The sequence below is a fragment of the Aythya ferina genome (assembly GCF_964211825.1).
Source record: "Aythya ferina genome assembly, chromosome: Z".
Taxonomy (NCBI): domain Eukaryota; kingdom Metazoa; phylum Chordata; class Aves; order Anseriformes; family Anatidae; genus Aythya; species Aythya ferina.
In genome coordinates, this window is record NC_140299.1 from 9,384,246 (window position 1) to 9,663,488 (window position 279,243).

General features: G+C 54.6%; 4 protein-coding genes and 2 long non-coding RNA genes across 13 annotated transcripts; 3 read left to right on the forward strand and 3 right to left on the reverse strand.

Moving 5' to 3' along the window:
• Positions 1 to 28,821: 28,821 nt before the first annotated feature.
• On the forward strand, positions 28,822 to 204,225 carry CNTFR (ciliary neurotrophic factor receptor; the record flags this gene model as incomplete). Of its 6 annotated transcripts, none has more annotated exons than XM_084505076.1 (10): positions 28,823 to 28,980; positions 73,827 to 73,937; positions 129,376 to 129,457; positions 153,736 to 153,966; positions 182,840 to 182,957; positions 183,752 to 183,918; positions 190,999 to 191,162; positions 200,991 to 201,171; positions 202,219 to 202,363; positions 203,003 to 204,225. In XM_084505076.1, coding segments are annotated over exons 1-10 (1,299 nt in total). In that variant the 5' UTR covers positions 28,823 to 28,881. The 6 variants fall into 6 exon arrangements, with proteins under 6 accessions (XP_084361203.1, XP_084361202.1, XP_084361204.1 ...); XM_084505078.1 differs by lacking the exon at positions 28,823 to 28,980 and adding an exon at positions 39,085 to 39,135; XM_084505079.1 differs by lacking the exon at positions 28,823 to 28,980 and adding an exon at positions 58,363 to 58,394.
• LOC311427607 lies at positions 33,844 to 39,032 on the reverse strand. Its single transcript, XR_014687448.1, has 2 exons — positions 38,816 to 39,032; positions 33,844 to 35,563 (listed from the first exon to the last, which is right to left on the reverse strand). It is a non-coding gene; the product is annotated as an uncharacterized lncRNA (long non-coding RNA).
• Positions 74,700 to 79,640, forward strand: LOC311427608. Its single transcript, XR_014687449.1, has 2 exons — positions 74,700 to 74,754; positions 78,777 to 79,640. It is a non-coding gene; the product is annotated as an uncharacterized lncRNA (long non-coding RNA).
• Positions 204,226 to 229,013: 24,788 nt separating the features above from the next.
• Positions 229,014 to 251,298, forward strand: IL11RA (interleukin 11 receptor subunit alpha). 3 transcript variants are annotated; one of them, XM_084505386.1, is made up of 13 exons: positions 229,014 to 229,436; positions 246,780 to 246,879; positions 247,168 to 247,228; positions 247,427 to 247,593; positions 247,712 to 247,826; positions 248,759 to 248,791; positions 249,130 to 249,293; positions 249,383 to 249,546; positions 249,649 to 249,790; positions 250,198 to 250,293; positions 250,411 to 250,510; positions 250,694 to 250,776; positions 250,858 to 251,298. In XM_084505386.1, the coding sequence occupies exons 1-13, from the start codon at positions 229,029 to 229,031 to the stop codon at positions 250,875 to 250,877; spliced, it is 1,653 nt and encodes a 550-aa protein (XP_084361512.1). In that variant the 5' UTR covers positions 229,014 to 229,028; the 3' UTR covers positions 250,878 to 251,298. The 3 variants fall into 3 exon arrangements, with proteins under 3 accessions (XP_084361512.1, XP_084361514.1, XP_084361513.1); XM_084505388.1 differs by lacking the exon at positions 229,014 to 229,436 and adding an exon at positions 242,308 to 242,509; XM_084505387.1 differs by lacking the exon at positions 229,014 to 229,436 and adding an exon at positions 243,159 to 243,309.
• A 16,112-nt stretch (positions 251,299 to 267,410) lies between these two features.
• On the reverse strand, positions 267,411 to 270,529 carry LOC311427377 (C-C motif chemokine 19-like). Its single transcript, XM_084504683.1, has 4 exons — positions 269,923 to 270,529; positions 268,987 to 269,110; positions 268,573 to 268,669; positions 267,411 to 268,292 (listed from the first exon to the last, which is right to left on the reverse strand). Exons 1-4 carry the CDS (start codon positions 269,978 to 269,980, stop codon positions 268,272 to 268,274), a joined length of 300 nt encoding a protein of 99 aa, XP_084360809.1. The 5' UTR covers positions 269,981 to 270,529; the 3' UTR covers positions 267,411 to 268,271.
• A 3,425-nt stretch (positions 270,530 to 273,954) lies between these two features.
• LOC311427376 (C-C motif chemokine 21-like) lies at positions 273,955 to 276,825 on the reverse strand. The gene is made up of 4 exons (XM_084504682.1): positions 276,662 to 276,825; positions 275,928 to 276,048; positions 275,647 to 275,809; positions 273,955 to 275,446 (listed from the first exon to the last, which is right to left on the reverse strand). The coding sequence occupies exons 1-3, from the start codon at positions 276,726 to 276,728 to the stop codon at positions 275,662 to 275,664; spliced, it is 336 nt and encodes a 111-aa protein (XP_084360808.1). The 5' UTR covers positions 276,729 to 276,825; the 3' UTR covers positions 273,955 to 275,446; positions 275,647 to 275,661.
• Between the last annotated feature and the right edge of the window lie 2,418 nt (positions 276,826 to 279,243).

The window sequence follows — 279,243 nt, forward strand, 5'->3', positions numbered from 1 at the left end:
TTTCAACAGGTGGAGTCATCTGGTTCAAAGCGATTCACATTTAACCTTCCTGCAAGGTCATGATGGCCAGTCTTAAGGCGAGCATCCCGTCTGTGCATGGCTGTTTGATGATGCAGAAGGCAGGTGGGCCCTCTTCTGTCCCCAGCTGAGCCAGCATTTACTTCCGTGCCCATCCTTCTTCCACACTGCATTTTTATTCTCCAACATAAACCAGCAGTAGGGAAGAGGCCAAGGGAGAAGCTCCAGGGAGCTGTAGCCTAGCCTCGGAGCCTACCAACAGTTTTGCCTGACTGCTGGAAGGAGGATTTGCCCTTCACTCCTCCATCCTCCTCACCCTTTTCCTGCCTTGGTGCAGATGGTAGTGTTGGGCTGAGGCCCGTGGTGAGCAGGTGGAGATATGCTTGCTATCTTTAATCATTTGGAAGAAGATAAGAACAAGGCTGCATCTGGGACATGTGCTGGCAGCAGCACAGCTTCTTCCCTGCTCTGTGAGCTTGGATGCCCAGCATGGCTGGCCACTGGGAAGAGGAAGGCACTGCTTAGCTGAGGCAAGGAAAATGTATTGTGAGTCTGTGAAGAATGTATCCCACTTGACCTACTAGAATGAGAGGGGAAGCTAAGGAGAAACGTAAACAAAAGAACAATCTTGACAGTCTGCCCTCCCATTTTTCTGGCAACTTATTCATCACTGCAGGTTGGTATTTGTTCTCCCTTTAACCCAGCTCTTAGCCTTGACTGACCCAACTTACAACAAGCTTCTCTCCCACAAGCTTGGCACATCATGGCACAATGTGATTGAAGAGCTGTGCAGGACCCCTTCTTTCCTCCAGGCACACCGAAGTGCCTGTTGCTGCTGCTGCTTGTCAGCATGGCATATAACAGGATACAGGAGGAGGATAAATCTTTCCCAGTAATGAGTAGTGAGTGGGGAAAGTCCTCCAGGAAAGTGTATGTCTGCTCACTGGTATCAGGGAGTGGGAGAGAGACCCCAACAATCTCACACCAAGGGCATGATTTTTGCCTGTTTCTCTGGACAAGCAAACCCCTCTCACCCAGCCTTGGATCCAACAGGGCTTCCTGCAGCACCTCCTGGGGGGTTGCTCCAGCAGCTAAGGTGGCCTGAGATGCCCTTCACTCCCGTCCCATGGACCAGCACTCCCACCTCCTTCCTCCACTCCAGGAACAGCATCTGGGGATGAGGCTGGAAGTGTTTGCTCCCCCAGCTCCGACAGCAGTGAGGAGGGAAGGCTCCTGTTGCCCTTTAATCTCCCCCTCTTCATAAGGGACTCCCTTCCTGTTCCTGCTTCCAGCCCCATCAGTGGTCCCTGGAGGAGCACGGTGCTCTGCAGAGGGCTCCAACTTGCTTTGCTGCGTGGTGTTCTGCAGTGTCTTGCACTGGAAGCACTCCCTGGTTTTAATTAAGGTTTTGAGGACCCAAGTCAGGCAGAAAGAAGAGAAAATGCTAAGAACAGCTAATTTCTTAAACTGCTCTCTGGCACCTTTTGAAACTTACCTCATGTAGCAAATTAAAAATGCTAATAGATGGCCAATAAAAAAAAATCCTTTCTTCTCCATAATTTCAGTGAGCAGAGTGGCTCTGTGCATCAATTAGTGGTGGAAAATGAAATTTTCTCCATTGGGAAAGGATCAGGTTGAAGGCACAAGCTCACAGAGCAGCTTCTATAGTGTTTCACTATCCCAAATGCCTTCAGCAAAGAAAGGCATGTGGGGCCATGCTGAGCTGCCCCTCTCACTGGTGTAGCCCCTACAGCATTATTACTCCTGGTTGCCTTTTGTCCCAAGGCATGCTGGAGCCCTCTGCGTTTTTTTTTTTTTTGTTTGTTTGTTTTTTAAATAAAATATCTTTATATTTATATGTGTACATATATATATATGTACATATATATATACATATATGGATGTATTACAATACATATGTATATATATATACACATATATAAATATATATGAATGGGGATGGAGACTTGGAACAAGTCTTGTTGTTTTTCAGGGGTCTTGATTTCGTGTGGGCATTGCCATAACAGCAGTAATTAATACAAAATTAGAGCAGACACATGTAGGTACTGCCTTAAGTTGTTTTTGGAGAGATGCTTTCTGGTACATTCTCACACTGCTAAAAACCCAACACCAAAACTAGAGAACACTGCAGAGAAAAACAGCACCAAAAATGGAAAAACCAACAGGAAATAGGAAAACTAATACCAAATCTACAAAAACCTGAAGAAATTCCTGCAGAAAAACTGAAAAATACAGGGCAAAAATTAGAAGAAAAAACAAACAAACAAACAAACAAAAAAGACAAAAAAAAATAGAAACACAACTGAAAAATCCACAACATTAGAAAACCCCAACCAACAGAAAAAAAAAGACAAAAAAAAAAAGACAAAAAACACAAACCAACAGGAAAAAAAAATCAACAGAAACAACAACAAAAGCTAGAATAAGGCCAACAGAACAAACAGGGCAACTACAAAAAAAAAAAAAAAAAAAAAAAAAAAAAAAGTTTGAATTACAAAAATTCCAAGAAAAATAAAACAAAAAATCACCAAGATTTTCAACAAGAGAACCAACACCGACATGAAAAATACAAAATGAAATTCAGCAGAGACAAACAGAGACAGTAACAACAAAAACATGGAAAAGCCACCGTGAAAAACTAGCATGGGCAAAAACTCAGGTGGAAAAAAATAATGCACAGGAAAAAACATGCATGGATGAAAACTTGAATATAAAAATTTGAGTGGGGAAGAACTTGTGGGCAAAACAGACATGAGTAAAAATGTGTGGGTGAAAATCTAGCATGGGTGAAAAATCTAGCCTGGGTAAAATCTCACGTGGAAAACTCTCACATGGGTAAAAACACAAGTGGGTAAAACACAAGTGGGTAAAACACACGTGGGTTAAAACACAGGTGGGGAAATATCTTGCATGGGGAAACATCTTGCATGTGCAAGAGACCAGGGGGAAGGTGGGAGGGGACATACCAGGGGAGGGGAGGAACACTGACCACTCTGACCAGTGCCTGACCACTCTTTCTGAGATGTCTCCTCATTTCCAACCTGAACCTCCCATGACATTATTTGAGGACATTCCCTGTAGTCCTATCACTAGTTACCTGCGAGAAGAGGCCAACCCCCAGCTCCCCACACCTGCTTTTCAGGTTGCTGTAGAAGCTCTGTCCCGAGCCTCCTCTTCTCCAGACTGAACACCCCCAGTTCCCTCAGCTGCTTCTCACAGGACTTGTGCTCCAGGCCCCTCATCAGCTTCACAGCCCTTCTCTGGACATGCTCCAGGCCCTTGAGGTCTTTCCTGTTGTGAGGGGCCCAAAGCTGAACACAGCACTCAAGGCAGAGTACAGGGGGATGATCACCGTATCCAGCTGGGAACCAGAGTGCAGGGGGACGACAGGGTTGTTGTGCCCGAAGGCAGGAGCCGGCACTTAGCCACATTGAATTTCCTCCCACTGGCCTCTGCCCATCGATCCGACCTGTCCAGGTCCCTCTGCAGGGCCTTCCTACCCTGCTGCAGATCGTTGCTTCCCCCCAACTTGGTGTCATCTCCAAACTTACTTGGAGCAAGAAGGGACACTATTTCCATGCAGTAACACAAGCCCATTTCCCCCTTGTGTTGATGTTCACACCCTTTTCAGTCTTGTCTCCCAGTTTTCTTGTTCCACAAACACCTTGCAGTGATCTACCTCTTGGAGGCCTCAGTTCAACATACACCCCTGGCACATTGATTTTACAGGTCAGCTGGAACACCTCGGAGGTAAAAAGTCCAGGGAGCCTGAAGGAGGTCATGGACAGCATCACAGTCACACAGTTTGGCCCATATCCAGCGGCTGTGCACTTAAAAGCTTTCAGCCAACTAAAAGCAGCCTTGGAGCACTGAGAAGGTCTGAATAATAACTCTGGAGCATGGTTAATGAAGCTTCTGGGTTTGATGTATTTCAACCACATCGTGTGTTCCTTCTGTCACCCTCCCATCACTGCAGCAGACAGGATGGGATAGAATGAGAAAATTACAAGTGGAAGTTTCTACTTTCCCTCTAAAATTGTCTTGACTTTGGACTCCCTTGAGGACTATGTGAGTTTGTGGCCCTGCACGCTCGGCCAAATGAACGGCGACACGTTGGTAATTGCACAGGGGAGGGAAGGCAAACGGCAGAGAGGGAATGGTGCACTCCCTCAGGTCCTGATTCCTTCCACTATTACAACAGGAGCCCAGGGAGATGAAAGATAAGGCAGCGCTGGGGTCCCTGGAGGCATAGAGGAGTTTCTAAGTGGCATCTGGGTTTCCAGCTCAGCTGTAATACATCAGGTGCTTCACAGGATTTGAGAGCTGCTGTGGTCATGCAGCCTCTCTGTGGTAGCATAAAGCAATGTTAACACCAGGGCTCCAGCTGGGTGAGGCCCTGGCACAGGCTGCCCAGAGGAGCTGTGGCTGCCCCATCCCTGGCAGTGCTCAAGGCCAGGCTGGATGGGGCTGGGGGCAGCCTGGGCTGGTGGGAGGTGTCCCTGCCCATGGCAGGGGGGTGGAACTGAATGATCTTTAAGGTCCCTTCCAACCCATCCTATGATTCTGTGATGCACCTTCACACTTGGTGGGACATGATGTTCTGTCCAGGCTTTGAGAGCTTTGCAGTGGTAGTTGGTGTCTAGGTTCTTGCCTTATTTCAGGTCATTTATAGAAACCGTCTCAGATGAAGTTGAATTTGGTTTGTAAAGTTTAGGCTTTTCTTCTGGCAGTACTCTTCAGCCCTACACAGCAGCCCAGGTGCCACAGCAACAAGGGCCGTTTTTCCTAAGTATCCCTGGCTAGGATAAACTTCTATAGTGCTTATCATTCATTCCTTTTCTGCTGGGAGTCACTGCCCAAAACTCCTTGAGAAAGCTACGTCTCCCGTTCCCCAGCAGGAGGTGGACATACTGTGACCATAGCATAGGTCAGAAATTAGCTGCCACAGCTGAGAAGCCCAGGGCTAGCTGCCATAGTGGACAGGATCATGCTGCCCTGAGCAGTGTCCACTGGGAGATGGAACCAAGACACCCAGGGCTATAAGCTCTTTATCTTATACAAACATTAAATTCACTTTAATACAAGGAGGGGAAAATGAGATTTATATCTTTCACTTTATGCTGGCCTGGGACATAAACTTAATTAGAAAGACTGAAATGTCATCATCTCCTAGAGGAGGGTGAGCATCTTTTTCCAAATCCTGAGCATCTTTCTTGGACAGTTTTAGAGCATTCAGTGGCCAAATAGATGTGATTTGCTATTTCTTAAACAGCAGGGTAAGAGTGGAGAACTGACCCCATGGACAAAGAACAATCCTCTGCTCACCCCGTACTCCATTTAGGGAAAAGTCTTGACCTGTCCTAATCTGACCTGGATCATTTTAAAGGTTTTAAAGGGATTCCTGGACCTGACAGTACGTTTTTTCAGCCATGAAATGCTCTGGGAAGGGTCGGAGGCACAGCATCTCCAAGCCGTGCAGCTCCTGGCTGTGGCAGCAGCTGCTGGCAAGTGGAGAGCATATGGAGGAACATAGGTCAGTGCCTCTTGGTGCCTGCTTCAGCTGTGCAAAGCATGATCTGAGCAGAGCTGCAGTGACAAGCAATGATCTTGTACTAGCAGACACTGACGTCTCCAAGGGGCCTGTGAGTTTTGCAAGTGATTATTTAATCTAGCAGGTGATGAGAAGTCTGAACTGGACATCTTCCTAATGCAGTAAGGGGTAGTGATGTTTGCAGGACTTTGCAGGAACAATATGGTTCCCAGATGGGGACCTGGTGTCTACAGCATGACAGTGAAGTCACAGCAAAGGACCTGGGGTTGTCCTTGGGAAGTGTATTAGTGTTTCTTCCTCAGGGGTACAAACAGCCTTAAAACATCGTGCCTCTGTTATGGGATAGGAGCCAAGGTCAGACTGTTCCCATGGAGCAGCCAGGTCGTGGCAGCATGTTTGTGGATAGTGCAGCATCTCATGTTTTCCATTCCAGCCCTGCTTCATTCACTGCAACATCCTTCACAGCATGGGGAGGGTGTGTGCAGGATGAAAACTCAGGAGGAAATGGGCATGGAAGAGCAAGAGAGTGAGATGAAGGCAGAAAGAGGGTGGAAAGCAGGGGCTGGGTCCCCCCTGGGGAGGTGAAACATGCATTAGGAGGCTGGGGATGAAGTGGCCCTGGGACTTGGACATGCCCTTAGAGGTGACTGATCCGTCTGCCTTGCTGCCAAGACAACCCCAAAGCACTGGCATCCGATCAGTTTGGGCAGAAGGTTGGGCACAGGTCTATGCCAATGTGGGAACATAGTCCAGACATAGCCATGAGAGGAGAAGCCCTTTCCAAAGAGGTGTGTCAAGCTCAACAGCACAGCCAAGATACTTTGGAGGAAGGCTTGGAGGTTATTTCTAGTGCTGCGACCCAAGCAGAATGAGTCCTAAGCCTGGTGCCAAACAGCAGTGGTCTGCCTGCGCGAGTGTGGCCCACAAGGCACACTCTCTTTGCAGCTGTACCCCATTAAACCATCAATTTCTCAGTTTCCCTTTAATTACTGAGATCAATGACCCCTTAGCTCCGCTTTCCTCCATACATTTCCTGCTCCTTCCGAATGTGGAGCAGTTAATTGCAGTTCACTGCTCATCCTAATGTTTCCTCCCTCGCTCACTTTCTCTCTCTCCTGTAATTTACTGGCATTTCCTAAGCACGTTTAGGCTATGTTGGCAGCTGGATTCTGCGATAAGGTTTTTTGACATCTAGTGATTGTTGGTCGATAACATTTCTATCCCATAATGAACAAAGGAGGGGGACAGGGAGGGGATGAGCGGAGAAGAAGCGATCTTCAACAGTTAGGAGATGAGATCATTATCTCCTGGAAATATGGGAAAGGCAGAAGTGAGAGCAGAGAAGCAAGGCTGTCGTCACAGCCGAGAACAACCTAATAATCGCCTTTCACGGGGAAGGCATTGCCCGGTACAAACAGGGGCGCCTCGGGTGCTCCCTCCCTTCCTGGCTCCAACCACAGGAACCTGATCACATTGCAGGGGACAGGGACAGCAGGGAAAATACGGATCTATCTTGCCCTCTGGCTAGTGGGTCTGCTTGCTATTGGGTCTAGCTATGTGCTCCTGCATGCTGGTGGGGAGTCAGCCCACTGCTGGGGTGTCTGGGATGTGGGGGGAAATGAGCCCCTTTTCCCAAATGACAGTCTCTCTCTTCCTCTCTTGTTCAGCTGGCCAAATTTAAGTTCACTTCTGCAACAACAGATTGAGCTTGCAAATTCCTGCCCAGCTGGTTTGCTCAGCACAGGGAGAGGCAGCAGGGCATGAAGCTTCTCGTGCCTAGACGCGATCTGAGCAAATAAAGCCTGTTAAAAGTCCAGACTTGTGTGCATGGGTTATGAAGACCCAGCTGCACCAGACCTGAGATGGTTTTGGGTAGGTTGGGGACCACGTATGGGTGGGACAGCTTCTGGCTGTGAGACAGGCACAGTCCCTCTCCCCAGAATGAGGAGTGAGGATGCTTCATAGTCACTGAGTTTCTCCAGCCAGCAACTGCCTCGTCCCTGCCTGGCATTCTGGAGCTCTCTCTTGAGCCCTCAAGCTGCCACTTTTCAGCAAATAACAAAGCTAAATGTGCTTTCCTGTCCTTGGGCTTCTGTTATAGGTCTCATGCTGCTGCGTGAGCCTTCCTGAGCTCTAACCCATGCCTTCAGCACTGGGGGATGCGTGGGCTGATACTGCAGCAGTAACCTGACTAGACAGAGAAGTGCCACCCCCTGGGAAGTGCACGGTGCTTGATGTTCACATGGAGCAACAGGAGATGAGACCACACATTGCTCCTGGCTCTGTCCAGTTGGATCTTCAGCTGGAATAAATCAGCTGTGATCTGCAGCATGTGGAGATTCACCAGGCAGATAGGCATCTGCCTGTCACTGGCTAGCGGCGTTGCAGCCTTTTGCGGTCACAAAATTAGTGATGGAGTTGGCAAAGAGAGCAGTGCTCACTGCTGAGGAAGTCCCAGAGCAGCAGATTGCTGGCAGCTGGAGGACATGCTGAGGAAGCAGCTCTGTACACTTGTCCTGATGTATTTGTCTGAGGTGGACACTGCTCGCTGCTGTCAGGGACTTGTGGTGAGCCTCAGAACAGTTGTTCTTATCATCTGCCCTCTGACAGCGCCTCTATCCCTACTGGCCACAGAGACGTTTGAAAGGGAAGGCACATCTTGTTAAGGAGACAAGCTGAAATGTAGAGGGAATGAGGCTGGACTTTGCTTTCTTCTACTCCCTGCCAGTTTCTCCAGCTCTCCCTGGGTTTGTGCCCAAACAGTAATTACCCCTGCTTCTTCCCATGGCCTGTCCCCAGCCTACCCAGAATTTCTACCAAAAAACACAAGGACAGGTGGTGAGGGGCAGAATGACTCTCCTCCTCCCAAATCTGCCTGCTGCCACTTCCTAGTAATGAAAGTTTTGGAGACAAGCATGAGAGACAGGGCGCATATGGCCATACCCTCTCTGCTCCCAGGCCTCTCAAGATGGTATCTTTGCCCTTAATAGCTCTTGATGGGAATCTTTTTTTTTCCACTAATTTGTTTAGTTGCTTTTGGAAACAGTCGAAACCCTTGTCATCTACAAGATCTGCTGGAAACGAGCCCCACAATTTAAATACATATTGGAAAAAAAAAAAAAATCACCCTTTAGTGTTCATTTTAAGCCCATTGCCTGGTGAATTCCCTGGGTGCTTCTTTGCCCTTGCATTGTAAGAAACAGCAAAGAGAAACTTCATTTGATTCCTATTTTTTACCTGCCAGGTTTTTCCTGACATCTCCATTCAGCTTTTTTTTTTTTTTTTTTTTTTTCTCAGCTGCAGAATCCTAACCCATTTCGTCACTTTGTGTCCGAGCTGTTCCATGGCTCTGATCAGTGCTGCCACCTCTCCCCATGCTGTTTCCAGCCCCATGTCTTGTCTGAGCCAGAGGTCGAGGCCGCACGCAGAGTCAGAGGTGCTTCTTCAGCACGGTCAGTGCCATCGCACGGCTGTTTTCTCCAGTCCTCTCCCGGTAAAGCACAGCTTTCTGCTTGCTTCTTTGACTGCTAATGAACAGGAGGCTAAGACGTTTGTAAATCTGTCTGCACCAGCTCAACTTTTGAAAGGATAATGGCTTGTTCTTGGCACATCTCTGTTGGATACGGCCGTGTGCATCCTTTGGTTTTTCCCCAGGTGCATTGCTTTGCACTTAAACAAGCCACGCGGAGACAACCGAGCTACAGGCAGCTCCTTGCAACCTTCAGCATGGAGTCAAGTCACGGTATGGAGACAATAACCTAATTCTGCTGCAGGGCTTCTGCACCCCAAATCAGGCAGGGCAAGGGGGGACAAGGCTTGCTTTAGGTTGGTAAAATATTAATGTCTCTGCTGGATCCTGAGCTGCTTTTTAAGGATGTCTTAATACACCCTCCTCTCGCAAACCCTGCTGCTATCGCTCCTGGATGGCACAAAGCCTGTGCCTCCTCAGCAACACCTTTTTTTTTTTTTTTTTTCCCTCCTCCTCCTTCATCATCAAAATCTATCTTCAGCTTCCTCCTCCCAGTGCTCTTAATTTGGTCCCTCACTCCTTGGGTCAAGAAAAGAGAAACATCCCATTTATTCTCACCTATCACCCCAGATAAAATTAATGGGATTTCTGGCTGAAAGGACTCAGAAAAGGGATATTTTATCTGATTGGGAGAAACATAACTACATGCTTCAGACTAATGAAGAATTACCTGTTGAGAACCAGAGATCAAAATGAGGGGCTGCTGGATGCTCTATTTGGTTGTTAATAACATCCAACTTCTAAAAAACCTTAGTTTTCAGACTCTGGAGATCAGCTTGAAAAAGAATTACAAGATCTAAAAAATGGGAAGCATTTGCTCTTCACTATTTTAGGAATACATTGCCCAGCTTTTCTCCACAATAAGGAAAGTAAAGACTTTACTTTAGAAACTAAACAAAAACAAGCTGAAATTTCCTGGAAATAGCGTGTTTCCTTCTCAGGGAAAGGCTAAAGAAAAGTGAACAGTAACAAATAAACTAATTAAAAGACAGAAACTGTGCATTGTCTTTCCATTTGAACAGCTAGCAGGACAGCAAGGAGTGAGGGAAAGGGCAGTGGTGCTGGGGACAGGATGTTTCTGGATGTGGCTTGTGGGGAGGACGCTCCAGGAATGGGGACGTCTGATTTTCATGTCCTCCCCAGATGGGAGAAGGAGCTCAAAGGAATTTTTCTCCACCATCCTCCCAGGAGAGGGAACTGTTGGCCCTTGCTGGAGACAGGAGGTTTAGCAGATCTCCAGGTCACAATGAGAGGAGTTGCTGCAGGTGGCCCTGGGCACACAGACCCCTGCCTGTATGATGAGGGAGCAGGAGGTGTTTGTGAGCTCATGGCCCCATTTAGTCCTTTGAATTAGGGTCCATGAAGCAGAGTCCAAGACCTGCCTGGCTGCAGGTAGAGTGAAGGCAGCTCCTGCCTCTCCTTTCTTCTCTGCATGCACAAATGGATGCTCTGTCTCTCTCCGGCACAAACGCTGCCTGGATTTGCTGTCTGATGCCAAAGCCCACATTAGCTTTGCTCACTTCCCACCATCCTAGGAGCATAATAATTTGCTACACCACCACACCCACAGAATTTCCTCATTTTTACATCAGAAAAATACTAAAAACAGCAACAAGACTAAACCAAAAATCTACAAGTGAAAATCCATAAGGCAGAAAAGTAAAAAACAGCAGGTTTGCTATTGCCCAAGTACATTATTTCTTCTGCCTCTTCCCACATATACATTACAGTGCTGTCTTTAACAACACAGACTTACTACTTTTTATACGTCCCCCTTCCTCATTTAATGCAGGAGGTGCGAGCACAAAGAGGACAAATTAAAGTTACCCAGATAACCATGAATTTTCCTCTTCCTAGTTTTTGCAGGCTCAGCCCCACAGCCCAAAGAAGGCAGCTTTGGAGCGGATGCCCCACGATGCTGCTGTGGCTGTGTGCAACACCTGGTACATGAATGCGGTGGCTGCACTTGTGACAATGGCGATGCACAGGGGTCTGCGGGGAGGCGAGGGACTCCCGGAGAGCAGATTACCCCTCTCTGCTCAGGCACGCGAGAGCACTTAGCACGCTTCAAGCACAAGCAAGTGGCTAATGAGAGGGGGAAGCTGGCGTTTTATTGTGCAGTATAACAGAATAGACGAACGAAATACAATAAAAGGCAGACAGCCGTGTCCCTGCAGCACAAACCTGGCTGGGCTTTGGAGCACTCGGGATCTATTAGATGAAACCTCCTGGCCTGGGGAAGGTGAAGGATTTCAGCTGCATTGACTGACATGAAGCAGAAATGTAGCTAGCAAAGGGTCACCCAGTTACAGACTTTTGGCAGGCTCCCCTGCAAGCTAGCTCATCCTGAGATATCCCTCATACCCAGGAGAGATGGATGCTCCTGAAACTGCCACGCTGGTCACGCCCAGTCCTTTTTCCCAATCTGTATTTTTTTTATTTTTTTTTCATGTGTCTCCTGAAGTCCCCCTTCCTCCATGGTTCTGGCATTTTTTCACCAGCCCAGTGGCTCCCAAAATGAATGGTGCATCCCAAGCCTGGGTGCTCTAGGTGCTGTGGTTATGCAGAAGCTGATGGCTCTGCTTGGTTTGACTCCTTGACAGCCTGGTGCAGGAGATGGCTGAGCTTTGCTAACCAGCATGTGCTTGTTAGGGGAACCAGGAGCTAACTTCCATGCCCTGAGCCAAGAAAATGGATTGTCCTCTGTCCTCTGCTTTGGTGTCTTGTAATGCATGTCACACAGAGAGCGAGAGTCAGAGTTCTCTAATTAGGGCTGATTCGTTAGCATTCATTAAGCGTGTATCATTCCTGAGCTGCAAGACCTCTGGGCTCTGACAGACTGTGGCATTCAGCATTTCCATCAGCAACACCTTTCATTCTTTCCCTTCCCAGCCTTTTGTGAGCATCTCTCCTCTTCTGACCACCCTCCCTCTGAGGGTGGGCTCTGTTGCTGACGGAGCATGACATTTCCATTGAAGATGCAGGAGTGCAAGGCAAGTCCTCAGGCACACACAAGCTGCCAGAGCAGAAATGACCTGTCCTGGGGAATCTGGGTTTGTTTTCCCACAGGGATCTGCCACAGCCCCACAAGCAGCACGGACAGGGTACTGTGCTCAGATGTGCCACCCATCCCAAGATATTGCCATGCTGTTTCCCCCCGCAGCCACCCCTTCTGCTGTGGAACAGTCCCAGCCTCATTAGCTGCCTCCCACCTGATTACCAGCCCTCTGCTCATCCCTGCCAGTTGCCTCCAAACCTTTTCCACCTTCACCTTGCCAAAGGAATAGGAGCAGACCACACTCCACGCCCCAGGCAGAGAGATACATGGCTCAATCCATTCCTGTAATGACATCGGCTGATTTCTTCTCTGATCCTTCCTAACAATCCCTGCTTCTCACTTTGCCGTTTTCACTACCACAGTTCACCAAGCTGATGTCTGGAGTTTGGTGAACTGCAGAAGAAGAAGTGTCTGTAGCTCCAAGAGTTTGTTCCTGTGCAGCAAAAGTTTTGATCAGAGCAAAGTGCTTTGAAAACCTGGGGAAACTTTTTAATACTCTTCCAGCAGGCTAGTGGGGCAGTGAGAAGGACTCTTGGCTAATACTTGCCATATAAAATACAGAAGTACGTGGTGCAGAGCCTGCCCTCTCCTCCTGCCAGGTGTCATATGGGCAGTGGTGCTCTCTATAAGCTCGTCACCTTTCCAGGATGGTAACACAAACCTTCCTGGAAAGACCGAGGTTGAAATCAGCTGATGTTGCTCTTGGGAAAAAGCTCATTTTGTGGTAGCATCTCACCACATGGTGTCCCAAGCCTGGCTCTGCACTCTTACTGTCTGATTTTACACTGTGATGCTGTGTAAACCAACTCTGCACGGGACACCTGAAGGATGAAAATGCAAAGGGGTGGCTTGGAATTGTGATATCCCCAAAAAACTCTTAGTGTGGATGGATGTATATGGGAGCAAGGTATGGCCATGGGCAGAGCCATATGATGGAGCCAGCTTAGCTTCCCAAGGTGTTGTGCAGAGCTGTTTGCCCAAAATGTCCCTAGAGGAAAGGAGCAGGAGGCTTCAGAGCTGAGCACCAGGGCACTTGGTGCTGAGCACCAGGGCACTCACCGGGTGTGCCCAGTGAGCCAACGGCAACCAACAGGTTAACAAGGCAGAGACAAAGTCCTGCCTAAATATAACCACCGCTTGGGCAATGTCCCCAGCAGGTCGTTCTGGTCCTGGCCTGACCCAGTGGCAGGGACACAAATAGCCATCTGTGAATTTTGGTGTGGAAAATATTACTAATTAAAATAAAAAAAAAAAAAAAAGAAAGAAAGAAAGCAAAACATCTGTAGTCGGCAGCATCTGTCATTCTTGCTTCTTCAGGGCATTGTGCTTGGAAACTTTAAAACTAGAGGATATTTTTAGTTTGAAAAAGAAAAAAAAGTTAAAAGCATAATTTTAAAATTAAAAAAACTTTTTTTATTTTAATTTTATTTTTTTTTCTCCCATGGCTCTCCTGCAGCCCAAGAAGAAGCTCTCTGACTGCCTGTCTGAGGAGCTGAGTGTGCAGAGGGAATGTGGTGGCTGGCTCATCCTTCTGCATCCAGACCTGGCTTCATCCTCCAAAAAGGAGGGATGGAGGAATCGGGACAAGGCCTGGCCCTGGGGCTGTCACTGCTCCCTGATGCTGCTGGTGTCACATGCATTAACAGGAATGTTTTGTTAATTAGCACAGGGTTGGGTGGAGGCACGGGGAAGCAAACTGGACAACTTTACGAAGTGTTCCCTGCTGGAGTGTTGGAAGCAAAGGAACAAATATATGCCCACGACAAGCCAGTGCAATGCAATGTGAATTTAATTTGGTGGAACAGACCACGGGAGGAGGACATATGTGTCCTTTTCCCCTGCCTGCTGCCCTACAACATGCTGGCAGAAGCCCCATTGTGGCCAGCACAGTGTTTTGGGGCTGGAGGTTCACCTGCCCCAGGGTCAGCCCCAGCCCTGCTCTGCATATCGATTCAATTCCTGCAGCATCTGGGTTGGGCTGGCTGGGAAATTGTAAGGCTTTTCTAAAGGGCGGAAGAATTGTTTTCATTTTTTCTCATGAATATTTTCAAGATTTTTTTTTTTTTAAGCGGATGGTAAAATTACCCTGGGGCTTGCGTGGTTGCTTTTTTTAATCTCAAGAATTTTGCAGTTTTTAATTGGGAACCTGAAAGATTGTGAATAAAGCAGAAATCTTTGTCTAGAGAGCTGGCTCTGCAGTAAGTGTAGGAAGTTGAAGGAGATGGGGCTGGAGGGAGGTCTGGGCAGCTCTGAGATGCTGCAAGCACTGCAGGGTGCTGCTCCCTGCATTGTTTGCGCTCAGTTATCCTATGGGCAGCTCGCTTCCAGGTGCTTTATACATGGAGGTGATATGGGCCTTGGAGAGCAGGCTTGTTGCTTCTTTTCAGCCATGTTTCCCCCCACATCCTCCATAGCACGGTCACCGAGCCAACGCACAGCCTGGCTGGGGCTGGGGACACATTTCCACAACTGCTGCCAAGCTTGAGGGCATCCTGTGCAGCCAAGGCTGACCTAAGGCTAGGGAGATGCAGGTGGGACATGGTGGGGTTTACTCTGTGGACCAAGCACTACACAGACTTCCCTTGGCCCATGGGCTTTTTGTTACGGAGACTCAAAATAAACCACTTCCAGGATCAGGCTGTGAGGCACAACAAGTCACTCACTTTGAAGCGTCCACACATTTGTTGGGTTCCAAGCACCACTGGAGAGACCCGGGAGGGATGTTCCCTTCCCTGCAGCAGATGCCTTCAACTGCTGAAGCATGGTGGAGGGGGACCTACCAGGTGTCTCCTGCCCTGTGGCCAGGAGTGCCAACCTTCCCACAGCAATGTGCCTTCTCCCGGCATCCTGCCCGTCACCTGCAGCTGTCTTTGTAATAAACAGGCAGAGGTTGGGCTGTCTTGGGAACTTTTTCCCAACAGTTATTCCTCTGGAAAGATAAGCGGAGCAAGAGACCCCAGATGACCAGTTAGTGAGCAACGTGAGGAGTGAGGATCCCCATGTCCCTGGCTGGCTGCTGTGCCATCGGCCCTGTGGTGTGGAACCACCAGGACTCTGCGATGCTGTCTCTGCCCTGCTGCAGGATGCTTTTTGCCTCCCTAAATCAGCAGGAAAATGAAGGTGATAACTCAAGGTACAGGTGATGGCGAGGTGGGGTGAGAGCGGTGGGCAGTCTGCAACTCCAAAACTCCTTGAGCCTCCCAGACAGATGGCACTTTGCTGTCGTACTGCTAATGCCTGAAGTCTGGCTTGCTTTTCTAAGCAGCCCACAGAAGGGAAGCCATCAACCTTCCCACATACAGTCTCCCCGAGATCAACCCAGAGCTCTGCCCAGAGCTGGTGGATGCAGGCAGGCACCTTGGTGCCTGTCAGGCTGGCATTGCTAGTTTATTACTGTTGGGTCTCCTGGAGCAAGGTGATATGCACAAGGACACACAGCAAATGCAGGAGGGGAAGGGCATGAAATGCCCAGTGCCTGTTTCCCAACAACTCACGTGGAAGGGAGCTGCTGCTCTGTAGATTTGGGGGGTTTGGTTATTTTCTGGAGGTTTTTGAGCTCTGCCTGGCCGGAGGAGCTAGGTTGTGCCCTGTGTGCATGGGCACGAGGAGAGCCCCCGTGGCTGCAGGCATGTGAGAGCAGGCAGCCCTTTCGGGGACACGAGCAGAGCCCCGCGTCGCCTCAGCTGCAGCCCATTAGCTGACCATGCTCTCCGCTCCTAAATCATTTCCTGAAGGGCTTTTGCAAAACGAAAAGAAAAAAAAAATTCCCCTTCAAGACGTGGAAGGAGGGGGAGAAGCAGGGGGAAATGGTGAAAAGTTCAAACCCTGCCTGGTGTCCTGGTGTCCTGGAGCTGCTGTGCCTACCAGGAGCCTTGCCCGGGAGCGCAGGAGGCAGCACAGTGCCGGCGAGCCCTCCCCTCCGCGGGGGTGGGAGCCCAGGGACCCCGGCTGAAGCTTTTGCCTTTTTTCCTGCTTGTGACTTTTTAGCAGTCCTTAGGGGACATTCCAAGTATGTGGCCAGGCATGGAGATAGTTTAAAACACATTAAGTTCACGGACAAGGTGTCATTAGGGCTCCTTTGGAGGGGGGGAGAGGGAGGAATTATTTGAAGTTCATTTGCCCAGAGGGAGTGCTCTCTGAAGAGGAATGGTTTCGGGGCACGGCGGGGCGGTTTCAGGGTTTTTGCTCTTCCTGCAACTTCGAGGAGCTCTTTCTTTTGAAGGCGATGGCTGCTGCGGTGCGGGACAGGACGGGGAACAGAAAGCAGTGAAAGCATTTCGCCTGCTCTGCCTTTAAAGCTGCTCTCAGCAAGCTGTCCAGGAGAGCGGGTCAGAGTCCCAGAGTCCTGTTTCGTGGGAAATATCGACCTCCTTGTTGTTGTTGTTCCAAATAGGAATGAAAAATGTAAATTTCTGGTCAAGCAAACATTCCTCAGGGCTGTTCTGGAAAATTGAAGTGACACTTTCTCAACATTTTTGTTATATTAAAATTCAGCATGCAAATTGGGTCTGTGATATATATTACATAACATATTGTGAGTGAATTGCAATAGCATATAAAGTATAAATCTAAACTTTGAACCAAGTGTTTTCCTCTAAGTGTGTCACCAAAACTATACCTTTCTGGCAAAAGGTTTGGGTTCTACTGAAACAGCCTCTTTTCCCTTTGTTTTGGAAAACTCCCCTGTCGCAAATAAATCCGAGCTGTCCGCAGGCACCATCCCACGCCAAGCCTGCCCTTCCTCGGGGCTGAATTTCCATTAGGGCCACCTCAGCTGGAAGGAGGGGGCTCAGATTCCCAGTGGCAGAGGCAGGAGCTGGGCTTTGCCTGGTCTGCTGGGCTCTGGGTTCATCTTGGTACCTGTCACCCTCTTTCTGGAGAAGGCAGAAGAAAATTGGCCTGACCTAGAACTTTTTTTTTTTTTTTTTTTTTTCCTGGAATAAGTCTGTAACAAGTTCTGTAATAGAACCACATTTTTTATTTTTATTTATTTATTTTTTCATGCTGTTCTCTATTTGAGGAATGATGCAAGGCAGCTTTTTCTAAGCCCTCCCAAGGCGAAGTGTTGCTGCGGCTCATGTACCAAAGCATGCCTGGATGCTGAGGAGGATGAAGGTGATGAGGAAGGCTGATGGGTCTGGACTGGCAGTTGCTGGTGTGGCTGCAAAGGCTGGTGGCCTTGGTGGGAACTGATCCAGCTCCTTGCATGCCTGATGGGTGCTCAGCAAGCTGGGGCCCAGCAAGTCAGCCCTTGCTCTGTCTCTGGAGTTTGGGGTATGAGGCACTAGCTCAGCACCATTTATCCAGGGTTCTTGGCTCCCCAAGCCCTTCTGGATTTTGTCATTAAAAAAAAAAAAAAAAAAAAAGCGAAAACATTCCTGCCTCCTTCAAGATGGGAGCTGGGCTTTCTTGGGCTGTTAGCCACGAGATTGATGAATCTGCCTGTGAGGACTTCATTAACACGACATAACCCAGCTGCAGCTTGGCGTGCCCTGCCCAAACCACAGTGGGATCCCATGTGGGGACAAGAACATGGCATGCAGAGGATCTGCAGGGGCACCAAGTATCACTGTATAGTCTGGGACACATCCCGTGCCCATTCCTGCATCCTTTCCCTGCACTGTAGAGACGGGAGTTGAAGGTGTGTGTCTGCATGCAGCTATGGATGCCAGAGCATCCCTGAAAAGTGGTTCCTCTCCACCTCACCCAGGAGTGGCTCAGGATCAAGGAGACTCATGGAGATTCTGTCTGTGCCCATGGGGTTTGGAGTCAGAAGGAAAACCCAGAGATGGCAGCTTCTTACGGGACTGCTCATGAGATTAGCCATAACTGCCCTGAGTCTGCCCCAGGCTCACGAGATGCTCTGCATCTCCTTGCATCACACTGGGGCTTGGAGGATGGCAGTCTGCAGGGAAGGGACACGGTGCAGGCTGCAGCACAGATCTGAACCTGGGGCAAAGTGTCTGGGACCAAAGCCTCACCTAGGCAGCTGTTCACTGAGAAATGACGCTTTGCTGAGGCATTATTGGGGTAGTAGCACACAGCCCCATCACCTCCACACATGCCTCCCCTTCAGGTCCCTGTCCCCTCCTGGTGGACCCAGCAGGTAGCAAGGTGCAGATCTCAAGCTGCACCCTGTAAGGGTGTAGGAAATTTCTGCTGCTCTGCTGTGGCTGCAGCATCATTGGGATGGAGGAGAAGGGGAGAAAGGGAACAACATTAATTAGCTGCATCCCAACCCAGGATGGTTAAAATTGGTTCCTCCATCTCTGCACAGAGCAGACCATGGGCACCATCTGCTCTGAAGTGCTTTGAAAGAAGCCGTGGGGTGAGATGCAGTGGCTGCAGGCTGAGGACCAAAAGCAGACAGAGGATAACTGGGAATAACGTGACAAGTAAATTTATCTGCACACACAGGGAGAAGGTGGCAGGGGCTTCGTTGCTGTGACAATTTAAGCACACAGACAAAGCCAGAATTTCAGGGAAATATGACATCTTCTATCAGACTAGCTAGTGTAGTTGAAAAAAAAAAATAGTTTTGGGGTACACCAGGTCTTTTTCAGGTCTCAGATACAAGGAGCAAACATCAAAGGGAAATGCAAATTGGGAAGAGCAGTTGGGAGTTTAATTGGACTTGTTAATCAGCTAGACCTTTGGAGAAAAGAAGTATCTGATACCTGCAGTGACGGGGGGAGAGCCTGGCCCCTGCCCCACCAAGCTAATGAAGCAGAATGCTAATGAACACCAGACCACAAAGGAGGAGACATCTGCAGTTTTAGCTTGAGTTTTGTAAGCAGCCATGATTTTTTAAAATCACATTAAATCAGGCAAATTACCCATTCACCTGTCCTCTGCAGCGACTGGGGGCCTCTGGGGACACCTGCTCCTGAGGGGAATTGTGTTCAAAAGCTCCAATCCCAAAAAGCCCAACAGCCCAATTTTAATGTTTTTGGTCACTACAGAAGAAAACTTCTGGCTTTCCCAGCATGAAGCACTCTGCTCCAGCTTCCTGAACTCATCCTGAGTGTCTGGAGTCTGCTTAGGATCTCTGTGGAGCTGGACTTTGCTTTGGGGGAGCTCCCCTTCAGGAACACTTCTGGCTGTGGGGCTGCATCTCCTGCTGTCTCCCTTGGTGCCTGGGAGGCTCTTCGGGAGCAGCCTGTGCTGTATCATGGACAACGAGACTTTGGGGGGGCAGCTGCCACGGGAGAGGTTAATTCACCAACCTTGGTAAATGCCTTCCCCTGTGGGAACACGCTGGGGCAGATCTGCAATTCCTCATCCATTTTGCACAGCAAGAAAAGTCTTGCAGCCCGAAGATGCAAACCCCCAGCCTTTCTGCAGGAAGCGGAGGGCAGAGCTTTGTGTCGGGGCAGTGGTAGCAGCGGTGGTGTGCGACTGGCAGGAACTGATTTGAATAATTGGGTGTCACGTCTCTATTTTTCTTTCAGTTAAGCTACATGTGCAATTAATTAAAATAATAACCTAAACAGCCTCCTGCTGGGACTGCGTTTGCTGCTCTGCTTCAGTCTGCCATCAGCGCCGCTGAAAGTTTTATCGAGAGCCACTTCTTGCTGAGAGGAGCTTGAGCAAAGAAAGGCTCTCCCAGCAGACAGACCTTTAATGCTTGTGGTGTCTGTGTTCTTCCCACCCATGCTGTCTGGGTGGTGGATAAACAAGAATTAGGGCTTTAATGCATCACTTCCCACATGCTCAGCTCACTCTGTGCTTCGCCCAGCATGGAAAACTGCCTTGTGGTTGCGGTGGGATCTGTGGACACCCAGTGCAGGGTGTCTCACCTTCCATCCATGGTACCTTCCTCACCTCTGCTCTGCACCCAAGGCTGGCAGAAGCTCTCAGCAGCTTTGCAAGAGGAGAAGGCTCTGTTCCATGAGGAAACTGTTCAATGATCTTCATTCACAATCATCTCTAAGGAAATGTCAAGATTTTGGTGTGCACTGTGCTGACCACATCCTTTGCAGGAGCAGGAGCATGTTTTAACAAATCTTATGTATAATGATTTTAGGGGTTGAAGCTTAGGTCCGAAGACTTTTCTTGTTGCTGTGTCCATTGCTGGTACAAGAACCACTGAATACATTCCCATTTCACCCTGCTCCTTTTCCCACTTCTTTTTCTTGCCTCTCTCAGCAGCCAGCACTGTTCTACCTGTCAGTCCTTCCCCTCCCTGCTTCAGCTTTAAGGATGCTGGGGATGCAAGGGATTGACCAGTGCTGTGAGCATCATTCCAACCAGCCCCTCAAGCCCCAGCCTCTGCCTGTTTCTGGTGGATTTGTGACAGGGTTTGGGGCAAGCTGGCAGGTGGAGCTGCCTGCCCTGGAATGGCCCCGTCCCCTTGGCTCTGCCTGGAAAGGGCTGAAGCAGCCTGAACTCAATGGGCAGCAGAAGACACTGTTAAAGATTGAAGTGCCTGGCTGGCAGGAGGGAGACGATAAACTTGTCCAGGCAAAATTGAATTGGGATTTAGCTGAATGGGAAAGCAATCAAAATTCAAAGGTTTTTTGCTTAAACCAACCGACCGAAGCAGAGCTCCCAACCCTTTAAGCAGTGCCACATAAACTTAGAGGCCAGGGGGACCATCTGATCGTCTGGTCTAACTTCTTGCTTGGTGCAAACCTGCTCCCTCCTGACAGCCTGAGGACTCCTGCATCAAGCACAGGGCTTTTGTACCTCTTGGGAAAACAACCTGTCTTAGCATCCAGGAAAGAGAAAGATGAGTCTCCCACACTCTTCTGCAGGCCACTACTGGGTGTTAAGTTGATTTATCAAGACTTTGAATAAGAGGATGCCCCACACTTGCCCCAGAGATGGTGAAGACCCAGTTCTGGGTAAGGTTCCCCCAGCATATTTGTCCTGGCCCCAAAATCTCTGGCATCCCTCAGGCTGACAGCTCGATGTGTTGCTTGGTTAAGCTTGTGTTAAAAATGGGGTGCAGTGTGTGTCAAATCCTTCTCAAATGTGCTCGGCTGCATGTTTGTAGCATGGGCTGGGAGTGGCAGAGAGAGGCCAAATCCCAAAGTGGGGCTTGGAGGTGGCAGGATCCCATAGGAAGGATCCAGCCTGGGAGACACACACGGGAAATTGATGATCCAGGCAGAGCCAGAGCCAATTAGGACCACTGATGAACATCAATTCATCACACTGAGATCTGGGCTGCTTCAGCCCCACAAGGAAATGGGGTTACTTCTCCGTGCCCCAGCCTCTCCTCTGCCTGCCTTACTGCATATCCATGGGGGAGCACTGACCCTGCAGCTGGGCTCTCTTGGACCCTTATGTTTTCAGCATGCTGCAATGCCCATCATCGCCCTATCTGTCCAGACATCAGCTCTAGCAAAGTCCTCATCATCTGACACTTCAGAGGAATCTTGACTTGTTGAGGGGCTGCGAGAAGAGTGGGACACCTCTTAGATCAGTGAAAAAAAAAAATCGTATTTTTATTATTATTATTATTTTTATTTCCTGTGCAAGCCCAGCCCCTCGGTGCTCAGCCCAGCCCCGGGAAGCATCCCATGCCGAGCACAGCCGTCCCAAAAAGGGTCCCCGCAGCCTCTCGGAGGCCGAGCATCGGCCGCGGTCCCCGAGCAGCCCCTGCCGGGAGATGGCACTGCGAGCAAGGAGAACCAGCCCGCGGCGCAGCCCGGCGGCGGGCGGGGAGGAAAGGCAGCCCTTTTCCTCGGTATGTGCACTCCTTCCCCTGACACCCTGCTGGGAAAATCCTGCTCTTGCCACCTGTGGAGGCTGCATCCTCGTTGCTGAGTTCTTTGCCTTTCACGCCGAGCAAAACTGGCTGCTAAGGAGGCAGGGGGGAGCATCCCCAGCAGCATCCGAGCAAAGAGGGAAAGAAGGGAAAAAGTCTTTCTCTGTCCATAGGGACAAACCCCACTCTCCCAGCACAGGGTTCACACTCCCACACCCTGCCTCAAGCCCTACAGACCATCAATATTTCAGCTTCAGGCTCCTCCAGCCCCAAAACAACCCCAGACTTCCCTGTGAGCTCGTTTTTTTTCCTGTTCAAACAAAGAAGCTGAGCAAATATACTGAGGTTCCCACTCTAGGTGGGAAGTTTTGCTAAAGTGGTTATCAGGGAATGAAAATTTACAGCCCCTGAAGTTTTGCTAACTTGCTCTTTCGCACTGAGGTACCTGGGGATGTGCAGATTTTCCTGTTTCAAGTGAGAGCTCCAATCTCCACCTGGATGAAACTGAGAAATTTCGGCAACCTTCTGTGATGCAGGCCCAATTTCTCAAGGAAATTTCATGGGCTTTTCCACACCCTGCCAGATTTTTCAACACCTTTCGGGAAGTCACAGCTGAACTCTGTTGGCTGGGAAAGTTTTGCAGTTTGGGGAGAATATTTGCACCACTAGGTCTCCTCGGTAGACAGTTGAATGCTTCCAGTACCAGTGTTTCGACAGTCTCTGCAGCAGTATATTGTACCAGGCAGCAAGGATTACCCAAAACAGGCACTATCAAGCACACCCAGTGAGAAGAAACCCATTAATTCTCTTGTGAAAACAGATGTGTTTGGGCTCTGATAAAAGGCTCCAAGCTGAGGCTGTTGGAGACTTTTTTGGGGGTGAGGGGATATTTTTTTTTAAGTGGAAGTTTGCAAAAATTTAGTTTTGAACATGTTGGTGCCCTTCCTGCTCAGAGGATATGATGAAAAGTTGTGCAATTGATCATGACGCCCTATTCTGGCTTTTTTTTTTTTTTTTTTTCAAAGAAATGATCAATTTCTTGGTTCCAAGCAGGAGCCAAAAAAAAAAAAAAAAAATCTGTAGTGGAAAAAAAAAGGAATGTTTAAGTGTGGTAACTGAAACATTTCAACATGGGTCAAGCAAAGAGATGTGCTTAATTTTGTGTGATTTTTGCCAGGCTGTGGGAGAGAAAAGCAAACATCTGTCCAATTTTGGCGCTGGCAGTGGTGAGGCCAAAGGAAGGGAGGGGTAATGGAAGGAGAGGAAATGGAGGAAGAGGAAGGTGGTGCAGGATTATAAAGAGGACAATATATTTCTCCTTTGTGGGTGCTATATGGTGTCTTGCTGTGCCCATACTGCCTTCATTAAGAATAACGGGAGGGAGTCAGCCATCCTCGTAGCATAAATATGCCTCATACAGGGGCACCAAGGAGATATGGGGTTAGGATGGGGCTTAGACCAAGGCGGTCTCACTCATATGGGTGAGCTCCTGAGCCCTGAGGGTAAACCCTATGGAGAAGAAACCAAAAAAATCACTATGAGAAATGCACCACTGAAAGATAAATACTTACTGAGAGACCAGGGATGCAGGGAAGGAGGTGGTGGTGGCATCTTTCCAGGCTTCATATTTGGGGTGGCACTTTTCACACCATGGCTCTCCTCTCCAAATGCAGCGAATGGGACCTTGTGGGGGCTGCTGGGGAAATGGGGAGCTCCCCCTCCTCTCTCTGCCTGCTCTCCCCCCAAGGCACTGATGTTTCCCAGGTGTTTCTGACTGAAACTGAGTCACCTTTGATTTTTCCTGATATTGCGCAGAATTATTTTTTTTTTAACAGCAGTATTATATTTTCCCCAAATGTGGTTTTCTGGGGGAATTGTGCTCTTCAGCTAAAGGAAAAAATAGAAAGGAAAAAAAAAAAAAAAGAGAGAGAGAAATAAAAAGAATATTCCCCCCCCTAAAAAAGAAAAATCTTTTGAAAATGATAGGGGCAGGGGACTGCAAGAATTCCTCACTGAAAGACCTTCAAAAAGCTGCTCTTTCACTCTTTTCCTTTTAACCTGACCTTTTCATGCTAAAAACCTCAAGCTGCTCTAATCCCCGGCTTCTGCTTTCTGTGTGAGCACGATGACTCGTGCTGGAAGGACTCGTGTTAGCGGAGGAAGGAGCCACGCTGTGGCAGATGCTGGCCTGTCTCGAGGTGTTAATCTGCAGGGAGATGGAGCGTCTGAGCCAGCTGTGCCGGTGTGGTGCAGGGCTTGGGGCCAGCTCTCACGGGAGGTGGCTGGTAGGGTTTGTGGCAGAGGTACCCAAACCTTGCAAGGGCTACAAATGTTAGGGTATCAGTGCCTTTTGCACAGCAATGAGGCTACCTGGGCCATGTGGAAAAGACAGGAGACATCGCTGGTTTGGGTGTAATCCTGTTGGAGGGGGTCCCTTCCTGAAGATGCACACTGGATGTGTTTGCTTTGTGTCAGCCACATCCCTCTGGACACCTCTACGGCCCCTGTCCCCAGCAGCAGGACAGCATCTACCCTAGGATGTGCTGAGATCCAGGTGGGAGAAAAAAAAAATAACAAAACAAAACCATAATGCACAGGATTATGGTGCTGATTCCCCAGTTCCAGGAACATTACAACAGCTGTCCTGCAATTCAGGGTATTTGTGAAACAGAAATGCCAAAAATGTTGGCTGTAACTTTTTGGTCCTTGCCTGAGACAGCATGGGGTTGCACTTTGGGCATGGAGGGGAAAAGAAAGGGTCGGGGGAAACCTTTTCCAGATCCCTATCCTGTTGCTCCTTGCTCAGAAGGACATATGTGAAAATGTATGTTAAATATGGCTTTCATCCCACGCTGAGCCTCTCCCGAGCGAGGAGCTGGCAGCAGTGGGCCATGTGCCGAGGGTGCTGGGACGGGCGTTATTTATAACAGGTGTCAGGAGGCACTTTGTCATCGAAATCTTACCCGGCAGTAGCAGCGAGGGGTCTCGCCGTGTGCCAATCACCGTTTTGCAGGAGCAGCCTGGTAACAGTGTGCACTGAGCGCGGCATCCTCAGTGCACTCGGAAACATCTCCCACGTATTTAAGCTGAACGGTGCGGTCTTGTTCTTCCAGCAGCACGACACCCAAGGCATCCCAAATTCATATTCAGGACACTGGATGCCCATGAGCATGGTGCACCAAGAACAGGATTTTCTCCTGTGCAAACTTTTGCACACCCGTGTGGCCGTGGCACACCCTGCCCAGCTTTGGGACACCCCCCCCCCCATGGCCACTCCTGGGTCTCACCTTGCTGCCTGCATGCATCCAGATGCTCACCAGTATCAGTCAGCCTGCCCAGGCACATGAGGTGCAGGCTGGCAAGCTACCACCAAGCCCTGCACTTATTATCTCCGGCTTTGTCTTTCGCACGCACCTCCCTCTGTTCCCTTCTGTCTCCACAGGAAGAAGTTTGGCAAATGTAATAAAGGCAAGGTGAAGCTTTACATAAAATAATCTCTCCTGCCATGAGTCCTGAGGAATTTTAATCAGTCCAGGAGTACCGGCAGAATTCCTTTGCCTGCAATCTTTTCATGATCTGCCTTCCCCTCCCGTTCCTCATGGGGAGCATTTGCTGGGAAGATGATTAAATTGGGCTGGTAAAGAGCTCGCAGGTTCTGTAGCTCCTGTATTTTCCTGCTTCCTTGCAAGATCATTTTTACATTTTTTTTTTTTTTTTTTTTTTTTTTTTTTTTTTTTTTTTGGCCAGCAGCATGCCAGGTTAGCTGCTTTCTTTGCCTGCCCTGTACGTTTCCTCACCCCATTGTTGCAGAGTTTTCCCCCTCTGGAGAATCTCTTTTGTGCACAGGCAAGAGACAAGGCTCCCAGCTCAGCCTGCTGTGTTGTTGTTCGCCTTGAGTCCAGCAGGAATTCAAGGAATGGTTCCCCACGTCCCCATTCACCTTGGTCCTGGTGACGGTGAGGGCTCAGCCCGGGGGATGTTTCTGGGAAGCCGTGAGCAAGGAGCGTGTACCCAGGGGCCGATGTGAACTCGGTGGAGCAGGGATTTTGGAGTGCTGAAACTCGCCTGTGTTGCCTGCCAGTAGCTCACAGTAGGAATCTGGGCATTTTCCTTTGAACAAATGATTCACCAGTAATCACTCAATCAGCTCTCTCAAAGGTTGAATAATCTGTGAGTAATTTAGTCAGATGTTTGCCACGAATTATCAAATAAATGTTTTGGAAAGGCACCGGCCCGGGTTTTCCCCTTACATACGCTCAGCTTTGGGGTACAACCAGGTGAGTGCCATCCCCTGAACTCTGGTCCCAAGTATCTGAGGGATCTGCACTGTTTTACACCTGGCCAGGCCTGGCCCAGAAAGTTCAGGATCCGACCAGGACTCGGCTCCATCCTACCCTCACTGTGCAGCCGGGAAGCAGCCGCTCTCCTGCACAGGGTACCGCAGTGCTGGAGGCAGGCGAGGGGCCTGAAATGGGGCACGGTGGTGTTTTTGGTGACTGTCTCCTGGCTAAACGTCAGTGTACAGGCTTGTGATGAGCCCCTGCTTTCTCCAAGCAGCTCCCAGTGGGAGATGGATGGGAGAAGCAGCCTGTGGTGATGGCCTGATGCTGTCTCATAAGCTAAGGCTGAATCATTTCCCTGGGCCCAGCTCTCCTCCTGGACCTGCTGGTGCTGCAGCAGCTTTCCATCCCTGTCCCCATGCAGCCACCTCTTCTCCTGAGACATTTCCCAGCAGCATCCAAGAGATGCTGCTGCCCCCAGAGCCTTTCCTCCCTCTTTTCAGCCCTGAGCCCGGCTGACAGTGGGGTTTAAGAGATGAGGAAAAGGTTGAGATTTTTTTTTCCCTTCCATTTTGTGACTTGGTCCACAGCCTCTGCGCAGGAGCGTCTTTCTCTAGCTCTGCTGCAACCTGTTGAATAGTCCCACTCCTCTATCGGCTTTTCCTCCTGCCTTTCATACATGCAGGACCTGGCATTATCTACCACAAATCCCCCCAGAGCCCCTACATGTTGATTATTCTTCATGGATAAAAACACTAAAAATAAATGGATAATTTAATGCGGACCTTTGTCTGAGACAAAACATCATTATTTCCATCCAATTAATAGTGGCTTTTAGTAGCATCAATGAAAAACTGGATGAAACCTGGCTTCCACCCAGCCCCCTTCCTCTGCCTGTGTCACGGTGCCTGGGTGAGGCCAGGACTGCAGGAAGGGGTGGCATCCTTTACTCCATCAGCTTACACCTAGTTGGAATAAAACAGAGTGACTTTTCTAGGTTTGCCCAAAGATTAGCTTTTCCTTTTATGTTTTTTTTTTTAGTTTAGCAGGAAGACCAGGAAGAAAGTTTTGTTGTTCTTGTTGCTCCTGTTGTTTTGTGCAGCTGAGGAGAAGTCCTGGGATGCCAGGGAGGGTGGGAACATGCCAAGGGGAGTATTTCTCCCAAGCCCTCTGCGGAGTTCTCTCGCGTGCGTTGCTTCCTGAGTCACGGGGATTTGTGCCTGCAGTGTTTGGATATCTGGAAGCTGGAGCAGCCCTCGCTGCCGACCCGAGGGCTGATGTCCAGCCAGCAGCACCCCAGCCCTGCTGCAGCTGCCGTAGGACTCCCCAGGGCTCCTGAAATATCTCCACTCGATGCCCAGTGGGCACGGAGCCCCTGGCAGCGAGCGAGCTGCATCTGCATGGGCATCTGTCTCTCGCAGGAGTGGGGAAACCAAGGCATCTATGCACACAGCAGCAGCCGAGCTGGGGATGTGGCTGGGAAAGGCTGCTCCCCCCAATTCCCTGTCCCATGGGACCTGCAGCTGGTGCCACCTTGGTGCCAACCAGCCTGCCCCAAGCCCCCCCAGGTGCTGGCAGTTGCCCACAGAGGTGGCAGGTGTGAGGGAACGTGGGAGCCCTGCAAAGATGCCTGCTTCTCGCCTCCTGCCCGCTGCCCTTCCTTGCCCCGGGGCTGTCCTTGCTCACCCTCCCCTTTGGCTCCTGCTCCTTTGGCCTCACCGCTGCTTTAATTTTAGCAATTCCTTGGAAAGAGTCATTTTCCATAACTCAGCTCGCTGCGGAGCCCTCTGCCTGCCAGCTCTGCCTTCTCCCACGTGTTGCTGGCGTGCCCCAGCAGCACACGCCTGCACCTGCCCGGCCAGGCCTGCCTGTCCCAGCCTCTTGCACACCCAAACCTCACGCCTGGCTCCCGTCCTCCCCCCCCATGCAATTAATCCTGGCACTCCCAAATCACACAGTGCCACGGCTGCTGGAGCAGCCTGGTGCATGGCACCTCTGTCCTCCTCGCCCTGCAGCTTGTGGGACAGCTGTGCACTGGGGAGCTGGGTGAACCCGCAGCTGGGGGGCGGTTTGCAATGGGTGTGCAGGAGGGTGTGGGAGCAGGGACCCGTGGGTGCCATCTGTGTGTGTGTGCGCCCAGGTTTTTCATTTTGGTGGCACTTTGGTGCTCGGAGAGGGCGTGCAAGGGGGCGTGTGTGGCCACAGTGTGCCATGCCACCCACCAGTGGGCAGTGTGCGAGTGGGTGCGTGGGGTCTGTGTCTCAGAGAGGTGCACGTGGGGTGCACACGGAGGGTGCGTGGGGTGCTCCTGCGTGTGGGGTACGTGTGCAAGCAGGCACGGTGCATCCACCAGAGTGCGTGTGCAAGGGGGGGGCATGCAGTGCCCCCCTCTCCCCTTGCTCAGCATCCGCGGGGCAGCACCCACGCGTGTGCGTGGCGTGGCGTGGGGGCGGAAAGGGGGCTGCGGGGCCCTCGGGGGCGCACGCAAAGGCTCTCGTGGAGAGGCTCACGCGTGGGTATGGGGGGGAGAGAAACGGGGAGGGGGGGGAAATAAATAAATCAAAGGGTGGGTGGGGGGGTGCGGGCGTGGGGCGGGCGTGCGCGGCGGGGCCGGGAGCGCGGCCGCGGCGCTGTGCCGGGGGGTGCGGGCTTAGCTCATCGCTGGCTCCCCGGCGCTCCTTACCAGTGGCTTCTGCGGTCACATGGGTTATGTGGTGGAGTTTAAAAGAGCTTATAGCCCCCGAGCCGGTGCAGAAGCAGCCGGTGGTTGCATGGGGTAGAGCCGGGAGCGGCGGCGAGGAGGGAGCCGTGAGTACGGGGGCGCCCGGGGGTTGTGTATGGGGGTGGGTGTGGGGTGGGGTTGGGGGGAGGTGGGTGGTGGGAGATGGGGAGGGAGAGGCTGGGTCGGGGGGTCCGCGGTGCCAGCCGCCCTGCGCCGAAACGCTGCTGCTTTTCTGCTGCCGATGGGGGCGGCCGGGATCGCTGCTTTCCCCTCTCCACGCCTCCTCTTCACCCCCCCACCCCAACCCTCCACGCACCTTCCCACGCGTGTCCGCGCCCCGCCGTGGACCCCGCCGCCGCCAGCGGGGCAAGGAGGGGGGGGGCGAAACCCACGGGGAAAGAATTTGGGGCAAGTTCACTTCCCGCTCCGGGTGTCCGTGGGGTGTCCCCGTGTCCGTGTGTCCCCGTGTCCTCGCCACCACCCCCCCCAGCGCCACCGCGTCCCCCCGGCCCCGCGTCCCCCCGGCCGGGAGCGCGGCGCTGCCGCCGCTGCCTCCGCACCAGGTTGCAGGCAGGGAGGGGATGAGCCCGGCCGCCTGCTGCATTGCATTAGCCGTGCCGGAGCCGAGGTTGCGGGGGGGCTCTTTGTCAGCTGCAGCCTGTGGATTTCCCGGGCGGGAGAGCAAGAGTTTTGCCTCCTTTCTCCAAAAGCTCAACCTGCCCTCTCCTCTGCCGTGGCAGCGCTGATTTTTACATTTTGTTCTTTTATTTTTATTATTATTTATTTTTTTTTTTGGTGTTTTATTTATTTGGGGTTGGGGGGGTGGTGTTGATTTTATAAGAATATCATCTGGCGTGCCTCTGGATCTGCTCTCCCTGGGCTCGGCAGCTCACCCCAAGCGCGACGAGGGCTGCTTTCCAGAATTGCATAACACACACCGTTCCCTGTGCTGCACAAACTCCCTGACATCTCCACATCTTGGTGACTTCCCCTCTGCAATCCTAAATCCAGATCGGGACTCTAACTGGTGCGTGAGCTACTCCAGGCTGCCCTCACCGGGGACAGGACCTGCTTTGTGTGTTTCGGCTTCCCCATGTTCCTCCAGCCATTGTTTCTTAATCCACTAAACTTTTTTTTTTTTTTTTTTTTTTCTTTTTGGTATAAAGATTGGCATTTCTCCCTCTCCCTCTTAGAAAGCTGATAAACAGTCTTCCCCTTTCTTTCCCACCCCATGCTCATATACACGTGTCTGTAGCACAGGTTGCAGAAGGGGAATTGCCTGCCGAGCACTTCGGTTGCTTTTTCGGGTCTATTTGTGTTTTTATTAGTGGGATAAGCCCAGAGGTCCTTTCCTCAGGTTGCCTTTTGCTCCGGACCTCACTGATTTCTGCTAGGATTTTGCAAATTTAGCTCTGGCAGCTGTTCTTGCTCCCTGCCCTGCCGTGAGTAGTTGAGCTTTGCTTTGATGGCTGGGGATGTGCAAAGATGCTCGTGCCTGGCTAGACATCTCACTGGGAATAGGTACTGGGACCACGGCTTGCCGGGGAGGGCAGACTGTCCAGAGATGGGCTGTGCTTTGGAAATGAGAGCCCCATGCCTGCCAGACTTCTTTGCAACAGCCCTTTCGGATAACTTCATCCGAGCCTATTGTCAGAGCAGGCCAAGCTATGAGCTGACGATCGTGCCTTGCCTTTGGTCTGATTTGCCCTGAGCAGAGCCGCTCCTGCCGAGGTGCTGAGCCCTCCTGTGGAAGGTGCCCAGCACCTCCTGAACCAGAGGAGGAAGCAGCCCCTGGTCCCCACAGAGCCACAGAGCTTGTGATACACATAGCAGTGCAAATAACTGCGGTCGACCTCAGCTTTTGGAGATGTCTCTCCAAAAGTGGCGGTGGGAGCTCTGTGGGTGCAAGCCGGCACTCCTGGCCACCCTCAGGTAATCCCCTGTGGAGCTGGAGGGACGCATCCTGCTCCTGCCGGGGCTGGGCGCGCGGCCGGGGAGCTTGACTGGGCTCTGTCATTTGTTATTGCTGCCGCTGCCATTACGCCTGACAGGCGGGAGTTGCTGAGTAATGTGCTGTTGGTGCGTAAATATCGGAGCGCTCGCCGCCAGGCTCACGGCTGCGAGTCTGCAGGAGCCGCCTCAGCACCTCGCCCCGCGCAGAGCTGGGTGAGCAACGGCACCCTCGGCACGGCTCTTCCCTCAGCAAGCACCATGCTGCCGTCCTCACGGGGCCCTGCTGCTCTCCTGGGTGCAAATCGGGGTGGGAAAGGGCTCTGTGTGTCCGTGTGTGTGAGTGTGCACGCGTGTGTGTGTGCACACCTTGGGCTGAGAGGCAGGGTTGCTCCCAGGGATGCTGCCCTTGGCAGAGGGAGTTTTGCAGACGTTGTGTGTTTTGTTAGAAACTAAACCATGGGCAACTAGGAAAGGAGTTTTGTTTGGGGTTGTTGCTTTTTATTTTTATTTTTATTCATTTATTGTTATGCCTCACCAACATACTCAGAGTTCCCCTTGATTTCATCCCATTCCTAATGAAGACGCTAAATTATTCCTATCGTTTTCATCCCATTTGCAGATTAGCATCCAACTCACTCTGTCAGTACTTGCTCAGCCCAGCTAGACCGATCGCAGCTCTTTTAATCTCCCCTAGTAAATCAATCCTTTCTGCCTCCTGATCATTTTTGTCGCTCGTTTTTCTGAAATCCCTCCAATTTGTCCATTTTGTGTCAGTGACGTATGCCTGGCCCTAAACATGATGTATACCAGGCATGGCAGCGCGAGGGAAGGACACCTCCTCCCCTCCCACCCCGCTGGGGCTTGTGATGCTTTGTCAGCATTGAACTGAGTTACTTCCCCATTATTCTAAGCTATAGTCCCTGCTCGGTGTTGCAGAAGGAAGCAGCATACCCAGGTCAGTGCCCTGGGGAGAATTCCTCCAAATTTTGGTGGTGGGTTGCCGAGCTTGGTTTGTGTGCTGCTAGCACACGCTGGAAGAGGCTGGTGCTCCAAGTGCTGTTTGGGAGGGGGTCAGGAGACCGCTGTGCCTCTCCCCACAAAACCTGATGGTTCAGCAAGGTAAGAGGAGCAAAATGAGGGAAGGAGAGCTGCATGGGGGCTGCAGGACAAATGGGGAAACTGAGGCCAGTGTGTATTCTCGATGCACACTCCCTGCACTCCCGTCCAGCGCACACCTCTCATTTAGGTGCTGCATGTATGGGATCAGCTGGGTGCTTCAGTCCCACTCACACCCATCAGCATCACAACAAATTTGGGATTTCCCCAGGAGCTGGCATACAGGGCTGCTGGCCCTTGGCTGGTTTTGTGCATCGCTTCTCGTGCTAACACACAGAGCTCAGTGCCACAGGTGCTGGCCTGGCGCAGGCACGAGAACGGGACTTGATGCAGAAGTCTGTTGTGCATTTTGAAGTTTCATCATCCCAAACCTTGAGCTCCTAACTCTGCCTGTCCCCGTTAGCTGGGAGGGCCGTGCCCTTCCAGGGACCATCTATTTTTAGGAGGAGTAGTGTTCTGGACAGTGGCCACTGCAGATGCTCTCTGCCTCCTCCTCTTGGCCCCTCTCCAGGGACACCGCTCGGGCTATCTGCTGGTGGGGAAGGTTTTGCTGGGGTTCTGTGGGACTGTCAGGGAGGTGGCACCATGCCGGGCACAGGGACACCTGCGGGGATGTCACAGCCCTGGGGGACTTGGCAGGGCCAGCGAGCGTGGCTGCGCTGCCCTTCCCCAGAGCAGGATGCCTGGAGGAAACGGTGCGTAGCTGTGGTCTGGGGACCAGCAGGACACCAGAGTTTGGCCACCGCTGGCCATAACATGAGCAAAGTCCCTGGTGCAGTCTGGGGCAGAGCACGGAGGGGTGGCAGCGGGTGGTCCTGGTCTGGTCCTGGTCCCGGTCCGGTGCCGGTCCCTTCGCCAGGATGACACTAGGGGGCACGAGATCTGCTGGAATCCCTTTGTTGGGAATGGGGAGATGCAAAAGCTGCTCTTGACCCATTCAACCCCCTTGCACAATTCCCCTGCACGTTTGGCAGGAATTAAACCCCAGCGGGGGCCAGGGGCTGACCCGGGCCACTGGTCCTCGGTCCCCATCGTGTCACCACGGCGTGTGCAGGACGCGGCTCTCCGGCTGCAGCCCCGCAGGACCCGCGGCATTTCTCCGCAGCAGGAGCGGGGACGGGAGCACTCAGCCGGAAACATCTCCGAAGCGAGAAGGAGGTGGACGCAGCCAGAGAGTCTCCGGGGAATTTGGGAAATCCAGGAAACACCTAGCATGGTTTTAATTCCTCTCCAGAGGCTTTGTCCAGAGCGGGGATTGAGTTAGGCTGGGGGGGGGGCGGGGGGTTCGCTTTCAAGACGAAGCGTGTTATGGTTTCATTTTCTGCTGGATGTTAAGTTCACGTGTGATGTCTCCTCGGGGTCATGTTTTCCCAAAGCAGCAGAAACTTTAGAGAGGCTGATTTAATGAGTGGTTCGGATCGATCCGGAACGTGGTGTGTGCGTGTGTGGACATACGAAATATCTGTGTCCACGTGTGTAGCTGGGAAGGGTGCAAAGAACGTGTTGATGAAGGCGTGCTTATGCATTTCTGCATAAATCCAACTGTAATATTGCCTTTTGTCCTTAAAGTCTATTATTCCAGCTGTGAATGCGTGTGTGTATATTGAAGCACTGCATGCTGTAGTATCTCTCTTGTTATAACAAACCTCGTGAAAAAGCAAATAAAGAGACATTGTTCTCATAGCAGGCTTGGAAGGATTCAATATTTATCTTCTATGAATTTTGATAGTTTCTGCTCAGCGTGTTTGCAGGTTGTTTTTCTATTTTGTTTTGTTTTGGCTTGTGTTTTTTTTTTTTTTTTTTGGCTTGGGGTTGTTTTCTTTTTTTTTTTTTTTTTGGTTATCTGCTAAAAATTTTGCACTGGTGGGAAACTGAAAACATCCAGACACTTTCAGTTTATTCATCACTTAATGAAAACAGAAGTCAAGCTTCTGGACTGAAATGCTGAAGCTTGATAACAGCCTGGCGCAGTAATTTCTAAGTGGTCAGTTCTCAAATGCCTTCTGGCTGCCAGACACGGGGAGCCTGAGCACAGCTTCTTTCCCAAGCCCCCAGGCAGCATTTTAAGGAGGACACTGACACATCCCAAATATACCCGTTCTCCCGAAGCAGGCTGTGCTGGGTGCTCCCAGTAGTTCTGGGAGGACTGGAGATGGGAGGGCAGAGGATGATGTACTGCTGCTTGCCTTCTGCCCCAGCCAGAGGCGGGTGTGCATCCTTGCTGGTGCTGCATCCCCGGCTGTGCTTGGCCTCCTGCAGCCAGCTCGGGGCTTTATTGATTTTTGGGCTGCCCTGTGAAGTGGAAGGAGGGCTGGGACGGAGCGCTTTTAAGTCGATTAGGGATGGTATCCGAAGGCGGTGATGTGGTTTGTAGGGGAGAGGGTGGTTTGTCTGAAGGTGTTACCTAATTAGAGGGTATAGTCAGGGCTCTAATTAGCCGTGACACCCTAAAGATGTCATCGATGCCCCCTGTCCCGGGGGCAGCCCGAATGTCAGCACCAGAGGAAGCTGTTTCCCTTCAGGTGACTTGCATTGCCCTCTGGGGCACTTGCTGGCTTCAAACGATGTCTGTAGAGACACCGAGCGAAAGGAAGCTGCAGCAGACAGAAAGATTAATCCCAGCACCACGATGGGGGAAATCTCCCCTCCCTCTCCCCCAGGGGGTGGGTTTGTGCTGCTCCCTGCTTGGGGAGGGCAGACGAGGAAGGCTGGAGAGGTCTGCAGTAGATGGGATGGGGAAGGAGGGCTAGTTGCATTCACAACAGCTGGCGGGGGGATGGAGGGGACACGGGACCAACTGAGACCTGGCTTATCCAGGGGCTGGGCACCCCTCTGAGAGGAGGGACAGAGCAGCTCTGGGACTGCTCCTGCTCCCTGCTTTTTATTCCTCGAGTCACTTCATCTTTGCTGCATCAGTTCACTCCCCAGCAGCACGAGTCACCCATTTCCAGCCGCGGTGCTCAGAGCCGGCAGGAGCCAGGTGGAGCTACTGGTGCTCCTGCTTGGATGGGGGCAGAAGGGGACCCTGGGGGCAAGGCAGGCTCAGCTCCTTGTTTTCCCAGCACTGTGAGCAGCCTCGCTCTGCAGAGGGACTGGCAACCAGCTTTGCTTTTGTAGGTAGCACCAGCGGCCCCCTAAAGCAAACACAGAGCCAGGCACATCCCCGTGCTGGTAATTACCAAGGGATGCGCCTGCTTTTAATTATGTGGGTGTTAAGCCAGTGAATGCATTTTGTTCACAAAGTTGCAGCCTGGTATTTGTCCTACATCTCGTGGTCTCTGGTGGCTTTCCCAGTCTCCGGAGCATGGGTGAGAATAACGTGGAGGCTGGACACAGGAACGTGCAGGACCCTGCTGCGGTCCTTGGGGCTGGCGTGATCGTCAGCTCCTGAAATCAAGTGTGTCTGCCTGGAATACAGCAGCCAGGCTTCACTCCATGATCATTTTGTCCAGGAACTAAAAATAAGGCTGGTGATAATGAGGACACATCCTCTCCTGCAGTTAGACCGTGGCTCTGGGGTGCAAAGGGCAGGCAGCTTGTCCCAGGCTTCTCCGATGTGTGATTTACCTTCCTTTGGGCATCGCTTCCTCGGCTTCTCAACTGGCAGATTGAAAAATAAATGCATTAAAAAAAAAAAAAAAGAAAAGAAAAAGAAAAGAAAAGAGAACAAAACGCCGCTGTTGCTCTGAGATTTGATCAAAAAAGCTCTGTCCAGTCCTCCGGGCTTCTCACGTAGCCAGGAGCTCTGGAAACAACAGCGCTACAGCAAAGGTGCACCCACGAATACCTATTAATTTGGGGAGGGGCTGGGTTTGTTCTGGAACCACCTGAAAGAAGCACATTTTGCTGGTGTGCTGGAGGGTGTTTGATATGGGAACCCGGGTTGGGGTGGACGAGGGGTCGCTGTTTGTCCCAGCTCTGCTGCACTGTTTCCTCTCGCTGCACATCCACACACGTGTTGCACAAACACGTTCCCCCACTCGCCCTGCCGTGCCTGCCCACCTGTCTGCAGCCGAGGGAGCTGAAGCTGCTCTTTCTTGTGATTCATAAAAAGTCTCCGTCTCTGGATGGAGTTGTCTGTGCTTTTATTGACCTGGTTCCGGGAACGGCGGAGGCTTTTCTGTCTCCTGCGTGCGTGATTTCTGCGAGGGCTCTGGAGCAGGGGCTGGCCCTTGCTGCTGCAGTATCTCCAGTCCTCCTAATGTTATTAGTTTGACAGGCCCATTGGGTATGTTGGTGCGTCTAGTTTTTAATCTCATTCATGAAAGCAGGGACTGTGGCAGGCACGGAGCACTGGCTAACGCTGAAGGCGATGCAGCAGGGAGCATGTGGGCTGGACGACAGTTTTGGCCATGACACACTCCCAGCGCATTTTTGGGGGGCTCCCTCTGTTGTCTGCAGATATTTTGCCTGCAGAACGTGCAGGCTGGGCTCTGTGAACCCAAACGTTGTGGCACATCCCAGGCCCCTCATCCCTTTTTGCTCTGGACCAGCGACTTCAGGTCCATCTAGCCTCCTCCTCCAAGAAATAGGGATGGAGGGTAACTTCAGCACCCAAGGTGGGTCCCTGACATCAAGAGCATACAGGATTTGTGCTTCCTAATTTTGGCACATCTTTATCTGCAGCTGGCAACGACAGAAGACAATGCCACCTGCCCATGTCAGGAGGCATCAATGGCAAAGGAAGGATGGTTTTGAGTTTGCCTCTCACAACAAGAAGTCAGGATGGGCTGGCCAGTGGCTGGGTCTTGGCTTATTGCACAATGAAACCCACACCTGCACGTAGTTCTGGGGGGCTCCTGGGGGCTGCTTGCCATGGCACATTACCACGGTCAGCCTTGAGCCTCGCCACAGCCTTGGGGATGCGGGGAACTATCAGTGCCTGCAAAGAGAGGAAACTGCAACCTGGAATGGCTTTGGGATTTCCTGGAGGTCCCAGAGCAGAGCTGGTGGCAGAAAACCAGATTTCTTGAGTTGCTGACAGCTCATGCCAGCTGCGGGACACATTAGTAAATTCTCCTTGCCTAGACAAAAGCAGAGCATCCGTCCCTCTGTTCAGTGCTGTGCGCTTATCTGTCTGTCTCTAGCTCTTCTGGCAGTCAAACCCCTCAAATGACATTTGAAGGCTTTACATTCATTTTCTCTTGCCAGTTCCAGATCAGATTTGCTGAGTTGTCAGCCTGAAGATGCTTTTCTCTTAAGTGCTGGCCCTGCAGCAGCTCCCCCTGCTCCATCCCTGCCTGGGGGAGAGCAGCTGGGCTCCTCCTGCCTCCGCTGTCACTGGCAGAAAGGCGTGGGGGCTGGAGCAACAGCTCTGCTGCTGGATGCATGAAGAGAAACAGATTTCAGCTTCCTTTTCCCCCTGTTGCTTGGGCCACACTGGGATCAGCTGGCAGCGGGTGCTGAGAAGCAGCAGAGCCAGGGATTGCACTGGAGAAGAGGTGCTGGGGTGAGGTGTGCAAGGGTAAGGGCTCAGTGCAATCCCTTTCTCCTCCTGGGGCTGGATGGGGCATCTGACCCAGGTTTTGTTGGTGAGCATACATCCAACGAGCTGGGTTCCAGCTCAACCAGGCCAAGGGACACTAACAACAGCTTGTCTGCCAGCTTCCAGCAAGGAAAGCGAGCACTTGTCTGTGCACGGTGAGTTGTGCCGTTGTCCCTGGCGGCTGTCACTGATGCTCTGCCACGCTCTGCTGGCAGGGAGCAGCCCAGGAGGATGCCTCTGCTGTGGACAAGCACAGACACGTGTCTCCAGCTGGAAGCCAGGCCTGGGAGAGGAGAAACCTCCGCAGAACACAAGTTTGCAAGTGCCTGTGTGCTGCAGTGCCTCCCGGGCGTCACAACCCCCTGCCACCGTGCGAGCAGAGGGGGAGCTGGCTGGGCACCAGCAGCAGGAGGGGATAAACACTGCCCCAGCACTGGAGCAACTGGTGCAAAGAGCTGGGAGCTGCTGCAGGCACTGGAGCAGGAGATTCCACACAGTGCCAGCCCTGCCATTTATGCCCTACGGTTTTACATCCACCCCTTCCTCCCATTTCACACCCTCCAGGCTCTGCACAGCACCTCCTCAGGTCCCCCTGCCCCACCAGGGCAGCATGTAACAGGAAGGCTGGCAGTTCAGAGGTACATCACTCAGTGCAGCAGTGCTGCTTTCACCCAGCCCACGTCCCTCTCGCAGCCCCAGCGCTCGCTGCCGTGCCCAGGGAAGGAAGGTGCCCTGCGGCTGCTCCATGGAGGCACAAACGGAGCGGTGCCTGGGCTTTTTCAAGGGCAGAACCAGCACACGTGGCTGGAGCAAGGCTGTGACACAAGCAATTACAGCGCTGGCTTCAACGAGCAGTACGCCCGAGGTTGCTCCTGTCACCCAGGCTAGGAGATGGAGGAATTTAATTATCCTTCTAACTTCTTCCAGAAGGGGCTTGGATGCCACAGCAACAGACAGCTTGCTACAACCCAGAGTGGGGGGGGGGGGAGAAGAAAAACAAAGGACCCTCCTTTTGCTGAGTGCTGGCCAGTTAACCCTTTTAGCCATCCCCTGCCCAGACAGCACAGCCAGGCTTTGAAGACACCTTGGGAAAAGGGCATGGGCACACCAGAGTGACACCAGCACCTCCTCCCTCCTGCAGAGGTGGGAGCCTCTGCTCCAGAGCCGTGCCTGCTCGCTGTCCCCCCTCAATTGCTGCTGTGGACATTAATTTTTCCCAGATTTCTGCTTCCCTTTGAATATTTCTGCCATGGATCATTTTCCTTGCATGTGTTAGCTGGTATTTTCCCAAAGCTGAATCTTGAGCTATTTCCTGCCCATCTTTCTATAATTTCTCTTGTTCCCTCTTCTGTTGTGCCTGAACCCACCTTGGTGCTTGTTGCTCCTGCTGGGTTTGGAGGAGGTTGCTCACCCCCCTCTCCTTCAGAAAGCCTGCAAAAGGAGAGGAACTGGCCATTTGAGAGGTGAGGAACCCTGCTCACCTGTGTCTTGCTTAGCACCTCCCCAAGTGGAGCAAAGCGACTCAAGTCCCACGATAGCCAGGGTGGGAGGATAAATCAGGTGCTTGGGGCATGGGGAGAGCTTTGGAGGAAGGGGAGGTGCTGCTGGGAGAGGGCAGGCTGCTGGGAGGGACTCCTGGGGCTGGTGGGGGTTTGCAAAAGTTGTGTACGGAAGCTTCTGGATGGCGGTGAGCAATGGGCTTCAGTCCTGGAGGGTCTGAAGGACCTCGAGGCAATGAGTGTGTGAGGGTGGGTCTGGGCAGGAGGGGTGTCTTCTCTGGTAGTGTGGGTTTCATGCTTGGGGAGGTGCTTAAAAGCTAAACTTAAATTGTCCTTTGTAGCAGGGCTTTTTCCACAGTTCTCTGTAGCTTCCCAGGTGGAAACTTGTTTAAGGCCTGAAGTCTCCCCTGTGCAATCTATTTCTCTAGCTGTGAATGCTGCTCAAGCTGAGGCTGCACAGGGAGCGTGTGATAACCTCTCTGTGGCTCCCTTTTTAAGTCTTGTCTCTGTAATTGCTAGCTGTAGTTCCTGTCCCTTTCAGCTGCTGCTCTAGCTGCTCCTTTCCCCGAAGGAGAGGGGAGTTGCAGTGAGTGGGGCAGAGCTGTTGCTGATCCCCATTCCTTGGAGCATACCTGGGGCTGGGTATGCAGCATCCCCAGTGGCACCCTCCTGCTGTGGTCTTGCTCGCCTGTTGTGGCACCTGGGTGGCTAGTCCTGCCTGCAGGAGTGATTAGAAATATATTTTTTTTGAGAGGATACGGTGGAGGGGTGGGTTTTCCTGTCTGCAAAATATCCTGTCCTAAAATATTCCTTTCTCTGTGCGCTGCTTTCTTTACTCCTTGCCTTGTACCCTTCATCCAAGTCCCAGGACAATGCTGCTTCTTCCCAAAGCCCTATGCCAGGGGACCACCACCTTTTCCTACATGCCCAGGAGCCAGACAGCAACTAAAAGACCAAATATATCTGCTGCTGCAGCTCTTGTCTCCTATAAAAATAAATCTTACGGAGGTAACTTTTTGCTGTGCAATTCTCGGGGCTGGCTTCGCTGTTGTTTCCACTGAGATAGCATTTGGCTAACGCAGCCAAACATGAGCAGAACAAGCCTGGAGCTGTATAGAAAGTGATAAGATAAGGCAGGGCTATGATTTGCCTGTCTGATCCTGAAGCTTTGTGCATTATTTAGTGTGCGTAGTGAGAGGTCAGTAGCCTCCTGATAATTTTCATTAGATTAGTCAGGCAGGGTAATCACCTGCTCAGAAAAAACAACTTGACACTGTCTGTTCAATAGTTGGGGTTTAACTGAAAATAAATAGGCTTGTAATTATAAGGACATTGCCAAGGTCAAGAGGCTCAAAGATTCACTTTCTTTTCTTCCTCTGATATGTTTACAAAGATCCTGCTCTTCTTTATGTGGGATTTTTTTTTTCTCTCCCTTAAATTCAAACCGAAAGCTTCAGAGCTCTTAGAGGAAATTCAGCACTTCCATGGCAGTGGACGTGAGTGGTGTTGCAACAACCGAGCGGAGCCTGTGCCCTGCTGCAGCTGAGTGACCCCATGCTAATGAGCAGGGCACTTGTAGCGAGCAGGAGCGCGTGCTGCCAGCCCCAGCAGCCGGAGCAGGGCAGGGGTCCTCTTCCCTCCTAATTGTGGGGTGCTCCCTGCTAATGTGGCAGAGCAAACCCCTCCTTGGGAGAGGTCAGCCCAGCACGAGTGCTGCCCAGTTGGAAGGAGATTGTACGTTTGCTCCTGGGGGTGACCTTGCAGCTGTAGCTGGATGCTGCTCACTGAGGGAGAACTGGAAGCGATGCTGAGCCTGTGCACCTCTGATCCAGTACCAACGGGCTCTGCAGAGGGGGTTCAGCCGTGGTAGCAAATGCAATATTAAAGCTGGGCTCAGTCTGTGTGCACTGCTGAAATCCGTGCCCTTTTCCAGCCCGAAGTGGTTACACTTGCTATTTATTTTCCTCAATGACATGCAAAAAAATAAAGCCTGGAGGGACCTCTGTAATGCAGCCTTCTGCAGGACTGGTGCTTGCTGGGTGAGACTTGGGCACAGCTTGCTGGTGCTCGGGAGATGCTCATTGCTGAGGTGATGAAGAGGTTGCTGTGTCTGTGCTCCTGGAATGGGTTCTGTGGCACCTCAGCAGTGCGTCGTGACGGCAGGTAGCTTGGTTTCACCCAGCAGCACTGATTTCCTTGGGCTGGGTGAAGAAAGCAGTGATGTGGTGTGCATGGGAGAACCTCTCTGGTTGCTGTCCTGAGCTCAGCTGTGAGGCGGGGTTGCTGCTGGCCGTGTAGGCAGGCTTCAAAACGGGTCACCTGGATGCCACAAAAGGCAGGCTTTGCTTGCTGTGCCACCTGTGAGCATATTTGCCTTGGAAAAAGAGAGTTCCTCAGGTGTCCAGATGAGTTAGTACTCTGAAAACGTGCTGCTCCTGGGTTTTGTATTTTCTCCCTCCAGCCTAATGGCCATAAGCGGGGACTGTCAGGGAGCTGGTGGGGCTGTGCTCAGCCCATGTTCACCAGGAATCTGTTGCTCTCATGCCCTGTCAAAGGTTTTGATGGATGCCCTGGGGAAAACCAGGGGCACGGCTGGGCCTGACGTGCCAAGTGCCTGGTGGTGCAGCCAGATAACTGATGCCACACAGCGTGTGTGGGTGCTCCTTGCTCTTCCTCCACGGGAGGAGAGGAGCTGCCTTGACAGCTTGTTTTGAAAGCAAAATGACTTCAGGGCTGGATTCTTTTTTTTTTTTTTTTTTTTCCCCTTTGCTTTACCCCCCCCCTTTCTTTTTGCCTGACAGAAAAAGCATAACTCGTCTTTGTTTAATTGGTGCTTTGTGCCTGTCTCTTGCCAGAACTTAACAGAGAGGGGGCTGGCTGGATCAAAACGGCTTGAAGTTGGGAAGCTGTTACACATCTAGCCTGCCTGTTTAAAGGGAAAAAAGTCTTTTATTCCCACCCCCCCCCCCTCCCAGCTGCACACCAGTTCCTGGTGCACTGTGAAAGCAGAGAGCCCCCCTCGGAGCAGCCTGGTGGAAGCGGGGGGCGCGGGGCTGAGCTCCGGCGAGACGGCGCGCCGTGTGCTTGACCTTCTGCTGATGGCAGGGCTTGGAGCATCTAATTGACGTCTTCTTGTAAGGCTTCAGACCATTTCATGATCTTACAAATAAGACCTGCCAGTGTCTGCAGCACAAAACAAATGTGTTGTGGAGCGAGCGAGGAAATGGTCTTTACTTTTTTAGGCTATGCGGCAGGGTGGGCACACCTGGGTGTGCTGCTGTCTGCTTGGCAGCACGTCTCATGCAAGCAGGGCAAAATGGGGTTAGGGCAGTGCCCCAGTTCTCCAGGAGGGTCCCTCCCATAGCCTGGCCTTGGTCTCTATCACTGCAAAACATCTGTGCTGATGTGAGGCAGGGAACATCACAGCATGTGGCTCTTGCCTGGCTAGGTGCTCGCTCCTCTCTGACCTTCTGGCAGGGGCTGAGCAGTTCCCTGTGCTGCTTCATGCCTGCCTGGTCGGGGGTGGATGGGTTGGGATCCCCTCTTTAGGGGCATGGACCCAAAATGAGGCTGAGGTCCCTTCCACCTAGTATTCTCCCTGTGTAAGGGGGACAGCAAGGAAGTCAATTTTATTTTATTTTTTTTTTTTTTATTGTGGAGCTTGCTTCTGCCTGATGTGGGGACAGCCAGTGATTTGAAGTGTGTTCTGGTTTTGGGGCATGGCCTGACCCTGCTGGGCTGTGCTCACTGTCTGCCTTGCACAAGCATGGGTAGCTTTTGGCTACAGCCCTGATGCTTGGGGGTGGCTGCAAGTGGCTTCAGTGCAGGAGCTGCCTGCTCGCTCCTGAGGCATCAGAGCAAACCTGGTGGTGGGGGCTGTGTGTCTGTAGGTGTTCCTGGGGCTGCTCAGCATGACAGGGGCAAAGCATGAAGCAGCTTGCCTATAAACATACAGTTCACATGGGCACCTTGCTATAGGCAGTGCACAGTGTTTTCCTTTGGGAGGGAAAGGGGAGCCTGGAAGGGGGCTGGGAGGAGGATGCAGAGGAGTATTTGCAGCTGGAGGCAGGCAGGATTAGGACATGTTTGCCCAAGGAAAGGTGGGTGCAGTGATGGGCATGTGGGAAAGTGGGAGCCCAGAGGAGGGGCTGTGCTGCTGTGAGCCCCTAGGCTGCAGCCTGCCAGAGGGGTGATGTTCCAGTGGGTGTCAGCCCAATTTGGGGCAAGGGGGGTGCTGTGATGAGCAGGTGATGGTCAGTGGAGGGTTTAGTGGCTGTGGAGGTGCTTGGAAAGAACTGAGAATGCAGCCTGTGCTGGGCTGGATGGAAGAGACAGGCGTCAGTGATACCGCCATGGTTTGAGAGCCTTCATCTGGCCCCCAGAGGGCTGTGAGTTGAGCCTTTGGCAGGTGCCCCACCACAGAGCAGAGGAAAAAGGGCTGGAGTGAGTCCTGGCTAGGCTGGTGCAAGTCCAGAGTTGCATTTAGTGTGTCCTTGTCCTGTAGATTCCTGCCCCGCTCAGCTGGGGACAGACAAGGAGGTAAAACCTCATCCATGACAGCCCTGATGGACCGTATGTGTAAAGAGATATTAAGACTGATGAGGACTGGATGCATAAAGGAAGAGGTATTTCATGGGGAAAGACCCTTGGGGCTTATTCCTTAAATTTCTATGGGAGCCTTGGATGCTTTTATGGGAGTAGTTAAAAAGCAGCTTCATCACAGTGAAGTCCTAATATGCTGAATCACGTCCTCCAGAGCTGTCTGTGCTCTCCGTGAAGGATTATTTTATTTTATTTTTTTTTGCTCTTTTGGGACTGCATCAGGTGTCCTCCCACAGGGGTGGTCTGTCTGCCCATCCCTTCCCCAGCCGTTCTTCCTGCAGCCACCCAGAGCCCTTTGTATCTTGGTCTCTGCTCCCAGCCGAGCAAGGCATCAATGCTCTGGGTCTGACTTGTTTTTGTATTGGCAGGATTTATTCGGCAAATTGGCATTTCAGCCCCTCCCTGGAGTTGTTGGCTGTATCGATCCGCCAGCAGGAAGGGGAGAAGCCAGCAGCCACTTCTGTGAGCCATTTCTTTCCTTATTTTCAGCTCCAGGCCTGCAATTGCTGGGCTCTGACCACACCACGCTAACAGCCACAGCTGCCTCCTCGGGGATGCTTGGAGGAGAGCAGGGCAAGGTGCTCCGACCTGGTAGTTCAAGGGGTGATGGGATGAGTCTGTCCTGCTTCCCTGACCCTCCTCCTACCCGAGCTTTTGTTGCTGTGCTTTTGTCAGTGGAAAATAACTAGTGTATATACCTATTCTTAAGTTCCTGAGGAGCCTTAGCCTTATTTTTCGGCTGGAAATACCATGCTCCATAGGGCAAAAATTGAGGGCTGCAGTAATTCCAGCATCGCACTGAAGCCTCTGGGGTGCAGCTGACTGCTTCCCTGGGACTGAAATGTGCCCGAGGCCACGGTTGTGCTGGTATCTCCTGGTTCTTGCTGTCCTGTGATGGACAGGGGCTACAGGGAGGAGCGAGGGCATCCTGCAAATGGGAGCTTTGTGCGCTGCACCTTGCCCTGGGGACCAACTTTCTGCTCCTTCAGCCTGGCAAGAGCTCAACCTGCTGCAAGCTCTTGCTCTTTTGGGTGGAGAAGGTGCAGGGGGAGAGGAGAGGATGGCCAATTTCTGCATCCCTCCTCCTCATCACTGAGGCTTAAAGCTGGGGTCCCACTTGCAGAGGTGAAGGGGGAGCCCTAATTGCCCCTCTTCCCAAGGCTCCTGGGTGTGTTAACGACCTGTAATGGGATGGGTTGTGTTAGCCTATTAAGCCCCAATGGGGTTCCTTGTAGACTTAAGTGTGAGGAATTTCACTCAACCATGTTAAAACATTTCCACCCCCTTTAATAGCTTCATGCATTGATTTAACCCTATGGCAGCTGGGGCTGTTTGCTGGGAAAAGCCATATGGCTCTGTCCTGCCTCCATGCAGCAACTCTGACTGGGGTTTACGTTTCTGGGGGATCTTATTAACACGAGGGCTGCTCTAGCTCTTGCCTCCTCCTGGCTGGCTCGACAGAGCCCTTGCGGGAAGCAATTTTCCTTGTGTTGTGCTGAGCCTGGCTTTGCTGCTTTTAATGAGAGTAATTTTGCCCTGGCTTGTATCAGCCGCAGCCCACCTGCGCTGCCAATTACCCCGGCGGATCTGGCGTGACCTGCGGAGCTGGGAGCAAGCTGTCCCGGGTTTTTAAGTGTTTCTGAGCCGTAAGGTGTGAAAAATCTCACCAGTGTTGAAACGGAGATTGGGGGGGGGGGGGGGGGACTTTCCGGGTTATGAAAGACCTAAGGACGTTCTGGTATCAGGTGCTCTTGATCTCTAGGGGATTTATAGAGAATCAAGGGCTTGCTAATTGCAGGCATGTTGCCAGTGTGTTGGGAAAGAAATTCTCCTTAATCGCAGGCTGTGTGCCCTAATTTTTTTTTGTTGTTATTGAATTAGTTAAATGTGTACCGTAACACCCCAGCGCCTGGGCAGGCTGCGCATGCGGACCTGGAGCGCGTGTGTGCAAACATGCTGAAAGGGCTCTGCGGGAGGGAGAACGGTGGTTCTGCTACATGAGCTCGGTGCATCTGTCGTGTTTGTCATTTCTGGGGAAGCCGGTGTCCGCGCCAGCGCTCAGCTCGCCCACGCTGACCTGGGCATTGTGCAGGTTAGCCTGCTGCTTTGTCCGCGGAGCAATGGCTTCCTTCTGGCCAGGTTAATACCTGAACGTGTTCCTGCCTCCTTGCAATGACTGCTGTTATCAGGGCTTCAGACCCTGCAGGTCAGGTTTGAGGGAAGATGTTGGCTTGACTGGGGTCAGCCAGCATCCTTTGGGCACCATGCAAAATGCAGTGCTGCGGGGTGTGGAAATGTGGGGAGTGTGTGGGTGCGAGACCAGAGGGCAAACCATGGTGTAGGGCTCAGGCTGTGTTTCTGCATCCCTGGTGTACAAACACACTGCTACAAGGTGTGATTTTGAAGTTGGGGCTGGTTTGAGATGCCTGGTTGGAGCATTTTGGAGGCTGGTTGGGCAATGCGGTGACTCCTCCAGTGCTGTGGTCTTGGGGCAGGAGGCAAGAGTGGCAGGGACAGAGCTCTGGCAGTGTGGCTGTGCCTAAGGTGACTTATTATGGCAATAACAAGTGGGGTTAACTCTAATTAGCTGACATCTCTGGCGGGGGGAGGTGCAGCTTGTGTTGTCACAAGGGAGCAGTGCTCAGAAGGGCGCACACAAGGGAATCGGGTGAGTTTTTTAGGCAGAAGCTCTGCTTGTGCTCTCCCTGTGTGTGGGCCAGCTGCCTCCTTGATGTGTCATTCAGAAGTGCAGTGTCTGGTAATTAATACCTCAGTGATTAAGCATAGGGAAGAGAGCTCCAAATTTTCAAGGTGGGGCAATTGGAGGGGGAGCTGAGAATGGAGGGGGAGGTGATTGTAGGCTCAGTCCTCAAAGCAGTCTGTGTGAGGGAAATTGATGCATTTTGAAGAAATGTGATGATGCTGTTGCCGAAATGAAAGCTAGCTTCAATTTCAAAGGCTTAAACCCTCTCTGGATACCCTGGTGTAGCATAGCCCAGGTCTGTTACATCTTGGCAAGGATATTCTTGCAAATGGAAACGCTGCCCTGGGTGACCCTTCTGTGTCTGGCTGCTGGGGGAAATGTGCTGAGCCGAAACAAGCATTTCTAGAGCCGAGCTCTCCGGCTGAGGTCTGATCTCCCAGCTGGGATGCTGGGACTGGCAGCCGGGCTCGGTCCTTCTTGAGTGCCTGGGCTTGCTCCCAGCCTGGGCCCATCAGACCGCTCGTGATACCAGCTCGCTTCCGACTCTGAAGGTCAAGCGGCTCACAGCAGGGTGACAAAAGAGCCCTTGATCTGAAAGCGGGATTGTTCTTGTGCCTTGCCCCAGGAGGGGTCTCGCAGGCTGGCATGCGTGCAGGCTGAAAGGAATGCTTAAAATGTCCTTTCTCTGCTCCTGTCAAAAGCCCTTGGAGCTGCGAATCAAAATATCTACCCCAGTGCCTTCCTGCTGCATGCTTCAGGCTGGTTTATTCCTTGAGAACGGCCTGATCCAGGGCAGCCAAGTCTCCTGGCATCCCGTCCCTGACAGCGGGCAGCAGTGGGTATGCAGGGGAAGGGGTAAGGGCAGGGTGAGCAGGCTCTGGGGCAGCTCCAGCCTTTGGCAGCTGCTGGCTCAATTCTTCAGCTGGGGATGGAGAGACTTTTTTTTTCTATAAATTTTTGAAACGTGTAGGTTCAAGAAATCAAGCTTTGATCACCCACAGCATCCTCTAGCTGGGAGTCCTGTGGCTCTGCTGCAGTGCTTGTGAAAAGCTGGTGGTTTGCCTAGGGGTTTGCTCCTGGGGACTTTATCTGGCTTCTGCTGGAGGGGGCTTGGGGGCTGTGAGGGGCTGAGTGTAAGGCTTCTGCCTCCTGCTCCACCAGTGTAAGACCTTGTGCTCATGCTCCATCCCTACAGCTGCCAGGCATCCTTTGGCTTAGTGCTCCGAGGAGTCTTGCACGATGCTGTGCACCCCAGCCTCATGCTGCAGCACTTCCCTGGCCGGCCGTGCCCTGTCACACATCTCCAGCACATCTGTTGTGATGCAGATACCAAGTCCTGCATCTCCAGTGCTGACATGAGGGCTGAAAGATCAGCTTGCTTCTGCAGGGAGGCTGTGGCTGCATCCTGGGTGCAAGCTGCCTGTGTGATCATGCTGGAGTGGTGCACTGAGGTGCATTGTGTGGAGATCTTGCCTGGCTCTTCCTGAACTTTGCTCAGTTACGCTCTGGCAATGCAGCAGCTGAAAGCTCAAATACTGGGAGAACAAAATGTCAAATAACCTGAAAAAAAAAAAAAAAAACTCATAAATTACTGTATATCATTTTAATCTCAAGAAAGAGAAGCTGCAAGCTGGCAGTACGTGTTCTGGTGTGCCAGTGGCAGTGCCCTTCTGGTCAGGAGGGAGCAGGATTGGGGTGACTTCTGCATTGTGAAGAGTTCTGGAGCTGCAGGGAGGCTGCTCTCACTAGATTGATCATCCACTCTTAATCCATTGGTGGTGTGTTAATTACTTTCCTTGTGTGTTAATGTGACACTTGCACCAGGGGGACCTGTCGTCCTCTGAGCTTCGTGCAAGCCATCCTGGTGCTGACTGTCATTCCTGCCACATCAGCTGTGAATTGAAGGCAATGTGTGGGTCCCTGGGAGGCAGTGACTCTGCTTATGCATGTCAAAGGGCTTGCCAGTTGGAGCAGCCTGACCCTTATTGCATTTGTAGCCTGATTTGTACGCTTCCTGCTCAGCTCCTGCTGCAAATGTGGCTTTCCACCATCTGCTTGCCCTTGCCATGCACCGCGGTGCTCGTGGCCCCCACAGGGATGCGTGAGGATGCTTGCAGAGCAGGGACAGGCTGCCTCGTGTCTGGAGGGGGAGTGTTGGCAGGAAAAGATGCTGGGAGCTCCCAGCTGCACCGCATGCCTGTTGTGCTTTGCTGGGAGTGCTGCTGGTCGGGCAGATGGGAGCACTTTGCTCCCCTTCCCCAGCTGCTCCGGGCTTGTGGCACTGAGCTGCAAGCAGAAAGATGTTCGGTCTTCTGCTCCCACGTGGATCATGGTATGCTTGCTGGGTGCTTTTGGGTTAGGGCGACCCTCACCTGGGTCTAGCCTGTGGATGTGCTGGGTCACAGTGTGCCTGCGTGCCTGGCTAACCAAAAATTGCATGGATTTAGTTCTTTCCTCTGGAAGGATGTGAATACCTGCTGGCTGGGTGAGGCAGGGGCTGAGCAGCCAGCCTGCAGCTGGTGTAAAGCATGCTCCCTGCTTGCTGTTCAGTCTCACACCTTGCTAGGACAGCTGGCCGTGACGTGTTAGGGGGATTTTTCTCCATTTAAATGCAATTCAATCTCTAATCTACTTAAGATGTGCGGGTCTGCACCCACTCCCTCCATCCCACAACTCTAGGTTGTGGTTGGTCACTTAAATCACAGCTGCCCACACGCCTAAAGCTGAAGGAGGCTGCGTGACCCCCAGGCAGGTGAGCGAGGAGGCCAGCTATTTTTTCCTCCCTCTGGTTCCTTGCACCCTGCCTTTGAAATGCCCTGAGCTATTTAGGGAGTGCGTGGTCAGGAGGCTGGCAAGGGTGGGAGGATGAGGACGAGCTGTCACTCGGCGCTGGTCCAGGGTACCCAAGGACCTCGTGCAGGGCTGCCCGAGTGTGGTGGGGGCTGTCAGGGGGAGGACAAAGGGTCAGGGCTGTCACAGCTGATAGATGGCCCTGCTGGGCCCAGCTTCCTCTATCTGCTGGCCCGAGCACCCTGCCCTTGGGACAGGGAGCTGCCAAGGGGCAGTTTTGCTTTCCCTTCTCTTATTCCCCACAAATGTGAGCTGCAGGGGTTTCTCCAGCACCGCCTAAATCCTGGGGGACTGGTGCCACGCACAGGAGTCAAGGAGCTTAGGAAAGAAATGGCAAGCCCAGGAAAATGGTGAAGGCTGTGAAGGAGCTGGTAGCTGGGTGGGGGAGGTCAGCAAGGAGACTGGGAGGTTGAGGCTCAAATCCAGAAAAGGGTCAGCCTGTGGCTCTCCCAGGAGATGTGCTTAGAGGAGAACATTGCTGTTGTGTGGGGAGTCTGACCCAGGTTCTGCTGGCCTCTAACAGGATGCTTTCAGAGAGGCTTTTGGGCTCTAGGTGCAGTGCTTGGTGCCCTGTGGCTAGGCTAGGGGCAGGCTGGTAAAACACAAAATGGGTTTCTCAAATGCTGTAGAAGAAGGGAATTTCCCCTCATGTCTGTTTCCAAATCATCTTCTGATCAGAGGGTTGTCAGTGTGGCAGAGCTGTGACTGGAGGATAGCTTCAACTTTTTTGTCTTTAGCAATGGAAAGTATCAGGAGAACTTTGCTTGCAGGAAATGAATTTAAAAAGATAATTGCCTGGCTTTTTCTCAAGCTGTTTTTTTTTTTGTTTTTTTTTTTTTTTTTCCTCATCTGATCTTTGGCTGCACAGGAGCTTAGACCAGCAGAACCCTTGGTGGAACAAGCTCCAGTTTTGGTGCTCAGATGCATAAGGACACAGTGTCCTGCTGCTACTGCTGGCATGTTCTGTGCTTCACCTACATCCCTGCTGCAGCAGGGAGACAAAGGGAATTTTAAGGCCCCTGTGGTTCTAAGACTCCTTTTTCTCCTGGTCTTGCTGTGACCACACAGATCAAAGCCTTCAGGGCAACAGTACTTAACTTATAAGGGCCACTTTGCCTCTTCGGACAAGCATCCATGGGCTGCTTTGTGAAGTGCTGAAATGCTTCCATGCTTTCTCTCTCCTATATTGTGTGCACGAGTGCTGCTGTGCTGAGGCGTTTTCTTTGCAGTTGTTCTTGAGCTGCTCTGTGATGGCTTGGAAGTCTTGGGTTGAGAAATACCAGTGTGGAGAACTCCACGGGGCTGGGAAGAAGGAGTAGGACCTGGAAAACCTCTCCTGGGCTGTGTGTCTATCTCCTTGTGCCACTCAGTAAGGCTTGACTGAGCTCATCTTGCCTGGGAGAGGTTTGTCCTTGCCTTTCTAGCTGTGAGCTGCTTTGCTGTGCTTCCTCATGCACTTGTTTGTGGGTTTTCAGAGCTGTTACAAGGCTGGAGCACAAACCTCTTCAGGACTGAATGCTCTTGTGTTATCATCTGGAAGTACATGAGGATTTTTGGGGGGTGACAGTGACCTGATTACATTCAGGGTCAATGAAACATCGACACCCCCCTCTTCTGGGGTATGTGTGAAGCTGAAACCTTTCAGGGAAGGATCTCTGGGATGATTACCTCTTCTAGAGCTACCTGCTGCTGCCAACCTCATGTGATGTTTATTCTGGGAGATGAGTCTTTCTCTGATTCATTACCTTTTTTTTCTTTTTCTTTTTCTTAATGAGAAAATAAGGGAGAGCTGCAGAGAGCAAGGAAAGCTTTATTCTCCCTACCCTAAACTCAGCCCCTGAATTATGTGACATCTCACACCTTGGACACCCTGGCATTGAGGTGTTGCATGCCATGGCACAGAAGGTCCCTGGTTGCCCTTGGTTGTTCCTGCAAGCTGAACTGTGCCAGACTCCAGCTTCGGGGCTGGTTTCCTGCTTGTCCTCCGAGCCGTGCCACCAGTCAGTAGACTCCAAACCTGGTGGTCCATCGGGGCGCAGCGCAGGAGCATCTCTTGGCACCTGCTCCCAGGCTCTTGGCTGCAAGCCATCCGGTGTCTGCCATCTAAACTCGGAGGGGACAGGCGTGCTGAGGGGCTGATCTTGCCAGCTGCTGGCAATAGCTCATTTTAATTTCCGTAATGGACCTGGTTCCTGCGGAGATGGTCCGCGGAGAGATAAATCACAAGGTTTGGAGAAGTGGTGGAGGCGCCAAGTGAAGGAAGAGCCCATCTAGTTCCCATCCAGTTTATTCCTCTGTCTGTTGTCTTTGCCAAGGCAGACCTGCTTCCTGCAGTCCTGGATGCTTTCCAGTTATCTTACAGTTTACCAGGCCGGAGATGGTATAAATCACACTCGGAAGATGCTGAACCAGAGAGTTTCCTGACCCTGATGGGGGAAGAGGAACAAGAAGGGCTGAAGAGGGGAGAGAGCTGAGGCCATGAGTAAGTGGGAGATGAGTTCTGGGTAAGCATGAATGTTCAGTGAGCAGAAGCCCTGCTCAGCACGTGGTGAGGCAGTTTGAAAGGAAGGTGATGTTTTGCTGCAGTGTCCTGCCTGTCTCGAGTGCTCAGCATTTGGTGCAGGGGCTGCAGGAGCTGACTCGGAGGTGAGTGATGGTGAGTGGATGAGCATTTGGCATGGGAAAACAGCACTGCTGGGGGCAGTCCTGTGTGTACTACCCTGAGTCTAGGTCATCCAGACCTCTGCTGCTTCCGTGACAGAGGCTTATGCTATAGGACAGTGCTCTCTGGTTTCAGCACATGGAGCTCATGTAGCATCTAGCACCCCAGGGCTCTTCTGGAGAAAGGGACCTGGGCTGTGCTGCTGAAACAATTTTCCTGTGTCTTCTCATTCAACTGTTTTTTTTGTTTTTTTTTTCTGCATCTATACTGATACCCTTTGTACTACACAACTTCTGACAGTGCTGAGCATAGGATCTTTTGGCAGCCAGCTAGAAGATTGTGGTCCCTGAGCATTTTCTTGGAGATCCTCTAAGTGAGAGGGAATTATGAGATGCACTGTGGGATGGTGGGTGACCTGGGATTTGCACATCTCTCCAGATACCCCATGGGAAGCTCCAGCCAGCCTTAGCAGCAGGATGGAAGAAGCCAAAGCTCAGCAGCAGGCTGTGCACATGCAACTGGGGGGGAAAAAAAAAAAAAAGCTTTAAAAAGACTAAAGATGAAAAACTTGTGCATGTCCAAATTCTCTTTGAGACTGACCTGCAGTGTTACCTAGATGAAGAGAAAGCATGGAGTAAGGCAGGACAAAACCCACACAAGTCAATAGTCAAATGGGAATTGAATTCTGCCTTTGGTGCTCCAGCTCTGCCCAGTTAAACCACGCTTCTGTGTTAGTTATGGGAAGCAACGCAGGCTGTGCAGGTGACCTTTTGTGCAGGCTGTGCTTTGGATGTCCTGGCCAAAGTACAAGCCCATGTGTCGATGGCTGCAGATCCTTCAAGAGCTATTAAGCAGCTTGGTTTGGTTTGTAGCCCCTTGTCCCTGCTCTGGCATCTTTCCTGTTTGTTTGGGGCTGGTGGAGACCAGAATGAGCTTCACGGCCTGTAATGAGCATGGATAATACGGATCAGAAGTGCTTTGGGAAATGATATTTTCCTTCAATTATCTGCGCTTGTTACTTGTGGCAAGGGGAGGAAGTGCCCTTGAAGGTGAAGAGTGGGTAGAGTTCATGCAGAAACAGCCTTTTCTCTGCTGGTGCTTCAAGTTTGGTTCCCTCCCTCTTTACGCAGGCATTTCTTTGTGCTGATGCCCAGAAGCAGTGCTTGTACGAAGATGCTTGAGTGGGGTTGCTCTGACCTCCATTGCTCCTACAGTAGTGGCTGTGAATGAGCACATCAGGCCGGGGAGAAGGACTGGGAGTGCAGCATGATCTGCCTGCAACCAGTTGTTTTCCTCTCTGGACCTTTTCCCCTTCCCCTGCTGTGTCTGTGCAGGCTGTAAATCTTTCAGGGCAGAGCCACTTGCTGCATGCGTGCTGTCGGAGCTGCTGTCTCAACTGGAGGCTCTGGGCATGCTGCAGGGACAGCACAAACGGGGGGCGAGGACACGATGGCTTGGCACTGCCCTGGCTATGGGCGAGCCTGGGAGGTGTCTGCATTGCCAGTAGGGCTCTGGGGGGCTGAAGGGTTTATGTCAGTCCTAGCCAGTGTGCAAGCTGCCTTCTGAAGGTGCTGGGAAGGCCGTGATGTTGTGGGCAGCTCTGTGTCCCAGGAGTGCCTTGCCCAAACTGCGTTTTAAGGTCAATAATTCAGTCCCTGGAGAAAGTGGAGTAGAAATGAACTTAAAAATGGCAAGCCCTGGGAGGTGTGAAGAGACCCTGGAGGATAGCATTGGAGAAATAACTGGGAGAGGAAGAAATTCAGAAGACAAAACGCATCAAGCAGTGTGGGATTTAAAATGGACCAGAACAGAAGGATGCTCATGCATTTTTTGGCAGGATTGGCAAGAACGGTCAAGCCCTTTAAAACCTTGTAATGTCTGCAGGGATGCTGCTGGATGCCAGATGAGCGTGCAGGATGGGGCTGATGAATGCAACAGGATGAATCTGCAAGTTACGGTGGGGAGGTGTCTGAGCTGTACGATCTCAGTCCTCCTAGCCAGAAAGGCTTTTTCGCAGTACTGCCAGGGAGAAGTAAATACAAGGGAGACAATAGGTCTATTAAATAGAATTGGTTTCTCACCAATTTCTTCTCCCTCCTCAAATGACTGAGATCTTGAACATCTTTTTATATCCGTCCTTAGCGAGATTAAAAGAGCCAAAAGTGGTGGAGGGGAGAGCGGAGTGGAACAAAAGATGACAGCACAGAAATAGCTATTGAGGAAAGCGTGAGGGTTCTTCGCAAGCCTCTCAAACGCTTGGCTAACCTTGGCAAGAACATTTCAGGGCATGTGGGGAGTTAGTGACCGAATGTAAATAGCGGGTGTCACCTCCCTGTGGAAGAGGGGAGCCCGGTGCCAGGGGTGGGCACAGGTCGGAGGGACAAGGCAGGGCTCCCAGGCTGCGCTGCCCAGTAGGTCACTGCTCCCCTGAGGGAGCAACGTGATGTCTGCCGGCAGCGTGACTCCCCAGGATGCGGCTCTGATGGGATTACAGCTCCAGCCTGGCAGCTGCGGATCTGTGCCATGTATTACTCAGCTCCAGGAGGCATCCTGGGCAGCTTTGTTTGGAAGGCAGGGTGAGCGCGGTGATGGGAGGGAGGAGGGCGGTGCAGGTGGTGGTGTTGCAGCTGGGTTTTAGGGCAGTGTCTGAAGTAAAGGCTTCAGGTCCTCCCTGCTGAAAGATGTTTCAGTGCACGAGCAGGAATGTGGCGTGTGAGGCTTCAAAATGCTGGAGAAGTGCATGGGATGCCTGTTCTGTTCTTGTGAGGTTGCTGGTCTGTCCTAATTTATCCCGCTGATCTGCTGAGGGTAGCTGACTGGCATTTTAAAAACATAATCTGCTTTTCTTCCTTCCAAAGGCCCATTGTCCTGGCCCTCTTCAGTGAGGACTTGTGCTGTCTTTGGCAAGCCTGTCACGTGGAATGACAATCTAATGGAAGGTGCAGAGACACCTCAGGCTGGGCTGCTGGGGGATGCCTTGGGTGTTGCTGCATGGTTGGGCTTCTGGCTCATCTTTGTGGCTGCTCTGAGAGGGACCAGGGCATCTGCGCTGCTCACCTGCCCTCCCTGATCAGTGTTTGGGACTTGGGGTGGGATGGCTTGCAAGTGGACCCAAGAGATGGGCAAAACACTCCCAACCCCAGGCTAGTTTGCTCTGTTAATGACCTCCGTGCTGAGTTGTCTCTTTTGCTGTTGTGGTGCAGGGTCTGAGCCCTTTCCAAGCCTGCCCTTCTTATGCCACGTGTCCTGTGGCCAGTGATAATGACAATATTTGTGGCTGTGGCCTCTTCTCCCCCCATGGGCAGGGTGTTTAGCAGGAGCCTTGGATGAGGGCAGACATGACCTGTTCCCCCTTGGCTGCCCTGGAGCAGGTTCCCTGCTGCCAGCAGAAATCCCTTCCCTGCGCTGGTACTTCTGCATGCGGTGATTAAGTCTTCTCCTGATTGCCTCTTGGCTTAGCTGAACCAACTGAGCACTCGAGCCTGTGGCTGCACAGCAGGCTTTCCAGATCCTGACTCATTCTCCTAATTTGTCTTGGATGCTGTTCTACTTCCACAACCTTTTTTTTTTTTTTTTTTTTTTTTTTTTTGCAAGCGTGGAGGTAGCAGCCAGGAGTAGCCTTGCCATGCTGCAACAATAGCTAATACCATGCTCGTGCTGTTCGGGATATGCTCCCTGGTGTACGCAAGGTAATTTTCCCCTTTAATTATCCTGCTGCCCTTGAACAGCCTGACTTGCGTGTAGGAGCCACAGAGGAGACCTGGGACTGTGCTCTGGGATACGTGAGGCTCAAGCAGGTTGCAGGATTTGGCTGTGCTCGGTCCGGGAGAGGACGCAGCGAGGTGTGGAGGGGAGCTGGGTGCCCTCGTGATGGGGGCTTGCAGCTGATGCAGCAGGGTTTTGCTTATGCCACAGCCCTGGTGTCTGAGGGTAGGGATGAAATAGTGATGATTACTTGGGAGGATCAGCTTTCCGCTGAGCAAGTAGGTGGAAAGTCAGGCAACAAAATTAGCTGAATACACAAACAGTCTGGGCTGGAAGAAGCTCTCTCCCCAGGGAGGGATTAAGGCGTGTGGTGTCTCATGTAGCAGCGATGGCCCGTGTGCTCTTGGTGCTCTGGGCTGGCAGTTGTTGAGCTGCTGGCTTTGTGCTCCATCCTCTCTGCTCCCAGCCCCTTTCCGGTGACCAGCTGGGCTTTAATTTCTCCTGACATGCCCTCAGCCCTCTGTGCGGATCCTTTCCTGCAGGCAGGCGGGTGCTCTGCCCCCAGGCCTTTCCTCCCCAGGGTGCTGAGCTCAGCTTCCCAGGCTTGTGTGCGATTCCCGAGGTGTGAGCAGTGCTGGGAAGCAGGCAGGAGCTCCGCAAGCCCTGTCCCCCTGCTGCTGCTTTGTGCCAGCTGAGCTTGTAGCAGTAGAGGCCTTACTTGTGAGCATTGTGTGAGACTTCACAAATACATGTAGCTTCGATTGCACTCAGACAACCTCCCTGGGCTTCCAGGTGCTCATATCAGCATGTAGGGTCCTGATCAGCATCCCTCATCCTGATACATGGGACTGCAGCAGAGCTTGGCAATGGAAACTTGCAGGTTCTCTGTAGTTTGGCTCCCAGATACCTAGAAATTGGCAGGATGATGCACGGTGATTTTCCTTGGCTCGCTGTGGTCTGTCTCCATGGGAGGCTGCAGCTGACCAGGGCCCTGCAGGGAGCATCCTGGTTTCCTGTGCTGGTCTGGTACATCCTACCCAAATCCTGTAAAAGGAGAAAAAATAATCACTTGTTGCAGGTTTTCTTTTTGAGTGGGTCATATCAGCTGTTTACTGTCATAAGCTCCTTAGCAGGTGGAAACTTTTAGCAAGTAGAAACTTTTTTTTTTTTTTTTTTTTTTTAAGCAAGGTGCAAGAACCAAAAGCTTTCAGGGAAGCCTCTAGGTTGTCTGCCTTCGGAGATGGGTGAGTGCTCTCCTCCCGAAGCCTGCATAGCATGATGCAGATAAACTCTTGGCAAGGGCTGGGCATAAAGCCCTTTGGTGGGTCAGAACTTGCAGTATGTGGTAAGGCAGTAAAAGGCTTGAAAGTGTCTTGTGATGCTGCAAGGAATCTATAATTCTGCTTTTAATTTGTCTGCTGATGAGCAGGGAACGCTAGCAGAAGCCTTAAAGATTCAGCTCTTGTAACTTGCAAAGGAGATGAAACTTGAGGAGCCACCAGGAAAAAAAACCAACAACAGCAAGGATGCAAAAGGAGAATAAGGAAACTATAAACAGAGGATGAGGAATGAACACGGCAGGGGGGAATTCAGCCTGAAATCATAAGGGCTTTGGACATTTCCTGTGCTGGAAGCATCAAGGCTGAGTGTTGTACGAACACTATTGGGGCTTGCAAAGGCTGGCCACGCTGGGTTCATGCCTGCCACCCTGACCTGCTGGGTGGGATGTGGTGAGCAAGTAGGGATGCGAACCTGCAACCTGGCTCCAGCTCTACCCTGCTACTGGAAAAGGCAGTCATGGAGCTGTATCACTTGCCTCGTGTTTGCCCAGAGACCCCTGCGTCTTTGGCTAGTAAATTACCAGCCTAAACTTCTCCACAGCAAACTTGCAAGGTAAATAAATATTCTCCTATAGAAACTCCTTTTTTTTGCAGTTAAATTGACCCCCTTGGTACTTTCATGCATTTCAAGAAGTCGGAACAGTTCACAATTGAAAACAAGCAGTGTTTAGCTCCTGCTGTGAAGGGAAATAGTCAGGCACCAGAAAGACTGTCATTTTAGCTGTGCTCTGACAAAGGAGGGTGTTACAGTAAACTTGCTTATTTCACTGAGGGAGAATTCAGCAGGCTTGACGGAAACCGGATGAGACAGGCACGGTAAATGGATTTTGCTGGCCGAATTGAAAGCAAAGCAACATGCATGTGCAGCGGCTGGTCAAGAATTGACTGCATCTTGCAGAAACCAGGAATGAATTAGGGACAGGGAATTAGCGAGCCCTGAAATAACATCTGTCTGTCTAGCTGTGTTCGGGGCCCCGTTCACCTGTGGCATGCCTCTGCTGGCAATTGAGTGCAGCAAGCAGGGCAGCTCTGCTTAGCTGCTGTGTGCCGGAGGGGTTGGGGTGCCTGCCTGGGGTCTGCTCGAATGGCACGGGTGGGTTTGGTGTAAAGGAGTCACAGGGGCTGTTTTTGGGTGCAGGGGAGCAGCATCCCTTGGTCCCAGCATTGGCTGCTGGGGGTGGTGAGGAGCTAGTGGGCGACACTGGGGTAGAGCAAAGGAGAAGGGGTGTGGAGGATGCCGAGGGTTTCAGTCCCTCGGGGTGGTGAGGTGTGAGCCCAGCAGAGCAGTGGGCAGCACGGTGGGGTGAGCTGTGCTCCCCCCAGGCTGGTGAAGGAGCCCCCGAGCTGCTGCGGGCTCTGGTTAGTGTGCGAGGACAGCTCGAGCAGAACAGCCTTTCTGGTGTTATCCTAAGGTAAACCAGCTCAGCGGGGGGAAAATCCAAATGCCAGAATGAAATGTCTCCTTAATCACAGCCCAACGTGCTTCTCCAACAGGCTCCCGTTTCCTAGCCAGGAGTGACATTGGCCAGGTCCAGTGCACAACAGGGCTTTTGTGCAGCAAATCTGACGGGGAGCTCTAGGAAGGTGAGATTCATTCCTCCCCATCAGGAACTGTACTGCCTCCCCCATCAGCACTGAGGTAGAAATGTACTTTTTAATACTAATAAGGTGCTCTGTGTCTTGGTAGTGGCTTTATTTACTTTTCTGAAGGGATGTTATATTCTCCATCAGCAAGAATCCGGAACACTTGCCAGTGCTGTGTCCCTTGGCAGACTGCTGAGCCCGAGCTAGAGATGGAGAGCAGAGCAGAGCTCGAGCAGGGAGCTGCAGTAGCCAGGTGAAAATAAAAATAGAGGCAGGGGCTCTCAAAACTTGTGAGGCTGCTCAGGTACAGGTGGGTTGTGAAGTGCCTGGAGTGCCTGTTTACCATTAGAGCAGTGTGTCCTGCAGTGCAGCCCACGATGTGTGTTTGATATGTGGGCTGATGATCCAGAAATGGCTCTTGGACAGTTGTTTTGCATTTTCTGTGCATTTGAAGTCAAAACAACTGGAATCCCTCTGGGTCACAGACCTTCTGTATGAGGTGCAAACTGGAGATGTGTGTGGACTCAAAGCCTTGGCTACCTGGATCTTGTTCTCTTGGAAGTGGCTGGACCTAGAAGCCTTTTTTTTTTTTTTTTTTTTTTTTTTTTTTTTGTTTCCCCTGCAGACAGATGCTGGTTGCCTCTGTGTTGGTCAGAGTTATGGCTGCTGTTAAGGTGAAAGGGAAGCCTCATACTTCAGGAGGGTGATGGGGGTGGGAGGGAACTGTATTCTGCTGGTCTAGTGTCAAGCATAAACTGAATAATTGTCTGAAAATGAAGTGGTGAGGTGTATCAGCAGAACCTCAGTTCTGCAGGGGTGTCAGTGTCCCTCCTGCTTCCACCATAACTTGTTATTGTGTGCTTTTGTACGGTCCTGACACTGTTTTCATCTGGCTTTGTCCCATGTCAGACTCTCCTTGTGCTCCAAGGGCCATGGTGTCTGGCTTTCTGCTTGTCTGCTGGGTGCTGCCCGCATCCCTGCCTGGCAGCATCCTGGGGGAAGCTTAGATGACCCGGTGCTGCCAGGGGCACACAGCAGGAGGTGCCTTGGAGCAAGAGATACAGCTTTCCAGCTGCTGTCATGTTGTTGGGGCTGGCTGTGGAGCCACAGCTGATGTGGGACCGAGTCCTGGCTGCTAGTTAAAAGGTAGGAACGGGTGTCCTGCTGCTGTGCCATCCTGGTACGTGACTCCTGCTCTCCTCCTGCCCCAGGGGGACAGGCAGGACCTCCCCAGGCACTGTTTGAGAAGCATCCGGCAGAGCCTACGCCAGTGCTACCTCTCTGGGCAGATGCTACCTGTGGGTGCCATCTCCCCTGGGCGAGCAGAAGCAGCATCAGGCTCGGAGAGGCTGCTGAGTGCCTTTTATCAGGAGGCTGAGGCTGCTCCTCGAGGCCCGGAGGACAATGAAGGCGCTGAAGCAGCCAGAGCGCGGCCGGGGGCAGAGGGGGACAGGCAGGGAAGGGGAAGCCATGCAAATGGGGACTTTGATGTGGCTGCGAGGAGCAGGGCTGGAGCATTGTTCCTATCACATCACATCAGTTTCACATTCCTCATGCAGGAGTGATCAACGCTTTCAGGGCCAGACAAAAGAGCGGGGAGATGAACAAAAGCGAGGGGGGGCCTTACCTACTGCAGAATAGAGGCAGAGGATGAATTGCTCTCTTGGCAAGCCATGGAGATGGGCTGGCAGTTGCTGTGCTTTAAAGCACCAGCTTAAAATTTTTCTTTTATTTAAAGGAAAAAGAAGGTAGGTGAAAGGGTTTCCTGTGAGCAGAAAGGGGGATAAATAAGACAGCGTGACAAGTATCCCTGGCCTTTCTGCATTCCCTTGCCCTGTCTCCCCCAGCTGATGACTCAGCTCATCACTGAGCTCCTGGGAGGATGGGCTGGTAAACCTGGGCTTGACCTGGGCTTAAGCTGAGGGTGCATTCAAGGGAGCCTACTCCCCAAATCCACCCTGAAGGTGGGTTTGGGTGGGGGTGGCCGTGTACAGCTGGAGTTGGGCTCTGCAGAGCTGCAGAGGGTTTGAGCATCAGCCCTGGTGCTGGGGGAGAGGTGGTGGAGGGGAGCCGTGGGTTGTAACAGCCCTAAACAGGGTATAAGGGGACGGGGATGAAGCATTCAGCCTCTTCTCCTGGCTGCTGCAGGGGAACTTGGTGACCTCTCTTCATGGGACTGGGTTTCACTGGGGCTGGAGAGCAGGAATATGGGGTTGGAGCCAGAACCTGGCATGCAGCGTGCATCTGCTGTGTGCGTGCCTCCCTGCTGCCCTCAGCCGTGGCTGGGGTCTCAGTGGCTGTGCCCAGCATCACCAAGTGCTGGCTCTGTCCCCCCTGCTTTCCCATCCCTCACCCCTGCCTGTCACTGACCCCTCTCTGCTCTGAGCCTGGAGTCCCTCCTCTGCACCCCTCTGCTATCCATTAACCTCTGGAAAAAAACACTTTTTGCGCTAAAACACTTTTTTTCCCCCCAATGTGCTATTAGCAATTTGGCTTTTGCCGGCGTTAAGCAGCAGAACTGCATCCCTGATGGGTGATGCTCCTACCTCTCCCACCCTTCCCCAGAAACCTTTTCCCTCGGCAGCCCGAAGCCGAGCATCCTCCCCACCTTGCAGCCGCCCCCTGCTCTCCCAGCCCCGTGCATGGCTCCGGCTGCCCCCTGGCCCTGACCCGCAGCCCCCTCCCCTCCCTCCGGCCCCGGGCCCCTCCGCCTGAAAGGCTGTCAATCACGCCGAATTGTCTGGTGGTTTTGTGATGGGGAAAGACTCCCACCAAGGAGTCAAGGGCCAGGCTGAGACCTTTAAACTCGATCCCATTTGTGTCTTAAACAGGAACCCGGCTCCTGGGATGGAGGAGGGGGGTGTTAAGGGGGTGCAGAGGCTTAAAAGCCGCCGCTGCCCCTTGCAGAATTTTCTTGGACCCCCTCCCTGTCTGCCCTACGGATGTGCCTGTGGCCCTGGGGTTTAGGGTTTGTTTTGCTTTTTCCAGCCCTTGGAGGGATGAAAACCTCTGGCTGGTGTGTGAGCCATCCTGGATCCCTAGACAGGGGGTGGGGCAGGTGAGGTTGCTGAGCATCCCTCTGTCCTCAGCCTGTATGGGGACGGGCTCCATCTCCTGCCTGCAGAGGGAAGACTGCCTTCAACAGCAGGCTGATATTCATATTTTTTTTTCTGTTTTTCTTGCTTTGACGGCAGCGGGGCTGGCAGCAGGGGTTGAGCCCTGTCCCTGCTGGTGGCAGCTGGCTGCCCCACTCTGCTCATGGCCAGAGAAGGGAGGATGGGGACAGGGCTGGATGGGGAGCTGGCTTTAGCAGCTCATCCTGTGGCTTCCTCTGCCTGCCTGTGAGTGAAGCTGTTGCTTTTTTTCTTTCCAACTTCTTTCTGAGGTCCACACAGGTTAGAGACTTCACTGCTTTGCTCCCCAATGGGAGGAGGCGAATCTCTCTCCACCCGACTGAGCTGTGTTTTCTGGAGAAGCCTGGAGCTGCCTCAGACGTGTACAAGCTCAGAAATGCAGTGGCTGTGTTTGTTTTTGTGTTCTGGGCAAAGGCAGGGTCGCTGCCAGTGCTAAGTAAATACAGAGCTGCCCTGATGAGAGGCTGCGGTAGCCAGGGCCACGCTTGCTGCCTGCGTGAAGCCAGATGGATCCATCTGGGGACTCCAGCAGCAGCCTTCCTGCCACTAGCGAAGGCAGAGCCACTGGCATTTGGATTACCAGTTCTCCCGTGCTTTTAACAGAGTGCCAATGTTTGACAAAACCATTAAGTTAAATTAAGCCCTACGCATTTCAAATGGATTCGGAGACTCCTGGCTGACTTGCTATTAGCAGAGCTGTCTCTTCTCCCTTTCGTCTTTCCTTTTTCCCCCCCCCGCCCCCTTTTTCCTTCTCCTCTATTCAATTCCCCTTGCGTAGCTGGCTTTACTGCTGACATTGAAAGCAAAACACGGGGATGGCACTGCTTTGAGTCTGGGTCTGCTCCAGTGGCCAGGGAGGGAGCCTGGAAGGTGTTTGAGTGGGGCAAGCCCTGTGTCCTGCAGGGCATGGGCTGGCTGGGGATGCTCAGGTCCCTGCATGGCCCCTGGCTGCTCCCCTCTTGGCCAGTGCCAGATTTCTGTTATTTATGGCACAGGTTGCTGCTTTGCTGGGCAGTTTCCAGATAGTGATGCTTGGAGGGGTAGGAGTGGGAGCAGGAGCAGCAGTGCCTGTTCTGGTCACCTTGACTCACTTCAGGCGAAAGCAAGGGGCTTTAAGGAGATGTAAAATAACCTTATAAATGGCTGTGACCCAACCTCTGCTCTGTGGTGATGGCTGCTTTGTGTCCCTGGCACCACTCTTTATGCCTGCAGGGGATTGCTGTTGTCTGATCTCCAAGGTGAGCTGTTCTGCTCGCTGGGGGGAGGGATGCCACAGCCTTCCCCCTGCCCATTTAATGTAGTTTTTCTTGGGCCAGGAGAGCACCCTGTGGCTGCCCCGTTGGGTATTTGGGGATGGGCTGTGGAGTCGGAGAGCACCAGCCCACCCACACCAGCAGGTCAGGGTGGGCTCTGTGGGCTGAAGGCAACTGCTGGGGTGTGAGTGGGGTCAGAAGAGGGAGAGCAGTGGCACCACAGGGGGCTTAAAGGCCCGGGGGTGGAAAAGAATTTGTTATAGCATAGGGGAGATGGCTTTTCGAGTAGTAAATGTGCTGAGGAGGATCTGATGGAGCTCATGGCCGAGGGAGAAGATACAGCATTTGGATGGGGGACCAAAGCTGGAAATGGGCTGCTGGTGTTTGAGGCTGGCAACACTTACCTGCTACCCCATGGTCCTGGAAGCACGCTGTGCCAAGTGCCCACCCGACAGACACCAGCCCATGTAGCAGCAGGTTTCAGAATGCCTGTTGTGGGTGATGTGTGCACTGCAAGCCCTGGGGAGAGCTGGGATGCTCTGCTGGAGCAGCCTTCCTGCTGGGCATCGCACTGAATGCCCTCAAGCACCTTTTTCCTCGTGCACTCCTTAGTGCTTTGGGCCAGTGTTCATGGTGTTGCTCTGAGATGTGCCCTCCTGATGGAGAACAGACTTCAGCAGGACCAAGCAGTTGGTCTTGGGTGCACATGGCTGGAGCATTAAACCACGGGGAGCATCTCTGGGTGAACCCCCAGCACCATGGAGCTCTCTCACCTTGAGCACGTACCCTCATCCTGGTGGGTGCCACCCTCCCATTGGTGTCCTGTTTCTCTGGGTGCTCTCGTTATTTCTGTGCTCATTAATGCTGATACGCTCAATTGCATCAGCTCATTTCCAGGGCCCAAGTGCGATCCTGCTCCTTCATTTGCATCCATGCTGCCTTGCTGTTGCCCAGGCAATGCCAGGTGCTTTGACATCATTACCCAGCCGACTGGCATCCTCTCTGCCCCATTAACCTTGCCATAATTGACTTCAGATTGAAGGAACGGAAGGAAAAAAACGTGTTGAAACGTCAGCTCTTTGCCTCGCCATGGAGCAGGTTTCTTTGTTTTTTGCAGGGAGAGCTGTGGCAGTGTCTAGGTTTGAGGAAGGTTGTCTTGTCCTCTGGGTGGTGTGTGTGCAACCTGTCGTTGCTTAAAATACTTCCCCCCCTATTGCTTCGCAGGGGGATGTGATGTCAAAACTCATCGGTAGTTGTCATTGGGGAAAAATTGGGTTTGTGGAGGGGAGGAAGGCTGGAGGAGGAGCTGGGAGCAGCAGCTCTGGGTATCCTGGGGAAGGGGAGGTGAAGCAGGGAGGTCTTGATGTTTGCAGCCCATGATGGGTGAGGAGATGTGGGAGCCAGGCTTGTTTTTGGAAGCCCCCAGGAATGGGGTGGGAGCCAACAGCCCTGTGTGGAGCAGGCAGCTGCCTGTCAGACACTGAGAGGTTCCTCTTCCCTGCCAGGGAGGTCAAACCCTGCCACAGGAGTGGGAGGTGGGAAATGTTCAGCAATCTTCTCGGTTAAACTTTTTTTTTAACTTGTGTTGAAATAGCACAATTATTTTTCTGGAGTTTTTCCTGTTTTAAGGTAGAATTGGCCTTTGTCAAGTTTTCAGTTTGCTCCCTTTTGAGCCAAAGTCACCTAAGCAGATGTTTTTGCTCCAGGATCTTTTCCACCGAATTACCTCCACCCAACGAGTTTCACTGCACAGTTTTCTGTCCACTTGAATCACTTTTATTTATTCACCCCCTGCTTGTGCAGCACCTCCGTGGCCAAGTCCTCCTGCGCTTGCTCATGTCTCGTGCTGGATGTCCAGCTGTGTTAAGGAGTTGTTATAACTCATTGCCTATTAATATTACTATTTAATTACTGAGGAGGTAATCCTGTGCTATTTTTTGGAGTTTTCCAAAGGGCAGAGCTGGGAAACTTGTGTCAGGAAGGGGTGCTTCAGCTCCAGGGTCTTGTGCTGGCTGGGGGTGTTGCGTAGCACTTTCTGGCTACCTGGAGCATCCTGAGATGTGGGGGTGAGGTTGGATGTGGAGGCTGGTTGGAAAGCAGAGAGCCATCCTGACAGGTGGGTGTGATGCATAAAGCTTCCCTGCCTTCGTATCTAGGAGACCTGGCTGATTGTCCCGGGACAAACCTTGCTTTACTCCGTGGCAGCACGTTGCAGGGAGCTGTGTGGGATGATTTTGGCTTGGTGTGGATGCATCCTGTCGAGAGGCACGTGTGGAGCAGCCTGGGTGCTCTGCTGTCCTCCCACGCCCGCAGTCCTGCTGTCACAGCCAGCCCAATGCTTCTGGAGCCCGTCCATGTGTCTGGCATGCTCTGCAAGGGGCTGGCAGGACCCTGGCTTCCCTCTGCGCCCAGGAGCTGCTCCAGCAGTTCAGGTTGCTTGGCCGGGTGGTTGTATGTCCTGGAGCCACGTTGGTGGCTGATGTATGTCATCCTCCTTGCAGCTCCTGGTGGGTTTCCCTTCCCTTTCCATGTGGGTTTTTCTCGTCCTGGCTGCACCAGCTCACAGCAGTGCGTGGGGTTATTCCTTGCCTGCTGAGCACCTTTTGCACAGCAAGAGAAGGTCCATGCAGTGGAGAAATCAGCATTGCCCTGCTAGGATTAGCAGTGAGAGAGGCAGCCCATGGAGATGCAGCTGGCCCAGGGCCACCCAGCAGGGATGAAAGAGGGCTTCCTCGTACCCCACAGCTGTCTGTTGCCAGGAGCCTCCTGGTGCTGTCCTACAAGGTGATGGTCCTCCTTTTTCCTGCTCCCTGTTCTGCTCCATCCCTCTCTGGCATGTTTACTCCATGTGAACAGCCCAGAGCGCTCCTGCCCTGTGCATTCCTCCCATCCCTTGCATGGGCTGTGCCTGTGGTTTTCTTCATTTTTCCCAAACCGGTTGTAGCTTCACTTCTTGAAAACTGTCAGAGTGAATGTCTTGGACAGGGAAGGAAAATCTTTCCATGCCTCACCTTGCGGAGGAGGCAGAATAAAGATCATGTACTAACGTGCACAGCTATGGGAATGATGGAGAGGTGGCAGGGTGCCAGTGCTGGGGGATGCTCTGCTTGTCCCAGGTCGGGTGGGACCCTGGTATCTGAGGACAGCCCACCTGCTCTCACCCCAGCCACGTCTTCTCACTGCGTGAGCAATGCAGCTGGGTCTGAGTTGCTTTTTTTTCCCCCCCCATTTCCAGGCTTTTTAATGCTCAGCTTCCTGAGCCAAGTGTTCATGTCGTGTTTGAGGCTCTTTCTGTGCAGGGAAAGATTTGTCTGAGTTGTTTGGCATTTGTTTGTTGTGCAGTGGGTCTCGTGTCTGGAAAGGTCTGCAGAAGGGGCAGGAGCTGAGTTAATTTGCACCGGAAGGCAGGCGTGTTTTGTTTTGCATGTTGGTTTCTCCTTGCAGAAATCCCATCTGAGGTATTTGTTCTCTTCTATTATTGAAGCTGTGTTAAGGGGCATGGCAGCCTCCCTCAAGGCTGGGAAAAGAGAGAGCTAGGCTGAAAGGTGCAAATTAAACCTGTGCTCAGCTATAAGCAAGCGCAGCTATTGCACTGCTAACGCAGGGGTCCTCTTACAGAGTTCTGATGCTCTTTGCCTGGAACTGAGGAAGTTCTCCTGGAGACAGTCCTGCGGGGAGTGAGGCGGGCACCAGAATTCAGTTTGCACCTTGATTGTTATGAAATGCTTTTAAATTTTGGGGAAAAGGGTTTCTAACTCTCACCTGAATCTGCTCCAGAAGTGGTTGGCAGGGCATGGTGTTTTTGGCACAGCTTGCCTGTAAGGGGGGGATGCTTTGGGAACCACCTGGGTCAGGGGGGCAAGGGGTGGTATGCTGTTTTTCAGTTCGATCTGGAATATAACTACTCAAACTGTTCTCTCTTATCCAGTGCCACACTTGCAACCTGTTGATGGTCATCTCCTGTCTTCCCATGGCTGCTTTCCTCTGGGGATACTCCTCTGTGCTCCGGGGATGCTTTTTGTACAGCCCCAACTCACCTCAGCCTAGGGCTGCTTCCGAGCCCCCAGAAGCTCCTATTTCACACCCTGCAGCACTGTCAGCATGGCTTGGATGGGTGATGGCTTCAGGCCGGTGTCAGTGCTCAGCCTTTCGCCCTCTGCCTCATCCCACCTGGGCAGGAGCTCGGCGAGGTGTCTGTCCCTCGGGGGGACCAGGGCTCTGCTTGTGGAGGGGATGGAGCTGGCTGCGGGCTGCAGAGGGTTAAGCAGACATTGACAGAAAACAGGAAGAGGACAAAAGCAAGTCTGCTGTAATTATGTAGCATTTATTATTAATACGCTGGAATTGCTGGAAGCAGCCTGTGTAATGTGAATACTGATACAGAGGTTCAGAAGACAATTTAGCTCTCATCTGTCTGTTTATTAGCTCCCTCAGCTCTGGCAGCAACGAACTAAAGCCTCATTTGCTACTGCCTTGTTGCATCCCCTCCCTCTCCTCCCCAAACTCTGGTGTTTCCAGAAAGAAACCTGTTCTTTGTTTGTCCTCCCGTGGCGATGTGCTGTGTGATCCCGGGGAGCAGAATGATTTCATCCTCGACCTGAGCCTGCAAAGTGTGGTGCTGTCCACACGGAGCCACTTCTCCAAAAAGCAGAAACCCTGATGCTTGCAGGGGCCATCCTGTGGGTTTAGCAAGCCCACATCAGGCAGGCTGGCACGGATTGGGGTCCTGGGGTGTAATGAGGCTGTGATGAAGGGAGAGGGCAGGGATGCGGTGTGCTGCTGTGGGAGGCTGGCTTTGAAATAATTAAAGGCCACCAGGGTGGAGAGAGCAAGGAGAAGGCAAGCCAGCTGTCAGGAGGTGCAACAGGCTTCCTTTCTCCTCTGTGCCGGAGTAAGAGCTGTCACATTAGCTTCTGCCCAAGTTTCTGAGCTCCAGCCTGGGCTGTTTTTTTTGTTTTTTTTTTTTTTTTTGTACGTATCCCAAGCAGATAGGACATCCATTCCTCTCATGTATTATACAGTAGTTTAAAGAGGATTAAGACAATAGCTAATCTAAATGATGAATGATGTAGATTGCTCAGCCTCTGAGCCACCAGGGTTTTTCTTACACACAGATTAGTCAGCTCAGTAGCTAAATATTGGGGCAAACAGTATAAATCCATGCAGATAAGCCTTGCTGGCTTGAATAGGATAGAAGGATTTTGAAATGGGTTTTGACACCACTTTGCGTTCTGTCATGGCATGTGTGGCCGTGATGCTGGCATGGCTGATGCAGGAGGTGGACGGGTGCTGATGGCACGTGGGTACCAGGGTGGCCGAGGAAATGGAGCATCCCGGTCCCTGCTGTTATCAGATACGGGTGGAAGGAGAGGGAGGGGTGGCTGTTCCCTGCCACCATGGCTGTTTTTCTGCTTGATGAGTGGGATAATACGGGCTGGTGGGGTTTGACTTGCAGGAGGGGGCTGTTCCCCCTTTGCTCAACCTCCTGTCACCGGCACTGGGATGGGGCGGGCAGCACCTGAGCAGCGTGGTCCATAGGGGAGAGCGTGTCGTAGCGTGGGACTGACAGCGGGTTTTCCTTAAGCTCTGAAGCAGGAGGGTTTAAATCTTTTATTTACGTCTGGTCGAGTCTGTCAGAGTTGTGTCAAATATTTTTGACAAGCAAAAATGCCATTTGCTTTGGTTTAATGAAAAATGATTTTTTTTTTTTTTCCCCAGGAACTAAAGGAATTGTAGTTTCAATTGCAAACCCAAAAAGCTCCTCAGGATAAAAATAAAAAAAAAATAAAAAATACCAACAACCACAGCCAAACAAAATCCACAAAAAGCCTTCAGAAAGTTGTGAGAGTTGGATTTTACAAGAGACTCTTGGTTGGTGTTTTGGGTCTGTGTGAAATGAGGGTCTGGAGAGCATTCAATCATATGATATCTCCTTTTATGAAGCTTTCTGGGCATATTATTCTAATGATGTTTAATGGCAATGATTTCTTCGTCTTAACCAAGTATGTCTTTTCCTAGTCCCATGTCATTTTAATTCGTTGCTCTTAGGAGAAATAAGAGCATGAGACTGGCTCGGGTGTCCTGCCTCTCCCATGGCCATCTTTCAAGTGGCAGGCTGCCCGTGTGCGTTTCCCCGTGCAAACTCAGCGTCCTTTCCAGGGCATGAGGACTGGAGCTGCCTCTGGTGTCCAAGTGTAAGTCGTGTGGCAGATTTGCACGGTGGCAGCATCTTCTGGCTGGGGGCAGGGAGATGCTGGCCTCAGGGCATGGCTCATCTATTCTGCAGGACACAGGTCTAGCTCTTCTCAGAAATGCAGGGTTGAGCTGTGTTTGGATTTTGTCTCATCTTGTTGAGCAGATTTGGGCTGAAATTCAGCCGGGGTCATGGTTGTCTGTGGAGGAGGTCTGGGTGCAGCAGTTCATACCACAGATTGCACCCAACACCTCAGGGGGTTCAACAGATGGAGGTGAAACACAGGATGCTATAGGAAAAAGGGGTGTTTTTTTTTCCTTTCTTGAGATTGAGACAAAGCCTGGGCTTCCCTTTCTGGGGACACATCTCCCTTCTCCATAACTGAGCTCCGTGCTTGGGATGGGAGACCCTGCTTGGGAGCTGGCTGGGGGAAACACAGCACTGGGGACAAGCCCACAACCCCCTGCACTCATCCCACAGCTGAAGGCTCCATCTTTGTGCATCCTGAGTCAGGATCAGGCTGTGTCACAGCCTGGCCCCCGATGGCCTCGCTTTGCGTCCCCTGGGAGCTGCCGGGAGGCTGCCTGAGCCGTGCGGTAACGCGGGTCTCGGGGATGCGAGCAAGGTCAGATGTCTGCTCAGAAATGAGATTGGCGATGATGCCACCGGTGCTGACAAATGGCCTGTCACTGCTCTGTGACTCACGGCAGTGGTGGAAGAAACCCATGAGGTCACTTGCAGCCTCTCTCCCCGGGGAGCTGCACGCAGCCTCCACCCCGAGCCTCGCCGGGTGGGCAGCACTCTTCCTACCAGCCCGGTGTGTGCGGGTTTTGGTGCACGGCACGGCTCCAGCACAGCTCCTGAGCACCTGGGAATTGTCCCCGTGGTGCAGGCAGCATCAGCCCTGCAGCCCCTGTTGGGGGCTGGATTCCTGCGTGGGGCTCAGCTCTGGTTCGGCAGCGGTGCAAGCAGGATGCAGGTTGAAAAGAGCGTGTGTGTGTTCAGCCCGTTGCAGTACCACTGTGATACACGAGGTGCTGTGCTGCTGGGAGATGCTGCGGGGAACTGGGGGACCTGCCAAAACCAGCCCTGGTTGTGCTCCCCTGGGCTGGGGCACTGCCTGGGGCCAGCTCAGCTTCCCCTTCTCTTATTGTGAGACTTTCCATGGTTTTAGGAGCCTTTTCCTGAGTTGCAAGAGGCTCCTTGGAGGCTGTAGCTGAAGCAGCCAGCTCCAGGTGCACGCTGGTGGAGATGCTGCATCCACCGCTCAGCAGTGATAGGGAACTACGTGGGGCTGAGCTGTGTTTTGGGGCCAGTGCTATGCGTCTGAACACTGAGTGTTGGGGGAAGCAGGTGACTTTCTCCTCTGGATTATTTGGAGGGTGCATCCCGGTCTCGGCAGGAAAGGGGAAGCAGCTATTCCGCCTCTGACTGCCTCCAGATGCGTGAGCCTCCCCGCCAGTTCCTGGGAGGTGATGGGGGCAGCGGGGTTGGGGATGGGGTTTCTGCACCTGGAGGGGCAGGGAAGGGCATGCTGAGGGGATGAGGAGCTGCAGGTCTCAGGAGCACGAGGGCTGCCACAGCCAAACCAACCCCAGCTGCACCTCCAGCATCTCCCTCCCCTGCTGCCTTTGAGCTATTTCGCTCTTTGCTTCTTCCAGTTAAGAGGGGAGGGCGAGAAGTCCTAAATAAAGCTGCTGTCGCTTTTACTTATGGACATGGGGGAAGAGATGGACAAAAAGCTTGCGTGTTCCTGACAGCTACAAAGTGGCCGGCTGTTTTTCTTCCCTTGTCTCGGCAAAGCTCTTGCTGGGGCACAGGCGAGCACCCTGGGGTGCAGGGGGGGCACCCATGTGGCCCTGCCTGGAGCCTGCATCCTGTATGCTGGCCATGGGCATCTCACAGGGCCGGGCTTGTCTGGGAACACCTGTCCAAAGAACCTGGACGCCCCCAGCCTCCAGAAACACAGATGCGTGAACTTGCCTGCCTTAAAAATCCATCACAGGCTTCTTGTCTCCATCTTGATTGGTTCCAGTGAGGTCAACTTTTTTTAATAACTTCTGGACTTCGGCAGGGAAAACTATTTCCTTCAGGAAATAATATAATTAAGGTTGCCTGACACTTCTGATTATAAGCCCCTGTCTTCAGTTGCTTGAAACTACGCCAGCCTTTAACCATTTGGACTGAAACTTTGCATGTCTCTGCCTCCGGCTGATTTTTATTTTTTTTTGGAAAAATTTAGCAAAAAGGGTTTTAAGCTGCTCTCAGAACGCGCTTTGGGGGGAGAAAAAGGCATTACTTTATCCGTAGCCTAAAAAAAAAATAAAAAAAATTCTAGTACTGAAGAAACTCTAGTACCTTTGCGCCATGAGACCGGGCCGGATCGCTGTCGGGAACGCTCCCGGCCAGGTGTGGGGGATCTGCTTGTTGCTGACGCCACGAAAATCCACCTTCCCTGCGCCAAGCTGCGAGTGGGTGTATTATATATAGCGTGTCTGTGGAGCTCGCTGCTCCGCTCCCTGGCAGGATCCGCTCCCCTCCCAGCAAGGGGGAGCGCAAAGCCCGCGCTCTGCCTGCCGCGTGGGATGCTCCGAGGATGGGAAACTGGGGGGTCCTCCTGGCGGTGTGAACAACTCGTCGATGCCTGATCCACATGGCCCTGATTTATGCTGGTGATGGGGAGGATAGGAGAGACTTCATTTTTTTGTAAAAATGCTTTTTTTTTTTCTTGTTTCTCCCTAAAAGCAGCAGCTAGGTATGTGCAAGGGGTGCTGGCCTTCCTTGGGGGTTTTGCAGGAGGGACCTGGTTTAGCATCACTGCTTTTCCACTGTGTCCTCCTAACATATCTCATTTCTATGGCAGTGGCCGAAGCAAGGGTGTGAGCTGTGGGGACAGGCTGGGGACAGCCCTGCCAGCCCTATCCAGCAGGTGTCACCTTGGTGATGTGTCCTCACCATGGGACACTGCGTCCTGGGTGACCTGGGGGGACCTCAGGACTGTCCCTGCTCTGTGCTGCTGTTTGCACCCTACATGAGACTGCCTGTGCTGTGGTCAGGGCTGTCCCCTGTTTTTAGGGGCTCGTGCCATGAGCCAGGTTCTTCAGTTGCAGACCAGCTTTGGACATGCTGGATTCCTCCAAAACCTGAGTTTGACCCCAATTTAGAGGCCTTGATTGGGGTCTTGAAAGGCTCTTCCATAGAGAAAGCTGGGCTGCGGGCCCTGCTTGTCCCACCAGGAGGTGTCCGTTCTCAAGGTGCACACAGATCCCAGGGGCATCTCTCAGCTAAGGTGCTGTGAAATTGACCTTTCCAACAGCGTAATGCACTGTGCCTGCACGAGGAGCATCCCTGCATCTTGAGCAGAGGCTGCAGCACCCATGGGTGCCCCGTCCTACAGCCTTGTCCTCATCCCTGCCAAGTGATAGAGACAGCCCAGGTAGCGATGCAGCAGCATCCCTGCTTGCTTTGCCCTGGCTTCCTCTGCTCTGCTCCTTCTCTGGCATAAGAAAAAATTGAAATACAAGTTGCGTGGGCAGCGAAGACCAAGAAAAGCTCAGTGGAGAGGGGCCCTCTCCCCTCCTCACCGTTCTCCTGTCAGCTCGGGGTGCAGGCAGGGCGGTCTGTGAGTGATGGGGTGTCGCGGGGGTCCGGCCCGGGGCAGCTGGAGTTAAATTTCTCGGTGGCTGACACCTGACAAGCGTGATAAATTGCGGTGCGCTGCGCGCTGCCGCCGTGACAAACGGTCCGTTTTCCTCCTCTTTAAGCTCTGGGAAAACTTTTTAATTATTTCCCATCGCTTTGCAAATGAGGGTTTCTCAATCAGGCGCCCAGCGGAGGTTTTTTTTTTGGGTGGGGGTGTTATTTGTTTATTTGGGTTTCATGGCTGGCTGGGGGTGGGTAGGGGCTGCAGTTTGGGTTTCTGCAGCATCCTCCTGCCTGGTTTGGATGGGGTCCCGCGGCGGGCTCTGGCGGAGCTCATCAGCTCGGGTGCTAATTAAAGCACGTCGTGTTCCAGGCTTGCAGTCGCCCATGGGAAAATGTCTCCGCAGGAGCGACTCTGAGACTCTCCTCTTGCCAGTGGAGTTTGGCTCCTTCTATTTTTCATTTTTAATAATGCAGAACCATAGAACTCTTTTTTTTGTTTGTTTGTTATTTTTTTCTTTAAGTGTTTAAAAAGGAGGGGGGAAACAAAACAAGCTCAGCCACAAGAGCTAGATAATGAGCCCAGATCTCGGCTGATAATTTGTTTGTCTAACACAAAAAGCATATTTGCTGCCATCACCCAAGGCACCAGTGGTTACAGTAATGCCCCAGACTCCACCTCACTAGGCAGCACATCGGGTGCAGCACAAAGTCTCTCGCCTGTTTGTGCTCCTGGGCGTCTGTGCCACAAAGGTGTGCGTGCTTTTCCTCTTCACAGGCTTGGGCTCAGCAGCTCTGGCCTCTGTGTGTGAGGCTTTGTGGGATTAGGGCTCAGGAACTTGTGAGCAAATGTCTGGGTGCTGGGCTGATGTTTGAGTGCTGCTGCGCTGCTGTGGCCAGAGACTTTTGCTGTCTTCCTTTAGGGATGATTAGAGATGCCTCAAGCTGTCATATTCATCCCCCTCCCATTTAATGCCTCTAAATCAAAATAATTAAGTAAATCAAAATAATGAGGCAGATGCATGCTTTGGATCTGGGCTGGGATGCTCACGAGGGAGGGCTCTACATCTGACCTGGCTTTGTGTTGACACTGGTTACCTGTGGCTGCTAGGGCTGGGAATCAGATGCCTCCATCCCGTGGTGGTTTCCTGAAGCACGCACAGAGCTGCACCCGATGACCTGACAGCCTTTCTCTTCTGCTTTGTTGCAGAAACTCACGGATCTGAGCGGCAAGGGTCGGCCGGTCGCGAGCACCCAGAAGGATCCCACAGACTTTGATGAGAAATTGGGGACGTCCCCAGGAGTCTGGACCGGTGGAGAGGTGAGAGGTGGATTAAAACGCTTGCTTACCTGTGTTACCTGTCCTCAGTTCACATGTAAGCGGCATTGGAGGGGTGCAGCGTCCTCGGTGTGCCCAGCTTCCCTGGCTCTGCTCCAGCGGTGCTGCAGGGCTGTGTCCCCTTAGGAAAGCACCACAGCCACTGGTTGTGGTCAAGGGGTTGTCCCATCTTACATATGTGCTTTGTGTGGGGCTGTGATAATCCAGTATCACGTTTGGACAGGCTTGGGGTCTTCTCCTAAGCACAGGGAGGAACTATGTTCGGGCACCCATGTCCCGCTGAGCCTTGTAAGGGCTGGGAAGCTGGTGCTTGCTGCTGCTGGGCTTGAAAAATGAGAATGATGAATTAAAATTTAACAAGTCCATAAATGCCAGGCAAGGACGTCTTAAATGGGAAATTGTCACCGTTTGACTAGTGCAGCCTCCCACTTAGCTAAAACTGCGTGGTTTTAATTACACTGATCTTGGAAATGCAATAGCTCGCACCGAGGAGGGGAAACCTCACCAAAACAGATTGTCAGGAGCCCTCATTGCCTGGTTCCGCTACCCTTTTCCCTGCATCCCATTTTCCAGGGACGTTTTGCAGCCCCTTTTGCTCTGAGTCAGCCAAATCGCTGTCCCCTGAGCCCCAGGCAAGGACGCAAATGCAAATATGTGCGAGGCTGGATGTGGGCACTGAAACAAGCTCAAGGTTAAAATCCCCAGGGGCAGACAGCACCTGAAGGATCACAGCAGGGAGTGGGCAGCAGAACTCAGCCATAAGCATTGCCTGGGAGTGTCACTGGTGGAGCTGTGTGGGGTAAGAAGCCCTTCCTCATCCTTGACCTGCCAGCAGGTCTCTGTGCCGCTCGCAAATAGAGAGCAGCTCGAGGAGGGTACGTCGCTAATAATACCAATTACTATTACACGCCAGCTACAAGGTACGCTGGCAGTAATGGGATCTGGGGGGATGAAATGAAAGCGATGTAATATGGTGAGATAAATTAGCGTTGTAAAATTAGCCATGGGTCTAGTCGGGGATCTGACAAATGTGTCGCAGCATCGTTACAAGCTCCGAGCTCTGCTGAATTGGATTTAGTGGCCCAGAGCAAAGCAGATGGGAGCGAGGGAAAAAAAAAAAAAAGAGTTTATTAGGGGTCTCTGTGCACACATGCTAATGGTTAACGCTGCTTGTTGCTTCCTTGGCTTTGCTGAATGATACGTCCCCTGGCGCCCGCCCGTACGCGGCAGCGGAGGAATAAAAGCCCGGCCCTGCTGATGTGCTGTCGGAGCAGCTTGTGCCTGGCAGAGGGATGGGAAGGGGTTTGGAGGCACGCAGGTCCCAGGGGAGCGGGTAGGGGACTCGGGTGGGATATGGGAATGCTGTTTGCATTTTCACATGTGTTTCAGGCTGCAGGGAGGGCTGAGGGCTGACCCATTTTCCCATGGCACAGGCTGGGCTCCGGGGCAGGCACGTCTCTTGAGCCAGGCATCCTCAGCATGCCCTGTCTGTCACCGACGCGTGAGCAGCTCCTCCAGTTCAGACACATATTATCCTCCCCTCTCTGAAAGAGAGGGCTTTTCGGGCCTCGTGAGGCTCAGCAATGGCTGTGGCCAGGTCCAGCGGGACCCGCTGCCTGGAGGCTCGTTAGGGCGACGCGTGCGGATTTGTGGATGCGCGCTAATTGCGTGCTTAATGGCTAGTGTGTTACCGAGGGCCTAGGGAGGGGCAGCCGTGATCTAGGTCTGGTTTAATAAGGCACGTCATGTGGCTCATTTAATAATAATAAAAGCAAGAGAGAAAAAGCTCTGAGTACCTTACAGTGCTCTGTGGTGGAGCTGAAGGGCAGAGGGCTTGCAGGGAGGCTCGTGCAAGGCTTCCCTGTGCTGTGCCACCCTGGTGCAAGGGTGGGTGCACGACAGATGGATCCGTGGGAGGGACAAGCCTGTGACATTCCTGGGGATGAATTTACAGAGGGTAGGCCATTGCACCATAAGTACATGCTTATACACACGTGCACATGTGGTGTCACTGAGGGTGTACCCCCAAAAATCCCACAAGGTCAGCGTGGCAGTGAGGCTGCCCATGCCTGCCTGCTCACAGGCACAAGGTATGGCTGTGATGCTCGTGGGGTGTATCAGACCCCAACCAGGTACAACTGAAGGGCTGGGGAACCCACGGCAGGGAAAAAAGAGCCTCTGGCCTCGTCGTTGATGCTGGGGAAGCAATGCATGACCACGTCAGGGAGCAGCAGGAAAGCGAGCCTGCAGCAGAGCACTCGTGGCAGCGTAAATAGAAATACTTCTTGGGCTCTTGTGCAGCAATGATATATCTTGTTTCTATTGACTTTTCTTAAACCTCTAAAATACATTGTAGATTGATCTACAAATCTGCAAAAAGCACCTCTTTTTTTTTCTTTTTTTTTTTTTTTTCCAAGTCTAAAGCAATTTTCTGCCTGCTCCTTGTGGTTGGCTCTGAGCAGACACATGTTCTCTTGTCCTCTTTGGGGCTGGCACGCTGCCACGATAGTAGGAAGTTTAGTAATACTTGAGCTGGATCGATGCAAGCCCATTATCTGTGCTGCCTGGGACTCGGCAGAGAGGGGAAAAAAAAAAATGCTCTCCCCAAACGCATCAAAGCCCCGCGATAAGGACAGGCGGCGGAGCGCTATTTATAGATGGACAGATGTCTTGCCAAAGCTCTGGTGCTGTCGCTTGGTTATGCAGTTGGGGAGTGTTTAGTGGCACTTGTCAGAGGTCTGAAGAGGAATCTGTTCTCCCTTCTGGCTGAGGTGGATCCCTCCGGCAGCCCACGGTGCTGCTGCTTCTGCTGGCTCGGTTGCCTGTGGGCTTTGTCCTTCCTCTGAAGAGGGACCTGCCTAAAAGGTGGGAAGAATGCCACTGTTCCCCTGCTTGTGGCCCTCGAGATGGGGAGAAGCTTCTCCTTGCATCCAGTGGGAGCCTTTTCTTTCAGCTTCACCCCGCTGCCTCTCCTTCTGTCGCCACACATCGCTGTGAAGAGCCCAGTTCAGTCTTCTCAATAACTCCCCCAGCCAACTCAGCGACCTCTGCTAGATTTTCTCTGCTTAGCATCTTGTGCTGGGGCTCCCCGAACGAGGAGCAGTATTACAAGGTGGCACAACACATGATGCCATGGTGGTGGGCTGGAGTTTTTGCAGCAAGTGCTATTTTTTTATTTATTTTTTTATTTTTTTCAAGCTTCAGTGGCTTGTGGGCAGGTGTGAGGGCCAACACCTGATTGTGTATTTCAACCCATCCTCTTGATCAGCTGCCTTGTTCCTGAGCCTGGGAGGAGGGAGGCTTCTCCTCCCCACGGTGTCCATAATGTGTTCACCTGCACGGTTTCTGCAGAGCGCTCCGAGCATCCCTTGCTCTCCGCTCGGTGTTAGCCTGTCTCCAGGGTGCTGCTTCGCTCTGCCCATATATTCCTTTGACGAGTGGGGAAGACAGGAAGCAGATACCTTTGTAACAAAACCACATATGGGCTTTCAACTGGTGATGACACTTCCCTAAGCTATCTGTCTTGGGAATGTTCATTCTCAGGGTTGTTTATATTTGCAGGCATGTTACTTAGCTGCTCAGGTGGGCCATAGATGTCCAGAAAGATGTCAGTGTGAGGAGGAGGCTTTAATGCAAGGCGTTCTGCTATTGTGTGTGATGGGTGGCAGGTGAGACCCTGATGGCTGTGGCAGAGGGATGGCTTGTGGGGTCTGGCACAGGAGCTGGGGCAAGAGGCAGCCGGAGTGCTGGAGGTGGCTTTTTACTGCTCAGCTGCAGCGTGACAGTGACAGTCATTCGGCAAATGAGGGCTCTAATGGAGGCAAACAGTGTTTTCCAATTAAAAGAAGCAACCATCAGCAGCAGGGGCAGCACTCCCTCTGAAAACACGTGTACAGCCGCCGAGGGTCTCAGCTCCCGGAGGTAAATGTGGGATGCTCTGCCCCATAGAGCAGTGGTGACACAGATGTGGGGCACATCTGGTGTGGGAGCTGCCCATTGAGCCTGGGCTCTGTGCAAAGCAGGGACCCGCTGCATTGCCCCATGTCCTCACAGGTCCCCTCTTCTGCAAGGGGAAGGGGCGCTGGTGGGGACCCACTCTTTTTTTTTGACAGCAGGACAGCTCCAGGCAGCCTGTGCCAGGGACCACTCTGCTCCAGGGCAATTTACAACACACACCAGCCCCTCGGCATTCATTACAGCCCCTAACGAGGACGGCTCAGTGCTGCCCTTCACTAAGATCACATTGCTGGCTCTTTTTTTTTTTCTTCCCCTTGCCCTAAATCGTTGCGCTTACATAAAAAAAAAAGGAGGGGCATGCACGTGGGGCCTGCACAATTTATGGATCAGAGATTTATATGCCGCTGGGATGCTGTATTTTTTCCCCACAGTGACACTTTATTGCCACAAATTACCAAACAGGCAAGGTTACGCGAGTGACAGCAGGCAGGGCCATAAAGGACAGGAACAAACGGCAGCAGGAGGAGTACCCAGAGGAGAAGGGGGGGGGAGGCTGGGCACGAGGCAGAAATAAAGCGAGGCGGGAGGCGGGCACGCTTCAGAAACCAGCGAGCTGCGTGGGCGAAGCCTGGGAAATCGGCGTGCCACCTCCACACGTGTGCCTGCACCTCCAGCGGCACGGGTGTGCCACGGGGCCGGGGCAGTGGCACGCTCCCAGCCTGGTGGTCGGGCACGTGTCTGGGTGGAGATGCTGTAAAACCTAGATTTCCACCCCTCCTGAGCTGCTGTGTGCTTCTGTGGGGTGCGTTTTTCTGGGGGAATGGCAGGGTTTTAGCAGGTGAGGGCATTTTTTCCTTGTCCTAGGTGCTGGTAACTGCAGGGAGAAGCATCCTCACGAAGTAAGACTTCATCTCCCTTTGAAGTATGCTCCATCCCTAGCCTGAAGGGTATTGTGGGGTGGTCTTTGCACTTAGCTATACACCAGCAAACAGCAAAAACCTCCCATAACTGCTGTCATATGGAGCAAACCCACCCGCCTCCTCCGAGGTGTGCAGCAGACCTCCTTTTGTCAAAGCTCCCTTCTGCCCAGGGCTGCTGAATCCCAGCTCAAGCATTGGCAGCAACGTCCCAGGCATGCCCTTTGATGGGATAGGAAGCTTGCTTCTGTCTATCTTATATATCCTATAATATTTTTAATATGCTCACTGCTGCCTGGGGAAGACGGGTGGTGCACGTCGTCCCTCGGCCGGAGCGGTGTCGGCCCCGCTGCTGAGCACCCGCGGCAGCCCCGCTGCGCCACGCTTCGGTTCAGCGCCTCCGTCTGCACCCACTCGCCCAAAGTTAGATCAGCTTAACTTCAAACGAACGTGAAAAATGAAAGGCTCGGGAGCAGTGAGGTATTAAGGCTGCCTTTGAGCCGGGGATGCAACTCGGTGCTGCCGGGAAGCTGTCACTCCATTGTTCTTGCAACAAAACTCTACCGGCGGCGAGGAGAGAGATGCAGAGGCTCTGGAGCCAGAGACAAAAATGCTTTTAACAGGCAGAAATGTGCTGCTACAGCCCTGGGGCACGCTACTACAGCCCAAGGGGGGAGCATCGCTGCGTGCTGCCCTGCCTGGCAGTGAGGCAGGGGCTCGTCTTGCCCTTGCACCACCATGGGCTGTTGCATGGGGCAATTTGATGTGTGTATTCCTGTGCTGGTTAAAATAAAAGTGTATCTATTCCCCCGAATTCCAGTGCTGTAAGCCAGGTATTTAATCTTGCTTGAAGGGAGCATCGCTAACCTACATGGGGCATCGCAAGCAATGGTAAGCAATCAATAGGCTAAATCCTGAGGTCTCCTGCCCAGACTTTGCTGGAGTAAAGGTTGACGAAGTGCTGAGTAGTTACTCGGGGTTTCAGCCCCATGCTGAGGGCAGGAGAAGTGACTGACAGATTTATTGATGATGTGTTTCTCTATGTTTGTTACTCATGAATGCTCATTTGAGCATAAATCCTGCCTGGGCGGCTCAGCAGATAGCTTCTCCTAAAGCAGAGCTGGGCAGAAAGGTTTCAGATGAATCGCATATTTGGTGAAAAATAGCTTTGGATTAACAGGAATAGCTTGTGTTTCTATGTTGTGTTTGGCAAATAGCCTCAGCTGAAGAAAGTAAAAGCCCACTTGTGAAAAAGATCAAGCGCTGGGTTTTGACACAGTGTTTAGATCTCATTTCAAACTGGTTTTAGGTTTTCTTCCACAATCAAAAAGCCAGACAGGCTTCAGAAGATCCCTCCGAAACCCTTTTTTTTTTTTTTTTTTTTCCTCACCCTTCATGAGTGGCTTCTGCAGTGGTGCGGGGGAGCCTGGCACTTCTTGCAGGGCTTGCCGTGAACCATCACTGCTTTTATTTTCTGCGAGGGCTCAGCCTGGGGTTTTGTTCGGTGACACTCATCTGCGGGCTGAACCATGTTGGACTGCCAAGGGCCACTTTCTTACTAGCTGAGGGAAATAAATCCTGCTCTCCCTGCCACCTCCGTGCCTCGTTTTTGCCCGGCTGTGTCGATTTTTTGCATTGTGCCCGCCTGGGGCTTTGCTACCTCTGCCACCGCTCCCCTCGCCTGCGCTCGTGGTAGGTGCTGTAGGAAATCGCTCAGACAGATTTGTGCGTGTGTGTATGCCTCTGTAAGTATTTCCCATTAATTAATGGAGGCTGGAGTCTGTCGTCTGTAACGAGTGCTCACTGGCGGGTGATAAATCGCTTGTATGACAAGGTGGCAGGGAGGGCTGGGCGAGCCGCTGATGTCAGCGCGAGGGCTGGGAGCAGGGGCCAGCGCCAGTCAGTACCTGGGTGAGAAGAGGGGTGAAGAAAAGGCCAACAGCCACGTTTCTGCTTGCGAGAAGAGGAGGAAGGGGCTTGTGCCAAACCAACCACCCTGGCCCCATGGGGATGCCAGCTGGAGCTTGGACAACTGAGCAAAGACCTCGTGCTCTGCTCCCAACCAGCGCTGTGCTGGGGTTTTTCTGCTGCCCTGTCCCCAAAGAAGGACCCTGGTGTGAGTGTCTGGGTTTTGTGCTCCAGCAGTGCCACCTCTGCCTTCCCCCAAATCCTTTTCAGAGTGCATCACAGCGATGCCACCACTAAATCTCACCAGCATGCCCTGTCCTCTGGCATTACCATCTGAGCAGTGGCACAAGGCTTGGCTGGGTGCATCCCTGCAGGGCTAATGCTTTTGGTGTCCTTAAGGCACTGGATGGTTTGGGTCCCTTGTTGCAGGGCAGCGTGAGGCTGGTCCTTATGGACGTGCTGGAGCACAGAGCAGGGTTTGATGGAGCTGAGCTTGTGGTGCTCACAGCCTGGTGGATTGTAGCCAAGCGCATCCTCTATTAGCCCAAAGTTTGTAAGCTAAAGCACTGCCCTGTGCAGCACATTGATCCAAGGGAAATGGTGCTGGCACCAAAATCTGCAGCCTCCAGTAAAGCAGACACGGGCCAAAAGACACTGAACCTTGCTCCATCCCAGAGGGAGTAATCTTTGCTGCATCACTCTGGACCACACCATGCAAGCTGTGCACCACTGATCCATCTCTGTTTTTGCCCAGTGCTATGAAGGTGAGGTTTGATTGTCTATTGTGCTCATCAGGCCTCCAGCAGTAGGAGCAGGGATGCTGCTTGGAGAGGCAGTGTGGGTCCTGGGCACCCTGTGACCATTCTGCCTGGTGACCCCTGCCCCGGGACCTGCCCATCCTGCGAGGATGTAGGGGGGCAGCAGTCTGCCTCTGCTGGGGAACTGAATTATCTGCTTCCCCAAGTGGGGAAAATAATAATAATTAAAAAAAAAAAAAAGTGCCTTCCACTAGGTCATGAGCCATTACCTCGAGGGGCCCTTCATCAGCTGATGAATTCTACTTAATAAAATAAATACTGAGAGAAAATGTAATTGGATTTCATTTATTACCCAGTTCCGCCTAGCAGCCCCAGATTATACAAAAGCAATTAGAGAAAGCTCTCCATTAATAGCTATCTTCAAGCCGCCCAATGGGCTCATTCCATCAAACCTTCTGGCTCGTGTAATTTCCTTTCTTGGAGCTGGCTCCTGGCTGGGGGAGGGATGCGGGGTGCGCAGCGCCATTGCCAGCGGCCTGTAAACAACAGCAGCCCTGTCTCCATCATCCTCCCGGCTGCCTGGCTCTGCTGGAGGCTCTCCTGGCTTGGGGAGAGAAGCCAGGGCACCTGGGTGGGTTGGCTGAGGACTAGGGCTTGGTTGTGCCTTCCCTGCGCGGGGAGCATCCTTCTGCTTGGCAGAGCTATGCAGTCAGTCTGTCCGGCCTGGCAGCAGGTATGTGGAGTCCTGCAGGGCAGTCGGATGTAATTCTGTCCCTCTGGGGATGCAGCTGCTCCTCTCCAGTTCCGATTTTCATCCTAGTGGTACTGGTTTGCATGGCAGCTCCTCTCTGCCAGCCTGTGGGATGCAGATGAGCATCCCTGCCTTTTGCTGGGATGGTGAGGAGGAAGGTGCTGAGCACGCCCAGGGCAGTGTGCTGAGCTCAAGCAGAGAACAGCTCGTAGCATCCCTCTGCAGGTCTTGTGATAACCTGGGGAGTTATGTTTAAGGTGTGCCAGATAGCAAGGGCAGATGCGTGGCATTTGCCTCATCACCTTGTTCCTCCTGAAGAGGTTTTGAATTTGGTCCCCTTGCAGGGTGGAGGAGGATGCAAGGCTCTGAGAGCTGGGCATGCTCTGGGCTCCCACCTCGAGGTGGCAGGACCCATGTGTCCCCCGCACCCTGGGGAGAAGCCAGCACTGCTGCTCAGCTCCCATCACTGAGCTGATACTGGATCCGATCCGTGGGGCTCAGCAGGGATGTGCCAGCCCCCAGTGAGCATGGGATCCTACACCGGGCATCTTTGGACTCCCCTCTATAGTGAACCCTTTGTCCCTTCTCTTCTGCATTTCCTAGCTCACCTCCTCATCCCTTCTGTGCCTCCCTTGGCCTCTTCACCCTGAACACGGTCTGCAGGCAAGAGGAGCAGCGTGGGTGCTCGTGGCTGGGAAGGAGCTGATGCTGATTCAGACAAGTGGCAGCAGGAGGAATAATGCAAGCGGAAAGGCACGGGCAGCTGGGGAGGGGTGGCCAGGCTGCCTGGCTCTTCATCTTCATTACCAGGCTTGTGGCTGTGGCCTAGCCTCCGCGCCTTGTGCTGGTGAGGGAGAGATGGTCAGTGAGCAGGGGGGCACAGGGAGGGTTTTGTTGGCTGGTGGCAGGTCGATTCCTGCTGTGTGGTGAGGTGGAGCCAAGCAGAAGGGGTCAGTTTCTTAGGGGAAATGGGCATGGGAGCAGACAGATGTGGGATGGTGCCCCTAAATTTGCCCCTAAAAATGGGCAAATGGGGATGCTCTCGCTGATGCGCCCTCAGGATGTGACTTGTAAATGCAAGGTGTCTGTTCGTGCTGGGTGATCTGCAGAAAGGGGGATGGATGTTGGAGAGCACAGAGAGCATCTGGAGGGGGATGTTGGAGAGAGCACGAGAGGGGATGTGGTTGAGACCTGTAAAAGGGCAGAGGTGGGGGGTTTGTCTCGGCTGCTGAGATGGATGATGGCATAGGGCCACCTTGCTGCAGAGAGGGAATAGGTGGAGCGCGAGGTGGTGAAACTGCCGGGCTGAGAAGAGGGCTGAGGTGTGGAAGAAGTGGGGGAGATCTTCCCAGCAGGAAGGGAGGCAGGTGGAAGGGTCAAGCACGGGCTGTTGGGCTGGAAACGCAAGGGAGTGGTGGAGGAGGACCTGGCTGGGTGCATCTTGCCTGGCTGGTGAGCTTCTCCTTGCTGTCACTCGGCTGCTTTTTCTCTCCCGGTATGCTGATAGCTAATGCACCTGCTTGCTGAAAGCCTGGGAAGCTTTCCTTGCTTCGCAGGCAGCCAGGCTCCTCTGGCCTGGCACAGGAGGGTCTGGGGGTGATGCTGAGCTCAGCTCTGTGATGGCAGGACAGGCTCTGGAAGAGGCAAATCCACCCTCCAGGAAAGAGAGCATCTTCTCAGAGCTGTTTTTCCAAGCCAGACAAACGCAGTGACCACGTGAAACCTTCCTTTTTCATCTCGTTGTTTATTATTTTGTTCACAGAGGGCCTTTATTTATACCCCCTTAACATCAGTGCCGTTAAAGCAGCCTTATTAGGATGCTGCCCTTCACCAAGGAACTCTGCTCTCGAAAAAGAGCATTAAAGATTCAACAAATAGCTGAGAATTGGGATTGATCCTAACCTCCCATAAATGGGAGTACCTTCCCCCATTAATCAGCCTTGGTTTTCACTTACAGGATGATGGCCTCAGTGCTACACTTCTTCAAGACTAAAAGCACGTTAAATATTTATCACAGCTGAGTATTCACTTCCCCCTCTATCGCCAACTGAGCTCTGCTGCACAAGCCTGCATTGGCTTGACAGGTTGCGTAGCGAGGTGGCATGCCATTAGGAAACCTCTTGTGCCAGCATGCTTCAGTCATTTGCTGCGCTAAGCACGGAGAAATGGTGGCATCTCTCATCTTGAAGCATGGTCAGCATGGGACTGTATTATAAAGTCCCGCTGCCTGCATTTGCACGGGTAGATTTAATATGCTTGGGTTTGCTCTCAAGCAGAAGCTGGTGGCGGTGCGTGCTCAGCATCCACGCTCCTCCACAGCTCCTTTAACCTCCAAAACGGGACGATTGCCTCCAGATCCCTCAGTGGGAGCAGCCCCTGTGTGTGCTAGGGCTTTGCCCCATGCCAAGGACAGTTCAGAGTGCATTGCCCTTTGCATTGCACTGCCAGGAAAGCAGCTCCCCGTGCTGTTTTGCTTACGGCTGTGTGCGCAGCCCCGGTGCCATCCTCCTGCTCTGAAGGATGCCGGCAGCGCTGTGCGCTTTCCTGGCGCGCTGGGAGGAAGCTTTTAGTGCCTCGGGAGGCTTGAAATGCCGGCAGGGTGTTTAGTGGTCCAGTTGGTCTAAACATATGCACGAAAGTCCTTGATAATTGTGCCAGGTGTATCGTAGCATTTCAGGGAGAGGCTATTTTAGGAGCATCGCTGAAAGCTGTCTTTTCTTTTTTGCTCTCCGAGCATCTCTCAAAAGGCAGCTCCATCTTCAGGAGTTGCTGAAATCCTCACAGGTTGAAAAAACCGGGGGCAGCTCAATACCGGTGCCCTCAGGCACTGCTGCAGGCGAGCCTTGAGCCCTGCGTGGTGCCCCTGCTTTAGCTGGTGAGGAAGAGCTCCCCGCGATGCTGCAGGGAGTTTTGCCTCTCCTTGGGGCACACTGCACATGGACAACCCCTGGGTTAGTGCTTTCCCTTGTGGGGTTGGCATCGTGGTGATGCATCTCCCCTGTGTCCAGATCCCCCTCTCTGCCTGCAGCTTGAGTGGCCGGTGTGTGCAGCCTCGTTAGAGCCGTTTACACGTACGGTCACACAATGTGTTTCATTATCCCTGTATCAAACTTGTTTTGCTGCTGTCACGCACCAGGAAAGTTAAACACGTCTGATCAAAGGCATGTAAACACAGCTTCAAAACAAATGCCCTCGAGCCCTGCCAAAAGCGCAGAGCTGTCTCTGAGCAAGCCCCATCTCCTGTTCCCACATGTGCGCCTCCTCCTGCTCCTTCTCCGAGGTTCCTGAGAGCTGCCTTGGTGGCAGCGGGACCACTTGTCATCCTGCCCAGCAAGTGTGGCCCCAGGGTGTCACTGTGGGGCTAGGGACAGCCTTTATGCCCCACTGGAGACGGGTGAGTTGAAGCTTGCACCCCTGGCACAGGGTCTGTGATGGCACAAGATCACCCGTGAAATTGGGAGATTGCTAAAAGGCAGGGAATTTTCCCACTCTTATGTACTGGGCTGCTATGTACTGTCAGTCTGTGTAGTTGCAGACAAGTTTTCATTTTATTCCAGCCTCCAGGAGGACTAGATGTGTGCCTTAAATGGGGATGGAAATTTGGGGGATTTTGCAGGCTCCAAAGCAGGTGTTTTTAGAAAACACTAGCTCGCTTGAAATTTGCCAAAATCCTATTCACTGCTCGGCTATGAGCACAAACAGAGAATAGTTTGGGAATTCATGAGCTTGTGAACTGACCCCGACACTGGCAACGAGTTGCCCAAGGTCTTTGCCAAGTGCCTTTGAATAATGGACGTGTCAGAACCAGATGGGGTTGCAAATGTTGGGTTGTTAGTGCCCGCTGCCCATGCCAAGCTGCTCCGTGCCTGCCTGCGGGGCTCGTCCCCCGAGCCAGCACTCGGGAAGGTGCATTCCTCCCGGCCGGGTTGGCAGTGCCACGAGTCCCCCTCAGAGCACCCAGCTGTGCTGGCGGGGTGGATAAAACTGCAATCATCCACCCACTGTGCCGCTGGACGGTCCGGGCAGGCTGCGAAGTGCCCTGCAGGCAGTGGGGACATGGTCAGAGGTTAATGATGGTGTCAGCCTTCATAAATCATCCCTAATGAGGCTTGGGAAATCGTTGGTTTGGAGCCTGCGATGTGCGGCTGGGCTGAGTTGTCTTTCCTTTGCTTCGGACTTGGTTCCCTTTCAGATTTTTAGGGTTATTATCGGGGAAACCTTGGTGTGGCTAGAGGTGCTGGAGGCTTTCCCACCACTTTGGGTAATGAGTGGTTCTGGGCTCTGCCTGCACCCCAATTCTGGGCAATGGTTGGCTTATTTACTAAAGACTAAATACATTTTTCTATGTTTTTTGTCCCCACAAAGGTATCTCATGCCTCCGTAGGGCAACAGAAATCTCAGGCTGGAAGACATTGCCCAGGTCTTGGTTCAGAGGAGCAGGCTGTGAGGGAATCAGGATTACATGGCATGATGCTGCTGGGGTCAGGCTGGACGTGCCTGAGCCATGGCACAGCCAAAGGGCCATGGGACCCTCTCTGGAGGTGCCATCCCACCTTGTCACGGGGACCATGGTGTGGGGACAGCCACAAGTCAGAACAATTCGCCTGGGAGAAAACCATCACTTGCTTGGGATGGTGGGACCCCAAATAAGATGCTAGGTGGGAGAAGAAGAAGGAGGAGGTCACTGGGATCCCCCACAAAAGCCATCTCTGGGGCTGGCAGCGGTGGGCTGCTCTGGACCGTGTGTGGTCCCCGTGAAAGCTGACAGCCACCGGGATGCTGGGAGGAGCGCAAGGCGCATACAGTGAATATTCCCGTATTATTTATAAAGTACTGCCATGGCCCTGGAAGTGTTGGGACTCTCAGAAAAGCTGCAGGAATGCACTAATTAAAGAACACAATGGGAATGTAAATTCGGAAAGCTCCCCAGGGGGAAGCGGCGCTGGGGGGGAGCTAATTTGCCAGTCCCCGCTCCTCCCCTGCAAGCTGGCTGAGACACTGGAGCAATTAAAGAGGAATTTGAGTGTTAAATATAATCTGGAATTGTGTTTTTGGCTTTTTTTGTAATTGGTTTATTTTTCTCTTGGGTAACTGTGTTTCCAATTCTGTAATCGGGACTTTAACCCTCTGTTCTGCTAGAACAAGGGCTCGGTCTGGGGGGCCACCGGGTCAGGGCCGCTCAGATTTGGCAAGAGATGTCCCCTGCCTTTGATGTAATATATGGCTTGTCAGAACTGTCTCCTGAAATCAGTCCTAAGAAAACAGATTTGTTTGTTTGTTTGTTTTTGCCTGCCCATTTCTCTTCTGCATGGTCTGGCTCCCTCTTTTGTGCTGTTTTGACTTGTCTTGCCCTGTTCAGGAAATACGTGTGTTTCGTGTCGTTTGATCTGTGGCCAGGAGCTTTGACTCAGGATAGTGACTGCAACGTATTTGTCTTTTTATTTTATTCTAATTTAATTTTATTTTTTTTAATAAACTTTATACAGTCCTGGGTGACAAAACAACCTAGGAGACTCCATTAGGGATCTGAGGTAAAATAAAGACATGTTCAGCCTCTGGTGATTATCAAGGGAAGCTATCAGCTCACATCTCACTTGGCATTGATGGTTTGGGTCAACCATGTTCTCATGGCTGTATTTGCAGTTGAGCAAAGAGTTCGTGTGTTAGAGGGTTGGCTTTTTTTTATTTTTCAGTTTTCATCATCTCAAGCTGACCCTTTAAAGCGTTTTGTATTGAAAGGTGTCTCCAAAGCTTGCAAAATGGCTTGGAAAGAAAAGCTGCTGTGATTGCTGCTGGGTTTTCCTGTGATGGTTTGGTTGTTGGATCATTCTAAGATGGTGCACCTAACGGAAATAGGGAAGGAAACGGAAATAGGCAGGAAATAACATGTTGCATGGTCTTCTCTCTTTTTTTTTTAATTTTTCTGATTCACTGAAATATTTAGGCAATTTTTCCCACCTGCATTAGTTGCCAGAGATTCCCATCCCCATCAAACTCCTATTTGGGGAGGGAGTAGAGGGCTCTCCAAGCTGAGACTCTTGAAAACACGATCTGTGCACTTGAAAACACATCCATGTGTGACATGAGTACCCTCAGAGTGCTGGGACTTTGTGTGGCTGTGGGTGCTGCCTTCACTGACGCGCTCAGTGCTTCATCCTACGATAGCATCCTTGGTCCTAACCCTGCAGCAGTTGAATTCAGTCTCCCCTGCGTGTTCCCCCCTGTCTGGGGATTTCCCGTGGTTCCCCATCCCCTCTCTGCATCTGGATCCAATCTCTGCATGTGATGAGAAGTCGCCCTGAGTCCAGGACCCTGCTGCTGCCACCGTTCCCCCTCTCCTGCAGCACAGGAACGGGCTCGGGGATTTGGTGGTGTCAGGAGGTCCCCGCCGGGAACCAGAGATTGCCCAGCAGTTCCCCTGGATTTATTGTCATTAGTTCTGGTTTATTTCTCCGAAAATAAATGCTGATTGAAGTAGCACAAAAATATGGGAGGAAACAGTCTGAGGGAGGCTGCGGAAATAAAGGTTTAGAGATCTCGATGGGTCCCCCCTCCTCCTCTTTGCTCCCACCTCTGAAAAATACAGAATTATAAACCCTTCTGTCTTTATTTACTGTAGGGCCTACAGACTCCTTCCATCGCCCACACTGGACAATCTGGGGAGGCAAACTAGCAGAAAAACAGTTTTCCATGCATTTGGAGATGGGGAGGGCAGAGCTGGGAGCACCTTCACCCTTCCCCGGGCTGGAAGCTGTTGCGGAGCCCCAGAGCAAAGCCCGCGCCTCCCAGGTCACTGGCCAGAGCTTTCTCTTCCTCTCCTGCCTGCAGCGCCAGGGAAGGTCTTTTGGGGACCGGGCTGGGACCTGCCAACACTCGGGTTCACGTCCAGGCTCCAACACGGCGTTTTCCTGTGCGACCTCCGGCCAGCCTGCCCCGAGGCATCCCGCTCCCCCCAGCTCCGGCGCGGATAATTCTCCCTTCCTCTCTCCCTCACCATCTGAAGTTAGTTTCCTCTAGATGACAGGGGTCAGGAGGACTCGGGTGCTGAAAGATCAGCATGTGCTTTCCTGGATCGGGGCCTCGCATTCCTCCTGCGCGTCCAACTGGATGCTGGACCCCTCCTAGGCTGCTGCTCCGGGTTGTGCAATGCCGGACGCTTGTCCAGGCCCCTGGGATTGCTTTGGGACGGAGCTGGTTGATGGCTTCTCTGTCACCCGGGGTGATTTAAGAGAGGGCAGCAGCCTGCGCTGCCTCTGTTAGAAGCTCTGGGCTTGGTGTGGGAGAAGGGTCTGGGCTTGCTGTCCTGGTCCGTGTGCTGCTGCCTGGGCTCGCGTGGCTTTTTGGGGGGATGCCGTGATGGGGGATGAGACCGAAGCTGCAGCAGCATCCTGCACCGTGCCACGTGGGGCTGCGCTGGCCCGCGGTCCCTGCAGCAGCTTTTCTGTTGGCAGGAAAGCTAGATTTGATCACACGGATAAATGCAAGATTTAAAACAGAGGAGCAAACTCTGTGGGCTGGGCTGGGCTGACGGTGACTGTCGGTGCTCGGTCCTATCCCCAGCCGACACATTTAACGCACTGGTCTGGGACGGCAGCTCGAGTCTCTGCCCTGCTGAGACAGTGCTCATCCTTGTCTCTGGGCTGGGAAAAAGCTTCTGAGAGGATCTTGGAGGGGACCAAGGTAAGTCACATCCTCGTCGAGCTGTTTGCGTAGCTGTGGGTGCTCATGATTGCTCCGACAGCTCCACCTTTCCCTTTTGCCAAACACCCAGGTCAGGCATCCCTCTGCGCCGAGGGAGCGGGCACCCATTTCTTGGGGCGACCCTGGGTAAGCATGCAGGAGCCCAGCTCATGCCATGCTGGCCACATCCCTGATGGCAACATGATGGAGCACGCGGCGGCTCTGGGCTGTGCTTTTTGGGGTGCGCCAGTGACCCACAGCCCCTGTGCTCCCACCTTGGCCATGTCCCCTCCTTCTCACCAGCTCCAGCCCCAGCCCTGCCACCCCCGGGTGCTGACAGCCCGCGGCACAGAGCCTCTGCCGTCACCCAGCCCTTTGTTCGCTCGACCGCCAGCCCTGCGCTGCATGCGTTTTGTTATGGTGCCTGTGAGACACTGACAACCTGCTGACATTCACATTTATTTTATTTTTATTTAGTTTTGCTCCGCTGCCCCCGTCACCCCGAACCCCGGCACCGAGTCCAACTCCCCGTTAGCGGTTACTTGACATCTCACCGCTTCCTGCTGCTCCGAGGAGCTTTGCAGAGAGCTTTAAGGCTGCCCCTGTGTGTCCTCAGACAGGCAGAGCATCAAACCTCGTGCAGACAGCGCACCGGGGCAGCTGCCTGTGCCGGCCCAGGGATTTACTACAGACAGTTTGTTTTCCCAAGGAAGTTAGTTTCCAAGATAGCATCTGGTTTTTATGAGGTCTGATCAAATAAGGTGGTATGTGTATGAGTGTGTGTGGTGTGTGTGTGGGGGGGGTGTTTTTATGTTTGTACGCCTGTTTTTAAAGTTTTATAAATAGCGGAGTGATGAGTTGCTTGACTCCTTTCAAAACTGCATCTCTTGTGGCCATGATTTTGCTGAAATTATTACTGAATCCAGAAAGCAAGCCGTATCTCTGACCTGAGCAAAGGGCTGTGTGGCTACTCATACCTTGCAACCCATTAGCATTGGCAGGAGGTACTGTTATTTTCAACACCGATGCAGAATTATTCTTTTGGTGCCTTGCCCATGGCATGAGAAGCAGTCAGCCGTGGAGGTTATGGGTGAAAAACAGATAATTTTGCAAGCAACTTGTTGGCCCATTGAAGCTATTCAGCAAATAGTAACAGAGCCGTAATGTGTTCTTGGGGGCTTGTGCTCACTTTGCAAATAATTTGCCTGGAATAAAAAAGGTTAAAGGTTTGAATGTGCTTTTGTAGGCAAAGCTGCGGAGAGAAGCTGCGTGCAAGTTTCCAAAGGGGCTCTGGGCTTTCATCGGTGTGCAGCGAGTCCTACGTGGAGGAAATGGTAAAAAAAGGACCAGAGGGAAACTTGCTGTGGAGATGATTCTGCTTGTGTTTGTTTCTTTTAAAGCTCCGGTTGAAAGGAAGAAAAAGAGAAATGAAAGCACAACTCTCTGGTGTTGCCTTTAGGAGGGATTTCTTGGCAGAAAATTTGAGAGGGGAGGAAAATTCACCAAAAAATAGTGTAGTAGGAGAAGATGGGACTCTATCTGTGGCCTGCTCATTAATGGGTGATTAATAAGTGATGTGCTAATGGCGCATGGGGACCTGGTTATTTGTGTCTTCCCATCTGGGTAGGTTTAAAAGTGTCTACACAGCCATCTCATCTCATCTATATTTCAATGCCATCATCTCCCTTCTTCCTTCTTTCTTCCTTCCTCCACGTGCATCACTTTCACTCCCCCTACCCCAGACGGGGCAGGCACGGACTCATGGTGCGGGGTTCAACTCCTCCAGATCCCACCGGTGCTTCGGCCAACCCTGCCATCCCCGGGATAAAGCCATCCCAGCAGGACCTGCCCTTCTGCTGCCTTTTGGAGCTGCTTCCCTCTCCCCCCAGCCGGCTCCTCGGGATGCCAGCGGTTAATCCCCTCTCCCGCGGAGCCCACCCTGCCGACAGGGATAACGCCGCGGCGCAGCCGCCCCTCGGCACATCCCCGACTCCGGGATTTGTTTTTCATTTCCGCTCTCTCCTCTCGCCCCCCTCTTTGAGAGGCGAGGGTTTGGCAGCAGATCCTGTCGCCCCCTTTGCTTTCCTGCAGAGGATCACGTCTTGGGGGTGTTGTGTTAGCGGCGACGGGGGGCTGAGACGAAGCTGCTGGATGTCTTCTCAGGGAAGGCATTAAAAGCAAATCTGCGCCTTCTCCCTCCTTGCTGCTCCTCTGGGGACCACCACCACGCTTCCCCAGCTCCCTCCCTTTTTTTTTTTTTTTTTTTTTTTGCTGTCCTGTGCACTTCAGTTTTTCTCACAAATCATTTTTGTATTTCTGAAAACTGGTACAGGACAGGGAGGCGAAATGCCAACCGTGCGGGACAGACAGGCAGCATAGTCGGTATTTGCACTGCTTTAGAACAAGCCAGCATCAGCTGGATCCAGGCTTTTCTTTGCAATATCAGAAAAGCAATGCCTAGATGCAAGAGAAATGCCTCTTGTTGGGATATGGGATTAATGGCTGATTTAGCATCCGCACCCAGACCTCATCTCTCAGCTAAGCCAGCAGCCCAGTGTCATTGCATTCATTTCTGGTTAGGTACCAGGTGTCCTGAAGGCACTTCTGAAACTTGTCCGCGTTATGAGAATATGGTGCTGCATTCTGACACTGGCTTTTATGAAGATCGGGGCGGCTGGTGTTTCACACAATGAATTTCTCCCCTTTCTGCTCTGGGAACGGCCAGGAAGCAGTTTATATAGAGGGGAGGATTTGGGGACAGACAGCCTGTGTGTGTGTGTTTATAAGAGAAACGGGAGAGGTAAAGCCTCCTGACAGCATGATAAAGAGCCTAAGAAAATAAAGCCTTGAGCTTTGATTGAAAGCCTGGATGCTGCTTTGCCCAGAAAATGCTACTGGTCGGTGTTTGTGCTGCTGCAAGCTATTTACCCAGTGCCTCCTGCCAGCACGTGTTTACATTGCTCCAGAGCAGCTCGCTTTTACAGCAGGGACCTGTCTGTTCACTTCTGGCTGTGCCCAGCCCTGCCACCCGAGGACGAGGTTTTTTGGGGTACGGGGACATTCAGAGCTCCCGAATGATGAGCAACACCAGGTCCCCATGGTGCCAGTGGCTTCCTGCACCAAATCCGCTGTGTGCATGCTCTTGCCTTGTTCAAAGCTGCCTTTCTGGGACCATTTTGCAAGCTGCGCTGCTCCCATGCACATTTCTTACCTTTAGCTGCAGTGTTTCTGGAAAACAGATGCAAAGTTTTCATGGGAAATTGTTCTAAGGTATTTGCTTAGCTCTGGTCATGTGTGGCGGAGGAGCGCACGGTGCCTTGCGGTGACCCAGGAGTCTCTGCTCAATTATTTGCCCATACAGATAAGAGATAAATGCCTTATGGTGCACACTTGTTTTTCCCAGTCTCTCATTTGGGATGAGGTGAGCATAAGCAGGGATTAGTTTGTTAAGCTGCGACAGTTCATTAAACTTCTCGGACTTTTTCTCTGCGTTTCCTCTCCAGACAGTGCTGGTGGCTGAGCCGAGTGTGTGTGCAGATACTGTGTGACAAGACAGGCGGTGGCAATTTTCATGATTTCAGTTTCCAAACACCCTTATCTATTTGCAAAGCCCACAGAGTGCCTGCAAGAACTGTTGCATTTCAGATACTTCTGTTCCTGAAAGCCTGTGGAAGCTAAGTTCATTTTTCTTGGCTATTTTTTACCTTGAAGCAAGCCTCTTTTTTATTTTCTTATTTTTTGAAAACTCTTGGCTTAGATGTGTAAAACTTGGTGAAATTAATGGGAGCCGTGCCCTGAATCTCCTCTGCAGCTTCTACATTCTCTGACTTGTAAACAGGGAGTCTGGTTTGCAGTGGGCTTTCGACCCACCAGAAGAAAACCCCAGGGTTTGCAGATAAAAGGAGCAATGCTCACAGCTCTGCCCTGTTCCTCTGCTAACGACCAGTTGTGCTAATTGTTGTGCAAAGAGCCTGGCGCTGAGATGGGTCGGATCCTGCCGGCACCTCCTGGGCTTTGCAAGGAGGCCACGGCTTGCAGCACTCGCTCAGGCTCTAGCAAGGGTTTGGGTGCCCTGTCGGGTAGCCCTGCCTGGGAATGTGCTCCCACTTGTGTTTTCCCAACGTGAAAACTCCTCTTTGAGCAGAAACGATTTGCATGCAAAGCCATGCTGCCCCAAGGCGGGTCTCACCCCGCGCGGAGCACAGAAGGGGCAGCTGAAGGGAAGACGTGTGAGCATCTCTGTGCGGCCACAGAAATCTCATTTGATCCTCTGTGGTGGGAAAGGAAATGGAGCAATAACCCAGGACAGTTTAATAGAGTTGGGGTGAAATACGGCTGTTTTTGTAAGCTGGTCTCTGTGCAGTGAGGGCTCTTTAGCCCGTTTGTTGTGCTTGGCTCTGCTCGGGATGTTGGCACCAGCTGCTCTGCAGGTGCACATGTCTTTGGCAGGAAGGAGCTGGGATTTGGGGATTCGCCTTGGTCGGGCTGGGGGAAAGAGGAAAAAAGCAATGAGAGACGATGTTTGTCTCTTGCAGGAGAGGGAGACGCATCTGTGGGAGGGGGAGCACGCAGCCCGGGTGCAGCTCTCATCCCGGAGCCAGGTCCTCTCCTGGTGGCTCCTTTTCCCTTCCCTGGACCAAGCAGGAGCAGATCCTTTAGGGTCAGGAGCTGCAGAGCCTGGCTGAGGCCAGCTCTTGTGAGAAGTTTGTATAAGCTGAGGGCAGATGAGATGGGGAGTGATAATGAGCATTGGCAACGTGTCCCCAGAATCATGAAAATGATGGCAAGGGGAAACATTTCTAGAGCTGAACCCATAGGGATGCAACTTTGGCTGGCCCCTGGCAGAAAAAATGCGTTTTTGGGGTGTGTGGTTCATGGGAACCAGCACCCCGAAAGGGCAGAGCATGGGCACGAGGTGTCCCCTTTATGCATTCTTGAGGGGTCTTCAGCTGGAGGAGATTTTTGCATGGCTAATCTGATAAATGTCTGATAAATGTGGCAATGCTTTGGGGTCTTACCAAGTCCAGGAGTCAAGTGGGGCTGGAGCTGGGCACAGGGGGCTTTGCCATCCTTCTCCCTTGGCTTCATCCACTCCAGCTGCCCCAGCCTCCAGGCTCCACACCAGTTTTGGAAAATGGGGGCAATGGAAGCAGACTGGGAGCCCTCCCAGCCCCCAGGTAGGGACTGTTGGGCCCCGCAGGGAGAGGAGGAGAGGTGGCTGGCATCTCCTCCAGCAAAACCCCGCAGCCAAGCCAGCAGCAGCAGACCTCCGAGCGCTGGCAGCGACCCAAGGCTTATTTGCTTCCTGCCACCCTTTCAAATTAAGAAAACGATTCATTTTATTTCTTTAATTTTCCAAATGGAAGTGAATTGGCCCTGCTGGCAGGTGCCTGATGGACGTTCCCTGCCACCTCCCGAGGGGGAAGAAGCTCGCCTGCCACCCTCCTTCTGCAGTGGGGACCCAGCCTGGCTGGTCGGGGTCTGGGGGACACTTTGTCCTGTGGGGAGCAGACAAGAAGCACCCAGGTGTCCCACCACGAGTAAAACAATCTCAGTGCTGAGAGGTCTTTTGGGGCGGCAGAGGGTGACAAAGGTGACAAAGCAAGCCGTGGCCCCCTCTCAGCTTCTCCTCCGTGGTGTTTTATGAGCGTGGCTTTTCCCCTCGCTTTTATTATGCTTAGCAGAGTGTTTCTCATGCATAGTCCCCTGCCTGCCTCAAGGGGACACTATCAATAAATGACATGGGCTTCACCGGGAGGACGGTGGAGGGTTCTCCCTTGCAAGGAGGCGCAGGGGTGGGATGCTCCCAGTGCCCAGCACCACCACTGAGTGCCCGGCTGGATGCGTGCATCTTCCCAGCTCCACACAGCGGTGCAGGGCTCTGCTGCGCCGGCTGCAGCGACGTCGGGGCCAGGAGGTGGCAAGGGGGAGATTATCCCGTCTGCACGGCGGCAATTATCAAATCTATACGCCGTGTCAGTGACATGAACCGCAGCCAGGCACTCGTGGATGGAGTGTGTGGCATGTAATTGGGTCTGGCTCCCCGATCTCTGTTAAATCTCATAGATCCGCTCCTAATCTCCCGCACCGTAGTCGCTCCTGGAGCTTTTTTTTCCACCTGCTGCTGTTTTTCTTGGTGCTGTCTCTCTCCTCGTCTGCCCTCCGCTGTCCCCCCCCTGTGCTGGGGCTGGGTGTCAATGCAGAAGCTCAGGGTTTTCAGGTTTTTCATGGCATCCCCATGCAAACTCCCAGGGTGGTGGGGTGCTATCAGTTGCATCCCCTCTCTGGCGAGCTCACCTCTGTGCCAGGAGCTGGGGTTGAGCTCTGCAACAGCTACAGTGCTCTCATCAGCAGGAAACAAGCCCAAGAAACTTGCTCTCCCCCTTGCGTTGCCCATGGAGATAAAAGCTCTGCCACCTGACAGCGAGATAAATTTGAACTCTTGCTAATTCTGGGGTAAAAAGGAAGCTCAGCAGCTGGGTTTCGTAATCCTGCGCGGGTGAGTTTTTCTGGGAGCCGCTGGTGCCGGCTCATTTTTACGTGGGTATTAGGGATGTGACAACTTAATTGCAGAGACTTCTCCAGAGGGGGAGCGGAAATCAATAGGTGTTGGTAAGGCGCTCGTTTTGAGATAAAGTCTATTTGTAAATTATAGTCATTTGTCTCCTTGCCACCTCCAAAGCAGTTAATTGTGAGCTGCCCGAGGCCCGGAGGGGTGCTGGGTTCTGCCCCGGATCAGAGCCAAAGCTCGAGCACGGGGTGCCCATGCTGCAAAGGGCAGAGCTCGCAGAGCTCGCAGCCCCACGGTGCTGCTGCCACTCTAGAGGGCTGAAGGTTGTGAATTCAAGCCCTAAAGTGTGTCCTGTAATCCTTTTCCTGGCCCGGAGGAGCGGCAGCCTATTCAGTTACCAGGGCAGGGAGGGCTGTGGGGTGTGCGCTTCCCAAAGGGCAGCCCTAGGCTGGAGGGAGAGCGGCCAAAAATACTCGGCTTATTTAGGGACTCGCCCTCCGAGGCTGGAGTGTAGCTTACTAAACAAAAAACACCCTGAAACTAGAGGCTGAGGTTTGCACGCTGGGGTGAAGGAGAGATTGGCTCTGCCCCAGATGGCTGCTAGCACAAACCTGGGCGCTTCCCTGCTCTCATCCCAGCCCCGCGGGGACGTGGCTCTCCTCGCGCTGATGCTGCTCAGCCTTTGCTCTACAGGTCCTCAATCAGCCACATGCTGAGCTTAGGGGTGTGTTGCAAGCAGGAGATTCAAGGAGCTCCTGCAGTCCCTGGATGTGGTCGGGGAGGGAGCAGATGGGCTCTGGGCCCAGCTTTGGTGTTGCATGGACAGATGGACACACATTGCCCCCACCCTGAGTGCATGCCGCAGATTGCTGCGTGCTCAAAGCAGTGCCCAGCTCTTTGGGGCACCAGTAGTGAGCAAATTTCAGGGCCACCCTGCACACTGTGTGCAATGAAGCCACCTTAGGAGGATGGGACAGCTGGAGGTGATGGGGAACACCTGCAGAAAGCACGTCCACCAGCCCTGTGCCAGCACCCCCAGAAATACCTGCATGCGTATGTATTTTTGCATACGGTGGAAAGGTCTGAACCAGCGCCACGTGTTTCCTACTCCACTCTTTGCTTAGGGCATCCTTTATTTTTCTGTTTATTCTCTCTGTCTTTTCTGGCCCTTCCCCACTCCCCATCTGTGCGAGCACGACCTCCCACCACCGCAGCCCCAACCTGCACATCCTGGGCTTGGAGGCTTCCTGGGGGCCGGCAGCCTCCCTGCACTGCTCCTCGCTGGTGCGGTTACACAGCTCTCCTCGGCACCCAAAAACAGCAAGCGACCAGGGAGGACAGCCCTGAGATAAGCAAATACAGCAGGGGAGGGCAGTAGGGTATTCCTCCCATCAGGCTGTTCGCTGGTTTCAGTTTGGATAGAGGGTTCTTAGAGCCTTCTCTGGAGGAAAAGGCGCACGGAGGATGGAGGAGCGTTCTTCAAACCTTATGGCCAACCCAGAGTGAGGGCCTCCTGCCTCGGGGCAGAGGAGCAAGGTGGGCACGGGGAGGTTTGCAGGCAGCCAGCGAAGCCCTGCAGGTGGGAGCTGGATGCGCCAGTTGTCTGTACGTGTGAGCGGACACGCGGGCTGGTGCACCTCGCACCGGGGCGCGGAGGAGGCTCGCAGCCTCCCCGGGGGCATGGCCGGGCGCACGTGACGGTATCCGTGCCTTGCACGCCGGCCACGTTGATCTCATGTGCTGAGCTCCTCGCAGGCACCCGAAGGAGTCATCGAGTGCGCGCTGATCACCGTGCGCTGCCAAAATCCTCTGGAATCTGCTCCCCTGCGCCGCCCCTTCCCAGGTCAGCGGCGGGGGCTGCGGCAGCAGGTGCTGAAACCCGTCCCTCCTCACGACCTGCCTCGCTTGCTTTTCCAGCACATTTTCCGGAGGTCAGTCGTCCCCTCCCCGCCGCTGGATTGCTTTCCTGCCCTTCCCACCTGCTCCTTCCACCCGGCAGCTTTTTTGGAGCTGGAGAGCAGCCTTGAGGGGGGCAGCGGGGGCGGAACATGAGTCGAAGGAGAAATCAATCCCGTCCTTGCTGGGGCTGAAATCTTGGAAACACTGTGCTCCCATCCAGCGGCTCTCGAAGAACCGGGGCCGAGCATGGCACCAGCTATTTCTGGCCGCTGGCAGCTATTCCTGGCCCTGACCTGAAGCTTGGTCCTTTCCCTCTCCTTCCCTGCACACGAGGGCGAGAGGAGCTTGGTGCGTGGAGGGGGCAGGCAGGCAGCAAGCTATAAATAATGGCACTTGTGGGTGGCTGCTGGGGAAGGCACCGAGCAGAAAGCATCCTGGCCCCATGGGCAGCTGGCACTCCCTGCCCTGTCCCCTCCCCAGGATGAGCAGGATGCCACGGAGCCAGCACCGTGCTTTTTTTGTATGGCTTTGGGCAAGGGGAGGGATGGGTCCGAGCTGTGCAACCACCTCGCACTTGCAGGGCTCCCTTGTTCATCCACCTCCTGCACACGGGATGAGCTTGCCAGGTTCAGCCAGCCACATCTACTGATGGATGGGGCAGAGGCTGCTCCGTGCCACGCAGCTTGAAGCTTCCCGAGCAGTTTTTTCCTGCTCTCCCTCCCGCTTTGCGTTTCCACGCCCTCACTTTCTGTCCCACTGCCTTTCCACCGTTCCTGTGCTCTCGCCTTCCCTCCCCACCTCTCCCAGTTCCCCCCTGCGCTTTTCACCTCTCCTTCTCTCTCTCCATCACTCCCCCGCACTCTCACCCACTCTCCTCCCTGCTTCCACTATTTTTATCCTCCTCCTACCCCATCTCCTCTCTCTCCTTTCTCTTCCTCGTGCTCCCCCCAGGCCCCTCTCTGCAACCGGGTACCGTTTTGCTCTGCAAACACCAGCTGCCTTGTTTTTCTAGCATCGCGGTAAATGTTTCCGCAGCGCTGTGGAGATCTCCGGAGCTGCCGAACAAAGGGACCTTTCATTTTAGCAGCGGGATGGAGGGCAACCGTACTGCTGGCCCAAGAGGTCGGCAGTCAGGGGGCTTCCCTGGCCACATCCAGCCCCCAGGTCGGGGAGCGGGGCAGAAGCCCATGGGGAGGACGGCGCTCCTGGAGCTGCTCGGGGTTTAGATTGTTCCCCCTCCCGCCTCTCCTGCTGCAAACCCGATGTAATCGTAGCAGGAAATTAAACATTTGAAGCGTTAACGTGATAATCTGCTTGTTTAGGCTTTTGGGGGCTGGGAGCTGAGCGTGTTTCTGCTGCCCAAGTGCCAGGAGGGAAGAGGACACGATGATGACAGGCTCCCCCTGGCATTCCCACCCTCCGGAGAAATCTCAGGGAGGGCTCTCCTTCAGATTTCTCCCCTCCACCCATCTTCAGGCTCCTGGTTGGGATGGTGTGGCTTTTCCTTTGGCCCCGATAGCCATATCTCATTGCTCATGCTGGTGGGACCAGGACCAGTAGTTAAACCCATTGCTCGGGATGAATTTCTTGGTGCTCTGATAATGCTGGACCAATCAGCTCAGGACCTGTGCACATCCCACATCCCTAAGGCAGTGGTTTAGGAGCATTGAGGCTGGAAAGGAAATAAATAAAAAGGTGCCATAAGCTTTCAGAGATGCAAAGAGGTCCCTGAAAAATCCTCCCTCGTGTCCCTGGGGCAATGAACCCTGGGTGTCACACTGTGAAGAAGGTTCAAGCTGCACTCCAGGAGCACCGTTCCTCACAGGAGGGGTGATGCTGGGTGAGGAGGTGGAGGTCTCATCGCCAGAGGTGGTGAGGAGCAGGGCAGACCCCGTCAGGATGGCTGTGCCAGGCAGGATGCAGAGTGCATTGCTCTGGGTGGGTTGGGGAACCAGGCAGGCGATGAAGAATGCACGTCCTGTTGCCTTGTCTGGGCTCCTCAGTGGTCTATAAAGATGGCTGTCATGAATATATTATGTTTTTTTAATTCCTTTTTTATGTCAGACTTGGATTGTCTAATAGACGCTTGCATTGTAATTTTTTACTTTAATAGGAATCATTTGTAGAGAGATCTGCTGAGCTCAGCATCCCGGCTGGAGCTTTTGCATTATCGGGAGTTGCTGTCTTTGCAGATGGATGAGTTTCAAGGATTTCTAAATACACAGGCCTATCTGTCTAAACAAAAGTTCAAACGCCGTGCAGTTCACTGGTTTGGAGCAAATGTCAAATGGGCAGGGACTGGGCCACCGCTGCTAAACAAACCTCTGTCCTGTTTTCTTTTGCGCCAGCCGTGCCTGCATGATTATATTCCAGTGTTGTGTGGCTGTGAGACTGGGTTGACCAAGTGTCTTTGGAAGATCTGGTCATTTGTGGGCAAGGCAGAGCCTGCTCATCCTGGACCAGAGAAATGGCAAAGGAGTGAGCGACCCTTCCTAAGGAGCATTGGTCCTCTCCAATGGCTGTGGGTGCTCGTCTCGTGCTTTCCTAAATAATGCCCCAAAATGGGGCATCCAGAGCCACTGGCAGTGGAAGCAGGGAAAGCTGTTGGTGCATCATGAGTTTTAACTGCAGCATTTCTGATAAAAACACAGCTGTTTGCAGACAGACATGCCACCAGGAGATGCTTTTGGGCTGTTGCCTTGCCCCTGTGCCTGTATCTCCAAGGGCAGGCAGAGGGGACCACACTTTCCCCAGTCGTGCCTGGGATAAAAGTGACTTTTGGTTTAAAACAGGCAAGGCTGGGGGCCAGGTCGCATCCTGCACTGCTTCCCTGACTGGTCCTGGCCCCTGTCGGGCAGGCTTTGTGGGATGGAGATAGCAGCCTGGCGTGGGAGACAGGAGACCTTTTTCCCTGACACCTGCATATGGTGCGACTTCGGCACGGCCTCTCGCATCCGGTGTTTTCTGTGTGTTTTCCGAGGCGCTTTGCATCAGCTCCTTGGCCAGTGCTGGGGAGGACTGGATTGGAAAGGAAAGGGATTTTCATACTTCATCTTTTTCTCGCCGGGGCCTGAAACGTGAGCGCCTCCAAGGCGTTGCCGAATGAGGTGGTAATGTGTTCATCAGCTGGGAAATCACCGGGCCTCGGAAAAACGGGAAGGGGAGAGATGGAGAGACGTGCAAGGGCTTTAGGCTGCAGAGGGAGGATGTGGGGAGCATGGTGTGGAGGAGCATCCCAATGGCCCTGCACTTGGCAGGGTGTCCTGCCTCAGTTTCCCCACCCCAAGCTGTGGCTGCCCTTAAAGATGCACTGGAAGCCACGCTCCCCACCCAGGGTTGAGGGAGGCATGGGAAGAGAGAGAACCCAAGTCAATAACCACCTAGATACAGCTCAGAGGTGTAGCAGGGAGCCTGCCTGCTGCAGGGCATGGGTTGACCCTTGGCTGTGCCCAGCTGGGACCGGTCTCCTGCGGGGAGCAGGTTGTTTTCTCCTGGCTGGATGTGGCTTTAGTCTGCAAGACCTCGTGCTGGCCACGGTGGTGACATTTCCCTTGCTTTTCCTGCTCTGTTCCCCAGGATGTGTTGGTACCACTGTGCGCCATCAGGTCACCTGAGATACCTTCAGAGCGTTTTGGTTGTGCTCTTGCCTTGGGTCTGCGCGATGCTCGAGGCAGCACAGCCCACGTGTGTAAATAAATCCACCCCAAGTGGCTTTCCTTTTCAGTTTTGTGGACTCTTCTACCCTCCTGATATTTGAGGGTAAGGAGAAACGTTCACCGGCCGTCTCTCATTGCTCCCTACCCCTCCTTCCTCTTCCTGTTTACCCGCCTCCTTTTCATTACAGTCTCCAACTTCTCCGTCTCGCACTCTGCTCTTTCTCTACATCTCATTGCTTTTATTGCCTGTCTCTGAGCAGAAACCCTTTTCCTCTGTCTTTTTTATGCAGGATATCCAGAATTGATTGGAGCGTTCCAGGTCAGGCCACACCGCTGATTTACACCATCACGTATTTTATAATCCTCTGCCTTCATATATAACCTAACATTTTGTTTGCTGTTTGAGCAGTGGCTGCAGAGCGAAGGCTGACATCACTTTGCTGGCCGGTTTCAGCTAATTTAGACTGCAGCAATGTGTGTGATTAGTTCAAAACACTCCTTGCAGCGAGCGGTGCCGTGCATTTATCAACACGCCGGGCTTCCTCACTGCCTCGTGCTGCTGCTGGCTTTGAAGGTCTCTGCCATCCATCATGTTCTTGATTAGCCTAAATAATATTGTCATCTGCCAGTTTTTCCTCCTCATTGCTCAGCCCTCTTCAAAGCATTAATAAACAGATTAGAGTACGTTAATCCTCATCCAAAACACCGAGGTGCTTCTCCAGCAGGCTGCCTCCGTGCAGAAAGCATTCAGACCTTTCCAACAGGCTGGGGACGCACGCCGCTTCTTTGCAGAGGCGATATTGGGTCACTCTGCAAGAAACTGGCCCATGCCAGCATTTTATAATCCCATCTGCTGCTCCAGAGTGAAATACCTTTTCTTCAGAAATGTCATTTTGGCCATCTATGAAATTCAGGTTCTCAGACATAATTAAGAGCGCAGTGAAAGGCAGTAGAGAAAATGCTGTTGCTTTTATTACAGATACAAACACTTTTATTTTCTGACATTCCTACAACTCTGCCCCGTTCACATTATGAATGATTAATATTGGTCTGCGTGACTAAATATGGTTCTAGTGCTAATACTTTCAAATGCAGCTATTGTGCATTTAAATGGCAAGGGACTTTTTAGTAAAATACTTAGGATTTTGGTTTCATGGGAATAGCAGAGTTTAATACGAAAAGTGTAGAGTATTATTGATGAGCGATATGGTGAAATTATGTATGTGGACATATGCTTACAGTTAGATCAATAGATGTTATTAATGTGTAAAGATATCATTTTTATGTTTCTTTTTTTCCAAAGGGTTTTGTGGTTAGCTTATTTTTTGAGCTTATTGATGAAAGAATAGTATTTATTTTGAGAAGTCAATGATTCAGATCAGGGCAATTTTTTAATGGGCTGTAACTTCTAAACAGAGCAATAAATTTTTGTTGTCATTTACAGAAGTATTTCCCTTTGCACTGAAGATGAATGTTGCAGCCTGCAGGTCAATGGCTCAGTTCTCCCCGAAGGTGAATTCTGGAGGAGCTGAGCTGGGATCTTCACAGTGGAAGCAGCTGGCAGCTGAAATGTCTTTAAACTGTGTTATTTGGGAAAGGAAGCAAAGGAAGAGTGATCACAACCAAGTTCACCATTTTACTATGTATTGCCCAAATTGAAATAAATATAATTTTAAAGAGCAGAAGAAACAGCAGAAACAGCACAACCATGTCCTAGTTTGTAGCCTTCAGCTTCGTGCAAGCAGTTTCTGCTCTGGAGGCTGCATCAGCATCAGCAAAGCCGTGCTTCTTGGAGCTCTCTCTTCCCTTCTGCACTTGGGTTTTCTGCTCATGAATATGCCCTGGCAGTGACTCTGCTGGTCATTGCTGTGTGAAACCACATGAGTTGTGTTTGCTTTAACCAGCTGGCTGATGTTTGTACCGGGCAGCCCACAATCGCTGTGCTGGTGGAAGAGTGGCTGCTTGCTCCCTCTTCCCTTCCTTGTTGTTATTTATTTATTTTTTTTCTGTTTTACTTTTAACTCCACTGTCTATCTCAAGCTGGGCTGTGGAAAGGCAGTGAAGTGCACTGCAGCTTGCCTACTCTCCAAAAAGCGAGCAACCTGCTTTTGGAGCAGGAGGAGGCTTTCGGGGCCCTATTAGGTGTCCAAAGCATGTGCTTTGTCAGCTTGATCTCATTCTGCTTGAGCTGCTGCAGGTGTCTCATAGTTGTTGTGGCTGGTGGGTCTGTGCTTGCCCATGAGGACTTCCCCTGCCACTGCCCATGCCTCATCTTCTGATGGCCCGACTCCTTCTGGCTGCCTGGTGTGCACAGCTGGGGGAAACACCTCCACAGAGCTGAGGAGAACTGGGGGACACGGGCATTTGGCTGGGTGGGAGCTCAGCACCCTGACCGCTGTGATGGCTTGGAGGTGCTTCCTGGGAAAAGGGAGGAGAGCATCCTTCTTTGGAGGGTGTAGATGTCACATCTCCTCCACTGGTTCTGTTTTATCTGTGGGTCATGCAAGCAGTGATTTTTGTAATGCTAGGAAAGAGGTTGGAGAGGTGGTGGTTTGGTTTTGGTTGTCCGTGTAGTGGCGAGACCAAGTTTCTGCCCTAACCATGACTTTGGCTCACATCCTCGCTGCCCAGACTCCCACCTCGTCCCCTAGCTGTAGGGAAACCAGGAGGTGCTTTTCATCCATTTCCCCTTTTAGAGGATGGCGGTAGCTCTCCTCTGCTCTGATTTTACTCACCAAATAGGATGAAAACAGATGAGGTCAGTGGCGTCTATACAGGCAGATTTGGCCTCCATTTTCTGTTTACTAGGACTGCATTAGTTATGAATAATGGTGCGTCAAACCACTCGCTCCAAGCAATTTATTCATGGGATTTGGCCCCGCTCGCTGTCTGCGAGCTGCCTGCCAGCAGGGTCTGATTTTTAAAATACACTTGCAAGCACGCAGCCGTACGCCCGAGCTGCTCGTGAACGCATCGGGGCCCCCGGGTGCTGCAGGGTGGGGGTGGCAGTGCCATCAGGGCACCGTGGCCGGTCCCCAAAGCCCCTAATTCAGTGTGCAGAGGGGCAGAGGTGGTGTCTGTTTGCAGCAGGGTGCAATTAGATAGATGGAAGAGGAGAAGTGGCGGGAGGCTTTAAATATTCTTCTTTCTCCTTTTGCCCAGGGGACATCATTATGCTAAGCTACGCACACGCACGCGATCCTGAACCTTTAAGGCAGGAATTCCTTCCCCGACTTGAGAGAGACGGCAACGATTTTGAGTTCGTTTCTCGCCGTCTGGCAAATTTTACGTCTAATTTTTGCTCTGTCACATCCCCGCGGAATAACCATTGATTTATATCATGGCCGAGCCCAGACCAAATGCTTTCTCGCTGGAGTACGGATACCTGTATTCTCTCCAAGAAAGGTTTCTGCTCCCCACGCTTTGATAAAAAGGCCAAAACTAAAGAAACCCCCACTTGCTGTGATGTCTGTGGAGAAGGGAACACAATAGCCCATGCGTGAAGGGAGGCAATCGCGGGTCAGGTCTGCTCACCCGTCGCCGGTATGATGTGCACCGCTCGCTATTGTTTTCTGGGGTATTGCACTTTTGATTGATTGCTTAATTTGTGCGCCTGTGTGATAGTTATTGTCATGTGATGGCTCTTTTGTCGTGCTGGACTGAACGTTTTTATTCTTGGGAGACAGTTCAGGCTCCGAGATGCTTCCCAAGAATGCTTGGGCTGATGTTCCCAGGGGCCATATTTGGAAATCCCAACAGTTTTCTCTTGGCCAAAAGCACCAGTTGATTTTAAGGGACGTTTTGTTTGCGTTACAGTGTGAGTTTCTGGCCCCTGATGTTCTTGGAGGGGGAAAAAGAAAAAAAAAAAAAAAAAAGATTCCCAGCTCACAAGACATTTGCACTAATTAAACAGCAGGGAATTTGTTGCTCTTTGCTGGTTTGTTTTTTCGGCTTCTGTCAGGCTTTTTTTGCACTCGGGTTTCCACAAACCTTGTTAGCACAGTTGGCAGCTGTCATGCAACGATGGACGGACTCTTCCTCTCGCCCATGAGATGAGGTTAGTGGGATGCAGAGCGAAGACGAGGGACACAACCTCACCACCCAGTTCATTTGCCTCAAGTTCAAGGTCCCTTCCATGGGCTGTCCTGAAAGAAGGCTCTCCAGTTTATTTGGGGGTGAAGTATTTCAGGAGTCTGTCCTGGTCCCTTCCCTTGCTGCCTCCGTCCCTGGCCATGGAGGGAGCTTTGGGAGATGCCAGTGTCCTCCAAGAGGCTGCAGACCCTCCCCTAGGGACCACTCTGCACTTGGTAGCCCTATGATTTTTTGGCCTTTCCTAGCCTTTTGGGCAAGGAGAAGCAGACCAGGCGAGGCTGAACTTTCTTTCTCCTTTCTTACATGCCCACAGTGTGGTTGGTATTAGATCATTTGCCCTTGCCACCTGTGTGGGTTGTCAGTGTAAAGTTCCATCTTGTTTTCCTCCTCCCTGAAGTTTATTTTGAGCAGTTTATCCATAAAAGCTGTAAATTCCAGTGCCATCAGGGAATCCCCTTCCTTCTGAGTAAATGGAGTCCCTGGAAAACCACCGATGGAGTTGGCTTTGCCACTTCAGCTCTCCTTAAACCTGCAGTCCAGAGGCAGGGAGCCCTGCACAAGTTCTGTGCCTGCTGACACTGCTCCAAGTCCCAGTGCCTATCACCAAACGTGGACTGAGAGGTTGGGGAGAGCACAGCTGCACCCCAGTCCTCCCCGCAGTTTTGCTCTGTTAATCTTCCCAAGTTTCATTTATGGATGTGGTGAAATGAGAGAGGGGCTTGGGTGGGAGGAGGACAGGACCCTGCGGGTGGTAATAGACGTCCTTGTGTCACTTGAGGAGCAGGGGACTGATGCTGCTGCTCGCTGTGGTTTGGAGCAAGGTGCTCAATCCGCCTGTGCCTGCAGTCCATGGTAAGTGCCCGCTGCTGGTTCCAACAAGTTCCCTGGCTTCAACTGCAAATTCCCCTCCTGCCCCTGAGTGGTTTCCCCTAAAACTCTTCACTCCAGGGGAATCTGCAGGATTTTTTTTTCTCCCTCCTCCCATCCAAAATCACGCAGTCAACAAAATCTTTTTCCCGTGCTAATCCTCGGCTATGCAGGAGGACTCATCCGGCCCCGCGGTAGTAGGGGAGAGACAGATGTTCAGCAGACAATTAGTGCAGTTGTGCAGTGCTTTCCTGCTCAAAGCCTCCACGCCAGAGCCCCCGAATAAATCACTGCGTGTGTGCCTGCGTCGCCTCGTGCCGCCAGACCTCTGCAAAATGAGCGCAGGTGGGACAGGCTCAGATGGGGGACACCGTGCTCTGCAGAAAAGTCCCGTTTCACCCCATTTTTCTGAGCCCTTTATGCCCTCGGTACAGCAGCAATAGACATTTAACCACTGCTGAGTCTTTCTGAAGCTTTTTTCCTATGGATTATCTCCCACAAATGGCTTATTTTTTTATTTTTTTTTTCGTAGAGGTTTTCCAAAGTTAAGGGTTAAGTTTTGGGAAAGAACCAACTTTTTCCAATGAGGATAGCAGCACTGGAGGTGAAGGGAACTGACAGTTTCAGCGCAGGGCAGGGAAATGTTAGTGCCTTCTAGAACTTTTGTTTCATTATGAAATTTTCAAACAGTTTTAGAAGGGAGCCAGAAACTGCACAGGATGATTTTAGTTGAAAAAAAAAAACAACAGGAAAAACAAATCGTGGCTCCTGTTTGACAAAAACTGTGCCTTTTGGCTACAAATCATCCCCAGAAATCGGGCTCTGCGCTGAGCAGGTGGTTCCCTTTCCCCTTTTTCCATGGTGATCGTGAGGTCCACTGTCAGCTTAATTGTTTCCTAGTAATTGGATAGCGTGGGCGTGATGGCATCTTTAAAAACCCAGGTCATTGGCGGGGCACCAGGGTGCAGCTGGGAGGTGCAATGCAAGCCCTGTGCTCCCAGCGGGGCTCCTCGCCTTGGCCTCAGCATCTCAAGATGCGTGTCTGGACGCGATGCTCGGAGGTGTCCGCCCTGCTAGAAGGGTTTCACCCTCCTGCAGAAATGCTGAGGGGGTTTTATCGGTTGTTTTTCCCCCGGCTGGAAAGCAAGAGAGGTGGGAATGATACTCCCCGGAGGGCAGCAGCATCCCCCAAGGATGGGACCCTGCTCTGCACCCACCCAGGCTGGAGAGGGCACAGGGGATGGGGATGACCCAAAAGTGGCCGGCAGCGCTTGTCCCCAGCTTTTGGAGGAGTTTTGTAGGTCGACAAGCGGGATAGCAACCGGAGAGCCCGAAACTGGAGCCAAATCGCTTATCCTTCCTCTGTCCTCCTTTGGGCAGCTTTGGAGCTTGCTCAATATTCACTCTGCAACACGAACGGGCTCTGTGCAGCACCTAGTGCAATGCGATTAGGCTTGTGGGGTTTTTCTTTGTTTAAGAGAAATCCTTTCAACAAAAAAAGGGGAACTTCTGAAGCGTATCATTCTTCCCCTCTTGCATATGTTCATTTTTGATTCAAACGCACTGTAGAGACCTTTCTTCCCTCGCAGAGCAAAATCCCCTGGAAAAGAGCAGAGCCTGCTTTTGTGCATTTATTTTTACCAGATCTTGAAATAATTTGTGACTTTAAAGGAGAGGAAAAAAAAAAAGGGAAAAAAAAAAAAAAAAAAGCTGTTCCTGATTGAGGCCTCTGAGCATTACTGTGATAGAAACAAAAATAATAAGGTAACGAGTGATTCTAACCTTAGCTTAATTAACACATCGTTAAGATCAAGTGCCCAGAAAGGTAGCGGCTCTGTGCTCTTACGCTGAACCTGGAGGCTTGGTGACCTGAGAAATGCATTGCAATTTACTTCTTATTTAAGTGTTTGTTCTCTAGCCCCAGCGAGTAACCCAAGTAATTTCTCCAGGGGAGGCCTGAGAAGGGCTCAGACCCGTGTTCAGGTAGGGCTGGGAAGAAAGGAGCGACCCGAGGAGCTTCGGGGATGGCAGGGTTCTGGGGGAGCCGCCTGTGCGAGCAGGTCGGGAGCGCGGGCTGCATCCCGGGCTGCTGAGAGCAGTCAGGAAAATGGGAGCTGACTGCAACCTTTTAGTGCCAGAGCTATTTCTTGACATACGATGCAGATCGCTTTCTGATCTCATCTCCCCCTGCGCTCAGCTTGGAACCAGAAGGAGAGGTAAATGGGTCAGGATTCCCAGGGGGGCTGTGAGAAGGGCCAAAAAGCAGGCGTCCGCGGGGGAAAAACAGTCGATTTGGCAGGTCTGGAGTTCATTGAGAAGTTATTGCTTTGGAAGGCACAGGAATATCTGTTGGGAGTCATAGAAGAGTTATTGGTGTTGGAAGTTATGATGTAGAATTATGGTGGAGGATATAGAGACCCTTATAGAAGCTCAGCAAACCTGTGAATCCATCTATCTAAGCACCCTCAATTCCCACTGAAATCCTCTTGGAACAATAATAATCATTTAACAAAGGAAATGGTTTTTGACCCAGACAACTAAATGCATTTCCGCTTAGTGCTTCCCAGCCCTCGCCTGATACTCAGCCGTGTGTTGAGGTTGCCTGTTATTTTCCCAGACATCAAAGGATTTGAAGGAAAATGCAACTTGGGAAAATTGATTGTTTGCCATGAAAATCTCCCCTGAAAAGAGCAGTCTGAAGAACAATTAGCTGAAGGCATGTGAGCAGATTGCAAAGCGAAAACACAAAGTCGGTGCATGGGCGAGGATCCCCGGGGAGAGGTGTTGCGATGCCCTGGCAGCCAGGGAGCCGTTTAGGAGGACGAGGAGGGCAGTGCAGGGCTGTTAAATGTTTCCTTTCATCAGCTTTCATTACGGTGGGTATCACAGGGGGAGCTGCTCCCCACCGACCGCTATCAAGATGGCTCGGGTGAAGCCTGGGGGCTTTGTTCCAGGACGATATCACACAGCTGAAAGAGCAAAGTGGGAGCAAACTGCTCGGATAGCTTCCTCTGGGATTTCCTCCGGATCACCTCCGTCCCGCAGAGCGGTTTGATTTTGTTCAAAGTGACACTTTGCGGCAGAAAGCTGTCAAATCGGAAATGTCACTGGGCTTTACTGGGGTAGAGGGGAAAGAGCATCATCGTGCCACAAAGCCCTGGCTGGGTGGCAAATACTTAATGCTAAATACTAATTTGGGGTTATAAAAGCTAGCTTTCCACCTGCAAGCGAAAATGTGGCTTTCCTGAGGATGAGGAGGGCAGGAGAGGGATGGAGAAGTAAATCCAACCTCGTCCAGCTGGGGCTGGGAAGAGCCACATCCCCTGCAAGGCCAGCGCCCCGGGGCCCTGCGGAAGTGCCGAGTTCATTTTGCTGTTGCCAGCTCATTATTTTATTTTTGTGTATTTCGCACCCAAAAGAACGATTGTGCTGAGGAGGGATCAATAGCTCAGCCGAGCGTCGAAGTTATTAACTCACAAACAAACAGCGGCGGGCTGAGAGGAAGGAGGAAGAATGTCAATTTTCTGTGCAAATGTTATTGCAGGGAGCCTTCAAAGGAGTGTTTTATTTAGCGAATCAGGGCTATCAGAGACAGTTACTCCCTTGATGTGAGAAAGGGAAGAGCAGGGAATTGAATAATTTATCTGGGAATGCATCTTGGGGAGGTAGACCTTCAGGCTGAAGGGCGATCTGAAGGGAGCAGGGTTGTGTGTGAGGAGCAATCCTTCTCTTCCCCGTCCACCTGTCCTCCCCTCTTTGCTCTCACCAGTGGAAAAAGCTCTGCTGGGTCCCCTCTTCCCTCAGCAGTTTTGGGGATGTTGGTGTTTGCAGGCAAAAACCTGACCTGATTTTTTTTTTTTTTTTCCATAAGGGGGAAAAAAAGGGCTGGATTGTTAAAAGTCCTCTTGCCTCGGGGCTGCACAGTAAAATCTACCAAAGGAGGGCTGCATCCACTGTGCCCTGGGCACTCCAGCACTGAGAGGAAATCAGGGCAGGTTTTTAAAGCTTCATCCTTCTTTTTCTTGGGCTGCCATGCCAGAGCTTCACATTGCCTCGCATCCTTTCAAACTCGCTGCGAGGAAGAGTGGCAGTGGGCTGGCAGCTGGGCTGTCCCGGCTCCCAGCGGATCCAGCCAGGCATTAAAGTCTTTGAAATCCCAGCCCTTTTCCCCTGTTATTTTCAGAGCTGGTGGTGACTCAATATGTAAAAAATATTACCAAGGTTGGAGCTTACGCTTGAAATCTCAGCTGCTACGGAGGAGGTGGTTTTGCACTGCATAAACTGCCGCTGGTATCCTGCCACATCCCAAAGTTGCAATGTACCGTGCAACGTGGGGCGTTTAGGAAGGAGATGGAGAAAGTCTCTATTTCATTCCCCTCTGCTCTGCTCTTTTTCCTGCTGCACCAACGTCAGGGGGGTTAGGGTTTGGGGGTTTTATGCTGTGGTACGGCTCGCTCTTATTTAAGCTTTTGCAGCCTGTCATTATTGGAGCCGCAGCGAGCTTTTCCCTCAAGGTCAGCAGAGACCTGGGGAGCTGCAGAGAGGCAGGGCAGGGAGCGGTGCTGCACCTCTGCCCTGGCCCCTTCCCTGCTGTTTCTGCTGTACAAACCCTGGCACAGACGTGGTCTTGAAGTTCCCGTACATCTTTGGGTGAAAACCCGGTCCTGCCTCAGATCAGTGCTCCAGTGTCAGGAAATGAAAGGCAGGGGCAAAACTGTTGCATGCCACCGCATGCATTTTGTTCTTGGGGCTGTGCTGAGGCTTTATCTCTCAAGTGTATTGCTGGGATGCTGGGGACACAGAAGCAAAACCCTCAGCATCCAAGTGCATCCTCCTCCTGCCCTGTCCTGTCCTGTCCTCTCCTCTCCTCTTCTCTTCTCTCCTCTCCGGGTGCAGGCAGCGTGCCGACAGATGGCAGGTCCTCAGGAAAACGGAGCTGACATTTCCAGGGAGCGTGCGGCCGTTTTGCCTTTACAAGCCGTAAAAGCAAGAGTGGAAAAAGTGCCCTTCTGCTGCCATGCAGGCACCTGACATTTAAGAAAACTGCATGCGATTAAGGCAAACATCTGCTGGTGGTAGGTTTGCTCTGCGCGGTCGAGCTCTTCTGCAGGGAGCCCAGTTTCTGTGCTGGGCAAAGAAGTCCAGTTGCATTGGTGCAGCGCAGCCTGCCAGCTTCATTATTCCAGGCACACCACTGATGAAAAGCCTTTTCCCCAGGTAAAGGGGAAAAAAGAGTGAAGGCTGTTATTGGCTTCACAACCAGCAAAAAAATTTGCCCTTGGATGAAGCTGCAAAATCTGTCCATAAAGCCCAGAATTTTATTCCACATGCAGCAATTCATTTTTTTATTTTTTTATTTTTTAAAAAGAGCCAGCCCGTCACATTTTTGCAGAGCTCTGGTCCCAATCAAATAGCTGGACTGGGAGAGGCATTAGAAAATGGGGGAACAATCTCGCGTTAGTCCATTGGGAAAGCTAATAGACCTTTTCCATCCCAAGTTTGCAGGATTCTGGGATTTTCGCAATAGCTGCTCCACTTAAACCACAGCTCTGTGCATTGCCTCGCTCAAACTGACGGCTCCTTCCCCTGCAGCGGCCCCGCTTGTCTCATTAAAGCTCCCACCTTTCCGCTGCTGAACTGAAAATCAACAAAGGGAAATTTAGGCTGGATATCAGGAACAATTTCCTCAAGTTGACTGTGAAAGCGCCCCCGGGGAGCAGCAGCGGAGGCTTCGTTGCTTGCAGCGTTTAATGGGTTTCCCATCTCGTTGTGGGAGGGAGGCTGGGCAGCGAGGGCTCCTGGGCTCTCCCCAAAATACTCGCAGAGCCTGGCAGAGCAGGGCCAGGGGGTGTGAAGAGGGGGAGCTGAGATCAGCGACCACCCCCCAGTGCTGCTGAAAGGGGGGATGGTCACTGATGTGTGTGTTTTTGGGCATGGGATCTGCTAGGTTTTGGCACCATTTTTTACCAGGGAAGCTCCCAAAACATCTGTTCTGTGGGTATGGATGCGGCCAAACCCCTCTTGCAAATATCTGTGAAACGCAAAGAGGGGAAGGTCTGCCTGCAAAACATTGGCCAACATGTAATGCTATGACAGGCTGGGTCTTTAATTTCAAATTGGGCTTTAAGGTAGGTTTTTAGCTCAGGAGCCTAGTGTGTGGAACAGGGCAAAGAAAGACCCCGTAGTTAAGCAGCTGACAAATGTACAGTTGCTGTTGCAGGAGCTCTGAAAGGAGAAGACAACAGATTTGTGGTACTGGAGGGAGCTGAGCACTGCCGGGGTTCCCATTCTTCTTGGTACCACATCAGCATCTTACGGCTGCTCACAGGCTTTCCCCTTGCGGTGATCTTCTGAGGCTCTAAATAGGATGGGGAGAGAAACCCTAGAGTTTCTGAGGACCACCATGTCAGGGCGTTGGTGCATGGTATCCCACAGGGAGTTTTCTGGGTGGCACGTCCTTTTCTATCCCCCTCCCTATGTCCCTGATGCTGAACGGACATGGGGCAGGACGTGTAATCCTGTCCTTAAATAATTTCATGGTCTAAGGGCAAAGGCAACAGATGAGCACGGGCTGGGGGGACAGGGAACACTTGAAGGTCCCGGTCAGCATGACCAGGCAGCTCTAAAGCAGATCCCTCTCCAGATAGCTCTAAAAAAATGTACGTGATATCTCACAAAAACACGGTCAGGGGTGTGGATTCCAGCTGTGTGCTTCGGAGATTTCCGATCCTCTGTTTCCCGTGCGTGAACCCGGCGCAGTGCTCTGCAGGCCGGGCTCTGACTCCGCTCTTTGCTCCAGCCGCCGAGCTGTGCCGGGAAGCGGGACGCCACGTGGGACCCCCAAGGTCTTGCCGAGAGCAAGATTTGCTTGGCTCAGCCTGCAAAATGTTGCTTTGCTGCATGGGATGCTGCAGGGAGGTGGAAGACATCCCCCCCCGCTTGGCTGCTCTTCCAGGCATGGGGCAAGCTTGCAGCTGCCCAGGAGGTGTTGGAGAAGGTGTGTGAGGATGGGTGAATGCTTGCAGGAGCACATTCTGGGGGCTGTTCAAAGCCTCCTGGGGCTGGGGTGCACAGCCACGCATGCAGATGGGTGCTGAGGCTTGGAGGGTTTCTTTGGAATAGGAAGAAACCCTGTGCAATGCAACCAGGGCTGCTCCTGTAGTGCCCCGTGGCGTTGTGCTCTTCCCAATCTCTCCACTCTCACCAGGGGCAGGATTTCATCTCCCAAAGGGGATCTGCTTCCCTCTGGGTCCAACAGGCTCGGCTCGAGGTTTATTCCCTCCGAGGGCAGCCAGGTTTTGCAAAGGAAGTGACATTTTTTTGCAACAGCGACACTTTGCCCTTCCAGAGCCGCCTGAATTCCTGCTAATCCTCCCCTCATTCGTTTCACACATTTTTCCTCGCTCTGCTCCTAGACCATGGCTCTTTGCTAAGCGTCGCAGTCAGCAGCAGGTAATTTAAGCACACATCTGCTTGCAATCTGGGAGGAAGGAGAGAGGCACTTTGTCTCTGTGAGCAGCCTGGCCGTCCTGCCTCTTTGCTTACCTGGTGGCACGACAGCTCTGTTGCCACGCTGCAGGGCCAGGTGGAGATCAGAGCTTGGCTGGGATGGGGACGAGATGCCCAGCTCTGGTTCCTCTCCCCAGGTGGTAGCAGGGCTCTCCCAGGGACATCACCGGGGACATTCAGCCAAGGCTGATGGCTGCAAATCCCCATGCGGTGCTGATACCTGCTGGGCTTGGCTCTCCCCATCTCCCCTCCCTTTTTGTCCCCTTCCTATGGTCTGCTGGGCTGTCAGCCTTCCCCACAAAGGCTCACGATCCTGGCAGCTGAACATAGCCAGCTTTGACAGCCAGGGAGGCATCTCCAAGAGAAGGACACCAGGCAGACCCCAGTTAGTGCCCCCATTTTGGCAAGCCCTGGGATTTGGGTTGCCTCACCTCCAGGTGGCATGAGCAGGAGGTCAGAGCTATTGCTGACAGCATGGAGGGATTACATGGCACAAGCCTGTAGGAAAATAGAGCTTTTCTCCTTCCAGTGCTTTAGAACAAACTTATTTTAGCCAATCCTCCATAGCCTGTTGCTGTTCCTTCCATTTGGTATCGTTTTAATGCGCTAAACCCCCACCTCTGCTGGGACTGCACCAGGATGGATAGAGGATGTGCAGAGGGTACGGGGATGTGCAGAGGACGCAGAGGATGCTGCCAGCCAAGGGAGGGTTCAGTGCCTTCCTCCCCTGCAGGTTCCCTCCTTCACCTTGAGCCTGGGTTGAATTTCTTCTCTGCAGCTCCCCATCTGTGAAATGGGATAATAGCATTGCTTCAGCGAGGTTAAATAACTGCCTTGAAGAGTGGGAAGAGAGAGCAGCAAGTGCCCTGTTCATTGGCACTGCTGTGGTGTAATTATCCCCAGGGCAAGGCTGGGCAGAGAGGAAGAGGAGAGAGCTGCTGGTTTTATTTTCAGAGCTGCCCACTCCTCAGCAGCAGCACAGAGATGCTGGGCATCCACACATTAGGCTGGAGGTGGGTAAATCAGGCAATAATGCTGTTTCTCATGGGAAAATGAGCCTGCACCCCTGCATTCTTCTAAGGAGCCTGAGCTGAAGGAGTCGAGCGGTGCTGTGGTAGGAAGGTGGGGCTGTGGAAGGATGCTGGCACCCCCTGTATTTCGGGGGGGTTGGACCAGCTGGGTGAGAGAGAGATTGGAGGCAGCACTGCCTCATCCTGTGTGCACCTCTCAGGTAACCCTGTGGGACCATGACACAGGTTGGGGTGCCACTGGGGTGTCCCATGCCCAAGGGGGACTCTCTGGGATCAGCCAGCACCAAGGCAGGGATTTAGGAACATCTGCCCTGTGCAGGCACACAGGAGAGCTTCCTTCCCATCATTGCTCAGCCCCAGGAGAGCATCCAGGGCACTGGCATCTGTGCCGGGCTGTTTTTTTCCAGAAAGGCTCATTTTTCTGTGGAAAGCAGCTATGCTGCTCCATCCCTTTCTCATCTGACTTGCTGCTGGCCATGTTGGGTTGTTTTTCAGTGTGAGGCACATGAAGGAACCCACGGGAGGTTCTCATCCAACCCCTCCGTCGCAGCCCTCTTCTTCCCAGCTCCTCACCTCCAGGACTTGCTCCCAACTCTGCGCCTCTCTACCCTGCTCATCCCCAAACCGTCCTCACCACACGCACCCCTTGCAGACCTCTCCATTCCCTCTCCACTGCTTGCAACTAGTTTTTAAATGCATCAAGCCCTTTCCTTGTGTTTTGCAAAGTTTGGACTGCCTGCCTTTTCCCCCGGTGTCCCAAAACAGCTGCTGAATGAAAGGCAATCATGTTCTGATATTCAATACCATAAGCAGGAGTGATTTGAAAATGTGTTGATTCCTTAGACTGTGGGAAAAAGACCTGTACTGCTGGCAAAACTGGGCTGAAAAGTAATGTGGGTTTTTTCAGGGTGTTTTTTTTTCCTTTTTTGATGGGTTCATAGAAAAGCAACTCATATTTCTTCATTGCTTTGAATTTTCCCTGGAGGCTTCCAGGGGGCTGAAGCCTTGCATTTATACACACTTGTTTGCAGAGCAGGCAAAATGCAGCGGATTCGCACAAAAGCCTTGGATTTGGCGGTGTCGGAAAAAGAGGATCTGCCTAATGCCCCGAAGCAGTGTTGTTATAGCCCACAGATGCCAGACATCCCAAGGGGAACCTGATACCGAAATTAGCTGAGCTCGCAGCCACATCGGTGGAGAGGGGCGAAGGGGCTGTCCAGCGGCTCAGCCACGCTGCCAGCCCCTGCTCAGACACAGATGTTTGCTGTCACGCTGCGGTCTGCTGCCAGAGGTGGAATAGGGCAGCACTGGGGCTTCCCGTGGCTCACGGGCATCTTCCAGGGAAATGGGCCAGCAGTGAGGCTCGGCCCTCCCTGACGAGCACCGGTGAGATGCCGACATCCAGGCTTGGTCTGAATTCCACGCTGCCGGCTCTGCGTGGGCTTTCTGCCGTCCTCCCACTCCGCTCGGCAGCCTCAGGTCCTCTGAAGCTTGCGTGTTTGAGATATGTGTAATATTAGTCCCCATAAATCACATCAAACCTATGGCTTCCAGTGCTGCTGGCTTGGGTCCTGGCAGACTAGCTCGCTGTCACTCAGACGCGGGACGTCTAGGTTAGCTTAATGAGGAAGCCAGACTGAGATGAAATAATTAATGCAGCTGTAGAGTGGAGATCTAGGAGTCTTTGGGGGATAAGGGAGCTGGCCCAAACCTTCCTCCCCAGCCGGAGAGCGCCAGGTCTTTGTGGAGGCTGGGAAATAATCTGCTTCCACCGGGTACCCAGGGCACGTCTGCGCCCATCCTGCCCAGGATGCTGCAGGGAGTGCCCCGAGGCACTGGGGGCTGGACAGACGCAGGGGAGGCAGCCAGGCTGCAGCTGCTAGCTGGGGGCACGGGGGTGCAAATGGCACCCTCCGGCTCACACGAGCTGAGTTAAAGCTGGTTTATTTAGTAAACACATTCCGGGATAAAGCTTTTGATTTATAGGCGCCCCAATAGCGCTCCAAGGAGGACTCGTACAACTTTAACTGCATTTTCTCAGCATCACACCAGCCCAATAAAAGAGAGTTCATATGCGCTGCACAAATTCTCACTTCCAATATAAAAAAGGTTTTATGAGACTGGAAGTCTCGTCGGCTCTGCGGGGCCGGGTGTATTGGCGGATACTCCGCATGACAGACCCTCTATTCCTCTTCGAGTTGTCAGCCTTCAGTAGCATTTACAGCTATTTAGCTATCAAATTTTATGTGCGGCTCTGAGAGAAATGTGTCTTTTAAATACTGCTCTGTCTCATAAACAGCAGTCTGTTAAACCATGTCAATCGTACAAGTGTTTCACGAAGCCCTCCGATGCAATCGCGCACTGCTCCTGTCATTACCTGAGCAGCAAAATGCAGAACAACGCACCCAGATCAATTCTCCAAACTGGTCTTCTCGACTGGGGATCAGCTTCCTGAGTGCAGGCTAGCCTAAATTTGGGTCCTGGCTTATCCCAACGTGGATCTCCTTTCCATGGGCATCCCGGAGTGTTCTCTGCTCCATAAAGCCATGCTCAGTGCCCAGCTGGCACGGCAGCAAAGAGCCCGCTTGCTGGCAGAAGGCACCACTGCCGTGATTTACTGTCTGTGCTACAGTTGCATCTAGAGGCCACTAGCGAGATCACATCCCGGGCTTTTCAGCCCAGGGCTTTGAAGCTCAGGGTCCTCTCCTGTGACATGTCCTGCCTTCAGTACCTGGTGGGCTCCCCTCTGTGCTTTGCCCATCAGCGATGCTGGGGACCGGCGTGCACCCATTTGCATGTCTTAATGCGATTTATTTGGTGACCCAAGCTGAGCCTGCTAGCACGAGGCGAGGAACAGAAGCTCGCTCCCCCTTCTCCACCTCGGTCTCCCTGTTTGCTGATGGTGCAGTCGCGCCAGCTCTGCTTAGGATATAATTTACAGACTCTGAGCAGAGTTTCGGAGCTGAGCCAGGCTTGAGTTTTCAGCCTTTTTTATCACTTACCTCTTTTTTATTACAATTACTATTATTTTGGTGCAAAGCAGTAATGTCGTGTGTGTTTTCGAGCCCGTGCCCACTTGAAAGGCACGAGTGGTGCAGGAGGAGCAGAGAGCCCTGGCTGCGGGCACCTGCGCCCAGCGGTGCAGGGTAACGAGCGCTCGGATGGCTAATTGCTGCCGTGCGCCGCGCGCCAGGAGGTTCGCTCTCCCATCGCTGCCGTTTCCGCATGCAATGAGCCGGGGGGCCGGGGAGGAAGAAATATACGTGCGTGTGCAGCATGGTTATTTTCAAGTATGAAATTGCACCTGCAAAAATAGAAGCCAGGAAGGGACTGGCGAGCAGCTCCGGGCTGGGAGGCGCGATGCGTGCGGAGCAGGGGATGGGGACGGTGTCTCCGAATTTCTTTCCCATGCTCGCGCCGGCTGATAGTTTCAGCGGACGTTACTTTTCCTCCCCCTTGCATTTCAATTAATCATCTGCTTGTCAGCGCGCTTCCCCCCACCTCCCCACCCCTGCCAAGTCTCTCTGAGCAGCGCGCACGCACGCAAGCACCCATGCACGCAGCATGCGTGCTGACGAGCCTGGCCGCTCGTTAATCACTTACGGGTGTCAGGAGAGCCTTTCCCCACAGGAGGAGGTTTGGAGGTGGGGAAGACGGCCGTCCCCGCAGGGTCAGGGCTGTGCCCTGCCGTGGTGCAGCACCGCAGTCTCCATCCAAGGTGGTGTTCAGAGAGCCAGTCAGGTTTATGCAAACTGACCTAGCTGGGTTGTTGGACAGAAGCACGTGTTTGAAAGGAGCATGGAGCTGAGCTGTCCCTCTCCCAGAATTCATGGGAGACCTTTTTAAGTTTCATTTTTCCTGGTGATGGTGTATTCCTACAGCCATCCATGCTAGGGGTGACTTTGGGAGGTCTCCAGCCCAGCTTCTTGCTGCAGGCAGGGTGAATACCGATTTCAGACCGGTTTGCTTTGCCCGTCTAGGTCTTGAAAAACTCCAAGGCTGGAGATCCCACAACCTCTTACAGATCCCACAGCAGTGTGTGACTGTCCCCATGGGGAAATGTCTTCCTTGTGGCAAGCCTGGAAGGGTCTGTCTTCATCATCTCCATTACCTCCCCACAAGCACTGGCAGCCTGCTGTTAGGTCCCCCCAAATCCATCCCTTCTCCAGGCTGGCCAAGCCATGTTTCTCAACCTTTCCTCATCCCCATGTGCTTTGTGACTGCTGTGATGGCCCTTTGCTAGAAATCACCAATGTCCATCTTGTAGCAGAGCCCGCAAAACAATAACAATGTTCCAGATGTGCTTTAAGGGTTTCTGTTTGTTTGGTTGTTTTCCTGGAATATTTGTTTTCCTAGTGAGATCTAGCTGACCCTGCCTAGGAAAGTACCTGGCACCAAACTTCATCTCAGGTTGGGAAGGATTGCAAAAAACACACAAAAAAATGATAATGAGTGTGTCTGTGCATGTGTGAGTACAGTGTTATTTGGGAACAAACTACTCATTGTGAAATTTTGTTTGGAAAGTTCAGTATTTTTTTAATGACTCCTTTTCACGTGTGTGCTTAAGAGCTGGGGTTTGATGGGCCCCTCCATCCAGGTAGGGTGGGAACATGAGTGGCAATGAGAAAGGAGCAAAACCAGGGCAGAAATATGCACTCCCCTTGTCTGCTGCCCATCCGTGGCAGTGCCCTGTGGCAGTGGAAGCGAGCGCAGCAGGCTGGTGGATGCGAGCGGACCAGCCTCTGGCGCACCTTTCCCTTTTTTCCTGCCGTTGAGGAATGGCTGGGGACTGAAGGTGAAGCACAGCACTTTCCTCTTCCAGAACAGAGAAGGGAAAGGAAGGAGCCCCTCTCGCATGCTGCACCGGCGAACCCTCGTCATCCTGTAACAGGAGGCCAGCGCACATGAATATTCCTGTGTAATATGCGCGAGTGATGAGCCCCATATGCAGGCCTTGGGAGAAATTAAATATTTTCTATGGCGTTTTCCAAGGAGCCTTTCTATCAAAGTGCTCGGTCGGGAGCCAAAACGCCACGGCTTTTGCAGCCCCAGCTGGTTGACACTTTTTTTTTTTTTCATTATTATTATTATTTCATTTTTAAACGCTGATGAATATTTTCTAATTAAAAAACAAACCCTACCCAGGCGGATCGCGTCGAGCCAGAGTTTTGGAGAGGGGCTGGCGGCCACCGGGGACTCTCGGCTGTGGGGTTGGGTTTTATTTTTATTTTTTTGCAGTGGAAGGCTCTGGAGCCTGCAGGAAGGGTCCGGAGATAAAGCGCACACATGGTCTGCATCTGGCCGGCCACGAAGCTGCTGGAAGTGCGGCGCAGGTAGGGGACGGCCCCTGGGGCCGGATGCGGTGGCGGGGCCGCCGAGGGGATGGGGTCACCGCAGGGAGAGGGCTGGATCAGGCCCCGTCCCCTCCGCCTCACGCTGGGGCTTTGCCTTTTTCCTTCCTCCCGGGGAGAGGCGGTGAGAGCTGCGCCCCGGTCATTTGTGTTGTGATGGATGCAGAGGACTTGGCCCTGGATGACGACTCCTGAAAGAGCTCTCGGTTAGGAGGGATGAGGTCCTGTGGGCTCCGTGCCATATCAGGGGGATGTGTAACGTGCTCTCCTTGCACATCCTCTCTTTGCAAGGTCTCCCAGTTCCTCCCTGCTGCTCTCCATACGTGCTCTCCTCCGGAGCTCGAGCTCTGCGTTGCACAGTGCGTGGGGCAGGCAGCTTGGTGTGCTCCTGTTAGAAACGTGGCTCTGGTTTTCTCATGGTTAACACAGTCTTAGATCTGGGTTGACACATTTTGCCACTGAGTTTGGGGCTTGCAGGCATAGGTACAAGTCTTGTTTTGGGGGGCATCATCTCAGAGAGACCCTTGGTCAGCCTCCAGAGACAGTATGCGTATCACTGGCCCCTTTTCACCAAGGGATTGATTTCCTTGGGAAAGCTGGAAGTGGCTGAACATTGGCTCCTCGAACCCCCTCTGGGGGCACAGAGGTAGGAGAGGAAGGCTGGCAGAGAGGAGCAGAGCTTGCAGAACTGAAGGAAAAGGTGCTGAAGGAAAAAGCTGCTGGGATCTCACTAAGTGGGGCCTCTCCCTTATGGGTTGTTTTTTCTCCCAAATAACCTGGTTGACTGCAGACCATGCTTGCTGCAGCCTGTGTTGGTAGGTAGGAAGGTAGTATGGATACTGAACCCTGTAAACCATGAGGAAGAAATAAAGGACATGCCCAATTTGGCATCACTTGGGGAATAAATCTGTTCCTGGGCTTGGTACCAGTGTTTGCATTTTCCCTCCCTTGCAGGGCTGGAAACAAATTTGATTTTAACCAAATTTCCCCCGTATTGAGTATTTATTTAATTGCTGGCTTCCAGTTGCAAAATCTTCCTCGGAGCATACATCTTGTTCTCTCTTTCCCTTTTGGCTGTGGATCTGGAAAGAGGCTGAGAGCTGAGGCTGTCGCCCAAGCAGGGGCTGGTGCCCAAGCTCAGCTGGCAGCGGCTGGTTTTGGGATCGCCAAAGCTCTTCACCTCTACCCGAGGCTGTGCTCAAAAGGGACCCTTGCTTCCAAAGTGGCTTTTACCAGTGCTGGGGGATGTTTCCTATCAGCGTGTGCTAGCTGAGGTCCCGGGGGACGTGCATTTCCAGGCTGATCCTTGCTGCCCCACCGCCTCCGAGCTCGCCACGCTGCCCAGGCATGCGTTTTGGTGCGCGACCGCCCCGTCCCCCCTCGCCCCCTTGGGAACAGCTTCCCTGATGTCAAACAGCTAATACCCCCTAACAAACATGCTAATTTAAGAGCTGTTAAAGCCAGGGGCCAGCATGAGGTCACAGTCCACACAAACAGATGGTGTTTTGTCCTTGGTAATTAAATTTTCCTGTAGTTTTGGGCGAGAGACTTTCGTGCCTTTTATTTCGGCGCAGCTGCCTCGGGCCAGCCCTGCTTCATCCTCCTCATCCTCTGCTTGCTCCCAGCAAACGCTGCTGGTGTGGCTGTGGCAAGACCCCAGAGTGATGGTCTAGGGGGGCTCGGGGGTGCCTGTGGGGGTGTGATGTTGGGACCCCCCCTAAAGACATGTTGGAAGCCAGGTGAGCTGCATCAGCCCCCGGCCTTTTTGGCATCACCGGTCGGGGGAGCTCCCATGCTCTGGCATGTGCCCCTTGCATGCAGTGAAGCTGGGGAGCAGTGGGGGGGCTCTGCAGGGCCAGATCTTGCTGGAAACCCTGCTCACATTGCAGGCAAGGAGCATGGTGAGGTGGGGACACTTGGGGGTTTGAAGAAAGGGGGATAGTTCCTTCCCTGTGATCTCCCAGGAGGGTTTAGTGGGGAGGGGGGGCAGAAACGTTCCTCCACTCCCCGTGCTGTCCCTGGTTTTGGCTCTGTGGCACATCCCTCTGTCTGTCAAAGGTGCTGCTGGCATCGCCGACCCGATGTAGGTATGGATAATTCCCCCCTGTGCTGCCACTCTTCTCGCCCTCAGGGCACCACAGAGCAGCCCCGTGCCTCAGTTTCCCCCTGCTCACCGCTTCACTTGCCTGCTCCAAAAACTGGGAGTTGTTGTGACATTTGTGTACATCCCCCAAGAGACAGAGTGAGGCCAACGGGGTGAAGAAACTGCAGCAGGTGCCGGACAAATGTCCCCAAGCCCCATCTGCCTGGGATGGAGTCTGTCCCCATGGTAGCTTGTGGGCTGTGAGCTCCTTGCTGCAGAGGATGCCAGGGGTCACCAGTCAGCAGGCCTCCAGCACCCCCCAAAATGGAAAGAGAGGTTGTTTGCACCCTAAGGGTGGGCTGGGGTGTGGAGGAGATTGGGGGGCTCATGGTGCTGTTTGCTGTCCCCCGTGTGCCATTGTGCAGGGGATGGGTTGGACGGGTGCATGCAGCAGCCGCTCTGCCCCGTGCCACGGCCAGCTGATGGAGGAGCTCTGGAAGGCAAACTTCGTCCATCCTCCTGCTGTCTTCTCTCCAAGGCTGCGGCTGTGCTGGGATTTTGGCCAGCAGCACCACCACATCCCCGTCACAAATCCAATTCACGCCCGCCAGCGCAGCGGGAGCACAGCAATGAGCAAAGAGCCTTTCCCAGGGGTACCAGAGCCGCGCATCCTGCAGCTCCCGAGCTCTGTTTTGCACCAGGCACGGGACAGCCTGATCCACCTGCACTAAGAAAGCAAACACAGGAGGAATTAGGACTTTTTGAAGCTCTGCTTTTCCATGCAGGACCATGCCAGGGCAAGGATGTGAGGATTTTTTGATGTGAAAAGTTAACGCTTCATTCTGGGCATCCCTCTCCTTCCCTAATTTTGCTTTTCCCTTTCCTCTCTGTTTCGCTTAGGACAGCGTGACTATGATACAGGCTGGACTTTAACGCTGTGATGTCTTTCTCTGCCCCGGAGCTTTTTAAGGTGTATTTGGGAGTTCATAAATCAGCCTGGCCACAGACTGTCCTCAGGGCAAAAAGCAGGGCTTTGAGCAAAACGATGGGCAAAATTGAAGAGCAATGTTGCCTTACAAGCAAAAAATAAGAAATGCTGCAAGTGTTTGCCTGGAAATCACAAACTGAACCCAGAGTACAACAGCAGGGCCTTTCTGAATAGTTTGGAGCTTTTTGCTTGATGGGGCATTTGGGGGTTTTGTTTTGTCTTTTATAATTTTTTTTTCCCATCATGAATTTTCTGTTTCTGTGACCAGAGACTGGAAGTCGTAGTGCTAAGTTTCACTGCAACACCAAGAGCTCATTCTTGCTGCACTCGTAGCCTGGAGAAGTGACATGTGCAGGACCTGCCCCAAAATTCATTGATCTTGGGTGATTTCTCCAGCTTCTAAGCAGGGGAACTGGGAAATGCCAGAACTGCCAGCATACCCTGTCACTGATGTGAGATTGTAGTGGGTTTACATGGCAAGGTCTTGTTAGCAAGGGGGGCCGAGGGGTGCTTCTACGAGAAGCATTTGCAGAAGTAAAACAAAACCCTAGAACCCACTCTAACAGAGGCTCCAGAAAAACGTCTGTGGCACTTCTTTAATGGCAGCAGACATCTGATTGATTCCTGTGATGTCTCCCTGCAGGGAGCCAGGAAATGCTCAGCGTGGAGAAAAGTTAGGTAAAAAGGGGGAGAACGCAGAACAGCGACAGAAACTTCCTTTGCTGTTGTTTCCTCCATCTCAAAGGCTGCCTGAGCCTATTGGGAATGAAGGACTGGGGCTCGTGTGTGGCTGCTCACCTGAGCTTCCTTGCGCTGGGGCTGGTGAAGAAGGGGCTTGGGGGCAGTGTTTCTCTGCAACCCATACCTGCGAGGATTCAGCCTCCTCCCTCCCTCCCTCCCAGTTGCAAAGACATGCATCTCTTATTAGCATGCCGAGCTTTCTGCTGCCTTTTATCACCGCTGGAACAGATGGCTGGGCTTGGACAGCTGCCCTGTGCTTGCAGATAGGCTGCTCTGCACAGCGGCGGCGACGAGGACAGGTACAGGCTGCAGGAAACATCCCCCTGGGCAGGATGAGGGGACAGGCGGTGGCAGGCAGCTGCCCGTGCACAAGGCTGGGATGGTGGCTGTGGATCCAGGGGCTATTCGTAGGCAGGGTTGCTGGAGATGATCTTGGGGACATGTTCGTGTGATGCTTGGGGAGCGAGGATGAGCCTGGCAGGGAGCCTCGCTGCACGCACGATCCCCCGCGGGACGGGGCGTGGGCTGCAGTGTCCTGATGCCTTAGGGCTGGCTTCATCATTTTCCAAGGGTTGGTTTAAGGGGAGAGACACCCACCTTGTTCCTGGAGGTGAAATCCCCCTCCAGGTGCAGGGCAATGGCTGAGATTGGTCTCCCTGGAGGTCTTGGGTCCCTGCTCATCACATGCCCGTGATCCACTCAAGCCAGAAATTACCTGTCCTTGAATCCAGCTCGCCAAGATCCAGTTCCCTCATCAGTCTTAGGTGTTTCAAGGGATGCTCACACATCCCTGGATGCTCCCAGGTCCCTGTAGATGGTCCCAGCTGGTGGGCTCTGCAGGAGCTTTTGGAAAGCTGCTCTGGCTTCAGCCTCCAGGAGAGCTTCCTCCTTCACCTCCGTGGCCATGGTGGGAAGCTCTGGTAGCTGCCTTTCTCTCTGAGCCACCATAGCAAGGCTCCAAGCTTGAGAATGCATCTGGTGGAAGCCTGTGGCTATCTCAGTGTGCATCCAGCCAAAGCAGCTGGGATGTTTTTTGAAGGATTTCCCTTCACTTTCTGCCTGTCTCTCTTTCCTTCTGGAAAGGGGAGAGGTGGAGGGAGGAAAGCCACTGTCTTCAAGAGCAGGGAGCGAATTAATTTCAGCTGGCCCCGGCAGTCCCTGTGCCACCCTTGTTCTGGGGGGCACCACCAGTCACCCTGTTGGTATCTGGGGTTTAGATTAGGTTTAAGAAGCCCTTTCAAGTGGCAGGGCTGACCCTGCAGGTAAGGCTTCCTGAAGCACGCATTAAGGAGATGACAATGCCTGTCTTGTCTCTCCTCTTAAGCTACAAAGTGAGGTTCAGTGCTGATGGGGCATTGCGAGGCCAGGTTTTAGGGCTGTTAACAAGCCTCTCATGTAAGCTGTTAAGTCACAAAGGTTTTGTTCTCTATTTTCCCTTGCGTTGCTGCCACGAGAGATGCAACCCCCGTGGGGACCAGGGCTGGGGATGTCTCACCTCCTTGTCCCACGCAGCTCTCACGGGAGCTGGCGGCACCCCAGGTCCCCAGCAGCTCTGGTTGGTGTCTGCAGGACGGGCTGTGGTGGTTTTGCCAGACCCAGTACATGGGCAGCAGCTACGGCCGGCGCCTGCAGCACCGGCGCTGCGGAGAGCCCGTGGAAGGCTCTTGGCAAGGCTGCAGCGGAGCCGCACGGGGAGGAAATGAGTTAATGGAGCTTTTTTTTTCCTCTCCTGGATCACCACTTCAGAGCCGGGCCCTGTAACAGCAGAGCCGGGGGGAATTTCCCTACAGAAGGCTTTGTCGTGCAAATGTGAGGTTTAGAAACTAGGGTTTGGGTTGTTTTTTTGTTGGTGGTGGTTTTTTTTGTTTGTTTTTTTTTTTTGTTTTTTTTTTTGCACATCTCTGGCAGATGCGCTCAGGCTGGCTGAGTGGTTTTCAGCTGGGCGTACCAGCAAGTGTCCCCATGGTTTTGGGGATCATTTTAAGGGGGAGATGGAAAGGATCCATCCCTCTGCCCACACAGAAGAGCACCCTGGGGCTGTGCAGCGGAGGGTGGCACCCTCCTTTCTGCCTGTTTACACGATCCCCTTCCCTCTTGCTGCCAGCCCTAGGACTGCCCCCACCCCATCACACCACCCCAGTTAATGGCACATCGCTGTGCCCCCAACCCTGCTTGCTGGGGTGGCCTCTGGACTTCACATGGCCACATCTTGCTTACACAAAGCCTGGTCCGACCCAGGGGAAGCACTGCTAAAAATGCATTTGGTGTAGACTGAGAGCTGCCGGAGGGGGACCATGCTCATGCCCACGTTGAATCAGCTTCTAAGACTGACCATCAGAGCTCCACTTTCCCCTCTCCTGCCAAGAAATGATTCACTACAGGGGCAAAAGCAAATATTGTCCAAACTGCTTTTCTGCAGAAGATTGAGTTCCCCACCGCTGGGCTTGCTGTGTAATAAATGTGGTTCCCCACCGTCACCTTTCATATGTTTCCTGCCAGAACGGGGACGCAGCCTGGGGACCCACCTGTCTGAGCATGGCTGGGGCTCTGCTGCTCATTGTCCCGTGCACCCGCTTGCCAGGGTGCTGGCTTCTGTTAGAGAAACCATTAAATGAGCACATGCAGTAAATGGAAATTTGCGTTAGAAGCATCTGCAGAAATTGTGGAGGTTTTGTTATGTGCTTGGAAAAAGAAAAAAAAAAAATGGCTTTGGGCAAAACAGGCAAACAAAGCAAATACTGCATGGGAAATTGTGATTCAAGTGAGAAAAAGTTGGTTTTCTGTCTAGATTTTTCACACTGAAATAGCTCCGGTTCCTGCCTGGCTGCAGGGCTTGTCTCTGAGAAGAAATGAAGTTTTGCAGGGGGAAAGGCAGCCGAGTGGTGAGATCTCTTGTGCTAGCACTGAGGGTTTGGGGGCTTCCAAATGACTTTGGCCACATCCTTGCTCTCTCTTTCTCCCTTGTAGCCAACCTGCATCACCCTCGAGTATCACCTCCCTGTGGTACCTGTCTCTGCACGGGCCTGGCCTCGGGTGAGGCTGCCAGGCACGCAGACAGAGGCAGCAGCAATTATTTTAATGACTGATAAGAGGAGGAGCAGGCGGGGAGGGAAGGTGGCTTTGGTCCCCAGGAGGAGCTGTAGGTGGGGAGCGTGATGCTTGGGATCACGTTGGCACTGAAGCTTAAGGCTACAGCGAGCAGACCTCATGCTTCAGAGAGCAGGGTGATTGCTTAGGGAGCCGGGGGGGTCCCGTCCTACAGGTGGCAGCCCCTGGGGACATCTCCAGCAGGATGGGGACCCTGGGGTGGCTGCAGCACGGTGGATGCAGGGGACACATGGAGGATGCAGAGTGGGGAGCAGGCACGGCAGAGGAGGAGCAGGAGAGAAGCAGAGGGAATGATAACGATGTTGTAATTAGCACTTAGTGCTCCTCGCTCGGAGCTTTCCAAGGAAGGTCACCTTCATTATCTCTGCTTTACAGGCGGGGAAACTGAGGCATGGGCTGAGCGATTTGCTCAAGGTGACCAGGGAGGGCTGGGGCTGGCGCATCTGTGCTGTGCTGCTGCAGCCTTCACGCTGCAAACCCAGAGCCACAAATCCAGCAGTGAGGCCACCGCAATGTCCCTGTCCCTTCTCTGGGCTCCCATTTTCGGCACCCTAATCCTTCCCAGCATCCCTATCCCTGAGAGGCATTTGGGGCCAGGCTGACCCAGCTGCACCCCAAAACCTGCTGGACCCCAAAACCCTGCCAGCCTCACTCGCCTTCCCCTCCAGCCCTGCAAAGGCACTCATGTCCTGCTGCGAACCCGGGGCCATCTGGGCTCCATGCAAGGGCCGTGTTAGGTAACGGGATATATTTTGCCTTTTTTTTTTTGCTGACCGATACAGCTCCCCCTTTATTTAGGTCTAAATGGATGCCATCTGGCTAACGAGCCCGTACTCATGTTCCAGATTAAAAGGCAATCCTCCACGCGTTACCGATACGGCGCTGTAGATTAGAGAGGTTTAAACGGTTTTGAAGGTGTAATTTGCTTTTCACGCGGTGCTATTCACCTCCTGGCAGGCGGGCTGGCAGCTGGGCCCTTCCCCATCGCCGTCCCCAGCAGCTCCCTCCTGCCTCGGGTCCCCTCCATCAGCCCCCAGCTGCAAGAGGAGGTGCTGCGTGAGAAGTGGGGGTCACGCCACCTCTTGCACACCCAGAAATGCTGCTGCTGTTGTATCGGGCTGGGATCTGCATCTCGCACACCCTACGCACAGACTGCTGCTTGGAAAAGCCTGGGTATGGCCCCATCTCCTGGGACCCTAACCCTGCTGGCTCGTCTTCAGGGTGAGCAGGGTCTTGAGCGGGTCACAGCTCTCCTGAGGTGATGCTGCAGCTGCCAAAGGGATCGCAGCACCAGGGTTTGACATCTTGAGGGAGAAGCTGGATAGGAGAGGAGGAAACTGCAGCAGTCGTGCAAGGCGAATTGTAGCCTGCAGGCACCTGGGTCTGCTGGCAGCTCTGCTGGAAAGTGCCACAGGCCATTGAACGACGAAGCGTGCGCCGGCAAAATGCCTCCTTTTGCAATAAGTCCCCCTGTTGCTGAGCTGAAATCTTGCTGCGTGGCATCTCCTTGCGGTCCCCTTGCTCCTGCCCGGCACGGTGCGGCTCCGGGCGCGCTGCCTGCGAGCTCCCCCGGGGCAAACCCTGACTGCTCCTGCCTGTGCTTGCTTCCACAGATGGCTAACCCCGTCCCGTCAGCCTGCTGCGTGGTGCTCGCCGCAGTGGTGGTGGTGTACGCTCAGAGGCACAGCCAGCAGGGTGAGTCTTGTGCCAGCTCTCCCACCGGGATGGGGGGGGGGAGGTCCCAAAAAACGCGGGTGCTGCTCCTCTGGCCTCTCTCCCACAGTGAATTGGGAATGCTGTCTGCGTTTGCCTGATCAAATATTTGTGGATGTCATCATTTTCTCCTCTGCTTGATGTGTGCGTCCCCTCCTGCAGGGTTTGGGCATCCTGCATCCCAGCAGTGCCCACTGGTCCCTCTCAGTGTGCCTCGTCCCACCCAGACCCCTGCATGTCCCAGGGCAGCCCTGCAGCCTTCCCCATCCCTTTATTCCACGTTTTCTGCACCATCAAGGGAAAGGAGGGTGGGAAGAAGTGGCAACCTGGCAGCCCCAATGCCTGTCACCCGACCCTGTGACTGTCACTGGTGTCCTATCCAGCTCTCACCTCCTTGTGGGGACTTTCTCCTCACCGCTTGTGCCACCCACCCTGTGTACCCATCACTACCTCGTGCCTCTCCATCTGAGCAGGGGATGTAGGGCTTTAGAAAGACTGAATTCTAGAGTTGCTGGTGGCATTGGGAGCTGGAGGACCCCATGCAATCCTGGGTCCAGATTGGAGCAGGACAGTTTTGGGGTAGCCAGTTGAGTCCTGCCACGGTGTGTCACCCATGGCAGCCCTGCAGAAGTGGGACAGAATGCCCCCCCCAAAAAAAAAAAAAAAAAAAAATTGCCTGGTTTTCCTGGCAGTAAACCTGGCTGCAGTTGTATTTGTCGGATGAAGATGTCTGTGTTTCTGTGGGCTTGGTGGGATTGATGAACCCAGCCAGAGCACCCTGCTGAGCTGCTCTAAATCCAGCTGGGTGGCTTTATGCTGCCCTGATTGCCTGGACGTGAAGAAGCTGGAGTTTGGTGCCACATCCCTGTTGCATGGGGACAGCCATGCTCTGGATACAGAGGGAGCACACTAGATGTCACGGGGGTGTATTCTCAGCACCTTCCCAGGGTGTCTGCCCAAAGTGTCTGGGTGCTGAGCTGTGTGCAGTGCTGTTTGGTCCTGCTATGCTAGCAGGTACCTCAAAGGACCCAGCACAGAGCTGCTCGAGCATCCCCTGGATGCACTGTGTTATTTCCCTCTGTGCTGCAGGGACAGCCCAAACCTGTGTGCCCAAACCTGGGGAGATGCTCACCAGGTATTTCAGGAATCTGTGTAGTGGAAATGTGTTGTCTAGGCAGAAGCAAACGGCTGCTCCCTGCCAGTGCTGGCCATGAGTTTTGCCACGGGCTGCAGCGTTCCAGTGCAGAGAGCATGGTCCTGGGTCCTTATGGCAGCAATTCCAGGCAAGCTGAAGTGATTCCCACCTTCTGCTCCATGATCTGGCAGGATTCAGGGATTTGGCAGCACATCCTCCCCGTCCCCACACCCCTCCTCCTTCCCTTGCCCGGCTGCATCCGGCAGGGAGGTGTCTGGGGCACCAGCTCGAAACCGGAGCTGCTGAGACCCGATTGCATCAACAGGCACCTGGAGGGAGTGCGTGGAGGGAGGCAGGGCTCTCTCCATCTGCAGGAGCCGGAGAGGCTGCTCTGCACGGGGGGACATGAAAAGGAGACGGGGGCCACAGAGAGAGGGTGAAATATTGGGTATAAGAGCTGGAGGAAGGCTAGCAGGGCAGCTGCAGGTCTGTGCTCAATCTGGCTGTTCCCCGGAGGCACTGAGTTGGACACACGATAGGTTTGCTTGTTTCCCCTGCCTAGAGCTCACCCTGTGCCCTGCTGCAGCCTCCCCTCCTCCCCTGGACTCATCCCCTGCCAGCCGGGCACTTGGGCAGAGGGAGCGGGGTGGGAGGTTGGATTAATCCCACTGATGGCAGGGACTGGCTGGAGTGGGGGGAAGATACTGGCGTAGAGTCCATTTATCATGCTCTTGAGGCACGCTCGACTTTAATAGCTCATGAAGCACTTTAAGAGATGCATTAGCACTGAATACTTGAGCGAGGAGGATGTGACAAGCTGTTAAGTGAGCAGGAGCACGGCGCAGTGAGGCCAGCCACCCGCTCCTGGCTCTCACGTGCACCCTGGTGATTACTGGAGCGTCCTGCAAAGTGCCACATGAATTAATAAAAGCAGCATTGGGTGCGGCGCTGGTGAGGTTGCTCATGTGTTAACCCCTCTGCTGCTCATCTTCGGTCCTTCTCCTTGGAGCTGGAGGAGTGAAGGGCACATTTTAGGATGCAGGAGTCAGGAATGCTCCCCAAACCCCAAGGTTTTCAGGTGAGGGAGGTCAGAGCTGAGGGGATCTGCAGGAGTTTCTCAGGTTCCTCTATCCCTCCCTGAGCAGAGCCCAAGGACAATCTTGTTCCAGAGGATGGCTTGATCCTGGCGATGCCCCACACCGTGCTTGCTCTAGGCAGCATCATGCCCTAATCCAATTGCTGCTAAAGCAATCTCTCCGCGCCGCTGATCCGTCACACTGGGTGGCTCTGGCAGGCTGTCACAGCGCTCAGCTCACTGACCCAGGCCAGCCAGGGTGGTTTTGTACAGCTACTGGGTTGCTCTTGAATTTAGTAGAGGAAAAAAGGGATGCATGGGGTAGACTTGAAAGGGGACAGAAAAAGAGATAAGGTTTGCAGGAGCTAGCTGTCGGAACAGGTTGGCGTGATGGCACGGTGTGGGCATGTGCCTGATTTACTTCTGCCCAGAGGACAGGGACAGGGAAAGCACAGCAGAGCAAAAAGCGGTGCTGCCTGCTGCAAGGCTTGCACATGTGGTTGGCCAGGGGCTCAGGCGTGTGACAGCAGGGCTGGCAGAGGTCCCTGCAGGGCAGACATCTCCATAGCAGAGCTTGGGCTCTGTCAAAGGAAAGGGAGAAGCCCCGGGGCATTGCCAAAACTCTACATAGGAAGGGTTTACATGTTGGAGATGTGGCAGGCTATAAAGTGTATGTGCAGGGGTGATTCCAGCTCTTCCTAGTCATTGCTGCGACTGCCCATGGATGGGCTCTGCTGTTCCCATCAGGCTGGGTGCTGCAGCAGCCCGGGCAGGAGGCAGCTCCTCTTCCCGGGCTCCTGCCACAAGCGGAGCCCTTTCCCCATCCGTCAGCTGCACTGGAGTTATATCCACGTCTGTCCCAGGCTGAGATTTCTCTGCTTTTAAAAGAGGAGTAATTCTGCTTTATTGATCCTCACCTTGCTGAATTAACTCATGTTTAAACAATAATTATGTTTTCACCCGGGAGAGGAGAGAAAGAGATAAACGTCTCTGGAAATGAATGCGTTTCAGATGCCACATGCCGGGGTTAATTTATCGATGAGCGGAGACGCCGCTATCTCCTCTCTTTCTCACCAGCAACAAGCAATTAGCCCCCATCATTCCTCAACCGAGGAAAAGAAAGAGAGATTTTGTTTCATTACTTTCCCTCCTCTCTTGCTCCCTTCAGCCCCGGCGCTAATCTTTTGCAATCGGTTCTGCTGCAAAGCCTCCCAGGAGCTCCTGTTCGCACGCGCCTCGTTAGAGATGCTGCCCACATTTCAGCTAAGACAAAGTCTGGGCCGGTAAACAGCCTTCGAAACGCACAGCAAAGCCATGCAAATTGGCTTCTCCACGAGAAAACCATCTGTGGGTACCTTCTTTTCGCCCTTTGCCGCATTGTCCAAGATTTTATGACAGCTGACAGGGATGCAACCGGCTCTCCTCCTATATCAGTCAGCCCATGCAAGTCCCACGGGCATCAATCTGGCAGGGTTAAACTGGTAGCTTTGCTTCTGGGGAAGTTTCCTGGGTTTTGCCTGCATTTTCTGTGTAGGAGGTGGTTTCTAGTTTCATGCAGGGACGCGTGGTTTGTTTGTAGACATGCGAGAGGTCTTTGGCAGTCATTCAAATGCTGTGCAGTTAAGGTGCTGGGATTCAGGTGGGTCCCCACCACAGACACGGTACCACTACAGACCCTCTGGCAGCTTGGGCATGTTTGGGGAGAGAGGAGGGTATATTTTTCTATAGCAATTTTGCAAAATTGTCTCACTCTTTGAAATGTCTGTATTTCAGTATAGATGGGATGGGAGAGAGGAAAGCGTGGGATGATTTTTCCTTGCCTTTTTTCCCCCTGTTTCACAGCTGGAGTATTTCTATTTTTGCACATCGCTGAATTTTCAAAGATGGATTGTGATCCTCTTCCCTCTTCCATCCCTTGCTGCTTTTCTCACGTCCGGTTTTGCCATCTATTGCTAGTGCCTGCTCAGCAGGTTAGGCTATCTTAGGATCCTTCCGTACCCCCTAGGAGAAAGAGCAGAGCTTTGCTCCCACTGATCAGTTCACAAACAGGGTTTGCAAAGCCTGGGGCATCCAACCCCTTTCTCTGCTTGATTTTGTCCCATTATTCCCCATTATAAAAATTTGAAATAGAAGTATGGTTACTGTGTGTAATGCCTGGGGATGTCCTGCACCAGTGCCTGGAGCCTGGATGGTTGTTTGGGAGAGACATCTTTCATGCTTGCCTTGTTTTTGGACTCTGCTCTGTGAAGGGACAGACGGTGCTCTGTTTTTCCCCTTTGCTTTTCCCTGGAGCAGCTGGTGTTCATTTCAACCCAGAACAGGCTTCCTGGGTGCTGGAGCCATGCACAGTGCTGGTCCCAGTGACTGACAGCTCTGAGGCATCTGCTCTGCATCGTTCATCTTATATATAACTGTTTTTTAGAACCCTTTTATCAAAGTGGCTGCAGCGGTGAGGTGCATCACTATGCTAGGTCCAAGAAGCTCGGTACAAGACAGAGTGATGCCCTGCACCATCCCAGCCTGCATTTCCCAGAGGTTAGGGATTGTCCTGGAACTTTTCCCACCTCTTTGCTCTTTAAGATCCCATATGCAAGGCTAGGAGGGAGTAGTGTGTATGTCCATGCCAGAGGCCAGACTAGAGCATCCTCTTACATGAAACCAATTCTTGTTTTTTCCCCATTGCTCAAATCAGTCTTCCCTGAACTGTTTTGTGGTCATAGCCATTCTCTTCTCTCTTCTTTCTCTTCTCTTCTCTTCTCTTCTCTTCTCTTCTCTTCTCTTCTCTTCTCTTCTCTTCTCTTCTCTTCTCTTCTCTTCTCTTCTCTTCTCTTCTCTTCTCTTCTCTTCTCTTCTCTTCTCTTCTCTTCTCTTCTCTTCTCTTCTCTTCTCTTCTCTTCTCTTCTCTTCTCTTCTCTTCTCTTCTCTTCTCTTCTCTTCTCTTCTCTTCTCTTCTCTTCTCTTCTCTTCTCTTCTCTTCTCTTCTCTTCTCTTCTCTTCTCTTCTCTTCTCTTCTCTTCTCTTCTCTTCTCTTCTCTTCTCTTCTCTTCTCTTCTCTTCTCTTCTCTTCTCTTCTCTTCTCTTCTCTTCTCTTCCCACACTATTGGCCTGCCATTCAGTCATGCATTAAGTGACATGACTAACATCTGTCATGTGTTGTTTGCTTTTCTGTGCTTTTCCCCAGGGTGAGATGTGTGTGCAACGGAGTGTTTTGGAATTTCTGTAATTGCCTGCACACAGCCGCTCACTGTTCACGCTGGGGAAGGCAAGGTCGGGAGGACAGCACGTGTGTGCCGAGCAGGAGGCTGCCGATGGTGCGTGCTTCCCACCGAGACAGCTCTGCCTCCTCGTTACATAGCGCTTTCCTACCTCGTGGCATCTCCATGTGTCTCAGGCCGACTTTTGCTCTGCCACTTCATCTCCAGATGGCACCTGAAAGGCCATTGTGGAGTTGTTCTCCTCAAGACACAGCTCTGTGAATGGGCTTGCAGGAGATAGACTTGTCCTTTCTGTGATATCCATCAGCATTTGTGTTTTTGGCAAACTTTGCCAACACCAGTTTTATGCTGCCTGCAAGGGAATTGATAAGGCGAGTGATTAGCAATGGGCCAAGAGCAGATCCCTGCAGGGCCACACTGGGCACACCCTCCTGCAATGGTGATACCACATTAACAATTAATTCCCCATTAGCAATTATATTTTTTTAATTCTTCCTGTTACAATTCTGGATACTTTCATTATCCAGCTGGCTGAAGCACCGGCCTCAATCCAAACTGCAGCCCTGATCAGCACACGAGCTGGTTGCAGAACATTCCTGGTTGGGAAGCACGGTTTGGCCCAGCCTCTACTTGCCCCTACATCCCTCACTCTCTGCAAGCTATCCTGAAGCCAAAAGGCTGCTCACATTGGCTTCACGGAGAGCTCAGAGAGCCAGAACAGAGGCACGGTGCTGGATCAATAAAAGGACATGTCTTGGCATTGGAAGGATGTTATCAGGGTTTGCTCAGTGTATAGGCAAGGGTCTTAGCTCAGCCTGTCCTCAGGCTAAATGAGTGTCAGTGCGTGGTGGTATTTTTGTGGTATTCACATTTTCTGTACCTGGTAGACCTTGGTCCCAGCGCGTACCATAAGGAGATGCTTCTGCCTTGGAACTGCTTCCTCCCCACTGCAAGGGTGAAAGTGCAAGCAGCAGGGCAATGGGAGAGAGCATTGCCAGAGGTAGGGGACCTCGGTGGGTGACAGCCTGACTCAGCAAGGACACACTACCCCTCACACAAAGGCTCCAGCACCAATTATGTATGTGCAGCCACCAGGATTGGAGCACTACCACAAGGCAGAGACTTCTTAAGCCACTCTGCAGGCTGCCATTCAAAGGCAGGCATCTGCTCATTGTGGCTTTGTCTCCTTTGCTGTTCCTCCCCTGGGGCTAAGCTGGCTCAGGCTCAGAGCTGGCATCATCCTAGTGGGGTTGCTGCATCTGCTGGGGGCTGCTCTGCTAGCCCACCGCGTGCTGGCCGGAGGTACGAGCTGGCTGCAACTCATGTCGGGTGGTCTTGGTGTCCCTGGGATGCCTTTGCAAGGAAAACCCTTCCTCTGCATCCCTAGGTATCCATTACCATGACAGTTTTCCCATTGCACCCCTGTCTTTCCTGCTAGCCCACAGCTGTGGGGAAGCAGCAGGGACAACTCACCCCCAGCTGGGCTGACACCCCAGCTGCAACCCATTAAACACTGCTGCATGCCATTAGGGCGTTAAGGAGCCCACAAAGGTCTGGGGCCCCACTGCCACTGCCCTGATTTTTCCCTGCTATCTTTTAGCCCTGCTGTGAATAAGAGGCTGTCTGATAAGAGGAAGCCCAGCCGTAAACTCCCTCCTGTCTTCTCCAGCTGCACCCCCATTTCCTTCCTCTCCTTCTCTCTGTCCCAGAGCACCTGGCTACTTCTGCAGCACAAAATGCATCTCCTGAAAGGTTCCCTGTCTGCAAAGGGAAAGAAAACAGCGAAAATAGCCCCAGCTCCTGGAACATCCTTCTATTACTGGACATCTCTCTGAGCTCCAGTAGACTTCCTGCCCAGACACGGAGTGAATTATGGCCAAGCTCTCGGAGGCTGACCTTGTGGTCAGCCAGGGCACGGGCTTGCTAATAAATGTGGTCAGCCCCTACCGCAGACAGCCTATTTTTAGTGCCTGTGTTTCCTTGCCCGCTGCCTCTCAGCCCGGCCCGGTGGCCCTGCAGATCCCAAGCTGGCTGCCCCGGGAGCGTGGCCCGTACTGTAGGGTAGCCCTGCTGGGAACGAGAGCCTCTGGAAAATCCAGGGGGTTGGTTTCTATGTGATGGCTGCTAATTTTGTACAGCAGGAGGTTGTGTGCACAGAACAGGGTGGTTTCTGCTGCAATGTGCTTTGGGAGGACGGCTCTACTCTTTGACTGTTGGGCCAGGAGCAGTGGGCTCGCTGCTCCTGTCCAAGGGATGCACTTGGAAATAGCTGCAGGTCTGTGCAAGATGGATGTCCTGTTGTGCAAAGTGCTGTTGGATTCAAAAGGAGGGTTGCTCTTAAAGCAGAGAAAAGGGAGAGAGGAAAAGGACGGGAGGAAAATAGAGGGCATTTGAGGGAGAGGGAGCACATCTTGGCACACCAAGGCATTGAAGGTCTGTTCTTGGGAGTGCCTGTGATTACCAAAGTTGTGAGATGTGCAGAAGAAGTCACCAAGAAGCTGCCTGTGTTTGCTATACAAGTGTATCCCTTCCTGGAGATGGAAGGAGGTTTTGGAAATGGAGCTGATGGAGATGAGGTTCTGGAGCAAAGCAAGCATCTGTCCCTGGGCCAGATGACGGCTGGGAAGGAAATATTAAGAAATATGCTTTGCTAACAAACAAATGAACCCCTCTGTCAGCTGGTGTATTGAAGTGGATCACAAAGCTGTAGATTTTATTTTTTTTAAGTGTGGATTTGTCAGGTTTTGGACAAGTGAATCTGCAGTCCCTCAAAACTGGTGAAGATAGTTGACATCTGTGATGAGAAGAAAATGCTGAGAGGATTGCAGTCTGCCAGGGCTCATTAGTTCTGCCAGTGGCAAGGAAAACCATCTCTCAGTAACCTCTTAGACTTCATTAAACATATCAACAAGCGCTGGAAGGGGAGGGCTGGGGTTTGCAGTCCAGCCAGGTCCCCAGAGGAGCTCTGGCGCATTGAGGCCAGGCCGAAATCCCAGGGCTTCCTGCTGGTGTGGGAGTTCACCCCTGGCTGCCAGGGCCCTTTGGAAGGCATGAGAAGCCATATGGGACACCGAGGGCTTGCCCACGAGGTGACTTGTGGTGGGCTGGGGGCTGCTCTTTGCTCCTTCCATGAGCCCTGGCTGCCAAGGAAGGGCCGCGGCCTGTCTTGGCGAGGGAGGGTGGGTTACGCCCGTTGTTTTTTATGCCTGTTACATTTGCGAAGGCTGCCAGGAGTGGAAGATCTCGTAAAGCTGTGACAGTTGGAGTGGAAACTAAGCGCTTCAGGGGCTTGGCTTGACTTAGCCTCCGAAAGCTTGGAAAGGTCTCGCCTTGGAAGTCACACGTGGCCATCCCAGGGAGCCAGCACCTCGCACTGCCAAAGCAGCCTGGTCCTGCCAGCACAGAGACATGAATCTGTCTGGAGTTGGGCTGGAGGTGACACTTGGTTTGTCTGCTTTGAAGGGCTTCCAATGCCTGGAGTTGTGGTTTGTGCCCTGGAACTGCAAACCCCACCTCAGGTCAGGCTGGAGGGGCAAGGTCCTCCTGGAGGAGCCCAGGGCTGTGGCAGAGGGGGCTGCATTGGTGATCAGACAAAGCCCAAAAACACAGGAGCAGAGCCACAGCAAGACACTGAGACTAAGCATCCTCATCTCTGCTCTCTGAGGGGAGGATTTTGCTAGGGTAGGAGCAGAGCAAAGGAACCATGAAGCGTGCTCAGAAGAGCAGATGCTGGGACACAACGCGTACCAGCAGAAGCAGAACAACTTGCAAGATGTGCAGTCTGCCCCGTGGATGGAAAGAACATCTTTCAGGATAAGCAGTGTTGGGCAGCGCTAAATGGAGCGGATCCATGCAGAGAAGCCAATATAATTGTGGCATATTAAAAGGAAAACGAGGAGAAGAGGAAGGATTGAGCTGGGTCTGTGGCAGGCTCGTTACAGAGGGGAAAAGCAATGCGTGTCACCTTGTAATGAGTGCTGCAGCAAGGCCAATCAGGTGGAGAAGTGAAGTGAAACCGCAAAGCAATCGACAGTGATGGAAGCAGGAGGGGTTACGGCGGTATTAGTCCGGCGTATGGACCATTGATCTCTTGGCGTTGGATTTGCTGAAAGATTATTGTTTAGGCTCAGCTGCCACTGGGTGCTAATTAAAGCTAAGGTAGTCTGGAGGCTAATGGCACCTCCTTCGTTTGCTCAGGGGCATGTGTTGGGGAGGCTGGTGTTGGGGAGGGAGTTTTGAGCATGTGGCTTGCAGTGGGGGGATGAAACCACCTTCATTCAGCAGACAAGGGGAAGGGGCTAAAACTTCTCCTTGCACATCTGCATGCATCGGTGTGTAGGGTCAGTCCCTGACTACAAACCCAGGCAGGATGCATCCACCATGGTGCAAAACTCCCCCTGGATGGGGCAGAGCCACGTGTGCCCTTTGTCCCAGGTTCAGCACACTGTGGCATGTCCTTCCTAGCGTTATTAGTTTGCAAAGCCTGAAGCATTTCCCCCAGTGCAGATTTCTGTTAGAAGAGCCCAGCTGGATGGCTTAAACCTGCTTAATTATCAATTCTGGAGTGTTACAAAGCAGCCAGGGGTCTGCAGAGCCCAAGCTGAAAAACATTGACCTGCAAAGCTGGAAGCCTGGAGGACTTCTGCCAGCAAAGAGCTGTGTGCTTTGTAGGCTGGGCTGCATGAGCTAAAGCAGAGCTGTATATTGCAGCACATCATCCTTGGCCCCTGCTGAATTTACGAAGGTATAATGAGGTCTGCATGTGTGTGCATGTGTTTCTGATGTCCGTGCGCTGGGCAAGGAGCGTGCACTGCTGGGTAACACAGCTTTGCTGGCGGAGAGCTGGTTGGGAAAAGATGCTTTGCTATGCCGAAGTGTGCTTCTGATCTGCAGAGAGGCAGGAACACAGATGCTGCAGGCAGCAGTGGCCAGTGCAAGCCTGCATCGTGTGCAGGAGTCTGCTGTGGGGGCTGTCCTGGTACCCCCCAAGCCCAAGTGATTCAGTCCAAGTCAATGTCTCCAACCAGACGGGCGAGCTATACTCTCCATCCGTGTTTGTGCACGAGCCTGCTCCCAGGGGCACGGTAAACTGAGCCCGGAGCACTCCCGAGGGGAGCCTCCAGCCGGAGCCGTGAACTCCAGACTCCTTAGGATGAGTCACGGAGAGCCTCTGGCTCCAGCCAAGCCGCAAACCCCAGCGGGTCAGATCCTGCTGTGCCGGTGCCTGGCCTGTGCTGTGGTTGCTCCAGCTGAGAGCACGCTGCGCAAGGGAGAAACTGAGGCACACAGGATGGAGGGCATTGAATCCAGATGGTAATCTAACCCTCTCGCTGTGATTTCCCATGGGAAGCCTCCGTGCCTGGCCATCAATGGGAGCCTGGAGACCTGCCACAACCTGTGCCAGCTGCTGGGACATTGGGGGAGGCTTGGGGCACAGCAGGAAAACCCAGTGGTGTTGCTCAGGAGTGGAGAGGTGCTGCTGAGCTTGGCAGGATGCCTACTGTTGGGAGGGGGTGGAGGTACACAATGAGGCACGATGTGCCTGGCTGGTGATCACACGCAAGCTCCTGTGCTCAGCAGACTAGAAAATTAGTTTTACCGTCGTGGTTGAAAGCACGGGGGGATCGGCCTGTGTGCCTGTCTCCTTTTTCCTTTGGTGAGGGTCCCTGCTGCATGGTGCAGTGGAAGAGCTCAGGAACTTGGGTCCCCACTGGTGCCTCCCAGATGTCAGAGCATCACATGAGGCCCTTGGCAGGGGGAGGAAGGCCCAGAAGCAGCCACAGGCTTGCTTGCTGTAGTAACCCACCGTGCCATTCCCATGGGTGCTGCCTCTTGGAAGTCCATTCACCTTCCTAGGATTTTTCTATGGCACAGCTATCTCCAGGGCTTTGTTCCTGAGGAGCATCCCCAGCTTTTCCCAGTAACACCCATCCCTCTCCAACACAGAATGCAGCCCTTTGTGTGGTCAGGGAAAGTATGTGCCACCCCTTGCTGGCAGAGATGCTTGGAGCCATCACGAGTATCCTCCACTTGGTCTTGGATAGGGAAAATTGCTCTGCCAGCTCTGTGGAGAGCATTTAGGGACATCTGCAGGCTGACTCAGTGCCCTTCCCATTGTGTCAATGCTGCTCTGCTGAGGTGTAGCTGGGGTACATCAGGTCTGCCCCACACAGGCTGCTCCTCCAGCTATCAGCCCTGAGAGCAGAGGGACATATCCATCTGTCCTTCCTGGCTTGCAAGGCAAATTCCTGTTGTTTTCCACCCAAGTCTCTTACTTTGGCAGAGAGTGAGCCCTGAATATTCAAGGAACAGCGCTGAACTCGGTGTGACCATGGTTGGCGGGTTCTGGCCCTTAATTAATTAGCATTGATTGGACTTCACTTCCAACAGCGGAGGAGGGAGCTGCGGCTCAGGGAAGCAGCGAAGTGTTGCGATACAATCACCACGGCCATTTTCGTGCTGCCAGTCGGTGCTCTGCAGAAGTTGCATTGCTGCTGCGATGGCTGCAAGGGAGACAGAAAGGGAGCTCCCAGGAGAACAGAGATACCACGGGACTTTGACAGCTGGTGCTTCAAAATGAACATTTGTTTATACATAGACACAGGGTTTTGTTGTTGTTGTTGTTGTTGTTGTTTTCTTCTGGTTTATGGCATTGGCTTAGTTTGATTTAGACTTTGTGAAGGTGCTGCTCAAGTCCCATGTGTGGCAGCAGGGCCAGCGTCGTTGAATCCATCAGCCCACCAGGAGATTCACTCATCACAGCAGGGGTCCTCCTCTGCTCCCAGTTCCCCCAGTCTAAGCACAGCAGTGACCCCTGGGCAGCCCAGAAGTGCTATGTAGGATGTGCCTTGTCCCCCAGGAAATTTGGGGAAGGCTGGGCATTGGATCAATCTCTTGAGAAGGGAGGTGTTCCCAATCTCAGCAAGACAGCCAGAGGTCAGCCTCTCTCCCTCTTGGTGAGCCTGCCCTCCCTGAGAAGTTGTCCATCTCACTGCATGGTCTGGACACGTCTCGTCCACTGAGCCATGCGAGTCCGTGTGCTTCTGTAGCCGTTTTGTATTTCTTTCTCTGTGTTTTTCCAATTACATTCTTGGCAGCCCCAGAGAGACAGCTGTGGGTGTCTTTCTATTGATCCATGAGTAGGACTTTGTGATGTAAACCCAGGAGGAGAATTTCAGGATTTAAGTGGCGGATTTAATCCTGTTACAATGTTTATCCTGCCCTAAATCATAGCTTCAGAGTGAAGACCCCATAGTGAGAAACACCAAGAGTGGAGGCGCACATGGCAGCACTTTTAACCTGTCGTGTGATGCTTCATGTCATAGACCCAGCGGTAAGCTCCTGCCATGAGCTTTGAGGAACAGTCTGGATGAAGCTCCTCTATCTCTTTGAAAATTAATTCAGATACCTGGAGCTAGGCAGCCCATCATCTGTGAGTGGTGAGACCCAGATCGTGGCTGGGTTGCAGCGATGAGGGCTGGTAGCCTTTGCATGGGTCGGAAGGAAACAGAGGGGCTTGGAGGGAGTGCGTGCAGACCTGTTCCCAGGTAGATATTGGGTCCTTGCAAACACCACCTCCCTTTAATTCGTGCTGTGGCCAGGACCTGCAGGTCCCAAGCATTTCCATGCACAAGCCATCACTGGGGTTCCCAGTGGGTTTATGTGCTAGGGACCCCTGGGTGCTGATGGGCTTCGTGCTGCCCAGCACACATGCACAGCTAGCAGTGCAGAGGTGGCCGAGTCAAACAATGTGAGTGTAGCACCGGGGATCAGTGGATGCAGGCTGTTTGTTAGGTGATTTAATTGTGTTTTCCTTCCTCTGGTGAGTTTGGACCATTTTTCTTAACTTGCTTAGCCCAGAGGAGCTTTTTCACATAACCAGTATTTATAGGAGGCTTTTTGCCTTGCTACTTCAGGGAGAATCACCAGTGTATGCTGTACTAGTGGCTTGTAGGGCTGAGTGCAGGACGTGTTGGCACCCTGGGGGTTCCAGATGGGTAAAGCAACACAGGCCCCAACGTGAGCTGTGTTTTGGATGTTCCTATGGTGTTGCTGTGCCAGGTGCCATCGGATCACAGAGGAGGAGGAAAATCAGAGCATGGCTCTACTTGCACATACTTGGGCCAGTCAGTTCATCTCCATTCGGGACTCGGGTTCCCATCTGTAAGACGCTGCTCTCATTTGTCTCCTCTCCTTGAGTTGTCAGCTCATTAAGGCACCAGCCACCTCTCGCTGCCTGCCTGTCCCAGGGGTCTGCAGGCAGCGCCGCAGCCTGAGCAGTGAGGAGGAGCCCCCCGCACCCTGCCAGGGCATCCCCCTCGGGAGCTCTGACCTCGGGGGAGCCTTCTTTCCATTGGAAAATGAAGTGCCGTCAACGTCCAAATGTTTCACAAAATTGTATTTCACTGGCAGGGGAAAAAGAGGAATGGAAAGAGGGGAAGGGCTGCGGCATGTCTTTTTGGTGTTTTTCTGAAATGGTGTTTGACACTTCACTTTGAATTGACAACTCTCCCTCCTCCAAAAAGAGGGTTGTAAAGCCTTTTGTACAACACAGCAGGGGCAGTTTAAGAGACACGAAACCCTTTGGTTTCCTTCAGAAGGAATTAAGCCTTTTTTTTTTTTTAGGGAAAAAAAAAAAAAAAACTTTTGAGATTTTTTTTTCCAAAGTTAAGGCTTTTGCTCCAACAGGTCCTGAGGTGCATCTCTGCCTTATCCTGAGCCTTCCTGCACCATTCCTGAAACCTGGAACTGAGGGATGCTGTGAGCACTGAGCCTGGTGGAGCCTTTGAGCATCCCTCCGGCCCCATCACCCTGTGTGGGCTGCAGCCAGCCCGTGCTCTCCCACCACCGGGAGACGCAGCCTATTTTTTCTTTGCTTTAGAAAATAAACATGCATAGAGCCCAATGCTGCTGCGACCGGCCGGCGAGGGGTGTGACCAGCGGAGCTGAAAAGATTGTTTTCTATTCATGGCCTCCAGCATGAGGTAGGGAAAAAGCCATTTTCTGCCTGTGCGTGCATAGATTTGCATTGATCGAAGGCAGAGTTTCTGCCTCCCCGTGCCCTTTGGATCTGCTTTTGGACTTTCTCAGATCCTCCCTTCTCATGGAAGCAGCTGCTGCAAGCCTGTGCCCCGTGGACACACGCAGGCTCCTGCCCTGGGCTCTCCTGCAACTGCCACTCATTGCTTCCTCCTCCCTCCTCTTCCTCCCTCCTGACAGGCAGCCTCCCACAGCCGACTCATTTCAGAGATGTTTTTCACTGCTCGAGCCAAGATTTTTCTCTCCCCCATCACGCTTAGCTTCCCCCTCCCACTTCCGAACTATTTTTTTTTTTCAGCAATAAATAATTTCAGCGTGCTGAAGAAGCAGGAGAGCAAAGTCAGCGTTAGGCTACAACGAAATGCTCCATTTGTTCTGGGAGTCTTTCTCCCCATAGAAAGCTTTCCCTAGTGTTTAATTTTAAGGCATGTCATTATTATTATTTGTTCTCCTACTTTCCAGAAGAGATTCCCATATTTTTTCAGCTTGTCTGGAGATTTCCACATGCACACAACTTTTCCTTTGGCTTTTCTTCCCTGCTTGCTTTCTTTTTGCCGGGGTTAAAAGCCCCAAGTCAGCAAGGTACTTAAACACATGCTGAAAGTTAAGAGCTCGCCTAAGTGCTTTGCTGACTTGGAGCCAAAGATATTTTCTCGAGCCCTTTAAATGCTTCAGAACCTGAATTCAAAACATTTTGCAGAAATTCCAGAATTCAAGGACCTTGTGCTAATAATAGTTGTAATTCAGTAGCGCCTTCATATAACTGCAGCTCTCTTCCTCCTAGACATCGTGAGCTTCTGTATACTTTTACTTGCAAAAAAAGTTTCCCTAAAATCTTCTACCACTTCAAACCCAAGGAGCTCTCCAGAGAGCCGGGCACGTTCATTTGTTTCACTCAATGAATGCTTTGGCATTTTAACTTTTGTTTTGCAACAAGACACTTGGATATTCCAAGCGTTGAAATATAGGGGGGAAAAAAAAAAATGGGCAATTAGTTCAAATCATGCTGAATGAATGTCTGCTCCTGAACTAACATTTGCTCATCATCCCAAACACAGAAGGAAAAAACAAACAAACAATCAAAACAACCCACCACCACCACGAAAAAAAGCCCAGCAACCACCAAGCTGAGGGCTGTGCAAAGCAGCAGCGGCGGTAATTGAAGGTTAGGAGGAGCTCTCAAAGGCAAGCTGAGCTCCCTGAAAGCAGCCCTGCTCTTCCCTTCGGAGAGATTAGTCAGAGGCATTGTAATAAAAGCTGTATGGAGAGGGAATAGCGGTGGGTAGATGAGCAGGAAAGGCTCTGCAGGGAAGGAGGTGTTTCCAGAAATGGAGAGGCGACCAGCATCAAACAGAAATTACAGCTCGGCTGTTTGGGGCTCTGCACAATGAATGCGGGGTCTCTGCCACCAGTCAGCTGCTGAGGCTGCTTGGAAATGGTTGCTTAATGGGGAGCATTTTTTAAAAGATTTTTTAAAAGTGTTCCAGACAGTGGTGCTTAGGGGCAGCAGCACGTGAGCAGGGCCAGGCAGGAGGTCACGTTTCTCCGAGGGGCTGCATGTACCCTCCTCTTGAAAGCAGCTGGTGCTGCTGCTAGGAATGGGAAACCGAGATGAAAAGTCCCCGTTTAATCGTAACCTAATCTTTCCAGGGGATAACTCTGCATGTGCTTCTTCATTGTGTTTTGCAATCGTCTGTGTGCACATCTGCACGAGCTGCCTTGCAGAGCCTCTGGCTGCCCCACAGCAGCAGGCACTTGCAGTTTCCTCTTGCCTCATGCAATACAAAGGTGTGCACCTCACCTTCACCTCTCTGGGGGCAGCAGGGCACTTTCCAGCACACCATGGAGCTGACCTGTGGCCATTTTTCACCGTGGGAGGGCTGCACCCAGAAGATGCTCCTCGTGACTGCTGAGTACAGCTCAGCACGCGCTGCTCGTCGCTCCCTCACTTGGCTTTGCTTTAGGGTCTTTCGGAGTGAAAGGCATGAAATGCAAATGTAATATCTTGTTATTACACTGGCAAATCCTGAGGCCTTGGCTTAATTGTTAATACAGCCCCTGATGGGCAGAGTAGATTGTTGCTTTATTATTAATATTGCTTTGAAATCAGCTAGGCTACGGGAGTACAAGTGTTGCTCAGAGATGTGAGAGATGGTGACTGAATCAAAAAAAAAAAAAAAAAAAAAAAGGAAAAAGACTTGCAAAAATGCCTTGCTTCTTATTGCCATCTATTCTTCCCCATGTGCGCCTGCATCTCAGCTCCTCTGTTATCCCACGGCCAAGAACACAAGGGGAAGCCTTGGTGCTGGTGCAGGGTGAAGGAATTCTTCTTTTGAGTAGAAACAAGTTCTGGGGTCTCTCCTCCAGTGGGTATCTGGATGGAGGGAGAAGTGCTGCTGTTCCTCCTGGGGGTTTCCAGGGACATCACAGGGAACTTTTCCTTTCCAAGGTAGCTCCCATTTCACTGCCTTCACCCCAGCTGCTGGCAGGCACTGCTGAGCTCTGCTGTGCTGGAGGACATATCGTGACAGCAAGGTGACAAACCAGGGGATGGCCACAGGGTACCCCCGCATCTCGATGCTGCATATCACCTCCCTGCTTCGATTCCTGAATTAATCCTGTGTGCTGCCTTTGAGTCCTGGCCCCGAGCACAAGTTGTGCCCTGTGCCTTGTCCCTTCAGGGGCTATGCCGTGAGGAGGAGGCTTAGCCTCCTGTACCTGCGGTTGAGGAAGTGGAGGAGTTTTTCAAGCTCGGGCCACAGAAGTTCACGTGTTAAGTTGCAGCGGTCCCAGCTTCAAGCCCAGCTGCTGCCGATCCACCCAGGGGTGCGAGCGTTGCATCAGTCAGCGACAAGCCACTGGCCTACAGCAGGCAAAGCCCACGCCAACAGACAGACAGAAAGAGCCTGAGGGGCTGAATTTTAGAGCTATTAAATGATTAAATGCAAAAAAAAAAAAAAGTTAATTTAACATCGCGGTTGTGATTTTACACACCCGAGAGCCTGGAAATTGAGAGCTGTGCTTCTCACACAGGGATCGTAACTTGGCACTGCGCAGATTGTACAGTATGTAAAATTAGACCGGAGAAATAGTAAATATGCTGCAGGGACCAATACTGTCTTGGCAGAAGGAGGATGGACTGAGTGGGACCCAACAGGTCTTTTACGCCTCTGACTTCCATAGTTGTGTGCTAATAATAACAAAATCTTGCCCATAACTCTGTGCTAATAATAACAAAATCTTGCCCAATGCCTGATGCTAACCCACAGCCCTGAGCAGGGCCATGCAGGAGCAGGGCTGTGCTGCTGTGCTCGGAGGGAGGTTGTTGTTTGAGGATGATGGGCACTGGCCAGAAGTGATGGGGAGGAAGGCAGCTCGTGGTGCAGGGTGCCTGACGTCTCTATCTGCCTCTGCCTCCTCCCCATGCCTGGTAGATGCAGGCGTCTCGGCGCTGCTGCGGAACCGCAATGGGCTTTTCTTGCATTTTACGGCTGTGATTTGGGCACCTAATTCCGAATCTTATCGATTTCCTCCTAAATGGTGCTGAAAAGCCTGATCTAAGCACTCTTTTGTGGCCTAAGTTATTTGTCCTGTCGGCATGAAAAAGCAGGAGCAGAAAACAAGCCCGTAATTCACCCGCAGTGCTAACTCCAGTCACCTGGCAGCGAAGGGCGAAGGCTCAAGCAAGCACAGCTTGGAGGTTATCAGTGGGATTTTTCCACCATGTGCTTGCTCTGTTTATTGCCATTCATCTCTCTCTGGCCATTGAACACCTTCCTTTTCTTGCCATCCATTCATGTGTTGGGGCAGCTGCAGTGTAGATACAGGGGGCTGGGGGAGTTGCTGCTTCGCCAGGTGACTGCTCTGCCTCAGGACAAATCATCTCAGGGGGCACAGCTTTGCAAGAAAGCCAAATCTGCAAGGACAAGTCCAGCCTTAGGATGAAAACAGAGCCATAGCTCAGCCTGTCCGAGCAAGGAGGGTGTTTGGGATCCCAGGGCATGGGCATTTTTGGACCAGAAAAGCTAGGACATCCAAGGGAAGCTCCTACCAAGACCTCCTGCAGGAAAACAGATGAGCGCATGAGCTCAGGTCCCTTCCTGGGATGAGAGACCAAAGTCTCCTAGGAGAAAACAAAACAAAACAAAGCAAAGCAAAACAAAGCAAAGCAAAACAAAACAACAAGGTCACCAGCCCAACAGCATCCAGGCTTCCCATCCCTGCTCCAGGGCATATGGGCTCAGCAGGACAGAAGAGCAGGAGCAGCAGCAGCTCATCTTCTGGTCGTGCGCATGGCAACACAAAACCGTCAGTGCCAGAGAGGTGCAATCATTGCAGATGGGTACAGCAGCCTTAGCAGCCCTGGAAGAGCTCAGTCCCAGGCTTGTTTGTCCCTTGTGGCCAGGAACTATTTGGTGTCAGGGCAGCATGGTGCTGTACAGCGTGAGCTGGGCATGGTGGCAGGTGGGGACACGAGGTGGCCCTGGTAGAGAGCCTTCCTGCGAGGGGCAGTGCCCCTGGCATGCTCTGGGCTGGTGGGGTCGGGCAGGTCAGGAGAGGCTGCTTCCCAACAAAACCAGTCTCTGGTCTCCATCCTGCCCTTTCCAGATGGGCTTGGTGCTGGGTTTTCTCCCCAGTAGGGTGCTTGCTTGCTGCCCAGCTGTGTTTTGGGGGGAGCAGGCTCCTGCCACCGCCGAGCAGTGGTGGGATGTTGTTCTGTGTGTGCAGCTAGAGGAGAGCTCCCCTGAGGCCAGCTGGCTGTGCCACCCCTCACGGGAGAACATTTTGTGGTCACATCCAGGCCAAGGGAAGAGGCTCGCCTGCCCCAGAGCTGGCCAGGAGCCGACCACAGTGGAGAGAGAAAGTGCATCCTCTGCAATGCCCCTGAAGCAAAACGAGATCTGCTTCCAGGCTATCGTGGAGTGATTGAGTACAAGTCCTTTAGCACCCATCTGTTATCTCTTAATTAAAGTTTCTTGCTAATTATTTTTTCTTGTCAAGAAAGCAAAGCTGCTGACTCCAGGGATTTACCAAAGTAGAGCAAACAAACGTGGGCTCCGCTTGCTGCAATTCTTCATTAATGGACAAAATTAACTTGGAACGGTCCATATCTTTGGCTACATCGATGACACTTAATTATGCCTGTTTCCTTACAAAGATGTATTTAGTTTTAAATCACTTGCGGAAGAACTGCCTCCTTAAGCATGAAATTCCTTCTTCTGGAAGGGAAGGTTTCTGCTGGCAACGAAAGCAGTGCAAGAGACCAAGCAGCACTGGAGGGAATGGATGTGAGGAGATCAAGGATGGGGTGCACTTCAGGAAGATGGTGTAGGGAAACCCTTTCCAGTGCTAGAGGCTGTTTCATCTCAAGAAAGGCAACCCCCAGGACCACAAAGCTACAGCTGGGAGCAGAGCCAACAGCACCCCTTGAGCAGGGTCAGTGATGCCCAGGCTGGCCAGCATGGGTGCTGGAGCACGAGAGAAGCTACACGGTTGTGCCAGTTCCCTGGGAGACCCACAGCCAAAGGCCAGAGAGGGTCAGGAACATCTCTCTGATCCCGTTGGATCTCATTACAAGTCTCATTTACAGCGGGAAGTTGCAGGGTGTGAGACCTCGCTGCTCCATCTGCTTGGAGAGCTCTCAGCGTACCCCCGGCACTGTGTAAATATTAAATGTATAATTTATGAATGCATACACAGAGATCTAATTAGCTGCTCGGATTATTACTCATGGCCAAGCACACAGCTCTGGGCGAGAGGTACGTAGGCTAGTGGGGCGATACAGATACTTCAGGACAGATTCCTGCTGCAGAAGTGCTCCGTGTCCCATGGGGGAGAGGGGGACGTATCCTTTCTCGCTGACTCAGTTTCCCCACCTGCAGATGAGAAGAGTGCAGGAGGGTGCAGAGCAGTTGTGTCCATTCCCAAAAATGCTTTGGTGCCTTCCTTTTGCTCACTCTGTGCTTACACCAGCAGCAGCCCCACAGTGAATGTGGGCAGAGGCCCATGGGTGGGAGCAGTTGTTCCAGTGTGCAAATCACTGGGATGGTTTTGGCCCCCATGAGTGCTTGCAAGGGGCTGGCTTGGGATGGACCCTGGCACAAGGAGCCCCACTGGGGTGTTGGGGGGGGTGGGAGCTGCAGAGGTTTCAGTGGTGCTGCCCTTGCAGGTCAAGAGTCATTAAGAAGGGAAATGAGAAGGAAGTTTCAGCTGAGGAGCTCCAGCTGGGCAGGCTGGATTTGGGAAGCATTAAATGTGTTCCCATGGGAAAGGCTCTTGTTGCCCTCACCTGTCCCCACTCAAAAGCACTGCTGGTAGCTGCAGCTCAGGACAGGCAAAGGGAGGTGACACAGGGGGGGCAGTGGGGTGCCACACATCCACGTGGCTGGATGTGACATGGGGACCTGGCTCAGCCCCAGCGTGAGGGTCATTAAACCCATCTGGGGGAAATGCCTGCTCTGACACTGTGCTTTGGGTTTCTTCTTTGTCAGGAGCCTTAAGTCATTGCCCTGGGAAAGACTATTGCTTTCAAAGACCTGTCTTCCAGGAATGGCTCCCTGCGTCCTTCTGGATGCGTGCCAGCGTGTTTGTGCTGTGTTTGAGGACCAACAGGAAATAATTCAAGGTGCCTTTTCCCCCTTCCCAGCCTAGCCCTGCCTCCCCAGCTACAGGCAAGCCCTCAGCTGCAGTCCTGAGAAGCAGAGCTGGGCACCCCAGAGCTTTCCCCTGCCCCAATCCTTCCCTGAATTGCTGCAGCAGGCATTTTTCCACGCACTGCTGGGTGATGTTGCATCTCCACAGTCTGTGCCCCGCAGGTGTGAGGGCAGGAGGGTCAATGGCCTTACAGGAACCAGCAGGAAAGGGCAAGGGAAAATCTATTCAAAGGAGTACCTTATGCAAGGGAAGAAATCAGAGCAGAACTGGAGTAAGATGCTGGGATCCATGCTTTAGGTCTGTTATCTACATGGATCCATCTGCCCATCTGCCTAGTCATCTGTCAATCCATCCATCTGCCCAGCCATTTGAACAGCCAACCACCCCCTCCCCTGCTGCCATTCATTGATCCTTTCCTCCCTCTGCACACCCACCCACCCAGCCATCCCTCCATCCATCTGCCCATCCGTCCCTCCATCCACATACTGATCCAGCCAGCCTGCTGCTCAAATGTTAGTCCTCCATCCTCCATCCTCTTACGTCGCTCTGCATCCTCACATACGCTCATCCATCCATCCACTTCCATAGTCATCCATCCTTTCTTCTTCACACACTTCCCCCCGTCCCAGCTGTGCCCAGCCAGCCAGCTATCCATCTGTCTGCAGGCACACACACTCGTTCATCTCCCCACTCATCCGTCTTCCAAATTTCCACCAATCTGCCCATTTATCTGGACCCAGTCCAGCTGCCCCTCCCCACAGACTCCTCAGCTGGGATGCTCTTCCTTCTTTCTGCCTGTCACTGGATGCTGTAAGCTCTTTTAAGGCACTCAGAACACTTTTAGCCAGTGTCTGAGATGATCCTGAGACATCTCAGCAGCATCTTACTACCTTCAGCCCATTTCCACTACTGTTCTCAGCATCCCCTTCCCAGCAAGGACAGCATCCCCTATCATTTCCCTATCAGAAGTAGGTGTACTGACATGCAGCTGCTTGCTGGGGGTCTTCAGGAGGAATCCCTCAGGGCCAGCTTCATCCCAGGGCACTCTCCTTTGCAGATGGGCTCAGGCTGTGGACTTCTCCCTAAGGTGCAGGTATGGCTGGACCATACCACATCGTGTAGCCCTTGGTCCCAGCTCCCAGCAGGACCCAGGAGCTGGAATCTAGAGTGAGAGAAAAGAGCAGGATGGGCACAGGGGTGCTTTTCCTATCTCTGCCCACTGTGGGCTTGCTGGGGCAGCTCGGTGTTTTACCACCCTTGGTTGATAGATTTGTTTAATCACGCTTTTCACCAAAATTCAGACATGCACAGCAACTGAAGGATGTGGGTTTTGGAAATGTCATTACACATTGTGCAGCAGAAGCACTTTATTTTCCTTGTTTCATTTGCTGCCCCTTAATTATTTTCTTAGGAGAAAGAGGAAGCAGTCCTTCTCTATTCATCCTCTCCATGTCATTCAGTGTTATTTAGGTGCCTGTTTAGGTGTTATCTAGGTCTCCAGCCAGTTGTCTCTTTATGGGGATGAAGAAATTGAGTCTGCCATGCCATCCCTTACACAGGGGCTGTTTCTGACCTTTGCTCTTCCACATTTCCTTCTTCTGCTGATTTTTTCAGCTGAAAACTGTGCTCTTAATGACACGGGCATAGCATTGTGTGCGGCTTGTAGGGTACAGCACTTTCTGTTTTGTTCTCAAGCCCTTGCTTAATAATTCCTATCATTGGGTTTGCATTTTTGATTGCCACCGAGCGGATGTTTTCAGGGAACTGAGTGTGACACTCCAAGATGTGTTTCCATGGAGGCTGCAGCTAATTTGGAGCCGTGACTGCAGGGACAGCAAGGCAAACAAGCCCTTCCTCACCCCATGTGTCCCTGCGTGTTTATCGATACAGAGCTGGTCTGTACCGTGACACCCTTCTGTATCACTTTTGCCCCCAGCTTTAATTTTGCTGCCCTTACAGCCTCGGCTGCCTCCTCTCACTGCCATGCACCCCTCTTCCACATGAGTTACAGCATGCTGGGCAGCTCCGGCCCAGCTCTGATCTCTGTCAAACCTCACCGGTGACGTCTTCCTCTGCCAAGCCTGACCGCCTCCTCTCACCTTTGGTCTCCTGACCTTTAGCTGCTATAAATCCCTGCGAGGACCCTCCTTGTTTTTCTGGGCTGCTTCGTTTCCTTGGGAGCCTTTATTGATGCACCTTGTCAAAAGCATTTTGGAAACCTGGGAGTGCTTTGGGAATCAAACACCCCTTGCCTGTGCACAAAGGCTTGATGAAGCCTTGAGGGAGATGCTCACCCCCTGCTCACGCCCTGTCCTGCTTCACCCTGCATCATGCACACACACGTACGGTTTTATTCTTGCCACACGCGGCTCAGCACAGCCCGTGTAGCAGCACAGGAAAGATTCAATTGCCAAGCATCATTAATGAATGTCAGCTCGAACTCCTGTCCAGAAACCTGAGAAAATTCAATTAGGCAGCTGGTGCCCAATGAGCTGTACTGCCCCACTCGCGAGATGCTAAATCAAACAGCTCAGCAAGGCATCATGTTATTGTAGCGAGAGAAGAAAAACCAAGCAGGGAGATAAACAGCATAGCGTGCGCCAAGCAGCTGCCCCTCTCCAAAGTGTGGCACAGGTAGGCTGCGATCCTCCCACCTCATTTCCTAGGCAGGGAGCTGCAAAGGCAGCTGCCCACTTCCCACCTCCGCTAGGAAATAAAGTTTGCTGGTATCACGTCCTGGGGTCTGTCACCTCTCTCCCCTGGGAATTTGTGATGTGTGTGCTTGATTTGCCTCCTGCAGCAAGCCTTGTGGATGCAGGAGTGGCAATGACTTGGTGGTGTGAGCAGCAGGCTATGCTGTGGGGCGTTTGGCTGATGAGCCATACGTGTGGCCCTGATGTGTCTCCTCCAAGGTAAAGGTTGGGGGAAAGCATCCTATGAGATAGATGTGGTTTGTTACCTGGTCTAAGGTCACAGTAAACCACTGTTACGGTCAGGAGGAGAACATGTGCTTCCTTGAGCATCGTGTCTGTCCATGGCTCAGTCCTTCCCTCGCTTGCTGTACAAGTTACGGTAAGATCCTATTTCCAAGGCAGCCCAGGGCTCCGAGCTCACCTGCTTTTCTCTTCTCCCCCCTCCACAGACAGCCACATCCAGTATGAGCGGGTAGGCGCGGACGTGACCATGAAGTGTGGCTCCATGGACTGGGACGCGGCCGTGACCTGGACGGCCAACGGCACCGACATCGACGACTCCCACCTGAACGGCTCGTACCTGATCCTGAAGAACGTGGACCTGACGCAGAGCGGCCAGTACTCCTGCTACGAGGGCTCCTCCTGGCACCTCAAGTACCAGACCTACCTGCGGGTGGGAAGTGAGTACCCTGGTGTGTGACATTGTGGGGACGGGGGGACAGAGCCATGCTGTCTCTTGAGCCAGAGCAAGCTGCCCGTGACATACAAACCCCAGCAGCAGGATGCTGGAATTAGCCCATTCTGCCACAAACTTTGAGTCAAAGATGGTAACGATGCCCCTCGAACAGTTTGGGAAGGGATGTTGCTTCTCCAGCAACATGGTGCAGCAGGAGGGGCAACGGCTGCAAGTAGAAAAGGTCAGAGTTGAGCCCTTTTTTAGGGCAGCCAGGGAGGAAGATTGCTGGCCCTGGTTACTGCAGTGTGTTTCTATCAGAGGAACAGCCAAAAAGTGGTGGAGGCTGCTGTGTGTTTGCAGGAGAGCCTGTGCACGGCTGCGGTGGAGGCCAGCTGCACGTTTCACAGGATTTTGCTTATCTTAAGTGAGAGATGTGCTGATTCACAGGTCTCATCGTGGGAGATAAGAGCTGTGCTATATTTCACACCGCCCTGATAGCTGATAGCAGCTGTGTGTTCCGTGGGCTGCTGTGTTTGTACAGCTGAGAGCAACTGTGGGTTTCGCGCTTGTAACCGAGAGCTGGGGGTGCCAGGAGCACCAGCTGGCAGTGAGCTGAGGCTGCCACGGAGGATGCTGCAAGGCACGAGCCAGGAGCCCCCCAGGGATGTGCTGGCCATCCCCATGTCCCCATTTCTCTGCTCCCTGTCTCACCTTCAGCACCATGCAGGTGCATTTCTATCACAGTGGGGTCAGGCGGAGGGGCTGCATAAGCCTGTGATGCTGCAGGGCATCAATCTCACGGTACCAGATACTGCTGGGAGGGATGTTGGCATGTGGGCCAAGGGGAAGAGGTGCTGGACAAAGCTGGAAATCAACGAGAAAAACAAGCGAGGGCAGAGTGGGCTGCCTAGGGCATGAGGATGGAGGAGGTAGCAGGGTTGGGAGTGTGGCAATGAATGGTGTGTCGCTGGTAAGCATGTGGTCAGCGACCCCTTGGCTGTGTTATCGGGGCGAGGAGGTGTTCAGAACCCAGGGGCACAGCAGGCCGTGCCTGCAAACACCCTGCAAAATGAACAGGGGCTGCAGCCCACATCTGTAGGACACGAGGAGAAGGGGGGTCTGTGGTCCAGCTGTCTCCTTTGCAGCCGTGGCATCACCGTGACTTCGCCATGGCTCTTGCCTCTGCTAAACTCCTCGCTTAGAGCAATCCCTGTCAATCCGCTTGGGCACACATGGGAATTGCTTGGCATTAGAGCCAAAATCCCGCTGATTTCCTATTGCTGCGTGTTCCTGGCCAGTGCCTGCTCCAGCCCCACCAGGCACTGAGCAGCTGAGGGGCACGCTCAGACACCACGGGGGCTGCAAGCAGTAAATAAATAAGCGAGTGCCCAGTGTTGATAATGCAATTAATTATGCAAGGAACTAATCAGGTGAGATGCTTTTAGTGGTAATTAATTTAATTGCCTGGATTTTAATTTAATGTTCTCTGCGAGGTTTCTTTTCGCAGCACTGCTGCTGCCCCTGGCCCCTGCCTGCTCCCCGCACTTCCCTGCCTCTCCGGAGGTGGTCAATGCCCCGAGGTGAGCGGGATGCTGTGGAGGAGTGGGTTTGGGAGCATCCCTGGTGGGAGGTGTGCAGCACCCAGTGGCAGCTGGTGGCAGTGGGGATGTTTGCTGTGTTCGGCTGGGCACGGGCGAGCAGGGTGAGTGCACATGAAGGCTGCAGAGGAAAACCTGTGGTTTGAGGATCTTGGACTCGTTTCACTTAAATTGGGCAGGGAGTTAAGTGAAAACAGGCCTGTGGCTGCACTTTCCCATCTCAGCAGGGCAAAGCAGCAAAACGAGAAGACGGAAGGGCTGGGGGCTGCGTGCAAAGAGGTCTCGCTAAATAAAAAGCACTACCTGGAGCGTGCATCCCGAGCAAGGCAGGGAGTGGGGGAAACGGGCAGACAATCATAAGGAGATATCAGAGAGCAGAGGAGGAGCAGGAGAGGTGTCAGTTAGCAAATCTAGCTCTGTCTCGGGGTTCAGAGAGTGCAGGGATGAAGGGAGAACTGCCAGGAGTCAAGCTGAGTGGGACCTTACAGAGGAAGCTCAAGCAGGGTTAGCTGTATGCGTAAAGAGAAAGCAAGGAGAGAAGAGATGAGCTGTGCAGCCGGGCTGGAGGGGAGATGAAATGTAACGGGGGCAGCTCCCAGCCCTGTCTGAGCCCCTCCAGGTCTAGCTGGTGATACTGGGGGAGATGGAGGAGGATAAAACCTGAAGGTGGCCCTCTGCTGTGCAAGCAAGCTCAAAGAAAAGGGTGTGCTGAAGTCCACCCCATCCCCAGGTAAGGAGATTTTAGTTCATTAGCCAGGCTCATTAGCAACCGAGGGCTCACTGGTGGTACCCAGGAATGTGGGGAGAGGCAGCGTGCCTCCTGTGCTTGAGAAAAGGAAAAATCCCCATCAGACAGCCTGACCCCCCTGCGCCCCGCAGTGCTCTCAGAAGAAAGAACAATTAAAGATGTGGAGACAAATGGAAAATGGGAGAAAATATAACGGGAGCTTGCCAGCGATATATCACACCAGATTAACCTGATAGCTCTCTTTGATAAGGGAACTGATTTTCTAGGTCCAGAAATGTGGTCGATGTAATCTGTCTTGACTTCAGTGAAGTATTTGCTATGATGCCACATGGGAAATTATGAGTTAAACCAGAGAAAATGTGGATTAGTATGGGAGTTGGAACACGGCTTAGGAAATGGCTAAAGGGGATCAGATTGTGCTGAAAGGGGAGCTGCTGGGAGGGATGGGGGAGCTCCGGCATGAGGCTCAGACCAATCTCCGACGTGTTTTCCACAGTGGCTCTGGCCCAGGAGGAGGGAGCCGGGGTGGGACGTGCTGGTGGCTGCAGGGTGACCCTGGGGTTTCTGAGGTGGGGGTTTCATTGTGGAAGGACTGGGATGCAGCACACTGGGGCAAAGAAAAAACACACAAAATGCATGGAGGTGGCTCATTGATGCACTTCAACAGGCGGGCAGAAGGACATGAGGGGCTCAGATGTTCCTCAGGGGAGGTTTTGATGCCCAGGTGTAAATCATGGGGGACGTGGCCAGGAGCTCAGCAGCACTCAGGGGAGCGTGTATGGCCATGTGTAGCCGTGCTATCCCCTTCCCTGCAGAGATGGGGACACAGCAGTGGGGACAGTGTGCATCCAGGGACGGGATGGCTGGGGGATGGAGATCCCACCTGTGAGAGGAGGAAGGGCCCACAGGCGTGCTTGTCCCTGGGAGTCCCAGGTCACCCATCTCCTGCATGCAAAGCACCCTGGCACAAAATGCCCTGGGGCACTTCTGCAGGGCAGTCTGTTCCAGAGGGCTTTGAGCAGCCATGTGTTGTTCTGAAACCTGTCCTCAAGTGAGCAGCAGAGCATGAGGTGAGCCATAGGAGGGCAACCAGAATGCACCGTGCATATCTCCAGCAGATTGTCCACCCCATAGCCTGGAGCACGGGGGCTGTCCGAGCAGTAGGAGATGGGGCTGGGGGTTTTGCACGCCTGGGCTGAGCTCCGGGCACCGGGCTCCCGGCTGCCCCCAGCACCGCAGCTCGGCGTTTGGAAACGCGCGGCCCGAGGGCCTGGGGATGGATGTAACAAAGACGTTGGGAAATAATGTGCTCTTGAGGTTTGGCACACGGCTCCGTGCATTACAGAATGTTATAAAAATACTGCTAATGGGCCAGAGAGGAGTGGAAACGCGCGGCGGAGAGGCTGCCAGAAGCCGGAGAGCGCACATGGGAGCGGGGAGGCCTTGTGTGCAAGCAGGGGAGGGAGGCAGCCAGCCGGGCGGGCGTCCGTCCTTCCGCTCCCATCCTCCCATCCCTTTCTAACCTGCTTATCTTCATCCTCTGCCCGCCCACCTCCTGGCATTTGCACCTCTCCTCTTGCCCCTCTGCCCTGTGCCGGGATGCCTGGGCGCTGCTGGCCGTGCTGCTCGCCCCATCGCTGCCAAATTTCTGGTGGCAGGGATGCAAGTTGGGATGCAGGCTGTGAGGTGGCCATGGGATGGGGATGCAGGGCCAGGTGCCACCCTAAATGCTGCCCATGGTGGAGGGAGGTGGGCTGGCAGCGGGCAAGCAGGGTCCGGGCTGGCCTCCTTCCTCCCGTGTCTGTCACTGCAGCGGCTGGCGAGAGAAAGGGAAAAAACATGCGGTTTGACAGAAAACGACATGGAAAAACAACCAAATTAACAGAAAAACAAACAAAGCAAAACCAGAGGGGGGGCAGGAGGGGGGAAGGGGCAAAGCAACAGAAACCACATGTGAGCAGGGAGGCCGGGAGAGCCCGAGTGCGTTCTCTGGCCTGATTAGCAAGCGATCAAACATCGGCCACTAATAAATAATCAGAGCCTCCCTTCTCTCTGCCTTAGAAGTCCCTTTCCTCCCAGCTGGGCTCCAGCTGCGACCGGAGGGTCGGACTGCAGTTCGCATCTTCTTTTTTTATTTTTTTTTTTTAAATAGCTTTTTTTTTTTTTTTTTTCTTTTTCACCCATCCAATCTGAAGAAACAAAGAAGGTAACAAGCTCACAATTTAAGACATTCAGCTCCGGCTCCCCAGACAGCTGCGGGCCAGAGCACCAGGCAGGTGTGAGCATCCCATGATGCGAGGCGGCTGTCTGTCTGGAGTCCTCCTTGGGTTGATTTGGTGTGAAAAACCACACATGGGCAATGCTTACATGCTGGTTTGGAAGGACAGAGGTTGGGCTGCCCTAGCAGCTGGCGGTGAGGGTGCGTGTGCCCAGCAGCAGCGCATCCACAGGCTCCCCCGTTGCTCCTGCTGCTGGTGGGGATGCAGAAAGCAAAGAGCGGGCCCAGGCAAAGTGTGTGCAGAGACTTTCTTGCTTGTGTCCAGCAATCTGTGATGCAGCGATTGTTTTTTTTAAAACCTTTCTGATGGATTTTTCCCCCATGAACTTATCCAATCCTTTCCCGCGGCCATGTAAACTGAGGCTATTTCGAGAGCAGCAAGTTAAACATGGTGGCGGCTGTTCCTGGGCACCGGGGCCAGCTGGCAGCAGCAGCACTCTCCCGTAGGATCCATCCCTCTTGCCCTCCAAAACAGCTATCCGCATCCCTTCTGCCCCTTGGGGACAGCCCTGTCCAAGGTCACCTTCTCAGCTATGCCCAGGGAGTATCTGGGGCAGAAATACATGAAACTGGACCAAAACCATGCTGGGTTTTGGAGCTAATAAATTTAGATAGATGGTGCTAATAAATTAAAGAGTGTGGCTGCTGAGATTCCAGCATCAGGAGATACACCCTGAAGCTGTCAGGTTTATAGCTGTGGATTTTTGCACTGCGGCACTGGAAGACACACAAGTGGAGTGACCCTGGGGGTCCTCTTGGGCAAGCATTACCCACAGCTCCCCAGAGAGCCCTGGGCAAGGGACCATCAGACAGGGTTGACTGAGTTGCAGGAGTGTCTCGTTAATTGAAATTCAGCTTTATTTCATGGGTCGTGCAGGCTCTCTGCACGCCGCCTTGCCACGCTGAGGTTTGTTTGTGGCTAAGGAAACTCAGGGGATGAACTTTGCTGCCCATGCCCTGATTTCGGGTCTTGGCCCGGCTGGGAGCTGGAAAGGCATGCTGGGTAATGATATGCAAATTGCCATCCCAGCTTTTTAAGGAGCAGGCCAAAAACACCCCACCAAAAAGCCCAACCACGCTCCCAAATGCAATTAGTCCTAATCGAATTAGGAGCCGGAGTAGAAAAACAAACACGTTTGAAGGCAGCGGGCAACCTCTCTGCCGTGGCCCCGTGGGAGAGGCTGGGCAAAAACCGTGCCTGCTGGCTGTGGGTGCACACACACACACACACATGCACACTTGCACGCTCGCACCCACGCGTGCACGCACCCACACCCCGCTGCCTTCCTCCCGTCCTTCCCCTCGCCGGGCTCGGCAGCCTGCCCAGCTGCAGCATAGCAGAGTGATGCTTCCTTGGCTCGCTGCGTAAAATACGATAATCTGGGGCAGCCGGTGTCAGAAACAATAAAAATATCCCCTCTCCCATCCTTGCGGCCCCCCTGCGCACATGGGGGAGCTGGGGGCGGTGGGGCTCGGCACGAGCGGAGCGGCACGTGGCATTTATTAGGTGTCGGTGCGCGGGCTCGCAGCGCCCTGGGGCAGAGCACAGCCAGGAGGTGCTGGGGCCGGTGTGTCCCCGGGGCCTGGAGGGACCTGGCCCCGTGCTTGGACTGCAGTGACCGATGAGCTCATGGCCGGCCGGCTGCCCTGGAGAGCTGCGCCCTCAGCCGGAGTCACGGCAGGAGCAGCCCGTGGCATGAGGGCAGCGAGAAGCCGGCGCTTCTCCTGGGACCTCGTAGCGCTGCGTCATGTTGCTGGAGCCCAGAGCCTGGCTTTGGATATTTCTCTGCCCGTTTCTGATCCTAACCTGCTTGTCCCACCCAGCACCCCTTTCTCCTGGGATGGGGTGGGAGGAGAAGAGAAGGAAGAGATCTGGGGCTCAGCAGCGTGCAGGGACACCCGTCCTGTCCCCTCACGGCACGAGCACCGAAGGCTGCACGCAGCGTGGTCTCAGCATGCCGTCGTCCCATGTAGGAAGGATGGCAGTGCAGCCTCCTCATCTCTTCCGAGGTTTGTTTATCCTTGGTAAGATAACAAAAACAGCCTAGTAATTAGCAAAGCCCAAGGCCAGTCTAAACAGCTTCCCACAGCCCCTGCTCCCCCGTGCCAGGAATTAGGGATGTGTGGTGCAGCAGGGCTGAAGCATCCTGACGCCTTGGCCAGGGGACAGCGGCTGCAGGCTGGGGACATGCATGCCGGGGGGACACGCACTTGAGGCACAAGGCTCTGCTTATGCTGGACTCCACGCTGGGAAGGATTTAATCTCGGCTGCTCCTAAGTGCCCCTTGTCAAAATATTTAGTGCGAGCTTCCTGCCGCCTACCCGCGGTGGTTCCCCAGCTCTGGGTGGTGATGGAGGGGAGGGACAGGGGCACAGCCACCTCCTGTCCCCACAGCCACAGGGTATGGCTGCACAGACCCGGGTGGTGGTGGGCATCCACTGGGGGATGTCTCCAGAGGCACAAAGACCCCGTGGTGGGGACCCTTTGCCTTCCCCACAGCCCCATCCCTCCTGCTTGGCAGGAGGAGGGATAACCATGCTACTGAACCAATCCCAAAGGAGGAAAGGTGGCATTAAATCCTCACTTTTCCCAGCTCCCAGTGCTTCTCCATCCCTCCCCAAATTTGCTGGTGGCAGCTGGGAACCCAGGTGAGGCCTGGGCACATGGAGAGATCCCAGCTGAGACCCCGCAGGGGCTCGGGGCAGGCGCAGGCAGCACCCAGTGTACTTCAGCGTGAAAGACATTGTCATTAGCTATGGTTTCCCGAGCTGGTGAGTCTGCTGTAAATAATTTAAAAGACTAAATGTGCGCTAACAGCAGGTCCGTGTGGTCAGGGAGGGGAGGAGAGGAGAGGGAAGAGAATCTTGGGTCTGGAAAGCAGAGAAGAGAGTAAAGTGAGATTATTTTCCTCCCGCTAGCAAGACGGGGTGGTGTCTCCCCCCAGGAAAAGGAGTCAGAGGGTTCCCATGCCCGATGGATCCCTTCTCTCCCAATCCCCTCCCGAGCTGTCAGCATCGGTACCAGAGGCAACTGCAGGACAATTTCCAGTTGCTCTTGCTCCAAGCACTTTAATGCTGTTTAAACAATTACGCAGTTGATAAATTTTGACAAGAAGAGATAGAAATAGCCTGGGAGAGCCACGCAGTAGAAATGCTCTAAACAGATGTCCCTTTTCTCCCCCTCCTCTGCTCCCTGGGGGTCTTTATCGCTTGCTGCCAACTAAACAAGACAGTGTTTGCTTGAGCTGGGACGGTGCGGGTGGGGGGAGCAGAATGCCTTATTAAAATGGTTTATGATATTGTCCCTGGGGTGACGGCTGCTTGTTTTTTCTCCAGAATGGTCTCCTCTGCACCGACGGGAGCTGTGCACAGCCTGCCGAGCGCGGGATGTGGATAACATCGTGCTGTTTGTCCCTCTCCCCTCTGGCACACTGGGTACCAGATTGGCAGCCTGACAGCCAGTGGTTCAGGGGCCATTAGTCCCGTCCCAGAGACGGGAGGACAAATGTGACAAAGTGACTACAAAGCCAGGGCAGGACGGGAGTCAGGTCTGAAAGGGAAGCTTGGTTTGCACAGCTGAGCTCAGGTGTGTAGGGAGAGGAGAGGGATGCTCCAAAGGCAACCTTTGGAGGCTGTCTCCAAAGGCCAGGAGATTGCTCAGCTGTGCCACCAACACAGATCTATGCCAGGAAACTGTGAGGAGCCTGAGCTGAGTCCTTGGTGCAGTTTTGCTCACTGCAGCTGAAGTTGCAGCTCGTGTCAGGCTGCCTTGGCAGAGCACTCCTGACCCTGCCTATTTTCCTTGCTCCATCCTGTGCACGAGCACACAGCATCCCATGTGTGCATAGCACCAGGCACAGCTCCTGGGAATGGGGACAGGGAGAGGTGGAGATGTCCATCAGAGCAGATTGGGCAGTGTTGTCACAGGTCTCAGGGTGCCTTCCTTCCTCCAGGAAGCTGGGGCTGGCTGTGTCCTGTGTGTCCTGGGGTGTGTGTCTACACGTGGCCGTGATGCTCCAGCTCGGTTGTGTGCAATGCCCACAGGGATGTGCTTGCCTCCAGTGTGGGATTTGCCTCCGCCTTGAGTTCAGATGCCAGCCACTTGTCCCTCCATCCCTGACTTCCTTGAGTCTCCAGCCAGGTGCAATCATCCAGCAAAGCCTGCTGTTATGTTTGCAGGGGATGCTCTGCACAGCACAGGCCCAGCTGCAAGAAGCCCTGCGAGGGGTGGCCTCTGGCTCACGGGCAGGGTGGCACGAGGGTCCCAAGGGCAGGGGCTGGCCCCTTTTCAAGGCGCTATCGAGTGCGTGGGTGGTGTTCGTGCTGGCCTGGCTCCCTGCAGGAGGGAGCCCACCGGGGCTCTCAGCACAGCTGCTGATCTGCTGCTCTCGCACAGAGGCAGGTCTCCAAATCATCTGCAGCTCCAGCCTGCACGGGCTCCAACACAAACAGCCCGGGCACAGGTGCGTGGGGTTTCCTCCAGCTTTGCTTTGGAGCACAGCCCCGCACGGGGCTCCCCAGCCTGCCCAAGGCGAGCACCTGCAGCGAGCAGAGCGCACTGGGGCAGGGTGCACGCTGCAGGAATCTGCTCCACATTTCATCCCCCTGCACGACCACAGCTATTTTTCCCCAAGGAAAATGCAGTGTGCTGGCAGAAAGGGGGTTTCCCTGCTGGGGTAAGATGCACCGAAGTGGGGCGAGCTGCCTTGTGTTGCCTCTGCTGTGTCTGCAGCAGGGAGACAGAACTGCACGCACGGGGAGGGAGGATTTTCTGTCCCTCCAGTTGACCTACTGCACCAGACATAATGGTGAAATCAAGTCCCAGATCAGTTCACTGCTTCAACGTCACTGCTTTCCCTTCCCTTGCTGCCCTACCTCCTTCTGCCTGGGCTTCAGGGGCAAGCAGAGCAGCTGCCCAGGCTGGAGGGGTTGGGAGGACTGTGCTGCCACACACCCCAGGGCTTAATTAGGAGAAAGAAAGCAAAATTGCATAGGGCAAGGAAGATAACTCCTTTGTGAGAGTGCTAGGATGGATGCAGCCCAAACTGTGGGCTTGCACTGGGACAGATTGGGCAGAAAGACCAGTCTGGGGCTGCATTTGGAGCCAAGGGTGAGCCAACTCTACCAAATGCTGCCTATATTCAAGGAGGAGGCAATTTTACCTCACTGCAGATCAGACCCAGGACATTATTGCAGTGCTTTGCAATCACACTAGTTGATCTTTGAAGGTTCCCTTCCAACTGAACTATTTTATCCCATTCTAATCTGTTATGGGGTGAGTAATTTGAGAAGGACCTTGGAAAATGAGAGAAAGTGCAGAAAGATGCAGAGGGAGCAGGGGGAACTACCATAAGGAGGAAGACTTAAAATAGTCTGCTCAGTGGCTTCAGAAGGAGCTGGAAACAAGCCCTGACTCCGGCTGGTAATTGCCTCCAACCGGAGAAGACACTGGGTGCTAAACTAGCAAGCAAAGCCATAACTAGAGCCAATGACTGGAAGCTGAGCGCAGCCACGTTCAAATTAGAAATGAAGCTCATATTTTTAATAGAAAAAATGATTAAGCATCGGAACAAACTGCCAAAAGCAGTGGTGGCTCCTCTGCTGCTTGTTATCTGCAGAGCAAGGCTGGCTGCCTCTCTGAAAGATGTCTCAGTCAAAGACGAGTTATTGGGCTCAGTGGAGGGGTAACGGTGGGATGTAATGGCCTGTGCAACCCAGGAGGTCAGGTGAGATGAACTAATTTTCTCCCGTGGCCTTCAAGCCTGTGAGTTAAGGAAGCTGCATGTCCCTGTCTTGCAGATTTAGCTTCACGGCCGATGTTTCTCCCGTTGGTGCCTCGATGATGTGACTCTGGGGTTTGGTGGTGCAGGGATGTTTGGAGGATGCTGCGCTCCCAGGCACGGGATGGGGCTGACGTGCTGCCCAGGGTGAACAGTCTCCTCTGAGATAGCGGGTGCCTCTCCGAAGGAGGAGCTGACAGAGGACTTCAGATGAGGAGCCGGGCAGAGATAATGTGCCGTCAGACGGCGCTGGGAGGAAGCTGGGAGCGGCTCCCCATGAAGCTCAGCCCCTGCGTGCAGACAGGAGCTTGGCACAGTGTGCCCAGACGCACTTACCTCCTGGAACGGCTGGGCACAGCCTTGCAGCCCCCCCAGGAGAAGCTGCCTCCCTCCCAGCTGGGATCTGGGTGGCACAAAGTGCTCAGCGAGCCCGGGGAGCTGCCATGCCGATGGCACCGCCTTGAGCCCCAGTGCTTCCAGCACCCCAATTCAGTGTAAGGCAAGCCCTGAGGGTGCAGGAGGGCATCACAAAGGTGTAGGGTGAGAGTGGGGTTATTTGTCTGTTCTTCAAGCCCTCTGGCCCCTCCAGGAGGGAGAAGAGCTACGTGTCACCCAGAGGGAGCCATGCACCCTGCCGCACCACATCCTTGTGCAAAGCAGTGGAGGTGGTGCAGGGGGATGCAGCCCAAGGCAGAAGGGTTTAGTCCAGGGCAGCAAATTGAATCAGGACGCCCCCTGATTCAGCTGGGGATGTGCGGGGACCGGGCTGGCATTGCTTGTGGTGGTCTCACTGCCCCGGCAGCTTGCACAGGGTGCCGGGGACACAAGGAGAGGCAGATGCAGCCTGCTGCCGAGCATCGTTTCCCCTGCAAGGGACCAAAATCTGCAGGCAGGCGATGTGGGTGTAGCACTGGCAGCAGGAGCTGGCTCTCCTCGGGCTGGGAGGGGGCCGAGCCCTGGTCACCTCCCTCCCTGCAGCGCTCCCTGCTTTGCATGAAAGAGGCGCTTTGATTGCTGACATCTGTAGACAATCAGATAAGAATTAGAGTTATTCCTCTCGGCGTAAATGGTATTTCTAATCTCATAATCCCTTAATATTGTTCTCACCAGGATGTGGCCACTGCTAATCCCTGAGAGTTTGTTCTCGGGCAGATTTCAGGCAGGACAGGGAGGTGCGTGGAGGGGGGCTTGGCCGCCTTCCCCCCACCTCGAGGAGCCCCCCCCGGGGTACACAGCAGGCAGGGAAGTGCTGGTCTGGCTGCAGCCCCTCCTGCCAGCCAGGAAACTGAGTCTGGGACTGAAGAACCCATGCAGGATTCCCAACCTGCATCCCTCTGTGGTGCTGCTGGGGGGCTCTGGAGTGGTTTTGCCGCTTGGCTGCTTTCTGAAAGCAGAGGCTGATCCCCGAGGAGCAGCCTGGGGTCTCCGTTTATCTGCTGGAGAGGTGCAGCAAGGGCAGCATCCTCCTGCTGCAGGACTGCAAAGGCCAAGGCTAAAGGGTCAGCCGGGGGGGGGGGGGGAAGTGCTTTGTAAGGATGCTGAGCCACGTTTCTCCTTCATTTTGCAACCTTCCTGTGCTAGACCTGTGTTTCCCTTGCCCATCCTTCCCCAGTACACCACGTGTGCCAAGCAGGACCCTGTGCTGGGGGTGTAGCCTCATTCCCTGTGGGTCAGAGGGTTCAGGGGGATACTTCCTACAGGAGCCCACCTTCCCTGGAAAGCACCATCCCCTCCATGTCCCTCTCCCAGCACCCCACTGGCCATGTTTGAGTGGGGTGCAGGGTACCGATGTCCCTCCTGCTGCCGGGCTGAAACCTCCCTGTCCATCACTCCCTGGCAGCCCCGAGCAGTATGTTACTATAGCTACACTTCTCCACGCTCAGATCTCCGCGGGCTGAGGTCTCGCTGTCATTTCTGCATGGCTGGAAGGAAAGGAGAGGGCTTAGCCTCGAGGTCGGGTGCTGCGGGCCGTGCCGCGGGGATGCTGTGATTGTAGACTCAGGTGCAGTGATGCAATTTGGCTGGGAGTCCCTCAATAGCTTGCAAACACCAAAACTCTGCGAGATCCCTGGGAAAAGAGCTGTGGATGGTGCTGGCTTGCAGTAAGACAGCATAACTCACCCTGATGCATTTCCCTTCTGCTCTCTGAAAGCTGATAAGGAGCTGGTGGGCACCCTCATTGCACTGAAATGACAATTTTAGGGGAGGGATTCCTGAAGGTTTTGCCCTCAGGGGAAAGAAGGAATGAACAGGTTTTGTAGTTCACCGTCATCTTTTGAAAATGCTCTAGAAGTCAGAGTCAGCTGAAAATTTTGGGTGAATCAGGAAGTTAGAGATTTAAGTACTTGGTTTCAAAGTTTCAATTGTTTTATTCTTGTTTGAAGAGGTTTGTGTTTTATGGAAATCAAAGTGAGCTCCGAATGGGAAAGCCCCGGAAACTTGGCCCTTCGCTTAAAATCACTAGGGGCACAAACAGTGTTGCTGCTGTGCCTCTGTTGGAAGCGAGCAAAGCGAGCAGCACAGACACGAGCGTGTGAAACCCTTTTGTGTGGCCGGATCCGGGCCGTTCCCTGCAGCAGGGTGTTTTGCTCCATTCCCTTTGGGGGTGTCCCCTGGGCTGCAAGTGGGCACTGCAGGAGCTGGGCAGGAGATGGGGGGATGAGCATATACCCTCCCGGGCACCTTGGGGCTGGTGTGGTGCAGAGCTGCAGGGCAGGGCCCCAAGACAAAAGAGGTGGGAAGGAGAGGGTGTGCCAGAGGGCTGTGACAGCATCCCTTTATTTGGTGACCTCCAGAAGAGGAGTGTCCCTGGGCTGAGCAAGCAGAGACAGCCAGGCAGTGGTCCCACCAAGATTTCTTTTTGGGGGCAATGGGGAAAAATTTCAGTCCTGATGTTCCCCGTAGCAGCTGCTGGTATGTGGCCGCTGAGCCGGGGACCCGCTCCCCCCATCCGGCCATGCCTCGCTGGCTTATCATTTCCAATCCTATCAGAAACAAAACTGCTGCTGCTTAATGCTTCATTACAGGCTGTTATGTGTCTCCTGCACTGCCCAAGAGAGCAGCAAGGAGGGCTCTGACTCTATTTAATAACTGTTTCATGGTTCCTAATTGACGGATAAAAACGCTACTAACTCGGTTTCATCAAACATAATCTATGGGCAGGAGCGGCGCTGCCCTTCTGGAGGCCGGGTGGCAGTGTGAGTTTGGATCCATTATTTTGACATGGGAAATCCATAACGTGCTGATGTGCCACGGCGATGACGGGTTTATGCCTCGCTTTTTCCTCTGTTGGTTTTGGCTTTGACCAAGCTGGGGAAAGCCGGTGCTGCAGGCTCTGGGTCGGGGCAGAGCCAGGGGCTGTGCCCAGCATCATGCTTTTGCACCATGTCCCGGGGACCCAGGGCTGTGTCATTTCTCCCAGCAGGTCCCCAGCCCCAGGACTGTCCGCCTGAGGCTGTCACACTGAGCCGTGCTTGTACCAGGGAAGGAGCTGCCAAACCTTCCACCTCTGATAGGAAAGCAGCCTCACTTGCTCAGATGAATGAGGAAGGGATTTGTTCTTGTAAATTCAGAGATGTCGGGAAAACAGGATGTTTCTCCAGCGCTGCATGTTTAGCAGAAGCTCATCAGCTCTGGGGGATTTACCCTGCCCTTTTCTGCTGACTCGGGTGACCAAGTGACCCAGACTCCTTCCATGCTCTGCGACGAGGAATGCCAGGCAGACAAACCTCTGCTCTCCTCAGAGGGGCACACGTGATCGCACAGCCAAAAATGCAGGTCTAGGATGTGCCAGTAATAATGAGAAGGGTTGCAGAGGTGTAGTTCAAAAGCCACAGATCCTACAGAAAACCTGCTACTCAATGAAAACCCTTGGGGGTGTGCTGCTGGAGGAGTGGGACACCTTCCCCATGGTGTCCCCAAACCCAGCAAAACCTCCAAAAGCAGGGGATGGATGGAGAGGGGCAGCCGCAGAGAAGCACCGAGAGCCCGTAGCCCTGTGCAGAGCAAGGCAAATCTGCCTGCAGCTGAAGTCATCCTGGGAGAGGAGAGAGGTTATTGGTAGCGAGCGCTTCAGGGATAGCACGGAAGATATTGATTTAAATAAAAATCACTGGAACGGCAGCTCTAACAGGACCCTGTGGGTCACTTGGAGGAGAATCAGAGGCAGCAGAGCTGCAGCGCTGGCACACGTGGAGCATTTCCTAGCTGCAAATACCATGCTGGAGAGAGGCAGAGGCCTGCACACAGGAGCAGGGACAGGGATGGGGGCCGGGATGCAGGCGCTGCAGCAGGGTGTGCGCTGCACACCAGGATGCCTGAAGAGCATCGCATCGGGGTTAGAGGCCCGACCTGCGGTCACAAGCCGGCCCGTTTCCAGCACTGCCGGGAGCTGTGGAGCCAGGAGATGGATGTGTGTGATCTCAGCAAGCAGCGGGGCCACGGTGGAGGTCGGATTCCCATGATGTGAGTCAGCCACATTCCTCCCTAGGGTCACTGAATAGCGCGGGCTTCAGTGGCCTCTGCTGCCTCAAGCCTCGGTGCTTGCCGTGATTAACTACGCTGAGGATGCTCGATTTGGGTGGATAAAGCAAAGGCTACGGGGCTCCAGCCGGCTGGGAACAGCTTCAGCTGCTCATCCATGGGAAAGGGGAAGGGTGGTTTCTTGGCCGCCCCTCGTACCAGGAGTCCCTTTATCAATGGGGTGTGAAGGGCTGATGAAATGCTACCAGCTATCTCGGCAGACAGATAATCCATGGCTATGGATTTGTTGTTAGAGAGGCCAGCAGGCCTGCACAGCTCCTTGTAGCCATCTGTAACTCTCATGCTGTCGTATAGCCGCTGCAACATCAACTGCTCTCGTCGTGATACAGGGTCATGTCGTACCATGCTGCCAGTGGAAGGGGGCACGGTGCGGGATCATAACCAAACCATTGAGATAAAATGAGTCTCGGCACAGAATAGATTTTTTTCTCCGCTCAGAGGATCTTTCTGCTTGCAGGCTGTGTGTGTTTTTCTCTAAATTACTGTTTTCTCCCAGTCACTCTGCATAGAAATCTGGCATTTTGCGGAGGAAGCCACCTGTGCCCTTCAGCTTTCCCATCAAATGCGATGGGCAGACCATCTGCAGGACCTGCAGCACACCCGCACCAGGGTCACTCTGCATTACCAGACCTCTGCCACCCAGAAAACTCTTGGGCAGGGGGACTTACAATGCCCAGAGCAGCTCCCTCTGCGAGGACACAGCCTCCTCGGGGCCAGCCAGCAGCCTGCATCGCGTGCAAGGCTCACCGGGAGCCATCAGGCTTCACTGCAGCGGGTGAGCAGAGATCCTGCTTCAGCCGGGGTCCTGCCCACGCGGTTGTCCCAGGAGGATTGCAGAGCTGGGAAGATGGGCAACCCCTCCCTGCTGCTTGCTATAGCTGCAAATTTTGCCCCTACTAGGAGAGGGCAAAGCTCAGGAGCTGTGGCTGGGAGGTGCCTGGTGCTTCGTGTGGGGTTCTTGCTCCACGGTACTGCAGCCTCCACTTGCATTCAGATTACACACAGGGTTTTACATCCCCGTAAATGATGTGCATTTTTTTCCCCAAGTAATACAACCCTCTTGCAGGTGTGGTGCTGCCTGTGCAGCACTGGGAGCATTTTGCAGCCTTGCAAAGGAGTCTCTGGTGCTCCGCAGACACCTTGAGGTGCTCATTTCAACTTCAAAAGTCCCCAGTGGGGCAAAACCAACAGAGATTCTGAACAAGCAGCCAAAACCCAGATGTCTGGAGTCCTGCACTAGCCCTGCTGTCAGTGAGACCCAGCAGACAGTGCCATGAGCCTGGTATTAGACAGCATCCACGGCAGGGATGTGGGTATTACCAGCACTCTTAGGGGCCTGTTTGCAGGGCTGGGTTTAACCACCAGCCAAATCTTTTGGATTCAGGTTTCAACTAACCCACCTCATTTCCATGTTTGTTTTAGTCTACCAGCAGAAATGAAACCATCGGCTGCTTTGACTAGCTTCTTGCCTGGAATTAAATGTCTAGCTCCTAAAAAACTGGTTGTCCTGGGCTGGTTTGTCCCAGGGAGTGACGCAAATGTCCTCACACCTTTGCAGGGGCAGGTGTGTGCATCTCCAGAGTGGGATGTTAGGGAGGCAAGGGGGGCTGCTGCTAGCAGATGCTCTCCTGCATAGCCTGGGCACGTCACTGAAAGGCAGCAGAGCAGCTAGGAGAACACTCAGCCCTGATTTATAGACTTCCAGGGGCGGGGAATCCACCAGAGCCTTTGGTGAGATCCTCCAGGTTTTAATTACCCATATGTCAAAAATGTTTGCCTTTTCCATTGGTGAATCAGCAAAGCTTTGGACAGAGGGTCAGGAGAGCTGGGCCAAGCAGCACTTCCCATCCACAGTGCTGCCTTTGCACATCACGCCCACTCTGGGTGATGAAGACATTAATGAGCATTGCATTTGCAAAGTTAAGAGGATTTCTAGTGCAAGTGCGCTGGTTGCGCTCCCCGTACATCCATAAAAATGCTGCAGACAGCTGTGTTCCCTGGAGAGGAGCAACTGGAAAGCCGCCTGGTGATCTGCCCCCTGAGGTGCCTGCCTCTCCCCATGGAGCACAGCACGAGCAGAGACAACCAGCTTGGCCCAGCCACCTCCCTTCGAGGTGATTAGAAGTGGATAAAGGCAACCCTGAGAGTGCTTCGGAGAGGTGAATCCATCCCAGCTCTCCACGCCAAGCCTCTCTCCCAGGCTTGGCTGCCCTCTGATCCCTCCCGGTGTGGGACTTGAGGAGGGCAGGATCTGCCCCACGCTTGGGGTAGCAGCACCAGGAGGGGGTCACTGTGTCTGACAAGCAGCACGAGCTGGTGGATGGTTGAGCAGAAACAGGTCCTAGGCCAAAAATCATCTTGAGAGGCTTTTGGCCTTCCCCATGACAACACCCCTGCCTCAGTGCTAAGCCTCGAGCAGAGCTTTGCTCCCATCCCCAGCTCCTCAGTGTGTGCTCTGCGATTTCGGGGATTTCGGGTGGATTTCCTCACCGAGACGTAGCGGTAGAATTACTTCTAATGGCACATACGTGACATGGAGCGGGATTGACCACTCTGACTCCGGCTGGCACATTATAAATCTAGGGGTAAAAAAAAAAAAAAAAAAAAAAAAAAAAAAGTGCAAAGGGCCAGGAGGGTGGGGGGTGAAAAAAAACAGAAGGAAGAAACGGTTTTCCCAGAGCCCGAAGCAGCGCGGGGTGGGGAGCTGGAGAGGCAGGGTCGCGCGGCTTGCTGGGGCAGAGTGTGCAGTTGTTTATACTGGAAATGAGTTTCTGTTTATTGCAGGCGATGGTGGGGAGACCACAAAGTGAACGTAAAACAAAATGGGAAGGGTGTGGGGAAAGGCAGGGGAAGGGGGGGCGGGTGCCTTTGACGAACTCCAGAAGTCACGTCCAGTAATAAATCAAGCCGGGATCCGTCCTGGGGAACAGGACCCAGAACATCTGCTGGGGCGGAGGGGAAGGCGTGCGGGCGAGAAGGGAGGACAGGGCTCCAGCACCCTGCTTCACCGCCCCACACGGGGGATGCCCGAAGGGGATCTCACCCCTCTTGTCCTGCTTGGCCAAGCCCTGGCTGCTCAGCTCCTCCGTTTCCTCAGCTGTCAGGTGTCACGGGGTACTTCCCTTCCTTTTATCACTTCTCCCTCAAGTTTTTTGGCAAATGCTGGGTGGGAGGCAGTGTCACCGAGTAGGTGCCACCGGGCGGGGTGGTCCCTTGCCCTCTCCTGAAAATTAGGGAGTTAACGGGGCTGTTGCCAGCGAAATCAGAGACAAATCTCCTGATAACCCCACTGGGGCCTGCATTTCATCCATTCTTTGTACAAGGTTTTGAGGGTATTAAGTGCTAAGTATTTTAGTTTGACATCTGAATCCAGCTGCATTGTTGTGAGAAGCCCGGGCAGATTATTGCTCTAGACCAACCTTTCATATATAATCTATTGCCACGGATTTATCGCTTCAGAAGGGGTGATGGACGTTTGTTTTGCAGATTTAAGCATCCCCCTTTTCTTCCTTTTCTTTCCCCTTCCTTGGAAAATGGATCCTATTAACTGCTGCTGCAGATGACACAACACATGCCAATACATTTGCAACCCATTTGGCTCACAGAGAGGGCTGCGTTCAAGCTAAAACTTCCCCAAGGGTCCAAGTAAAGCATCGGGATGATGAGGAGAAACAAAGACCACGCTTCTGCCCTCTGGGTCGTTCCCCAGTTCTCGCCTTTCCAGCCCATATTAGTGCAGAAAGCAGGAGATGCAGGCACCGAGATGCGTGTGTGAGCTATGACCTCAAAATTCATTTGCATTTCATTACGCCGGGATATGGCTGAGCTGCGGGAACGGCTCTTGGAAAATGCCCTTGTGCATCTTTGTTTGCACAAAGCCCAAATCCTCTGGTACTAGATCCAGGGCTTCAGCCCTGGCAGGTTCAACCCCATGTCACAGCACTTACCCACCTATCGCCAGGCGTGCTGCCTTCCTCACAGTGCTGCTGGTGGCACATACAGCATGGGACAGACCCAGCTGCTTGGCATTAACCCAGCCAGAGCTGATCTCTCTGTTCCAGGAGAGGATGGCAAAGTATTGGGGTAAATCCAGGACTGCCCTGCACCATGGGTTGTTCCCCAGCACATCCTCGCAGCTCTCGCCCTGCCCTCAGACCCATCCCCACCGCTGCCCTGATCTCAGAAGGATGCTGAGCCACCTGATTGAGTCAAGGGGAGACTCTTCCCTGCTGCACAAGGCATTTGCAGTGCAAGGAGCAGCACTCTGTGCCCTGTCCTTGTCACCAGAGCCAGGGCACTGCAGCATCCTTCTGCCACAGGCTCTGAGCCGGTCTCAGAGCCAGCTCCGGACTGTGGGACTTGCTCTTCTCCTGCAATTTTCTGTGCAACGCTTCAGAGAGTGCAGCAAAATCCTTCAGTGGCTCTAATAATGTTTCCCTCCAAAGCTCTTGGGTATTTCCCCCCCGTACCTGTGAAGTCACGCTTCAAGCCTGCAGAAATCCTATCAAATACCTCCTGAAATCCTCTGGAGCCCCTGCGACAGTTTATTGAGAGTCCAGGACTGTTTGACCTTGGAGGGTGTGGGGAAAAGGCAAAGGAAGAAAGCCCTGGGCTTTTCTGCAAAACTCCTGCTTTCCAGAAAGGAAAATCAACCCCAGTCCCTGCATCTCGGGGTCTGTTCCCAGCTCGTAACAATTCAGCTCAGTGTGAACAATCCAGTGCCACTGCTCTGGAGGGGCTGGCAGAAAAAATGGTGCGTTAGGCTAAAAAAACTCCAAAATAATTGCGTCTTATTTGCCCTTCTTTGGAAGCAGACCAGAGGGTGCTTGGGAAGCTGCTTCTCCTTAAACAAAATGTAATTTCGGGACTGCCTGTGCCCAGGGCTGCTGCCCACATGCTGCAGGTGGCAGGGATGGACGGTGCCAGGTGCCCAGGCTGTCACCTCCGGGGCAGGGTGGCAGCGGTGTCACTGCCTCAGTGGCGCAGAGCTTGTGGGAACTGCATTTGCTTCTGGTTGTCTCGCTATTAAAAGGTCATTGCTAAATTGCAGGGGCTCCAGAGGAAAATTGATTAAAGGCTTAAAAGATGGTGTATGACCTAAAGGGGAGATTAAGGGAATTTGGTGGGGTGCTCGTGGCGGAGCTGAGCTGAGCTGAGGGAAGGAAGGAGGGAAAAAAAATGAAGACAACTTTGCAGAGATTTCACAGGTGACAATTAGAGCAAGCAAAAGCAGTCACCGGGATTAATTGAGTCACTTAGTGCTTCTGGCTTTGTTTTGCAGAGTGCTGGCTCTCAGGCGGGTGGGAAGGGGCTCCCCAAGCCCCTCGAGCTGCTTTCACTGCCCTGGCCATGCATGCCAGGATCATCCCATAGGGCTTGCTCATTGCCAGCTGCGGGGGTTTAACCATTTGACATGGGATTTGAAGAAATTGAGCATCATTGTCATAAAGCGAAGAGCCTTTTTTTAGCTCCGTTCCCTTGCAGATGGGCTGAATAATAGGACCTCCCTTGATGTCGGTTGTGTTGAGGATGCAGCTATTATTTCCAAATGCAGTGACGTCTGGGGTTTGTGCCTTACATCGTCCCAAGGATCTCAATACCCTAAGATAGGAATGAGGCCAGGGCCTAATTCAGGATAGGGGCTAGCCTTGAAGCTTTGTGAAGAAGCAAGGGGAGATGTTTCTCCTGGGAGAGGTTGTTCCCATTTCCTCTGCAGAATCCGCTGGTGTTCCCATGCTGGAGACACAGGGATTTTAACTTTGTCTCTGTCCCTTGAAGCTGGCAGAGCCAAAGCTACTTCCCTGTGTGGCTCCTGAGAAATGGGGGAGAAGTGAAATTGCTGGGTCTGTGTCAAGCAGCGGTGCTAGCTGAGCTGGTTCACCAGCTGACACCTTCCAGAACTGATGAACTCTCTCCTGGCTTTCATCCCCCTGAAAGAAGGGAAGCTCACCCCTTTGGGTGGGCTGCAGAGATGCTCTGAAGATGGGCTCCCTCCTCCTGCCTGCTTCTACCCCACGGTGCCATCAGCACAGGGGAGGGTTTAGGCTTGATTAGGAGACCCTCCTGCTGTTAGTGATGTGTCTGACTGGTTTTTCCTCAAAGCAGGAAGGTGGCAGTAAGGGGCTGGTGTGGAGACCTCATTTTCTGGGACAAATTGAGCATTTTCCCAGGTACACATCATTAATGGGATGGCAGCATCCCCGAGCAGCCTCTAGCAGCAGCACAGCTGGAGCCATCCCCACAGTCCCAAGGTATCCATCATGGTCCCGTCCCTACCAGAGTCCATGCTGAGATTTTCTGGGGTGCTTTATACAGAGGACATCTGGGAAGGAGCCAGGAGGCTTTGCTAGCCATGCTTGTGAGGCAGGCTGCTGCTGCAGGGACATGCAAAGTATTGGGGTGGGAACAACACAGAAAGAAGCCATATGAGGAACATTTTGGTCATCTGTGAGCTCTCTACAGCTGACTCCAGCACCTCTCGGGGGACCTCTGGCTCCAGCCCAGCCATTTTCACGAGGTGTCTGCAGCTAGTTTCCCAGCTGGCAGGGTGAGGAAGCCACCAGCGCTGCAGGGGCCAGGGCTGTCACACACAAAGAGCTATGGGGTCCCTGGGGCTGAGGAATGGGCACAGGAGGATGCAAATCAGTGTTCTGGGGATGCTGAGGCTGAGCAGAGCAGGAGAAGCACAAAAACATCCCTGCCTCTCCTCCAAAGCACCAGAAACCTCTTACTCCTTCCTCTCCATCCCCTGCCATGTGAGAGACCGCTCTGCCAGCAGGTCTCCCCATCCCCAGGTTAGCAGGAGAGCATCCCGAGGTGAGCAGCATGGAGCTGGGGATGCATGGAGCTGCCACTTGGGCAGGATGAGGGGAGAAGAGGCATTTTCGGAGAGCTGCTGGCTGTCGGAGGCAGCCTGCGCTTCCCCAGCTGGGAGTGATAGCTGGTAATATTTGTGGCTAGCCTGCTGCTCGGTACATGACAAAGTGCTTGTAGCTTCCCTCCAGAGGCTCCTCCTGGATAAATTTACAATTTCCAGGAGTTCTGGTGGGACAGCTTTGCCGAGGATACGCGACTGCCGATGGTCTCAGTTGCGTCTGATTACACCTGGTATTTTCCCTCTCTTCTCCATCTGGAGAGGCAGGGAGGATGGATTGCTTGCTTGCAAACTTTAAGTAAGGTGAAGGAAGGGGCAGGGGAATTGCACAGTGTAGGTTGTGCGGGTTTTTGTGCCTGGAGCCAGGAAAAGAGGGAGAAGGGGATGCTGAATCCCCTCTGGCAGATCCCACAGGCTTGGAGGACGTGGCATAGACATTCAGGCTCCCCAGTACCAGTTCGGGAACCCTGGGGGAACCCCACAGACCCCAGACAGCTGAGCTGGGGCTTCTAGCTGAGCTCCTGGGAGCAGTTTATGGGTCTCTGCACAGGTTCAGTTTCCAGGACTCTGTGGGGCTCACAGTGGGACCGGGCATGGCAGAAATCAAACTCTTTGGGGCAGTTTTGGGTACTAGTTGCCAAGACTTTTACTGAAGTGTACCAAGGGAGACAGCTACTCCACTCGGGAGGTCAAGTGGGGATATTTTCCCATGTGCACCAACCACAAGCTCTTTGGGGTGAGGAGCAGGTGCTGCAAGACACATCTGGGTGCAAGGAATCACCGTGCCCCTGCACCACCTCAGCACCACGCATCTGACCTCACATCAAGGAGAAGGGCCAGGGGAGGAAAGATGGTTAAAGCTCCCCTGGAAGCAGAGCTTATTTTGGCAGGGACTGGAAAACGCTATGGATTTCATGCCCGGCATCCTTCCCAGACATTTTAGAGGGGATAAACCCAGCATTTAGGTGAGAGCTGCAGCAGATGCATCAAGCTCTGCTCCCCAAGCCCCAGAGGTGAAAAGACTCGAGAGGTGAGCAAGCAAAAGCACATCAGCCCCTTGATGCTGGGCACAGCAGCCTGGTACCCCGGGATGCCCCAGCCCCACGTTGTGGCCAGGGATGTACTCTCCACCCCCTTGTCCGCCCATGGCCCTATTTGCCGGCACCTTCCCATGGGATCAGCGCAGCCCCTCGTCCCACCCCACTCCTCAGGTCTGCAGGAGCTGGCTGGCGTCCCGGCACGCCGTGTCCCAGGGGCTGCCGAGCAGCTGGTAAGGAGGTTTGGTCATTCCTGCCCCGGGGCTATGTGCGAACCAGTGACCTGGCTCTGAAATGGTTTGTGTTACAGGCAAATCTCCTCGCAGAGGTGTTGGGGGAGGAAAGCTGGCCTGGATGTGAACTCCCCGGGCTGGAGAGCAAATCCCAGCTCTGCTGAGGGCTTCCCGTGCCCCGAGTCCTTCCCAGGGGCCGCATCCTGCCCTCCGGCCCCACCAGCCCCTGCCCCTCGTGGGCACGCAGCACTGCGGGTCCCGTCCCCGTCCGAGGGCTGGCGGTGCTACTGTTGTACACAAAACAATAATCAGCTGCCGTAACGAGGACACGGAGTAGCTGAGCTGGCTTCCCCGCTGCTGTGCCGGCTCCAAGTAGAAACAGCTGCATTTGGTTTGGTTAAATGTTTTATTTACTCCCAATTATCCCAGATAACAGATTTGCTTGCCTTTGTTCAATATTTAATACTGCTTCGGAGCAAAGCTGCTCCGTGCTTTCAGCTGGAGGACGGGCTGATGGGGAGCAGCTCTCTACTGTGGTGGCCTCAGGGGACATCAGGGTCCCAGGGGACAGCTGGAGGTGCCCAGCACCCCCATGGTGTGATGGTCCCAAAAGCACCCAGCCCGGCACCCCAAAAGTGGTCCCATGCAGGAGTTGGGGTGCTCTCACCCATCACACCTCCCTGCTGAGGGGCAGCATTTAGGGCTCGGGGCTTGCACCACGATTTGCACTTAAGCAGGGCTCTGAACTCTGTTACGGGTGAGTAATGCCGCGTGCCTCCTCCCCAAATTTACAGCACTGCCTCTCGGTGTGAATTTTCTGCAAGGGAAATGAGAAAATCCATAGCTTGGTTTATGAGCCTTAATCAGTGTAAAACAGCGCCTTTAAGAAATTTATCTTTTGCTGAGTCTACCCTTTTATTCGGCACCTTCTAGGGAATAAATTCTCTCTCTTTGAGGCTGGGGAGCTGGCTTCTAGGTGGCAATGGGGCTGGGGGACTTCAGTTACAGACCTGGGTCCCTGCACTGGGGACACGCAGGGCCACAGTGTCCCTGGCCCATTTCAGGACCTCCTGGGGAAGAGCAGCCAGGAGGTTTTTCATTTTCATTGGTGTTGTCTTGGGAGGGTTTAGGGCTGGGCCAGGCACTGTTTGAGTGTGGGCATTCTCTGGTGCTAACCTGTGACGGTTTGAGCTCCAGAGAGGGATCTCTCTTTGGTGTGTAACTTCAAGTGGGAGGATGTCCAAGAGCAGCACAGATGAGGGGTATCAGAGCAAAGAGAAGCACGGTCAGAGCATTACCTCCCTCCCTGGATCTAGCCATGGGACACGGCCATACCCCAGCATTTGTGGTGACAGAAGGGACTGTCCCAGCCATAGCCGTGCTGCAGGGAACGCACAGACAGAAGGTGTGCAGCTGATGGAGGCTCAGCCGGGCAGTGGAAACATGATTTATTCATCGCTGTTTTCTTTGTTGTTTCATACCAGCCTGTTGTACACATATGATTTTGGAAAAGTGGCGTTAGATAAATAATGCATTGTGTTTACAGCTGGTGTGTGTGGAACAAAAGGAGCTGGGCAGGTGTGCGTGCAGGCGTGCTGCTCCCGCGTGCATGGTGATGTCTCTGCTCCCCACATGCTCCGGGCTGGCATCTCCACCCCATTAGGGTCCCCGCCATGCCCCCAGCTGCTGCAGCTTTGCTTTTGGCCACCTGGGTGTATTTTCACTTATCTGGTTATGGCTCACAAATGAGCAAAGCAGCAAGGCAGGGCTGGTCGTGGCAGCGGTGCAAAATTCCTCTCTGTGTGAGGACGAGGAGGGGTCTTCCCATCGCTTTTGGCACAAGCAGGGCACGAGGCACAGGAGCGAGCCTGGTGCTGGAGCTGTCCCCTGCACGGGGCAGAGCGCACGCACGCACGCGGGCTGTGTGAGGGCTGGAGCTCTGGCACGAGCACGCGATGCTGTCATGGGCCCTGGAGGTTTTGCTGGCACGAGCTGGGGATGATGAGTTATGCAGGTCATCCCGCGAGCGCAATGTAACATCGGTATCCCCCAGCAGCCCGGGGCCTGAATGTGCCCCAAGTGAAAGAGAAGAAATACCTCCTACAGAAGTGTTTTAGAGGCCTCTTAAAAGTTTTATGGGTACTATTTTTTTGTATCCCTCCACCTGTGGAACAAGGCATCTTTAGTACATTCAGCCCTCAGCGGGAGAGGAAAATTATAACTGATCCATTTCAGAAACCTCTAAAAATGACCTAAAATAACTTTTCTATATATAAAAATGCCACAATTTTAATGTCCATTATCTCATGACCTAGCAGGGCTAGCAAAAGCTATTGTAGATCATTTTTAGTGGTTTCTAAAATGGATCAGTTACACTTTTTCCCTGCACCGTGGGACTCGGGGTACAAAGACAACTGGGCTTTAGAGGTGACGAGAGAGACAAAACCCTGTGTCTGTGCCAGGGCATCCGGGGCTGCTTTCATCCTAGGGGCTGTCCTTGCGCTGTCACCAGCCAGGCAGAGGTGCTGGCACTGGTCAGGCAGCAGCAATTCCCAACGGGCTGCAGACACAGCAGTCAAAGAGATGCAGAGCCCAGGGCAGCACGTGATGGGGAAGGCGACCCCGTCCCTGCCATGGGACTTCTGTGGGGTTTGCAGTGCCGGTGACCCTGATGGAGCAGATTTCACTGCCTGGCAGAGCTCTGCATTTTACAGGGGCATTGCACGGCTTGCAAGAGGGATGAGCCCTTTCACCCCTTCAAGATTTTTGCAGCGAGAGCCCAAGCTGCTGTGCAGAGGGGGCAAGGGGACCGGGAAGCAACCGGGGACTGGGTATCAACCACCCTGGGCCTGCAGAGAGGACGTCAGCAGAGCACGTGGGAGAAGTGGCTTCCTGCCATGCGAGAGGTTAATAGACAGATTAGAGAGGGCAGGCAATGTTTGCAGCGAGAGGGAAGGAGCTCTGCCTTGACAGAGTTCAGCAGCTCCACGAGGCGACAGGGAAGTAAATATTTGCCAGGATTAGGGATGCTGTGTGCTGCCGCTCCCGTGTCCCCCAGAGAAGTGCCCATGTGCCGGGTGGCTGTGGGACACCGAGGCTGTAAGCACCCAGGCTCAAGGGGGCTATGTGATAATGGGGCTGAATTTGGGGGTAATGGGGACTGAGAGCTGGACATCAGCCTGGTGGGATGCGAGAGGTCGGAGCTGGGCTCTGCACACCCAGAGGCGCTGCCCAAAGCCCTCCGTGGGCCTCAGGGCAGAAAAAGCCTCTAATGCTCCCTTGATGGCTTTGTTTTCCTTCGCTGCCTTTCTTGCTCTCTCTATCGGCCGACAGCCTGGCCCACCTCCAAAGACAGCATTACGGAGCGCAGGATCGATTGGAGCCTGCTATTTTATTTGCAGTCTGTAAGAGCCCTTGATGGGCAGGATGAGCTGTGCCGGCGAGGACCTTTCCTTGCTGAGGAGGGGGGTTGCAGGCCACCATCTGCATTGCCCCCCCCCAAGACGCCTGTTGCTTCAGGACTGATGGCTCTTTGGAAATAAAGAGCTTGCAGGAATGTCCCCAGGCAGTGGGGGGACACCCAGAAAGGGAGGGTGACAGCTGAGGTGAGACAGGTTTGTGTGGCAGTGTCCCCTCGGCTGCTGTGGGCTGAGGATGCTGCTTAGGCACGATGGAGGCAGAGACACTTTGGTGGTTTCATCTCCCTTCCCGGCCTCCTTTTCCACCTCTTGCTGGCTAGAGGCACCACAGCTGACCAGTGGAAGCTGCCACAAGCACAGAGGCTGGGGTTTGCATCTGGGCCTCCTATCCCAGTGCAGTACCCAGGATCCTAAAGGTTTTCCCCATGAAGATGCGGCACCTCTGCAGGCTGCTGCGGAGCGGGGATGGAAGTGGCACGGGTGGCCCCTTTCACCACTGAAACAAACCAGGGACTCGAGGCCAACCCAGCCTCCTCGGCACAGATTGCTGAGAGCTGGATCCGGCACAATAGAAGGGACAACAGAGATAAATTATTCACAATGGGGCCAATTGCAGGTCGGCAGCAGTGCAGCACGCAGGTGGGGCATGGGACCGTGATAGGATTTGGGGGGTCCTGTCTCCAAAGCCTGGGCTGGCTCTCACTGGCTCCTGCTGTCATGCAGGAGGCTGTGCCCAGTGCTGAGCACAGCAGCAAGCAGACAGAGGCCCGTGGCATCCCTCCCAGCACCCTCCTCAATGCCTTATTTCCAGCCCCCAGCCCCGTGCGCCGGGTGCCAGGCGGGTGCTGTTAGCTCACACTGCCACCACGCGGCTGCTGGGACACCAAAGCCTGTCCCGAAGTCCCCTGCACCCCTTCACCCCTCCGAAACAACCTCCCCAGAGCCCTCCTGTTGCCTCCTGCAAAGGGTGATGCTGTCCCGTGTTTGCTCCAGCCTCCACCCTGGGGGCATCCGCTGGGGCAGAGAAAGGGTTAAAGGTCTGGCAGGGGAGGAAGAGGAGGAGGAGGAGGATGGAGCCGGAGCGGGGAGCAGGCCCTTGTCTCTGGCCTTGCGATTAGCTGTTCTGCTTCGCTGCAGAGGGTCTGCTTGAATAATTTACCTGTGAGGCTCATTAGCCAAGCTCTGGCCTTCGTCTGCCATCTGAAGGCTGAAACAGCCATTAGGAGGAACACGCACCCCGTATCAGAGCAGCCTCATCGCCCTGCTGCCCCCTCCTTCATCTTGCTGTTGTGCTGCCTGCTTGTTCCATCCAGCCCTGCCCTGAGGTGATGGAGCACGTGAAGCCCTGTGCCTCAGTTTCCCCCTGGGGGACAGGAGACACGTTTCCCCAGGACATTCATCCCTGGGTACTTCATGGCATGGTGCTGTGCCCGCCTCTGCTCTCAGCAACACAGGGGTCCAGGTACTGAGAGGAGTCGACTTTGGCATCAGTTCAGATGATTTTACCAACCTGCAAGGGCCAAATGTATCAGCTAAAAGGTTTCCTCCTGCGGGCACCAGCCCTCAGCATTTCACAGAGACTTCCCGTGGCTCTGGCTGTGCTCCTGCAAAGATCACAGCGTGCTTGTATGTCCGGGCAAGCTGAGTGCAGTGTGAGCACATGGTTGGGTTTAAAACCTTCTGCCTCTAATCTCTAGGACAATCTGACAAGGCCAGAGGTAGCTGCTCCCTGCTGCGTGCTCTTGTCCCATTTCTGGCTGCCTCTGTGTCTCCTGGGATGCAGGACCCAGCCTCCATCCCTGTGATGGGCTTGGGATGCTCTGCTGCTGCCGAGCATTAACACAGCCAGTCCTCCTGAAGAGATGGATCTTCCCTGCTGGCTTCAGGCTGTTCCACTGCATCTTGCCAGATGTGGTCCTTCTCCATCCCTTTATGGACCTCAGGGGTTTCTGAGAATCATCCCTCAACGCAAAGTTTATCACTCCCCAGGGACGTGGCAGAGAAAGCCGTGAGCGCTGCAGCTTAATGGGGTCAAGAGAGCAGCACCTCCTCCCCATCAGAAATGTCTCTGTAGCTGCCTTGAAGATAATTTCTCCCCGTACCTGCCAACCTCCTGTGCCACCCCTTATCTCATCAGAGCAGGTGACCTGCTGGGGGAGGAGGTGAGCAGCTCTGCACAGTCCGAGGCACGGTCTCGTGGTGGATCTCAGCAGCACACACGGGACATGCTTCAAGCTGATTTACACCGCCAGGGTTCTCCTTGAAAAGTATGTCCCCCTCCAGCTGGGAGAGGAGGGACATCCCCTTATTTAGGAGCTGGTGATAAGCCCAACTTGATGAATAATTCCCCTTTCTCTTTCCTCTGCAGCTCCCCCGAAAGAGCCAGTGCTGATGTGCCGGTCCAACAACTACCCGAAGGGTTTCTACTGCAGCTGGCACCTGCCCAGCCCCACCTACATCCCCAATTCCTTCAACATCTCTGTCATGTAAGTGCCCATCAGGGAAGGGTGCAGCAATGGAAGCACTTGTCCCCTGCAGCCTGGAGCAGGTCCCAAAAGGTGCCATGGGTCTCACCTGTGCTGAGCATATGGGGTCGGTATCCAAAAAATGGGCCTGGGGGATGGTGCTGCAGGGACATCCAAATTCTCAAAGAAAGTCGCAAGAAATTCCCGTTTGCCCAGAGGAGATTGCCAAAGCCTCCATCTCCCATATCCCCTTTCTGTGCCCCAAAGTCCATCTTCTCTCCACCACTTGTCCATGCTGGAGGTTGTGCCTGATGTTTTTTTTTTTTGGCAAGTTTGGGACAGCCACGCTCCCTTCTGCAGTGTGCCAGCTGTGGCCAGGCAGCTGCAATGCCCCTAAGCTGGTTTTGGCCATGGCATGGCATCACCCTCACCCTGGCACAACCCTTATAGTGCCATGCCTTAGCTTTTGGGCCTTATTTTTCAGCAGAAAGGAGAGCCTGGTCCTCCCACAGGAGAGGCAGAATCATCCCCTGTGGGGTCTCATCCTTGCAGTGCAGTGGGGGAAGACCAGCAGCAGGCATTGCTTGGGGCCAGCATGATGGCCTTCCTCATGGTCTCTCTGCAGGCTTCCAGGATAACACATCCTCCAGGTCCTTTGCAGACCTTTGGCTGTGGGGGAAATGGCACGTGGGAACTGTGGACTGAGCGGGGTCACCGCTTTGCTGCTGCCTCCTCTTCCTCTCCAGCTGTGTGTGTGCATCCCCATCCCAAGCGTTGTTCTGTAGCTAACAGCTCTTCTCATCCCTGCTTTCCAGACACGGCACGAGAGAGATGGTCTGCGAGAAGGACATCTTTCCCAAAAACAGGTGTCACATCAGATACCTCCAGCTCTTCTCGACGGTGAAGTACAAGGTGACTCTGACAGTCACGAATGCTCTGGGCAAAAACTCCACCTCTCTCACCTTTGACGAGTTCGCCATAGGTAACTTCCGCGGCAGAACCTGGCCTCTCCGAGCCAGTGTTGGGGTTGGCTTGCTCCGTGCACAGCATCTCCTGCCGGAGCGATGGGCCAGGGAAGGGCCAGGCTTTCCAGGTGGAGCCTCTGCATGCCTGGGCGTGAGATGGAGCCACGCTGGCATCCTCCTGGTGCCCTCCCTGTGGTGGTTTCACCCTGCTGGGCAGCCAAACTCTGCCACAACTGCTCTCTCACTCCCCTTCCTCAAAGGAAGAGGGGGAGAAAATAAGATGAAAAGGGCTCAAGGGTTGAAATAAGGACAGGGAGGTTGCTCAACAGTTATCATCACGGGCAAAACAGACTCAGAGTAGGGAGATTAATGTAATTTATTGCCTATTGCTGTGAGAAACAAAATTGTGTTTTTGCAATAGAAGGTGTTAACAAGCTAAAGCAGTGAGAAACTGAAAGCAAATTAAAAACACCTCCCCTCCCCATATTCACCCTCTTCTATGTCCTTTCCATGAGCAACACAAGGGAACAGGCAATGGGGGCTGCGGTCTGTCCCTCTCCCTCACGGTCCCTCTCTGCCCCTGCCCCATATGGGGTCCCTCCCGTGGGATGCCGTCCCTCCCAAACTGAGCCTGCGGGGGCTGCCCTCAGGCAGTAGCTCTTCAAGAACTGCTCCAGATATTTGTCCATACTACAGGGTCCATCCCCCAGGAGCAAACAGCTCCAGCACGGGTCCCCCACGGGTGGCAGCTCCCCCCAGCCCCCCTGCTCCTGCGTGGGCTCCTCTCCACGGGCTGCAGCTCCGGCCCGGGGCCTCCTCCTGCGGGGGCTCTCCATGGGCCGCAGCCTCCTCCAGGCCACATCCACCTGCTCCACCAGGGGCTCCTCCACCCATGGGGCGGCTGCAGCATGGAGATCTGCTCCATGTGGGACCCATGGGCTGCAGGGGGACAGCCTGCTCCAGCAGGGGCCTCTCCACAGGCTGCAGGGGAACTGCTGCTGCCTGCCTGGAGCACCTCCTGCCCTCCTGCTGCACTCACCTGGGGGGCTGCAGGGTTGGGGGAGCAGGGCAGGATGCACATGGTGGTCCCACTGGTGGCCTGGTGTTTAGCCTAGTCCTGTCCCTTGTGGTCCAGGTGTCTTATGGCCGCTGGTGCTCCTCCTTGATAGGGGACTGCTGTGTATGGGGGCAGAGGGCTGAGAAAGTTGTGTGGTCCCTGGCACTGCCTTTCTTGCTCCTCTGAGCATTCCTAAAATAGGGGTTTGCTCTTTGTGCTGGAAGCAGAGTCACAGGAATTAGAACTGGAAGAAAAATTACAGCATCCCATCCCCTTCTCCCCATCCCTAGGCAGAACAAACCCTCCCATGTGCATGCATAGCTCGTGTAGCCCAGGCGTGGTGGCAGGGTTGACCGTGCATGGCTGCTCTGGTCCTCAGAGCACCCCATGGCACCCTGGATGTAAGCACCCAGCAGAGTCCTGCAGGGCAGCTGTAAAAACCCAAGTGTGATAACAGCCATGCCTGTGTCCTGCCTTATCTCCCAGCCCTTTGCAGGGCTGCAGCAGTGCTGGCCAAGCCTCTGCCTGGCACCGACTGAGGCAGGGAGAGCTCAGCCCTGCTGATGATGCTCCTCCAGCAGTGATGGATGGTCGTGGAGCAAGCAATTCAGTGAGGAGAGTGACAAAGCAGGGAGCTGGGCACGGGGATTTTGCCACCAGCCAAAGGCAGATTGCAGCCGGTGCAGTGACAAGGTTGTCCATTCTCGAAGAACAGGAAAAATGGGAGAGAGGAGTTCAGGAACAAGCTGAAAAACAATTTTCTGGTTACATGTGGCGACTACTGGACCAGAGAAATAAAGAAACGAATCCCTGAAGTGCAGCCAGCAGTCAGTCAACGCCTTGGATGTGCTGCATGTGCCAGTCCTGAGCAGCTGTAAGAGCCAGAGTGCAAGAAGAGGAGCTCCACCACTGTTCCAGATTTTCCCTTTCTACCCCAAATGCTGGAAAACATGAAACAAAAAACAGAGTGTCAGGAGTGGGGAAATTATTTTGGAGCAGGGACTGTCTTTTTGTGTCCCCGCAGCTGTGGTCCATGTCCAAAGTTCCTATTCTTTGATGCACAAATATTAGTAACAAGGCAAGGAGCTTAGCAGGGAAACGTGGAGTTCCAGCTGTTTGGGTGTCTTTAAATGGAAACTGTTGTCTTTGTGGAAGATACACTCCTTAAACGAAGGTAACCTCCAGCCTGCAGGCCCAGGGCAGCAATTAAGCTGCATTTTCCGAGTTCCTTGCATTCCCTCCTGCAGGAGTTCAGGGCATCCTCCTGTAACATCTGCATCCCACCCATGCCCTGCCTGGCTTTGCAAACATCTGGTGCCACTCCTGAGCAAAACAGCCGGCACCACCTCGGGAGGAGGAATCTGCCCGTCCCCACTCCAGCACACAAGGGCGGCCCCCCTGGGGAAGCACGTCTGGCTGCGAGCCCACCCATCCCAGCACCAGCACAAGCCGGATTCGGACCAGGAGCTTGAACCCAGCTGGGTCAGAGGAGCAGAGAGCGAGGCCGGCTGCTAGCACGGGCGCAATATCGCTGCCTATACCCAGAGAGCCCGGAGGGATGGATGAAGGGGAACCAGATGTGTCCCGGCAGATGAAGCAGAATGAGACCCCCAGCACCCCGTGGCAGATGCTTAAAGGCATTTGGGGAGGGGGTGATGGGACAGCACGGAGCTTCGCTGTCTTCTGGCCTTAAAATCTCCACGTTCTGCACAGCTACGAAATTCTCCTCCTTGGGATATTTTACGGCTGCTGTGCATAAGAAGAGCAGAGGCAGTGGTGAGCAAGCATTTAAGCAGGCAGCTGACAGGCTTAGCAGAGTTGTTTCAGGATGAACTCAGCCACCACGAGCTTCACCCGTCACCGAGCTTCTCCTTGTGCCTTCCTGGTGTTGTTTTCAATTAAAACAAGCGCGCTGCCTTAGTACATTTTGCCAAGCAATTCTGCTTGGGTGACTTTGAGTGGGAGGAGAGCCTCAGCCCGCCTGCTTTCCTTGCACAAGCATGTCTGCACCTTTTTTTGGGGTCTCCTCTCCATAGCTGCAAATGCATAGTGCAGGGGTGAGCCTGTGTCCCAGCACAGCCAGTGGCACCCAGCAGATGCCACCAGCATCACCCAAGCTGAACTCTCATCTTTAAGGTTACACTGAGCTTTGCTCTGCTAGATGGAGGAGCAGAAAAACCCATGTCTCGGGACAAAATCATTGCACTGGCTCACTGGTGCCAAAGGACAGAGGCATCCGAGGCCAGGCACAAATCCTGCTCTCATGCCCAGCCTGGAGCCAGGGTGAGTGCAGAGCCGAGGCTGCTCCCCGCTGGGACCACCCGCCGACCGGTCACAAAAAGACCCTTGCGAAGAAGTGACCTCCTTTGCTTTTGCTTCCTTCCTCCCCCACCAGAGTCCCCAGCAGAAAATCCCTTCCCCAGCTGCTCGGAAGATGACTCTAATTGAGTGGAAAATGACTGGTGCTTTCTTTTGATATCCCGAGCCGATGCCTTGCTGGCGGTCGCGTGGTGCCAGTTATTAGCAGCCAGCTGCGAGGGGCTGCTCTGCGTTTCCATTTCCAGTGATGGCTGGAAGAGGGTTTCTAGCCCTCTGGCCCCCATCTTTCATCTCGAGGACATCCGGGCTGCCCTCCTCCCTGGCTCGCTGCTGGCAATTTTTTTCATAATTATGTTTTCTGCAAAGGTATCAATATTAATAAAGGTGAGCGTGGGGAGGGCAAGGCTGCGCAAAGCCCTGCAGGCATCAGGGCTCTGGCCCTAAGACAGGAGGAGGTGGGAGAGGGGCTGGAAGAGCAGGAGAAGGGCAGGGTTGGAGGCAGAAGAAGGTGCCAGGCAGCGTGGCTGGGGCAGTGTTGGAACATTAATGGTCCTCCAGGATGTATCCCCCCCTTCCACACAGCTGGCATGAGCATCCTGCAGCCAAGCAGGGACAATCACCACGAGGCCAGCATCCTGCCTTGGTGGCAATGCCTGCCTTCCTCCTAATGGGAGCCTGGGGCAAATTAGCAGCAGGAGATACACATCATTAAACATATAGCATCCTGGTAGCATTGATCATTCTGGGCTGGCGAGATGGCGAGAGCAGGCAGGGCTGCAGCTGCCCTGGGAGCATGGGCAGAGCTGAGCAAGACAGAGCAGAAAGGTTTGCTGGGTGCTAAACCCTGCAAGGGGGAATTGTACCCCAAAGGAGCTGGGAGGCTTTGTGAATGAGCCAAAGGGTTAATAACAGGGTTTCCTGCCTTACCTCATGCCAGCCTGATGGGATGGAGTGGTTTAGAAAAAGGAGACAGTGCTCAGGACAGGAGGAAGGTGGCCATGCAGGTATGGGTGCCTTGCCACATCTGCCACCCCTGTCCCCTGTGTCACCTTGGGAAAGTTGCTCTCAGCTGTGGCTCTGGGGTGATTAAAGCACAGAGCATCGCAGAGGGGCTGCGTGAGGACGAATGTGCCCGCCTCTGTGAGGAATTCAGTCCCTGAACACAGGTATACAGTTGCCTAGGCAGAAGGTCAGTTCAATTCATACTACTTAGGGAGGCAGAATTAAATTACCGAGACTGACATTTGGCTAAGACATGGAGTTTAATATCGTTCTTCTCAGAGAAAATGCCAGGGGATATTTAACGGCCGCAGGGCATTCATTTCAGTGCGGGGTGGGAGGACGGGTGCCCGGTGGTCGAGGGGGCTCAGGCAGCACCTCCTTCCATAGATACTTGTGGTCCTGTGTGAGCCTGCAGAGCCTTAGGAAAAGCCTGGCCTGACAGCAAAACACAGAGATAACTGCTGGGCCCTTTCTCATCCTGAAAGTGAAGCGGGACGAGCTGTGAGCTGCGGCCTGGCCAAATCCTGTGTCTCCTTCTCAGGAATGTTTGGAGATGCTCCGTCAGCTCTGTGGGATAATGTTACATCTGGTTTTGTGGCCGCTTAACCAATGCTCAGCCTAATGCCCATCGTCCATTATTATTATTACTATTATTGCTTATATTGCATTACTGCCTGCGGGCCTGCACTGAAGACAGGGCTCTATTATGCTCACTGATGTACAGCCAGACAGCCCCTGCCTCGCAATTTGCTCTCTAAATGGACTGGGCAGACAAAGGCTGGGGGAAAGCGGAGTGCTCGTCCCTGTGTGGGGAGCAGGGACCTGGGATGCTGCGGAGGATGAAGGACTCCTTCAAGGTCAAGCTCTGGATGAGGTGCAAGAGGTGATGTGGGGCCCCACATCCTGGCATCCCCGCTGTGCTGGAGGGACGTGGCAGGAGCGGCTCCAGCGTTGTGCTCCTGGAGGGGCTGGCACTGCTGTGCCTCACACAAGCCTGGGCAGGAGTCCCACGGATGGGGGGAGGACACGTGGGGAGGCTGCTGCAGCCCTCGTGCTGGGGACTGCTGGTTTTCCCATCAACACGGCGCCGTTTGAAGGCTCGCTGCAGCCAGGAGCTCTGCTGTGCACACTCAGAGCCAGGACAGCCTTCCCTCATGGCCAGGGACAGACACCGACCCATGTGAGGGGATCACATCCCTGCAAAATGTAGGGCTGGCTCCCCCCTCAGCATCAGGGCACCGTCTTTTGCTCTTCTCCAACCCGCCACGGCACTGGCGTGGCTGTGTTTGAGCATCCCTCTGCCAGGGCTCTGTGTTTTCACACCAAAAAGCAAAACTGAGTCCCCTGCCTTACACCAGGGCCCAGCTCAAGAGTTTTGACACCCCATCGCGGCCATCCCCACCCCAGTGCTTTCATGCCTTACCGGGGAGCCGCAGTTTGCAGTCATCTGCATTCGTTCAGCCAAGCAGACTTTTGTTTTGCAAACCCAGCCCGCCGAGCCAGCGCTGGATTTATATTTTTCCGTATGTGTTTGGACTCCAAGGCCCTGTCGATGGAAGCTGATGTCCAGCCCAAGCCCAGGGATTCAAAGCAAGCGGGGGAATTACACAGCCATCTGGAGTAGCTCAGCACTGCAGTACCAGCAAATCATCCCTCCGCAGCAGCTCCTGCCTGCCTCGTGGGGTTCCCCCTTGCTGTACCTTCTTTGGGGTGACCGCACTGGGATGGGCTCCTCCTGGCCCTGGCATCCCTGCTCCGTGCTTGGGAGTGGAGATCGGTGCTAGTGCCTTCACCAGCTTTTGCTCAAGGTGCTCAGAACGGGGCTACATTGCTTAATCCAGGGATTTTAAGGCCAGGGGTGACAGTTTCTTCACGCATACTTCGTGTGGATTTGGGGGATGTTGAGAACATGCCTGGAGCACGAGGACTCATGTGCACCACTGCTCTCAGAGCACACAGACAGCCCCCTTCACCCCAGCTGCCCCAAGCCTACAGCAGAGCCTGCAGGACATCCCCATGCACAGCTCCTCAGGAGGGATGTGCTTTGCAGCCAGCCTGCCAGATCCCTTTACAACCCGTATTTTGGGCTTTTTAGGGCTTTGCTATTACAAAGTGGGAGCTTGAGCTGCTGGGAGCTGAGCAGACTTTTGGTGAGGAGCTGGGCTCACCCTGCAGCAGGCAATGCCGTGCATCACAGCGTTTGCTCCCAGCACTTTAAAGTAGCAGCAACAATGAAGCACATTGCATAGCTAGCAGTCATTTAATATTCTCTTGAAATCCATGCTAGGAAATGAGAAAATACCCCCCTGTTCCTAAAGCAGAGCAGGGGTGAAAGAGACCTGGGGTGGAAGGTGAGCATCAGTCCTTTGCCTGCTGTGCATACAATGTGCCAACACCTGGGATCCCTGGCCCTAAATCAGGGGCCAAACTCTGCCTTGTTACTGTGAGATGAGCAGGTGTGATGGTGGGTCAGACTCCCAGCAGCCAGGAGAAGAAAGGTAAAAACAGGGTTTGGGCTTGGTGGGCTCCTTGCTGTGACCCCAGTACCAGTGGGGACGAGGGCTGCAGTTTGCTCCAGCCACCACTGACATCTCCGTGGTGGTGGTGACTCTGCACCAGGACAGCCATGGCCCTGACCTGGCCTGTGGACACAAAAAGTGTTTTTCTGTGTCTCATCAGCCATCACCTGGGCTTTAACACCCAATCTTTTCTCTTCCAGTAAAGCCAGACCCTCCAGAGAGCGTGGTGGCCAAGCCTGTGCCCAATAACCCCCGGCGGCTGGAGGTGGCATGGCAAAACCCCTCGTCCTGGCCCGACCCTGAGTCCTTCCCACTCAAGTTCTTCCTGCGGTATCGGCCCCTCATCCTGGACCAGTGGCAGCACGTAAGTGATGCTGAGCAGGAGGCAGCGCGGTGGCAACGTGGGGATGTGCTGGCAACGAGTGGTCAGGGACTGAAACATGTCTATTTACTGCCCAGGCAGCACAGCCCCTTTTCTTCTCCCTTTCCCTCCTCCCTCCTCTCTCCCTCCTTCTTTCAAGTCACATTCTGCCTACAAATGTGCTCTGCAGGCTCTCCCCTCTCCTCATTTTAATCCGTGGCCTGTATCTATTTTCCATACATATGTTCTATATAAAACCTGCCAACGAGATGTAAAAGGCATTCAAAGTATAAATGTCACTGCATTTAAATGTGCCTCTGCCACATTTAGATTTTGAACTGAAGATAAAATACCGCTCGCCGTAACTCAGAGCACAGTTGGTAATGGAGCAGTTGCCGTGATGTTATCGTCCCTCTTACTTTTATTTCTTGTTTCTTTAAAAAAAAAAAATGTCAGTGAAATCCTTGGCAGCCCGGAGGACAGATTTCATTTGTTAGTTGCAGGAAGATAACGAACAGGCTTTTTTTTTTTTTTTTCCTTTTTGCTTTTTTTTTTTTTTTTCCGTGCGCTGCTTGCATGCTCCACTTGTGAAGGAAAGCAATCTGCCTCTGGATGAGAAGTGCTGCCGCGCTGGCATGTCTCATCCAACATCCCTTCTCTGCTGAGCTGGGCCAGAGGAAAGCCAATTAGGCAAGCGTATCAGTTTTTTGCTTGATGAACCATTTTGCCCCACCAAACAAAAGACAAATAGGAGCCAACACCTGGTCCCCGGGGAGCTCACCTGTGCTGCGGAGCCAAGCGGGATTTTCTGCCAGGCAGCTCTTCTTAGGGAGAAAAATATCTCAAAAAGGGGATGAGAGGCTTTGTGCCATGTTTGTGTCTCTGTAATTCGTCGTCATCCCAGCGGCTTTTTCTCTTTCTGTTGTTTTCCTTTGATAAGGCAGCGACATGGGTCTTGTTTCAGATTGAAGCGTTTTGCTGACAGCTTTGAAAACCAGACAGGGGCTGGGAGAGGTTTCTCCCACTTGTCTCTCCTTGCCTTTCTCTTCTCATGGAGAGGGAGAGAGCAGCCGCCAAGCGCTCCGCTGGGGTAAGGCAGCGATGGGGGAGTTTGGATATTCGCTTGCTGGGGACAGTATTTCCATTTGGGGGGGTAGACGTTCAAATCGTGGAAAAATGGGGAGAATGCATGGGAAATATGAAATGCAATGTCAATTTGTTCATCTTGTGAAACTGCTGGGGAATTAAGCTGATGTTTTCCCCTGCCACAGCCTGGTCCTCGTGATGAGTGCCAGCGAGCCACCTCCTGCCTCGACACCTTTGGGCTGGCTGGTGCCTCCACCAGAAGGTGCTGGGAGCTGTGCCTCTGAGGGGACAGCGTGGCATCTCCCTCAGTGCTCTCAGGCACACAGCATTCATGGGAGGTACTGGGGGCACTGGTGGCAAGGCACCCTGGCTGCAAAAGGCAACTTCAGGGCAGTCAAAACTTGGTTTCTCCTTACTAAAGATGCCCTGAGCTGGGGAGGGAGAGCAGTCCTCTGGGTGGGTGCATGGAGAGCTGGAAGAGCTCCTCTCTCCGCATCCCATGAGGGCATGGTGGTTCTGGTGCCACTTGTAATCTGTGACCCCTTGTGAGTCACGTTTTCCCAGTCACTGGCTGGTGGAGAAGTGTGTTTGGGGAATAATTTCCTCGGTGAGCGAGTGCAAACATTCAACGAGCGAGGTACCAGCCTTGCTTTCTGACTCCCTACCCTGCCGGCTGCGTAATGAAAAATCTGATTTGTGCATGATTTGAGGAAAACTGCCACTATTCATCAGATGAATTATTTGCGAAGCCTAATTCAATCAGCTCCTGAACACCGGGGATGGCAGTGCTGCAGCAGCCAGAGCCCTGGGCCCCCTTGATGCAAGCAGACACAGCCCTGCTTAGCCCACATGGGCACTCTGCAAATGCAGGGATTTGCCCCCAGAAGTGACCCCTGTGGTGCTGGCATGCTGTGAGCACAGCCAAGCCATGCTGAGCTCTGCTTCTCTAAATCTATTGCTCACTGGCACCTTGAGGGTACCTCCATACCCCAAAATCCAGCCCAGGAGAGGGAAGGGCATGGCTTGGTGGGACCAAGCCCGGCTCAGCCACCCCACGTGTCCTGAGGTGGTGGTCTCTCCTCTGTGAGATGGGTGCCTTGAGATAGGATGCAGCAGGATTCATATTTGCACAGCGCAGTTTTAATTCTCCTGGCGGGCTGGGTGCCACGTGGGGATGTCCTGCATCCCTGTGGGAGCACAGCTACTAGGGAGCACCAGGGACTGGCCAGAGCCACAGCCATCCGTGCTCGCACGTGGTGTTTCTTGGCAGAAGCAGCAGCTCTCCTTCCTCCCCTCCATCTCCCATTATCTGCACAGGGGCTGATTTATGCACAGCACCTCGGCAGACAGGACTGAATGAGCACTAATAGGATCAGATGGATGTCGAGCTGTCGAATACCGTAGGGCCTGATTCAATCAGCGTCTGCTTTCTCCCAGGCTCTTCCTTTCAGGATTTTAATAATGCCAGGCCTTGGCACCAGAAGATGAAGCCGTCCGTGGCGGGAGCAGTGGATCTTATCGAGAGCACTGCTGGGCCAGCTAGCCATCAGCACGCACCCGCAGCCCCCCCGGGGACAGCCTGGTGATGCTTGGGCGTCCAACCCAGGATGTGCAGAGCAAGGGACACGGCAGGGACCCCTGTCCCCTCCCTGGTATGGCAGAGAGCTTGCAAAGGTGCATTTGAGCCTCAGCATCCCTTTCCCTGGCTCAGCAGCGCATTTCCGCTCAGACCACTTAGCAGCTCTCGTGTTGGAGTTTGCTCTGGGAGTTATTAGCGTGCGCTCTGGGATTTATTAGCGCGGAGAGATGATGAGCGTCCACGTGTGCAGGATGCTCCTCACACCAGAACCATCATACCACCTCGCAGAAACACCACTGAACCTGGCCACCAGCTTTTCCTCTCTGTTCAGGGCACAAATGTGGCACAAGACCTGGTGTCAGATCAGGTGGACGCTGACTCCCCTCTGCCCCACTGGCACCGAGCTCGCCCAGAAAGCTGAGCAACCTCCCTTTCTGGAATTGGGGCTGGCAGTTTCCTTCCTGCCAGAAGAGAGATGGGATATTTGTAGCCTAAACAGGTTTCTTTATTCTCTCTTTTTGGCAGAATCTCACGTTCTGTCTCCTAAATATAAAACATTAAATGTTTAGGGTATCCTTTATTTTTCTCCTGCTTTTAAGTTTGTAATTCAAGCCAGATTAGCATGGTTTCCTCTTCTGTTTTATAGCCCCATCCTGGCCCCAAGCGAGCTCTCCTAATGCTCTCAGATGTTCCTCTAATGGATTACCTAGGCTGGAACTGGATACCCTTTCCTAATGGATTGCTAATAGCCTGTTTCTGGTTTTACAGGCTCCTTCGGTTAACTCACAACAGCAGCCATCTCCGTGCGCACAGCCGAGCTCCCTGCAGGAGGGCAGGCGGCTCCCTGGCCGTGCGCGCGTCCCCGCAGGTGGCTGCGTGGCCAGGGATGTCCCAGGGGACTTTAGGGAGCCCGGGATGGCTCGTGCACCAGATCTGCTCCTTCTGGGAGCCGGGTCAGGACCTCCTCATTCCCGTTTCTTACAGAGACAGCATGCGCTGAGCACTGGTGGGCTCAGTGCATGGCCCGGGGACCTGGTGGTGCTCAGAGGTACTTCTTGAGCCGGCGGCCAGGCCAAGGGAGGATTTCCTCCGGTGAGTTGCCAGCAATTTGCAGATGCCGTCGAGAAGTCTAGTTGAACCCATTGGTCGTGCTGACAACATGAAATGTTAACGAACCGTGAGGCGGGCTGCGCCTCAGATCTTGAGATTTGCAGTAAAAGGTCATGAGATATTTAAAGCTAATAATGTGGTTGGGTTCTCTCCTTCCTCTTCTGTTTTGGAAGCATTAGAGCCACGTCCGTGAGCAGTTGCAAAGGCTGGAAACATCCTTCTTTAGAAGAGCAAGCAGAGGCCCTCACGCCATGCTGGGACATAAGGAGCTGGGGCCACAAGCAGGGGTCTGTGCAGGGACTGCTGCAGGGTGACAGCCAGGGCAGGTTTAGGGACATCTCCCCAGGCAAAGCAACATTTTTGGTCAAACGTGTGAATCTCACAGACTGACATAACCCACTAGTATGTCCTAACGCAACCCGTGACGGGCAAGGGGAGGGAAGGCAATCAGAGTGACCTGCAGCCACGTCCCCACCGGGGTGGCAGCAATGCCACTTGGCACCGGGCACACTTCTTTGTGCCCGTTTGCATCTGCCATGCTGCTTTGCCTGTGCTTCCATTCCTCTCCAGGCAACCTTGGCAGGGAGGTCACCCTGACCCAGCGCCGTTACAGCTTCACGCCTGGTAGCTTTTACTGCAGCACTTCTCTCCCTTCCCCTCCTGGCTGCAAAGTCACTGATTAAAAAAAAAAAAAAAAGGAAAAAAAAAAAAAAGGAGGAGGGGAATTAATATGAGGGAGTGAAACATTGAGGCTGGAATTGTTGCTTGCAGCTTGGTATGGGATAAGCAGGGCTAGAGGGGGCTCCAGGGAAGGATGAGGGTAGGAGGCACGTCTGCTGTATTCCCCCAGGCCACTGCATCAGCCCCAGCAGCAGGAGGAGGGTTTTGCGTGGTAAATGCATCTCTCACTGCCTGGAGAGTGGTGCCGAGTGCCCCAAGCATCCCAGACCCCATCCTCCTGCGGCGGCGAGCTCAGACAGTTGTCACTTGGCAGGAGGGGAAGGCGCATCCGGAGAAAGAGTCCCATTATTAACGAGATTACAGCTGCGCTTTCAAAGATGCTCTTTATTTTAAGCCAGAAGGGAGCCATTCAGCCTCATCTGGTGTGAGACAAGCCAGGCTGCGGAGGAGCCCTGCAATATCTCGTCCTCCCAGGCTGATGGCTGGGGCTGGGCGGCGCACAGCAGTGTTACAGCAGCCTTTACAGTGGGGTGACAGCAGGGACGATGGCTCAGACCCCGCTGGGCTCCTCAGCTACCTGGCTGGCGGAGGGGAAGCAGAGGGGAAGGAGGGTCCTTCTCTTTTCCCCACCTTTCAGTTATTCCAGAGACCAGGGAGAAAGTTTTGTCTGGAGTTAGCCAAACCGATTCCTGCAGTGCTGCAGAAAAAGGAGGGAGGCATTTGGGGGCTCTTTTATGAGTAATTAATGTCAGACCTATTTGATCTCCAGACGTGGCTGTGGAAGGGGAAAAGCAAAACCTCTCTTTGCCACTGACTGCATCGTTTCACAGGCATCAGTGTCTGTTTGCTGTGACCCAGCTTGGGGAGGTTAACCCTGGTTTGGGGAAGGGCAAAGCCCACCAGGGGCAGGTCCCCCTGGGGCTCTGCAGAATGAAGGCACCTAAACCAGCAGCTGCCCATATAACGTGAGCAAATCCCACAAAGCTCATCGCAGCTTGATGGCAACACCATCCTCCTCCTGGTCCTGGCTCCCCCATTATCCCAGATAACCTGGGGAGACCCCCGAGGAGGCACCGTGCTTGTCAGACCCAGGCTGTGCTCTGGATGGTCACTCGTGGCTTCTCCTTCTGCATTCCCATGCTTATGAGTCGTGGTGGAGGCTGGGTGAGCAGAGAAGCTTCAGTCCTGCAAGAGCCGGGGTGCTTCTTTTGTTTTGGGGAAGCCAGGCTCACCCAGGATCAATGTAACACCTGGGGTAGGTGCATGGTCTCTGCACTAGCATACACAGAGGGTTTGGTGCTCGCTGTATCCACACTCTCTCCTCTCCAAAAATCTGTTTTTCCTTCTGACTTGAAGCCCACCCATCCCAGCTAAATCTAGGAAGTTCAGTGGTGCATCAGCACATGATAGAAGGAGACAGCCTCAGGTTGTCAGCCTTGCAGGCGTGCACAGAGGCTGCCTCTCCGTGTCTAAAAGGATGGGGTGAAGATGGCAGCAAAGCGAATTGTCCTTTGATGTGGAGCAGTGGATTTCTTCTTCCACGGAGGAAGGGAAATAGTTAGGCTTTCTATCCTTTCTGGGGACAGTTTGCACATCCCCTTAGCTTTGGGGCAGGTGGTGCTGCCGGGAGGGCACCCAGGGGATCATCCAGCAGGAGCTCAAAGTCTGTTTTGGGGTTTGCTCAGTCCCAGCCTCACAGGTCAGTGCTGGATTACACTGTGGGACCAACGGGTGCCAGCATCCTTGTCACCTGAGGGGGTGACACAGGAGAGCAGGAGGTGTTAAGGAATGGAAAGCAGAGCTGCAAACACATTTTCATGTGGGATGCTCAGAGATGCATCTGATCCCCTCCCATCGCCCCCTCCACTGCTTCCCAACACACCCCAGGATGGGCTCAGGGGGTCTGTGGCCATGGCAAGGGATGGGATGCCAGCCCATGCTGTCCTAGGCAAGCTGTCGGCTTAATTACTGTGTTCAAGGGCTTTTTTTTTTTTTTTTTCCATTTCTTTCTCTCCCTCTCCCTCTCCCTCTCCCTCTCTCTCTTTTTTCCAATGCTAATAGCTCTGCATTGCACTGGCTACTGATCCCTCATTAATCTGGGCAGCGCTTCACAGCCAGCCGGAGTGACTTTTGGCAGGTGCACAAAGGCAGGCTGCAAAATGCAGACCCCCCATCCAAAAAAAATTACCATGCACAGCCTTCCTCCAACTTTTGTCTCTGTGTGGCAGGGACGCGGATTAAGGAATTTCTCCCTCTCCCTTTGATGCTGTGTGTCCATCCATCCCTCCACGACCTCCCCAGTCCTATCCCCCCCACCTCTCCCTGTCTGTGTCCAGTTGGACCCGCTCCCTGCGTGCTTTCCCATCTGCTGCAGCAGCATTTCTGTGCTCAGCCACCCAGGGACTTCTCAGCCACCACAGCAAAGCTGTCCCCTCTTGGATGCATCCTCCAGCTGCCCAGCTCAGAAATGCCACTTGCAGAACACGAGCTAAAGCTCCAGACATCCTGTATACAGGAGAAATGGATACCATAATCTCTGCCTTCCCTTTTCATCTGTTGTCTAAAAAGCTTAGGGCAGCATCATCCCAGATCCCACGAGCAAGATGCTCCAGCCTGGGTCCCAGGGAGCATCCTCCCGGGCAAGGCACAGCCTTGACCCCATCATGCCACCAATGCTCATCTGCAAACACTCGGCTGCAGACTGGCTGCACCCTGGGGGCAGCAGGAATTGCTCCCGAGTGGAAGGGAGCTGTGAGGCTCTTCAGGATGGAGAAAATCCTACAGAGCAGCAACCATCAGGACCTCAGCAGGGTTGCTGTGACCCTGGTCAGAGAGCAGGCAGGAGAGCTCAGAGGGTGCCAAAAGCCCTAAAAAACCCACAAGGCAGCTGGATAACCCCAGCACGTCCTCACAAGCCCCCTGCTTCCCAGCCTGGTGGGATGTTCTGCTCAGGATGAGTCTGACCCTGCTGAGCACCCTGATCCAGACTGGGTTTGGGGCAGAGGAGGGCTGGAGCTGGGAGGGTTTGGTGTGGGTCTCAGCAAAGACCCAGTGCAACTTGGAGGATGCTCAGCTGTGTCTTGCAGGAGGGATTGGCATCCTCCTCTTCTTTTCCCCACCCTCCCAGACTTCCCAGAATTTCCCTTTTCACTTATCCTGTAAGTAAAATGGGCTAAAACCCTTTTCTTGCAGGACAGGATGTCTCTGCCCACTCTGGGAAGCGAGTATCTAATGCTGGGCATGGACAGTGCTGGGGACCATGAGCCACTAAAGAGGGCTGCTAGAAGCCTGACCCTGTTTCTGAGTTGAGAAGCAGCACGTGTGATCCCAGAGCTGGCTTTTTGCCTCTCCAGCATGCTGGAAATGGGAAAACCCAGCACGGAGCCACACCGGGGTCTGGGGACTTGCCTGCCCCTGCCCTATGCAAAGCACCCTCCGTACAGGCATCTCTCCGTGCAGGTGGCTGCAGTCACGCCCTGCCCCTTAGGTCCTTTGGGGCTGCCTCCTGCCCACCCCTGGGGTCAGTGTCACCCTGGGGTGGCCCTCGGCAGCCCGCAGCCGTGGCCCCTTTCATCTCGCCGGCATCCCAAATGAGTGGTGACACCCGGCGCTGCCGTGGCACGGCTCCAACCACTCTTCCCGACATCAAGCAGCGGGGTGACGGGGGGACAGGGGACAGGGGACAGGCACCATGGCACGCTCTGACCTCTGATCCCAGCCTAGGAGTAGCAACAGCTGTGCTGGAGCGGTTTTAGGGCTGCGTGCCTCGGGATCATGATCGGAGCATTAAAGGCACCCGCGGTGGCTCAGCCCCCAGAGCATGGCTGAATGATGCCAAACACCAAAGCCTGCAGGAGGAACCCAAAACCTGCAAGCTCCCTGCCTGGCACCCCAAATAGCTGCCAGCACCCCCTCTTTGCACTGCACCAGCACCGAGCCTCGGGTTCAAGGAGAGGCAGGGCTCAGCGTCCCCCATATACAGCCCCAAAAACGCATCGGTGGGACAGATGCACGCCTTTCGCCCTGCTCCCCCGTGGGTTTGGTAGCAGCTTCACGCCTCGCGGGCGGCAGGAGGCCCTTTGCTCCGTGCCGGCAGATGTGCTGCAGATGTGGGGCTCCGAGCCGGCCGGGCCGTGCGAGCAGCTGGGAGCGCAGAGCCGGGCGTGCGGAGGGATGGATGCGGTGCTCGAGGAGGGAACGGGGGCAGAAAGGCTTTTGCCTACAGAGAGACACGGACAAAGGGGTCCCCCCCTCGCTGGTGGGGATCCCCAAAGTGGCTGCGAAAGCTGGTGGGTGAGGTTTGTAAGTCAGAAGGGTTAAATCTGTGCTGGGGTGTTGGACGTGCTGTGCAGGTGAGGTGGGAACAGCTCCTGCTCCTGCACTCCAGTTGCAAGCCCTGGCTGGGTGCTGGGGCTCACCGGGCACAAAAATTGCTGTGGCACCTGCCCTGCTCCACGTCCCCGTCCCCAGAGCTGGCCAAAAACACCGGGACCTCGACACCGCGCTTGGGCTAGAAGCCATCAGCAGGTTGTGAGGCCAAGCACCGTGCCCTCCCTCCCCCCCAGCAGATGGGCTGCATCAGAGCCCTCATCCTCATCCCCAGACAAGTTTATTGCCAACACGTGTCTGCAGAGGAGGAGGTTTGCATCAGACGGGTGTGGGGGGAGGAAAGGGCTGTGCAGAGGGGCGCCCACGGCCACTCAGGGGTTGGGTGCCCCCCATGCCCCACACAAGGGCAGGGCAAATGGGAAACGAAGCCAGCAGGGTATTAAGCTTTAATCTCAAAGAAGGGTTCGTGGTGGTACGCAGCACAGCCTCTGCAATGTGATCCTACAGTGGTCCCTTTGGTGACCCCATAAGGCCCGAGCAGCCCGGCTCCATCCCCAGCAGGTCGTGTGGGTGTGGAGCTTTCCTCCTCTGTCCCTCCTGCGTGGGTCCCAGCATCCCAACATGTCCGAGCGGAGCCTGCCTGCGCATTTACTAGTTTCTGGTGACCTCTAGAGGAAGCAGCTCCACTCTGTCTCTGCAAATCCGGGAGCAGGATGGAGCCTCGCTGCACCCTTGGCTTAGCTGCAGTTGGAGCATCTCCCCCCGCACCCCTGTGCTGGGCTCAGTGCTCATGCCCCTGGCCAAAATCTCCCCAGAAAAGCCTTCAGGATGGCTTAGAGGATGTCAGGCGTAAGGGTGCAAGGGCTGACTCCCTGCCTCTTGCCTTTTGTGCACAGCCAGCTTCAAGCCCAGCCCTTAACACCCTTCTTCTGCGTTTTTGCTGGAAGAGCCTGATAACCTCTCCTTACGATGGCACCAAAGTGCCGTGAGGTCTCTTTATAACCCCATAGGACTAAACCCATTGATCACCTTACCGCTGCCCGCAGGTCGAGCTGTCGGACGGGACGTCTCACACCATCACGGATGCCTACGCGGGCAAGGAGTACATCATCCAGGTGGCCGCCAAAGACAACGACATCGGCACGTGGAGCGACTGGAGCGTGGCTGTCCATGCCACGCCCTGGACGGAGGAGCCCAAGCACCTCACCACGGAGGCCCAGATCACAGGTAAAACCCCCATATGGCACAAAATCCCAGGGGTCCTGGCCATGGAGACCCCCCAGCCCTGGGGAGCCCATGCCTTCAGCCCCTCTGCGGCCCCGGCAGCAGGTCAGGCAGTGTCCCACAAAGTGCTGACTCAGCTCTCCTGCCTCTGGCATCCTCCTCACCAGGATGCTCCAAGCGCCACGGCGAAGCTTGGGATTTATTATTATTCTCTGGAGCGCTGCCCCCCCCCCCCCTTCTCCAGTCCTACCTCTCCCCTCCACACCTCCGACCCCGCACAATGGCTCGGAGCGATGCCAATTAGAAATAAAAGCCACGAAGTTAACAAGCCTCTGTTTCTAGGAAAGGGCTGGGACCGTGTCCAAATGCATGTTATCAGCCCTCGGCTTCCCAGAAGGATGGGAGCAGGCCCTGCGCCGGTTCCCCCCACTGGCACCAGCTGCAGGCTGGCTGGGAAGCACTGGGGGCAGGCAGGGAAGCGCCAGGAGCCGGGGACACATGCGTGTGTGTGTGCGTGTGTGAGCACACACAGGGTGTTTTCCCAGCCAGGAGTGCGTGCACAGCTGGCCAGATGTGCACACAGGGAGGGGGTGTGTGTGCAAAATGCAAATACCACCCCTGATGGCACCAAGAGCACGCGGTGGGGGTCCTTGGTCCAAGTATAGGGCTGGGTCCCAGCAAGGTTTGGATGAGATTAACAGCAGGTGGCTGCGGGGCATGAGGCAGCTTGGAAGGGAACACACAAGTTTGGGGACCCAGGGGTGTGCCACACTGCTGGCTGGCATCCCAGCGGGGCTCGGGATAATGCTAGCAGGGTGGCTGCAGGTCCTATGTAGGACCAGGGAAGGGCCAGCATGGGCATGGTGCACCGGGGGCACTCTGGGACCCTCTGGGTCCTGTGTGAGAGCAGTGAAAGTCCCATGGACCATGCCATCCCCTGACTCATCATCCCAGCCACCCAGCTCAGCAAGGGGCAATTTGGGGACATCCCCATGGGATGCATCCCGGGGTGCCCTGCCTCCCCTCACCATCTGCTCTCCCTCCCCACAGAGACGACGAGCACCAGCACCTCCTCTTTCGTGCCACCCCCCACCACTAAAATCTGCGACAAGGGGGCCGTGGTGGGCAGCGGGGCCGTGGCAGTGTGTTGGACAGCTGGACTGGTCTTGGCTGCTTATGGTGTCCTCTTTATTTAGTGAGTATGGCCCAAATTGGAGGGGTGAGAGATGGGGTGGGGTGCTGGGGGGGGTCATGGAGGGTTGAGGGGCTCTGACATGGTTGGGAAGGGGGCACTAAGCAGGCTGTGGGTGAGGAGAATTGGGTATGAGGCATTTGGGGTGTGTTTGCAGTTATTGGTCAACGCACTGAATTTGGCCGCTTTTCCAAATCAGGCATTCTGGTGGGAATTTCTCAAAATGTCTTTTCAAACTCTTTTCCCAAAGCCTGCAAAGGGGTTGGGCTTAGACCCCTCGTGCTCAGCAGTGATGGGGCATAAATGATGTGCCACCACTGCCCTGGGGGTGTGTGTGTGCCACCCACGAAGTGCCACAGCCTGTCACTTGCCCATAGAGGAGCACCCATGGGTGCAGGGTTTTTTGCTCCCCTCTGGCATGACATTGGTGGTGGCAGTGGGAGAGGTGGTGGCACACAGCCAGGGGTGCAAAGGCAGAGTCTGGCCCTGGGAGGAGGATATGGGGGTTTTGGATGCACAGGTGAATTTCCTCTTGGGAAAAGGTCAGAGTCCTCTCGGCGTGTCCCCAGAGCCACCAGTGTCGGTGGCCGGACACAGCCGAGCCTGGAGCAAGACTGGTGACCCCTCTCCTCCCCGTCACAGATCCCCGTCCGTCACAGCCCAGCGGAGACAACCTCCCACCGCCACCGCCACCGCCACCACCGCCCTCCCCTCCGCCTCCCTCCCGGTTTGAGTCTCTTATCTCTTCGATTTTGCACACATTGAGGACGTATCACGCTTCTCGCCATCGCTGCGGAGGAGGACAGAGCCACCACCGCCGCCGCCGCTGCCGCCGCCCCCGGGGACCTGCCCCGAAAACCTCGCCGAGCCCAGAGCGAGGACACGCACTCGTCCCCCTGCCACCCGCCCTGTCCCTGCTCCCAGCAAGGCGCAGCGAGCCCGGGCACCGTGCCGCAGCCCCGGGACCCCGCGGGCCAGCCCCGCCATCGCTCATACAGCTAACCCGCCACGCCAAAGACGTGCCACCGCCACGCCACCGCGCTGCCGGGACGCGGGTGACAACGTGACAGCGTGCTCGGAAGAGGGGACGGGACATTTCTGGGGGACGCTCCCAGCCCACGGCCATGGGGGGAGCCCCAAGGACCGGACTCGTCACCGCGAGCTCTTGACCGCACGGGAAAGCCAGAGGAGTGCAGGGTGGGGACTCGGTCCCCTCCCAGGGGATAGTGGAAGGATGAACTGGTGGCTTTCACAAGTGCGGTGAGGAGTAGGGAGCTGGCTCGTTCTTAATGGGAAAAAAAAAAATTGGGTTTGAAATGGGGATAAAAATGATAAAAGCCCAAGCTCCCTCTGGAAGAGCAACCCAGCGCCTGCCCCTCCAGACAGCCCCTAGCAGCACCCAGAGGAGCCTTCATCACCCCCATCCCCACACCCCCACGCTCTTTTAACCACGTTGGATACAGGGAATCGCCTCCATTGATGTCTTTGTCTTAATTCTTTGAGAAAATAAGAATAGCCCTGCTGTCCCCACTAGAGCTGGTGCCCTGCAGACCTGTCCCCCGCTGTCCCCGGCTGTCCCCGGTCCTGCTCTGCTCTCCTCCCCGCCCCACCCCAGGCCCTGTTTTGTAAAGACAGCTCCTCTTGTCCCTGCCCGCACCCAAGCGCAGTATTTAATACCGTACGTCCTAGTATTCCAACTGTTGACATGCTGTATTTGAATTTTTTATAGATGTATATATATAAAAAAAAAAAAAGAAAAAGAAACAAAAAAGAGAAGAAGGAAAAAAAAAAAAAAAGCCCACAGAGACACACGCACACACACATGCACCAGGAGAGACGGTCTTCATTAAATGATCATTTCATGACCACTGGCAGCCCTGGGCGTTATTTCCCTTCTGGCTGGGTGGGTTTGGCTCCCCACACCCAGGCACGGTCCTGGCTGTGATGGGGAGGATGTGGGGACAGTAGGGAGAGGGACAGAGACAGCACCACCTCCCCGGGAGGAACCCAAAACCTGGCCTCCAGGACATCCCGAGAAGGTGTAAGGATGCTTGGGGGCTACCCACCCCTGGAAACTCCTGGTGATGAAAAGAGGATGGCTGTCACCACCTCGTGTGGCACCCACGCTGTGCCAGGGAGGTGGCCGTGTGCCACCTGTCCCCATTTCTGGGTTTTGGGGGATCCCCCATGTCCCTGAGCTCTGGCCATACCCTGTCACCTTTTGGGGAGGCAGGAGGATGGAGGGCTGGAGGCATCTCCAGGGGCAGGAGACGACACAGTCCCAATTAATGCACTTTCCTTGTCTGATTAATAATTTGACATCAGAAAAACGGCAGTGGCCCAGATGCTCTGAATTAAAAATCTATCAAGGGCAGGGCTGACGAGGACAGGGTATGGGGACAGCCTGCACTGGTGGCTTGGGATCAGGAGTGGAGCGGGGTGCAATGGGTCTGCACCCAAATTTCCCCAAGCACTGCAGCCCTGGGGACAAGGGCTGTGCCTCAGTTTCCTTCTGCTTTGGTGCCCGGTGGGCACACGTATCTGTGAGTATATGGAGCAGCATTTTCTGGGGGGAGCGGTGTCTTTTGGGGGGCTGCAAAGGAAGGGAGGGAACCACAAGACAGTTGAGACCAAAGCACCACCTCGCAAAGGACCAGCTCGCACCACCTGCAGCACGGCCAAATTTTAATGCCCTGTGTCCCAACAGCAGCTCTCCACCTGGGCCACCAGCCACACGGGAGTGCAAAGCTGTGTCTGCCAAGGTATTTGTGCACTGAGCCTATGGTGGAGATGCCCAGGGGCTCAGGACCTTTGTGCACAGCTGGTCCCGGCTCAGAGCACACCACAAGTCCCTTTACCTTCCTATTTCTCCAGATCTGCAGGGAGGGATGGGGAGGGATGTGTGCTACCCTCACCTGGCCTTGCCTTTGTGTTCTGGGGTGCCTGACCCCAGATCTCACACCTCCCAAGAGGGAAGGATGGATGGATGGGTGGATGGATGGATGGATGGATGGGTGGATGGATGAGCAGATGGACAGACAGAGTGAATTGAAATAACCACATCCCTGGATCTGCAAAGCCTGAAGGCAGCACAAAGCCAGCTGCCAGCACCCACCAGGTGCTCACTGTGGGTTTTGCTGTGCTGGGGCTTTATCAGAGGAGAGCTCAGCACCACGCAGCCCTGCCTCCGGCTCAGACAGCACTGCCTTGGTTCACTGGTTAATGTCCCATTACCAGACAACATGCCTCCGTCATTTATTAATGTTTCATTAGTGTTAAAAACATCTGGTAATTAATTATGCACTAATTATGGATTCACAGCATTAAAAGCCAGGCTAATCTACCATAGCAGATGGCTCTCGGGGCAGGGGGAAGGGACATCTCTTAGCAGGGAAGAAAATGTCATGCCCAGCCCCTGCCTGGGGGAAGCATCCCAGACAGACAGATTGCCTTCAAACCCACCAGGCTCTCCCAGCCCTTCCTAGGGCTGGCTGCTGGCATTAAACAGAGGAAACCTCACCCCCTCAAGATGTTTTAGGGGCCAGGGGAGCAGTGCTCCTGCTGCCCAGGGTAACTGAATGAGGAGCTGATGGGGAGCGGCAGCTTTTGAACCCAGCTCTGGGCACCCTCTGCCACCTGGGGTCCTGCTGCCAGCTGCAGGATCTTTTTGTCAGCCCCTCCGGATCCAGCAGCAGTCCATAAAGCAAGGGGTGTCGTGACAGCCCGCTCGTGAGGTGCCCCGGCGATATTGCCTACAGATGTGCAGAGATGTTTCTAACTCGGGGAGGTCCCAGGGGAGCGTCCCTGCCAAGCAGAAAATCCATCCACTTAGCAGCATAAATCCATACAGGAAGAAAGAGGGAATTACAGCGCTCGGAGAGACCTGTGCATCGTATAACATGAAATCCAATACATCAGCCAGGCGGAACGGGTCCCTGCGTCTTCCCAGCACATACGTGGCAGTAAATCCCACCTTAGGAGGTGTTTTTGGCCATGGCTGAGGGGAGAGCAGCCTCGTGCTGCACTTCCCAGGAAAATAGTCTCGGGAAGAGGTGGCTGGGAAGCAGGATCCTTGCTATGTGGCCCCATAGGAAGCAGAAAGTCACCTCACTTCTAGGAATGGCTGAGCAGCCGAATTCGGGCTTCCATGGGGTACCACGCTTTGGTGGGCGGAGGAGGAGCAGCAGACACGGTGCTGTGCGTTTTGGCCCTGGCACAGCACCAGTCTCAGATGAGAGCGGCGAGGCAGGGGGATGTGAAAGCAGAAGGCACACCAAGATAGCTCCACAGCGTGCATGCCTCCTGCTGAGCCAGGTAGCAGCGCCAGGTGGGAGCTGCCAAGCCAGCTGGCACAGGAGAGCTGCTGCTCCTCTGTGCGGGCACAGCTTTGGTCCCCAAGGAGCAAGCATCCTCCCCCCTCACAGCACCAGGGAGAGGTGGGAGGAGGTGAGAGCAGCAGGAGCTGGTGGAAAGGTGGTGCCCAGGGTCAGGGGGCGAAGGGCAGCATCTGTGAGGGGCGAGGATGCAAAAGGAGTCGCCTTGGAGGAGCCCGGATTCCCTATCCTGCAGTGGTGCCAAGTCCAGCAAAATGCAAGATCCCTCCCCAAACCATAGGATGTTGGTTCTGGAACTGCCTATTCCGACAGAGAGGTAGCACTGGATGCCCTTGGTGGGCTGTAGCCTTCCTCCCTGGGCTTTTTTTCCCCAGTGGCAGGAGGGCTGGCTCAGGAAGGAGGGTTCTGGTGTCAGGAAAGGCTCCTGGTCACCTCCGGTGGTGCAGAAATGAGCCATGTATCTCTGAGTGATTCAGCCACTGCCTCCAGAATAGCAGACAGAGCTGCAGGTAGGGTTCCTGGGGGTAACAAGAGCCCTGGGCACCCCCACAATGATATAGGGCAAAGACCTGTAGCAGGAAGGGGTGACAGTCACAGCACACTGCCAAGGACAGCCTTGGACCACCTCGGTCCTCTGTGGCTCCAGATCAGGACTTTAGGACCTGATTCTTCTCCAGAGGAGGCTGTCTGTTGTTTAAAGAGCCCCAGAGGACTCTCCTCTTCCTCATCTCCATGCTGGGCACACCAGCCTGGCACTGTATGACCCTGTCGATCACTGGGGACAGCTTCACACCCCAAAACCTCCCCACACACAGCACAGCAGCTGGTCACAGCCCACACAACTCGACTGCAGCACACAGACCAGACCATACCAGCGTCCCCTAATAAGCAATTGACTCTCTTTTTTTCCCTCCTTTTCAAGAAAAAGCCAAGCATTAATTTGGCTTCTGCCACTCTGTTTATCTAATAGCATCTCTGATTGATTGTCTTATTTATAACCCAGATCCGGTGTCTGGGCTGCTCACAGAGACGGGGTGATTGATGGAAAGAAGACAGCCAGGAGGGGACTTAATGGAGCTGTGTGGCAGAGCAGTGGAGCAGTGGCTTAGGCACAAAATGCAAGTGCCTCCCAAAAGTCTGGGCTCCTTTTCTTCTGTGCACAGCTCCTGGGGAAGATGCTAAGTGCTGGGAGAGAGCAGCGTGTTTTCTGTGCTCTGCCAGCAGCGACCAGGGAAGGTGCTCAGCACCTGGAGGAGGACAGGACAAAGGGACATAGCCAGCATTGACTTGTGCTGCTTCCCAAGAAGGTGTCAAGTAGTTTCTGTGAAGTTTTCCCCTATCCAGGATGGAAGGGATGGTTCAAAGGCATGAGAGCAGCCTCTCCCTGCCCAGCCACCAGCCTGCTGTCAGAGCACCACTCCTGTATGCGTGAAATCGTTTCCTTGCAGAATCCAACAGTGCAGAGAGGAGAAGTTGCCACAGGTGACAAAGTGCCACCAGGTTTGGGTCTGCCACTGCTGCAGGCCAGCAGCATCCTCCAGAAGTTCAGCTTTGCCCAAGCCCAGGGGAAAATCATTCCCACACCCCCAGGGCTGAGGTTTCCCCTGCTTCAAACCCAGTGACCACAAACCCCCGCAGAGCCACCAACCCACAACTGACATCCCACAGAGACAGTGCCCGAAAGCACCAGCAGGCAAGGAAGGAGCTGCAGTCCCAAGAGGTGACATGCCATTATTCAGGGTGACACTGGGGACGTGTCCCAGCCTGAATGCATCCCAGACCTCCATCCCACAGCCCAGGGCAGCTGTCCCCACTCTGCAGGGCCGGGTGGTGGCCAGGGCATGGCTGACATCTCCAGGTCTCCACAGAGACATTCAGCTTTGATCTGAGCCAGACCAAAACCCTCATCTTGTCCACAAAGATTAGTTTTGGGGGAAAAAACAACATATTGGTTCAGTCAAAGTATTTCATGGCTGTTTAACGGTCTTTATTTTATGTCTGATTGTAACAGATAATCTAATACAAACCTAGAGCAAAGCCAAACATGAAGTTCTTTCATGAAGAAGGATCCCATAAGCTGGTTTTGACGTGGCCAAGCCCCACTCCCTTCCTTGTTTTTTGTTTTTCTTCCTTTCTTTTCACATCTGAAATTTGAGCAAAACCAAAGCAACTCCATGAATATTGCTGTTTGAGCGGACAGAATGAAACCAGACCAGGAGAGAGTCTCCTTTTCACCCCTACTTAACACACCAGCATTCCCACCACCGGCAGACACCTGGTAGACTTTACCCAATGCCCTTTCGGTAGAGATTTGTCACTTCTGAGTGATTCCCCTTGGAAAATCCCCCAGAGACGAGCGGGCTGGTGCACGATCCTGTTGGGGTCACCTTGCCCCGTGGCTGGGGGGACCAGGAGGGGGCGATCCGTGCAGGATGTCAGAAGAGGCCGCGATGGAGGGGCCCCGAGCAGAGGGAGCGGAAGGAGCCTTTGATGTAGAATCTCTCCTTTCGCAAACACAATGTGTTGCAGAGGAGTTTTATAAACATGGCTATTGTTGCTCCATCCCTTTGGTGGGAACAGATGGTCCGGGCGCTCTGCTCGGCCCCCTCCCCTTCCCTCACCCCCCACCCCCATTAATAAAGCTCCAGCAAGTCCAGCACCGCTAAGGTTTTCCCAAGGGGGATCAATAAATAAATGTAATAACAACAAAGGGGCCCATGCAGACGAGATTCTGTTACAAAGAGGCCTCGGCCCCCCTCCTCCTTTCCGGAGTCGTTGCGCACAGGCGCTCTGGCTGGTGTGGGGAGAGGTTGCTCCATCCCTACCATCCGCAGGATCTTCCCTCTGGGTACCTCCTGGAAGTCCCCATCCCACCTTTGGGGCTGGCACTGTGTGATGTTGGGGGCCACCTCGCAGCCTAGACCATGGGATGCTGATGGCACGTGGCTCTTAGCTCCCCGTGGGCATCTTCTTTGCTTTGGAAAAGTTGCCTGATGGCATCGTGGCCCTGGGGACAGGCTCAGCCACCAGTCCCAGGTGTGAGGCAGGCAGCTCCCCTCTTCTTCCAAAACTTCTTGACCAAACGGTGGCTCCAGATCTTTCCCAGCAGGATCCCACCTAATACAGGGCACTCAGGAGTTGGCATCCAGGCTCCACCTTGGCTTAGTTTCTGTCTTTCTGTTACTTGACATTGGACAAAGCCATTTTCTGGGCAGACAAAAAGCAGTGGTAGATCTGACCTGCTCCTCAGTGGCACAGTAAGATGTTAGGTTGGGTTAGGATCAACAGTTTGCAGGGATTAAACCAGGACAGAGCAAGGTACAGATGGGTACCTGTGTGGACACCACCAGCTTGCACAATGCTGTCTGTGGGGGTGCAGAGCAGTAGGGCAGCTTCTCCAGGAGGACTGGCAGGATTTGAAAGTGGCCACAGCATCTCACCAGGCTATGGAAAAGTCATGCTAAGGCACTCTGCTGAGTGGGCTCCCCTTTAGGGAAAGGATGAGACCAGCTCCGTAGTGCTTTCCATAGACTTATTTGCTGGGGAAGATGCTGAGCCTGGAGCAACCCCGCGGGCACAGCCCGATGGGCATCGCCTGGACCCTGGCAGTGTGCAGGAGGGGCTGAGCAGAGGATTTGGTCCGGGGGGCCAGCTCCAAGCCCCGCTGCAGGCAGGCTGCTGGCAGCCGTTGTCCCACCTCCTCCCCGCCTGCTCCCGCTGCTGGGATGCGACGGGATGTTGTTTTTATCTGTGGAGAACTCCTGCAGCTGGGGGTCAACGGGATGAAACGTGTCTCACACACACCCCCCCCACCGCCCCCAGCCTTGCTCCCCCTCTGAGCTGCCCTGGGAATCCTCCCCCCCAACCCCTCACTCATAAAAAAATTAAAACTCCCGATATCATCTCGCATAAATGTGGATTTCAGGCCCCGTCAGTCACCAGACACGTCCCACAATCTGCGCTGGCTCCAGGCAGCTGGAGGGGCTTGCTGGAGGACCAGAATGACTTCACACCGCCTCCCACGGACCGGGGTTACCCGGAGGGCTCGGAGCAGGGAGGGGAGCGCTCAGCCCATCCACTGCCACCACGCCATGCCCTGGACCCACCAGGATGGGTGCTGGTCCAAAGGGTGGTCCCGGGCACCATCCTGATGTGCCTGGGACATTGATGCTGTCCCCATGGGCATGAGCGAGGCAGCTGGCTCGGGCTGAGGTGCCGGCGAGGTTTATGAGGGCTGACCCCTCGCACCGAGCGCCTGGGGCAGGATAAATCCCACTCCGCCTTGGAGTGCAGGTGCACGGGGCTGATGGAGAGAGGAAGGGACTGCAGATGCGTGGGGGACCCGGCGAGGGGGAGCTGCACGCGGCTTTGAGCCCATCCCTACGGTGGGAATGGTCCCCTCCATCCGGAGAGCGGAGCGGGGCTCGGTAAAGGCAGCCAGATCGGGGAGGGGGGCACTGGGACAGCTGAGGGATGGGTAGGACACAGTGCATCCGTGGAAATCCATCACGGCCAGTGGAGGTGGCCCTGCTTTGCTGGGCTGGACTGGAGCCCTCTGGTACCAAAAGATGTCTCCAGGGATGTCTGCTCCAGAGCAGGGACCTGCTCCAGAGCCTGCTGAGTTGCTCTGTGGGTGCTCTCAGCAGGATTGTCCACACACATGCTGCTGGGGAGATGACCCAGAGAGCCAAAAGACCTGCACCATACTTGTAGATGTGTTTCAGGATGCCCAGAGGGGGCTCATGCCCTTTAGGGGGACAGCAGGTGACTGCTGGCATCCCCTGGGTACCATAACCATGTGGGTATCTGGATCCATAGATGTGTGGCTCTGGTTTGAGTCCCACCAAGACCTCCTAGCCCCAGGAATGAAGGAAACAAGCAGGATCGGGAAAGATCATACAGTCCCTCTCCCTGCTGCCATCCCAAAGCCTTCACATCACCCAGGGGATGAGAAAGAACCTGTGCCACCTGCCTCAGCTCATGTCCCTGGGCATAGGAACCCCTGTCCATCCTTCAAACACCAAGAGACAATTGAGATCTGCACTGGGAAAGACACGCAGGATCAGACCCAGCCCCTGATCCTGCCAGCATCACCTCGGGCAGCGGGTCTGGCCAGGCTGGGAGGTGGAGAGCATTGAGCACAGGGCTGGCAGGGGGCTTTGCAAGAGCAACAGAGATGTCAGCCCGCCTCCATCTCCCCTGTTTCATGTAGTGCTGACTTGAATCCTTGCCTCAGGAGCCAAGTAGGGGGTGGAGAGCCTTTTCTTTGAGTGAATTATAATAATCTTTAAAAGAAAATAACACAAAGCAGGTGGCTGAGCTTGAAGGTGGATAAATGCCCAGCGCAGAGCACCTGGCTGAAGACAAGTGTGAGCTTGGCTTTGGGCTCTGTAGTCAGTGCATCCTCGTGCTGTCAGCGGGTTCGGGGCGCAAACCCTCCATGCGTGCCTTCTACCTCTGCTCGGGTAATTTACGGATGTGCAAGGCTATCCAGAGAGCTCCTCTGTGACCCTCCGGTGTCAGCCCGGCCCAGCTGGCCAAGCCGTGCTTGCTTCCCATGAAGAGCTCTGCAGGAACACAGTATAGCACGAACCAGCCCCAAAAGCAAACGTTTTTATTAATGTCCAGATGACATTCATGGACCCTCAGCAGCAAGGCAGCATCCTTTCTCAGGGTGCACCGTTCCTTGCCTGCCTGCCACCTACCCTACCCCACGGGCAAGCCATTGACTAACAAATGTGCGTACGCTTTAATTACAGCACTGTGAAAGCTCCTCATGCTGTTTCGCTGGATAGCTCGTCTATTCAAGGAGCTGGAGCGGCACTTACTCAGCTCAGCAGCACAAGTCTCTGGATTTTCAGGCCTTTAATATTCACTCTGATCTGTTCATAAGTTATTTATAGGGAGTGGGAAATGCCTCACAAGAGAACTCGCTCCAAATTGCGAGCACTTCTGAGGCATCCTGCAATCTGCTTGCACAGGGAAAGGAGGGGAAAGTAATAAATAAATGATTATTTACAAATTATTTACTTGTCTCCACTAATTTCCATGCTGTTTACCTGGCAGCAGTCTGAAGTCAGGAACAATTAGAAAAGACTTTCCTTGCATATCAGCGGCTGGTAGTGGTGCCGCATGGGGAGAAGAAAGCCAATGCAGCAGCAGAGCGAGGAGGAGCTCGTTTTGGCTGCCAACATTGGCCATCAGGCTCAGTCTTGCTTGGTCTCTGCTCTCCAGAAGTAATCATCATGGTTGTAGTCTCAATGTAGCTCCTCCAGCCACCTCTGCTCCGCTGGCTGGCTCCATCCCATCCTGGCAGGTGGTGACCTGTCCCCAAAGTGTCCCTCTGTGCACAGCATCTGGGCAGGAAGCCAGCACCCCCAGACACACCTCTCTGCAGTGCAGGTCCCCAAAATCTGGTGACGGGCAGCAGCAGTCTAGGGATGTCTTTTCTATCCCAGCTCACCATGATGCATGGAGTCAACCCAGGATCTTCAAGGCTTGCTGAGGGTCATGAAGTCCTCACGGACACCGTGGTCTTCAGAAGCTGACCAGGACTTGCTAGGAGGCAACTCTGCTCCTGAGGAGCCAGGAATCTGTGGGGAGGAGTGTGGGGATGGTGTCTGGTGTCAGCAATGCACCAAAGTTGGATGGGATGGGAAACCTGGCCCATTCTGGTACCACCAGAATTGGGTCTGTGAATGTGAGAGAGGTGATTCTCACAGCTTGTCACCCCAAAAAGCATAGGGGAACTACCCCGGGGCAAAGCCACCCCAGCAGGCAAGGGCTACCTGTGCCAGGCAGCAGAATGAGCCTGTCCTCCTGCCAAGGAGCATTTCAGACTTCTCACTTCTTTCTCCCACAATAAAACACACAGAAAATCACGGAGAAGAAAGAGGGATGGGGAACAGGAACCTTAATAGGTTGGTGTCCCTGAGGGAAAGAAAAGAGATGAGACAGTCTGGCAGTGCTGGAAGAGATGGACAAGCTGGAAACAGCTCAGTCCCAGCTGGGCTGATGTGTCTTGCATATCTCCCCATGCTTCATTCTCCTCCTGTTGCTTGGGGTTTGTGAATTCCCTCCAGCTGTATCTTTCCAAGCTGGTCCTGGAGCATCCTGGGCAAAGGCAGCTCTGGAAGGAGACACAAGATGCCAGTAGGGCGGAGAGTGTGGAAAATGGTGGCTGAAGCTTGAGCTTGGGCTGCTACTGACTGATGGCAAAGCTCAGGGCTTGGATAAGGGAATTAACCCATGCATGATGAACCCACACTGCAGAATGGTGACCTGCAGGAGACAGAGTGACAAGGTGCACAGAGAGGGGAGGTGGAAGGTGTGTTATCCAGCCCTGCAGCATCTGAGCCAGCAGGCAGCAGGCAGATGGTCCAGGATCACGCTAACCCTCACCAGGCAGTGGAAAGTCAGCAGACAGACAGACGGACCCAGGCGTGCAGCGACGCTGGGGCTGCCCCATCACAGACCCTGGCAGAAACAGGGGCAAGGAGTCCAGGCGCACACATCTGGGTTTGCAGCCCCTCTTGTCACTGGCCTGAGGAAACGGCGCAGCTGAAGAGGCAAGAGGGGAGAAAGATGTGGAAATGCCTGTAGGCCCCTTGGCCAGCACGTGGATCCTGAAGGGAGGGATTTGCAGCTGGCTGAGCTGGCTGGGAGCTGGCAACAGTTTACTCATTCACACCAACCTGCTGATCTCCCTCCACGGCCCCCCAGAGCCCAGCTCTCTGGTGTGAGATGAACACTGAGCAAATACCCCTTTTTTTTTTTCCTGCCACAATAACCCTCTTTAACTTTTCAACTTATCACCTGCACAGAGGTTTATAAAATTTTCAAGCTAATGGCGTCTCCAGTAATGATACTGCAGATGTACAAGCTGCATCCTGGGATGAATAAATTATAGGAGGCAGAGTAAATTGCAATGGGAAGGACGGCAGCTGCGGGATGGAAACAGATGGCTTCGCTGTGCGCCACAGCTTGGTCTCAGAGCAGGGTATGTTCCCAGGGCTGGCCCTCTCCTGGTGGCCCTGATGACCACCTGGGCACACCTGAGGCTGCGGGTCCACAGCAAATTCTCTGGCTGGTGCTGAGCTGCAGCAGGGGCTGCTGTGGAGCTGGTGCTGAGGTGGTTTGGGAGGCAGGGGAGTGCTGAGCTGTTTCTGCCCCAGGCAGGGGACAGGGTGAGAGCTGCAGGGTCACAGAGTGGCTGTGATCCCTGGCTCTGTTAGGCTGTGCATCCCCTGGCTGTGCTCACTGTGTCGATGCTGACTGATCCAGTGCTGCCTTTCCCAATTTTCTGCTTCCCTCCAGAAAAGCCTCCTGACATGGGTGACTCCACATTTTGGACTCCTCAGTGCTGTGATTCTGGCCACAGCGCAAAGATTAACCAGCCTGGGATGACTCTTATGGTGCAGCATGCAGCCCTGCGGTGCTGGGTTAGAAAAGCATCCAGCCAGCAGCCAGCTGCAAGGTCACATTCCTCCCCATGCCCCAGTGCTGGCTTGGGACTTGCACACCAAAACTGCTGCCCTTGTGGACCACAAAGGCTCTTTCTGTCGTGGCCACCCTTGTTGCCAGCCAGCACTGCTCTGCAAAGCCTCGGGGGCAACATCTCTGTGGCCCAAAGCACGCGCCGAGGAGTCTGCTCCTGCCACAAGGACTCCAGGGAGGCTGATAAATGACAGGCGCTTCACTCCCAGAGCTCTCAATGTCACCCGAGGACTCTCTGACAGAAATACAGCTCTCTAATATACAGCCAGCCAGCGTGGCTCCATCTCTGAGGGATGCCAGGCTCGTGCCGACCCACACCTCGCACGTGATGCTGATGCTCACGCCGTCCCACCAGCTTTACTGTGCTGCTGTGCTGCTCCGTCCTGCTCCTGGATGGGTGTCCCCCGAGGAACGTACCCTGCTCTGCTCCTGTTACACAGCTGGGCCTGCTGGCTAAGCCATCCCAGCTGTTCCCAGCTCCTTTGGCACTTCCTTGGCTTGCAGTGCTGAAGGTCTCGAGGCATCAAAGACCTCCTTCACATTCTGCCTCCAAGGCTTCATGTCCTGCTTTGCTGGCTCCGGAGTCTCTCCACCCACTGCCCCTCCGTGCAGGGGGATTTATCTTCTCTCTCCTGCTGTCGGAGCAGCCTGCAGCCCCCAGGAGCCCTCACTGTGCCCTGCACAAACCTCACACACCAGGCTGTATGGGAGAAGGCTTCACTCTGCAAACACCAGAGCAAATCGTGGTGCTGGAGCAGGGACACATGCCGCATCCCAGCACACGTAGTTGTGATGAGTGCCACCGCAGTGTGACCCTGCATCTCACGCTGCACTGGTGCTGCACGTGGTCCCTCTGCTTTGCTCCCAATATCAGCAGTGTGAGCCTGCTGGGGTGTGCCAGAAGCAGAGAAGGGACATAACATTTATTAAGGCAATCCTCACCCCACAGCTTGGTGTCCCCAAGACATATCAGTTTCCTGCAAGGCTCTAGAGAGCAGCAGGATGCTTCCAGGTCTAATGGTGCTTTCCTCCCTCTTGTGCATCCCTCCAGAACCCCCATCCTAAATCCTGACCTGTGTGGACAGTATTGCCATGTCCACCAGTTCAGAGTGCTGGGACTCCAGAGGGATGTTGCCCTGAAGAGAACAGGAGACACTGCTCTCTGCTAGTGCTCAAAATCCTCCCCGTAAGTGCAGTTTCCAGTGTGTGTTGGCCCATGCCTTGTCCCTAGGATACACATCTCAGCCCATCTCAGCCCATCTCAGCACTAGAGCAGGGAGAAGGTGATCTGAGGCGTCCCGTTCTCAGCCAGGACCCCATTTGAGGTCACCAGCACAGTGCTGGAGGTGCATCCAGCAGCATGCTCAGCCAGGCATCAGGAAAGCAGAGGGAGCAAAGCACTCCTGTACCCATGGACAGTGCACAGCACCGTACAGCTGCTCCAGAAGCCCCTGCAGGATGCGACACTGCTCCTTGCCTCAGTTTACCTCCACGTCTGTAATGAAGCTCTCATGGCAGTGCCATACGTAGGTGGAGAAATCATGGTCTGGGAATGATCATCCTCATTGCTTCAGCAGAAGGGAGCAGTGGACAAAATGCACGGGGCAGTGTGCCCTCTGTGCAGCTGGAGTGTGGGGAAAACTGGGGTTGTATGGAGAAAACCTCGGACATGGCTGAGCTGAGGCACTGCAAGGAGCAGCCACACACACAGACACAGATGTCTGTGGGATGGAAATGAAGTGAGCTAGGAGGGCTGCCATGACAGCATTTAACCCAAGTATACAGAGAACAATTTTGCTCACATTGCAATTTTTGCACTGCAGATTTTTGGGTATGTTCAGTCACCCAGCAGGCAGGGAGCTGGGCACCCCGGAGATACAGCCAGGTCCTAACCCAGAGGAAAATCTTTCTTGAAGTCTTTTCATCTCTGTGAGTTTAGGGAGCTCATCCACCTTCATCAACAGCACCCAGCACCAGCACTGGCAGGTTCGCCCCTCTCCAAAGAGCCTTACATGTCCAAACTCCTGGAGGGGATGGGAGATGGCCTCACTCACCCAAGGGGACCCTGCAGGGTCCCCACCCAGGCTCGCTGGATGCTCTCCAGCTGCAAAGCTAGGGCAAACAAGAGGCATTTCCAAGTTCAGGGAGCACAGTGGATGCATTTTCTCCAGGGTTGCAGGATTAGGGTAGGTGCAGTGCTGGGAGGGCACGGGGTCGCCTTTTCCTTTGTCTGGAGAAAGTTTCTCTGCACTCTGTGACACCGTCTAACTCCACTCTCTTATGCGGTTTCATTGCCTCGTTCCAAAGCGATTGCACAGGCAAAAGTGTCCAAAAGCAGATGGATCCGCTAAGCATTTCTTTGTTGCACATTATCTCATACAGTTTGGGTGTAATAAAACTTCTAGGCAGAACAAATCTTCAAGCTTGTGCCGTGCCTTATTTTTAGCTGCGAAGTACGTCTGTTTTAGTGCTCCTAATCCCTGGCTTGGTTGTAATTTATGGAGCAAACTCTTGGCTCGGTTGGGCCAGAAGATTTGTAGTAAAATTTTTATAAGTTGCAGAGATGAAGCCCATGGACTCTCGCAGTCTCGGGGGACTCTCCTCCAGAATTGTGTTTTGCTGAGCACTCCCTCGGTGTGGGAGTATGCTCGGGCGAGAAAGCATCAGATGGCTAGAAATAAATCGTCCCTGCTATCATCACAACCCGCAAATCACCTGGAAGGAGACACCAGGGCAGTCCGCGGCTTCCCCACCCGCAGAGATTTTGGGGACAGACTTAGGAGAGTCCCAGCTCGGCAGGACCTGCCTGCCACAGGCCCATGCCCTCTGCCTGGTGCATGGCAGGACTTGGGGATGACCCAGGCCATGGGCTGTGCCAGGCGGTGTGATGCCTGAGCTGCAGGGGGATGGCTCACTGGCACCACTACACTGGCTTTGCTGGGATTATTGGGATGACTGGCTGCTCAGTCCTGCAGGGAAGCCTGCTTGCATGTTGCCCTGAAGCTTTTAGCACGAACAGGGCTGGGGCTTAGGGGTGAGGGCAATAGCGGGATCCACACATGGGCACCACCAGAAATCTCCAGATCCCAGCCAAAATATGGTCCCACAGCTATGCCCCACCTGAGGCTTCTCTGCAGCATTGGACCTGCCTTTCCCGCCCCCCTGGTGCTTCCTGAAGCTGCAGAGGTGCTTGCCTTCGGTCCAACAGCTGGGGCAGGAGCTGCTGTGTGATTGCTGCAGCACATCTCAGCGGGGAGCCGGTGATTTGCCATCTGTGTGCCGCGCTGCGACAGGGTGATGCTGGGTTTGCCACGGTGCTCAAATCCACACAGCCCCACATCCCCCAGCACTTTGCATTCCCAAGAGCAGCTTTTCCGAAGAGAGCGGGTGTTTGCAGGAACCATAAAGGAAGAATCCAGGTGCTGATGTTCAATATAGCTTTATAACAGGTATCAAGGTTGTCTTGATACCATCTATCATGGGTAGATGCTCTCCCTGTGCTCCAAGGACTGTGCAACATTCTTGGTGTAGGGGAATCCTTGGGGTGTGACAGCTTCCTGGTGTCCCTGTGTGCTGTTACTTGGGGGAGGATGGGACTTTCTCAAATGCTTCCAAGTTATTTGGTCAAGGAAAAAGTTGTCTGATGCCCGAATTTACTGTCTTTGCTCTTTTTTAGTGCCCTTTGGCAAATGCAGGTGCAGAAAGCAGAGCCTGTCCCAGCACAGTCTATTGGAAGCTGGTTGTGCTGGGCTGGGCAGCATGTGCCTGGGGAGATGTTGGAACCCCTCCTGTGCCTTTCTGTCTCTAACAAATGTCCATGATGAGGGATGCAAGCCAGATTAGCAGCAGAGTCCTTCCTAAAACACCCCATCTCCTCACCCCACTGAGTGCCAGCTGCTCCCAAAAGCCTGCTGGTCCCTCCGGCAGCTCACAGCCCACATACAACCTGTGCTGCCACCTCTCCCAGCCCCAGCCTCAACCCCCAGTCCTTCCAGGAGCAGCACCAGTCTCCCATCTCACCAGAGAGCCTTTGCTCCCTGTGGGGCTCTGTGCAGGCAGCGGGCAGGGCTGACCCCATTCCCTACCCCAGCAAGGTGGTGGGATGGAGATACCAGCCAGGGACCCCCAAAAGGCTGTGGCAGAGAGGCTTTGCAGGCTGGGGGGAGGCAGCAGGACTGCTGCAGTGTGAGCATCCCCAAAGCAGGGTGCTGCCTGCTGGGGCACTGAGACAGGGACAAGGCAGCAGCTCTGGCTGCAGACTTTCACCTCCTCTGGTCCTTTGCCTGCCCCATGCCTGAGGTCTCTCCCCAGCCCATCCTCTTCACCCTGCTCAGGAGGTCGCTCTCTCCGGACTGCCTTTGCCTGACGTGCAGCTGTTTGCAGGAGCAAAATTGGCTGCGATGTGCAATTCCTGCCCTGCTCCAGCTCCAGCAGCGGTCTGTGCTGCCATCGCATGGCTGTGCTGCGGAACTGGATGGGTGCTGCAGGGCTGCGCCCTGGGGTGGCCGTGGGGATGGGGTCTGCAGCTCCCAGCTCAGCCGGCAGCACCTGCACAGAGGGGGGAAGGTCCTGTCTTGAAATGTGTCTCCCCAGCAGTGTTTTTTTTTCCAGCTTTCTCGGCAGAAGGAAATTCCTCATGTATGATATGCAGTCATACATCTGGTCCGTGCTGGAGGTGTATTGCGAAGGCTGCAGGACAGCCTCAAGCACCCGTGGATTTACTGACGTGCCAGCACTGGTGACATGTCCTGTGGGACACTCCCTGGGACCCTGCACAGGAGCAGCTCACTCAGTCCCACAGCCAAGGACAGAGACATCCCTTAAGGGGGGATATTTCCCCTTCTCCCACACCAACCTTTCATCCTGACCCCAATAAAAAGCCTCAGACCAGCTTCCAGCAAACAGCTTTAACCCAATCAGACAGCAAATCCCAGGGGCTTGACTGAAGATAATGGTTTTATGTCACCGTGCATAAATCCCTCATTTCTGCTCACAGACAGCCCCGTCCCCCCTCCTCCCTCTGCACACACTCTCCGTGCTGCTTGTGCCCCTGTGAATGGCACCCGCTGCTCCACAGGTGCTTTTTTTCTCATGGATGGGTTACAAAACCCAGTTGTGCTCAGGAAAACAGATCTCAGAGCACGGTTTGTTCTCCTGTTGATACAGGTGCTCCAGACCCGACGGGTGGGGTGCCCCCAGTCTGTGCTTTCCCAGTGACCCCCAGCAGAAAATATTATGGCTGTCTCTGAACCGCAGCTTGCTCACGGCCCTTAGAAAATCACACCTCCAGCAGCAGGGCACTAACACATCCTGAGCTTGTCCTACAAACCCATGCCTCACTCCAGGTGATCGGTTTGGGTGTAGACATCAGCTTTTCCTGATGTCTCACGTAAATCTACCTTGCTGTGCTCCAACCACAACATCTCTTTCTGGTGCAGGGGGTGGCTGTCACCCCCTCCCTTTATATACAGGTGGGCTGCTCTCCATTTATACCTGGCCCTGCTCAAGAAGTGCTTGCCATGAATTACCTTATCCTCATTTCCTCTGCAGCCTCTCAGCTCAAGGTCCATCTTTTTGTGATGGGCAGACACCCCTGGATCACACCACTCCTCCCCTAGGTGCCAGGCTCTGCCTGAAGCATTGCTCCGAGCTGCTGAAAAACACAGCTCCAGCTGGACACTTTCGCCCTTTTCCAGATCAAAAAAAAAGCTGTTGCCCAAAGCACCATCCCTTGGCTGTGCCTGCAAAATTCAAAACCCAGAAGGAGTTTGAACAGTGACGGAGTACAGCCTGTCCCCTCTTGGGACATCTCTGTCTGACAGGCATCCTCTGTGATGCCAGCTCAGGACAGCACCCAGCCCTGCTCCCGGCCTCAGCCACAACCCCTGGGAGATGCCGGGGGGCTCAGCACGGGGCGGCAGGAAGGACAGCAGTCAGCCTGCCAGTGCTGAAGACATCAGTCTCTGGCACGGCCCCAGGGTGCCTGCATGGCAGAGGCTCCGAGGGAGCTCAAAGGGGCCTTGTCGGGCACTGAATGGCACTTTCACTTGGTCTGGCTCTGCATCCACTTGCTGATAGCAGCGGGGTGAGGAACCAGCAGCTTCAGCTGCCCAAAGTGGGTTTTCTGCACCATCAGGGACACAGCTTTGGGGCATGGGTCCCATGGGGCACAGAGCTGTGCTGTGGGGCTGCCATCTCTGCTCGCCCCACGGCTGCTTGCAGGGGCTCAGAGAGGGGCACCCCCGGCATCCTGGAGTTTGCTGCATCCCAGGTGGGTGTTTTGCTAGGAAAGCACACCTGCTGGTGTGCAGGTGGGAATAAACCCTCATTATTTCTCTCTTTTTTTTTTTTTCCTTCCTTTTTTTAATTTTTATTTATTTTTTCTTTTCTTTTTTTTTTTTTCTCTTTTTTTCTTCTATTTTCTTCAAGTATAGTTACTGTGATTTTTTTTTTTTTAATTTTCCTTTTTCTTTCTTTCTTTCTTTTTTTTTTTCTTCTGTTGTTTTTTACTTTTTTTTTGTTTTGTTTTTCCATCTTGTCTTTTCAGATTATTGTTTGCTCGGAGCCGTCGGGACCGCGCTCAGCCCCCCGCAGCTGCCGGCAGATGGCAGCCGCAGCTCGAGCAAAGCAGCCGCCGTTTGCTTGGGCATCCCGGGGTGATGCCCCTGCTCCCCTTTCCAGGGTCCTCGAAGCCTTCCTGAGTATCCCCCCTCGGGTACAGTTTAGGAGCTGCTGCCTGCCCCCTGCCCATCCCCGGGTCAAGCCCCCTCCTGCAGCAATATCTCTGCCTGGTGGAGCAAGGTGTTCTAAATGAAGTCTCAACTCAATCTGAATTTAGTAATATTTATACTTGTAAAAGGTATAAAAGGCAAGTAAACAGCACTGGGTGTGTGGGGAGTCTATGCTCCACCAACACGCACACACGGACATCAAACATTCTAAATATACAGAACATTGCTTTTACATACTAAACCCGAGCATGCCTATACATACATACAATCCGGAAAGGCAACAAACAATCCTTTAAGTTCCATGACTGAACAGTCTCCATTTTCCATTTATTTTCTTGATTACATACAAGTCTCCATTTTCCATTCCTTTTGAACAATATGTCTTGCTTTAAGTTGTCAAGCAACTCGGCCTTCAGGCCTTATGTAACAGCAAAGGCCTTTGATGGCTGTAGCAGCAGAGGGGCCCATGGCGATGGCGTAGCAGTCGGATCAGTAAAGGAGCCCGCAGCTCCCTCACTATCTGGCAAACCACACGTGTCTGACTGTGGTCCCACAAGGCTCTTTAAGGCCTCAGAGACTGCTCGCCAGGTGCCGAGCAATCCCACCGCAACCTTGTTGTTTTTAGTTGCAGAGTCCCACACCTTGACCTCAGTTTGGTCCCATGTTTCAGGCTCATAAACTGTCTGATTGCTAATGAGGAGAATAAGCTGTAAGGCTACCAGGACAGTCTCTGTTCCTAAGGACGTATGATTCCCCATAATGTGCAGCTGCTGACCAGCGAGGGGCAGTTGTGTGCCGGCTCCGCTTCTCTCAGCTCGAGCTTCTCTCCAGCTCCAGTGCACCTATTTTCAGCAACTTTCTGTACGAGCTTCTCTGAGCAGTTTGCTGAGTTTGGCCGAATCTACATGTATCTTTGTGAGGCAATCAATGTGCCTGTTCTCGTCCTGGTCTCCATTCTGCCAGTCTGTTCCTTTTCATTCCTTCTCTCTGCTTCTTTACTGATGACATAACTTCATCACATCGTGTTGCCTTTTTTTTATCTTGAGGGCAGGCTCCCCTCTTATACCCTTCTCCCCACAGCAGTTCTTTTCAAAACAACTTTTCATTGGTCAAACAACTTTGCAAATAACAGCAACAGCAAACACCCAGAAACTTCCATGCCTTAATGGCTGGAGAACAAGCGACACTGAGACCGCATGGATTCTCCTGAATCACCCTTCTTTGTTCCCTCTAAACTCTTTACATTCCTGATGGCCTCATCGTTAACAGTCTGATGTTATAGTCAACCTGGGGGCTTTCTGACCCCATGGCCACACTCCCAAATCTCCTCCTTCTTTATTATAATCAACCATTTTCTCAGCACAAATTACCACTCCATATATAACAGAGGGGTTCATTGGGATGAAGAGTTCACGTCAGCACGGCGTGCAGGGAGGGTGTGTGAGGGGCTGAGAGAAGGATCTGGGGGTGTTGGTTGGTGAGAAGCTCAACATGAACTGGCAATGTGTGCTTGTAGCCCAGAAAGACAGTCCTGGCTGTACCAAAAGAAGCTTTTTTTTTTCCCAAAGAAAGCTGGGGAGGGACTCTTTGTTGGAGAGTATAGTGATAGGACAAGGGGTTAAGGCTTTAAACTGAAAGAGGGGAGATTTAGATTAGATATTAGGAGGAAATCCCTCACTGTGAGGGTGGTGAGGCCCTGGCACAGGCTGCCCAGAGGAGCTGTGGCTGCCCCATCCCTGGCAGTGCCCAAGGCCAGGCTGGATGGGGCTTTGGGCAGCCTGGGCTGGGGGGAGGTGTCCTTGCCCATGGCAGGGGGCTGGCACTGGGTGGGCTTTAGGACCATTTCCAACCCAAACCTTTCTATGCTTCTATGAAAAGCCCCTTATGGCATTTGGGGCTAGCCGATAAAACATTGCTTCCTGCACAGGGGAACCCCCACGGTCTTCTCCGTCTCTTCATTTTGGCTCCTTTATCTCATTCCTTTTCAGTCCCATCTTTGCAAAAGCAAGTAAGATGTCAAAAGAAGTTCAGGGCTGGATGAGCAATGGCCTAGTGCAATAGGTAGTGGTGAGCCCCCTAAAAAATCTACAGACCTATTAGTTTATCCTTAGTCCCTGAAAAAGTTATAGAGAACATTATCCTCAGGGATACTGAAAGCAGTTAAAGAACAAAGCAATTATCAGGCATAGGATAATGCACAACAGGATGTGTGGGAAGGCCACAGAGCTGTGCCAGGGGACATCCAGATGGGACATCAGGAAAAATGTCCTTTCTGCAATGGTGCTCAACAACCGCAAGGGGCTCCGCAGAGAGCTGGCTGATGCCCCATGCCTCCTACTGGGCAAGAGGAAATTTGGATCATGCCCTCATCTCCAGGCTTCGACTTCTGCTTAGTCTTCAGGTGCTCAGGCACTTGCACTCAACTGTTTTGGTAGGTCCCTGACAACTATCCTATCCTATCCTATCCTATCCTATCCTATCCTATCCTATCCTATCCTATCCTATCCTATCCTATCCTATCCTATCCTATCCAGCAGATCCCAGGGATGGCCCTGACCTGATTTTATACCAACCTGGGAGGATTAAGGGGGTCTCTTTTGGACATCAGTGGAGTTGGTGTGGGAGGCAGGGCGGGAGCATCCCCAGCCAGAGAAGGCAGTTCAGGAACAGCAGCATCCCTTTGGTTCTGCTGAGATTTGCTGGGGAGATGGGGAGTTATTCTGCTGAGCAACCAAGGAGTGAAATATCCCTGTGTCTGAACGACCAAAAGCCAACTTGTAATCGCTGGTGGCTTTGGGAAGCAGCCAAGTCCCACCCTTGGGCCAGGGTGTCTTGGGGCAGCTCTGTGGGCAGCATCCAGCAGCCACTGAGGTCCAGCGCAGGGGAGATGCTGCCCAGAGCCAGAGAAATACACCCTGAGCAACAGGAGGGAGGCGAGGTGGAGTCCAGCAGCATCCAGGCATTACGGCCAGCCTTTCTGGAAGGAAACATTCAAGTTTTCCTTTGGAAATAATTTCTCATGTTCCACTTCTCTTTGGTTGTTGCTCGCTATCTCACGCTATAAATGTCATGCCTTCAGAAAGTCAGAATCAATTGGTGTCATGGTCCTTCAGCGAATCCCTCCCTGGCCTTTTTTTTTGGTGAAAAACACAGATACTAAGCCAAAACAGAACAAAACTAGTATGGAGCTCTAAAAACCCTCTTTCCAAGAGGCTCTTCATGCCGTCCACATATTTAACTCTCAGCAGCCCAAACGAACCCGTTGGTAATTTCAGACCAAGAGCCTAAACACCATCAGGGCCTGAATGTGTCACCAGGCTGCTCACAACACTCACAGAGGTGCAAAGGACTTGGGGGGGGTGCCAAGCATCCCCTTCCCAACACCTCTCCTCTGCCCCCCGACATGAGGGCACGCACACAGCCTTCAGCAAAACGTGGGGAGATGAAGGAAGGGCAGGGAGAAAGGAGCTGGTGGCTGTGCGAGGGGAGAGAGCTGCCAGCCACCCATGGATATTGGGTGCTGGCTCGCTTCCCCCTGTTTATCGTCTCACTGGCATTTTCTCCCTTTAATAGCCAGGCAGCTCGGCGAGCCACGTGGCTCCGCTTGCGAGCCGGGATGAGGAGCCCTCCGAGGGCTGGCAGGTTCGCTCTCATGTCCCCAGGTTTCTGGCTGCTGTTTCTGACTCCCCCGGCGCCAGCCCAGCCCTTGCTGCTGCCAGTCAAGCCCTGGCAAAGGGCAGCCCCTATAAATAGCGGGGTGTTATAATAATGTCTCCTCTCTCTGCCTCCCCTCCTCGGCTGCAAGCTCGCCCCTGGCTTGCAGCATGCAGCCTTTGGCACTCTGCCGCGCACGGCTGTGGGAGCTGCTGGGGCTGCCAGAGGAAAGGGCCAGGTTTAAATCTATCCCCATCCTTAAAGCAACCCTTGTGTCCACTCCAGGACGTGGACCTGCCACGGCAGCAGGGCTGGTGGTGGCTGCGTGGAGCTGCTGGCCATGGGCAGTGAGCTGCTGGGTCCCGTGATCCCAAAGAGTGGTGAGTCCTGGGCTCTCCGCATCAGGGTGGCAGCTGGGCTCTGTCCCTTGTGCCTCCTGCCCTGGGATGATGGGGACGGATGAAGAGAAAGCTCTGGAGCAAGGGTACAGCTCTGGAGACCAACAGCAATGCTCGTTGCAATTTTATATAATGAGTGAGGAGCTGGGGATGATGCAGCCAGGTTGAGAGACCCGTGTGCCAGCGCAGGTAATGTCTGCAGTGTGGCATCAGGCATCATGTCAGCAATTTGTCCTGGCATGGTGTGGCTGGCCACATCTGGGACAAGTCTCGCTGCTCGGAGACAGGACGGGCATCGCATGGCATGGAGCATCGTGCTGTCCTGCTCCAGCTCTCGGCCACAGGACAGCAAGATGAATGGAGCAACACAGGGCTGGCAGGGTGGGAGCTGTGGTGCAGCACTTGGGGTTTCTGCTACCTCCTTTCAACAGTGCGAGCAGCCCGAGCTGTGACCATGATAAATAAAGCGACAGCCAGGGAGCAGAGCTCTCTGGTTTCCTGTACACCTCGGGCTGGCCAGGGTAAACACACAGCAAGCCTGAGCTTTGAGCAGCACCGTGCCCTGTGCACGTCGGCCAGAGACTGGCCACGTGCCCCACGAGCGTGAGCAGGGCTGCAGAGCCTTGACTTGCCTGGGACAGCCACACTTACCTCTGGGACATCAGGAACAGCCACCAGGGCTGGGCTCAGGGATGAGGTTTGCAGTGTGCTCCACGGGAGGATACTGCAGCCTCCAGCTGCTCTCGTCTGCATCCATCCATCTGCTCACTCCAGGCAGCGACCCAGCTGTTGTGAATGCATCCAGCGTGGCTGAGGACCAGCGTCCCTGTCCCTTGGCACATCATCGAGACACAGCACCTGAACGCCAGCATCACACATCTCCCTTTGAGTTTGCTCTGAAGCTGTGGGCTGGAAGGCAGAGCCATACACAGCCCAGGAGGTCAGCAGGCGCTGCATGGGCTTGTGACAGTGTAATGTAAGCCGTGGCCATCTGCTCACCTTGACCTGCCTGGACAAGAGCTCAGCTCCTCTCTGGCCTGGTGTCTGCTCAGAGGAGAGGGAGAGGGAAGAGAAAGCCTGCAGACCCCACCTTCAGCCCTCCTGGGGTGCCAAGTGGGGGAGCAGCTGCTGAAAACCGGCAGCCTGGGAGATGTTATAGTGAGCCAGAGCAAGATGCAGGAGCTGGGATGCTCATGGAGGTTGCAGTCTTCTCCTGAGCTTCGCTCAACATTTCAGGCTCTGCTCGCCCCCGCTGGCTCTGCTTAGCCCCAGCAAGCCCCACAGCCCTGTGTCCCTCATCCCTGTGTCCTGGTGAGGTGTCTATCTGCCCTCAGGACTCCTCCAAATCAATCTCTCCTCTCGCTTTCCCAACCTCAGGCCCGGGGAGCTGGGGGATTCCCCGCATCTGCAGAGCAGCTCGGCTCTCCAGCGCTGCGGCGGCAGGGAAAGCAGCGCGTGGCCGCCTGCCAGCACCGGCGCCGAGCAGCCCGGCTCCTGGCGCCCAGTGAGCACCACGAAGTGTGGGGGAAAGCCCAAACTCTGCTCCTGGGGTGGGAGACCCACAGCTGAATGCTGGCTGCCACCCACCCAGCTCCGGCCTTTCCGAAGGGGCTGGTCCAGGAGGATGCTCGGCACCGTGCATATTGCAGGGTACTGGGGTGCGGAGCAGCATGGGGGTGGGAAGGGGAAAGCAAGGAGCTGGATGGAGGGGACTTCTCCCTGCCCAGAAGCAGCCCTCCTACATCCCCAGGCTCCCCAAGTCCATGTGAGCCACTGGTTTGGGGCAGACGTGAGCAGGCTGGTGGGGTCAAACTGCTCCTGCAAAGCACTGGAGAGGCCATGGGGCCAGCTCGGAGAGGGACATCCCCAGCCCTGGCAGGGCCCCAGCTCTTGTAGCACGGGAGGGACGGACCCGGCCACATGTGGCTGGCGAGGCAGCAGCCCAGGCCACGAGCAGATGTCCTGAGCTGGGCCATGCCTAGTGCGATGTGGGCACCAAGCCTCAACCACAGCCGAGCGCGTACCCGCAGTGCGGCCACATATCTTGCCCCACCTCTCCCAAAGCCCCAGGAGCACGGCAGCCGTCCCCTTTTCGGATGGGGAAAACCACTGTGATTACATATAGCAGCAAAGCCCTCGCTTCTCCAACCCGTGTGGCAGCACAGGCACTGCCGAGGGGTACGGATCTGTCATTCCCCAGCCCTGCCACCCCAAGGGACAGGTCGGTTTTCCCATCGGATCCCGCTCACCGAATGCCTGAACACCCTATGTGCTGCTCACGGAATTCCTTAACACCCCATATCCCGCTCATCGAATTTCTTAACACCCCAGGGCAGGAGGCAGAGGAGACTCCAGACAGGGAGGGGTTTCCCTGCTGGTTACACCACTTCCCGGGAACGCCGCCTGCGCCAGCGCTGCTGCTGCAACGATGGCAGCGTGCGCCGGCCCCGGGGCGCTGTGTTATTGTAGGGTTGCACAGGAGGGCTGGGGTGAAGGAAAACACCAGTTTGTTACTGCAGGGTTACACAGGAGGTGAGATGACTCATGAGTTTGTTATTGTGGGGTGCAGAGCACGAGCAGGTAGCTGGGTACTGTTGTGTGGTTGCAGAGGTATGTGAGGATGCCGGCGAGGATCGGTTTGTTATTGTAGGGTTGCAGAGGTGGGCTGCGATGTGGAGGCACCCCATTTATCCCTGAAGGGCTGCAGAGAGGTCTGTTATTGCAGGATTGCTGGCGTCACGCCACATGGGTGCTGCACACACCCAGGCATGTGGCCCTTATCTCAACACGGGCACCGTGCCCAGGCAGACGGAAACCTACGGCCCCAATGTCCTCACCTGGGGTCTCCATCCCATCCCAGGGGGACCCCAGACCACACTTGGCCCCCAGGGGCCAGGAGAAGGGAAATTCCCAATGGGTTTTCACCAGCTGCTTCCCACTGCAGACTTCCAATGTGTTCCTTCCTCATGATAATTTGCACTCTGACGAAACCATAAAAATAAAAAATAAAAACTAATCCAAGGGGAAAACAAACAAGGCTTCGTGAAAAAGGGGAATGCAAACGCTCCCTGAAAGCCGTGAGGAGGCAAAAAACCCTTTCCCTCAGCCCCGACCCCCGCCGGGATGCCGGGGGGCGCTGCCCCTTGGAGGTGCCCGGGGGCGAGCCGCGCACCGGGGGCCGGGGGTCGAGCGGTGCGCCCGGGGGGTGCGAAGCTGCGGGAGCCGCTGCGGGAGCCGGGTGCGGATCGGAGGCACAGGAAGCGTCCCGGGGAGGCGGCGGAGGATTGGCAGCGCCCTGCTCCAATTGTGCAGCGAAGGCGGCGGGACCGGACCGCCCGCTGCCGCCCCGAGCAGCCCGCAGCGGGCTCCCCGCCGCCGGTGCCACTCGTCCCGGTCCCGGTCCCGGTCCCGGTCCCGGTCCGCCGAGCACCATGGACACATAGCCGCGGAGGAGCGCAGGAAGGTAGGACACCCCCTCCTCGTTTCACCCCCTCCCCACACATCCCCCTCTTTTTTCCCCTCCCCTTATATCCCGGCTCCTCGCCGCCGCCCCGACGCCGCGGTGAGGGGCGCCCGGCTGCGGGCAGGCTCCCGGCGCCGGTGTATCCCGGTGGTTTGCCGCTTGCCCCGGAGGTACAGGGAAAAGTAGCGCACCCCCCACGACCCTCCTCCAGCCTGCCTACGGGGGTACCCGGTGCTGCTGCCCTTCCCGGCTCAGCGAGCCTCAGATGCTCGGGGGGTGGGAAGAGGTCGGGGGGCGCAAGCTTTGAGCCCCTTCCCCATCATCCGCAGATTTCTCTTCCCCCCCTCAGCCCCACCCCCGCTCTCCTCGTCTCCGGGGAGAGTTTTCTGGAGGAAGGCTCGAACAATACCAGGCAAGCCGCCGGTCCCCCTGGCAGGGCCCTGTCTTCTCCTGGGGGGTCGGGGGAGGGAAAAGCTGCTCTCAATTAGGAGAGGCGCGGAGAGAGGCGCTTTCCCATGCGCAGGCACCGCAAGGGCTCTGCCTGCCTTGTCCCTCCTTGCCCTTGGCCGCTGGTCCCAATCACTGCTCCTCAGACCCCTGGCAGCCCCTGTGGGTGCCCAGCCCTGGTGCCACCCTCACACGCTGGCCGTGTCACCCCCAAACCCAGCCACGTCCCCTCCTCGGGTCCCCCCTGAGTTCTGGCAGCAAGTTGGCAAAGTGTGCGAAAGGGGGCTTTGGGGCTGCGTTTCGCTTGGATTTGGCTGTCTGCAATCCCAGCCCCTTCCGTGAGGCCGCTTCCAGAGCCTCATTTTTCTTTAATCCGATCTCCACGGCAAGAAACCTGCGGTGTCAGTGGCCAAGGGGGTGCCAGGAGTTGCCTGCTTCTGCTCGGCTGCAGCCACGTCTGGCGGCGGTGTTTGCCGGAGGAGGTGGGGTGTTTGCTCTCCGCCAGCATTTATGCGAGGGCAGGTCACCGTCTGGGTTACGCTCAGGGCTGCACGGAGCCCATGGCATCCCAGCCCTGTGTGGGGCTTCTTGCTGGTGGAAGCCGGGTCAGCAGGGCTCCTCCTTGGGATGGGAATGGGGTGGGATGCAGCCACCGTGTCCCCCACCCTGTAGCACCCATGTGCCCTCTGCTCCATGGAGAAGAACGGCTCAGGGTTCGCCCTGCCTCCTGCTCTGCGAGCTGCTTCGGTCTTTTGGGAGCCTCACGGGGAAGGGAAAACTTCATCATGTCTGATAAGCCATTTTTTCCCCGTCCCGGAGAAGTCTCCGGGCTGGCTGTCACGGCAGCAGGGGGGGAGGAGGATGCTTGGCCGGGCGCAGGCCCTGTTTGTGAAGGATGAATGAATGACTCACAGCGCCGCGAGTCTCCCCGCCGTCTTCAGCTTGGAGGCAGCGCCGGTTCCCTTTTGTGGCTGCAGGGTTTATCAGAAGCTGCTGCGTCCCCCCATCTGCAGGCACCCAAGTGCCACCCAGCCCTGTTCTCTCCCCTTCTCCCCCACCTCACCTGGACCATCCCGAGCATTAGCGGGGAACCACAGGGAGCCAGGGACGGAGTGTGACATCCTCACCTGTCACAAGCTCTCGGTTCAAGCCCTTTCTTCCTGCTCCGGTCATGTTCAAAGGCGACTCCAGGCTCTTCCTGCTCATGCAGGGCTAAACCTCTTCTGATTTCCTGCCCGAGTATATTCCTGGATAGTTTATTCCCACATGGCTTTGTGCCAACATTGTGCTTTTAGTTCAAGACCTCTTCTCCCTCTCCGGTGTTTACCCCGCTGTATTTATAGCATCTTCGTTATTTTGTTAGGCTGAGCAAGCCAAGAGATTCTTGTCTCCTTGTGTCGGATCAGATGTGGGCTGCCTTGATCTTCCTCTCTCTCCATCTCCAGCTCACTCCATCCGCCCTTGGCCGGGTGACAGCCACAGTCCCTTGGCGAGGCTGGTGATGCAAGGTGCTTATTTTTTTTTACATCCAGCATCACGTCAGAGCCTCAGGATTCGGGAGGGCAGCTGGCCTGAGTGCAGGGACCAGTGGGCTGTAAATATCTCACTGGGGATGTGTTCTGGGGGTTTGGGCAGATCGTGCACGGAGCCCAGCCTGGCGATGTGCCTGCGCATGTACAGTGCTTTCGTGCTTTCCCTGTGGGTTTTGCTGTGAAGGAAAACGGAAAGGAAAACCCCTTGCAAGATGCTTCTTTGGGCACTTTCCCACCCTCTTGTTTCCTCTCCTCTTGTTCAGTCGTGGCACAGGGTGGCTCTGCCCATGCCGAAGCCGCAGCCGAGGATGGATCTTGGCTCGGCTGGGCGCTCTTCCCCCAGGCACTGCGATGGGGCCTCGCTGGCATTCGGGATGCTGATGCAAACCCAGCATCAGGAATTAGCCCTGGGATATCTGGGGTGACTCGCTGGGATGTTTAGAGAGTTTTTGGTTTTTCTAAGTGTTCCTGTGGTTACAAAAGCATCTCATGTGTGAAAATCACCAAGTCTCCCCGGACGGGGATTTAGTGACCCCGTGGCCCGAGTTCTTAGCAGCAAATCTCCACGCCTCCCAGTGATGTTGTTCTCCAGCACATCCTCCCTTCCAGGTTGCGAAGGTGGGAAAGGGAGGTGATGTCTTATTAGAGTCATGGCTTGCCCGTCATCTCCAACAGTCACATTCCCATGGGCTGTCTCCGTGGAAAAAAAAAAGAAAAATTCCTCTAGAAATTAGAAGCAGGTTTGTCGTCTCGGAGATCAGCATGTTAATAGGAATTATCTCTCAAAACTGGCTGCTCCCCAAGTCTCTGAGTCACCCTGTCACTTAGGCAGCCCTGGCATGGCCACGGAACAGGGTGAGCTTTGGGCTCTGCCATGCTGTCCCAGCACTCGCAGCCCCTAAAGTGTGCATCGGGCTCTGCTGCGGGTGGCACTGCTCACAGGCACCGGCTGGAGGGAGGATGGATGAGTGAGCGGGGCTGAGGGGTGAGATCCTGCCTCCCCTCCAGGGCACGAGTCTCAGACATGGGGAAAAAAAGGGACAAACGTCTCCTCCTCTCTGCTGCATCTGGTGTTTGGGGTCTGGGAGAAGAGGAGCAAGAAGGCGAACGGCACTGCAGGACCTGATTCACCTCTGTCTTAGCGGGATTTGTGCTGTGGTCACATCTGACCAGCGGAGCCTGGACTCGGGCCAGAAGGGATCAGTCATTGCTGAAAAAGCTTACGAGGGATTTCGGAAGGGTTTGCTGGAGGGTCTGGCTGGGGGGAGGCCACATCTGCTCGCACACGTTTTCTGAAGATGCTTTTGGAGATGGCAGCCGGGCTGGATGGACCTCGGGTGGGAGCTGGTGCGTTCGGACACGGGGCTGAACCGTGCGGGTGGCGACAGCTGGGGGAACCTCAGGTAAGATCGTGCATTGAGCAGCGTGAGAAAACACCCGCTGTAAGCAGGGATTAGGAAAATCGTGCAAGTCCTCGGGTTTTTGTTGGTCTGTAGCCACTCGGGAAGACCATGCAGACCTCGCTGCGGACAACTCAGTGGAAGCGTTTGCTGTGCTGTGCAAAAGTGCGAGCAAAATGCTTGGCCGTGGGGAGAGGGGCTGATGCTGAAAGCATTTACTGGGGTTTTGGAAATCACTCCAGGGCTCCCCAGCGGCTGCTGGGCTCTGGTCCCCTCCTCTCAATACGGAGAGGGCAGAAATAGAAACAGCATAATAAAAATGGTTATGGCCCTGCAGAGATTTCCTTATAGGGAGGGGTGGAAAAGTTTAGGGCTCCTTCGTCTAATGAAATCCTGATGGTGGAAAGAAGGTCATTTGGGCATTTTCTATTTTACCCGAGCTCCTAAAGTGAAAACAAGGGATGGTGAGCTTGGTTAAAACAATGATGCTGGAGCTGCACCAAGTGACAGAAGCCATGAGCCAGCAGAGCTCCCCGCCACGCCAGGGGCACAGAGGGGCCCAGTGCTGGCTTGGCACCGTTTTTGGGAGCATGGCCAGGTGGCATCGGCTCTGCAGCCATCATGGGGGGTCTTCCTGGGGGCCCAAAGCAAGGGATTGCCCCCGGGTCCCGTCCCGTGTAGGGGATGCCACGTAGCATCCTGTGGGCAGCCTTAGGGGTGAGTGCCTGATTTTGGCACTTGGGTTTGGATTTGCTTGCAGAGCACGTGAGAGGCGGTGGCTCTGTGCAGAGCAAGTCCCTGTGCCCCATGGGGCTGGCACGGTGGTGCCGGGTCAGCTGTTTCCTTTGCCCTTCCTGTGCTTTCACCAGCCCTTTCCTTTGGGACCGAAACCCCGCACGCTTCATCCTGGCCAGACCGATAGCTGGAGCCGGGATCTCGCCAGCCCCTCTTTGATGAAAGTCGGTGCGGGCACCAATGCCTCCTGAATTCAATAATGCCATGAAAGGCGTGATTCAGACCGCTCCTTCCTGCAAAATTAACTGGAAAAAGGAAAAGAAAAGAAAAGAAAACAAAACAAAACACAAAAGGGCCTCGGTGACGTTGAGAGAGACACGGGGGGCTGCTGTAAGGGGTGGTGGTGGGTGGCTGTGCCAGAGCATCGCACAGCGCTGTGCCAGGGTTGTGACAGAGGGGCTGCAGCTCCCGACAGCTGTGCCGAAACGGCCCCGCAAAGGTCCCCCGGGGCTGGCTCAGCTGCGGTGTCCCTGCTTCGCTTTGCGAAAGCCACTGTCACGCACGGTGCCCGGGCCAGCTGGCATCTCCCCAGACTTTCGTGCAGAGCTGGGACCGGCCCTGAACCCCTGGGGAAGTCCACGGGAGTCTTTCCTTCGCTTTCCATGAGTTTTGCCCCAGGCGAAGTGTTAGGAGGAGCTGGTGGGCTGGACCAGCTGTTGCTCCATCCTCGGCTCGCGAGGGCCAACACGCAACCCCAGGGGACTTGGCTGCCCGTGGGCTGCTTTTGATTTGTAGCTCCTGCGAGGCTCCCAGGAGGCTGTTTTGCAGCTCCACCGAGACTGCTTGGCCCCATCCCGGGTCTGAGTTTTGCAGCATTACGGCTGGAGCGTGACAGCACCGGGGAAGCGTCCCTTTTCCCTCGGCCATCCCTGATGCCATGCCCTGCTCTCTTCCCCATCTCCAGCCTGAGCCGTGCCCGTTGTCCTTGCACTGGCAGCACCCAAAAGCAGCCTGGCAGCGTGGGGCTCCCTGGCTGCTGCATTTTTCCCTCCTTGGAGCTCCCCGCAGTGCAGGGTGCACACCGGGAACAGGATGCAGCCCCTCGCAGCGGTGCCGGGTGTGAACCCAGGAGGGGACAGGCTCCCGGAGCATCCTGTTGACAAAGCTCTTGGGCTGCTGCAAACCCCCCTTTGCTCCCTCCCCGGAGGCTGCAGACAAGCTATGGGATCCCTGCAACTCCAACCGTGGGGGCACTTTGCTCTGAAAATGCCTCCAGGGGCTCTGCTCAGCCAGCAAGGCGCAGAGGTTTGGTCTCAAAGCAGCCCAAGAGGAAGATGCTGAGATGCAGGTTGGGCTGGGATGGAGCTTTTTAAATAACTGGTGGTGCTCACTCTGTGTCTGGGATGGGCAAAGGATGTAAGCGAGGTCTGAGGGGCAGGTAGCATCTATTTTTATCCCCTGGGGTGTAGCTGGAAGAGGTGCTGGGGCAGTGTCCCCAGGTGATGTCCCCACCTGGGGGGTGGCACACGCTGGACCTGGGGTTAGCAGTGAGCAGGTCTGGAGCTGGACCGTGCCAGCTGTGTATTTGCCCGGAAAGGTCCCTGAGGGTTTTTCCTCACTTATTTTCCCCGGTGTTTCAGGGAGGGCAGCAAGCGCCTCCCCACCACCCCTCTCGCCTCAACAAGGGCAGGGCGGAGCGGAGCCGAAGGAAACTTTTGCGGCCAGCTCTATGAATTTCCAATTAACAGCTCGCCTGTAGCGGGCCTCGCCACCGCGAGAGAGGTTAACGCACCTAATGCTTGGAGAAACGATCCATTTTTCTCGGTAATTTAATCGTGTGGGCAGGCTGCTCGCTGACAGAGCGCCAGCAGCCGGCACTGAGGAGCCTGTGTGCCGGGCTGCAGCCCGTAACCACCTTCCCTGCGCGAAGGAGGAATGCTGACCTAATAGAAAAGACATTTAAACAGAAGTTTTAAAGAGCAGCTTGGGTCAGACTCGGGCGCAAGGCTGCAGTGTGCTCTGTCCGTGTAGCGGCAGGGCGCGGGGACGTCCCCGCTGGTAGCCACGCACCGGGAGCGCCGGTGCTGGCGGCCGCCCACTGGCACAGCCGGCAGGGGTTACGGGGGGCAGCTGCTTCGTTTGCTGGAGAAAAAAAAAATAAATAAAAAAATAAAGACAGTTTTTTGGAGGCCGGCACACGTTGTGAATTGAGGCTGGGTTCAGCGCCTGGCTTCGGCTCTCGCCGGGCTGGAAAAGCCGCGGCGTTTCGCTCTGACATTTTCCAAATGAGACGTTTTGATTTTGATTTGATTTGATTCCCCACCCCAAGGTAATGTTTGGAAGCCAATTTTAGCTCGATTTAATTTGAACCATTTTAAAAAAGTAAAACCACTGAAAACTAAACAAGGCCTATCATTTAGAACAAAATGTTTTGGTTTTCATTTTCCTTTTGGCACGAAAAATGCAAACTTTTTTTTTTTTTTCCGTTCTCCTCTTGACCCACAAACAATATTTTATTTTTTTCCTCTCCTGGTTATTTCCCAAGAGGCAGAGCTGGGGCGTTTGGTGGGGGGTGGCAGCTCAGCCCTGCAGCCATCCCCAGCAGGATGGGGTGGCACGGCATGGGGGCATCCCTGTGGGAGCCGGGTTGGGCACCCGGTACTGCGGCTGGAGGGGTTTTTGGATGGGGAGCGGGAGCCGCTGCGCTGTCAGCCATCCCGTTGCCAGCACTGACTCAGCCGGGAGCTCCTCGAAGTCGGGGAGGCCCCGCGGCAGGGGAGGATTTGGGACAGCGTGGGGCTGTCCCCGCAGTCCCTGGGGCTGGGCAGAGTCCCGGGGCTGAGCCCCGGGCTGGATGCAGCCGTGCTTGGATGCATCCCCGCTGGCAGGGAAGCAGGGAGCCGCAGGGAAGGGTGAGCTCTGGCATTGCCTTCTCCCCTTGTTTATTCAGGTTTAAAATTAATCTGACCTTCCCCCGCTCAGGCTTGTGCAAACATCGCATGTCCCGGGGCAGGGAGCTCCCTTCGGATGTGTTTTCCCCTGGCTTTTGCTGTCTCCAGGTGAGGTCCCCCTTGGGGTGCCCATGGGTGCTGGGGTCACAGGGGGGTGCCCGCTCTTGCCGTGGCAGCATCAGCCCTGCCATCACACGGGGATGGGAGCCTCTGGCTGTAAAGCAGGGCACGGTTAATCCTCCGGACAAACACTGAGCACTGCCCAAAGCCAGCTGCTGGAGGAGAGCTGCCAGGAGGCTGGGTGCCCAGATCCAGCGCCTTTGGGCCGGGCGAGGGGAGGCTGTGGCGCTGGCAGGAGGTGCCAATCGTCCCCTGTCCTTCCTCTGCTGTCCCAGCCTCGCTGCCGTCCTCCACCCTCGGGGCCTCGCCAAATCTCAGCTCTGCGCTCCCCGGCTGCCCTGGGACGTCTCCAGGCTCCTGGCTGGGAAGCGGGGTGGAAGGGAAGAAGGCGCGCTGCGCTGCGGCCAGTCCTGACCCAGAAGTGCGCGCTGTCACTCCCTGACTCATCCGGCACCTGATTTTATTTTTATTTTTTCCCTCCCCTCCCCGAAGCGGCGTGCTGCATACCACAGCGGTGCTTTTTATAGCCCCGAGCTGCAGCCTCGCCGCGTTCCCAACCAGATCCCCGGCACCAAGGGGGACCTGGTCGGTGCCAGCCGTGCCGGTGGCAGGGACACCGTCCCCGTGGTCCCTGCGGCGCTACAGCAGGCAGAGCGCTACAGCAGCAGAGGAAGATAATTAAACCCTAACCCGGAGCCACGCTCCCGTGCTGCGGAGGCGTTTAAAGAGCCAAATTAGTCACCCGCGTGCCACGTGCCGGCTGGGGCCGGTGGCTAGCGGAGGTGGCTCGTCCCTCGCCGTCCCCCCCCCCCCTCCCCGGCTCCAGAGGGGCTGTGCTGCTGTTAGGAAGGTTAGAGGGAGGCCAGAGGTTGCTGCCCGCTCCCTGGGAGCATTTTTACGAGCTCAGGAAGCCTGCTGGCCCCGCCGCCCTCCCACGTGCCTACGGAGGAGGCCGCCGGGGCTGCCGCCAGCTCCCTCGCAGGCCGTGCGTCTGGAGCGTCCCTCTGTCCATCCACAACGCCGGGCTGCGTGCGGGGCCGGCGGGGTACCGCGGGGAGCGGGGTTCTGCAGAGCCAGGGCAGGCAGCCAGCGGGCAGGGAGCGAGGGAGCCTCGCGGGGAGCAGCAAAGGGGAGGCGGGGGGGGACCCGCCGGCACCGCGCGTGCTTTCTCCAGACGTGATTTCACCGCCGCAGGGAGGGAGCACGGCCAAGGGACGGGCCCCGCTCGCCCCGGCGGCACCCGGGGCGTTAGTCATTGGGGCCGAGCCGTGGCGAGGGGGACGGGGTGTGCCCGGGGTCCCCGCGGCACGGCAAGGGGACGGGAGGCCCGGTGAGCCCTGCGGTTCTGGGGAGCTGCCAGGGAAAAGGCGGAGGGGAGGAGGGAGGGATGGGGGAGGCTGCTGGGCTCTGCTGGGCTCGCAGCCCATCGTCCCCCTCCTCGCTGCCACGTGGCCGGGAGCCGCTCGGGGAGGGGGCAGAGGGGCAGCGGCTGTGCCAAGAAGCCAGGTGTGCGCCCGGCAAGCAGGTGGGGAGGGAACGGGACGGGACGGGACGGGACGGGACGGGACGGGACGGGACGGAATGGGATGGGATGGGATGGGACGGGATGGGATGGGATGGGATGGGGGCACCTTCCTGGCTGGGGCTGCTCCTTCACCGCCTGGCTGCTGCTTTTTGCAGTGGTGGTGGGGAGGTCAGCACACGGGGGAGGAGATGCTGCAGGGAAGCTGCATCCATCCATTGGGGATGGATGTGGGGTTGAAGCTGCCCCTTGCCGTGCTCTGGCAGCCACCGCTGCTCTCCCAGCTCTGCACCAAGGGAGCTGTGTGGGGGCAGTAACACCTTGCCACCCCCCGTCCATATCTCTCCTCCATCCCGACCTGCCTGCTGGTAAATGCTGGAGCCCGGCCCGATGCCAGGCAGTGCAAGCAGAAACTCTGACCGGCCTCTCCTTCACCCCCGGGGACCCGATACCAAGAGTTTTCCCGTGGGCAGAGCGGGACTTTGGGGCAGGAGAAAAGGCAGGCGGCGAGCAGCAGGCTGGGATGTGCAGGAGTCGTTTAACCACAAGGGCAAGCTGCAGTTTTAACCCCACACAGGGGTTTGCTCCAAAACCTGTGTCCGCCCAAAGGTGCTGGGCTGGCTGCGCTCCTCGAGCATCAGCACAGGGGCTTGTGCCAAGGCACCGCCGGTCCATGGGGCAGCTGATGGTGGCCATAGGGTGGCCATAGGGTGGATAGGTGGATGCCAAGGGCAGGCTGCTGCCCCTGCCCTCCCCAGGACACGCCGGGGCTGTGACCGCACGCTGGCTGCCCCCGAGCCGCTCGCGAGCAGCACTGCAGAGCCGGCCAGGTGCCGAGCATGCCGGGAGAGGGGAAAGCCTCGGAGACTCGTTCCGAAACAAGGCTGCCCTTTTATTCTTCTTTACGACTGCGTTTTAATATCCACAAACACCCCTCCCTCCCCGGGCGGCTGCCAGCAGAGCCTGCATCGCCTGCGCTTGGCCGACCGAGAAACCCCGGCCAAGCCCAGGGCCCCAGCGCGGGAGAGAGTATTATTTTTTCCCCCTCCTTTTTAATATATGTTTTCTGTAGCTCTAATTGGACAGGCTTGAGCGCTGGCCAAGGCAAACACACCTGAGGGAGTCTTGCCTTGCAGCCCCCATCTGCTGTGCCAGAGGCTCTGCTCCCCACGCAGCCGCTGCCTGGCCCCTTTATAGGGATGGGGGCTGCTGGGCTGGGTTTGGGGGGGGACCATGGAGAAGCCCCTGCACAGGAGGAGAAGGCAGCATGGCGTTGCACTGGTGAGGCTGCCTAGGAGATGGTGCAGAGCTGGCAGGGGACCCCCCTTTCACAGCATGACCCCCACCCCGCCTGGAGCTGAGGTACCCCCCACCTGGGGTCTGTGCCCACCCGGGGGGAGGACGGAGCGGGTGCCAACCCTCCACGTGTGTGCTTCGAGGGGTTGCAGCCCCCCCCAGCCCCCTGTGTGTCCCACTGCGGGGGGATTATGGCAGCAGGGTGAGGGTTTAAGGGCTCCCCGATGTGCCCCGGTGTGTGTTGGGCTGCGGGGCCACCTACCCGGTGACACCCATCCAGGGACCGTTCGGGAAAGCGAGCGGGGGACATTAACATGCCAGGCCACCACAATGGCTTGCATTGACAGCCAAATCCCAGCCCGGCTGAAGGTCGGGTGTTTGTTTAGCGCTTCAATTCCCCGCTTCGTTGCCTTTCTTGGGTGGGCTTTCCAGCTCAGCTTTCCTCACTGCAGTTGGTGCAGGGGCCACCCCGGTGCCCCCATTGCCCAGGGGCTGAGCAGCGCAGCCAGGTCCCACAGCACGTCTGTGCTAGCCAGAGCCAAGGGCAGCTCGTGGGGGTCTTTGCTTGCCCACCCTGGGCTCCCACCTCTTCTTCGTGGGGTTAAAACTCGGTGCCAAGCACCTGGGGTGCCCACCCTGACCGTGCGCTGGGTGACACCCACCACGGCTCATCCTGGAGGAGCTTTCCTCGTCCTCTCCAGGTGCCGTCTCCCAGGGATGTGCAGGGCACGAGGCCGTGTCCCTGCTCCATCCACGGGGAAGGACGCTGGCCCCGACCACAGCGTGTCATCCCCTCCTGTTCACCCTGCCCAAGCAGGCACGGAGCGGGCTGCAAACTGCTGGGGGAATCGAGGTGCTCCATCAGTAAACTATAAAAACCCAGATCCATCCCCACCAGGAGCTTGCTGGCTCCCTGCAGGTGATGGGCCGGGCATGAGGAGTTTGCACAGGCTGGGACATGCCAACATTCCCCCTCCAAGTGGGGATTTTTGGGGTGCTGTAGCTGCTGAAGGGACCTCGGTCCCCCAGCCGGAGCCAGGGCTGCGCAGAGGGCAGCTCGAGCATTTCGCGAAGGATTTCAGAGCCGCCCTGGCCTCGATTCAAAGCAGGCTGAAACGGGAACATTTCGAAATTCTTTTGGATGAGGAAAATTCCACGGGCAGCCCCCCTCCAGAGAAAGTTTGGGATGGTTGAAATGTTTGGAGAGAGAGGCTGCTTGCTTTTGTTTACTCTGAACTATAACATCGGAGGGGCGGGGTGGGGGGGAAGAAAAGGAAAAAAGGAGACAATGGGAGCTTGTAAACAGAGCTGTCCCCGAGCAGGGCCGGGGCGTCCCTCCAGCATCGTGGAAGGAGATGTGTCAGCACGCTCACAACTTTGCCCTGCTTTCCCCCCTGCTCGGATACACTTAATCTTTCAGGAGCACTTTCTTTTTTTTTTTTTTTTTCTTTTTTTTTTTTTTCTTTTCCCCCAGCACAAAACGATCCAGCCGGTGTTTTTCCAACCTTCTCAACTCACTGCCCCCGTCCCCTGAGTGTGGTGGTGGCCTCCCCTTCTTACACCTCCTGGTGTAAGCCCTGTGCCGTGGCTGCTTGCCCCAGGTGGAGGTGGCAATGAATTGGGGAACCTTTGCTGTGGCAGTGTGAGCAAAGGGGCAAAAAAAAAGAGCTTGTGGGCACGAGGGTCTGCAGCTGCTGTCCCCCCCCCATGCAGGTGCCACAGCATGCAGAGTTCATGGTCCTTTGGTGGTGGCTTTATTTGGCTGCCCGGGTGGCTCCCGGTGACACCTGAAATCCTCCCCCAGCCCAAAAGGGATTTTGTTTTGCAGAAGAGTGACAGCAAATTGCTAGCTGCGGGAGCATGTGTGCCGTTGAAATGAAACGTTACCAGCTCCTGAAAGCAGGCAGTAACGGCGAAATGTTTATTTTGGACCTGCCGCCCCGCGGCGTTTTGGCTGACCCGAGCGCCTTCGTGCCTTGGAAATGGAGCTGTGCCCGATTGCTCCCAGACACCAGCGAGCCCCCGGGCACGGGGCGGGATGGGGCCGTGCTGCCTGCTGCTCCGGGCAGGGATGCGCTGCGGGGCCCCTCTCACCTGGCTCCAGGCTCAAATTCATCGGGAGCAGCCGGGTGCTGGGCTTGCATGGGATGCTCACATGTGTGTGCAGATGTTCATACGTGGATGCGCATGCTCTTCATCACAGCTTCAGCTTCTGCCCCTCCGGCATGCTCTCTGGGGATTTTTAATTAGGGCCAGGCACCGCTTGCCTCTGGGTCCGTTGTGGGTTCCTTGCACTGCCCCAGGAGAGCCGGGCAGCACGAGGGCTGGACTGCGTGGTGAAGCCCTTCAGCATCCAAAAGCAGAGCAGATTTGGCAAAACCAAGCCTGTATGCAGCCTCCAGCACCCAGCTTCATTTGGGATCAGGAAAACACCCCAAATCCAAAACTCTCCCGGGACAGAGAGTTTTATTCTTTCCCGCCCTGAGTTTATCCCAAGCTCACCAAGGTCCCTGCGAGCAAAAGCCCAGCGGGTCCCACCCCTGTCCTTGGGTCTGGCACAGGCTCTGCAGGCACAGTAAGGATGGGGCCCCTCGGCCACCTCCCATGGGACCCCTCTCCATCCCTTGCCCTCCGCCGGCCAGCTGTCTTTAGGGCCAGCAGATTATTTTTAGGAATTTCTCCAGCGTGCGACTTAGGGCGAGGCGGGGAGCCTGATGCTGGGGGCTCCTCTCACTCCCCCCCCCTCCACCCCAACCCTCCCCCGAATAAAAGGCTGCCAGCTGGCAGGGCTCGGGGGCTGCTGGCTGCTAACAGAGCCCTTGCTGTTTGGCCCCTGCCGATGCTTCAGGTTACAAGCCGGGAGCCAGAGACTTCTCCTTCCGCGGGCTGGGGCAGGGGAGGGCGCGGGCGAGGGGCCGGGCGGAAATCGCGGCGCTGGGGTGGGAGTTTCCCAGGGTCAGAGCAGAAACCGTCCCGCAACGAAGCCGCCGCGATGCTGAGGCACGGGGTGGCCCCCTGGTCCCCCAGCACCGGGTCCCGTTAGCAGCTGCTGGCCCCACGGAGGAGCGAGGTGCGAGGGGTGGCCCCCGGGGCACGGGGGGGCTTGGGTTTGGGTAACCGTGGGGCTGTGGGCAGCGGGGCATGGCTGGGTTTGGGGTGGTGGTGATGGGTTGGATGGGGACGGGTGTTTGGGGTGGGAGTGGAGCAGAGCCCTTCCCTTGGCAGCGATGGGTTTAACCCCGCGTTTGGGCTGTGCTGGGGTTAGCCCCGCATTTGGGCTGCGTAACCCACCTTTGGGTTGTGCTGGCTCGAACCCCGCATTTGAGCTAAAATAGGGGTTACTGGACTGCACTAGCCCCCCAGGGAGAGTCTGCAGCTGGTTTTGCTGGTCTTTTCGGGGTTATTCCCGCAGCGGGTGCTGTGCTGCCTGTGTGCACGAAGAGGTGCAAAGGGAAGCAGCGCTTTTTGGGGTCCCCAAGGCACTGCACAGGCTGGGGACAGCAAGCAGTGGTTACCCATTGGACTCGGAGAGCTGTGGGTGAGGAGGTGCTGTGGGCACTGCCAGCAGTCCTGGGGGCTGAGTATGGCCCTGGTGGCTCCAAAAAGAGGGGAGGGAGGGGGAACGTCCCTCCCTCCCTCTCCATTGGCACCCATTGTTTGGCTTTCACCAGGCATGCCGCAGCTTGGTGGGTGCCAGAGGCACGCTCCCTGGGGGCCTCGGGTTCCTCCTCTCCCCCGCCTCCCCTTGTCCTCAGATTTGGCGAAAAGCAAGCAAAGGATGAATGCGAATAAAAAGCGCTGAAAATGAGGGCACGGCAGCTGCTTCCCAGAGGGCGAGCCCTGGTGCAGGATACGGCCCCTTCCAGCTTGGTAAGGCAACACAAGAGGCAGCGGGGGCCATGCGGGTGCCGCAGGTTTGTGCCCCCTCCGCGCTGAGCCGTGCTGTCAGGTACAAAATCCTCCAGCCTTTCACTCGCATCTGGAAAGGGGACGCTGTCAGGGTGTGCAGGGTTGGGGGTCACCATTCCTCCTCCTGCCTGCCCCAGCTTTGCTGTGGGACCGGGATGCTGCCAGCTTTCTGGGCAGGGCAGCAGCACGGGCAGGGGTTCAGGCCACGCTGCGGCTCCTCAGAGCGGGGCACAGCACTCCTGCAGGGCGGCCAGGAGGAGGGGGGCTTAGCAGGGCACTCCCCGCCCGACCCCGAAGGAAAATGAGCTGAAGAGGGACATTCCTGCTGCTTCAAAACGCCACCGCCCTTGGCCACGGGAGCAGTTTCCCACAGCGGGCACTGGCAGAGAGCAGGGACTGGGCAGCGGGGCCAGGGATGCTCGAGCACAGGGGCACAGCACGATGGCACGGCCAGGGCGCCGGAGCTGGCCAGTGTCACCCCTTGCCTGCTGCAGGGTGGCATTCTGCAGGTGGGTGACTCCAGAAGCACCCAGCACATGGTGGGCAGGGCTGCCAAGTGCTGGTGGTGTGCTTTTTGGTTTTTTGTTTTTTTTTTTCTCCCCCTACATCTCCATTTCAGTGATGCTGCCCCAGACCACCCTGTGGAGGGGTTCGGAGGCACCACGGCTTTTGTGCACTCGGTGGGGAGCAACTCGTGTGTGCCCCCAGCTCTTGTTTCCCCCGTGCCAATGCGGCACCGTCTGCGTGTGTCCCCCTCACCCGCCCCACCCCTGGCTCTGTGTGCGTCTCTTCCTCTTTGAAGAGTGACTTCAAATGAAGCAAAGCAAAAAAACAAAAACCAAAACCACTGTCTTTCAAAGCAGCGAGTGCAATGGAAAGTTGGCCTCCCCCAGGAATCTGCGCTGAGCTCTGCCAGGCCACTGCGGGGCATGGCACAGCACGGCCATGCCGAGGGGACTGTCACATCCCACATGTGCATCGGTGCTGGTGCACGTGGCTGTGATTGGGGGGCGGGGGGGAGGCAGGACAATTTGATTTGTAGCGTTTTAAGATGCTGATGCTGATGGTTTCTGCAGGATGGGGCTCGCAGCAGGACTTGTCCCGCAGCTCCCCAAAAGCCTCAATCAGAAAATCTTTGGATGGGCTAAAGAGTCACGAAGCGCACTGCTCGCTGCTGTGCAATCCCAGCCCTTGTCCTTTCCCAACGTGGCTCTGGGAACTGGTGCTGTGCAGCCCTGGGGGGGAAAGCAGCAGCTGCTAGCCATGTCCCCACCATCCCACACCAGGACAGAGGGACGGCCGGGTGGTGTGGGGTGGAAGACAGCACCTTGCATTTTCACCCAGTGCCTGGGTGCAATGAGAGCACCCCGCACCAGGGCAGGGGTGCCCGACATTGCCACCATCCTGGGGCTGAGCCACTCGCCCCAGGCTGTCCCCACTGACCCAGCCGTGGCCGGGGAGGTCACCCCATCCAGGCAGGGAGCAGCCATGCGGGGAGGAAGAAAGGCTCTGATTGTTCCCTCTGCCCCGGCTCGGCTCCAGGCCACTCTGCCGGGACTCCCTGTCCCCGGGTGCGTCACCGCCGGTGCAGACATAGCGGGGCCAGGCTCCTCCTGTGTGGGGTTTGGGAGCGAGCAGCGCTGCTAAGGAAGACATCCTAACCATACACGTGTGTGGGCATTCATTTTCACAAGTATTTTACCCTCCGTGAGGGATTTTGGGCGCAGAAAGCCAGGGCATCCTTCCTGCACCGAGCGGCTGCCTGGCCCCGAGCGGCTGGCCGCCGGCCACGCCACAGCACTGCTGGAGCACAAAGTCCCCGGGTCTTCCCCCGGCCTGCGGCTCCTGCCCGGTGGGACGGTGCCGTGGCTGCCACCCCTCCCGTGGGCTTCTGTCTGTGGCCGTCGGGATGGCACAGAAAGGATCACCCCATGTCCCATCCTGTGATATTTGGCTGCAGCTGGGCTTTGGCAGCGGTTGGGCAGGTCACCGGGAGCACCCCCTCCCTCCTGAGTTTTGGGGAAAAAAATGAGGGGATCCAGGGGGCAAAACGCCATGGCTGGGCTGGGACTGCAGCAAGGCAGCTCTGCTTTCGCGTTTGCACAGCCCACACTTCACAGAGCAGGACAGACAGGAGAAGAAATTATTTGATTTTCAAACTATGTCCACGCTAGCACACTCTCCTTCTCCCTGATCCCCCCGAGCACCATCCCTTAACTTTGGCCAGTGTGGTGCTTGGAGTTATTTTTGGTGTCTGCTTTTAGAGTGTATTTTAAGTCTTTTTTTCCATCACTGAAATATTTTACTTTCAGGCCTAGTATTCCCAGTTAGTATCAGTTACCAGCATAGTTTTGGCAGGGCTCTTTTCACTGATGTTTCTTGGGAACATTTCTCTGTGTGGTTTAGTAGGAAAAGCTTATGACAGTCTCATGAAATTATTTATGTGTGGGGCTTGCAGTTGAGCCTGGCTGGCGTGCGCAGGAGGGCGGAGAGCAGCTCCTGCAGGTATCTGGAGCACCGTGGTGTGATGCAGGAGCGACACGTTCCTTTTCCCCCTTGCACAGGGGAAGCCAGAGCCCAGCTCCCCACCTCTCTGGGTTTTAGCACATCACCCCGTTTCTCTCATTTCCTGCAATCCTCGTGGTTTGGTGTGTGGACCATGGGCACCAGCTGAGCACAGGGGGAGCAGCATCAGCCCCAGCTCGCCGGGCTGGAGACCAGCCGCCTGCCTGCGGGACGGACACCACCAGCTGCTCCGTGGCAGCTTTCCAGGGCTGGGATATTTCCCTCAGAGCTCTCAAGCCCAGGTGACTCAGCAGGACAGGGATTTACACCCACGGGGCTGCAGCATGCACCTGCCCCTGTGCCTGGGGCCTGCAGGAAGTTTACTGCCCCTGACACAGAAGGGCACAGGCTGCATGGACCAGCCCTGATGCCATGCAGGGACGGGGAGTGAAAGGGACCCGCAGCCATCCCCGCTCTCGGTGCAGTCTGAGCTCTCACGGAGCTGCTCCTCCTGCTGCATCAGCCTGTTCAGAGCCAAACGCTGCCTCCAGCTGCATAAAGCCAGGCCAGAACTGATCTCTTTTTGCTCCAGCTGCACCAGTGCAGGGCTCTGGACCACCCTGCTTTGCTTGCAGGGCTTGGGAGCCAGCCAGGGCTCTCAGCACAGGGCTGCAACAGCAAAGAGCCCTCAATCCCTCCATCCCACGCAGCTCTGAGCTCCTGGACAGTGTTTTCACATCGTGTCCCCACTCCAGGCATGGGGATTCCTCAGCAGCCCTCACCGGGGACAGGAGTGAGGGTGTCACGGTCACCCTACTGTCCCCAACAGGAGGGGGTGAGGTGCTGGGGCAGGGCGCATGGTCCCACAGGGATGCAGATCCCAGCGCTGGGATAACTCACTCTCCTTTCCCTCTCTGCCCCCCCAGATGCACAGTCCCACCCGAGGCCTGGGCAGGGTGATGGTGTTCCTCGCGGCAGCCCTGGCATCAGCTTCCCTCGCCGTCCCCGAGGGCTGGGGAGAGGAAGGTGAGCACCCCCGGTCCCCTCGGTCACAGCAAGGCACAGCCCTCCCAGCATGGGGACACGGGGGTACCCCCAAAAAGGGCACAGACCAAACAACACCAGTGCCTACCCTACAGACGCCTTCCCTTCCCGAAATGCAGCCCCACAGCATTGGGTGTCCCCTGGCTCAGCCTGCTCCTAAAGCTGCCCATCGCCCAGCCCCAGCTGGGACCAGTCCTTCCCAGTTCCCCGCGTGCAGCAGGACCCCAGGGGTGGCACGCGGGGCTGACACCCCTCTGTGTGTCCCTCCAGGTGTGCAGTACGGCCAGGTGGGGACGGACGTGACCCTGTCGTGCGCCGGTGCCCGCGCCGGGTAGGTGTTTCGTGTGCACACCACAGGGTGGTTTAACGGGAGGGCTCCAAAATAAAAAAAGAAAAAAAAAAAAAAAGAAAAAACAACAGCATGGGAGCAAAGTCAACGTCTCCATCTCCAGCTGTGCCTGTCTCCCCAAAGCCTGCGGGGTGTCCCTGCTGTCCCCATCCCCTAACGCCCCATCTCTCTCCTCCCTAGCTCGCCGGTGCAATGGAGACGAGAGGGGGCCGCGGCGCTGCCAGAGGGTTCGGCCGTCCATCAGGGAGCCCTGGTGCTGCCACACGCCAGCCTGGCTGCTGCGGGGACCTACAGCTGCCACGGGGAGGATGGCAGCCTCCTGCACACCGTGTCCCTGCGGCTGGGGCGTGAGTAGTGTGTCTGTGGGCTGGGGTGCCGAGAGGGGATGTGCGCAGGTCCCCGCGTGCTGGCTGTGCTGCAGGGCAGGGGTCCCCTCGCTGACCGTCGCCTCCCCGCGGGCTCCAGACCTGCCGGGGGTCCCCTTTGTGTCCTGCAGAGCGTCCGACTATGAGAACTTCTCCTGCTCCTGGACCTCCAGCCTGGAGACCTTCCTCCCCACCAGATACATCACCACCTATAGGTGAGGGCAGGGTTTTGGGGGAGCCCTTTTAAGCATAACCCCCAAATCCTGCCTGCACCCCAACCTCCCAGCCTGCACCCTGTGTTCACCACCTGCCCCAGAGCATCACGTCCCAGGACCGGGCTGTTCCTTGGAGCAGAGCGTGCTTTAGGGCACATGCACAAGCAGCTTTCCAGAGCAGCGTTGGGGTCCAGCACAGGCTCCCTCCCTCCCTGCTGGTGCCGGAGGGGGTGGGCAAGAGAAGCGGGTTATCTCCAAGCCTCCAAGCACTTCATCGTGCTCCAGGATGAAAGGAGCTGGTGAAACGGCACTGCCGCTGCTTCTAATTATCACGGCAGGCCAAATTACGGGGCTGCTTTGAAGTCAGCCGGAGCCTGTAAAACCTGCAGCGGGGCCCCGCTGCCAGCCGTGCAGGCGCAGGAGGGGAGCAGGGCTCTCCTCGATCCCCCCCCTGCCCCGGGCACCCCCGAGTGCGTGGGCACAGTGGGGAAAGGGCGGTCAGAACCGGAGCCACGTGGAGCTGGCAGCAGAAAGCAGCGGGTTCTGGGGCTGGAGCGCAGGGCAAGAGCAAGCCAGCTGCTGGGGAGTGGAAAATAACACCACGTCCCTCCAGGGCTGCTTTTATTAGCGTGCTTGCTGCCGCTGTGCACTGAAGAGCAGCAGGCAGGGGGTGTCCTCCAGTGCTGGGGACCCTCCTGCACATCCTGGTTAGGCTGGGACCCCCAGCCCCTGCTCCTTGCTGGCTGTGCTGGGCATGGTGTTAGCTCCAGCCCCTGTGCCATGGTGCCCAAGGGGTGCAAGGGGGCAGTGGGGTGCAGCAGAGCAGCCCCCCAGGGCTGGTGTGTCCTCACGCTGGGTTACGGTGGGGTTGTCTTCATGCTGCCCCCTGCCCCCCAGTCCTCACCGTTTGCTTTTCTGTCTCTCCTTGGCAGGAAGAAATCGCTGACGGGAGAAGAGAAGCGGAGGTAGGGCTCACTCCCACCCTAGTCCCGTGCCCTGGGGACCAGTCCCCATCCAAAAGGCTCTGCTCCTGTCCTCAGTAGGGTCCCTGAGGCGATAACCCCATGGAGAAACAGGCTCCCCAAGCCATGGAGCTGGGATGGGGGGATCCCTTTGGCTGTGTTGGGGATCTGGGGGTGACAGGAGCAGCCTGGACTCTTCCAGAGCTGTAACAGGGGTTGCCTCCTCCATCGGGCTCCTGGTGTGGCGTTCTCCCCATGTGCCCCCCACCTTAGCAGCACCAGGGAGCTGTGTACAACAGGGATGAGGGGACATATCACCACCCCTCCTCCCCATCCTGCAGGAACAAGAGCGGGCACGTGGGGCCGTGCCTGCAGGACCCATCCCGCGCCGGGACCTGCACCGTGCACCGCTCGGAGTTCTGGAGCTCCTACCGGCTGAACATCACCGAGGTGAACCCGCTGGGCTCCAGCTTCCGCCTCCTGGACATCACCATGCAGGCCATCAGTGAGTGCCCGTCCCCTTTGTCCATCCATTCGTCCACTCGTGGCGTGGGGACACGGCCTGACGGGGTGTCCCTGTCCCCTCCCGCTCAGTTAAGCCGGACCCTCCGGAGGGCTTGGTGGTGGAGCCCGTCCCCCTGGCCCCGCGGCGGCTCTATGTGAGCTGGAAGTACCCTGCCTCCTGGCCCAAGGAGCCCCACTTCCAGCTCCGCTTTCGGCTCCAGTACCGCCCCGTCATCCACCGCTCCTGGTCCGTGGTAAGCGGCAGCCGCGGGGGCGCACGGCGAGGGGTGCCGGGGTTGGGATGCTGGCTTCAGGTTTTGGGGGTGCCCACGTGCCCGACGTCTCCCGCTGCCCAGGTGGAGACGGTGAACCTGTCCGAGGTGATCACGGACGCCTTCGCGGGGCTGGAGCACGTGGTGCAAGTGAGCGCGAAGGATTTCCTGGACGCGGGGAACTGGAGCGAGTGGAGCGCGGAGGCACGGGCCACACCGGTCAGAGGTGCGGGGCAGGGGTCCTCACGGCTTGCACCGTCCCTCCCACAGCCCCCCCAGCCCCTTCCCCATGTCACCTCCCTCCCTCGAGTGTCACCGGGGCAAGACCCAGCTCCTGGGGTCCCTTCACGTTGCCCCGCATCACCCAAAAACTGGCCCCCTGTTGGGAGGTAGAGCTGCAAGGGGGCAAAGCAGCTCCCATCTCCTGCTGCCCCATGGCAGGGTGCACTTTGGGAACTGTCCCCCAAGGCTCTCAGGGCAAACTGGAGCTGCCAGGAGCACCCCAAGGACATCCTTGGGCTCCCGGACCCCAAAGGCAACCTTCTTTACTCCTCCCTGCAATGCTACCCCTGATTTTGGGTGACTGAACTTCCACTTTTGGGTGACTGATTCCCAACCCTGCTGCCCTCCCAGACCCGGCCACCACGGCGAGTGAAGGAACCACTACAGATGCCAGCCTGGAGAGCCTGGCAGAGGAGCCCTCGCAGGCTCCCAACCCTGAGCCCATCAGTGAGTAGAGCTGGGGGTCACGGGCGAGGCTGGGGACTGGGGTGGGAGCAGGTCCCAAGACCTCGCCAAGTGCCAGGGTCCGTGGTGTCCCTCGGCCGTGACAGTTTCCTGTCCCAGACCGCAGCGACCCTCTGGAGAAGATGGCCATCCTGGTCTCCCTTGGGATCTTCGCCTTCTTCATCCTGGCTGCTGTTCTCGTCATCACCATCCTCATCTGGTAGGCAGGGTTCTGGCTGCATGAATGCTGTCCCCATCCTGCTCTGGCCCCTGATACCCTAGCACGGGCACCCCATGTCCCCCAGGCCCTGTGCTGGGGTCCCAGCTGGATAAGGGTGCAGAGCAGTCCCTGTGCCCAGGGAGGGCTGCTCGGGGTCCTCAGCCACCACCTCTCCGTCCCCAGGCTCCGAGTGAGGAAGCACAGCAAGGACGAGACCAAACCCCACAACTTCTTGGTTGCTGCCACCCACTTGAAGGCTCTGCCAAGTGAGTGCCGGGGCAGGGGCACAGGGAAGGGCTGAGGCAAGGCAGTGCCACTGACTGACTCCCTTCCCTCTTTCTCTGCAGGGACCCAAATCCTGCCATGAGCCCCGTCCGACCCCGCTCCGTGCACCCGCTCACCACGTAGGGGCCGTGACACCACTGTTGGCCCCAAGGGCCCCACGCTGCACAGCCTCGGACACTGCCCCCAGCACCCTTTGGGTGCAGGATGGACCCTAAGGATGGAGGCTGTGCTTCCAGGAGCTTTGGGCTGCCCGTGCCCACCAGGAGCCGGCTGGAGACACCTCGGACTCAGGGCGATGAGCCACGCTGAGCACGTGGGGACAGGGCACCGAGCCAGCCCCGCGCCACTGCGCCGTGCCACCTCGAGGGGGACCATGGGCACAGGCTCCCAAGGGTGCTGCGCGTCGCTGAGCCCCCTCCACCAGCCGTCTGAAGGCAGAAGGGACCCCCACACCTTTCTGTGATCCCAATAAATGGGGTAGCGTTGGCGCTGCCCAGGCAAGACCCCTTTGCACCTTGCTGCCAGAGCCCCCCTGCCCTGCTCAGCCCTCGCTGATTGCCAGCAGAGGCTGCAGGCTGGTGGCTGGGGCATCTCCACTGTCCCGCAGCGGGGACACAACCCTGAGCAGAGCCCCCTGCTTGGCAAGTGCTGCTCGGGCCCCTCCTCACACCTCGACCCGGCCCCCGTAATCGCTTCCATGTGTTGGCACCTCCCAGCCCCGGTGCTCGGCGCCAGCGGCTCCGTGCCCAACCAGATCCAGATGGGGAAACGCAACCAGCAGCAGTGTGGGGTGGGTCTGGGGGCTCTTGTGTTACCCGGGGCTGCCTGAGGCAGGATCCATCCCACCACCGTGGTCCCCATGCGAGGCAGGGCTGGGAGGTGGCTCTGCTCGTATCTTACCCCAGCATCCTGGGGTAAGGGAGTGGGGGGCAGCTCTGTGCCCTTTGCAAGGGCTGGTGGCAGCACCAGGCATGTGCCTACCTCCATCTCTGGTACGCTGCTGGGATGGTGCCATCCTGGGCTGGGAGCCAAGCCTGCAGCACCCAGCCCAGCTGTGCCCCTCTTCCTGACGTGCCACAGCCACCTTCATCTCCTCTTGGTCCCCGGCACCCCATGGACAGCCCTCCCTGCCTTGAAAACAGCTCTTGCCGCCACCGGATCCCACTTTGAATACCCCTGGGGAGGGAATCAGGGCTGTGGTTGTCCATAGGATGCTGCTGAACACGTACAACACCCATCCCATAATGTTTGCAAAGCGAGCTGCGTGTTGCCAGCACCTGGTGCTGGTTTAGAGGCGGACGCCTGCTTGTGCCTCAGGAGCTCAATGGCCAGAAAATGGGAAAGTGTGAGCCAACAGCTCTGGCCCCCACATCCTGCCCTGCTTAAAAGCTCCTCCAGAGAGTCCAGGCTTGCTCCAAATAAAAGGGAATTGCTGCTGGCGAGGGGAGCAGGGGAGCTGGCAGGGACCACAGGAACCTTGCTGGTGCCCAGAGCCATGCCCACGTCCCCCAGCAGCCCATAAATGTGACACACGGGCAGCCTGGGAGCTCAGGGAAGCATCAAGCAAAGTGTTTGGGGGTCTGAAGGCATGGTGCAAAGCTATACTGCTGGGGGCTGCGTGCCCGGAGAGCTCAAGCTGGCGCTGGACGCGGGGAGCGCAGAGCTCCTCCAGAGCAGCGAGGCGTGAGGCTGGGGTGAGCAGCGATCTGGGATAAAGGAGAGGCCTCCAGATGCCAAAGTCAACTTTGCCTCCAAGCTGCGGAGGAGAAAAACAGGAAGGGACCATGAGAGCAGTCCCAGTGCCGGCACCTCCCTGTCCCACCGCCGGGCCAGGGCACTTCCTTCAGGGCTCGGGCTCTTCGGTGGCTCTGGCTCGCGGCTGAGCTTGTAGGAGGCTGGAGCCCTGCCGGGATGCACCCAGGGCAGGCAGTGGTGCTGCCAATCCTGCCTTGCTGCAGCCACCGTGATGGGTCACGGGCTGTGCAGCGATGCCCAGGTCACTGGGGTGGCAGGGATCCTGCCCCAAATGTCTGGGCTGGCCCTCGAGCCCTGACTTTTCTCCCCTATCGCTGCCAGGACAGGCTGTGCTGTGCACACAGGAGGCAGGTTGTCTGCAAAAGAGCCATCCCTTCACTCTCCTGCTGCTCTCTTCCCTTTTCCTCCAAGAAAGAGAAAGAAGCAGCCCTGGTAGGTCCTAGGAAATACAAGGGAATGAATCCTGGGGCAAGGGAGAAAGGAAGGAGCACATACACAGAGGGAATCAGTGAGGAGGGAAGGATGCATGGGTTGGGGGAGGGAGCTTGATATATAGAGGGATGCAAGGACTGGGCAGACAGAGGAACAGACAGATGGATGGACGTATGAATGGACAGGCAGGTGATCCATTGGGACACCCAAATACTATCCTAAGCATCAAAGATGCTCGTGCAGAGACTGGTTTGTGAGGACAGCTGGGAAGCCAAGTGCTTAAGGCTGGCAGTGGGAGGCCCGTTGGCAGAGCGAGGACAGTATTTGGGCACAGCTCCTCCGTGCGACCCACGTGCCCAGTCCCCAAAAAAGTGGTAACACGGCTGGCATGAGGAGACAGAGCCTGGATCAACAGAAAGTCAGCCCCTGTGCTGGGCAGAGAGGGGCATCTCCACCCTCCTGGTCTCATGCTGTCCAGGTAGGGGGAGCAGGGCAGGGATCCTGCCCCAGGGGCACAATGAATCCAGATACAAATGATTTAAATACCCAGTGCTGGGCATTCACCTTGGCAGTAAATCTGAACTCAGTGGGATATCTCTGCCTGGGGTCTTGCAAGAGGGTCCAAGCCCCCAGCACACTCAAGACCCTGTAGGTCACCCATGCTGCTTTTTCTTAATTTGCTTCTCTTTAGCTGCAAACTCTGTGCCCAGCACCAGCTCTCTTTCCTGAAGGAGAAGGCTGGGCATCACCTGGCAGGCCAGATGTGCTGGCACCCAAACGTGGGGCGAGGAGAGGCCTGAGCCGCCTCTTCTTGCTGCCCTGTTATAGGCTTCTCCCTGCACAAAAGGCTTGTTTCTCTCCCTGTTTGCTGTGGTGCCCCCCAAACTGCCTCCAGGACACTTTTTGTCTTTCATGGAAAGACAAAAAATTCCAAACGCAGGGACACAGAGGTGCTGGGAGGCTAAACCAGCAGCTTAGCTGTACCCAAGCAGTGCTGCTTCGTGATGCTCTCCGCAAATGCCTGTTCCCCCCTCAGCCCAGCAGCAGCACTTTGGACGAGCTCGCCAAGCAGTGGGTTTCCCTGCCAGCTTTTTTTTTTTTTTTTTTTCTTTTTTCTTTTCACTGAAAGCAGGCCCGGTGTCCAAGCAAGAGTTCACATCTCTCCTCCAGCTGCTTCTTGAGCTACGGGGACTGAAGCAGAGCAGGAAACACTTCTGGGAGCAGCCTTTGGGGAGGGACAGGGAGCATCCTGACCTGCTCACCTCCCACCAGCTGCATCTTGTGCTGCAGGAGGATGCTGGGCTGGAAGGCAACAGGTCATGGTGCCTTTCTTTCGCTCCCCAGATATGCAGGGCACCAGCACAGCCAGGAGCAACCCCAAGGGATTGCGCTGTTGGTCTGCATTTGTGCATCTACATCTGGCTGCAAAGGGCCAGTAAAGTGCCTGGGGGAGGCAAAGCTGTGCAGGAAGCTGAGCCTGCAGCACCTCTTCTCATTTCCTTCTCCCCCGAGCTCCTGCAGGGGCCAAGGCCCCAAACTTCATCCTCCCCCTGTCTCAGAGCAGTCAAGAAGGAGGCCCAGACACTATTTTCCCACTAGATGGCAAACAACGCCTTTAAAATAGCCTTCCGAGGAGTTACATGCCTTCCTCCAGTAGAGGAGGCTAAGAAACGAAAATCCTTCCTCAGAGGAAAGCCTGGGGGCTGAGGGCCTGGGGCTGCCTGCTGTGGGGCTGAGGGTTGGAGCTTGGCCAAACCTGCTCAGTGGACAGCCTACAGTGGTCCTCCATGCCACGGACATCTTGCTTTTTTTTTTTTTTTTGCCATTTTTTGGGTTTCCCTTCTTTACCACCCGTCTGGTTTTGCCCCAATCCTAGGAGACCCATCCCTCGCCCTATAAATGCGAGAGAGGCATCTGGATAACCCCACAAAGCACCTTGAACCGTAGGCGGCCACGAAGCCAAAGCCAGAAGCTTTGCTGGGGATTAATCACGCTGTGTGTGTGAGCCAGATGTGTCCTCATGCCTGCTAGCAGGAGGGCAAGCCCCCAGCTCCACGTGCAAACCCTTGTGCTGGGTGTGAGTAAAGGAGGAAGGGATGGAGGCTGTGCAGGTGGATGTGTGCGCTCGGCTAAGGTATTCTGCCAGCTCAGATGTGTTTCCAGGCTTGTGTGTGCTTGCTTGAATTCAGCCCCAGAGTACCTCACGGTCTCTATACTAACCTTGTGCAGAAGTTTTCTGAGTTTTCTACCAGCTCTGGCACCTCTGCAGCCCATCAGCAGCCTGCCACCTTGCTCTTGGGGCAAACCCAGCCCTCCAGAGCCCCAGGCATGTGCCCAAGTGTGCAAACAGCCAGAGCAGGGCTGTGCAAGGAGCCGCCAGGCATGTTAATGAACTAACAGCAGCTGCTTTTCCTCCATGAAGTGCTTGAAAGCCTTGCTCCTGGCAGCATCAGCTCCATTTGCTGCCTCTGATGTTTCCTGTCCGGGGCTGTTGTTGGGCACGGTTTATTCTTGGGTGAGAAGGGTCCTCCAGGCTTCCTGGAGACTTCCTTTGGGAAGGATTAATTGCCTCTTCCTCCTTGAGGATGGGAAGTCCCTCTTGGGGCTATTTATAGTTTAAAAAAAAAAAAAAAAAAAAAAAAAAAAAAAAAAAAAAGCAAGCACACACAGAAAATGAAAGAAGGGTGGCTGGGGAACAGAAACCGAGGGAGCTGTCGGGAGCTGGTGAGCAGCATGCAGCTCGGGGCAGCACGCCTCGGCCAAACCCGCTGACCCGCCGCCGCGGCCACTGGACCACAAGCGGGGCGGGCGAGAAGCCCTTCTGGCTCGCTGCAGCGGGGCTGGGCTCCCGGCCAGTGCTTGTGTTGGCACGTGCTGACGGCCGGGGACGTGCCTGGGGCTTTGGGATCGGGGCAGAGGCGGTGACAAGAGTGGCCAGAGGCTTCCCCGTCCCTTTGCCCTGGGTGTCAGTGTCCCCGAAGGCGGCGGAGCAGCAATTCGGCACAGACGTGGCTGTGCCGCTCTGGATGGTGAGGTTTACAGATCCAGGAGGGTTTGGCCCAGGGGGGAAATGTTTGGCTGTGTGGGCTCTGTGCCTGCAGGGCCACAGCATCAGAGACTCCCCAGTATCCCCAGGCTAACTATTACCCTGCTCTGCTAACCCATCCCCATCACCTCCGACTGTTGACCTCCGAGCTGAGGGCACCAAGGGATGGGCAATTCCCCTTGCCTGAGGATGTCCCCCACTGCCATGACATTTTCCTGACCTCAGCTTCCAACCCAGGTCCTGGGAGCAGCTCTGGCCCTTCCCTGTGGGCTCAAGGTTCTGGGATTTTCTTCCTGGGTGGTTTTCACCAAGAAAATGCAACCTGCCTCTGCATGGCACCCGTGAGAGGTGACGGGCTGCCATGGGCCTTGCTTGGACCACATCTTAGGTCCCCACATCTTAGCCCACCCAAGTCCCCTCCTGCCTGCAGCAGTGACACCGTCCACGTCCCTTACTTGCTGCTGCCAGGTGAGAACATACAATCAGGGAATGGTTCAAGTTGGAAGGGACCTCTCAGGTCATCTGGACCAGCATCCTCCAGCATGAAGCAGCTTCAGAAATACCCACGGGGCTGCACCAAGCTGCTCCAGCTAAGTGGGGACTGTGGGATTTCAGCTGTGTCTGCTTCTTCCCCTTCATAAGCAGCTTGGCACTGCTCCAGGATGAAGCTCTGCAGTAGATACCCTTTCTGTCTGTACTTTTTCATCATGATCCTACAAATGCAGAAGTTCTTAAGCTGTGGTAAAGATTTGATGGGTGACCTCCAGACCTGCTTCACCCCTGCAGTGCTTCCTGCCCTGTGGGGCTGCCTGGAAGCCTGCAGGAGACCTAAGAGCTGACCGAGGTCTGGACACCAAAGGAAAAGCTACCAGTGCCAGAAGGGCCGTGCTTTCATTTCCTCCTGAAGACAAGAAATGTGAAGAAAACAAAAGAAAAGAAAACAAAACAAAAAAATAAATAAAAAAATGAAGACCTGCTGCCTTCACCAGGGTAATGTCTATGAAGGGAAGTGAAAGCTCCCAGCACAGGCTCCAGCACACCGCAACCGCAGCTGTGATTCCCCAGAGTAGCAACCTCTGTACTCTTCCTCAAAGAAGAGTACACAGCTGCAAGCCAGAAAATAAGGAAAAAGCCAGAAAGACAGCTACACACGAGGATGGGTATTGTGGTGGAGGGAGGTAGCAGAAACCCAAAGCGGTGCGCAAAGGGGATGCTGCCCAGCCAACAGTGTGGCTTCGGTGTCTTTAGGATCTGGGCTTTTGGTGTCACCCGCCTCCCCTGTACTCCTCTGCTCCTATGAGAGTATCAAGAAGACCAGCACCCACTGCCCTGATGCCCCTGATGCCCCTGATGCTGGAGGCAGGACGCAGAGTGATAAAATGCTAACAATCCATCAGTGGCAAAGGAAAAATTATCATCAGCCTCCACAAAGGGTGAGGTTCACCTCGCCTCGACCTTCGCGCTGCCAGCTCTAGCTCCGGTGACATTCCCCATAGAACAGAAAAAGCTTGGGTGACATTTCAGGGTCTTCCAGAGGAGAAGAGGAAGCCACCTTTCTGCAAAATGCAGGCACGGAGTTACAGCCTGGCTGGTGCAGTGCCAGAACAGAGCGGGGAATATGGGGAGGGAGGAGGGCTGCAAGTGTCCCTTTAAGGATATCGTAGTGCTGTGAATATTTACACAAACGCACGCAAGGCTCTGTAATCTGCAAGCCTGAGCACATTGTAAAAAGGCTGATAAAGTGCTGAGATCTCTCTCGATCATTTAGTTTTGCCTTCACATTTTTTTTCCCACTTGAGAACAGTTACTAGGCCGAGTTTGTGTATCTTGTACCCAATAAAGATATTAAGAGCCCTTTAATCTGCCGCTGCACAATCAGCAGCTTATTTTGCCACGGAGGTAAATGGCATTGGTGTGAGAAGTTTGCTGTGAGTGGCTCGGAGCTCGCTAAAAAACTTCCTTGGGCTGTATTCAGTTCATGCACAAGCGGCGGGCTAGGCCGGCCAGCCTTGTCCCATGCGGCTGCAAACCTGGTGGCTTTCCTGTCCTCACAGTAGCTCAATGGGCCTTGCACAGCCTGCGTGGGTGCTTGCAGGGTGTTTTCAGGGAATGGCACTGGGAAATGTGGATGGAGCACTGGTGTGATGCCACCCGCTGTCCTGGTCCTTGCTGCCACCGTGCTGCAGCACGGGGTAGGATGAGGCATTGAGCGGCAGGGGAAGGGATCCGTGAAGAGCAACAGATTTGTGCAAGGCTTGGGGCTGTCAGGATTGTACCAGCTTGGGAGGTTAGAAAGCAGCAAAGTCCCAGCAGATGTTAATTTGTGCCTTCCCTCCATGCTCTTTTACATGCAGGCTCTTTTACTGTGAGCACCAGTGCACACATGAGGTCTCCTGTGTTCTTCTTGTGCTGGTGGAGGTTTTGGAGGTGTTTTCGTCTTGACCTGTGTGTGAGAAGGGAAAAGAAAAGCTCCGGAGCTGCAGGTAGCAAGGCTTGTGAACCCATCCCAGCACTTCACAGAGTGCTTGAGATAGAGTCTCCTGCAAAGACAATCTTTATGGGTAGAGGGCAGACACCTCCCAGAGCACCCCACTGCTCTGTGCACACCTCTGAGGCTTGCTGTTCACCCACACACAGCCCAAAAACCCTCACACAAAGCCCTTCCCAGCTTGTCCTCATCTGCTGCCTGTCCCCCCGTGTCTCTGGGATGTGCTGGCACACACGTGGCCAGGGACAGTGCTGAGTGCTGGCCGGCCTTGGACTCTGCACAAACAAAGGCAAGAAGAGGCTCGGTGGTGCCTTCCTGCTCCTTCCCGGTGGGTGGCCGGCTTTTTCTGCTGGCCAGGATTTTTCAGGGAGGCAGGGACCTTGGGTTAAGCATTGTTAGGGCAGGGCAAGGAGCCAGGAGAGTTCTCGCCCCGCAGGACACAAGGTCAAAGGATCGGCATGACACGCTCCCTCCCGGACAGTGTGTATATCCCCATCTGCAACCACTTCCTTGGGACGTGACAAAGGCTTGGTAGGTGACAGTCTCCCAGGAATGAAGGGAAGGGAAAAACCTCTGCTGCCAGTACCCCTCATCCCAGCCTTACCCTCTGCAATGTGTCCATCTGCACCTAAATGCTCCCCATTCTCAGTCGGGTGCTTTCTGCCCAGGTGAGGCACTTCCACTTGCTTTAAGCTTGCCACTTGGTCGCCGCAGGGATGGACATAGCTTATGTCAGACCTGGGGACAACAGGAGCTGTGGAGCTGCTGGGTTGGAGCTCTGGCAGCGCTGCAGCAGCACACAGGGAGAAATGTTTCTAACAGCAGTGAAGGGCGCTTTAAAAGACCTCCATGTCTTCCAGGCATCCAGAGCACTTCTAAGGGGACTGCAGCACTGTAAGGACAGAGGAGGGCAGCTCAGGTGCCCGGCAGGCTCTGATGTGATACTTTCAGCCTGCAGGTGAGCAGCAGCCCTGGACCTGCTGCCCAGCCCTCCCAGCAGTTCCCTACTCATGCAGCTCGGGGCTGCCTGGAGGAAGGACCTGTCTGCCTTTGTTTTCCATCACTCTGATGCCCTGATTCCTCTCCCCTCCTTTTCCTGGAAGGAAGGGATCTGCAAGCATGTCCCTCCTCAGCAGGGCATGGGGCCAGTCTGCCTTATCAGGCACAAAAGAGCCAGCCAGGGACTTTCCACTCTTTGCTGCTGTGCCCAAATAGGACTACCAGCCTGGTACATCGGATTGTCTTTGAAGAGTTCCCCAGCTCCCCTGTCCTCTGCTCCCTTTGCACACTTGGCAGCTCTGCTCTCTCTGATGACATTTTGCTGGCCCTGTCACCCTCTGCCTGGAAATCCTTGGACACAAATATCCCACAGGAAGGCTGGGAAGGAAGATGCAGACCCTTTTGCCCCACGGGAAGCCCCCACAGTTCCAGCCACCATGGCTTCCTCCTTTGCATGCAGCTGAGAAAAATGCTCGCTTGGGAATTTTTGTGTTGTACTCTGTGCTGTCCCTGGTGACCCATGTATTAGGGACACAGAGCTGCAGACTCTTCAGACCAGCTCTGGTACCCACTGTCACACTCCTGCCTTTCAGAGAAAGCCCTTTGTAGCAGATCCATATCAAAGCATTGCAGAATTGCCAGGACTGGTGAAGGTGAAGAATTACTTCATCTCCCCAGTCAGTCTGGCACTCTGTTGGAAGAGAAGAAGCAATACTGAGCAGGCTGAGACCATTCAAGCACTGGCCCAGAAAGCAGAATGAGCTGGCTGAAACCCAGAAACCTTGTGTGAGTGCCACCAGCCATACCTTACAAGGGCCAAGATCCAGCGCAGGAGGAATGCTTCCCAGGCAGAAATGAAGAGGTTCTAGTAGCAGGAGAGCAATGACCCTCCTGAAACCCAGCCAGAGCTCTTGTAGAAAAGCCCCCTGGGGTCACATTTGTAGGGGGTCAATGCCCTGCTGGAAGAAGTTGTTCTGTGCCTGCATGCAGTATGGGAAAGGCTGCAGCCTCCGAACTGATAAAGCAAATGAGGCAGAGCCCCTCTGGACAGCTGGGAGCTTCTGCTCGGCACGGGCTTGCCCCAGCAGCCAGCACAGCCCGTGATGGATGGCCCAGCATGTCCTGGCACACCACGGCCTCACAGCTCTCACTCGAGACAGCTGAAGCACAAGGAAGACAAATGAGACCCAGAGAAACCCAACCTGCTGCTGGCCCCCTCCATCTCCATTTACATGTCTGCTTTCTCTTCCAAGTCCATGTATCTCCTTTGTTTAGGAGTGTGTGTGGCTCTTGGTCCGATTCCAGATGTTTTCTGCTTGAGACCTTCCTCATTCAGCAAAAACACTGAGCACGGACACTTTGGAGCCCATTTTGGTTAAATTTCTCTTGCTTCAGATGCTTCAGATCTTGCACGAACACCAAATTGCAGTTCCCATGACTTCATGCAGCCCTCAGAAAAATAACATAAAGCAGAGAAAACCCACCTCACCCACTGGGGCACTGATAGACCAGAATAATGGGAAACAAAGGATTTGGTAGGGCTGTCACAGGTCTTCCAGTCCCTCCTGTGCCAAGCCAGGGCCAGCACAACTCAGAGCTTTCCAACAGGCCATGGTCTAACCGTAAAATCTGCAGCAGTGGAGAGGCAGCATTTCCTCAACTGACCATTCTTGATAAGTGGAATTTCCCTTCAACAACTGACCCCAAGGTTTTCTGTGACTTCTTGTCCTACCAGAAGTGAACTAAGGGAACAGTTTATTCACTTTCTCTTTGAAACAGCAGCCTCCTGTACATTTGGAGGCCATCTCTTCTGTTCCTGGAAGGAGGGTAAACCCAGGTTCCTTCAGCCAGTACTTTGGCAGTGCCCAAGCCCCATCCAGCCTGGCCTTGAGCACTGCCAGGGATGGGGCAGCCACAGCTCCTCTGGGCAGCCTGGGACAGGGCCTCACCACCCTCTGGGTGAAGAATTTCTTCCAAATAACTAATCTAAACCCACCTTCATTTACTTTAAAGCCATATCTCCTTGTCCTATCACTCCACCTGCTAAAAAAGAGCCTCTCCCCAGCCTGTAGGCCCCTTTAGGCACTGGCAGGCCGCTGTAAGGTCTCCCTAGAGCCTTCTCTTCTCCAGGCTGAGCACCCCCAGCTCCCTCAGCCTGTCCCCACAGCAGAAGTTCTCCAGCCCTCCGAGAATCCTTGTGGCCTCCTCTGGACTTGTTCTAATATATCCATATCCTTATCTTGTGCTGGGGGCACCAGAGCTGGGTGCAGGGCTCCAGGTGGGGTCTCACGAGAGCAGAGCAGAGGGGGACAATCCCCTCCCTGCCCTGCTGCCTACGCTGTGTTGGTGTACCCCAGGGTACAGTTGGCTTGCTGGGCTGCAGGTGCACGTTGCCATCTCATGTTCAGTTTTTTGTCCTCCTGTATATCAAGTCCTCCACAGGGTTTTTCCCCATCCATCTGTACCCAGTCTGTACTGCCATTTGGGATTGCCCTGACTGAGGTGCAGGACCTTGCCCTTGGCCTTGTTGAACCCCATGAGGTTCACACAGGCCCACCTCTCAACTTGCCCAGGTCCCCCTGGATGCCTCCAGCATGCCAACCACACCACACAGCCATCACAGGCCTTCCTCACCACAGCACCCACAACGCAATCCCCCATTTCCCCATGCCTCCTGCTTCCACTGCAATGCTTCTCCACCCCAGGTGAGAACTGCAGAGCTCCAGGCCCTGCTGCCTTGCCTGGGCCAGCCAAACCCAGCCAAGAACCACGGCGCAGCATGGACACAGCCTTCAAAAACAGCAGGGCTCAACCCAGCGGACTTCAGCCCTTCGGCCTTTCCCCCTCCAGGCAGGCAATGAAACCCCATGGGCTCCAGCGCTGGGAATTCCCTGGAGGCAGCTGGCCTTGGCAGGGGCAGAGGAGGATGCTGGAGCGCTGTGCCGCAGCTGGGAAATGAAACCAGGCGCTGCGGGTGGAGGGCGAGTCCGTCGCTGCATCTGGGACACTTCTGCTTCTGTTCTTTGCAACGCGGCGGCTGCCGTCTAAATGCTGACTGGTGGCTTTCCAAAAGCCACAACAAGTAAACGGAAGGTGGGAAATTACAACCTGTGGAGGAATTCAGTGAAAAGTCTTGAGTTTTTCACCAAAGACCACCTCAGAGGCTCAGGAGACTCCGCCGAGTGCTGCTTGTTTGGAGCAGCATCTTCCGTGGAAAGCCATGGCTTGGTGGTTTAAACAAGATTAAGGAACACACATGTAAACACAGTTGTGTGTTTGCAGCGTGGGGACAGTGCGCAGCCTAGCAGAGGAGGGATTTTCCCAGCCAACACATCTGCAAGAAAGAAAATTTCGCTTTCTGTGGGAAAACAGAGAAGAGAGAGATGCGTTTAGTAGAGGCTGAAGACTGAGGGCTGCAGAGGGTGAACCTCCCACTGACACAACACAGCTGCCACATCCCTCTGGACAGGCACAAAACGGCCAGCACATGGGCAAACCTGGGTTAGAGGGGACCGAGGGAGCGGGGCAGAAGCTGGGCAGCACAGAGCCGGGTGGGCTGAGAGAGGAAGACCCCAGCATGAGATGTTTTCTCTTGCTAGGGATAAGCCAGGATTGCAGCAAGAGCTCTCAAGCATGCCATACTGTGAGAAAATCTTCCAACTCCCTTTCCACCCCAGATGTAGAAAGGTTTTGCACGCATACAGGTTTAATTTATTCTCCTAAATTCATAAGGAGCTCCAAAACCTTCTCTTCTTTCCCTTCCCCAGCCCTCGCTGGGAGGACATACCAGCCAGCACCTTTCCTAGAACATGAAGGAGAGGTGAGGAGTGCCACAGAAAACGTCACTAAGCCTCCTGTTGATGCCTAGCAGGTTGTAGGGAGGGATGGGTAATGAGGAAGGTACTTTCCAGAGACTTCTTGCAGCAGGACAAGTCTGTTTGCTTGTCCTCCCAGTTTTCTCTTTTATCTCCAGTTTTTACTGCTACTGTGCACGAAGAGAAGATGGGTGCTCCTGAGGGCAGAGAGGATGGGTCCCCCCTCCCTTTCCAAAGGGTGCTCTGGGAGCAGGGCAAGGGTGCTTCTGGCTGGTGGCTGAGCCTACAGTGCCATGAGCCACATCATCCACTGTGTGTAAAAGTCAAGCCCAGCATGGGCATGAGGTCCCTGTGTCATGAGGTACCCATGTCAGAAAGCTTCTGGACTCTGTTTCATTCCTCTCACCTGCATTAGGAACAGTATCCAGGCCCACTGCTCCAGTCCCAGGGATCAGAGCCAAGAAGACAGACCACGGAGGGGCAGGGAGAGGCTCCAGGGCACTAGGCAAGGAGCAAAGCCATCAGGTGCATGGGACAATAGGGGACATCCCGGCTTGTTCCCTGCTGTGGGGTTTTTGGGGTTTGGTTGCAGGGTTTTGTTGCTGCTCCTGCCCTCTGGTAAATGCTCCTTTACCCTGTTCTCTCTGAGCATGACTGACTCCTAGAGTCAACCTTTAGGGGAATAGAGATCAGCTTTCAGGCACCCCAAAACTCCTGCATTCCCTCTCCTATGGGCAAAGTTCACCCCACATCTTCCTAGTCTCAGAAAACCCCTGTGAAATGGTTTGGGGTGATAACCCCAAATCCCACCAGCAAAACATGGACGACAAAGCTCAGACCCCAGGGTTGTTGGAAACCCACCTCCCCGCTTTGCTCAAGTAGTATATATATATTTTAGAGGTCTGACTGAATATTCAGGCACTGAATGTCAGAGGAAAACTCAAAAAAGTGGAGAAACAAAACTGAAAATGCTGGGCAGGAAAGGTAGGAGGCTGGAGGGAAGCCCCAGCATTTCAGAGAATGTGAGTGGGATTTAGCCAAGTAGCACCCATCCTGAGTAATTAGAGCCAGATCTGCTCACAGGAGGAGTTGGGGGATACTCAGCCACATTTCTGTATTTGCTGATGGTGCGAGCTCCTAGGACTCTGGGTGTCTAAAAGCAGACTGTGGTCATTGGTGGTGGGATCACTCAGCTCCTAATATCCCTCGTGGCACATCCTTCTCTATGCACTCTCTCTTGTGCCCCCACAAGCAATCTCCCACTTATCGGGGCAGATCAGCCCAAAGGGGACCTGAAAAGAAGGTATAGAGCCTGGGCAGTAGATTCCCCCTGGCCCTCAAGAAAACTGTATCTAAACCAGCTTATTGGGTGCTCTGGGGTTGGCCTTTGTGCAATGATCTGAGCAGGTCCCCAAGGACCCAGCACAGCCCGGAGGATGGGAGCTCCTCTTGTGTACCCAGATGCTCGGCTGGGTGAGGCCACCAGGGACCATCCAGCTGCAGGAGAAGGCTCCTGGGATGTAGCTGCAGAAGGAGCAGTTCTGCTCAGAGCCCCACAGCCTGGCCAAGAGTGCTGGCATCCTCCCACAGGACAAACTTTAGCAGAAAGTGTCTGGACAAGCAGTACCGGAGATGACATGCTGGGAATGAATGAAAAACCAGGAGGGGCTTGGGGAGGAGAGATGCCAGGCCTGGATCCTCTCCATCACCCACACATGTTACTGGTTAGGCAAGAGTTTAGAGCACAGCAGGAAGAGAGCAGTGGGGCTTTTCCCTGCCTGGCTTCCCACCCTGCCCATCCATCCACATCCTATCTCCTCCAAATAGCCCAGGCAGGTCCTTGAGCCCCTACCAGCCACGTCCAGTGCTGGTGCCAAGGGAGCTGTGCCTGTGGAGAGCAGCGCCTTGCCTTGGCACCAAGCAGAGGAGACCACCAGAACAGGGGACAACCGGTCCTTGCACTTGGACTCTAAGGTCATGCCTGCTGTGTCTTACATCCACTTGGAAGGTATCAGAGAAAGCCTCCACCAAGCCTGGAAGGAACAGGAGAGATCTCAAAATGCCAGCTGTGAGACCTGGGGCCAGAGAACAACCCACGTTCAATTTGCTGGCATAGGTACAGCCTTGCCTTGTGCACAGTCACCAGAAGAAGGGCTCTTTTGCCAGATACCTAGGAAAGCTTTTCAGTTGCGATGACATGAGAAATACAGATCCTAGGCATTGATAAAGGACCATGGCTGATTCAATTGATGCTACAGAATACCTCACACCAAAACCTGGTCCTGCTGAGGCTATGTCTGCATTGTTGTGCTTTGGGTCCTGATCTTCCACGCTGACACTTGAGGATGCAGCAAGGGTAGGCAGGAAAAACACAGTTGGAGAGAGAGAGACAAACAAGAGGGCTTGGAGCACTTTTACTGAAACTGGCTCTCGGCTGGGACCCAAGGTTTTGACACGTCCATGATTTGCTGCTTTCTCCAAGGATAGTGGCCACTTCCCTCCAGAAAGGTCATTGACTTTTATATCAGAAAAACTCTATGTACTGTTTACTAAGATCTGAGCCCTGCTGATTTGGACAGATTCCCGAGAGACGGGCTGTGGAGCAGGGAGAGCTGCTTCGGGGGTGCAGACAGGCTGGCTCCTCCTTGCCAGGACCACGCACACAGAGTGCCCGGCATCTCCTGCCCTTCCCTTGAGGTGGAAGGGGTGGGAGCCCAGGCACCATGCTCCTTGGCAAGATAGCCTTTAGCTAAGGACAGACCTGGTCCATCTGAGGCCAAGTCCCTCTTGCAGCCCCTGCCCACCAGCTACAGCAGCTCAGCCTGGGCACGGATCCGCGCCGAGCATCCTCCTCCTCCTCCTCCTCCTTGGTGCGGCCCCTCGCAGGTCACCAAACGAGCAGCAGCGAAGCTTTGCCAAAGCAAGCACTGGTTAAGCTCCCTTCCCACTCACATTGTTTGTCTTGGCCTCTCTTCCCATACCAGCCTTCGTCCTCTTCCTCCCCCTCCCCGGGATTATATTGCTGGAGCTGTCACTGTGCTTAATGAGCTGGGGCAGACAGAGCCGGTGCGAGGGCTCTGGGAAAATCACAGCAAGAGGCAGCCGAGCCCAGGGCACGGCAAGTGCACACAGAGCAGGAGGAGGACCCTGGGGGGAACACCTGAAGCCACCAACCAAGGGAGAAGCAGACCAGCAGAGGAAAAGGGCTGGAGCTCATCTTGCTTTCAACAGGTTTCAGCAACAGCCACCAAGTGCCTGGGCATCCCCAGCCACTGCACCACCACGGATGATGTTCCTATCCTCAGGAAGGGTCTCTGGGCCATCCCACTCCCAGCCTGTGCCCAGTGCAAATTATTTAACCCTGTGTACAGGTGCATGCCGGAGCGTAGTGCCTTGCTGCTGGCTGTGCCTGGCTGCTGGCTGCACCAAGCCTTGCTTCTGCACGTTTCTCCCATGCTTCGGCAGAAGGGAGCAGGTTTATTCAAACATCGTGTCGCCAGGGTGAAGGGAAAGTTTCCATGAGGTCATTTTGGGCCAGCAAGCCTTAGGGCAGACTGGCTCGGTTTTAGGGACCTGATCATCCACAGCCCTGGTGCACAAAGCTGGGAACAAAGCGTCCAGGGACTCACAGATCATGGGTGACGATGGGCAGGAGCCGATGTGCCACCCTGTGTTTTACCCAAGGATGCATTTAGGAGCAGGGACACTGGGTTCTTCACCTGCCTGCGTTTCCCCCAGAGCTCTTTCTCCTGTTCTGCAGCCCAGCTGTGCTTTTGCACTGAGCTGCTAGGGCAGCCCAAGCCTCACTGTGCCTCGGTTTCCCTTTTCTGCAAAAGCAAAGCTCCCGTTCCCAGCAAAGGTGCTGGTGGAACTGAAATGGCTTGGTCTGGATGCTGCAATACTTGCATGCTCCCTTGTACCCTTCATCCCCCTAAAGCCCTTTTCCTCCCTCTGCACCCAGCACAGCCCCTTGCCTTGTGCTACAGCACCCCCACCCTCCACACTGAGCTTCAGGATCAAAAACGAGGCAGGCCATCAACTCATAGGCTTTTATTTTTATTTAACAAATCCAGAGAAAAAAAAATAAAAAATATAAAAAAAAAAGAAAGGAAAGAAGCAGCTAACACCCGTAATTTTTGCACTGAGCAGATCTAGCAGCAAATACCTGAGCACAGCGCGAGCGCTGCTCTTGCATCCCTGCCCAGGCAGCAGCACCAGGCAGGCTTTGACCACGGTGGCAGGCTTGGGGACCGAGAAGGAGGGCGATGTCCCTGACAAGGGCAGGGACCCTCCACCATTCCCATCCTGTGAGTAAGGCCCTGGCCAAGCGGACACCAGAGTTATGCCACAGCAGCCAGTGGTGCCAGGCTGGGACAAACCATGGATACTGGCACTGGCTCCATTTCCACCTGGGCAGGGAAGGGCAGGAGGGGGAAAGCTGGAGGACCTCACGGGACCGACATGATGGTGACGAACATCCCTACCCCTTCCCCTCCATCCCTGCACAGTCCCATCCCCGCTGCCCTTCCCGGGAATGCAGAAGGCGCTCAGGCTCAAGGCTGATGATGGAAACCCGAGGGAACAGACTGGCGCTCAGAGGAAGGCTGGGATCCCCAAAACTCATCTCACAGATCAGTCCATCAAACCAGCCTCCTGGCTGCAAGGGTGCTGGAGATGCCGAGCACCCTTGGAGCGGAGACTCTGGTCCAGCAGCCCCCGGCTCAGCCTGACGCAGGTTTTTGAGTCACACTGGTGGCAGAAGGGAGAAGAGAGAGCTGCAGGGCTGTGACGAGCCCCATGCACTGACACGAGTCCCAAGGAGGGTTGGCCCCGTGCCCTGTAGTAGGAGGTGGAAGCAAGTCGGCTTCATGAGCTTCAGATTCACAGCTGAGAGCTGGCCCCGATCCGGGTGCTGGGGCCAGCCACGGGCTTCTTCAGGGCCTAATTGCCTTTATTTGGGACCTGGGGAAATGAAAAACACAACTGGAATGAGCATGGTCCTGGGGTAGGAGATCTCTGGGGCCCCTTCCCTGATGTCAAGGTGGTCACCTGGACAGTCTGAGCAGAGCCACATGTGGATGTTGCCAACCCCGAGCTCACAGAGCAGAAGCAGGGGCACCCTTTTCTGTGGCATCCATCGGTCCCATTCGGGCTGGGAACATCCCTTTTGGTGGCAGGTTTGAGCCATCCCCAGGCCGCCCCCATTCCCCAGAACCCACACCGAGCACGGCCCAGCTCCTACCTTCCTGGCAGAGCCAGAGTCCAGCTTCTCCCGGAGGCGAACCGCCCATGGGGATTCGAGCGGGGCGCAGAGGCGCTTGCCCCTCACGGTGATGAACCTGTTGGGCCCACAGGGGGAAAGACAGGAGCTGCTGAGCAGGATGTCCTGGGGATGCTTCAGCACAGCCCCAGCTCTCACACTGCCTCCCTCACCCTCCTCCTCCACCTGCTCCTTGCCATGACTTTCAGCCCTGTTTTCCCCAGGTTTTCACCTCCCAGTGAGTCTGTCCTGCTTTGTCTGAGCCTCAGATCTCCTCCACCTTCCCTCCCTTTCCACTGCTCCCCCTATTTCCCAAATGCAGCTTGCCATCCCTGCCCTGCCTCCCTCCTTGCCCTGCTGCGTGCTCCATCCCTTGCCCATCACCATGGCCCTTACACGTTGGCAGGGATTTCACAGCCATCCTGCACCAGCTGTATCTGATATCTCTGCACGATCCGCCGTGGGATGGGATTATCGCTCGTCCTCAGGCAGCAGTCCAGGACGTTGTTGCCGCCGTGCACTGGAGGAGGAAAGGGACACGTGGCTTGAGGTCACTCCCGGGCTCCACAGGATGGTGCCCGCGCTGGCAGCGTGCCGAGCCATGCCCTGGCACACAGTCCTGCCCACACAGGCAGGCACACGCTTGGCTGGCCCAGCTCCCAGGTGCTGGCAGCCCTTTGCCTCTTTCACATCTCAGCAAAGAGGAGAAGAGCAGCAGGATAGGGAGTGGGCAACCCTTCTGCACACCTGGGTTCCCTCCCGCATCCCTGGGGTGAGCGCTGGCCAGGGGACACCTGGTGGATTCATTGTGCTGCCGTCCAGGCACTGGAGACACCATTCCCAAGGGTCTGGGCATGACTTTGGCTGTATTTGCTGAAAAAATTATTGTTTTGGCAGCTACACGTGCCCCAGCCCATCCCACACTGAGCTGCACCTTGCTGCCACCCTGCAAGCAGATGCACCAAAGCGCTGCCTTCCCCTCCGGTGCCAGGGATGCTCCCCTGGTGTGGTGAGGGCTGCTCGGGCAGGGGAAGATGGAAGTGGAGAAAAGCTGATCCCAGCCTGGTGTGCACAGGCTGGGCTAGGGCACTGGGAGGCAGGAGTGCTCCACAGCCTGTCCCCAGTGCAGATTTACAGCCCCTGCGGGTTCCTTCCTGGACTTTGGTCAGGACAGAGTCCCTCTGGGACGGGTTACAAGCAGAGGACTCAGGAAGACTGCTATTGAACCCCAGCAATGGGTCCCTCTAAAAGTCTGCTGGAAATGCAAAAGCAGGCAAGAAACCAGATCCTAGCCCTTCCACAAGCAATGCACCCTGAGAGATTCCCTCTTACCGTGCAGGATACATCCCAGCACCAGGAGACCGAGGCAGAGAAGATGCAGCTGCTGCATTGTGTCGCTGAGTCTGGCAGAGGATGGGCTGGAGGCAGCGGGGCTCTGGGCAGGAGAGGTGAGCTCTGCACTGCTTCCCTGAGCTCTGGTGCTGGGGCTCCTCGCTGCCTATTTATCCTTCTGGCCCGTGGCTTTCACTTTCTTTTGGAGAAGAGGGGTGGGAAGTCATAACAAGCCTTGCCACAGGCAGGATTTGATCTTTGAGCAGTTCCCGAATATACTGTCAGCTTTCCCTGAAGCCAGCTGCTCTGCATCCCCAGAGCCAAACACCCTTCTGTCCTCCCCACTGCTGGCTCCCAGGGCATGGGGGCTGCCAGTCAGGACCCTCACCCTGCAAAAACACCCTGCAGCCCTGGGAAAGCACTTGTGGGGTTTCATCCTCTGCATTTACCAGTTCATCCTCCACAGCCTCTCTGGGACATCCAGAGATACCACATGGTCTCAAGCTGGTGATGCTGAGGGGGACAACTTGCCTCCACTCCATTCTTGGGGTGTTTGTCAGTAATAGGGTGATGCCTGACTCCCCCTAAGCCCCCCAACCTGGTTGCAGGAGTCTGGCTTTCCCCTTTCCCCTCTCCACTGCCAGAATACCAGGCACATCCAAAACCTTGGTGCCCCTGTGCAGTGCTGGCAGATGGAGGGCAGCCAAGCCGGCATGCTCTGCCCTGAGGCTGAGCTGAGATGCCGAAGGACAGCACGGCTTCCAGGCAACCCAGCAAACAGGTTTATGGCCAAAAACAGCAATCAAGCTTTCTGGGAACATGTCTTATACTGGTACATGAGCAGAAATCCCCCAGGGAGATTGTGTGTGCTGCTCGAGGTGCCAGCAGCTCACTGGAAGGATGCGTGGGCAAAGATCGCGCTCATGCTGCAAACCTTCACAGCAGAGCAGGGACAGGGGCTGTTCCTCCTCGAGGTCACCACTGGGCCAGTGCCACCACCGTGTGGTTGTCCTTCAGCCAGCCTGCTCCAGCCCTGGCATGTGGCAAGGGGGATGCCTCAACTCCTGCTGTGCCTCCAGCCAAGGTTTCTCATGCCTGCACCTCGGGCTGATGTCCTCCATCAGGAGAGTGCTGCCTCAGGCTGTGCCCACACCCAGCTCCTTGCTGGAGGGGACAGGCAGGCAGGAAGAGCAGTGCAAACAGGATGTGCCAGCTTAGCTGTGGTCCTGCCTGCTTTCAGCACTTACAAACCCTCTTTATCGCAGAGAAATCTTGGCTGGCGGAAGAAAGATTCGGGTGGCATGAGGCTGCAGGCTGGTGCCAGGACAAAGTCTCCACTTGATCCCCAAAGAGACCCCACAGCAGGGAGAACGATGGCCCCTGGCCAGGATGCTGACAGCCAGGCCTGCAGGAGAAGCGAGGGGTGTTGGGGGTCCCCTCCTGCGGGGAGGCACTGCGGGGGGCCCGTGGTGAAGGGCTGGCCATGGATAGAAAGGAGGATGTGAGATCCAGGAACACATATGGGTTAAGTCCTGCACTGTCCCTGGCAGCCCCCAGGCCTTGAGGGACACGGAGGCTCTGCCTCTCCCCACGAGCTGTGCGGGTGCCAAGGGGGTGAAAGCATGGCTGGGCTTGAGTCACCCCCGCTCCCCAGGAGGTGCATGGGACAGTGAGGAAAGGGGCTTTCCGCGTTGTGAAAGGGGGACATGACCTCCATTGGGGTCAGTGGGATTTCTAAGAAGAGCGTGGTCATCTACCAAACGCGTCCCTGTGACAGGCAGGGTGGTCACCCCATTCCCCTGTGGTGAAACTTGGGAAGAGGGGAGGGCACGGCGTGTGCTGGGCCACCCAGGCCTCCTCCAGCACCAGGCGCCGCAGGCAGCACGAGCATCCCCCAGAGCTCACCCCTGCAGAAGGCTGGGTAAAGCAGTTGTTAATTTAAGTATAAACTGTGCAGGAGGCGAAGGGGGCTCCTCACGGGAAATCCAACCCATTGACATGCCAACAGGCCGTGTGAGCATCGCCTGCATCCCTGGGCTCTGCTCAGGCAGCGCTGACCCCGCTGCAACCCTCCCCGAGCCCCCCTGGGCTCTCCCTGCGGTGCCTTGTGGTGCTCCGTTTCCCACCTCCAAGACGTGGAGCTGGGAAGGGCAAAGGGGGAATTCCAGCGTATTCCAGGCACAGACAGTCCCTGGGGCAGGATCTGGCCTGGCTGCATTTACCACATTGGGAAATACTGGGCCAGAATCACAGCTGTTTCAATTTCTCTGTCTCTGCTACGGCAGCCCAGCATGGGAGAGGCCCCCACGCTACTTCCATCGCATTCCAGTCCTGCGGTGGCACAGGGACTATGGCCACAGCCAGCACACAGGGCCCTGCTGGATCTCCTCCAGCCGAGGGAACCTTGCCAAGGTGATCAAGCGGAATTAAGGAAAAAACAATGAACAAGCCATGCCTTTGGCTAGAAGACAGCAAAGACAGGCCTGAGGGCTTGGTTAAGAGGGATGCCCAAGGTGCCACTCCTGCACTGCTGGAGCCTGTCTGTCCCTAAAACATCATGGATGCTGAGGTCAAGTGCATGAGGTGCATCGCTGATGCAGAGGAGGCCCCCTCAGCTGGGTGCTGCTCAGCCTCCACAGGGCAGCACCCATCTCTCAGGGGAAAAAAGGTTTGGGAGGAGGCTCTGGGCTGGGGACCTGCAGGACCTGGATGGACCAGGGAGTGTGGGAGTCCCCATCACTCACCAGCTGCTCCTCCACCTCTGTGCTGCTCTCAAGACCCTGGCAGAGCCCAGGAGAGCAGCTTGGCTGGAGATGCTGGCTCTCCATGCCTGCATGTCCCATTTAATAACTCAAACCCATAGCCCTCTCCCACCCCTATCTAAGAGGGGCACAAGGTCCAGACGCAATCGCTGTCCCGCATGTTGCATGTTCTGATGATGATGTTTTGGGAGACCACAGCCCCTTTAGCATGCTGCTCCTGTTTCTTGGGTGTGGAGGGACAGATCCTGTGCCTGTGTCCCCAGCTGAGCATCGCTGGAGCTCAGCCCAGCATCCCAGCCCAGCACGCCGCTGCGCTGCCAGGGCGAGCGCGGAGCTCCGTCTGCACCGGGTAAGTGCTGAGCTCATTATCTGGCCCGGGTTCAGGACTTCCCTTCATTTGGCTGCGGCGTGTGGTTTCTCTCTTGCTTGGCTACTTTCTGCCTGTCACCTAATCCTTTCTGCTCTGGGGTGGCCGCGTTCCCTGAAAGCCCACCCAGGCCATCATTCCTTTTTCACGGAGCACCCTCGGAGACGCTCCCCGGTGCCATCACACCCCACCGTGCATCACAGCAGTGCCTCCACCACCCTCCTCACCCATCACAGGGCCCCACCACCTCTTGCACCTTATTTTCCCTAAAAGCAGAGCTCTGCAGTGAGGCTGGTGGGCTGATGCCCGTGTGCATGCAGGCAGGTGGCACATGGGGGCTGCATTTGTGCATCTGTGTCTTCTGTGCTCACGTGTGCCTTGATGCCTGGGTATCCGTGCCCAAGCATGGCTCCCCTACAAGCACTACTTTTAGGGTAAATTGCTACAGAGCACACGCAAGGCCAGAGCTTTTAACCCGTCTTAGCCCAAAAGCCATCTCACACTTGAGGGAAGAAAATCCCCTGCAGTGCTTATATTTGCAGCCTCAGAGAAAACAGGCAGCGCTTCACGTGCTGGCTCGCTCCAGCTGTTTCCTCACGCTTTGCCCTTTGTGGTTGCAGACCTATTTGGCTGAGCGTCCTTTCCAGGGGGTTTTACCACAATTTCACAATCCCTTGACGCCACCAGCACAACAGCCACCCCTGCAGAAGCCCGGGCCAGTCCCGCAGCTCCCAGGCCAGAGCAGAGCCTCACCAGTACCTCCTTTACTAGAACTGCTCAGACCAAAAGCCAAGACCAGTGGGGCGATCTGTGGGGCAGGAGAGCAGCCCCTCCACCGAGGACCCCCCCACCCGACCCCTGCAGCGCTTCCCAAAGGACATCAAGAGAGGCAGAAGGACTGGGTTTGGGTTTAAAGGATATATTTTATTGCTTTATATCCTGCCTGAAGCCCGGACAGCCGCGCACCGTCGCGACACAGAGACAGCTTGGTGCCTGGGGCCGGTGTCGAGTTCTTCACAGTTTCTTTACACAGTCTTAAAAAGAATACACCTCGATGCCTGCCCGATAAAGCAATCAAGCCAGATAATCGTGCTTAATAGAAGCACTAAGCCACAAGCTATCCCCAGCCAGAACGCTGCCTTTGCTGATATTGCTAAGCCCCACAAATCCAATTATTGCAATTATACAGCTTAATAGAGCTTTACTGACCAAAGTCCGTGTCTGAGATCTCTGCAAGCAAATAACACTGCAGCTGTGGCAGAGCCCTTCCATCGCTCCTCGGCACACCAGAGGGGTCTGCAAGCACAGGGAGCTGATGTTTCCCTGGGACCTTTCCATGCCCACCCTTTCAGCCTCACCTGCCAGCGCACGCAGGGCAGAGATTTCTCATTTTACTAAGGATTTGAGATAGAGCTGCTCACAAGCAACTGCAGCGTGTCTGTAATGAATCTTGCAAACTCTTCTATTCCCCCACCTGCGCGCAATTTTCACCATGCAAGCTTTTCATCTGGGAGAATAAAGTGTAAGAGAGTTTCTTCCTGAAAGCAAAGCGCCTGGCTTACTAATCTCTGAATCTCTGAATACAGCAAAACCATGTGCGGATAAAGGGGTAAAATTGCACTGAAATGAAAAGCTTGCTCTGATTTCATTGCAATTTTATGCCAAAAAAAAAATAAAAAATAAAAAAGGGAAAAGAAAGGATTTAATAAAATCAAAACATGTTTTGAAAAAGCCTGTCTTCCTGCAAACTACACTGCAACAGCTGTAGAAGTGGGGCCGTGGCACCGTGCAGCCCCCCTCTGCTGCTCAGCCCCACGAGTGGCCGTGGAGGCAGCTCCCAGCCAGCAGCCCGTGAGCAGTGGGACGTGGGACCCGCCTGGCGCCCCGCAGCCCTGCAAGCTGGAAAGGAGCAAAAGGGGCCGGAAGGGAGTGAACCGTAGCCACCGCTTATTCAGTAAGAAAAATAAAAGCGACCTTCCAGACAAGCCAGCCTGCAGCATAAAGGGTGCTCTGTGAAGCATGAGGAGCCAGAATTAGGGCCCTCTGGGTGAGACTGAATGAAAGCAGAGTCTTTAATATAAATACAAATGTACAAAACCCCAAAACAAAGCTGCCATCCCACCGGGTGCCCCGCAGAAAGCCCCGGAACCGTGGCAAAGCTGCCCACCTCCATGGGCCACACTCGGCTGGGGTGGCCGTGGGCGAGCAAGCAGCCAGTGCCCCCCACCACCGGCAGCATCCAGCCGGTGTGGGGGTGCCTGCGGTGGGGAGGGGGCTGTGGGGAAGGGCAAAACCCCCCCAGAGACCCCCTCCTCACCCCCCTAGGGCTGGCAGGCAGGCGTGCTGTGGATGTCCATTGCCAGGCGGTCGGTCGTTGGTGGGGAAAGCATCCGTCCTGGGGGAGAGGATGGCAAGGAAGGGGTGGTGAGGGTCTCAGCGGGAGCAAAGTGGCTGGGGGGCCATGCACGACGTGACGTGCCCTGCACGTCCCCAAGCATGTCTCTGACAGCCCCCGAGCTGCTCAAGGGGATGGGTTGGGGTGGGGGACAGCATGGTGGCCCCACCGCCCCGTGTCCCCCCCGGCTCCTCGCCTACCTCTCCAGGCCTGGCTTAGGCCTGCTTCCGCTTCTGCCGCTTGGATCTGCCCTGGGGCTTCTGAGGGGGGGTCTTCTGCTTCTCCTCCAGGCTGCGGATCAGCTTCTGGACGGCTGGACTGGTGAGAGAGGAGCAGATTTTCTTCTCCTTCTTAGTGGTGAACCTGTGGGGTGGGCAGAGAGGTTTGCTGCGGGGGTGTGCAGGGATGTGGGGAGCACACAGGGAGGGCTTGGGTGAAGCCGAACCGTGCCGGGTGGCCCCGGTTGCACCAGGGTACTCACACGACGGCACGCAGCAGGCATCCCGACTCGGGGCCCTGGATCCTGTAGGACTTCACCCAGGCTCTGGGGATGGTCTTCCTGCTGGTCTTCAGGCAGCAGTCTGAGGCCACATTGTCAACACCTGCAGAAAGGAGGAGATGTGGGATTTCAGACCCTTCCAAGCTCTTTTCGGCACCTTCCCAGCCTGGGGGAGCGCAGCACGACGGGCTGAGGGCATGGGATTGCTCGATGTCGTTTTGGGGAAGGATGCTGTGGTGGTTTCATGCGGACAGGCAGCTGAGCTCCACCACGCCGCTCTCTCACTTCCCCTCCTCAGAAGAACAGGGGGAGAGAACAGGATGAAAGAAAGCTCGTGGGCTGCGATAAGGACAGGGAGATCCCTCCCAGGTACCATTAGAGGGAAAACAGTCTCAGCATGCAGTAGATTAATGTAGTTTATCGCCTGTTGCTATACAGAGCAGTGAGAACTAAAAGCAAAATAAGCAAAATAAAACAGTCCCTCCAGTCACTTTCTTCTACCTCCTCCTCCCGACCAGCACAGGGCAGCAAAGCGAGGGTGGGAGCTCTTGCAAGGGGCTGCTCCTCAACCTCCTGCCCATGCCCTAAATCTCAGGGTGCTGCCACCCCACCAGCCGGCTCCAACACCCAAACACCCACCCCAGGCTGCACCACCCGTGGGTCCAGCACCCTGCACGGAGCCCAGGGGGGGGCTCGGACCCCTGCGCCCCCCTCACCTTCAGCCGGGAGGAGCAGGAGGGCAGCGGCCAGCAGGAGCAGCGGCAGGAGGATGCGCAGAGCCATGGCGAGCTGCAGGGGGTTTGGGAGCAGGGTGCACGCTGCTGTCCCGCTCCTCGGCTGCTCCTATTTATCTCCGGACACTTTGCTTTCATTTTCGGCCCCCCCCTGGCAGGCCGCCCACCAGCCGGCCGGAGGCTGGGTGATGGAGGGGAGGGAGGGGGGATGTTTCCTGTAAGCAGCGAGCCCCGCTTTGCGGATGTGTCTTGTCTTGTCCCCAGCTGCCCAGCACGGAGCGGGGTGCCAGGCGGGGGGCATGCCCGAGACGCGGCCCCCACCACGTCCAGATGTGTTTGCGGGCTCCTGTTTCCTCCCCGGCCCCACAACCTGCCTCTACAAGCTCCCAGCCGCTGCTGTTTGCCTGTTTGCTCCCAGAGCAGGGACCCTGGCGGGTGGCCAAGCCATCCAGGAAAGCAAGGAGTGAATTTTGCTACTTCCCCACCCTGCGCTCTGCTCCCGAGCCAAGTCACCCATGCGGGTGAGAAGGTGACCCTGCATTCCTGCCCCCGAGCCCCCAGGGGCTCCTCAGATTTCTGAGCATGTCTGTAGGGCTGGGGTGTGCCGGGGCTGAGCTGCAAATGGGGCTGGGGGTGACAGCACAGCCCGCTCCCCTTTTGTAAGCATGAAAACCCCAGGTGTCTGCATGCTGCCTGTTACTGATACCAGATTGTGGGGAGCTGAAGATGAGCAGGGACCACAACCAGCTGAGGAGGGGGCTGCTGGGCTCCTCCTGAGGTCCAACACAAATGACAAAATGCAAAGCCCCAGGCTGGGCACGGCTGGTTGGGTCTGGGTCTGGGGGAGCTGAGCTGCAAGGGCAAAGGCAACCCTAAGAGCATCTCCTGCTGTCAGCAGGGGATGGCCAGAGACCTCCACAGCTTCAGGCCATGGACTGGAAGAGACCAAAGATGAAGATTTCACGGCCAGGGATGGAGATTTCACAACCACTATGGGCAACCTGTTCCAACGCTCAAAATGTTCTCATGTTGAAAGCATTTTCCCCACTATTTATTCGGAATTTCCCTGTGTGCATCCTGTGCTGCTGCATCATGCCCTGTCCCAGGGTCTCTCTGAGAAAAGTTGAGTCCTGGCATCTCCCCAGCTCTCCCCAGGCAGCCCCCACCAGCGAGAAGTCCCCTTCATCTCCCCAGCCCTGGCTGCAGCACCCCACTGCCCTCGTTTTGGGCTGCTGCTCCTGCAGCCCCAGGACTCTTCACCAGTTGCTGATAAGGACCCTCAGAAGCAGCTATTGAGGAAAATGAGTAAGCCAGGGGAGAAGTTCCAACTTCTGCAGAAAGCAGAGCAGTGAGCCTTGGCTTTCGCCCCCTCATTGGGGAGGAGGCAGTGGGCTGTGGGCAGCAGCAAGTTGCCTGTGGATGCATCCCCTGGGGGTGTGGGTCTCCACGTGCATCCCTCCAACCCCAAAGCGTTGGTGGCATCAGGACAGGGTGAGAAAAAAGAGCTCTTACAGCATTCCCAGACCTCATCCTGTAACCTCTGCAGGCAGCAGTGCCCAGGCACCGAGCACCCAGGTGAACCCCACAGCCTTGGCACGGCTGGGACACCAACAGCATCTCCTGTCCCACTGCAGGGACAGGAGTGTGCTGGAGAAACCAGGGCATCGCTGCGCCCTTAACCCCAGCCCTGGCCACCCACCCTGGCCAACCCAGTCCTGGAGCGCACGAGGTACAAAGGCAAGTGATGTGGAGAGGGGAGAGATGCCACCAGTGGCCCCCAGCACAAACCAGTCAGACCCAGGAGAGCTCTGCAGCCCAGCACAGAGCCCCGCTGCCTTCTTTGCCCAGTCTCAGCCCCGGCTGCAGCAGCAGACTCCTGGAAAGTCCCTGGCTTTCTGCGTGTTTTGAAGACACTGCAGCAGCATCCTCTGGCTGGAGGCCAGCCCCAAACGAGGTCCAAGCTGCTGAGGAAGGTCAGGGCACGTGTCCCCTTTTGCAGGCATCAGTTTTGGCAAGTTTCTGGTCACTGCAATTTGCATCCCAAAGAAAACAGCCAGCTGAGCGGACCCTCGCTCCAGTCCCTGCAGGGAAGGAGGTTTGGAGGGACACAAGCTCAGGGCAGGGGTACCCAGCAGCATGCTCATGGGCTGGGCAAGCCCACGGAGGCCACAGGTACCTGCAGGGCCCATGGAGGGTCTGTGCACATCTCCCCTCCTGCACCCATCCTCCCAGAGCCCGCAGTTCACCCCATCCTCCCCAGGTGCCCTGCTCTGCCACCTTTCCCCCCAGCCAAGGGAGAAAGCAGGGAGCTTCTGGCAGTGAGAGTGGGATAAGCATCCGTCTGCGGGCAGACCTCACCTTCGGGGAACAGAGGAGCTGCCAGGGGTGTGAGGACAGAGGCAAAGCCCTAAAAAGGGCTCTCCAACACCAGCAGCCTCCAGCAGCCTCTCTGCTCTGCCCTGGCCAGGCACAATTTCGGGCATGTGCCCACTTACACCCATTTCTCACCAGCTTGGGCTCCTGCAGCCACCAGAGCTCAGAGGTGCAGCATGAGGGGGCTGCAA

Bases quoted from the DNA above. Each gene is read 5' to 3' on its own strand.
- IL11RA (XM_084505386.1), top strand. From the start codon at position 229,029: ATGCAAACGCTCCCTGAAAGCCGTGAGGAGGCAAAAAACCCTTTCCCT. The intron at 249,547-249,648 runs GTAAGCGGCAGC...CCCGCTGCCCAG, and splicing joins TCCACCGCTCCTGGTCCGTG to GTGGAGACGGTGAACCTGTC. The intron at 250,511-250,693 runs GTAGGCAGGGTT...CTCCGTCCCCAG, and splicing joins GTCATCACCATCCTCATCTG to GCTCCGAGTGAGGAAGCACA.
- LOC311427377 (XM_084504683.1), bottom strand. From the start codon at position 269,980: ATGCAGCAGCTGCATCTTCTCTGCCTCGGTCTCCTGGTGCTGGGATGT. The intron at 269,111-269,922 runs GTAAGAGGGAAT...TTCCTCCTCCAG, and splicing joins GCTGGGATGTATCCTGCACG to TGCACGGCGGCAACAACGTC. The intron at 268,670-268,986 runs GTAAGGGCCATG...TGGGCCCAACAG, and splicing joins TGTGAAATCCCTGCCAACGT to GTTCATCACCGTGAGGGGCA.
- LOC311427376 (XM_084504682.1), bottom strand. From the start codon at position 276,728: ATGGCTCTGCGCATCCTCCTGCCGCTGCTCCTGCTGGCCGCTGCCCTC. The intron at 276,049-276,661 runs GTGAGGGGGGCG...TCCTTTCTGCAG, and splicing joins CCTGCTCCTCCCGGCTGAAG to GTGTTGACAATGTGGCCTCA. The intron at 275,810-275,927 runs GTGAGTACCCTG...CCCACCCCACAG, and splicing joins TGCCTGCTGCGTGCCGTCGT to GTTCACCACTAAGAAGGAGA.